The following is a 287354-nucleotide window of genomic DNA, read 5'->3' as shown; positions in this document are numbered from 1 at the left end:
CTTTTTTGCAACCTTAAAACATTTTTTATTTAAACATTCTTGGCTCATCAGCCCTGGGCACAATACTTTGCTAACCTCTTATCTAGGATTTAACATCCTTAGGGAACCTACTGGAGCCCCCTTTCCTCCATAGGAAAAACCCTGAGATGTTTGATAGCCTTTACTCATTTTTTTTCTTTCCCTTCCTCAGTACACAGTGCCCACAGTAGGGGCAACCACAGTAGGCATAGGGGAGACCACCTACAGGCCACTTGCCTCGTGGTGAATCAGTGAAAGAGTTAATAATCCATATTCAACCTCCTGGGAATGTCTGTGTTGTCAGCTCTCATTTTTCTCTACCTGTATCCCGTTAGGAATCACTTCTACCAGTTTGGAGAGATCCGGACCATCACTGTTGTGCAAAGACAGCAGTGTGCTTTCATCCAGTTCGCTACAAGACAGGCTGCAGAAGTGGCTGCCGAGAAGTCTTTTAATAAGTTGATTGTCAATGGCCGCAGGCTCAACGTGAAATGGGGAAGGTGAGCATGAGACTGTATTAAAATAGCATTGGGACTTCCCTGGCCGGCCAGTGGTTAAGACTCTGTGCTTTCACTACAGGTGGTGTGGGTTCAATCCCTGGTCAGGGAACTAAGATCCCATATGCTGCATGCCACACCAAAAAAGAAAAAGCATTATTGAGATTTTCAAGAAACATTTTCATTATCTGGGGGCTAGTAGGCTTTTGGTGAACAGCCTTAAATCAGTAGGACATTTAAAAAGAATTTTTCATTATGTCTGATGCTCGTTCCTGTGGATATCAGGAAGATATTACTTTGGAAATTTATTCAAGGTTTTCATGTAGTAATCTGATGCTTTGAAGGTTCATGTGTTTTGTGACCAGATATTATAGGCCAAGAATAATACTAGGGCATGCGAGTTTACACATGAATTAAATAGACCTGGATTCTGTCCTTAAAGGCCAATTGTTTAATAAAGAAGAACAGCTAATTTAAGCCTGAAAGTGTTTATTGCATAAGAGAGAGACAGGTAAAATGCTCTGAACGTTCAAAAGTGGAACAAGTTTTTGGCTTGGAACCAGGGAGACCTCTCAGAGCAGCAGCAGGCCTCATAGAGTGCTTCCTGAACACTAGGCTCAACAGTGTTGCTGCCTCCTGTGTCCCCTAAAGCTATTCTAGCAAATTTTGAAACCAAGTCTTTCTGTCTTCAAAATCTTTGTTCCTATCCACTGTGCCCTGTGGCATTTATGAGGAAAAAATGAGTGCTAAAGAGGAGGCAGGAATGAAGGAGCTCTGTTGGACCAGGAAAGGTGAGAAACAGAGGTGCGAGAGAAGGTGGAACCAAGTGCTGATAGTGTGGCTGTCTGTGTCTCCCAGGTCCCAGGCGGCCAGAGGGAAAGAAAAGGAGAAGGACGGAACCACAGACTCCGGAATCAAGCTCGAGCCCGTTCCAGGGCTCCCAGGAGGTGAGTGCAGATTCTGCCTACCCAGTAGCTCTCCACCTGCAGATACTCATACTGCCCGGACCGTCCTGGAATGTTGGAGGAGACCAGCCTCTGCTCCCAGCAGCTGTATTCTCCAGCAGGACCCCTCAGGATTTCAGGGGAGTGGAAACACTGCTGCACCGTGGTCTTCTGCTCTAACTAGCTGTCTTCTCTTCTCTAGCTCTTCCTCCTCCTCCTGCCGCAGAAGAAGAAGCCTCCGCCAACTACTTCAACCTGCCCCCGAGTGGTCCTCCGGCCGTGGTGAACATTGCCCTGCCACCCCCACCTGGTATTGCCCCGCCCCCACCCCCAGGTAACTTCTTAGGAAGTAGGGAAATGGGTTAGGCCTAACTCAGGGAACTCCTCCTGAATTCTGTCCAGACCCTGTACCGTCATGTCTAACGTATCTAAGCCTTCGGGTCTGCTCCATAGAAGTCTGCAAGTAAACCTGATTGTTGTCATTCCGAATATTTTCATTTTTTACTGGCTTGCTAAGAAGGAAGTCACCAGTTTTCTAAAGATCTAAGTATATGTATCATCAGAATGGGAGTTATTGTGATTACAACGATCTATTACCAGTTTAAGATTTCCCAGGTAGCACTAGTGGTAAAGAACCCGCCTGCCAGTGCAAGAGACATAAAGAGGATCCCTAGGTCAGGAAAATCCCCTGGAGGAGGAAATGGCAACCCACTCCAGTATTGTTGCCTGGAAAATCCCATGGACAGAAGAGGCTGGCAGGGTACAGTCCATAGCATAACAAAGAGTTGGACAAACTTAAGTTTAAACTTGAACTTAAGTTGTAAAGCAACTTAACATCATCAGTTTGTTCTATATCCTAACTGATGCCCTAGAACATCATTGCTTAAAGGGTAGGCTCTGTGTCATCTGCTTGCAGCAAGATAAGGATTTTGCACCAGAATATAAATTCATTAAGGAAGTCTTTTTTTTTTTTCCTTAATCTTTTTATTTATTTATTTGGCTGCACCAGGTCTTAGTTGCCACATGCAGAATCCTAGGTTTTTGTTGCAGTATGAGGGATCTTTACTTGTGGCTTGCAGGATCTTGAGCTGTGGCATGGAACTCTTAGTTGTGGCATGCGGGATCTAGTTCCCTGACCAAAGATGGAACCTGGGCCCCCTGCATTGGGAGTGTGGTGTGCTTAATTGTGTAATGAAGTTACAGTTTGACTCCAGCTCTTTATCTTGTTCGTGACAAGTAGCAAACAGTTCAGGGATCAGCACTGTGTACAGCACTGTCAGTGCCAGCGTGAACTGTGTAAGTAAATCACAAGTAACTGGTTCGCCTGGGCAGAGTTCCCATACTCGCTGGAGTAAGTCCTGGTTTCTGAACAACCTTCATTCTGGTATAAAGCATTGAGATTAACGATGACAGGGTCTTGCCTGATGTCTCCCTCACCTCCCAAATTCTGATCAAATCCTATCTGGTAGGATTGGCATGTTTGAGAGCTAGCGAAGACTCAGGTGACATACTAGCAATACCTTGAGAACTATGGAGTTGTTTTTAGCCGTCCTGAGGGGAAAGGTTTCTAAAACCAAAGAAGTCATGCAGGTAGACAATTCCTGAGTGAGTCTTGTGAGCCAGCATTTTCTGAAGCACCATGTCAGTTTGATTTATGTGTAGCTGGTTTGGACCTTAGAAAGATTCATAGTTTGAAAGGTTGTCAAGAGAAGAGCATACCTAACAGATTTGTTTTCTCTCATCTGTAGGTTTTGGGCCACACATGTTCCACCCCATGGGACCACCCCCTCCTTTCATGAGGGCTCCAGGACCAATCCACTATCCTTCTCAGGACCCTCAGAGGATGGGAGCACATGCTGGGAAACACAGCAGCCCCTAGCACTCATCACCACTCTGGGGCTCTACAGAAGAGAGGGCGCTTAAAAATCCTAGTAAATGAATCCCAGAATAAATATATTTTTCCTTCCTTTGTAGTTCCCATGGTAGTGGAATGTATTCAGATGTGGGCAGTTGGAGAACAACAGCCATGATCTCCTCTATGTGTTCTCAAAGGATTGGTGGGCCTGAAATAAGCTGCCATTAACACATCTGGTTACAGCTGTAACATTACTAGTAAAACTTAATGCCTCTTCCCCTCATCTGTGTGGGGAACAAGCAACTGGGTGAATTGGAATGTCCAGCGGAGTTGCCATCCCAACCATATGTTCATTTTGTATCTTCTTTTGGCGGGTGGGGGGTGGGAAGTGACCTGCAGTAAGAAAAACAAGCAAACAATTTTTGACCATTTTTATGTCCATTGGATATTTTCCTTTTTATCATCTAAAAAAGATTACTAGTACTAATCATTGTAGTGGCAAGAGTGTGATTTAATGCTTCTAAAGTCACACTCTTGAAAGACAAGTAGAAACAGCACCCAGCACAACCCAGATCTTATCTCTCCTGATTTATTACTAAAGGAATCTGGCTGATAGTTTTATTTCTTCATGCTACCAAAAAGACAAAAATTACTTTTCATTCCTGTCAATCAGATGGAGACACAGATTTCATGGAGCTGTGTATCATTGAAGAAACCTGGTATTTGAGATGAAATTATTTTAAAGAACTTCTGTAAAACACTTCAACAAACTGTGAAAGGAAAAGAATTAAGAGTGTGTTTAAATGGAAGACTTGTGGCCTACGGCTGGAATGTCGATCTTCAGCATTCACCTTTGTGTGACTTCAGCGTCTCATTTTAATTCCCTGCTCTGGGCCAGGGATTCTGTTTGGTCTTAGAATATTTGGAAATAATTGAATTGTAGATGGCAAAAAAAGAAAAATTGATGTTGTGTTGTATTTTTGTTTTAAAAAATTAAAACAGGTCAATTTTCCAAATGTTGTCATAGGTTTATTTCTGTTTTCTTTATCCTTGGTAGCTGAAGTTGAGGTCAGTGGGAGTTAGAAACAAGTTATATATAAAGATATGTTTTTGCTTTAGATATGTTTTTGTTTTGATTCTGATCTTTATCTAGTCTAAAAGACCCAGGCCCTTTTAGTACTTATGTCAAAGATTACTTGTGGGGTTGAAATAAGATAATACACAGAAGGCACTCAACACAGAGCCTGCCATGTGGTTGTGGTTACATGCTAGCTTTAAAATGTCATCTTAGTATTATGTAAGTCGTTTTAAAAGGAATCAGGAAAAATTGATCTACAAGCCCATTTTTCTAGAAGCCAATTCCCATGTCACTTTTATCTCAAAAGTATCTACTTATAGAATGAATATACCTCTTTTTACCCCGTTTTAGCTCAAGAATTTTTGTTGTTTTCCTCTAGAGAACTTTATCTTGCCTTTTTTTTTAAGATTTAAAATTAATCTAGAAGCACTTAGACAATTTAATTCTAGTAGTATCAGATGTGAAGCAATGTAGGGATACTTCCAAATATTCTGACACCCTTCTGGTAGGGTTTTTTGTGATGGTGGAGGGAAGGTTACTGTTGAGCGTGTAAGAGATTTTTAGCCAATCTGGTAATGTGAAGCAGTGTTTTCTATCTCCGAATTCAACTATATCTGTATATGTATATATACATATGTAATCTTGACTATGCAATTGTGTATTCCTGCCTTTTTGAGAACATTCTAAATGTTTGTTTACTAGCTGGCTGTGGATAAGTGTTTTTTAAAAAGTATAAGCAAACAAAGTATAAAGTAAGTACTTGATTAGCCTTAAGTAAATCAGAATTATGAGCAATTATATTTTGGCAAAAACTCAGAGGTGCTTACCAAACTCTGTTTCTTTTTCCTCTAGGGAACGTAGCCAGGGGTTCATTTGGCAAAAAAGTAAACTGCCATTCCTAGACCTTGGCTGTAGAAACGTCTCCCCTACTCAGAGCTATGAACTCTCCCGTTTGCTGGCTGAATGCACAGGAGGAGGATCTCTGGAAGACGGCAGTCACACAATGGGAGGAGGCTGGGTTCCTCTATCACTGCTAAAAGGAGAGCATTGTAAGAGGAATTTTTGTTGCAGTAAGCCATTGAGTCCTGAGGATCTATCTGTAACAGCAGCTAGTGTTCTTCTCATAAAAGATGTCAGATCTGATCACAAAAAAATAAAGAAGGAACTCATTTTTTATTTACAGAGTAATGGAGATTTTTACTTTTTTCAAAATTGAAGCATAGTTGATTTACAGTGTGTTAATTTCTAATGTACAGCAAAGTGACTCAGTTACATGTATACTACTCCACTCCAGTACTCTTGCCTGGAAAATCCCATGGATGGAGGAACCTAGGCTGCAGTCCATGGGGTCGCTAAAGGGTCGGACACGACTGAGCGACTTCACTTTCACTTTTCACTTTCATGCATTGGAGAAGGAAATGGCAACCCACTCCAGTGTTCTTGCCTGGAGAATCCCAGGGACAGGGGAGCCTGGTGGGCTGCCATCTGTGGGGTCGCACAGAGTTGGACACGACTGAAGTGACTTAGCAGCAGCAGCAGCATACATACTTTTTAATATTCTTTTCCATTATGGTTTATCCCAGGATGTTGACTATATTTCCCTGTGCTCTACAGTAGGACCTTGTTATCCAGTCTGTATGTGATAGTTTACGTCTACCAACCCCAGACTCCCAGTCTATCCCTCTCCCTCCATTTGGTAACCACAAGTCTGTTCTTTATGTCTGTGAGTCTGTTTCATAGATAGGTTGATTCATGCCATATTTTAGATTCCACATGTAAGTGATACGTGATATTTGTCTTTCTGACTTACTTCACTTGGTATAATAACTTCTAGTGGCATTCATGTTGCTACAAACGGCATTGTTCATTCTGTCTTGTGGGTGAATAGTAGTCCATTGCATATATGTACCACATCTTATCCATTTATCTGTTGATATCATTTAGGTTGTTTGTATGTCTTGGCTGCTATTAACATTGGGGCACGTGTATTTTTGAATTACAGTTTTGTTCAGATATGTGCGCAGGAGTGGGATTGCTGGATCAAATGGTAATTCTCGTTTTCTGAGGAACCTCCATAACTGTTTCCGATACTGGCTGCACCAACTTACGTGCCCACTGACAGTATGAGAGAGTTCTCTTTTCTCCACACCCTCCCCGGCATTTGTTATTTGCAGACTTTTTAGTGATGGCCGTTGTGCCAGATGTGAGGTGGTACCCCATGGCAGTTTTGATGTGCACTTCTCTAATAATTAGTGATATTGAGCATCTTTTTATGTGCCTATCAGCCATCTGTATGTCCTCTTTGGAGAAAGGTCTATTTAGGTCTTCTACCCATTTTTCAGTTGGATTTGTTTGTTGTCGAGTTGTATGGGCTCAACATTGTTTTGGAAATTGAGCCCTTATCAGCCCCATCATTTGCAAATATTTTCCCCTATTCTGTAGGTTGTCTTTTCATTTTGTTTTTATAGTTTCCTTTGCTATGTGAAAGCTTGTAAGTTATTAAGCCATTTTGAGCTTATTTTTGTGCATTGTGTGAGAAGGTATTCTAACTTCATTGATTTACATTCAACTGTCCAATTTTCCCAGCACCACTTGTTGAAGAGACCTTTTTCCCATTTTATATCTTGCCTCCTTTGTTGAAGGTTAATTGTTCGTAGGTGTATGGGTTTATTTCTGGGTTCTCTATTCTGTCCTGTTGATCTGCGTGTCTGTTTTTGTACCAATACAACAGTTTTGATTACTGTAGCTTTGTAGTATTGTCTGAATTCTGGGAGGGTTATACCTCCTGCTTTGCTCTTTTTCCTCAGGATTGCCTAGACAATTCTGAGTCTTTTATGTTTCCATATAAATTTTAGAATTATTTGTTCTAGTTCTGTGAAAAATGTCATGGGTAAGTTGATACAGATCACATTACTGTAGATCGTTATGGGTAGTATGGCCATTTCAACAATATTCTTCTAATCCAAGACCGTGGGATGTCTTTCCATTTGTTTGAATCTTCTCTAATGTCTTTTATTAACATTTTATTTGTTGTTGTTGCTCAGTCACTAAGTCGTATCCCACTTTTGTGACCCCACAGACTGCAGCAAGCAAGGCTCCCCTGTCCTTCACTATCTCACAGAATTTGCCTAAATTCATGTCCACTGAGTCAGTGATCCTATCTAACCATCTCATCTTCTGCAGCCCCCTTTTCCTTTTGCCTTCAGTCTTTCCCAGCTTCAGGGTCTTTTCCACTGAGTTGGCTCTTTGCATCAGGTGGTCAAAGAATTGGAGCTTTGGCATCAGTCCTTCCAATGAATATTCAGGGTTGATTTCCTTAGGACTGACTGGTTTGATCTCCTTGCAGACCACAGGACTCTCAACAGTCTTCTTCCAATTCAAAAGCAAGTCCTCAGCATATAACTCTTTTGCCTCCTTGGTCAGATTTATTCCTAAGTATTTTATTTGGTGTGATTTTAAAAGGTATTCTTTTTATATTCCCTTTCTGATATTTCATTGTAAGTGTAAAGAAATGCAACTGATTTCTATGTTAATCTTGTATCCTGCCACCTTGCTACAGCCATGTCACCTGAATGCCTCAGATCTCTTATCTTGGAAGCTAAGTAGGGTAAGACCTGGTTAGTACTTGGGTGAGAGTAATGGTGATTTAAACAGATTCTGGAGCTAGATTACCTGAGTTCAAATCCTCACTTCAGCACTCCCAGCTCGCATACTACTTGACCTCTGTCTAGTTGTCATAATGCCTTACCTCCTAACCATTCTCACTGCCTGTAGTATTTTGAGCTCCTCCCCTCTTGGAGAAGGCTCAGAAGGTATAGCCTCATGACAGCTGGACAAAGGCAGTAATGGCCCATGGGGCAAACAGTGAATGTTGGAAAGCCAAATCGAAGGTACGTGGGGACCTGAAGTAAATGGAGGTGAAATCAGAGGAGTCTAGGGTGACCCTTCTTCCCTCACCACTAAACCGTCAAGTGTCTGGTTTAGTAAACTGGGTGGAAAGATGCCTTCTCCCGAATAGAGAATGCAGTGGCAATTTCTCAGTCTTTCCTTGTTTTTCATGATCTTGATAGATTTAAAGAGGACTAATTGGTCAGGTATTTTGTAGAATGTCTCTCAGTTTGCATTTGTTCAGACTGGGCTTATGAATTTGGGGGAAATATCACAAGGTGGGGGTGCCCTTCTCATCCGTTTACATCAGGAAGTTGAATATCACTGATGATGTTAACCTTGATCACTTGGTTAAAGTGGTGTCTTTGTAAAGTTACTATGCCTTTTGGAAGCAAGTCAGTAAGTCTAGTCTGTAATGAGTAGGAGGGGAAATAAGTTCCACCTCCTGGAAGGGGTGGTACCTACATGCATTATTTATATGTATTATTTATAAGTCTTTTGTGGGGAAGGAAGATCTGTCCTTTCCCCTCATGTATTTGTTTATTCAGTCACTTAATTATATCACTGAACTCATGAATATTTACTTTATTCTTTCAGTTATAATCTCCTATGGGTTGTCTTCACTCTCTTAACTGTTTTTTGATGCACAATAGTTTTAATTTTGTGTATTCACTTTTTAAAGTGTTTCATAGGTAGCTGAAAATAATGAGTATTGCCTAATTTGATGAGGCAGAATTCTACACTTTCATTTTATTGTTCAAAATTTTTATATCCATATCCATTATTTGTCTGCTAAGCAGTTAGCAATTGAAAGAAATGTGTTAAACCTTCCACTGTGATTATGGGTTTAGTGTATTATATAAGGGTATTTATCACAATAATCCTTTTTTTTTTTTTTTTTTGCCAGAAGTCTCCTTTGTCTGATGTTAATACGGCTAGAGCACATTTCTTTGGGATAATATTTAACTGGCTTGTCCTTTTCCATTTATTTTATTTTTGTGTCATATTTTCAGCAGTGCTGCTTTGTGAACAGCATAGAGCTAGAATTACTTTTTATCCAATTTGTGAGTTTCTGTCTTTAAACTGGTGAGTCTTATCCGTGTGCATTTATTGTGATAACTGATATATTTAAATGTATTTATACCACTTTATGTGCCTTTGCTCTCTTTTTAACTCTCCCTGCTGAGTCTATTGAATTGATTTCTCTGCTCATCATTGCTCCTTACATTCTATGCTTTCTCTATGGATCTTGCCCCCAAAATGTTCTTTTATAGTTATCTTGGAGATTAATGAATACTCTCTTCCTATTTGTCTGAGAGTTAACTTTTTTTTTTCCGCTGTGGCACACAGCTTGCAGGATCTTAGTTCCCCACCAGGGATCGAACCCTCACCCCCACAGTGGAAGCACAGAGTCCTAACCACTGAACCACCAGGGAAGTCTCAGCTCTCGCTTCTTGAAGGTGTTTTTCCATTATTGCTGTCGGGTGACCTTTTTTGTCTGGAGCCTCCAAAGTATCTTTGTGACTTCGGGGTTCTGTGAGTGTTCACTGCCGTGGTTCCTAAGTGTGGCTTTAGTTTATCCTTCTCATGACAGGGTGAAGATTATGTGAGTTTATGTCTCTGATCAAGTCCAAAGAATCCCAAGTCATTCCAACTCCTTCTGGAACTCTTGTTAGTAATGCTGGACAATCAATCTACCCATTAACTTTTTAATTTATTTTATCATTTATTTTGGCCACACCTCACAGTTGTGGGGTCTTAGTCCCCTAACCAGGGAGGGAACCTGGGCCCTCAGCAGTGACAGCGCTGAGTCCTAACAGTGGACCGTCAGGGAATTCCCGTGTCCACTAACTTTTTTAAAAGGAGGGATCGTTTTGGTAAAATGTAACTCATGTACCAAAAACATGCGTAAACAACAGGTGCACAACTAAATTAAATATTTTAAGTGGATATCTGTATAACAATCATGTATATCTGGAAATAGAAACTGTCCAGCTTTCCCCAGAAGGGGCGTTATGTCCCTTCCCAATCACAAACCTTTCTTTCCTCCAAAGTCCTGATTGCATATTAAACACCTCCTTGCATCAGTAAGCGTGTTTTGTGCGCCTGCCTGCCTTTGCTCACAATTTTGTTCCTAGGACACCTCCGTGTTGTGTGTCACTGTGGTTCATTCGAGGCCACTGCTGCTGTGCACGCTGTCCGCTGTCCCAGCGTTTGGGTTATTCTCAGCCCCTGTCATTTCCATATCACTGTATGATTTCATTCATGTAAAGAACAAAATCAGGCAAAAGTACAAGAATTTATAGGAAGGGCATACTAGGCTCCCAAACTACATGAAAGGTTTATGGCCTGCCTTTTCAGGATCCAAATTGTACTTGTTGAATAAAGAGGCAAAATACAGAACAACAAATACCGTTTGATCCCATTAAAAGAAAGACATGTCTCTGTACTTACGTATCTATATACATGTACATCTTTGTTCAATTAAGTCTAGAATCCTAGGGGGACCAAACAATTAGCAGTGGTTACCTCTGGTGTGGTATGGGAATGGGGCAGAATGCAGGAAGGAGGGAAGGGCTCCGTATGTGTATGGGAGGAGCTCTATGGACCGATACCTTCACATTTTACTACTTCATTTATTTATTTACTTTTACAATAAGCATTCTTTTTTTTTTTTTTTTTAACACCATCAGTAAGAGTCAACTCAGAAAAAAGAAGGAATGGGGATTTACTCTGGGGTGCAGCAAGCTTCTCTCCCATACCTGCTGGCTAACATTACCCGCAGAGCACAGCAGAGCCAACCCAAGACAGTCCATATCCTCTCTTCCTTGTTTCGGACACTTTCACAGTTGGTTTTCAGTTCATAGAAACACAGCTTTAAATGGCAGCCCCCACATTCAAGACAGCACATCAATTGCAAGTAAATCTAAATCAGCTGTTGGGCCCTTAAGGCTGGGTGGGGCACAGCGAAACTCCTCTGGAGCAAAAGGAAGATGCAGCCATTTTCTTTCTATTTCTGGAAATCAGCTAGATTTCCAGCATGCACACCTGGGAATCAGCTAGATTTGTGGCCTTCTCTTCTCCCCAGGAGAGGGAGTCAGGGAGGAGGCAGAAGGAGGCAGTGGGGAAGGAGTAAGTCATGTCCAAAGGGAACGCTATGGTCATCGGAGGCTCTCCTTCAGGTTTCAGCCTAACTGACCCCCAGTGACAATTCCATGAGCCTACTTCTCAGGGTGCATTCACTGCAGGAACATCTTATCCAGCCAAGAGCAGTAGTTGCCTAAAATCTGACTGCTTATTACCTGTGTGTCCGTCACTATGCTCACAAAACCCCATGCAGGGTCTTGAACTCTTGTCCTTATCTCACAAGTGGAGAAACAGAGGCCCATGGTGAGAAATGACTTGCTCGTTCCCACAGCTAGCGGTGGCACTAGAACCCACCCCATCCAGTCTGACCCCCACTGCACTCTTAAGCTCTAAAAGCATGACACCAGGACTAGGTGATTCCAGACTCACTGGGCACTGACTTGGCCTCCCAGTGGAGTGATAAGAAATATTCACTGGAATTGGACAGGTCCCCACTTTGGCTTTGTCCCCAGACGAGTCACTTCCCCTTTTTAGGCCTGGATAGCCACATCTGTAAGGCGGGCCCACACCTTTGTCTCAAGGTTATACTGAAAATCAGAGATGGGTGATGTAGAACACCTGCTACCAGCGCGAGCACCGAGGCACCCAATAAAAAGCAGCCGCCATCAGCAGCACCACCCACACCTGCAGGGAGGCGCTCCCTTCACGTCTTTCCAAGGAGCCTGCGTAGGGGTCGAACTACGCCTGGTGGGCACTAGAACGAGATCTAGCCCGGGGTCTGCTCCAAATGGTGAGTGGAAGAGGGTGGCAGGGAGTCGTCCTTGGAAGCACCCCACTCTGCACCTGCCCTGGAGGGTGCCGAGGGGTGCTCCTTCCTTTGACCCCATGGTTGCCTCCCTAGTCCAGGCCTCATTCCTTGAAGGGTTCCCAGCATCTGGCCTTGCGCCTCTCCAGTCTGTGCCCCACATAGCAACCAGCGAGACCCCTCACTCCCCAGCTTAAGAACTTCCCCATCTCCTTAGTGCAGCCCACCCCACTCTGCCCCACTGAGGACTCACCGCCTTCTCTGACACTGCCATCCCCCTTCTTCACACTTGCACCTGTGACAATTCTGCACCCTTGCACTCACCACCCACTTGCCAGAAATGCCTTCATCTCCACAACCTCCTTGTCACACCCCCTCCCTTCAGTCCTCCAAGGCCCTGCTCAAATTCTCTGGGACACCTCCCAGAGTCCCCACCCCACACCCAGGGTTAGAGACCCCCCTCTGCTTCCCATGGTTCCGCAGTTGTCAGCGTGCTTTAGGGAGCATTAAGGTGATCTCCCGCTTTACAAATCTGTCTTCCGTACTGTCTTTTCCTCCCTCTTTCTAGGCTAGGGCCTGGGCTTATTCCCCACCTTCTCCCTATGGCTGGCACAGCAGCTAACACACAGTTGGTGCTTAGTAAATGTTAGCAGCATGAATAGATAAAGACCATCTGTGTCTCAGTAAAAGGAAAAACTAATTATCAGAGTGCTTCACAGGTAAATAGGCAGCTAGTGGGCTCCCTGTCACCGGGGGAGACAGCTAGAGTACAGGAGCAGAAGTGGAGGCTGGAGGTGAAGTCATTGGAGGCTTGGATTCCTAAAGACACAAACCAGGGCCAAGTTTTCTTAGAATCAGCTCGGAGTACGAGTTACTAATAGAGATCTCTGCTCAGGGGATTCTGATGCTGCAGGTTTGGGCAGGTCAGAAACCTGTAGGAAAATACCCCCAGGTGATTTTGAAGCTTGCCACATTGGGAACTGCTGAACTCTGTGACTTTGAGGCCATTTGCAGTGAGGTTTTGTGTGCAATGGCCCTTTATAAACTGTGAACTGCTGGCCACAAGTCTTGGCTCCAGGTGTTATTCGAACTCTGAGATGAGGGAAGTGAAGGTGCTGGAGCTACAGCTCCTCAGACTCTGGGAGGTTGCGGACCCAGCCCTGGGCCACTCTGTTGAAGCTGGGCCTGAGGCGAAGGAGTTCCAAGCCACTGATGAGCTCCGGAACGAAGGGGGTGCCTGCCCTCGGAAGGGTTTCTCCCACCAGGGTTCCTCCAAAGGGCACCGGGGTCCTGGGGAGAGAAGAGCGGCAGGAGAGGCAGGCTGGGTGGGAGTGGGGTGGCAGAACAGACATGGGGGTCACTGCGTGTGGCCCCCTCCCCACCTCTCTGGGCCTCCGTTTCTCTGTCACTCAGCAAAGATTTTGTACTATCTTTAACAGGTTTCTCCAGCTTTCCTCAGCTTTCCCCAGTCCCAAATCCACCCCTAGTCAGGATGGCTCGTTGTTTGGAAATATTAATAAGAATGATGTTTTCAGAGTGAAAATTGACCTGTCCTGGCAAAACTCTCAGCTCCCCTTAAACAAAGTTCAGAAGGGGGAAGACTTGGAATCTGGTTTTTCCTCCCTCTTGACATCTCCCCTTACAAAAATATATCACAAATTGGAGAGAGAAAGGAGAGTTAGAAAGAACATTCAGAATCAGAGAATACAGATTACAACCAAGACATTTCTCACCCACAATACTGACAAGAATAAATGATTTGGTAATCGGCCAAAGTTAGTGAATGGTGGAAAAATTCTCACTCATATACTGCTGGCTGGAGGGTAAACTGGTGCTGCTACCTTGCAGGGCAATTTGGCAGGGTCCTTTAAACCTGAGAATGTGCAAATTCTGTCAACCAGCAACTCTACCTGTAAGTATATGGCTTAGGAAGTACATGCACATATGCACAAGGAAGCAGGTATGAGCAGTGATTAGTGACCAACCAGAGACAAGCCATATGCCCACTGGCAGAACAATGGATAAGATCAATATATTCATGGCAGAGTACTATATAACAGCTTAAAAGGAATGAACAGAGCTATAGATATTAAGAGATTTCAAAAGCATTATGTTGAGTGAAAAAAGCAAGTTATAGGATGAGATTCAAAATATCAAAAAACACACATACACATGCAAACCAAACGACACTACTTCCCCATAGATATGTAGCTGCTTGTAGAGAACGCTCTGAGAACACACACCAACCCGACAACAGCGTCACTTCTGGGAAGAGACCTGGGATTGGAGGATAGGGAACAAAGGGGCCCTTCTTTCATTTGTAGTTGCCTAGGGTTGTGTGTGAGAAGGCAATGGCACCCCGTTCCAGTACTCTTGCCTGGAAAATCCCACGGACGGAGGAGCCTGGTAGGCTGCAGTCCATGGGGTGGCTAACAGTCAGACACGACTGAGCGACTTCTCTTTCACTTTTCACTTTCATGCATTGGAGAAGGAAATGGCAACCCACTCCAGTGTTCTTGATGGGAGAATCCCAGGGATGGGGGAGCATGGTGGGCTGCCGTCTATGGGGTCGCACAGAGTCGGACACGACTGAAGCGACTTAGCAGCAGCAGCAGCAGCAGCAGCAGCAGCAGCAGGGTTGTGTGTTGTGTGTGTGTTTTTTTTAAGATAATACAAATACATGATTTTCAAACTATTTTTTACTTTTAAGAGAACAAATAGCATTACTCATGTAGTGTTTTCCCTGCAGCTTGGGACCATTCCTGAGCCAGGAGCCAGCGTTTCTGCCTGGACCACCCCAGTGGTGGTGGCAACAGCCGGGCCCCACAGGAGCAGGCCAGGCTGCTTCCAAGTTGTGCAGAGCTCACGGTCAGGCCGTGGATGCTGAGCACAGCTTGACTGCCAACACTGCTGTTCCTTCCCTCTCTACCTCAGTTGCCTCTTCTGTGCCAGGAAGTGTCTGGCCTTGAGGCTACTTAAGAATCCCCCTTCTTTTGGTGGGAACATGCCTCAGCCTGCCATAGCATGAGATCAGTGGGGCCACAGCCTGCCCTGGCCAGCCCGGAAGCTGCCTGCTAGCACTGATGTCTGCTGAGGGTTTTAAATAGCTAGACAGGCAGGGCTGGAGGGCCCCGGGAGAAGAAGCAGCCCAGTCCTTCCTGGCAAGAAACCCCCACTCCTCTGCCAATGGCTTGTGGTTCACACGATGCCTGTTGGACCCTGTTCTTCCCATCATGGTCCTCCCATGCTCTCAGCTATTTGAGGGCAGTCACATCCCTCCAGAGCACTCTCTTCTCAAGGCCCATCACCCCGGCTCCTTCAACCCTTCCTTAGGGGGCCTGGTCTCCAGGCCAAGCCAGGCAGATAGTCTCCACATGTGGTCTGAGCAGGTGCCAGAAGAGCTGGGCTGTGGCCTCCTCTCTGTGGACCCTCCACTTTCTCACTTAATGCAGCCCAAGCCAGCAGAGAATTTCTCATAAATAGCAGCAGACTAAGGAAGCCGATTGCAGTTGAAATGCATCCCCCAGCCCCATGCCTTCCTCCAGTGCTAGGCTCCTGTCCTGCCTTCTGTGATTTGTTTTCGGGCCTCTAGAGTGGAACATTAAATTTATCCCTTTCAAGTTCTCCCCTGAAAATAATAATAACCTGTAAATAGTAATAATAGAGGCTACCATTTTTTGAGAGATTCTCACTTGCCAGAAACTTTGCCTCTGGCCTCTCATGCAATCCTCACAACCATTTTATGAAGTAGGTATTAATAGTATAAGAGTCTCCTTTTACAAGTGGGAATTGGAGACCCAGAGAGGTTAAGCCATTTGCCCAAGGTCACACAGCCAGGGGTAGAGACTGCATTAAGCCCTTGATGAAGCCCACGCTCTAAACACTTATCTGTTGTTCTCACCTCTGGTGTCCAACATTTCACTGCCACTTCCCACAGTGGCACAACCTCAAGGTCACTTTCTAGGCCTCTTCCAGACCACTGATGAAAGGGAAAGGCTGAACTGGCCCAGGACTGGTGAGATCTGGGGCCCCCACCCAGGGAAGGACTCACACTTCCACATCCATCAAGGAGGTGGCACACAGCAGTGATGAAGAACAAGAAACCCATCTGGGTCCGACAAACCCAGATGTGGAGCCCAGCCCTGCCATTGCTTTCTTGCCGTGTGACTTTGGACAGATTGTTGATAATCCTCTTCTCCAGCAGAATGGGAAAAATTGTAGCACCTGCCCCACCCTGTTGTGAAGCAGGATCCAACAAGGTGTGTGCCACACACACCCGTTCATTCCCTGTGCATTTACTGAGCACCTACTATGTGCTAGGGGGCAAGAGTTCTATTGTTTTTTAGCAGGAATTCAATAAATGTATACAAGGCACTGGGGTAGAGCCTGGCACGTAGAAAGTGCTCAGGAAATGCAGCTGCTGCTGTGGTTGTGGCTGGCTCCAGGGCATCCTCCTTCCAGGTCTCTCCCTGAGCAGCCCCGCCTTGTCTTACTTGTTGAAATTTCGATACTCCACCAGGCTGGGGGTGTGACTTCCGCCCTCGCCCAGGTAGTCCCGGTAGCTGATGAACTCCTGCCACGGGCAGCGGTAGCCCTTGGGGATGGCTGTGTGGTTGAACTTCTCGGGTGGGATGCCCTTCAGTGGCTCAGCATAACCTAGGGGTGGAGTATGACACGTGGCAGGCAGGCAAGTGGGCTGCCTGGGTTCCCTTCTCCTTTGGCCCCCACACCCATCCCATGGACACTGTTTGGGGATGGGCAGGAAGGACCTAAGAAAGGGAAGTCGAGGGAGTGGAATGTAATGCCAAAGTCGCTCCAGCAAAGAGCGACTTTGCTTCCTCATCCCTGGAAACAGGGAGGATGGAGCAGGGGAAGTGCAAGTTGGGGCAGAGACTCGAGTCTTGGCTCATCTCTGGCGCGCTCTGTGGCTGACACAGCTGCAGCTCTCTGGGCTTGTGCTGTGTCTGCAGAGAGGGGTGTGCATGTGTAAGGAGATGGACTAGATACTCTCTGGGTGCTCTTCCTGCCCCATCAGGGAACACACCCATGTTCTGGTCCTCCAGCCCTGGCCCTGGGACGTGGGGAGGCCACTTACCTGGTGCCAGGGCGCTGGGGTTGTGGCGCTGTGGCCGGGAGGCCATGGACTCAGCATCCCCAGGGCCCCCGTGCGAGGCGGGATAGATGTGAAGCTCAGAGCGGTAGTTCTGCCCCTCATGGCTGTTGGCAACCTGGGCACAGGAGTGAAAGCTCAGAGAATCTGAGCTGCCTGGCCCCTTCCCCCAGGGTTTCCCTCCTCGTGGGGGGAGAGGTCTCTGTCCACACTCACCGTCCCAGGTTCTGCTGTTCCAGTCACCTTCTCCTTCGCACTTCCTGCCACAACCTGTGGGGTTGGGGGGGGCGGGTGGCAAGTAAACCACAGGTAGGCTCACCAGGGTTCTGCCTCCACTAAAATAGGCAGGGGGTGGGGAGGGGCATAATCCTAGAGCCCTCCTCCCAAGGATGTTGGGGGCATGAGTTCATAATGTAGAGCGCTAGACCCTGGAACAGAGAAGTGCTCTTAATATATGTTAGTGGCTATTGTTGTATTGCCCCTGGACTTTTGTTAACCTCCCTGAGCCTCAGTTTCCTTCTCTGTAAAGTGGACGTGATGATAATACTGTCACTCTCTGATCATTAAATGAGATGACACACGCCAACTGCTTAGCTCACACTGTCATAAACACATAGCAAAGTAGATGTTTTGTCATTTTATTATTCTGCCACATGGTGCCCTCTCGTCATCTCCTGCTTCATCCAGAAATTGAGTGGAGCAGGATGGCAGGCCCCGAGTTCATCGGAAGTACTTGAGATTGCCTGCCGCCTCTCTGAAGTCCACGGGCAGGTCATTCTTGTTTCCTTTCTTTGCTGTTGTTTAGTCACTAGGTTATGTCTTGACTCTCTTGCAAGCCATGGACTGTAGCCCGCCAGGTTCCTCTGTCCATGCAGTTTCCCAGGCAAGAATACTGGAGTGGGATGCCATTTCCCTCTCCAAGGGATCTTCCTGACCCGGAGATTGAACCGTCACCTACGTGGGCAGGCAGGCTCTTTTCCACTGAGCCACCAGGGAAGCCCCATTCTTTAGATGACTTTACCTTCTTCCAGTGGGAAGAAGAGAGAGCTGTTCTGTATTTTCCATCTTAGATCAAGCTCAAGTCTAATCTAAATCCTGCTTGCTGCACATTCAGCCCAGAGCACCTGACTGTCCTTCGGCACTTTCCATAGGAGCCAGGGTCCCTTCACTGCATGGCTCACCCTGTCCAACCCACTTTGTGTTTCGTGTCTGGGGAGAAATGCCTGAAGAGCTCACTCTTTTCTAAGATCGCAGAGCAGGGCAGGCATCAGTCTGATGGCGAAGCCACAGTCATCCCCTCGTTGGACTGAGGGGCCCCTGCAGGGGCCAGACTTTCTCACTTGGCTCATTGTTTGGCTCTAGGCTGATGACTGGGCCTCAGTTTCCCTGTGAGCACAGTGGGAGCTTACTCACAGCACGAGGGCTGGCTGCAAACTCAAAGGTGAATTTCTGCACGCGCCGCTGTCTCTTCTGGAAGAGGAGGGACCCTCTGTTGTTGCGCAGCGATAGCTCCTCCATCATCAAATCCTGGGGCACGCTCAGTTTCTTGCCCAGGTCCAGCAAAGGAACTGCGGGAGAGGACAGAGAGAGCTCTTACTACCAAAACTTCAGGGTACTCCGGCTGCTGACTCAAAGGGGACCTCTTCACAGCACCGTCCGTTATGTACAAGAATGTCAGTTTCTCCCTGTGCTTGCTGACACTGGGTGTCATTCTGTGGATTCTTTGCCCAGCCAGTGGGCTGAGATGACTCCTCTGAGTGTGATTACCTGTGTTTGATGCTGAAATCAAGCATCATTTCAGATACTCTTTGGCCAGGTGTATTTAGTCCCCGAATCTCCTGTGCAGCTCTGTGCCCATAGTGGTGGTGGTGATGAGAAATGATCAGATTCTAGATATCTTCTGAAGGAAGGCCCTTGGGGTGGGATGTGAGAGACAGACAGAGGAATGGAGGTGATGGCAGGGTTTCTGGCCTGAGCCGCTGGGAGTATGCAGCGGCCCGCTCTCTGAGATGGGAAGGCTGGAGGAGGAGGAGGTGTGGGGAAGACCAAGCATTCAGGTCTAGACATGTCTTCTTTTCATTTTAAAATAGCCTTTTATCATCGTGTGCATGCTAAGTTGCTCAGTAGTGTCCAACTCTTTGCGACTGTATGGACTGTAGCCTGCTAGGCTCCTCTGTCCATGGGATTCTCCAGGCAAGGATACTAGAGTGGGTTGCCACGCCCTCCTCCAGGGGATCTTCCCAACCCAGGATCAAATTCCCATTTCTTACGTCTCCTGCACTGGCAGGTGGGTTCTTTACCATTAGCGCCACCAAAACAGCATATGCGTACATTGAAGAGAGTTAGAAAATATAGACATGAGAGAAAAAGGAAAGAAGAACACCGTTTTCTAACATCCAGAGATTACCACTCCTAACCCGTTAGTGTATATGCCTTTACTGTCTTCGTGAAGTAAGGTCACTCAGTCGTGTCCAACTCTGCGACCCCATGGACTATACAGTCCAGAGTATAGTCCTAGCAGGACTGTAGCCTGCTAGGTTCCTCTGTCCATGGGACTCTCCAGGCCAGAATACTGGAGTGGGGAGCCTTTCCCTTCTCCAGGGCATCTTCCCAACCCAGGGATTGAACCCAGGTCTCCCGCATTGCAGGTGGATCTTTACCAACTGAGCCACAAGGGAAGCCCCCCTGTCTTCTTAATTGACCATATAGTCTTGTGACTTTTTAACCAAAATGAAATCATAGCATAGCTTCTTTGTAACTTGCTTTTATTCAAAGCTCTCTTCCTTTCCAAGTGCATGAATTTTTGTTTTATATCAATGCAATGCCTAACCCATATTCAAACTCCCCTAATGGTCTCCAAAACTGAGAATAAGGTTTGAAGAGTCTTGTAGGCATCCCAGTGGAGATGCTGAGGAGGGAGCTGAGGGACATATGAGTCTAATGTTTGTGGGAGAAAACTGACTTGGATGTAAAAACTGGGACATTGGGAGTATACAAATGGTATTTGCTATTGTTGTTTTTTAGTGAAAAGTTTTCTGTTGATTTCTTTCCTCATAGTTAGGACCAGTCATTACAGCCATGTAGAAGGATTTCGGGGCTGATGTCTGTCAGTAGTTTGGGGGCCTATCCATACCCTTTGTGCTTTCCCCACCAGCAAAATGCACATTTCACACTGGCCCAACGAAGGGAGACTTTCGGAAGATAGAAGTGTCAAAGGTGATGAGGACGCTGGCAGGAGAGGGATACGTATGGTCAGCACAGGCAGAGGTATTTGTCATCTCTGAATTCAGATCCAAGTGGATTCATGTTCCAGCTCTCTAAATGACATTCTGAGCCTGGAGGCTGGTTGAGATCACCAAGGTTATAAGGATGCATAAGAGATCTACACACTGAGCCCCGGAGCCTCCAACATTTAGATCAAGGAGATGAAAAACAGCCTGGGCCTGGGGAGAAGCAAGAGGAATCTAAAGACTGTGGTGTCCTGGGACCAAAGGATGAAAGTGTTTCAGGGACAATGAACTGATCAACAGAGTCAAATGTTGCTGACGTGTCGAGTCAGAGGAGGCCTGAAAATTGACCATTATATTTAGTAACACGGGGTTATTATTGGTAATCCCCACAAAAGCAGTCCCTGTGGTGTACTTGGGTGTGAAAGCCTTTTTGGAAAAGGTTCAAGAGAAAAGGGACTGAGGAACAGTTTAACCATACCGCGAGGAAGCAATGAGCCAAATCTATGATGCGGGGCTTGTACAGAGCATCTGGCCCAGTTTCTTCAAAGGAGTGAATGACATGGAAAAAAAAGGAGGGGGTGACGATGATTTAGATTAAAGGAGATTTAAGAGACATAGCTACCAAATAAAAACAAGGGCCCTTGAAGGTGCTGCGCTAAGTGAAATAAGTCAGATAAAGACAAATGCCATATGATTTCACTCACAGGCAGAATATAAAAACAAACAAACAAAAGCCGACATGAATGACCAAACCAAACATCAACAAACATGCAGATACAGAGAACAGAGTAGTGGTTACTAGAAGGGAATGGGGCCAAGAGGGAGGGCAAGATGAATACAGGGGTCAACTGTGGTGAAGGGTAAAAACTATACTTTTGGTGGTGAGCATGCTATAGTGTATGGGCGTCCCTGGTGACTTAGATGGTAAAGAATCTGTCTGCAATATGAGAGACCAGAGTTTGATTCATGGGTTGGGGTGATCCCTTGGAGATGGGAATGGCTAACAACTTCAGTATTCTTGCCTGGAGAATTCTGTGGACAGAGGAGCCTGGTGGGCTATAGCCCACAAGGTCTCAAACAGTTGGACAGGACTAACACTTTCACTTTTCATGCTCTAATGTGTACAGAAGTAGAAATATAATGTTGTATACATGCAACTAGATAATGTTAGAATCCAAAGTGGCTCTTATTTAGATACCCGTGAACAAACTAGAAAATTGGAGAAAGTTGACGACAGGACTGGTTATTAGATAGTATTAAATCAGTATTTCTCATTTTGTTCAGTGTGTTAATACCTTTACCTGTAAGGAAATGTGCTTTTTATTACTTTTGATGCGTTGTGAAGTGTTTGGTGGTGGTGGGGGGGTGTTGCGTGGAATGACATGTTTCTTGGGATTTGTTCTGGACTCCAGGAATAAAAGGGGGACCTTGGGGGTTTGAACTCTCTACTTTGGTGTGTGTAAGTTGGTTAAATAAAATGTTTAAAAAAAGAGAGAGGAGGGAAGTAAAGACAGCAGCTTTGAGGAGCTGTGCTCTGAAGGACCTCGGCTGGAGGCAGCTATGGAAACAAGAGGGATTTGTTTGTTTGCTTGCTTGTTTTTAAAGAGGAGAATTACTGAAGGAATGTCCTAGAGCAGGGGAGAGGGCAGGGAGGGTGTCCGGCGCCCAGCAAGAGCGCTGGCTTCGGACAGGTGCACGGAGAGGTCATCTAGCACGCTAGGAGGGAAAACGGAGAACACGGGGGCAGACAAGCGGACAGATGTGGAGGCGGGAGCCTGCAGAAGTCTCTCTTGGCTCCTTTCCTCAGTGAAATAAGAAGCAAGGTCACTAGCTGAGAATGGAAGTGGGGGAGGAGGTACTTTAGGTTTGAGAAGAACGGTTGCTGAAACTGTCCCAGAGAACAGCAGAGAGAGTGACTGGGGCAGGGAGACGGATGTGGTCGCCAGTCAGCACCGAGGGCCGTGCAAGAGCGGTGCTTCATCCCACTCAGCGGAATCCAAAATGGCCTTTTAAAAAAGGAGGCTGATAGTTTTTTCATTCTTTCAGCAAATGTAGAGAAAGAAACTTCTATATATTAGAATCAGAAAGAAATCCACTATAGATTAAGGGTGGGGGGGGAAGCAAATTTCTGAAGAATTTGTATTCTAAGATCCCACTCATATGTTTAAAAAATAAGTATATGCTTATGCACGTATTGAATCTGCAAGGAGACATGCCAAATATGAGCAGTGACTATTTATGGGATATACAAAGGAGGAGGGCTGGAGATTGTTCGCACTGGTTTTGTTTTTGTTTGTTTCAAATGAGACAATGCATTCTGTCTTAAACAGATGAAAGACCATTTATACCTAAATATGTGATAAAGGTCCCCCAGCATATATTCTCAAGTGCTGTTCAGATGAACTGAGCTCAATATTTAAAGACAAAAAAAAAAAAAGCTATAGATGAAACCTATTTTGACTAAGCAATTCTAATTCTAGGCATTCCTCCTTGGGGAGAAAAGTTGAATAAATACTTCCAAGGATATACGTACGAGGATGTTTGCTGCAGTGAGGTGTCAGATTATGAAAACGGGGAATCAGTCTTATGGGGGATGCTGCCTGGACACCCTTTATCAGTGACTAACAGCTCACAACGGCCACCTCTGCAGAGAACTGCCCCGGTGAGTAGAGGCTGCAACAGCTGCCCTGCTAAAGCTGAGATGATTTCTATAGGGCAATTAATTTATGCTCTGGACCCCACTTCCTTACTTAGCAATTTCCTCTGCCCAGTCCTGTTTTTGTCACTTCCCTTCTCCTAGGAGTGCAATCTCAACAAGTCACTTGTTCAGGAATCCTCAGGCTCTACCCCTAAACTTAGTCAAGCCTTCATGGCCTCCTTGTCGGGGGAGGGTGTATAAATATATATAATATCTTATATGCTGGGGGAGTGAGGGGAGGGGAGGGGGGAGATAAATTATACTAAGACGGGAAGAAGTCTGTGGTATGCTGCTAAGTGAAAAAAATTTAAGATGTGGTATGTAGCTGAGTGAAAAAAATTTAAGATGTGTGCTGCAAAGTGAAAAAAATTTAAGATGATGAACACAGTGTATAGTATGCAGCCCACGTGTATATGGGCTTATATAAATGTTTATATATGAACAGAAGAAGGATTTACACAAATCTGTTAACAATGGTTATCTCCAGATGGTTTCATTATGAGGAACTTTCGCTTTCAAAGTCATTCATGTCTGTTTTGTTTGAATATTTTATAAAATGAATGTTTTATTTATGTAACCATGTGGTAAAGGAGCAGTTTTGGAGACAAAAAGATCTGGGGTCAAATCTGTTCTGCACCTACTGAGGATGTGATTTCCTGGCTTTTCTGAGTCTCTGTTTTCTCATCTAAAAAGTGGGTACAATTGTATCTAATTTACAGAGTTGTTGTGAGGGTTGTATATTTAACAAAACGTTCAAATGCTCTTAGAACTGTATCTGAGACATAGTAAGTGCACAAGAACGGTGTTTTATTATTATTTTACAAACGCTGTCTTTTGGTGATGAGCTCATGCGATTTTTTTACCTTTCTACTTTTCTTTAGTTTCAAAATTGTCCTTAATTAATACTCTAGCAATAATCAACAACAACAACAACAACAAACTTATTTCCAGTCTGGCATAAATGATGAGTGTCAACACTGGGGGGTCTGTAACTAATTAGACAAGAGAAAAGAAAATGCATAGCCTGGTTCTTCTATTTAGAGTGTCAACATCTCACAAAGCTTACATATTTCAGCATGAAAATCATGGAATGAAAAAAAATGAAACCAACAAAAGGAGACAAGAACACACAAAACAGATTAAAAGTATGCCTCACAGATAAAGCTGTCCACATGATGAAACACTTCTTAGAACACCGAAGGGGGCAAAACTGCAGCAAAGTCCTTAGGCAAGGATTTATCAGAGCTTGGTTCACTGCTCTCCTGCATGGGAACCATCCGGGTACTTGTTTAAGTGGCTAATGCTTGGCCTCCGCCCTAGGTCCCCTGGATCAGAACTCCTGGGTAGGGATATTGGGATGAGCCTCCTGACAGCCTTACCCACTGCCATGCCCCTCTGCTTTGCCACCAGGTTTCTCTATAGTCCTTCTTTTAGATAAATAGCCTGCTTCCATCTGTACCTCCCATAACTGGCCCCAGGTCAGTGGGTGCTGAGCTGGGCAACCTGGATTCTGATCGGCCCCCTGACTCCCTCAGTAACTGTGTGCTCCCTCAGTAATCTGTACTTTTAAGCAACAGCGCCATGTCACTATGATTCACAGAAAAGTGTGAGACTTCTGACTTAGCTGAGTTTGTTTTTAAAATACATAAAATGCTCTAAATAGGCCAAATAAAGACTCCAAAATTCTGCCAAGAGTTCTGGAAGAGGTCTTATAAAGTTGATAAATATGTATTTTAGATGATTTATCCATTGGCTGAATCAGCTTTTACGTGAAATGGTTTGACTCAGATTGGGCAGCCTGCTCTTGCCCCGCTGCCCCACTCTCCCCTGACCCCTTGTCTCGTGCTGTGGCTACTCAGTGGGACCCCCAGTTAAAACACAGGCATTATGTGGGAAGCTTGGGCCATTGGTAGGGTTCGATCTGGGACCCTCAGAGCTCAATCTGGGGCTGAGAGAATGGCTCAGGTGGGGCCAGGGCCCAGTCTATGGCACTCAACCTCAGCTCTCGTGTGCCCCGAAATCAGGGCCAGGCCCCTCTCAATGCTTCGGGAAACTTCCCAGCCCAGGCGGCAGATTCCACAGGCTGGCCTGGAACTCACACCTGTTTGCCCAGGCCTGGAGCCAGCAGGCTGAGTGGCTATAGCCTGGGACCAAGAAAGGATGGGATCTGAGGAATGCCCAGGGGCTGGGTCAGCCTTACCTGGTTCAGTGAAGTCCCCCGTGGTAGTCATCACTGGTCCCTTCTGCTCCTTGGGGATCATCCTGTGGAGGAGACACCCCTATAGATGGGTCCAGCTGCCTCCATTCCTCCCAGCCCTTGGTCCCCAGCCTCAGCCCCACATAGCCATAGCTCACCCCAGTCTCGAGCAAGGGCTGTCCAAGTGGGAAAGAGGAGGCTGAGGTCCATGGAGGGCAAGGGAGATGCTCAAGGTCATGCAGGTCTGCTTCCAGTTTGCTAAGGAAGCACAGGCTCATCGAGAGTAGTTTCTGGGACATTAGAAGGGGAGGTGGGGGTGTCTGACTGTTGTTGTCCATTGACTCCAGTGAGCTCTACTCAGAGGCTTAAAGAGGTTGAAGGTTGAAGTCTGGGGGAGAGGAGTATGGCCGGTTAGGCTGGGGCTGCACTGGGGTCTGCAAGGTGTGCCCCTCATGTCCCCAGTATTCAGCTCTGAAGCTTGAGGGCACAGGCTGGTGCAAGGAAGCTGAAAGAGCCATCAGCCCCTTCGTAGCCCGCATCCTTCGGCTCACTTCCATGGTGCTCTGTTTCTCTCCGTCCTCCACCAGTCCCCCATTTGCATCTGTGGTGTGTCCCAGGAATCTTGGAGGTGATTTAAAATAAAATGAGGTCCAAAGCTGCAGAGAAGCCCTGCAGGCCCCAAGTCTAGGGTCCCTATCTTGCCCTCAGGAGAGAAGGCAGAGCCCTTGAGCCTCCTGACAGCCTTACCCACTTCTATGCCCCTCTGCTTTGCTGCCAGGTTTTTCTATATTCCTTCTTTTAGAAAAACAATCTGCCTCCATCCATTATCTCCCCTCCCATACCCATACCTGGCCCCAGGTCACTGGGTGCTGCGCTTGGCAACCTGGATTCTAATTGGTCTCTCTGACCCCCTCGGTAAGTGTGAGCGAGCGGCGCTCCAGCTCTGAGTCTCTCTGTGCCACCTAGAGCTGCATGCAAACAGGAGCACATGTGTGCGCATTGGGGTGAGGCCCATGAGCTTGTGAAGCATGCTCAGCCATGACCACTTAGGATTCCACCGTTCCTAGATCTGTTTCTTGACAAATACTCTCCCTACAGAAATTTACAGACATCGGGAAGGACCCCTCATTTTACAGACAGGGACCCTGTTCCCTCTGTTACTGAAAGATCTTGACGTCTGAGCAGAGTCGTAACCTACCCTCCAGTTGGAATCCTAGCCACCCCTCCCCATTTAACCCAGAGCTTAGGATCTCTCCCTTCCCAATTCAGGATCCAGGCTTCCACAAGGCCCCACACTCCTGGCCCTTCTGCAGGGTCCTTGCTCTGCTGTGGGTGGAAGGGGCTCTGGAATTACTCCTCTCCACCGCCCACTCCCCACAGCCCTCAAGCTCCCCTTGGATCCTGGTACCTGAGAGATGGAAGCACAGTGGGCAGGAGGGGGTGTCAGACCCTCAGATTAACACCTCTGTCGGGAAGCTGAGAGTCGAGTGGTCAGTGTCTGTGCAGGCAGTCGGCGAGCTGGGTGTGCCTTGCAGCCAGCTCCGGCCTCAGCTGACGAGAGTCGCCCCTGCCTTGTGGTGGCTCACAGCCTTATTTCGGGCTGCAATAGGATCCAGGGACAGATGCTAAAAGCACCAGGCCCCAGAGAAGACAGGTGCCCCGGCAGCAAGCCCTCACACACAGAAGGCCTTGCACGCACATGTTCAACACACATACACATGCACACACCAAGTCACCTGGAAATGCTGGGAGTGATCACCGTCTCCTGAGCTTGCTAATGATATCCTCAGTGCCTGGAGTGGGGCCTGCTAGGAACTGGGTGGATATTTGTTGAATGAGCGATGGAATGGGTGGGTAGGTGAATGAATGAATTATCCCCCAATTTCTTTGCTTGACTTGTTCTTTCCTTTCCTTTCCTTCTTTCCTGCCTTCCTTTCTTCCTTCTGCTTCCTTCTTCCCTTCTTCTCTCTCTCCCTCTACCTTCTCACATTCTCTGAGCTTCTCTCTATGGACTGAAAATAAATAAGGCAGGGCTCTGTCCTCAAGGAGCTCAGCCAGGCCCGTGTCAGCCCCGTAAACAGCTTCTGCAGCGCATCATGGGAAATGCTCTAGGAAGGCCCCAGGGGAGGGTGCCACCCGCTCAGCCTGGGGGTGGGGAAGGCCTCCCAGAGGAGGAGACATTTGAGCTGGGCCTCGAGGCATGAGTGGGAGTTCACGGGGCAGAGAGGGGCACGGGTAATTGCAGGCCGAGGCTGCGTCACGTGTAAGGATATTAGGGGCCAGCTAGGACTGGGGGCTGGGGTGGTGCTGAGAGATGAGGCCAGACAGGTGGGCAGGGGCTGGATCACAGCAGGCTTTTCAAAAGCAAAGTTTTGTAAAGGGCTGTTGGAGTTTAAAGCAATGGAATGGAGTAGTCAGATGGCATTTTCCAAAGATATTATCTGGCTGCCCTGTGGAAAGTGGGTTGGCGGGAGCAAGACTGGAGGCAGGAGGATTTCACTGTGGTCAAGCGAGAGCCAGGGGGTGGCCGGACCGGGGCAATGACAAAGGGCATGGAGAAGAGGAGAGGGGCTTGAGGGGTTTGGGGAATTACCAGGTTGTGGTGAGAGACTGACTGCAGGAGATGAGGAAAGAGCCACTCCCATTTCTGGCTTGAGTTGTTCAAGGAAAACAATGGTGGTGGGGGGCAGATACTTTGGCATGAAATTGGTTTGGAATGAAATTGGTCTGAGGTGTCTGGGCACCAGGATCACCAGTAGGCAGGGGGACACTGTGCTCAGGAGAGGCATCTGCTGAAGATAAAGATTGTGTCAGAGGTACATTAACCACTGCCAGGGAAAGGTGGGACGGGCAGGGGTGTGCTGGGTCCAGGGAAGTGATCTCCTGTACCTGTGTGCCAGATAGATTGTCCAAGGGCATCTCTCTTATGAAGCCTGGACTCTGCTGTGGATCACCTGAACTTAGCTTCCTGACCCTCAGAGTCCTTTGCTCTGTCTCTGCTAGAGGAAGGTGAGGGATGTTCTAGGGCAGGCTTGGCCTCACCTGTGAGTAGAGCCATGATCCCCTTCTCTGGGCAAAGGACACCCCCATCAGAAGAGGATCACTGCTAATGGTGTGGGTCCTGAGCTCTCTAGGGTTGCCTGGACTCTGATGTTACCTCTTGTAGGAGCTCCTCCTCCTGCCTGAAGCCCGTCATCAGGAAGCAGCCCTAGAGTGCTGGGCCCTGATGCAGTGACAGTGTCTTGTGGTCAGGGCCCAGGCAATACCACCTTGAGACATCCCCTCACCCCATTCATTCATTATACAGATTGGGATGCTGGGGCCTGGAGAAGGAGTGGGTTTACCCAGGGTCACCCAGCTAGTAGGTGATAAGACCAGAACTTCAACCCAGGGACTTCGCCTGTGGCCCAGAGTGTCATCTATGTTCCCCGTCTCTCCTCAGGGTTGCTACTTTCCAAGCGCCCATCCCTTGGGTATCAAACATTCTCATCCACCCCACAGCCCATGGGCTGTGGTTGGGGAAAGAGAAGAGCTTTAGACATAGCTGAAAATGACACAAGGGACAGAAGAATGCAAGAAGCATTTATTGAGGGCCAGAGCTGAATTCTACAGGAGGTAAAAGGCAGGACCAGGCAATTTCTAGTGGATCAGAGAAGAGGACTAGGGGAGCAGGCGGTGACAGGGAGAGAACAGCCAGACAGAACCGCAGCTTCCCGAGGTTGCCTCCTGCTGACTCTTTGTGGGAAATGCAGGTAGAAGTGGCTTTTTCTGTGTCATTGCATTAACCATAGGTAACCTGATGGTGTCTTTTCTCTGAAAAAGGCCCTTAGCTCCAGCCTCCCATGCTACGAGGGTCCCTGAAGCAGGAGGGGACTTCAGTAATGTGATCACTCATCACTGACAAGCTGGAGCACCCTCTCAACTTCCTACCACCAGAGCCTGTGTTCCCAATCTTTAGGCCTGAGGAATCCTCTGGGATCAGTCCTTTATTCCAAAGCACCTCACCCTGATTCTCTCTCCCATCCTGACCCCAGATTGCCCTAGCCTCACTAAGGGGTTCCAGGTCTAATATCAACCTGAGGGGTGGGGTAAGTCTACCCCTAACCCCCAAAATCACCCTCTGTCCCTCACCTTTAGCAACATCCTGGTATCCTTTCACTTACATACATACTTCTGATCCTCAGCCAGTTCCAACCCCCACCCCCACCCTTAGGATCCTGAAACTGATATTTTAAACCTCTAGAGGGCACCACCAGCCAGCTCTGGAAACTATAGGACTGAGGCACATTCCTCCCTGTGTCCCTTCTGGGCTTCCCAACCAGAGTCACTACAGCTTAAAGGACAGGCTAAGGCCTGCAGCCAGGCTCCCCAGTGTTACTGGGCACCAGACACTGGCTAGCCCAGAGTGTGATAGGAAAGAGATGAGGCAGAACAGTGCCTACTCATCTGGGTACAATACAGATGCTGAGCCTGACACTGAAGAGTGGGGGTAATTCCTAAGGAACCAGAAGCACAGGCAGACTCTGGTCTAACCCCTAAATCACCTACCCAAACTCATCTGCCCAGCCAGTCCTCCAGTACTACTCACTCTCCCTTCCTTCCTAATACTATGGAAAGCATTTCAGGACTGGAAGAGCCCTCAGAGGCCGTCTGGGCCAATTCATTTCCTACTAGAATTTCCTTTATGCATCTTTGCCATGGCTTGCATACTGCCCATAGCAACTCTTTGCCTCCCTCTTTCCAAGTGGGCAACCTCAAACTCAGGGCTATCAAGTAAAGCCAGAGGATAACAGATAGCTCCAGGTCAAACTGTTTTCTCTCTAGCTCAGCTCTGAGCCCAGAGTCTGCCATGAAAGGGTCCAGAAGGGACAGATGAGTTGCAGACACCTATAGCATTCCTGGAGGCCCAAGTCCTGGGCCTGGGGGAAATATTGCCTTACAACTCTCTTCTCTGGCTACAGATGTCCCAGGCAGTCTGAACTGGGATGGAGAAAACATGAGAGGGATCTGAGAGGAGGAATCTTCCTGCTTCTCTCCAGAGAGGCCAGCCGGACACCTTGAGCTGGCCTGGGAGACCCTCTCTAAAGGTCATCATGGTAAAAATAGAGCCTGTCTGGGAAGAGATGGAAAACAGCTGCTCCCTGGGACTTGATGCCAGGGAGGCGGATGGTCAAGCCAGGACTTGGACAGGCAACTCAGGCATAGGATCCTTGGAACACACCCCCTCATTTGCTAGGCTCTAGAGATCAGAGCCAGAAAGATGGGAGCGGAGTATGGAATCCTGCAGTGCAGCAAGTTTAGGGGCCATACATACAATGCCCTGCCTTGTGTGTACTAATAGAAGGGGGAATTTAGAGATTTGAGATTGCCTTGGCCAAAGCTCTGTTAAACAGATGGGAAAGCTGAGGAGCATTGGAAAGGTCTTTCCACAATGACCGAATGACAGAGCAAGGGCTAGAACCCAAACTTGGATCATCACCCCATCCCCAAGCTCAGAGCTCTCGCCCGCTGACCCCTGATCTCTGGGGCTGTCAAAGTAGCCAGACCTCTTGGGGACATGGTGCTGGGATCTCCCAAGCCCGATGACACTTTTGCCCGCTCGGCCCTCCCAGGGCAGGGATGGGGTGCGGGCGGGGAAGGCTTAGGTGGTGCAGGAGGCCTCGGTGGGGAGGCTGCCACGCTTGAGCCTCAGGCTGCCGTTCCACCCGCGGGGACAGATGTTGTAGCCGAGGATGCCGGGTGATTTAGCCCCGGAGTCCTCGGAGTCGAGGGACACATCGGAGTCTGTGGGCGAGCGGCGGTAGGGGAAGGGCCTAGGTGGTGCAGGCAACGGGCTCCGGGGGATGGGAGCGAACGTGGCCCCAGGGGCCGCGGCTGGACCCGCACGGGCAGGCTGCGGCGAGCGCATGCGTGGGGGCGGCGGCGGCGGCGGCGCCCTTGGTGGGGAGAAGGGCCGGAGGCTCTCGGCGCCCGCTGGCCGCGGGGAGGCGCTCTTGCGCCGGGCCGCGTTGATGATGTTTCGAGCCAGAAGCGCTTGCAGCTGGCGGCTGGGGGGCCGCACCTCCGTCTCAGATCGCAGCGGGGATACGGAGCGCTCGCTCCACGAGGGGGACATGGGCGGCGGCGGCGGCAGCGGCGGGGGACTGCTCATGCTGCCCCCACGGCCCGGCTCCCAGGGCCCCGGGCTCACCCAGCCGTCCAGACTGCTGGGGGGCCGGGATGCACCGGGCGTCCAGGGTGGGGAGGTGGGCAGGCTCTCCCGGCGGTCCTGGGGAGAGAGCAGAGAGGTTGGGGGCAGGTGTTAGTGCTGGCCTCCTCTATACCGGGGTTTTGGACTGAAGTTAGTAGTGCCTGCAGTAAAATGCAGGTGCCTCAACTTTCATCTTTCAGATGCTTGACAGAGCCCATGCTGCTTGCCCCTGTGCGTCACAGAGAGCCGGGTGGTTTAAGATCGCTCGCTTTGGAGAGAGACCCCTTTGTTTAATGAATGAACTTCGTCAAATTGCTCCAGCAACAGAAGCAACTGGAAGCCTCTGGACTTCAGTTTCCTCCTCTGTGAAATGGGAGTATAATGTCAGCCTGTACCCTAGAGGGTTGTTGTGAGCAGTAAATGAGATAACTTATGTAAAAGAATATCACAGTATGAGAAGATTTGCTTGAACAGGTTAAGTGTGCAACAGATGTTAGTTACCATAAAGACACACTGAAAGGATATACATGAAACTAACCAGAGTGGGACTCTGTTGGGAAGTAGGGTGAACTGGGCAGGGTACACAGCCACAGGGGTGGGAATAAGACTTTTAATGTATTACTTTTTATATAAGTTTAAGGTTTTGAACCATATGGATATACTATCTATTAAAAAAGTGAAAACCAAAAGTATTGATCATTATTACTAAGACTGGACTTGGGGAAAGGCCTTCTCACTCCCAATCCCCCTGTTGTGTTGGCATGGTCACCTCCTAGTAGCTCCTTGGATCCTTGATCATGTGCGTTCCTGCTGACAAATAAAACATAAAAGGAAGTTGGGTCTTTGCTCCGTTCCCTGGACCTCTTGCCAGCATGGGGTAGGGGAGAGTGGATTTGGTGAGGCCAAGTTGGTGGCCCTCTTTGAAGTTATAACGCGCTGGTCTGCTGTGCACAATCATCCTTGCTTCCTCCCTCCTTAGGGACTTTCCAGTCTACAAAGTTTGTTCTCATCCTTCCTCTCTCATCAGATCCTCACAACAGCCTGGTGAGGTAGCCAGTGTTATCACAAGCCATTTTACAGCGATGAAAATGAAGTTCAGAGGTGTAGATAGCTATCTGGTATGTTCTGCCCCACCAGGAAATGTGTGTGTGACGGACTGCTGCTCAAAGGCTGCAGGCAGGCTTAAGTAGTTTGAACTGGTTTGAGAGTACAGATCTTGGGGACCCATGTCCAGCATGTATCTGCTAAATTAGGGGTCCCTTACCTCCGAGTCATGGACTGGTACTGGTCTGTGGCCTGTTAGGAAGTAGGCCACACAGCAGATGAGTGGCCAGCGAGCCAGCCTCATCTGTATTTACAGTCACCCCCTGCCCCCCACTGCTTGCATTACCCCCTGAGATCTGCCTCCTGTCAGATCAGCAGAAGCATTAGATTCTCATAAGAGCATGAACCCTACTGCCCTTGAATCATCACAAAGCCATATCCCACTCCCACCCCTTCCCAGCTGGTGGAAAAATTGTCAACCATAAAACCAGTCCTTGGTATCAAAAAGGTTGAGGATTACTGTACTAAACCATCCATCTGTTTAGCTAATCAGATTCCAGCAAAAGTCAGTCCAATCAGTCTGCAATCCAATCCAAATTAACCAGCAGTCATCTCTGAGTCCAGAACTAGCTGGTCTGTTCAGTGTCTCCTGCCCAATCAAAATCTAGAACCACTCATAAGCTCCATTCTCTCATCCAATCAGTAAACTTTCACAGCCTAACCAGTCAACCTCTCATCTAGTCAGAATCTCATTTCTCTCAATCAAAAAGAAGTGATAAATTATTTGTCTTCTCCAAACAATGCAGCAGCTACTAGATGGGCCCAGACTCAGAAATGGAGACTTTTAACCTAAAGAGGAATGTATCACAGTCTAAAGAGTTTTCATGGGATTGGTAATGTTAGGGACCTCCTGGGGACATCCAAGGCTCCAATCATCAAGTAGGAAAGTTAAAGCTCAGCATGGGCTCCACCCCTTTTACTCCAGGGTCACAGTTGTGTATATATGAGCCAGAAACGGAGCGAGCTGCTGTCTGTGAGCCATCTCAGGAATCTTTCAATCAGCTGGGCTGTGGGAAGTGGGGCCAAGAGTTCATGATCCAAGCCTATCAACAAGCACTAAGGCAGAGGAACCAGGGCTTTCAGCCAGGAGAAGAGCAGGCTGAGGCAGAAGGAGCTATGATAACTGTCTGACATCTCTAAGGACTGCCTTTGCCTTTGGTGGCTTCAAGGGAAAGGCTAGGGCCAGTAAGTGGAAGGAGTAACAGAACTTAATTCTCAGAATGTGTAGGTTGGAATGTTGGGGGCAGTGGCGAGCAACTTCTCATCTTTTGGCATTGGGCCAAGGCCTGACCTCATCAGAACTGCCCTGTCTGGGTACTGTGTGTGTGTGTGTGTGTGTGTATGTGTGTGTGTGTGTCCCCCATGTGCACCCTGGATGGGGGGAGTACATAATACAAACATGCTGCAGGGAATCAGAATTATTCACTTTCTGAAAAAGATCTCAATTCATCATATACCTCAGAGCTTCCTGGAAATGCACATGGGTGAAAATTCAGAAAGGAGCACCCACTTAACCCAGCACCAGCCCCAAAGCAGGGCATGTGTGTGAAGTGGGCATGAGTGGAGCAAAGAGGACTATCAGAGACCAAAGACAGCCAGCTAGCCCACAGCTTCTGTAATCCTCTCCTTGTGTGGAAGGGGAGCCTGGAGCCTGGGGGTCACACAAGGAGTCAGGTGCAGATCTGAGGCTGGAACCCATTTTTTCTGACTCCCGATGGCAGTTTGTTCGGCTCCATGAGGGGAAGAAACTTACTGTATGCAGTGATGACTGGGAAGCTCCCAGATTTAGATAATGGGAGAGTGGGATGCTGAGGGAAACTAAGGGGGAAAAAAGTGTATATGCTGTTGCTAAAGGCACTTATAAAGAATTCAAATAAATCTGGACCATAAGGGGCGTGGGTTTTTCCCATCTACAGACTTTTTGGCCAAACTCCAAAGGAAGGAGAAAACAGAACGTGTCTTCCAAGGGATTCTGGTTCCCTGAGTGCTGACCCGGGGAAGAGAGAAGGCAGCCCTTACTTCCACGCCAGCACACATCTGTACCCACAGCAGATCCAGACACTCAGCAGACGCAGGCAGCACGCGGACTCTCACCACAGGCTCACACACAGTACCTGGACAGTCCCACCCCACTTCCCGGGCCAGAATCGGGGAGGAGGGTAGGGGCCCAGACACCAGCCAGTGAGCGTGGAAGAAAAGAAGAAGCGAGACAGATTTGAGGCAGAGTGTATTGAGAACAGGAGAGGAAACAAAGTTGAGGGCAGAGCTCAGACAGCCTGGCCGAAGGAACTGCAGGATGGAGGGTGGGCTCTTCCTTTGCTGGCCCTTGGGGGTCGAAGGGAGCAGGGGTCCGGAGCATGGCCTTCACTCTGTCCTGGGAGGGGCTTGGCATGAAGGAGCTGAGCTCACTCCTGACTCCCCCACGCATGCCCCCACGTTCCGGGCAGAATGAACTCACTGGGAAGGCACCCCTGGTTCCCATGGAGACGAGCCGAGAGCTCACGAAAACTGCAGGCTCAGCCCAGCACAGGCACTGCCTCCACCACCCCTTGATCCGCTGGGGAGCCCAGAAATAGGGCTAGGAAAGAGAGGGTGGGTGGTGCTCAGCCCCCGGTCTTGGGAGGCTTCCATCTGAATTCTGCCTCTTGCGTCTATATTCTCTCGCCCCCACAGAATGTGGTTTTGGGGGGCTGCAGCACATCAAAGGTGTCAGAGATGGGAAGGATCTCAGGCTACCTGACTCAAAACCTGCACAGTATGAAGGGGGAAACCGAGACCCAAAGATACACATGGAGGCCATATTTTAGAATCCAGACCTCCTAAGTCCCAGCCTTTTCCTCCAGACTTCAAGGTCTCCTCTGTCCCCTCCCCGGGCTGCCGTGCTCCTGCCCCAGTCCTTGCTGTGCTCCCACGGTCTGTCTCCAGGCAATCCTGAACCTGAGCCTAAACTTCTGATTTCCTGGCCTCTCCAGTCACACCCTTCTCGGACGCCCTTACAGACATCTACTTCCCATCTGTCCTAGGACACCTTTGTGCTAATTTCCTTCCCCTCTCTTCCCAGGGGACTCTCTTGTCACTTACAGGACCTTTCTCCCAAAGTACCAGCCTGTCCTGTCCTCTCATTCCTCACAGACTGTCATCATGTTTATGAGAAAGCTGAGGCCCAGGAAGGGAAAGTGATTTAACCAAAGTCACACAGCAAATGGGGGGCTGAGATGCCTCTCTCCTTGGGGCCCCTTTCTGTGGCAAGTAGATGGTTTCTTTCAGCCATGCAGATCTGGGCTGAGGGTGAAACCAAAACAGCCAATGGATCTATTTCTAGGAACCTGTCTCCCAGCTGCACACCCACCTCTGCAAAGTCTTCTCCTGGGCTCTCTCTCGGGGATCCCCGGGGACCTCCCACACCCCAGAACAGTGAGGGCAAGCCAGGTGGAACCAGGACTGAGGTCTGGGATGAACTGCATAAGCTGTCTAGAAAGCAGAGCCAGATGTTTGAAAAGGGCGTGAAGGCAGCTGAGCAGAGGGGCAGGAAGAAAAGCGTCAGCCAGCAGTGGTGGGCTGAGTCCTCATCCAGCAGAATCTGGGAGAGGAGATAGTGTGGAGGCCGAGGCAGAGGTCTCTGAAGCAGCGGAGAGCAAACAGTGTCCGGAAGGCAGAGGTGGAAGAGACAGACCCGTGTAGGTGAGAATCCAGCAACAGGCAGAAAGAGGCCGGAGCCAGGCCCACGGTGAGGACAGCCCCCTGGGGCGGCAGGCCCTGGGCTGGACAGTCCCACCACAAGGGCAAGCTCTGTGTCCTGCAGAAGCCCCTGTTAGGGCCCCTCTAGGCCTTTCCTCAGCAAGACGCTGGCAGCCCTACAGCTCACAAAGGCCAGGTGAAGAAGCCCTCAGTCTCACTAGGGCCGGCCAAGTGGTCCTCTCTCTGTGACCCTTCTCCCCACTGGTAGCAGACTTCAGATCTCTCAGATGTGGAGTCCAGCCACCTTGTGGGAGGGAAGGGGCAGTGATAGCTCGGAGAGGGGAGGTGACTTGCCCAAACGGCACAAACCTAGCTGGTGGCAGCGTCAGCCCTGAGTCCCCGTACTCCTGACTCAGCCCTGTGCCACTTCCTGCTCTCCGTCCGGTCCCCGGACAGGGGCTCGGACAGGCAGTGGGATCCCTGTGGGGTCCATTACTTGAAGCAGAAGGATGGCTTCCACACCTGAGCCTCGATCCCCACATTCCGGGTGGAGAAGGAGGGCCTGGGGGCTTGCTTGGCTCGGGGAGACCATGCCCTGGAGGGTGACACAGGCGAGATATCACTGCTGTAGGTGGGGCTCACTGTGGTGGGCTGGAGGCCGTCCTGGCCAGTGGTGGTGTAGGAGCGGGAGGGCCGAGGCAGGGCAGGTGACGGTGGGAGAGCCGCCTTGGGCAGGCTGGGCACCAGGTCCAGGGAGCTGGGCTTGGCGGGCGAGGCGGCTCTAGGCGAGGCCTTGGCAGGTTCTTTGATGGGTGAGAGGACGAAAAGGGAGGGCCGCAGTTGGTAGGGCGGCTGCTTGGTGGGCTCTGGACGCAGGACCCCATTCTCAGGCAGGTATCCATGGAAGAGCGAGGCAGGCGGGGTCCGAGCCGGGCTCCGGGAGGCCACTCGGAAGGTGCCGCCAGGCGCATTGGTGGAGTACTTCCAGGAAGAAGGCAGGGACATGGTGGGTGACGGGCAGCGGGCTAGCTCAGTGTGGCCCGAGGACTCGATGACGTACTTCTCCATCCGGGACTGGCGGCGGGCGTAGAGCTCAGCCCCCTTCCCCGAGGCCTCCGAGAGGTTCTGGTTGGGTTTGGGCTTCGGCTTGGCCTGGATGCGCGGTGACTTGAGGCAGGAGGCCCACTCGGGGACGGTCTCCTCAGCGTCGGCGGGGCTGGCCCTGTCCCGGGGTGCGGGCTCCTGCTGGAAGTTGGAGGCCTCGGCCCCAAGGGCGAAGGGCTCCTCCTCCAGGCCCGCCTCCCCCTGGTCCCTCTGCCTGCGTTTCTCATCAGCCGTCTGTACCAGGTCCAGCAGATCTGGATTCGGGGTCACCTTGGGCTTCTCCACGAAGGTGAACATGGATTTGCGGCTGCCCCTGCGGGCCATCGATTCCTCCAAAATGCCCGTCTTGCTGGCAGGGACTGCCTGGCCCTTTAGATGAGAAGGCTTGGGGTCAGAGCTGGGGTACAGGGCAGAATAAGATGGGGGAGACCTAACCCCGGAAGTCAGGGGGGCTGTGGACAAGGTCTCAGCATAGGTCGGTGGTGGGGTGAAGTTTCCCAGGGGTCGTCTCTCCAAGGCGGGGCTTCGCTGTGCCACGGGCCTCCTCTCCAGCATGGGGCTGTGGGACATTACGTGTCTCTGTGGCCGGGGGCTCCTGTCTGCCACACTGGGGGGCTGGGGGACAGGGGCCTTCTCCCCACGATGTCGTCTCTCTACCATGGGGCTTCGCTCCATCTGACTGGTGCTGCCTGGCGCCTGGATCCCAAAGGGCCTGGCCGTCCTATTGACCACGGATGGAGGCTTGGCCAGTGTGAGGTGGACCTCGCTGTACAGTTTGGTGGGCGTGGTGGTGGTTGTCCGCCCGGACATCTCTTGCTCTGTGGACACCACTGGGGCTCCAAGCTGGACATCAATGAGCAGGGAGCTGGACATGAAATCTGGGCCCAGGGGCCTGGAGCTGGAGATGGGAGTAACTTCTCTAGAGAAGGTGCTGGTAGCGGTAGGTGGAGCTGATACCTTATCAATTAGGAGCGTGCTGGATCTCACCTCCATGGCTGGTTCCTGGGGTTGCGCGCCAGCACACGGGGTGCTGGGTTTGAAATCCGGCACCGCATCATTTGGAGGAAGCTGCACCTCGGAAGAATTCTGTTGGACGCTGGAGAGAGGCAGGCTCTGTGGGGTGATGGCTGCCGATAGGTTCTGATTGACATCTGTGGCTGGCAGGTTGTGGTTGCCGTTAGAAGCTGGCGTGACAAGCATGGTGCCGGCTGAGGGAAGGTTTTGGTTGGCATCTGCAGCCGGGCTGTGGACCTCCTCTGGAGGTGGGGTTGGGGGACTCTGCTGGGCTTCTCTGTTCTGGGACAGGTGGAGCCCGTTGGCCGTCAGCAGGGCTGCATTCTCCTTTAGATAAACCACCAGTGGTACCTCCTCCTCCTCGCTGGCCATCTTCTCCAGGTGCCGGAGCAGGCCGGCTTCCTCCGAGCAGCCCTCCATGCTGTGACTGGGGACCCCTGTGTCAGCGCTCTGGCAGGCGGGGTTTCTTGGAGGACCTGGCTCAGGGAGCGAGGTGGGACTCAGGCGGAGCCCCGGGGCATGGCCTGTGGGGCTGGCGGGGGGCACTCTGAGGGGCTCCTGGCTAGACTTCGGCCCCCTCTGGCCGTGGCTCTCCAAGGTGAACTCGTTCACCCTCTGCCGGCGTCTGTTGAAGAGCTGGACTCCGCGGGAGTTGGAGCTGGGAGGGGTGGTCAGCTGGGCTGCGATCTGCTGGCTCCTTGCCTTGGCCTCGTTTAGATCCTTCTCGGTGAGGCTAGTACTCCGGCCCAGCGCTGCGGGAGAGACAGGGGGCCAGTTAGCACATGGGATTGCGGAGCCACAGCGGTACACAGACAGACAGATGGTCACCCGTGCTCCCCAACTACAGGTGACCTTTTCCTCTGGAATTTGATCTTTACTCACCATTTCCTAGAACCTCCTTTCCTCATAAAGATCCCTGACCCAACCACCATGGCCCAACTCAAATGCCACCACCCGCATAAAACCTTCCTGGATTACCCTTTCAGTATTCACCAACCCCTTGCTTGGGTTCCCCCTGAAGGTTGTTGACAAGGCACTTTCCCAGACTCAGCAAGAACGCCTCACCCCAGCAGTCGCGGCCCTACTACATCCTGGACGCATCTTATGCCACCCTTCTCTCTTGCTGGGCTCTGCCCAGGTTGACGTTCTGGTCCTTGAAAATGACAGGTTTGTTCCTGCCCAGGGCCTTTTCACTTGCAGTTCCCTCTACTTGGAATGATCTTTTCCCAGGGGGCATTCCGTGTTCCTTCTTATCACTCAGGACTCACCTCTTGGGGGCGGGGGGAGGCGGAGGTCTTCATCTATAATCAGCCTTACCCTTTCCTAACCCATCTCTTTGTTTTCTTCATAGCAATCAACACAATTCAGTATTATCTTCTTTGTAAGTTTCCTTGTCTATTATCCATCTCCCTGCCTAGAACGTAAGCTCTAAGGGGGAAATGACCTTTCTTGACTTGTTCATCCCTTAACCCTGGCCCCTAGAATAGTGCCTGGCAAAAAGTGAGCACTCAGTAAGCATTACTATCTGCATGAATGAACTGGCAGGACATCTTCTCTGCATCTCTTAGGGCCCTTTATACTTTCAGAGTATAGTCATCTGTTAATACTAATGCTTTCCCTTTATAAATAGGTGATGCATTTACATGGACTAAAAAAACTTAAAAACATTAAAAAGTATATGGTGAGAAAAAATTTCCTCTACCTCCAAGTGCTCCACATCACAAATCAGGTAGCAACCGTTAATGGTTTCTTTTAAGTCCTTGAAAATTTTCTTCCCATTTTCATTTAAACAATCATTTAAAAATTCTCACACTTTAATGTTATAAAAGTAATAAATTGAGCTAATTTCAGCAGTGACTATACTAGAACAGCACATTACCTCATCTTACCCTCACAAGAACCGCAGAAACCGCTGTTTTACAGAAATGGAAAATGAGGTCCAGAGACTTGTAAGTAACTCACCCAAGATCACACAGCAAAGGGTGGCAAGGCTGGAGTCAGAACCAGCTCTATATGGGCCACAGCACATGCTCAAGCTGCCTGCTTGTCCCAGACGCCCCTTTTGGGAATTACAGGGCACAGAGTCGGTGGAAGTCAGGGTTCAGTCTGGGGCCTGAGGTCAGGGATCAGGTGGGGTCAGGCCCTATTAATCTGTAAATTCACCACAGGCCACCATTCCTCTTTCTATCGCCAGTGCCCAGCTGGCACACAGTCAGTGTTCACTCTGTGTTTCTTGAGTACGGAATGAAGAAACGGACACATGAACAAATGGACCTGTGCACAGATGGATGGCACAGGCTGTGGCCAGGGCTAGCAGCTCAGTCGGCGGCTGGGAAAATTGCTCCCTTTGTCACCCCTCCCCACCGAGGAAGCTAATTAGTTCTTGAGGAATCTGACCTTGCCCTCCCTCCTACCTTGCCCTCATTAGCACTGGCCGTGACATGCTGAGTGGGTCTCCCGGGACAGTTTTCCTAGGCATCTTGCCAGCAAGGCTCAGAATTCATGGACTCTCAGAGCTGGAAGGGCTCTTACAAAGGAGCTTTTTCACTATCACCCCCATTTTATAGATGAAGAAATCAAGGTCTGGAGATGACTCAAGGTGGAGCTCACACCAGGGGAGGCCCACACAGAGCACAGTGACTGCCAACAGCCAATTCAAGGGGCCACAGGCTCTCTGGCCCCAACCTTCTCCTTCCCTCCTCCCATCACCACCTGGCTCCCCACCACACACACCTCTGCCCACCTGTGCAGAACAGCTACAACACAGCCTGCCCCATGTGCCCCTGATACCTGTTTTGCTCGTGGTAGGGCTCCTCTCCTGCCTGGATCACCCCATCGATAAAAGGTGACAGCTTTGAAGGTTGAGCCAGGCTGCTTCCCGGCGGGGAAATTAGGTAGGGGCAAGCCAGCCACACAGGAGGAGTTGCTCAGCTCACGCGATGTCCCTCTCCTCTGCTCTGCTTAGAAACCAGACCTCCTGGGCCAAATCCAGGCTCTGCTATTTGCTAGCTGTGTGACCTTAGCAAGTGACTGCTCCTCTCGGAGCCAGTTTCCTTAATTGAGAAGAAGGCAATAAAAGCACTGACATTAGGGTTTGGAGGCTACGATGAGGTCACAGATGCCAGGGGGGTCATTGTCTTTCAGCCCAAGTAGACAGGACAGAGGCCTCATGCTTCCCTGGAATGGAGCTGGCAGTTGGTGACCGCACGTGACTCCCTGGAAGGGGTCAGAGCTGCTTCTAGCAAAGGAGATTCATTCCACAGATCATAGTCCTGAGGGGATATGACTCTCTAGCGGTCACACAGCAGGGGATTCCAGAGAGATCAGCAGGCAGGGATCACTGCCCCAAGTCACAGAACCTCAGAATCTCAGGGATGGCTGTCACCGTGTCCAGTGCCCCACACAATTCCTGCACCCCTGCAACCACGTCCCTGAGTGTCTAAGCCTTACACACTCAACTGACAGGGTGCTCACTACCCTAAGGATGCGCCTTCTACTAATTAACATTCTTCAGCCCCAAAGTCACTCCTTATATTAACTCCCACCTCTTGACATGACTCTACCCCCCCACCACCACACAGATAAAGAGCTTTCTCTTTCCAACTTACAGCCCCGCAGAGACTTCAGCCACAAGTCCCATCCCACAGGGCATGGTAAGGATAAACATCCCTGGGCCCACCAGTGGCTCTTATGACACAGCTACAGCCATCAGAGCGCATACTGATTGGGCTCTTACTGTGTACCCAGACATGGACTTCACACATACTATCCTATTTAATTCCCAAAACGATTCTATGAAGCACAAATTACTATCATTCACTTAAAGAACCAAAACATTTTATTTATTTGCTTTTGGCTGTGCTGGATCTTTGTTGCTGCGTGAGCGTCTCTCTAGCTGTCTAGCGTCTCCTCCCTTCCATGATGACCCTGGATCAATGAGCACCTCTTTTTCTTGCTCTCTCCTCTGTATCTCCATTTCATTAAGCATCCTGATCCTCTTCGGTGTCTACACCCCCTTCCTATAACGGCGAAAGGTACAGACCGCAAAGAGATGCCAGAACAATGCAAGAGAGGAGGGTGGAGACAGATGGAGGCAGCATGAGAAAAGGAACAAATTCATTGATCTTTTATATATCATTCAGTTCTCATCATAGTCTTAGGAAGACTTTTCAATCATTTTCACTTTACAGATGGGCATTTACATCTGGGCACCCAGATGGGGGTGGGGGCTGCTCTCTAGCTGTGGGGAGTGGGGGCTTCTCTCTAGCTGTGGGGAGTGGGGGCTTCTCTCTAGCTGTGGGGATTGGGGGCTGCTCTCTAGCTGTGGGGAGTGGGGGCTTCTCTCTAGCTGTGGGGAGTGGGGGCTGCTCTCTAGCTGTGGCATTTGGGCTCAGCAGCTGTGGCTCCCAGGCTCTAGAGCACAGACTTGGTGGTTGTAGCGTGTGTAACTCCTCAGCATGTGGGATCTTCCCAGATCAGGGATCAAACCTGTGTCTCCTACCCTGGCAGGCGGATTCTTTACCACTGAGCCACCAGGGAAGCCCTGTGATTCACTTTTTAGTGATGAGAAAACCAAGGCTAAGAGATAATGCCCAAGGTCACAGAGCCAGAAAGCAGGGGTGGGGTGGGCTCACCCCTGGCTCTTCAGGACTCCAGGGGGCACCAGTCTTTCCAGCCAGCAGCTTCCACAGTGCCAAGCTCCTAGACAGAGCCTCAGTGTGCGTATAACTCAGATCTTCCAAAGCCTCTGTGCTTCTGTTTTGTTTTTCTCTTCGCTTCTCTGTTTCAGTCCTATCCCAGGGCTGGTTCTCAGGGTCACAAGGCTAGAAAATGTTCCAGTGTCAGAGCATGAAGGGCCCTCAGGGATAAGCTGGCCTGGGAGGCTTTAGAGAGGGAGAGGGTCAAAGAGAAGGCCATGGGCCAGGACCTGGTCTGCTGACCTCCAGCCAGCCTGGGACCCTCCCCCACACTACTGTTCCCAGACCAGAGGAACCCAGCAGAAAAGGCCAGGGGGTGAGACAGCCCTGTCTCCGAGGGAGCTCCCGTACCCCCATCTCAGCCCGCAGTGACTCCATGGAAAAGGAATTTGGCAGGAGGCTTGGACCAGACCCAGCCAGCAATCCAGACGACTTTTGCCACCCTGCACAAACAAAGCTGAGAGAATGGGGGGCTGGGCCAACTATAAGCACCTCAGATCCCCCTAGTGCAGGGCATCAGGGTCAGCAGCTCCACCCCAAATTCCCCAGACTAGGGAACTGCCACCCCTGGTGATGCCCCAGCCAGCTGGGTTCAAGACTGTGGTCCCCAGTGTCAGAGACACAAGAGATGGCTGTGGCCCACAGCGGGCAGCCCCCTTGCTGAGCCCCCAACCTTCTTGCACCTGTAAAAGTCGTAACACCCCCCTCTTCTCCCAGCCTCTTCAGTGGTAGTCCTTGAAAGACCCACCCTGGACATGGATAAGGGGGTTCTGAAGACAGGCCTTTAGGAGATGAAGGGATGAGGGCAGACTCAAGGAAGAGCTGCCCTGGGGTCTGGAGATCTGGGTCCGACAGGGTTGAATCCCTAAGTGGGGAAGGGGAATGAGAAGCCCTGAGTACACCCCTTAGAGTGAAGATCGCAGTGGCTGCTATAATTACTGAGCCCTCAACGGCCCACTATAATGTGCTGCGCCATGCACTTTATACCCATCATCCCATTCGATCCTCCCAACAATCCCGAGGAATAAGTACTAGTATTCTTCCCAGTTTGCAAATGAAACTAGAGCTCAGAGAAACCTGCCCAGGGTCATATGACTTGTACATAGCAGAGCTGGGATTCAAAACTCCCAAGCCTGGTTGCTGAATCTCATTTCTTAACCACCTTGCCTTCCAGACCCTGACTCTGGTGGGAGGAGTATGGATAGAGACTCTAGTGCTCCCGAGTGCTGATCTGCGGGCCCCTCTGTTCCCACAACTGGTAATCGGCACCCACCATGGTGTTCTCTCCTCTGCATATGCAGCTGCCTAGAGCGGCTGATGCTTTCTTCCCCTTCTTCCTCTCAGCAGAAGAGCTGATAAACTCATTGTCACTAAGGGGAAAATGACTGCTAGGACATAAAAACCTAGTGGAGTGGAAAGAGCACTGTGGGGAGTCAGGAGACCTCAACTCGAGTTGTGCCCAGGCGGTGATAAGCCCTTTCTCTCACCCCATCACTTCTGTTGGCAGCTGTCTGTTCTGCTGACCATCAGGCCTCTTGACCGAGGATCCAAAGGAGGGAGGCGGGGCAGGGGAACGGAGGCCAGAGCAGAAGGTCAGGACAGGGAGAGAATTCAAGGAAATGCTTCTTCACACGGCTGCCGTCAATGGGAGTGCCCGGGCCCCGAGCAGGGTGGAGAGGGTCGGGGAGCCAGAGGTAGGAAGAGAGACTGGCTGGAGACAGCCCATTGTGGCTGCCTGGAAGTCTTGGCAATGGGACAGGTAAACAGGCTGGGTAAACTGCCCCCCTGTGGGGTCAGGAAGGAACCAATGGCTGGCCGCTGCACAACTTCGGCCTCAGCTGGGGGCAGGAAGATGAACTGAGACTGAGTAATGGCCTGGCTACCTTGCCAGCCCCTGCCCCACATCCTCCCTACTGAAAGGAGGAAATGACACAGGCTCCTTTCCCTGGGGAGCTCTCCATCCACGCCAAAGTCCTGGTGAGCAGAACCTGACTGCGTCCCGGCAGACTGCCAGGTCTCTTCTCAGAGGCGAATAATTCATGCTAAGGTGAGAAGGACTGCCAGAACGGGAGATGATGGGAGTGAGAGTGGCGAGCCCCAGACCTAGCTCCAGCCTCACCATCAACAGGCTGGCAGACGTCATTGCACGCCTCTCCCTTAATGCCCGGGGGGGACCTGAGACCAGAGAAGGGTGCCCTGTGCCCTGAGTCACACACCCCAAGCCACCGAGGCTCGCTGTACTCACTCTGGCAGGGTCCTCCCTGCTGCCCTGCGCCCCGCTGGATGCCGAGCCGGCCTCGATTCTGAAAGCCTCCTGGAAAGGCAGCCCATCGACTAGCTGACAAAGAGGAAAATCCTACATTGACGGCAACGCAGAGGAGCTGGATGTGACTTCTCTCCTCCACAGATGACTCAGCCTAGCTCTTTATCAGGAAAACCGATTTTGCAACAGCCTTTTAAATGGCCTCTCCGCCTCCAGTCTCTCCCCCGCCAATCTACCCGCCCCGTGCTGCCGGATTCATCTTTCTCCCTCCTGACTCCACTGTGTCGGGCCTCTCTCCTCCTCTCCAGGACATGGGGCATCAAGCACCCAGGCCTCATCCTGGCAGTCAGGGCTTGCCCAAGAGCTTGCTCACTGCTCCCTGCGTCCTCAGCAAGGGTCAGAGGGGATCCAAAGGCATGTGTTTCCCTCACCTGCCCTGTGAGTTCCAGCCTCTGCTATGGGTCTGCACAGACCCCTCCACCCAGAACACTGCTCTGTCTCCTGTCCTTTCTATAGGTTCAGTCCTCGGATCATCCAGGTTTTATCTGCACCACTTAACAACCTCATATTTTGCATATTATTCGTTTGAGTGAGAGTTCTCCTCCAGGGCATGCTCACCACATGCCCCATGCTAGGCCTTTCCTTCATTTACAGTGGCCAGGAAGACAGTGGTCCCCTCAGCTGTGCATTAGAGAAGAAATGGACTCAGGGGTGAAGTGACTTGCTCAAGGTGGCATGGTTAGTCAGAGGAGGCAGAGGTGGGATTTGAACCTAGGGTTGCCCAGCACCCAGCCCAGGACCCATCACATGGGCCATGCTGCCTCTTCCCAGTGTCTTGCTTTGCAGCAGTCAGGGTCTGGGTCTGATTTCCCCCAGAGAGAGCAAGAGCCTAGGGGCAAGGGTCTCAGCTGCTTCTGCCTTGTCCCTCGCACATTTCTCGGGGGCTTGTAGAAATGATGAAGTCGATGAGGATGCCGTGGCCAAGTGAGTTGCTCCAAACGCTGCCAAGCCAAAGGTGTAGCATGTGTGCTCATTGAATCCTCATGGCAACTCATAAAGGAGGCCCCCTTACAGCTGTTTTAGGGATGAGAAAAACAAGACCAGAGAATCGGCAAACTCACCCCAGGTCTCCCATCCAGCCAGGGACAGGCAGAGTGGAGCTGGAGCCGGGAGTCTGACTGATTCCACACCCAGGCCCCTCCTTCTGAAGAGCTCTGCCCACAAAGCACACTCTCCCCACCTACTGTCCCAGGCCCAGCCCAATTGCTGCTTCCTCCAGGAAGTTCCCATCAATCCATCCAGACTCCTAGATCAACGCTCCTGCCCTGCTCCACCTGGCCCAGGGGCCTCCAAGAGAAGGGGGTTTAGAGGAAACAAACAGACTGAGAAAACCAAGGAACCAAGGCCCAAAGAGAAAGAGGCTGGGATTGGTCCAACTCCTGTATCTCCTGCTGGCAGGGGGTTGGGATCAGGCAGCACAGGATGAGTGGGCCAAGTCGAGGGCCCCCAGGTCAGATTGGCATGGGCCTTGGTGAGCAGCTAACCTGGTAGGCCACAGGCGCTGATCACTGCTGGCTGATGCTGTGTGGTCCTCCTCTGCTGAAGGCCAGGAGCCACCACCTTCCTCCACCAACTCTACTAGCTAGTAGAGGTAAGCTCAGCCCCAGATGCACAGCAAACTGGAAAGGGTTGGTTCCCAGGGGGCCAAGCTCAGACCCAGGCTGCCCCTCCCAGTCGAGCCCTGCTGAGCCAGGCCTGCCCCCACCCCCAAACCCTCTCCTTGCAGCAGCCTCCATCTTCCCAGCTCAGGGAGCCTTGAGTGTACCGAAAGGACAACCGCACCCTACCCTTCCAGAGAAAACATTTGATCCAGGAGACAAAAAAGTGGTGAGCGAGGGCAGAGGAGAGAGAACTCCCCCCAACCTGTGCCTCTCCCACGAGTAGAGCGGGGTCTAGTCTATCTCAGGGTCCCCAGCACCCAGCCCCGGTGTACCAAGTTGCTTCAGTGTGTCCAACTCTGTGTGACCCCATGGACTGAAGTCCTCCAGGCTCCTCTGTCCATGGATTCTCCAGGCAAGAATACTGGAGTGGGTTACCATGCCCTCTTTCAAGGGATCTTCCCAACCCAGGGATCGAACCCACATTTCTTGCATCTGCCTGCATTGGCAGGAGGGTTCTTTACCACTTATGCCACCTGGAAAGCCCAGATATAGCCTTTCCTCTTGGTTCTGTGGCAGCCTGTGGCCAGAGCTGTTCCTATCCTCTCCAGACTCAGCAGAGGTCATCACCCAGGAGGGCTCCCACAATCCAAATCCACCTCCCATTTTACTCCACCAGGCATCCCAGGAGATGAATTCTAGATTTGTCTAAGACTCAGATTCCTTGAGATCCTAGATCCCAGATCTAGAGAGCGGTTTCTGGAGGAAGCAGGGAAAGGAAAGAGGGAGGTAGTAACAAGCCTGTGGGTGAAAAGGGAGATGAAACTCAAATGGCAGTATTAGATCCAAGAGGCAAAATATTCCATTGAGTGCCAGGAGAATATAGAGTCTAAAAGACGAATGAGGATGAAGCAATCTGGGAAATCTTCCTGGAGGAGGTGGCATATGCCCTATTTCCGAAAAGATTGAGTTGTGGAAGCATTCCAAGCAATGGGGCAGCCTCGTGGAGGCTGGAAAGCTCAAGACAATCCCCACCTGACTTCCCCTCTACTCATAACCCCAGTCAAGACAGCTGGAGAGGAAAGCACCTCTGACAAGGGGATACACCCAACTCATTAGGCTTGCCCAGAGGCTGATGGTGACTGGGATGGTCCAGGTTGAGTTCCAGGGAGCTATGTACATGAGCAGGCTCATGCTCAGAGCCCAGAAGCACCGTGGTATCTTCCCTGGGCCTCCGGGTGGGTTACATAACCGCCCCACTGCTGGGGCCACAGATTCAGCCGGGACCCTCCTCCGCCTCCACCTCCCCAGCCATCTGTCTGTGCTGCTTCCCTCGCATACAGGAGGCCACCGCACTGCCGAAAGCAAGGCCAGCGCCCTGTGGTAAATTCCCCACATTCCTTCCTCACAGAAAAATAAATAACGAGAAGAAAAACCTCTGGAGGCATGATAATGACGGCCCCAGCACGCAGCAGTCCCAGCTCGCTGCCCTGCCCGCCCTGTAGAGCAGAGCCCATCCTGGGGATGAGGGTGGGCACGCTGCTGCTGCTCCCTAGGAGGCATCCTCACTGCAGGCCCTGGGATAGACAGCTCACCTGCCTGCAGCTCCCCTAGCCCTGTCAACTCACTTTGGTCTCAGATTCACTCATATCTGCTGAGGAAGGTGCTAGGAATCTTAAGTGGTCTACCCTCTCACTGCTGTATCTATCTAGCCTGCCCGCCCTCCCTTAGACAGCCCTCCTTTACCAAATCCAACCAGAGGTGCAGCCTGTTCCCTTCCCATGTCCTGCTCAACAGAGCATCCTGTGAGGGTTGCCTTTAGTACATCACTTCACCTCTGGGTCTCAACTTCCTTATCAGGAAACTAGAGCTGATTATATCTGCTTTGCAGAGTCACTGCTGAGCAATTGAAATGCAGAAATTATTTCTATAACATGAAAACACTGTACATACCTGAGGGAGATTTAAATTCAGCCTTTGCACAAACCTGCTGCTGCTGCTGCTGCTAAGTCGCTTCAGTCGTGTCCGACTTTGTGGACCCCATAGACGGCAGCCCACCAGGCTCCCCCATCTCTGAGGGGGATCTAAATTCAGCCTTTGCACAAACCTACCTCTGTATAACTCTCCCAGGCTAGGCTGCTGTGTCTCCCTCCCCCTTCCAGCTGTCTCTGGGTCTGGTCTCCCTCTTCTGTTCACCATCAGGCACAGTACAACCTTTCCCTCCCCCGGACACCCCTCCCACTCCAGCATCTTCTCAGCAAGGGTGCTCTAGTGTCAACCTCTAGCTAACATGCTGTGGCAGGGGAGAATCAGGTTTGAATCCCAGGTCTGTTTCTTGCTGGATTTGGGTGCCCAGGCCCCCTGGGAGTGGCCTCCCAGACCCAAGATTCCTGGGAGGGAAGGTGTAGCCGAGGCTCCCACCACTCAGTATGTAGTCCTGCAGCCCTGAGTGGGCAGAAGGCCACCAGTACCTCCCATGCCATTTGCCAGTTACTGGGCGTACCCGGCTCCCCTCCAGCCAGAGGAGAGGCTGAACCATCCAGGCCCACCCTCCCCTTGTCCCTCACACTGCAAAAGGAAAGCAGACTGGAGATCAGAAAATTTAGTTCTAGTGTCTGTTCCGTCACAGTATGGACGAGATGCTGGACTAGTTCCTGATCCTCTTTGAGCTTCATTTTATTCATGCATTTCAGAGAAGACATCAGACTTCTCTGATTCCCGGTGAAGTTACCCCCTTCACTGGGAAAGCAGTGATCCCCACAGTGTGGTACCTCCATACCTTGAGTGGGAGCAAAAGAATTTAAGTGGTACCCTGATACTCAACATCTTACTAGTTATGCAAGTTTCACGCGTGTATTGGAAAAGGAGTATAATAAACACATCAAAGGTATATTACTGCTTAGGGGGAGGTAAAAGTGGCTATCTCAGTAACAAAAGTTAGACAACTTAAAGGAAACAAGTAAGTACAGGTGGTGCATGAACTCATTCATTCAACTGATACTTATTGCTCACCAGCTAAGGGTCAGGCACTGTTCATAGTTATGAAGAGAAACAGACAAATCCCTGCTTGCATTCTAGCAGGGGAGCCAAATAATAAACGTATGAGTAACTGTACAACTAAGTCACATGTTCAATTGTATAGAGAAGAATAAAGCAGGGGAGGGAGATACACAGATGGCATGGGGTGGAGAGTGCTGTGCAAAGGTACGTAAGGTAATCGACGTAGACGTCACTGGAAGTCACCTCTGAGCGAAGTAGCGCAGAAGGTGAGGGAACGAGGCTTGTGCGTGTCGGGGGAGAACAGGCAGAGGGAACTGCGGGGCTAAGGTCCAGAGGCGGGCTCACACCTGCAGGTTTGAGGATGGTGCGCGAGATGTGGAGGTGGAACATGAATAAGGAAAACATTTTCTCAAGTGGCCTTTCTACCTCTGCCCTGCAGGGTCTCGGGGACCCCCCTGCATTGCAACTATTTGTGTGCACACACACACCCCGCAACACTCACGCTCTCAGTACCCCCTTAATGCTGGCAAGAGCCTAGCCGGCAACAGCATGTCCTCCTCCACACACACGCATGCACCCACAGAGGTGGCAGAGCCTACACACCAGTATGTGCACACAGAACAACCACACGCATGCACATGGAGACACACAGGCACTCAGGAGACACAGACACAACAGGTACACACCTTGTGGGCAGACACACGTGTCTCCCTCTTGCCAGCCTGCCCTGTCTCCAGGTAACCAAGTCACCAGACCACCCTTGCCTGGAGGGCACATGACCTGATGTGTGGTTTCAAATTCCCTTCTCTGCATCTCTGCACCTCAGTCATGGTTTCCCATTTCCAGGTCAACATTAAAATCGGCCACATGATGCTCAAATGTCCTAAGGGATCGTGTTGCTGTGGAAAATGTCCCCCTTTCTATCCCTTCAGCAATTAAATGGAAAAGCCATGTAAAATGCCTAGCAAAGCACTGTAAACGGTATCAGCAGCTCTGGCATCATTGCTCATCAAAGTCATCTGCATCCCTGGCTTCATCCCTTTAAGGTGCTCAGGGGCAGCTGATGAGTAGGAGGAAAGGGCCAGACCAGGAACTTCAGGCCTCAGTTTTAGTCTCAATCTGGTCTCCAACTCACTGTAAAGCCTCAGGCAAGTCCCTTCACCTCTCTGGCCCAGATCAGAAACCTACATGTGCTGCAGAATTTCTTGGGGTGGGGGGGTGTATGTGTCCAAAATGCTGATTCCTGGGCTGTGCCCCAGAGCCAGGACCACAGACTATTCATGCCAACAGTCTCCCTGAGGGGTTCTGAAGTACTGCCAGGTTGGGGACTCAATGGGCTTTAGAGCTAATGATTTTATCTTATTTTTTAATTAAAGAAACATTTTGGCTGTGGCATGAGGGATCTTAATTCCCCAACCAGGGACTGAACCTGAACCCCCTTCAGTGGAAGTATGAAGTCTTAATTACTGGACCACCAGGGAAGTCCCTAGAGCTCATGATTTTATAAAAATGTTTATAAGTAAATTAACAAATAGGAAAATGCTTGGAACAGAGTCTGGCAAATAGACCCCATGTCAACAGAAAATACATTTAAGAAAATATATTTATATAAATAATTCTATGTAGTAATTATCGTTTAACCTGCACACACTTTTATAGCTTTCCTAGCAGCTTCACATCAGCAGAGAAAGAAGTAGAGCAGAGATTGTGATGCTGTTTTACAGACCAGAAAACTGAGGCAGAGAAAGTTTGGAATCTCACAGAACACAGGTCTTTGGCTCCCAGCCAGGGTCCTTGTCACCTCATCCCATAAGGCGTTGCATTCCAGCCCACAGTGGGCATTGTGTACACAGCAAACACAGTCCTTCCACCCCAGGTGCTCTCCAGGCACTCAGGATTCACTGACAATGGGACAACCTCAGCCAGTTAATCTCCTTCCAGCTGAAACACCCTTCTCACCAGGTAGTGCAGGGGTTTCCCAAAGCCCTAATGCTCCATGCTACCATTTGATCTGGAATGGTGTTTCTGCTCCAGCCAACCTGAGTTCAGATCCCAGCTGAGCAACCACTAGCTGGTATATGCTAAGTCTCAGTTTCCTCCTCGGTGTAGGGGTCTCCTAATTCCCATCCTGCTGGATGATTGGGAGGGTAAGGTCTTCCATGCGAAGTTTGCAGCATCTGGCCTGGCACACAGGCTCTTGCGATGACAAAGCACCATTAACTCGCAGGCTAAGTGTGAGCTCCTGGAAGGCAGGAACCCACGCCTACCACGTGCCGTATGCTCGGTTAATATGCACCGAATGGGTGAGAAATGAGAAGATATCGCGAACTTCTTTCTGATTCCCAGCTCGCCGTTGTCTTTCATGACCCACTGCCCAATGTGGGAGCTGGAGGCATGGAGCAGGGATGGTCAGGGCCAGAGTGGGAGGGGCCCTGGGTCCTGGGAAGGCAGTGATGAAGGCTGCCTGGAGGGCCGTGTTCTGGGAGACCTGAATGCAATCCTGTTGACTCAGAGGCATAAACAATGCACCAGCATGTTCTCTCCTCACCATCCTGTCACGCTAAGAATAGCACCAGCTACCCTTTCAGGGATTTCTCAGGGAACAGAGTAGGACACCAAGATGGGGACAAGCGGAGAAGGCATTGCTAGACTGTGGACTGTCAAGCGTCCTTTCTTCAAGCCCGCTTATCCAAACCAGTAAGTCTGAAGACCCTGGAGGTCGGAGCTGAAAGAGCTCCTAGGGGCACCTGGTCATGAGTGGCCTGGGCAGTCAGGCACCACCCACCCTCTCCCACCAGAATTGCTTCTCTTCCTCCTCCCTTCTGATGCCGTCTTAATAAAGCCCGTGCCCCAGGCCTAGCCCCACACGATCCCCCCCTCATTCATGTGATGAATAAGTACAGAGTGGGTTGTTCCTCTCTTAAGTATTTCATCTATAAGACTTTGGAGAGGGAGGAAGATCCTATAGCTTTTAATTAAAACATTTTTTAAGTTTAAAAATGACTGACTTAGAACAGTGATTCTCATGCTTTAATGTGCATAGTAATTACTCAGGGATGTGGTTAAATTGCAGATTCTAATTCACAAGGTCTGGAGTGCGGCCTCAGAGTCTGCATCTCTAAGAAGCTTCTGGGTGATGCTGATATTGCATCCATGATGGCCACACAATGAGTGCAGGAAAGCTCAAGTATTTCCCTATAAAATATATGGAGAAACCAGCGTCCAGAAATGAATACAGATATGCCCGAAAGCGTACAGCAGAGCTCAGTTCACAATGCAGGCCTCCTAACTCCTCCTAGGGCTGGGGCTTAGTGGGGCTTTGGGGTTGAATGGACGCGCCTGGAGTGGAATGGGGGACAGGCCACAGTTTCAGGCAGTGGGCTTCGGTCCAGGGGCAGGCCTTCATTCAGCCAAAAGCTGAACCTCCTGGTCCACAGGCTCCCACCTGAACAGAGGCATTCAACTAGAAAGACAGTAGCCTCCAGCCCAAGATCTGGCCCTCATCAGCTCGCATTCAAGGCCTCAGGGACTGGAACCCTCCTGGGAGGCAGGATGAAACTGCAGGCTATTAGAATGCAAACAAGATCCAGGCAGAGGAAGGTCAGGTGTGAGCACTCTGCACTGTCATCCTGTGAAGTGGTTGGGGGAGCATGGGGGGCCAGAGTGTGGGGGTGGGGGGTGGGGTGAGGTCTGCTGCGCAGTCAGGATGGGAATGGGAGGGAAAACAGAAAAGAAAGGAGGCAAGACCAGCCTCTAAGACCAGCACTAGGAACAGCTCCTCCCTTCTAGGCTCGGCCTGAAGCCCCTTTGCAGGCTCCAGGCCCCGCAAGACGAGCCTCACTGCCCCTCCAGGCTGCACTGCAGCTCCCCTCATGGTGTCTGCCCTCCCTACACTCCAGCCATGCTGGCCTTCCTTCGAGCACTTTGCACCTCGGGGCCTTCGCACTAGCTGCCACTCCTCCCTAGAACCCTTTCTCCCAATGCCCCTCAGTTGTCCTTTTCTGGTTATACCTCTCCTTGAGGTCTGTTGACAGGTCTCAGGGAGGACGCACCTGCCCTGGGAGGTCACATTCCTCCCACAGCACCTTCTACCTCTCCTCCAAATTCTCATGAGATTTGTAATTCCATCAATATTTGTTTTAATGTCAGTCTGTCCTGCCCCATGGTCAGGAGCCCCTTCAGGGCAGGGGCCTCGACTATCATTTCTCTGCTGTATCCCTGCCCCCATGCCTAGGCCATTTTTTGTTGTTATTTAGTCACTAAGTCATGTTCCACTCTTTGTGACCCCATGGACTGCAGCACGCCAGGCTTCCTTGACCTTCCCTGACCTATCACCCAGAGTTTGCTCAAACTCATGTCCATGGAGTTGGTGATGCCATCCAACCAACTCATCCTCTGTTACCCACTTCTCCTCCTGCCCTCAATCCTTCCCAGCATCAGGGTCTTTTCCAGTGAGTCAGCTCATTGCATCAGGTGGCCAAAGTATTGGAGCTTCAGCATCAGTCCTACAAGTAAATATTCAGGGTTGATTTCCTTTAGGATTAACTGGTTTGATCTCCTTGCTGTCCAAGGGACTCTCAAGAGTCTTCTTCAGCACCACAGTTTGAAAGCATCAGTTCTTCAGTGCTCAGCCTTCTTCATGTACAACTCTCGCATCTGTATGTGACTACTGAAGAAACCATAGCTTTGATTATGCGGACTTTGGTTGGCAAAGTGATGTCTCTGCTTTTATGCTGTCTAGGTTTGTCATAGCTTTTCTTCCAAGGAGCAAATGTCTCTTAATTTCATGGCTGCAAGTCACCGTCTACAGTGATTTTGGAGCCCAAGAAGATAAAATCTGTCACTGTTTCCTCTTTCCCTCCATCTATTTGCCATGCAGTGATGGGACCAGATACCATGATATTAGCTTTTGAATGTTGAGTTTTAAACCAGCTTTTTCACTCTCCTCTTTCACCCTCATGAAGAGTCTCTTTAATTTCTCTTTGCTTTCTGCTATTAGAGTGGTATCATCTGCATATCTGAAGTAATTAATATTTCTTCCAGCAATCTTGATTCCAGCCTGCGCTTCATCCAGTCCAACATTTTGCATGATGTACTCTGCATATAAGTTAAATAAACAGGGTGACAACATACGGTCTTGACGTGCTCCTTTCCCAATTTTAAGCCAGTCCATTGTTCCATGTCTGGTTCTAACTGTTGTTTTTGACCCACACACAGGTTTCTCAGGAGGTAGGTAAGGTGGTCTGGCATTCCCATCTCTTTAAGGATTTTCCACAGTTTGTTGTGATCCACACAGTCAAAGGCTTTAACATAGTCAATGAAGCAGAAGTAGGTATATTTTTTGGAATTACATTGCTTTTTCTATGATCCAGTGGATGCTGGCAATTTGGTCTCTAGTTCTTCTGCCTCTTCTAAATCCAGCTTGTACATCTGGAAGTTCTTGGTTCACGTACTGCTGAAGCCTAGCTTGAGGGATTTTGAGCCTTACCTTGCTCGCATGTGAAATGAGTGCAGTTGTACAGCGGTTTGAATATTCTTTGGCATTGCCTTTTTGAGATTGGAATGAAAATCGACCTTTTCCAGTCTTATGGCCTAGGCCATAGTTGGGCTGAATAAACATTTGCTGACTGAATGAGGGAATAAATGAATAAGAACTGCACTCACAGCTACCTCCGTGGCTGTCAACGCCTTTTCTTACCCTGGAGAAGCTGTAAGGGACTAGGATTGGAAGATGATGTGGTTCTAACCCTCTGCCCTGCTACACTCCAGCTGAGTGGGCTTCACAGGGCACATCACCTCTCTAAACGAGGCGTGCTGGTGGTCAGGCCTAAATGAGCAGGGGAATCTGAGAAAAGGCTCTGGAAGCAGGAAAGAGCTTTAGCTGGTAACACTGCTCCTCTGTGTTTGAGGCCAGAGTGGCAAAGGGCCGCATTCAAGGCCACACAGCCAGTGTGTGGGGATGCCAGACTCCCACCCCCCTACCCCCTGCACAGCTTAAAGCCAACAGGCCCACCCAGGCCCAGTGAGGGCACCATCTACCTGGAGGTGGAGGAGGAAAGGCGAGGTGGCTGGGAGCATCCAGCCTCAGGCCCAGAGCCAGTGCTGGGGTAGGCGGGGCCTCCTGGAGGAGCCCTGAGTGGGGCCTGGCAGCTGGGCGTTGGGAGCCAACTGGCGAGAGCTGGGTGGTGGCAGGCCTGTTCCTCATGCGCGTGACAGTCTATTTTTTAATCAGCACCCTCCCCCTCCCCCAACTTCATGTGCCGTCCTCAGAGGCGCCATGTCAGGCATCACATCCTGGCTGAGAACAGGGGCCACCTTGGCCATCGGTGGGAGTGTCCCCAAGTCCCACATCCTCATGAAGCCCATGAGTCCTGAGCATCCTGGAAAGCATGAGAGGAGACTCGGGCCTGGGGCCTGTCCCTGGACTCTCTGACCTCAGTTTCTGCCATCCATCCAGTGATGGAGTCATGCCAGACTCCGTGGGGGGCGTGTATTACAGCTCCAGCTTTGGGATCCACTCAGGTGTCACGACCGACACTAAGGACGCCCGCTCATCAGGCCCTGGCAGAGCCTCCCGTGTCCACAGCACTCCCAGTGCCCTCGATCCTCCCCAACCTGCTCCCAGAGGAGGGAGAGCGGGGAAGACAAGAGGCTGAGTTGGCTCAAGGGTGCATCTCAGAACCCCAGACTCAGGGAGGCTCCTCCTTCCAGCACCTACGGGGCAGGGATGATGAGGGTCAGAGGGGAATGAGGGATGTTCTCAAGCACGTGGCTTGGCCCCTCTGAGCCTCTGGCACTCCATAAGGCAGGAGAGAGCATGCTGTACAGGAGTTAAACACACAGGCTTTGGGGCCAAAGGCCTGGGTTTGAACGTGGCTGGTCACCAGCTGTGTGACCTTGGGAAGCTCACTTAACCTCTCTGTGCCTCTGTTTCACATCTGTAAACTGTTGATAATAATAGTACTTATAATAGTACTTACTTCATAGAGTTGCTGACATGTAAAGAATTTAAAACACTCTGGCACACAGTAACCCTAAAAGATAACTATTTCCCAAGAACTTTGGCTTTTATCTGTCAAACACTTAGTCTCCAAGAGATTTTATTCCAGAGGATTACATGCAGTCTCACGTAATTCAGTCTCACGTCAGCCCCCTCTCCTATCTCTGGGGCGCATCTAACCTGTCCCCTCCTCCCCTACCCTGGTGGCTGCCCCTCCTGCCAGCCCAGTGGTTTTCGTGTCTGTTGAGCTCTTTCCCACTCACAATCCCCTTCCATCCTTCCTAGTCCATTCCATAGTAGCTCAGAACCGAAGCCTGAGCCCCCGAGGGAGCAAATGATTTGTCCAAGACCACCAGCCTGTTAGCTGAGGCAGGGGGTTCAAGTATCTATTCCTGAAGCTCAATCCAGGCCCTATCCACTATACTGTGCCCATCCTCCCACTATCAAAACCTGTTCCTGGCTAAACGTCAAAAAGTAACGTATACTGAGATACGAGTCTTGAGCGAGTGTCCGTCTTCTCCAGGGCTTGCTATTTTAACAGAGATCAAAACATGGTAATACTATTTAAGAGGTAATAGTTATTTTTATCTTCGCATTAAATTTTTAGAACAACAGTACAGGATAGGGTCTGCTATTGTTTCTGTGGTAATAGACAAGGAAACATAAGCCGAGAGAGGTTATGTAACATGCTCAAGATCTCCCAGAAAGCCAGAGAGAGTCCAGGGGTCCAGCCCCAGGGTCTGTATATCAGGCATGCAGAAAGTGGCTAGCACAGGAGTAGACAGAATTTTGCTTCACCTGCAGCAGCCCTAGAGGGCTGGGTAGGGTAGGGTCGGGTCAACACACCCCTATACTACACTGCCTCACTGAGTGGAAAAGATGAAGCTAGGATGGTGGAATTTCAGGCAGCAGCCAGTTGGTGAAGATTTCATTCCGGAGAGAGGGATTTTGTGCACCTCTGGAGTTACAGGGCTTGGAGGCTGTCCCCATGCTGACTCCTCCTCTGGCCGCACTGGGTAGCAATTGAGCCACAGTGTCCAATGACAGTTCACAAAAGACTCTGAGCTCACACTCACAGGCCTAACTCAGCAGAGCCCAGCCACCCCATGACCCTCACGGGCCTGGGATCCTTTGGGTTCACAGCCCGAAGCACTGAGGGATGAAGGCATTTTCATAACCCACAGCCCATGCCCATCCAACTCTGCACCCCCAGCTCTTAGTTTAGAGTATTTACCATCCTCTGAAACATCTTTCCTCCCAACCAAATTCTTACCATTCTTCTAGACCCAAGTTCTGGACAAGCCAACTCCACAAAGCCTGCCATGACCACACCTTCAAATACCATTCAGGTTTCTGCTCAGGTGTCCCCTCCGGTGAGAGGCCTTCCCTACCCACCAGCACGAAGAAGCCCCTCTAAGTGCTCGCCAAATTTGCAACATGGCTTTTTGTTGTTTTTCCTACAACTTTTATCTATCTAAAACTGTCCTGCCAATTTCTTTGCTTTCCTTTTTCTTCTCTCTCTCTCTCAAAATGCAATTTGAGGGCAGGGACTTGTCTATCATCACTATTGTAACCCCAGTGCCTAAGGACCCTGCACCCCCTAATTAGACAGGGACCCTGAGGTCCATACAGGGATTCACCCAAGGTCATGTGGCAGGCAAGTGGCAGAGGTCAGCCTGGCACCTGCACCTCTGCACTGGGGCCCCCGCAGCACGAAGCCCGCCCCCATGCCCACCCCAGCTAACCCTCTGCTGACCTGTCTTTTCCTTGCCTTCACACTACAGTGGGGCCAGAGCCTGCCAGGCCTGGACCGCTGAGCCTCTCCACTGCCCCAGGGGCCTTCAGTGCCCCAGTCTGGGCAGTGTGGCCTGCTTCCCCCTCAGTCCCTCCCTTCCTGGCACCAGCAGCTCCGATGAGCTCATGTCTGGGAGCCTGGGAGCTGCCCTGAAGGAGAAGGTGCCTCCCAGGCCAGGCCCCTAGGCCGGGAGGTGTGTTCAGCCTGGCCCACGGCTGTCCTGGCAGGTGGAGAAAGTGGGCTGACCCCTGCCCAGCCCAGTGCCCAGGGATGTGGGGTGGGCTCAGGGAAACGAGTGTCACCCAGGGAGATGAGGCATGACTAGGGCTGGAGAGGAGACGTGCAGGGGGCTCTTCTTGCACTCTCCCATCTCTCCAGAGGCTCCTTGGCCACACTGGCCCTCCTGCTTGTCAAGGAGCTGCTCTGTCCCAAGGAAAGGGGGCTCTGCTGCCTTCTCCTCACAGAACCCCTGGAGCCAATCTCTTCCGCTCCCTGGTCTCAGTCTCCCCAGCTCTAAAATGGAGAGATTAGATAAAATGCTGACTGAAGAGGCTAGGGATTAGTTGGGATTAGGCCAGGCTAGAAATGCCACAGGGTTTTTTGTCTTTATTTATTTAGTTTTCTTTTTTTCTCACCTTAGGGGAAAAGTAACAGATAACAAGGGAAGGAAGGAGTTAAAGGTTTTATTTTAACCATGTAAATCCTGATTTCAACCACAGTTTCATTTAGGTACTAGACTGGAGAGAAGGGGGGTGGTCCCAAGGGCCAGCCTGCAAAGTGGCAATTGGGAGCCAAGGTTGGCAGAGCAGCAAACAATTCACTTTGGGGAAGTTCTCTGAATATCTAGGGTGATCTGAGTCCATTGCCCTCATTGTACAGATAAGGAAGAGAGGAGGAACCAGTGCAAGATCCCACTGGGAGACAGAGGCAGGGATTCCCGCCCCATGCAGACACAGTGTTTTCATCTCCCTCAAGGTGCCACCCCACTGTCTGACATAACACAACAGGTCTGGGAGGAGGAAGAGGGCATCAGTCTGTCTGTGGTGCTGTTCCCCAAGACAGGATGGGGCCCAGGCCTGGGGTTGGGGACAGGCAGGCTGGCGCCTGCAAGGCTTCCAATCCCTTACCTAGCCTACCCTAGTCCCTCTGAGCAGCATCCTATCTCATCCTGATCCTTGCACCATGACAAGGGTGGGGTAACCTCTGACTGCCCCTAAAGCCTCTACCAGTGGCTGCTGTCTTCAATGCCGGTAGCCCCTCAGAGGCCACCCGCCCACCCTCTCACTGGAAGTCGGAGAGGGCAGGGTGCTTGCCCCAAGATCAGAGAGCAAAGTGCTGGATTCTTGTGCCACCTGCCACTCGGGTTAGGGTGGGACTGGTTTGCATGATGCTTCCCCACTGGCTCTTGTCCTTTGTGAACAACCCAGACCCACAGAACACAGGAAGTCCTGTCCCCGTCCAGAATTAGCTTATAACCTGGAGTGGAGGTGGGGAGGGAGGGAGACGTTCTCCTCTGAGTTCTCAGAAAGGTCCGGTCAGGGCTCTGGACGGAGCCCGGAGCCCGCTGAGGCGGCGGTGCAGTGGTTAAGTTAGATAGGAGCCCCACCCTTCAGCTGTCCGGCCTCAGCAATCACCTTGGCACACAGGGCGAATTGTGAGAATGTGATGTAGAGCCTGGAGGGCAGCTCCACCTCGCCCCCGTAGGCACTCAGGAGAGGCCTCGATTTCCCCAGGTGGGGCTTGCGCAGGTCCCCCGCCCCTCCGCCCCCCGCGCGGTTTGCGGGGGCCCAGATCCTGCGTGCCTAGCCAGCACAGCGCGGTGGGCGCCCCGCCCGCGGGAAGAGGGGGGGCGCGGGCCCAGCACACGCCGTTCCCTCTGCCCCACAGGCGCCCATGTTGGTCAACCCAGCAAGGAGCCCAACCCAACCCGCGGCTTTCAGCTTTCGCGAGTCCAGCCGTTCCCCCTTCCCCAGAACTGGTGTGGGTGCGCACACCTCCGGCAGTCGCCCACCTGCGAGCCCGGGCTGTCCCAGCCGTGATCTGCTGGCGGATTGGGGCTCAAGGGCTGGATCTCCCACGCAGCCTCGGGGAGTAGGTGCCCGGCGTCGGGGGTGTTCCCCCGCGACCCCCTCCTCCACCGCTGAGCTGCTTCGAGGCTTCGAGATTTCCCCAGCCCCCCTCCTCTGCCGCCCCACTGTACAGGTGGGGAAACTGAGGCCCAGCGTGTAGCAGCCACTTGGCCAAGGTCACCCTGCCTGAGGGGACTGGAGCCTAGATTGCACCTCCACCTGGGCGGCACCCGGACCGACACAGGTGGGAAGGGGAGAGGCTTGCTGGGCGCCGGCACCCCTGCCGGGCCGGCACCCCTCACTCACCTCCAGCCTCGGCGCCTGGTCCCAGATCTCACCAGCGCCGCCACCTCCGCGCACCTGGCCGCGTCCATCAGCGCGCCCCACCCTGAGCGAGACCCCCCGCCGCCGCCCCCACCCCACGCCGGTTGGCCCCTCGGAGCCTCCGCCACGGCCCCCTCCACCACCGCCTAGCGGGCTGCGGGGACCCGGAGCCGGGAGGGCTGGGCGGGCTGACGAGCCGAGCTCCAGCCGCCCGCTCCCCGGGGCCCTAGCGCCGCCCCGCGCGCCCCGCCCAGCCCTCGGAGGTGCGATTCCCTCCCCCTGGGGCTCAGCCTGCAGCTTCCCCGTGGGTCTCCTCCCCTCTTTCCTCTCCCTGGCCTCACTCTCTGCTGCTTGAGTGTCTCTCTGTTTCCCCAATTTCTCTCTCTCTTGGTCGGTCCCTAAATTCTGCCGCTATTTCGCTCAGTTTCTTCTTGTCTCTCGCATCTATTCACCCCACCCACTTTCCTCTGTCCTTCCCATTAACTCCATTTTAAATCTGTCTTTGTGATCCTGTCCCCATAACTGACAGCACCTCCAGTCTCACCAGCCCGTTTCCTTTCAGACTCAGATGCCTACCCTCTCAGGCCCATCCCCTTGCTCCTCAGCAGCAGTAACTAGAATAACCGTTCAGGACTTGGGCAGGCAGGACTGCGCAAGGACTTAGGCAAAGGGGGGTTGAGGAAGACTGTCACCTCCCAGGCTGTCTGGGGCCATCCCCTGACTTAACTGGTGGGCCAGCAACAACAGAGGCAGTGATGCTCAGAGGCCCATGGCAGGGGTCGTTGTGCATCAGAATCAAACAGGGACGCTGTGGAAAGTTGAGATTTCCACCATCAGGTGCCTCCTCCCAGTGGTGGAAGGGCTGGCAGTGGGCTTGGAATAATAAGCACTCTTCATTCCCCCAGCAATTCTGAAACAAAACTGCACTTGGAAAAACGCTGTCCTGGGTTTTCACCAAAGTTTCCCTGGGTTCCAAGTGCCCCACCCCCCTAACCAGGATGATTCCACTTGCATGGTTTTTCTATCAGGGTTCTGTGTTTCGATTTCTGCTAGAGGAAGTTGGAAATGTGCTGACGTAAGCCCACCCACCTGAGGTTCTGTGAAAGGCAGAGCCGCAAGTGGCCTGGTTTGAGATGTCCCCTTTCCTCCGCAGATGGACTTGGAGTGCATGGGGTCAGTTCACAGACAGGACAAGCCCTCCCCATCTTCTCCTGATCCTCTGCTTGGCTTCTTGGTCACAGAGAGTTCCTCTGACCCAGTGGCTGCTCTTGTGCCAGGGCTGCCCCAGTTGGCATGGTGGGGGAGCGGGTCCTGAAGGGGTTGGGGGATTGGCATCAGGCAGCATATTGCCTGCTCTGTGAGTGCATGCGCTATAGCCCAGCCTGTGAGAAAGCAGGAAACAAGCTGTGTGGGAGACAGAGAGAGAGAGGGAGGGAGGCTAGGATTACTGCGTGGGTGGGTATGAAAGTGAAAAAGATGGAGAAAAGGAAGGACAGAAAGCGGTTCGGTCTGTATGTGGGCGTGTGACAGTGGGTGTGCAGAGTGGATATGCCTGCAGAAAAAACGTGTGTGCCTGCAAGAGAGATTGCACAGTGTAGGTGTGTGAGCACAGGAAAATGGAGAGAAGAACATGCTTTTAACCTCTACCTAAGGGAAGGAATGTGTGTGGTTGTATGTTTACTGATGGGACTGCTATGTATACAAATTTGATGGATGTGCCCACATGTGGAAGTTAGACCTGCATGAGTGAGGCAGAGGCCTGTGGGAGGGTATGTGGCCAATGCCTACCCTATGCACGCGTGTGTTGGTGTCTGAGAGCACGTACGTGTATGCACATGTGTGCAGATGTGAATATATACCCATGAGTATTTGCGTAAGAGCATGGTGTGGCTCAGACAATAAAGCGTCTGTCTACAATGTGGGAGACCTGGGTTTGATCCCTGGGTCAGGAAGATCCCCTGGAGAAGGAAATGGCAATCCACTCCAGTACTATTGCCTGGAAAATCCCATGGACAGAGGAGCCTGGTAGGCTACAGTCCATGGGGTCGCAAAGAGTCAGACACAACTGAGCGACTTCACTTTCACTTTCATGGTGTATAGACATCATTTGCTTGTACCTATGCTTGCAGGGGGTGTGAGCGTGTATGTGTGGGTACACGCGTGAAGTATATGTGAACCTGTGAGCCCTGCCTCTATACCATCACCCCCTATTATGGTCACCTTGGTGAAGGGAGGGAAGGGGAGTAGGTGGGACCTTGCCTCTGGCCTCTCTTCCACGGGCCTGAGGAGCAGGGGCCTTGTCCCTGGCCCAGTGACCACTGTCAGCTCTCACCATGGACACTGACTCCTCTACCTCAACGGGATAGATGTGGCCAGGGGCAGGGCTACCCTGACAACCCAGATCCATACCCCCATCTCCACCCCAGAGGGTTGGAGCTGTGTCCAGTAGAGTTAGAAGGGTCTCCAAATCCTCCCGATACCCCAAGCCCCCAAAAACAATGGCCTGGAGAGGAGGGAAGGTGGGTCTCCCAAAGCCCTGGGCAGAGAAGGGGTTGGACTGGCAGTGGATCCCTGGTCTCCCTGGGAGGAGAGGATATGGCTTGGCAGAATCCCCCGCCATCCCTCAGAGCCCAACCTTCCCCAGCCCCGTGGGTGGAAAACACAGCCTGCTGCCTTGTCTCCATGGACACAACGCAGCACAGAGGGTGGTTGAAAGCATGGGCCAGACCTCCCGGGGTTCAAATGTCAGCTCCTCCGCCCACCAGCCTAAGACTTTGACTTGTCACTTAAACTTGATATGCCTTAGTTTCCTCATCTGTGAAACAGTTAAGAAAAGCGTGCACTTCTTAGGGTTGTTTAGAGGATGAGACGAAATAGCCCACACAAAGCATTAAGCCCAGGGCCTGGCAGCTGAACTGGGAGGTAGAAACCCTGGGTTCCAGCTCTGGCTTTGCCACCAGCTTACTGTGTGACCTTGGACAAGCTACTTGCCATCTCTGGACTTTAGAATCTCCACAAGATTAACTATAGGATAATTTCAGTAAGCCCTGCCGGTTATGATCAGCTGAGACTCTGTGGAAAGGACTGCGAGGGCTCTCTGGTGAGCTATAGACTGACTAGCGCTGATGAGGAGCCCTAGGTAACTTTCCTTCCCACGTTTCTTCTCTCAAGTTGGCAGCAGTTGATGGCAAGAAAGTTGAGCTGCAGTCTGCTGCCCACTTCATCTCTTTGCATCCCCTGACTCTCCAGCCTGCTAAGGACCCCATTCGACCCTGCTCAGTTGGTACCCAGGCCTTAGAGAAATGGCACTGGATCCCACCTACCCCAAGTGCTGGATGCCCAATGGCAGAAGATGCCTTGGCCCATGCTTAAAACTTTCAGGGAGCACTCAAGAGAGGCAGGTATAATTGTGGAAGGATGGATGTAATTGTCTGAAGATGCTTATAATCCTTTGGTGGTAATGGGAGGAAGCTTTAAAAGGAAGCCCTAATCCACTAATAACCTGGCAGCTCCACAGGCCTCTTCCCTCTGGATCTCCAGGCAGAGAGAAGGGACTGTGGCCACTCCCTTTCCCAAGGGAGCAGAAAGGCTAGTGTAGGCTCCGACCCAAGACCACCCGGGTTTCTGCTCTCTTGCAAGACCCAGCTTCCTTTCTGCCTCTACTTCTGAGAAGTCTTCCCTGCCCACTCCATCCTCCTGAGGTCACTTCTGCCTCTTCTGTCCTAGGAAATGTTCAGGACAGAACTAGATAACCATCTGGCTAGATGTTAAAGAGAAGAATGAACCAGATTGTGAGCAAGAAGAAAAAGATCATAGTCTCAGCTCCAGTGCTGACTAGGACCTTGGGCTTAAGTCTCTGAGCCTCAATTACCTCACCTGTACAATGGGGATAATAAAACCTACCTTGAAAGGCCAGAGTAAGATCAACAAGAATGAGATACTATGAAATGGACCAGCTCCGTGTGAGAAGCCAACAGAACCCATTAATGGTTGTCTCTGCATACACGGTCTCTTCCCCTCCAAGGTGTCAGCAGACAACTCTCTCCCCAGCACTCTCCCATATAGATCCAGAACACAGTGGTAGCCAAGAGCAAAGCCCACATGCAAACACTGTGACTGAATTATGGCCTTGGAGCTTGCTAGCTGGGAATCTTGGACGAGTTACTTATAGTCTCTGGGCCTCAGTCTTCTCGTCTGTATAATGGAGATGGTAACAGTATGTCCCTTAGGGAATTGTTTTGTGATTAAATGAAATGATATGTGTGAAGCTCTTAGCACAGTGGAATTGGCACATGAGTTCAGTTCAGTTCAGTCACTCAGTCGTGTCCGACTCTTTGCGACCCCATGAATCGCAGCATGCCAGGCCTCTCTGTCCATCACCATCTCCCGGATTTCACTCAGACTCACATCCATCGAGTCCGTGATGCCATCCAGCCATCTCATCTTCTGTCGTCCCCTTCTCCTCCTGCCCCCAATCTCTCCCAGCATCAGAGTCTTTTCCAATGAGTCAACTCTTCGCATGAGGTGGCCAAAGTACTGGAGTTTCAGCTTTAGCACATTCCTTCCAAAGAAATCCCAGGGCTGATCTCCTTCAGAATGGACTGGTTGGATCTCCTTGCAGTCCAAGGGACCCTCAAGAGTCTTCTCCAACACCAGAATTCAAATGCATCGATTCTTCGGCGCTCAGCCTTCTTCACAGTCCAACTCTCACATCCATACATGACCACAGGAAAAACCGTAGCCTTGACTAGACGGACCTTAGTTGGCAAAGTAATGTCTCTGCTTTTGAATATGCTCTCTAGGTTGGTTATAACTCTTCTTCCAAGGAGTAAGCGTCTTTTAATTTCATGGCTGCAGTCACCATCTGCAGTGATTTTGGAGCCCCCCAAAATAAAGTCTGACACTGTTTCTACTGTTTCCCCATGTATTTCCCATGAAGTGATGGGACCGGGTGCCGTGATCTTCGTTTTCTGAATGTTGAGCTTTAAGCCAACTTTTTCACTCTCCTCTTTCACTTTCATCAGGAGGCTTTTTAGTTCCTCTTCACTTTCTGCCATAAGGGTGGTGTCATCTGCATATCTGAGGTTATTGATATTTCTCCTGGCAATCTTGATTCCAGCTTGTGTTTCTTCCAGCCCAGAGTTTCTCATGATGTACTCTGCATATAAGTTAAATAAGCAGGGTGACAATATACAGCCTTGACGTACTCCTTTTCCTATTTGGAACCAGTCTGTTGTTCCATGTCCAGTTCTAACTGTTGCTTCCTGACCTGCATACAGATTTCTCAAGAGGCAGATCAGGTGGTCTGGTATTCCCATCTCTTTCAGAATTTTCCACAGTTTATTGTGATCCACACAGTCAAAGGCTTTGGCATAGTCAACAAAGCAGAAATAGATGTTTTTCTGGAACTCTCTTGCTTTTTCGATGATCCAGCGGATGTTGGCAATTTGATCTCTGGTTCCTCTGCCTTTTCTAAAACCAGCGTGAACATCAGGGAGTTCACGGTTCACGTATTGTTGAAGCCTGGCTTGGAGAATTTTGAGCATTACTTTACTAGCATGTGAGATGAGTGCAATTGTGTGGTAGTTTGAGCATTCTTTGGCATTGCCTTTCTTTGGGATTGGAATGAAAACTGACCTTTTCTAGTCCTGTGGCCACTGCTGAGTTTTCCAAACTTGCTGGCATATTGAGTGCAGCACTTTCACAGCATCATCTTTCAGGATTTGAAACAGCTCCACTGGAATTCCATCACCTCCATTAGCTTTGTTTGTAGTGATGCTTTCTAAGGCCCACTTGACTTCAGTTTCCAAGATGTCTGGCTCTAGATGAGTGATCACATCATCATGATTATCTGGCTCGTGAAGATCTTTTTTGTACAGTTCTTCTGTGTATTCTTTCCACCTCTTCTTAATATCTTCTGCTTCTGTTTGGTCCATACCATTTCTGTCCTTTATCGAGCCCATCTTTGCATGAAATGTTCCTTTGGTATCTCTAGTTTTCTTGAAGAGATCTCTAGTCTTTCCCATTCTGTTGTTTTCCTCTATTTCTTTGCATTGATCGCTGAAGAAGGCTTTCTTATCTCTTCTTGCTATTCTTTGGAACTCTGCGTTCAGAAGCTTATATCTTTCCTTTTCTCGTTTGCTTTTCACCTCTCTTCTTTTCACAGCTATTTGTAAGGCCTCCCCAGACAGCCATTTTGCTTTTTTGCATTTCTTTTCCATGGGGATGGTCTTCATCCCTGTCTCCGGTACAATGTCACGAACCTCAGTCCATAGTTCATCAGGCACTCTATCTATCAGATCTAGGCCCTTAAATCTATTTCTCACTTCCACTGTATAATCATAAGGGATTTGATTTAGGTCATACCTGAATGGTCTAGCGGTTTTCCCTACTTTCTTCAATTTAAGTCTGAATTTGGCAATAAGGAGTTTATGATCTGAGCCACAGTCAGCTCCAGTTGGTCTTGTTTTTGTTGACTGTATAGAGCTTCTCCATCTTTGGCTGCAAAGAATGTAATCAGTCTGATTTCAGTGTTGACCATCTGGTGATGTCCATGTGTAGAGTCTTCTCTTGTGTTGTTGGAAGAGGGTGTTTGCTATGACCAGTGCATTTTCTTGGCAAAACTCTATTAGTCTTTTCCCTGCTTCATTCCACATTCCAAGGCCAAATTTACCTGTTACTCCAGGTGTTTCTTGACTTCCTACTTTTGCATTCCAGTCCCCTATAATGAAAAGGACATCTTTTTTGGGTGTTGGTTCTAAAAGATCTTGTAGGTCTTCATAAAACCGTTCAACTTCAGTTTCTTCAGCGTTACTGGTTGGGGAAGGACTCAACAAATAATAGCTATTGTGTTGTTGAGCTGCTGATGATCATTTTAGTTGCTATCAGCATCCCTTACATGCTTATCTAAATTAGCCTGCAACCTCATGATAGTTCTGTGAGGTAGATAGGGCTCATGTTCTTATTTTCATGGATGAAGAAACTGGGAAAGGATTTGAGGGGATCCAGAACTGCCACCCATGTCTCCTGACCCTAGCCATGGTCTATGAGAGGGGAGGGAGCAGATCCTGGGGCTTCCAGCTCTAGGGGACCTGGAGGTCTGTCTCCAAGTTCAAGGCTGCTGGATCCTCCTGGGACCCTCCGCCCTTCCTGAGCTAGGTGCATCAAAGTCTTCTCCTTGGTTGTACATGCCCTCCTCCCTGCTCCCTGTTGTAAGGGAATAGGAAACTGTGGCCGTGGGGGTTGGTCAGACCCTGGGGAGAATTATTTCAGAAAAGAGAGTGGGCGGGAGGCTGGTGAGATGCTAGGTTGGATGTCAGCAACGCCTGCACAGAAATGAAGTGCTCCTTCAGTTTCCTGATGCACGAGCCCTCCCAGGCCTGGGTCCCCCACATGCCCTGCGCCCCGGGATCTGCTGGCAGCGTCTTGTGCCTGAGTGAGCGTGGTCCGGCTCACATCCTCCCCATCTGGACCCACTTCAGCGTTTCCATGGGCCTGGCAGTGGAGGTGATTCAGTGTGGGTTTCCCTGTCCCGCCCTGCTCAGCTGTCTCCTGCCACCATAGGAAACTGATCACCCTTCCTTCCTTCCCTCATGCCACGTTCACCAAGCTCTCCCCTACACGCTGTCATCGGGCCCTCACTGCAGTTCCGGGGACGTACCTCTGTCACCTCTAACAGATGGAAAACTGAGGCCCGGATGAGGAATATGGGCTCACCTCAGCCACCCACAGGCTGACCAGGAGCTGTCTCTTCCTCACTTTGGGCCTCAGTTTCCCACCTGTAAAATCAGGAGGTCTGTTTAGATCAGAGGCTCAGTCTCTACTTCAAAAGCTCCATGAGGGCAGGGACCACACCTGTGTGGCCCAGTACTGCATCCCCAGCACCTCAACTAGCTGTGCTCAGTGCGTTCAGCGAGGTGGTCCCACCCCATCAGTTGTTCCCACTCCAAGGTCATTTGTTACCAGGAACGATTAACAGGCAGACAAGAGTGAGCGCTGGGCTTTTTTTAACCAAGCATGATAACATGGCTTTCTCTCACTGCCTTCTCACCTGCCATCTTTGGCAGAGCCAAGAGTGCGCTTAGATGTGGTCCAGCTGGAATGACACAGATGGCACAGCCTCCCCTGTGTCTCCACGACTGTTAGTCTGTGCAGGCCCGTGAGACTCAGATGGACTCTTGTGTACCATGGGAAAATATGGCCAGAGGTGTGTGTACATGTTGAGCCCCTGTGGGGTCCTCCATGACTCTGGCAGTTCAGGGGAAAAGGGCCATGAGCTTACCTTGTTTCTGGGCAATCCTGGGCCCCAGGCTGGGGCTAAGGCTGGCTGTCATCACCTGCTGGACCTTCATGGTGTCCCCGGCCTGATTGGCTCTGTTGTCAAGCTGGGAAACCCCTCGTGCCTCCCTGGAGCAACTGGGTGGCCGGGTGCCCAGGGCTCTGGGAAGCTGTGGTGGCCCTTGGGTGGCTCTGCAGGCCTTGTCCCCACTCCTGCTGGCCACTCGGTCTTCCTCCAAGTCTGTGAGCCCTGCCTCTCCCTGCAGGCCCTCCTCACCGCCACTCTCCTCGGCCTCCAAGGCCAGACACCTGTAGCTGCCATCAGGGATCCCAAAGGCGCAGGGTGTAGACCTGCCTTCGCTGGGTGCCGGTGGTAGGGATGGGAGGTGGGGGCCCAGCATGGCTCAGCCTCTCCTCACAGACACAAAGAAGCTGGCGCCTGCACTGGGGCTGGGGCCAGAGACGCTTGGGTGATTGTTGGTCTCTGCTCTTCCTGGGGCCTTCTCTGGCTCCTGGCTGCCCTTCCTTCCTCAGCCAATTCACAGAGCTGGAAGGGGGTCCAACTGCAAGCCTTCCTGGCTGGGGGGGTGGTGGCGGACCCCCCAAGGCTTCCTTCTTAACCTGTCTCTTGTCTATGAGGTCTCCCCTTCAAGACGATCTATCTGCAAAGGGAGAAAAGAAACTGCGTGAGATGGTTCACTGGGTGTTACAGCCAGAATTTCTGAGTCCACTTTAGGGGGACCCTGAGAACTGACTGGGATTTGGGTCTCACGTGTCTGCAGGAAAGTCCCAAGCTTTAGTCATTCGACACCCCCAATTTCTGCTATACCCTTATGCCACCTGACACTTTATTTGCTTTTTATCTTCCCATAAATCAACTTTAAATAACTTCTATTATTTTAGACTTATCTTAAGCAGTAATTGCAGAAAACCACAATTATGTTGTGCTAAGTCATCCCCCCCCCTTAATACGCATTAAATAAATATCTAGTTATTTAAAAATATTTATTTGGGCACCTCCTAGAAAAAATTCTCTCATGTGGCCCAAAGGTACCTGTGCCACAGGAATCACAGGAATCACAGGAATGCTGGTGCAGAGGGTACAAACAAGGGGCACAACCCCCTGAGGAGGCTCTGCACCAAGGATGTGGTGCCCAGGCTTTGAGCTAGAATCCCACCGGTGTGATGGGCAACAAGCCACATGACCTTGTGAGCCTCAGCATCCACATCTGTAAAACAGGAACTGTAATATCTCCATCTCAGTGTTGCAATGAGGATTAAGTGAGGAAATGTGTTGCAGAGGGTTTAAGACTGTTTCAGAGTCATAACTTAATACATATCAACTATTCTTTTTATTCCACACACACAAAAATTTGAGCTCCTATTTACATTTTAGGCACCATAAAAAGTCCTGGCGACCCAATGGGGATAAAGAAGATATGGTACTCTGACTCATGAAGCTGTGGATGGGGGAGCTGTGGATGACAACGGGGCCAATAATAATAACAGTATGATCATTTAGAAATGTTAAAAATGAGAATAATCCAGGAGAGAGGGGATGGAGGCTTCCTATAGGGATGCAAGGAGGAGAGATGGGAGAGAAACTTGGGCGGAAGAATTGGCTGGGCTGGGAGGCAGATGGAGAGTGGGTGTGGAGGAAGAGGGAGGAGGCTAGGATGCAGCCCAGTTCGTCACTCTGGTGACAGCGTGATTTCGTTAATAGAGATCAGGAATAAATGGGAAGGAGCAGGTGTTCAGGGGAGCAGGGAATTCAGTTTGGGATTTCCGGGGGAGATGCACACAGTCAGCTCCACAGAGGCCTGAAGAGCTGGGGATAGTTCCAGTTTGGAGACAAGAATTTGAAAATCACTTGTGAAGGCCCCAGGCAGGGATGGGCCGGATGGCCCAGCACAGGCAGGTAGAGCTTACGACAGGGTCGATGACCAGTTGCATTGGGAGGAAACCTTGAAGTTTACAGATATTGGCTACCAGATCTTGTATTCCACTACTGCTTAGCTGTGTGAACTTGGGAGAACCTGAACTCTCTATAACTCTCTTATCCTACTGCAAAACAGGGAGGAGAGAATCCTTGCAGCCCCATGGATGGTGAGAATCTTGAGAATTGTGAAAGACCGTGGACATTGGCAACCTCAGAGCCTGGGCTGACCTCTGCTGCTGCAGTGCCTGGAGGCCACACCTTTGTCCACAGGCAGGGCCAGGCATCCTCCACCTCAGCAGGCTGGGTCAAGGCCTTGGCTTCTGGCTGGAGCTGTGCTGGCAGAGTGTGGTAGACCAGAGGAAAGATAAGCATGTTCCCAGGTGCCACGGCACATCAGTGCCAACCAGGGGGAGGCCAACAGGCCCCTCTGTCAGAAAGATAAGAGACACCTGTTACAGCAGCCTCAGTGGCAGGGAAATCAGTACAAAGAAGCCAGCCTTCTGCTTGGAGGAGAATGGGCACTCATGATATTAAACACCTATCCTACGCTGGGTTATTCACTTAGGTTGTCAAAAGAGATCCTCAGAGCCACCTGTGAGGGAGGTACTGTTTTTATTATCCCATTTCAGAGGTGAGGAAATTGAGGATCAGAGAGGCCAAGTGACTTCCAGCCTAAGTCACACAGCTAGCAACTAGTAAGGCTCATCTCTGAACCTAGATCTGGCACCTTGACTGTGATGGACCCAGAGAATAGAGGCTCCAGAGTCTCATTCGTCTCCAAATTCCTTCTCACTCACCAGCTGCTGCCAGATTTATGCCACTGCAGTTTCAAAGAATCCAGAATCTCATGCAGGGCCAGGAGAATTCTGAGACCTAACTGGCTGTGTGACCTTGGGCAGGTGCTTTCTGCCCTCTGGAGTCATTTTGCCCAAAGGCACCATGGCAGGCTTAAGCCAGATGATGCTGGAGAGTCCATCCAACCCTGGCATCGTGGGATTCCATGATTCTAAGCCTTTGGCTCTCCCCACCAGCACTGCCACCGCCCCACCAGAGAGAGAGCCAGATGGCAGGAGGTGGGAGTGGGTGTGGGGGGGCAGGGCTCCCTCTGACGCCCCACGGGGCCTCGCCTCACTCTATGCCTGCTTCTGTTTTGCTCTATTTGACGGTGGCCACGGTTTCCAGGAAAGAAAAGAGAGGCGGAAAAGTTAACTTTCCGCCACCCACACAAATATTTTTGGCCGGCGTTGTCTTCACACTGCCAAGCCAGGGGGGAGGAGTTGGCAGGAGCGCTCCAATTCAAGTCTCCCTCCCAAGGAGGGAGGACTCCCAACCCAGCTGGGGGGTCTGGGCAGGCCCTGTGTGGGCCCAAGCCCTGGAACACCCACCCTACTCAGGAGCCTGGGGCCAAGGCAGGGTGTCGGGACCCAGAACAATCATGGCAGCCACCACTTACTGAGCATCTGCTGGTGCTCGGCCAGGGCTTTGACCTGACGCTCCTGTGGGTCAGCCGCGTGAGTGCTGTCTACAGAGGGGGAAACTGAGGCACATAGAGGTACCTTCAGCATCCAGAGTCACAGGGCGGTGAGTGGCAGAGCGGCTGGGCCCCTGTCTTCTTACTCACATATTCCGACTCATTTGCAACACCCCACAGGGCCCCTGAGGCTGCACTCAGGCATAGTACACCGTCAGTATGGGCTCCATCATGGGCAGGAGAGAGCCCGTTCCAGTCTCAGCAGACACAAGAGGAGGCCCTCTAATATCAGCTTCCCTAAAAGCCGCAGCCCTGCTCTGGATGCAGGCTGAGGTTCTAGGCCATCCAGCCTTAGCACGGAGCCGACAGTCCAGCATACCCACAGTGCTTACCTCGGAGAGAGGGGCTCTGAGCCCAGAACAGGGAAGGGATCATCCAGGTCTTAGAGAAAGTTTAGATGCAGGCTTGGTGCTAGAGCCCAAGTGTCAAGTCACCTGCTTTCAGCCCCTCACATAACCCCTGCTGCCTCCTGAATGGTCCCATCCTCCTTCCCCTGACCTCCCATGAGTGCAAGCAGGGCCCCCAGGACTGGAAGCCTAGTTGAGCATCAGATCTTTACAGCCCCTGTCCGAGGCTGTAGAGGGTCTGCTGCTGGGATCTCCCCGGGCTCCTTCTGTGGATGGCTTCTGCCATGAGTGGGCCCAGGGAACATGGCCTTGGAGCCTCTTAGTCCCTTCTGCTGTTCCTTGTGTTGTGGGGGAAGGGCGCTGGCTTTGGAATCAGATCTGGGTTTGAATTCTGTCTCCTCCATTTGTTGGCTGCCCGACTCTTTGTGAGCTTTGGTTTCCCCTTCTGTAAAACAGATTAAAACACAGCCAGCCTCCCAGGGTTGTTGAGGGAAATATAGGCTCCTTCTTCACTCAGCAGTGGATGAGGGACCAGGGCTGTGTGCTGCTCACCTGTGGGGCTCTAGGGATACTTGGCTCACAGGCTGGGTGAATGGAAAGCCCAGTCTGGCCTCCCCTGACTCTCCATCATCTGCAGGGCCCCCAGCCTGCTTTTGCAGCTGCAGAGGAAGTAAACGGAGTGAGGGGATGCAGAGGGTCAGGGCTTAAGTGGATGCATTGCAGGCTCAGGCCTGGGGTTCTACTTTTGGCTTTTCCTCTGACTTACTGAGTCAATGCTGCGGAAATCACAGGATCTGGATTTGTAAGGAAGAGACTAGAGTAGGCAGAAAGGGGAGAAGGAGTCTAGGAAGATTAAACTCTTATTCCTCTGAAAGACCATCCCTAGCCTCCCCATCTGCAAACTCTCCCTGTCTCCATCCATCCTCTGTAGGATCTGGTCCATTCTTGTAAAGTGCATCTCTGAGTGTGCTGCTCACCCGCTCAGGAACCTCCTGTGGCTCCCCATTGATCACGGGATAAAGAAAAGTTGCAAACAAAGGGAAATGCAGATTCAAAGGCGGATCTCGTGATTCTTGGCTGAGGGGAAGGAAGGAGGGCTTCCTGGGGATGAAGGATGATGTTTCAGTTGGATTTGATGGACTGTGGCAGGAAGTGCTTGGCGTTCTGATGAGTGGAGAGTACTCTATCCATCAAGACCCGGTAAAGGCCAGAAAGCAGGACCATTTGAGGATGAACCTGGAGAACTGCAAGGGCCTGGATAGGTACAGGCTAAGCGTGTGTGGCAGGGCCAAGAGAGGTGAGAGGACATGGTCAGACTGTGACAGACTTCAGTTGCCTGGACTCTTTCCTGCTGCTTTGAGAGGTGATGGAGACGGTAGCCCTGTTGGGCTGGGGGAGCCAGTGCAAGGCCCTGTTCTGGGGGTGGAACTGGAGGCAGCAAGGCCAGAGCAGAAGGTGGAGGCTGGAACTAGAGCTGGCGTGCAGGCATCCCTGTGAGAGCAGCATTTTGGAAGAACTTCCTCTGCACCTGGCACAGGGCCAGGCACATAATAACAATGACAAGGATGATAGCTGCAGTTTATGAAGTGTTTACTACGTCAGGTGCTATTCCAGACACTTAGTGTGCGTTAACTCATGTTACCCTCATCACAGCCCTGTGAGGAAGATGCTATTATTATCCCCATTTTTCAGATAAGGAAATTGAACTTACGTGACTGGCCAAGCTCACGCAGCTAGTGAGTGACTGAGTCAGGGGTCATATCCTGATAGTCTAGCTCCAAATATCACTCATATCCATAGAATGTGCTGCTTTAATGGTTAAAGTAATTACTAAACAAATGGATGAATGAGAAGGAAGGATGGGAGGATGGAAGGGGGAGAAGGGAAAGACTATCTCTAATGCCTGGTACATAGCCTGGTACACAGGAATCACTCAATAAATATATATCAAGTATGGTAATGAGTGTGACTGAGGTACTAACTGTACAGCCTAGGGATGAAAATGGAGTCACCCTGGGGAAAGGGTTAATCCAGTACTGATCCAGACGGCTCAGGGTGCACCTACCTGCCCCGCCCATCTGGCAGCACCTCACATTAGGGCTGAGGTGGGGGTTACTGTCTGGACTGTCCAGAGCTGAGTTCTGTCTGCCACTAGGAGGAGAACTGTTGTGGGACGCAGGTGTCTGAGCTGAGAGTATGTTCCTGCCTTAGTGCTTCTCTCTCCAGGAGGGGGTGGGAGCCAAGGTTGGAGTGAGGTCTCTTCCCCACTGACTCCAAAGGGAGAATCTTAAACCCCTCCAACCCCCAGAACTGGTGAGGTTGAGGAAGCCTGCAAATTGAAGTTATCTTGCTCTGTGTTCTGGAAGGGTAACTTCCTTTCAATGAGCCTCAATTTTCCCAACAGAAAAAGGCAGAGTGGTTGGTGGGGATGGTAGTACGCAAGGTTGAAGGCGTCCCCAAATCCTCACTGGGTGTGCCCGCTCCAGGCATCTTCCAATGGGCAGAGTCAGTCCCCAAGAGATGTGCAAATGTGACCCCACATTACTGACCCATCCCTCCAGACCTGTGGGACAGACTGACCATTCACGGCCACCTTTCTTCCTGTCTTGACCTGCAGCCCTCACCACTCTGGCTGCCCAGCCTGCTCTGATTGCTCTTCCTTCCTCCCCATTTCCCTCCTCCTGGGGTTCCCCTCCTACTCCTGGGACACGAGGAACCAGTGTTGGATGAGCATCCCGTGGGAGAGCTCCAGAAGCATCAGGAAACCGTCCCTTAACAAGAGGTGGCTGTGAGGGGCTGGGAAGAACTCCTGAGCCGGATGCACTGGCTGGTTTCAGGAGAGAGGAGTGTCAGGCAGGCCCCAGTGAAGCCTCATGATAGCTGGGTAATTGGGGGCCAGCCACTCTGAACTGGAACTGAATTCCAGTTGCTCTCTTGTAGGATGGAGACGCACACAGTCACTTACTCATTCATTCTTTTGACACATATTTACTGAATGCCTGCTCTGCGCCATCCACTATTTTAAGTCCTGGCAGCACACAGTGAGCGAGAGAGCGAGAGCGAGAGCGAGAGCGAGAGCGAGAGAGAGAGAGAGAAAAGCACCCTGCCCACCCGAAGCTCACATGTTAGTTGGGATTGAAGAAAAATAAATAAATATGTCAGAGGGTGATAAGTGTGATGGAAAAATAATTAAGCAGAAAAGGGAACTGAAGAGTGTGTGTATCATTAGGACAGAAAAACAGTGGCATTAATATGATGCTATCTTGGAACGTCCCTGGAGGCCCAGTGGTCAAGACTCTGTGGTTCCATTGCAGAGTGCATGGCTTCGATCCCTAGTTAGGAAACTAAGATCCCATATACTGTGGCGGTGTGGCAAAAACATATATATGTAGTGCTATCATAATATGTATATACACACACGCAAACACGTGTAGTGCTGTCTTCTGTTTATATGGCATATGTATTTCAAGTTTACTATGTTTTGAACTGGACTGCCAGGGAAGTCCCTCAAGTTCCCTATTGTGTTGAATTCTCACATGCAATTAAAAATATATAAAATCCATATTAGATGGAAAACTCAGGAACACAAATCCTGCAAGCCCCTGAGATATGTCTTACGCTAACATTCTGATTATTCAATCATTCATCACTTTAGAACCTTCATGTCCCGCTAAGAACCTGTTTTACCATTTAGGATTGAGTATTTTTATGGTCCAGTATATAAAAATGCGATTTTCCATGTTAGCTTTATTTCTTTGAGAAAATTCTTTCCCAAGTTCATTAAGTGGATAGAGGGTCTCCTGTATGTTAAACACATGTTATTCCATGATTTTGAGGATAAAAATAAGGATATCTTATGGCTGTGGTGAGGACTGAATAAGGTAACATGAGTAGATGCTTTTGAAGAGGCAGCTGCTGTCATTAAAATTGTTAAGTTTGTTAAGGGGTGACTGAGGATATAATTAGAACAAGGGCCATATTTAACTGAACACTGTGTGCTGGGCACCATCCAGGTATGTGATATCAAGTATGCTCTTGTTTATTTCCCACAACAACTTTATAAAATAGGTACCTACTACTATTCCCATTTAACAGATGGGGGAACAGAGGCTGAGAGAGGATAATCTCTTTCCATGGTCCCAGAGCAGAAAAAAACCAAGCTGGCACCTGAATGTTACCTGGTATGGTCATTGATGGGGGAAGGTCCCCCAGGGTTCAAGGAGAGCCATTTTGCACAAAGCAAAAATCTCTTCATAATGGGCCTGGTTCTGCCATGCCCTCTGTACCCCTGGACACATCCTTCACTCCTGGGTTTCAGTGACTTCCAGCCACACAAACACAGGGCTGGGCATGGCGTCTCCAAGTGCCCTTCCAGCTCTGAATTGCCCATGCGTCCTGGTACCCAGGATAGTGGGGGCTTGAGTCCATTCCATCGGACACACCAAATCCAGCCTGCTCACCAAGTCAGCCAAGTTCTCTGTGCGTCACGTCTATTTCTGCCCTGCTGGGTTTCTAAATATGTGGCCTGGGAACTAGCTTCAGTGGAACTGGAGAGCCTGAAGTCATGGCTATAAATACAGGGCAAGGCTGGCTGGGGTTGGGCAGGGGGTGTGGCAGAGCCGATGCCAGCCTGGAAAGCCACACCCCGGGGGTCCTGTGGGCAGTCCAGACTCCTCCTGGACACACAAGAAGATGGAGGCCCAGAGGGGCAAGGACGTGCCCATGGCCACACGGACAGTGAGGTCAGCAGTGGACCTGGCCCACAAGACTCCTGATTCTGAGAAGAAGCTGCTCTTTACCCCTTCTACTCTGCCCAGGATCACAAGTCCTCACCCTGCCCTGGGGCTCACCTAGTTTAACAAGAGCAAGATATTATCATTTAAGTTCATAAAATGAATCTCTACTTTTGATAAAATATGCTTTTTATGTGTTGGAAATGTTGGGGCTTTCAAATGTTTCATTTGAGGAAGTGTTCCATGACTAAAAATTCAGCACATTACTACCATGTCTGCCTCCCACTCAGCAGGACTCCCGTTTCACCATGCGCCCGGGCCCGGCCGTGTGCTGGAGCCCAGCACTGGCACAAAGGCCAGCTGTGTGAAGCACTTCCCAGCTCTGTGCTCAGCGACATCGCTTCGGTAGCTTGAGGTGAGCTGTGGTGGGAGTCATTACACCATGGATGTAGGCAAATGCTATGAATCAGGGCTTTTCCCTCCCATGGATGTAGGCAAGTGCTATGAATCAGGGCTTTTCCCTCCCATGGATGTAGGCAAATGCTACAAATCAGGGCTTTTCCCTCCAGAGTAGCTGTTGTTCAGTCTCTAAGTTGTGTCCCATGGACTTAGACACCATGGACTGCAGCACGCCCGGCTTCCTTGTCCTTCACTGTCTCCCTGAGTTTAATCAAACTCATGCCCGTTGGGGTGGTGATGCCATCCAACCACCTCATCCTCTGTCGCCCCTTCTCCTGCTGCCCTCCATCTTTCCCAGCATCAGGGTCTTTCCCAGCAAGTTGGCTCTTCACATCAGGTGGCCAAAGTATTGGAGCTTCAGCATCAGTCCTTCCAATGAGTATTCAGGGTTAATTTCCCTTAGGATTGACTGGATTGATCTCCTTGCTGTCCAAGAGACTCTCAAGAGTCTCTTCCAACACCATAGTTCAAAAGCATCAGTTTTTCAGCGCTCAGCCTTCTTTATGGTCCAACTCTCTCATCCATACATGACTACTGGAAAAATCATAGTTTTGACTATACAGACCTTTGTAAGCAAAGTAATGTCTCTGCTTTTTAATACACTGTCTAGGTTTGTCATAACTTTTCTTTCAAGGAGTCAAGCGTCTTTTAGTTTCGTGGCTGCAGTCACTGTCCACATAATTTTGTTAAACTTTTAACTGCACACCACTGGCTAAGACCATTGCTAGTAAACCCCTACTTATGCCTGTTTGCTGGCTGTCTGAACTTGGGCTGGTTATTTTACCTCTGTGAGCCTCTTTCCACCTGTAAAATGGGAACTATAACTACGCCTGCACCCTAGCTACTGCGAGAATTAGATGAGCTTGTGCCCCAAAGGGTTAGCACAGTTTCCAAACTTGTCTGCCTGATAGATCAGGCAGATAGGATCTTTTACACATCCCAGAGCCCTGGCCACACCCTAGGCCAATTTGATGATAACCTTTGAGGCTTGGTAGGTTTTGAAATTTAGGTTTGGGAACCACTCTGCCAGTACTCAGCAACTATCCAGGGACCTCAGAGGAATGGGGACCATGCTGACCCCTTATCCTTGTTCCATTTAACTCATGGGGTCTCATGGAAAAAACACTTTAAAAATGGTGGGGATTTGTTTGTTTGTTCTGTGTAGAGGCCTAGTCTGCCTAAGACACACAGGAGGTGCTGCAGCAGGTGTGGTCCTTCCAAGGACCCCAGAAGGAGGGGCCTTCACACTCTCCCTTCCAGATGTGAGCCTGGCCACCCCACACACCACAGCAGAGGGACCACAGGCTTACAAACCCCAAGGAAGCCTCACTTCATGTGGTTCTCAGCTGGGGAGATGGGAGACCTCAGCCTGGATCTTCCCTCCCATCCTAGAGTGAATGAGGCTGGTTCTTCTCGACCTACAGGCCAAGGGCTCACACAGCTTGGCTTAGCCTGGGAGACATCAAGCTGCTGGCTGGAAGGACTCACGTTAAGAATAGAAACATCAGTGCTTATGCCAAGGGCTTGGGGCCTCACCCCAGCTTCCCCCTGGACCATCACCAACAACAACCAATGATAAAAATAATCATCATAATGCCTGACATTTATTGGCTGCTTCCTGTGCTCTAGGATATAGCACAGCAAGCACCTTGAAAGGCAGTCTAGTATTCGACTGTGAGGTCCAATATGGTGGCCGCTAGCCACAAGGGCAGCTTAGCTTTTGAAATGTGATGAGTTCAAATTAAGCTGTACTCTAGTATTCACCAAATTTGCAAGACTTAGAACCCAAAGAAGAACATAAAGTGTCTCATGGATGACTTTTTTAGATTTATTACATGTTAAAATGATACTATTTTGGATTCAAGTGGGTGTATTATTAAGATAAATTTCTCAGGTTCCTTTTCCCCCACCTGTTTCTTTTTACTTTTTTAGTGTGGCTTTTAGAAAATGTAACGTTACGTATGTGCTTGCATTTATTTCAATGGACAGCACCGGTATCAGGTTGGGAGGGCAGGCTCTCTAGGGCCACACTCCTGGACTTTGAATTATACTCTGTGTTCCACCACTTAACCAACCGTGAGAACTTGGGCAAGTTATACAACTCTCCATGCCTCGGTTTCCTCATCTGTCAAACTAGGATAATAATAGTACCCACCTCTTGTGGATTTAATGTGCCTGGCACAGAGAAAGTACTCAGTAGAAATGAGCTGTCAGAGGACTACCTGACCCTGGGCTAAGTGATACCCTTGGGTCATCTCTTACCTCATAGGTGCTGAGCTCCCTGTCACTGGTGGTAAACAAGCAGAGCCTGGAAACTCCTTGGCAGGCTGCTCTTGAGGGAGTCCCCAAGCTGAATGTGGGTAGGAGAGACACTGGTGGAAAGATCTTTGAAGATGATTCCCAGCATTGACACTGCATTATGCTGCTGTCTGCCCCTTGCTTCCCTGGAGGAGGAAATGGCAACCCACTCCAGTATGCTTGCCTGCGAAATCTCATGGACAGAGGAGCCTGGCAGGCTACAGAGTCACAAAGAGTTGGAGGCGACTGAGCGCACACTCATGCCCCTTGCTTGATGCTCTCTGTTCACCCTCTCTTACTCACTATGTCTTCCTTTCCTTTCACAAATCTTCACTCAACCCAACTGAATGTACTAAATGCTTTTATGTGCCATGAAAAGCCAGCCCTGTGCAGGACACTGGGGATATCAGAGGGAGAGCAAATATGGTTCTTGCCACTCAGGAGTCTAGCGCGGGCAGAAGGGCATGAGATGGGGGCGTAAGCAGCTATAATACAAGGTGGCAGGTGACAAGGGTCATGAGGGCCTCAATCTCTCTGAGCCTCAGTTTCCCCATCTGTAAAATGGGACCAATGATAGCGCGACCTTCTAGGCACTGTTGTAGGGATGAAATGAGATGATGCAGGAGAAGCACTTTACCCTGTGCTTGGCACATGGACAGGCTCGGGAAGTGTTGGTTGTTACTCTGGCTCCACAGGGGCTGGCATCATGTGAGTTTTGCTCCCCATTCATTTATTCAGTAAGCAGGGTTTTTTGTTTTTTAATTGGCTGCTCCACAAGGCATAGGGAATCCTAGTTCCCTGACCAGAGATTGAACTCGCTCCCCCTGAATAGAATTGCAGAGTCCTAAGCACTGGGACTGACAAGGAAGCCCCTGGCAAGCAGTTTTTAAACACACCCTATGAGCCTGGACTGCTGTTAAATCTGGGAGTACAGTGGGGGCTTGGATAGGTTGAGAGCAGGGCAGGGTGGCACAGGAAAGACAGACAGTAAGCCATCAGATGAATAAATAAACCAAGTATTTTAAAAAACGAGAAGTGATCTGTAGATGACAGAGGGAGGAAGTTCACCCCTGCTCTAGCACAGCTGCTATCGCATGCCTAGGTGCCAGTGTAACGCCTGCACCTAGGGGTGCTCAATAAATGCACATTGAGCAGACCTCAAGTGAGAGACACTGTGGAGTGAGGGAAGAGTGGACTGATTCTGCTTGGGAGCCTTCCGGGGGAGAACCAGACTGTCGGTCCACCAGTGACCTCGCAGGCTGGGGAGGCAGCAACCAGGGCTGGAGGTCTGGGTTCAAGCTGGGGCTATGATCTGCTGCCTTGTCCAAGCCACTGACTTTGGGCAATCCCTTTCTCCTCCGTTGCCTCCATTCACCCACCCCTCCTTCAAGGGTGCTGCCCAGGGGTTCCTCTCTCCCTGTGGATCACCCTGTCTGAGACTCTGTCCTCGTCCTGGTGGGCCATGGAGCAGGGGCAGGATTTGAGGCCCTGGAGAGACCAAGGGAGCGGGTGTGCTCAAGACTCCCTGGGGACCCCTTCCCTTCAGCACAACCTACTGAAAGAGCTGGAGTCAGGAGACACTGATCTTGGCCTCTTTCACTCAGACCTCCAACTTTGGCCTGTACATCTTCAGTGTCAGAGGCCTCACTTTCTAGAGGGGCAGCTCATTCATTCCATCTTTAGTGTCCCTTTTCCAGAGAGGTGAAATCTCCCCGCACTCTATCCTACTGAGCTAAACCCCATCCTCTGAGTATTTTCTATTCTCTACCTCAGGCTAAACTTCAGTCCCTTCAACTATTTCATACAGGAAAGAATTTCTCACCCCTTCCATCCTGTTGACCCTCCTGTACTGTCAGCCTATTTGTCAGATTCCCAGAACTAACATGATAAACCAGGAAAATCAAACCAGCACAGATTACGGCAAGACCTTTACCTCCTTCATTCTGGGCATTTTATCTTTATTAATGCCTAACAGGAGAAAGGAGCGGTAGAGAATGAGATGGTTAGAGAGCATCGCTGACTCTATGGACATGAATTTGAGCAGACTCCAAGAGATACTGAAGGACAGAGGAGTCTGGCAGGCTATAGTTCATAGGGTCGCAGAGCCAGACATAACTTGGCAACCGAACAACATCAGATTAACTTCCCCCCTTCAACAGCTATATCTCTGCTGGATTATATTGTCCATACGGTTCACAAAGACATCACTATGCTGCTGCTATTTTTCTGCCACATCTCCCGTACCCTGGACCTGTGCAGTTGGCATTTTGAGCCCAGTGGAGGACTCTGATATATATATATATTTTAGTTTGATTCTCGACTGAAGAATTCTCAGTGAGTGGTGGAGCCAAGGTGAAAGAAAACAATGAGTCCCCCATCACACACACACACACACACACACACACACACACACACACGAAAAATGAAATGAAATAATGGAATGTTTTGTCAACAGGCATCTAGAGCTATCATTAAGAAGCTCAGGACACACTTGTTGAGGCAGTGGCTGGCTGGCTGAACCATGTGAGGGTGAGAGACGTGGGATGGTAAGATCTAGGAGCAGATTGAGTCTCAGGGGTCAGGCAGGTGACTGGATGGAGCTGTGGCAGAGATGCTGGAAGAAGAGGCCTGAGGTCATGGAGCCTGAGTGTAGTGTGAGAGTCTGTGTTGCCACGACTCCCTGCCTCTCCTCTCCGCTAACCCTTGCTCAGCACACACAGACATCCAGCCCCGAGCCTCCACTCTCCTGTGCCCTCTCTTCCTGGGGCCTGAGAAAAGGGCAGCAGCATGTTGCCAGTCACGTGGTGTGGACCGTGGGGGTGAGAGTGCTGGTCTCAGGGCCTGGCGCAAAGCCAGGGCTTTAGTGCCCTCAGAGTCAGTGAGGGGCACCATGTTCCGGGCCCTGCTGCTCCGAGACCACTTTCCCATCTGCACACCAGGGCTAATTACAGTGCCCGCCTTGTGGAGTGGCTGTGAGGCTTAAACAAGTTTATCCAAGTAAGGAGCTTAGAGCTCAGGGTAAGTGCATGGGAGGTGTTACTGTAATTGCAGCGAGGGGCTGAGCTGTGTGTGTTGTGGGGTGAGAGGAGCAAGGTGGTTAAGCTGGAAGATGCTATGGAAACCCTCTGTCCCCAGCACCCACCCTCACCCTCAGACCTTCTGTGCCCTGTATCTGTGCATGGGTCTATGTGCCTTATGTGTGTGTTTGTGAATATGTGTGTGTGACTGTGTCTGTATGTATGCATGTGTGTGTGTGTGTCTGTACACACAAACATGTCTGTGTATGTGTGTGTCTATATGCCTGTATATCTGTATCTGTGTATGTGTGTGTTTGTGCGTGAGTGTGCACACACCCCATGTGGTGGGGGTTGTTGGAGTCTGTCTGCAGAACGGCTGGGAGTGGCCCAGGAGGTGGCTCCGCCAGACCAAACAACCCCAGCGCTCGGAGCTCCAGGCTTTTCTCTGAGTCTGTTTGCTTTCTTTCTCTCCTTTCCGGTTCTCCTTCAACCGGTTCCCGCTTCCAGGGAGCAGAGCTGGAAGGAGGCCCTGGCAGGGTCGGCACGGGGCCTCCCCACCTCCCTCTCCCCGCAGGGTTTCCACCCTCTCGCCTCCACCCCTCCGGTCCCTGCCTTGGCCCCACTTGGACCCCACACAGGCCCCTTTCCCTCTCGAAGCCTCACTTTTCCGTTTCCTCCTTTCTCTCGAGACCCTTCAGGTAGGAAGCCTGCCCCACAGGCCTGCTGGCAGGGACAGGAGCCCTGTTGCTGCCCACCCTCTGCCCGGGGACAGGTCAGAGCTCCAGGAGGCGGTGTGTGTGGCAGGTTCTGAAACCAGTCTAGGGGGATGCCCTCCCCGGGCTGTGGGGCCTCTGTCCGCCTGGTCTTCCTACTCCTGGAGCCTTGGCCCTGACCAGGCATGAGTGGGACAATTTGAAGTGAAGATTTTGAGGGGCCTGGCCCCTGGGGTCAGCCCAGGCAGGCCTCCAGGTGCCTACTCAGCTAGAGCAGTGCTCTCTGGGCACCTGCTACTCACTAGAAGTTCTAGGTTGGCCTGTTTAATCACCACAGCTGTCCCACGAGGTTGGTAGGTGTTATCCCTGGCCCAGTTTTACAGAGAGTGAAGGAAGGTGCTGGAAGGTGCAAAGCCAGGGAGCCAGGCCTGGGGGAGCCCGTGCTCTTATCTCGTCTCACTGCTTGCGCCCCATGTCCCCTGCCCTCCATGAAGTGGCAGTGCTATGCCCTCTCTAGGTCAGACCTGATACCTTGGAGATGCTATTTATTGAGTGCTGGATACAGTGTGTGCCAGGCCTTCTGTGCCATCACCTCCTGACTCTTCGTGACAGCCCATATTACAGATCAGGAAAGTCGAGCTGAGAGAGATGCAGGGACCTGGCAAGGTCCCACTGCTGTGGTAGAAGAAGAGCTCAGGGTCACCTGATCCCTTTTTTTCCTAACCCAAGAACAAACTTCAGCTTTCTTTTGCCTCCTGTCAATATTATCAGTAGATCTGGGTTTGACTGCTTTGTCACTGCTTCATACCCTGTGTGCAGCAAACCCAGGAGAAACAAGATGAAATCTAAGGAAGCAGAGCTCTCGGGCATCCCTATGGGTAGATAAGCACCAACAAGTTTAACTACAATCCTCTCCCTCCATTCGAATCCATGGCTGAGTCCACCATGGGAGTATGTCTAAGCACACAGTGGTCATATGAACAGTTTCATTTTCCAGATGAGAATGTTTCCTTAGGAAGAAGTTGCTCTTTAAGCCCATGTCCTCCCTGCTAATCAGGGCCACCTCCCACTCCCAGGCCGGGCTGATTTCTCTGTAACGATGCCCATAAAACTGTCCAGGTTTCCGTTTGCCCTTGGTCTTGGGGGTAGCTGCTGGTCATTCTCAAGGCCACTGAAAGTCACTTAGAATGTGATAAGGTCTGCAAGCAGGAACTTTGGCCATGACCCCGGCCAGCTGCTTCCCCAGGGCTTGAGATAGCTAGTCCAGCCCCCAAGAGAACCTGGGCCCAAGGAATGTGGATGACTACATGTGGTCCATCCTTGCTCAGGGAGCTCCTCGCCAAACTCACATGGTTTGTCCCCCACCTTCCCTGGGAAAGCACGTTTGTAGAGGAACAAGAGGGCTTCTTCAGTGGCTCAGCAGTAAAGAATCCACCTGCAGTGCAGGAGACACAGGGGATGTGGCTTCAGTCCCTGGGTTGGGAAGATCCCCTGGAAGAGGGCATGGTAACCCACTCCAGTATTCTTGCCTAGAAAAATCCCGTGGACAGAGAAGCCTGGTGGGCTATAGCCCACGGGGTTGCAAAGAGTCAGACGTTGCTGAAGTGCCTGAGCACGCACACACGCAGGCATGCACGCAGAGGAGCAAGAACCCTCTAGAGGTAGATGGGTGTTGGTCCATCCCAGGGCAGAACTAGAAAGTTACTTCAGCCTCTTGAGGTCAGTCGGAACACTAAGGCCCCAGATGGTCAGGGCGCTTGCCCTGGGCTCCTTCCTCCGCACCTGCTGCCTCCCCAAGAAGAGGCCATGCATTCATCCCCACAAGGATGCCATCCACATCCGTGAGCCCTCTGAATGCCCTCCTCCCACTGCAGGATGACACACAACAGGCAGTCTGGGGAGGTGAGCTTCCTGCATCAGGGTGTTGTGTGCTAGCCTAGAGGGCTGTGATGAGACAGATCACCAGCGGAAATCCATGGAAAAGGAGGTATCATCATGAGCAACAATAGCAGCAACAGGGAGCCTTCCGGGGGCTGGGGGTGGAGATGAGGGAGTACATCCTCAGCGATACCAGCTCCAGCCAGCCCAGCCTGGAGAGGTGGCGGTGCCCTGCCACGGAAGGGGCTGCCCACACCCCCACACCCTCCCAGGGTACCTCTCCTGGGCCAGCCCTGGGTGGCCACATAAAATGCAGCCAAATGGCTGGGGAGCTGGGGCTGAATGGCAGGAAAGGCTGAAGCTAGGGTGGCCCCTTGCCTACCCACCCATCCTGATGATTCAATGCAAGGCTGAGGCCAGACAAAGCACTTGAAAATGTCAGTCAGGGAACAATCTCTTTCCCCAACTCCCTGCCTCTGACCTTGGGCACACAGCCTCAACCTCAGATGGACTGATCTTTTCTCCAAATCTTCCAATTCCATTTGCGGTCCCTTTCTACACAAGACAACACAACACACACACAATCTCTCTCCTCCCCACCCTGCCACCCCTTGCAAGGTGACACCTGAGCTTTTTACTCCAATCACAGAATTTCAGGGCTGCTAATTTGTGGAGGCCAAAAAATGATCTACTTGGCAGATCACATTTTAGATCCTGGATAACAAGAACCCACACTCTCGTGAATGTTAAAAATGGTAGAAACATAAAGAGAGCCTGTTGCCAAAATGGACAGGACCCCAGGGATCTCCCAGCAATCCTCAGTCTTCATTCATTTGGGTGGTTTATATTTTTCTTTAAATCCACTCCCTGGTTTGGATTTTATATATTCTCCCCTAATGTCGGGGGGCGGGTATAAATAACACACAACCTTTGTTAAGATGAAAACTGGCAGTCCCCATGGCACCATCTCCAAGTGGCCAGTGCTGTGCACAAAATACTATTTTGGTCTACACTTGCTACTGGGGGGATGGGGCAACTGAAGCCCAGAGTTAGGAGGAAGCCCATGTAACATCCAGAGCAAGGCAGTGGCAGGGTCACCCCCAGAACCCAGAGCCCAGCTCCCACCAAGGCTTGCTGTTTTGGAAGAGAAGATTCAGGTCACAGAGCCCCCGGCAGAGGGTTGCCCCTATTTGCCACAGAATCTGGGTGCAGCTGTTCTCCAAGGAACCCTTGTCCCAGTTATCCCCTGACCCCTGCAGGTTGGGGCAGCCCCATTCTGTCCTCCTGGTGCCATGAGCAAGCTCTCCCTATCTTGGGCTTGGTTTCCTCACTTCCCAGGGCTACAGTGAAGATGACAAGTTCCTGGAGGCAAGCACTCTGAAAAAGATGAAGGTGGACGAGGGAGACAAGACTGTTGTCAGCCCCTTGCTTTATGCCTCAGCCTTTCTCCCTGGGAAATGGGCAGAGATGGTGCAGGTATGAGGGGACTGAGCTGGGCTGGAGGCAAAAGGAAGGAGGATGGTGGCTACAGAGAACAGTGGAGAAGGGCCACCACCAGCTTGGCCAGGGTGTCTCCTCATCCCCTGAGGACCCTCCTGGGGGGCAGCCAGCAGGGTCCCAGGCACTGAGTGTTAGGTAGGAGTCTGCCCAGGACTCAGGCCACAGGAGGCCGCGGGGGAGACTCATTTGGTCCTGCGAGCAGACACCCCACCAACCTGCAGACATGCTTACACATACACACACACACACACACACCCCGCCCACCCACCCATGCAACGTGAACACACACACAACTCATGCATCGCGCACACTCTTGTACACATGCAAATGACCCCAAACCTCCCTACCCCCAGCCATCCCTGGGCACACAGTGGGGGCCAGCCTGCATCTCTCCTCCCCCCGGTCCCCAGCCCTAGGCCTGGCGGCTTCTCTGCCCCGCTGCCTGGGAGACACATGTGGTTTCAGTTAGCAGCAGAGCGGGCATTTCCGTCCCAGACATCAGGGCCCTGCCAGGCCCTGGCCCCAAGGGCGCCCACAAGAGGGGCCACTTTGGCCCCCATCCCTCCACTGGCCATCCCAGCAGCCCCAGAGGCCCCTCTCCCCAGGAAGACCCTGCTCTCGTCCTCCATGGTCTCCACCTCACCTGGAGCCGAATCCGTACCCTCTCTCGTGGGGACCGCTGTGCCCAGGCTCCAGCCACGGCTGCCCGCCTGCCTCCTCACTCCCGCTCTGTCTCTGTCTCGAGCAGGCTGAGCGGGATGGGAGGAGGGCAGGGTGTCAGGGGGGCGGGCGGGAGGGAGGGGAGGGGGCGTGTGGAAATGAAACTTTAATAACAGAGCCCCTTTTGTTTCCGAGCATATGGGATATTTCATACATACTGAAGACATTAGCCGTCTATATTTTTAAGGGCTCGGGCTAAAGGATGAATAAATACAGCCCATATTCTGCTCGGCAAACACGCACAAGAAGAGCGCTGACTTCTGGAGCATTTCAAAACCCAAAGAAAAAACCCCCGGTGACACCAGACACTTAAAAGTAAATATGTTTCCCAAACCCCAGGCTCGCCTTGCCCCCTCTCACAGTCACCTGGGGGCCTCCCACTGCCCTCCTTCCACCGTCCACTCTGCAGCAAGAAGAGCAAGGCCCTGGGGTCCAGCTCCCATCTCAAGTCTCTTTCCCAGCCTGCCCCTCTAGCCCCCAGCAGGATCCCAGGGTGTCAGAGTCCCCACAGAGCTTTGAAATCTTTGCCCTCCTCATGGCCCCCAGAAAAGGGCAGGGACTTGCCTGAGGTCACACAGCAAATCAGGAGCTTGAGCCAAGGGGCAGTGCCTTCTTCTTTCATCAGGAGGGATCCCCCACTTCCCCACGTCGGGCTGGGGGTGGGGAGACCCCAGAGGGAGGGCTGAGGTGTGGGCTGGGAGAATGCCCGCCTGCCTTTTCCACTAGAGAGCTGTTCTGGGCACCCATCCAGGGGAGACGTCAGTTGGGCTGGAAACTGGGCCGGCCCCAGGAAATCCCCTTCAGGCTGGCAGATCCCAACAGGCCTGGAGACCTCAGGTGAGGGAGCCTCCCTCCCTGACAGCTTGGCTCCCAGCTCCCTTGTGCCTTCCATCTGTCCCCTTTGAGAAAAAAAAAAAACAGAGGCCCAGAGAGGGTCAGTCCCTGACCAAGGTCACACAGCAAGATGACGACAGAGTGAGAAATTGTGTCTTCAAACTCTGTCCTCAGCTCCCTCCAGACAGGGCCCCATCCTCCTGGTCTGCACTTTCCCCCACTGATGTGTATTCACCCCCTAGCCCCCACCATTCTTCTCAGAGTCCAATCTCTTCTTACCAGCTATCTAACCATCCATTTAGTTGAGTAATTAATGTAATGCTTGACACAGGAAAAAAATTCCCACGGTAAATGTGAACAATTTATTAGGATGGTATTGACTGCATTTCTACCCTGCCCCAAGCCCCATGCCAGGCACAAGGGACAAGCCCATACCCTCCCAGGGCTCGTGGAAGAGAAAGAGCCTCCTTTACAGACATCTTCTCCCCAGTTGGGAGAAAGTGAGACTCAGTGAGGTTCAGATGCTTCCCCAGGCCACGCTGGTGGTAGGTAATGGGGCTGGGCCTCCAACCAGGATTTCCTGACTCCAGAATCAATGCTTGTTACCCTCTAGGGGCTCACTCATCACTTGCCGTGTCCTGGTCCCAAGACTGTCCAACACTGTGTTATTATTAAATATCTCTATAGGTAATAGGAGCAGGCAGGCAGAGCACCCCCAAAACTTCCATAAAAGAGGAGCATTGATGCCAGAGCTGGAGCACTAGGTTCCTGGCCTTGCCCTGCCGTTAACAGCTGTGTGAGGTCCCATTGCTAAGGACACGGTTTCTCTCCTCTGTAAAGTAGGAGGGAAGATGAATCATGAAAATCATGTGATACAAAGGATGTGAGAGGGGATTTACCATGTACATGGTGATTTCCCTGTCTGGAATTTTACATCATGGATGGATCCTGGCATTCAGTCCTGTCTAGGTTCCAACATGCCCCGACTGGCCTCCTTACCAGTAGGTACCCCTTGCTGGAACCCACATCAGCCCCCAGAATCAGCCTCCTGAAGAAGCCCCTTCATCTTGTCACCCCCACAGTGACCCCACAGCAGTCAGTGAGTTAAAGGGGCACTCATGACCTCTAGGAACCTGGTCCGAATCTGAGCCTCCCTTCTCCTTCCCAACCCAGACACTCTACCCACATCGGCTTGGCATCCTTGGGCCTCCAGAAAGCTTTCCCTTCTCCAAGTGATCAGCACCCCCATCACCTGCTCATCACTTCTGCTTCTATCATCAGTTTACTGATTGAAGGTCCATGAACTTCAGGGTACAAGCTGGCTACTCTTTACTGGTGACAGCTCAGAGGTGTTTTTAGAAGGGGAGCTTCCAACGAGTTCTTGGCTGTGTTCTTCTAGGTAGGAAGGTTTCCAGGCAAATGAGAGGTGGTTGCCTCGATGCTCATTATTTCATAAGATGGACAATAAAACAACTTTTGTATTTCATGGGGAACTTACTCTGTGCCAGGTACTCGCTAGCATTTCAGACGCATTATCTGCTCGCTCCTGACACCCTAACAATGGCAAGAGGAAGGTAGGGAGGCTAACCTGTTGGCCTGAAGCCTTCTGCCTACACGGGGCATAGTCGTACTCATGCAGGGCCTGCTGGCGCCGGCCTGGGCTCCTCACTGCCTTTGGGTCAGTGTTTTCCATCCCATTGATAGTGTGGGCCTCCAGAGGAGTGAGATTTGGCCTCAGCCTCTTCAGCCTCCCCGCATTAGCACTGAGCTCAGCGCTTTGCTCTTAACCAGTGTGAGTCAACTGGCTGGGCTGATGCTGTTGGTTTTCTGATGCAAGGAGGTGGCTTGTCTGTGCACATGTGCCCTGCTTCTCCGGCCTGGCGAGGCCTGCCCAGCCCACACGGAGGGTGGTGGGGCCATGCCACCTGGAAGGCAGTGGGCACTCACATGTGATCCTGGGGCTCCTGAGCATGAGGGTCTTGATCCACTGGACTTTCAACCCAGGCCTGTTCAACCTGGTGCTCCCTGCTCCCGGGAGGTCACTATACAGATGGGCACAGAGCACTAGTGCCTGGAGCACAGGAGGGCTCAGTGACCCTCCTTCATATGTGGATACTGAGGGGCTGGGAGCCCTCATGTCCAGGAAAACATTTCTTGAGCTCAGAATAAGGGGTTTTGAAGGTAGACCTGAAGAAATAGGAAACCTCCAAGTCCACTGCCCCTCATTCACCCATTTAGCAGAAGCCACAGGAAGACAGCAGGGACTGTCTTTTCTGTTTTTTTCTGGTTGCTCAAGCCAAAAGCTTTATTTTTTATTTATTTGGGTTGCGCTGGGTCCTCGTTGCGACAAGGATTCTTCATTATGGTTTGCAGGCTTTCTCCAATTGCAGCACATGGCATGTGGGATCTTAGTTCCCCTACTAGGGAGCGAACTTGCTTCCCTTGCATCAGAAGGTGGATTCTTAACGACTGGATGCTGGACCACCAGGGAAATCCCTGCCTTTTTTGTATTTGAGTATCGTTGCTTTACAATATTGTGTTACTTTCTGTTGCACAGCAAAGTGAATCAGCTATACGTACATACGTATCCCCTCTTTTTTCAGATTTTTTTCCAATTTAGGTTATCACAGAGCATCGAGTCCCCTGTGCTATACAGTGGGCTCTCCCAAACAGGCTATGCCAAGACCCAGGACTGGGTTCCCAGGCCTTGCTGCTGCAGCTCTGCATGTGAGTTGCAGGCATTCTTTACCTTCCAGGGTTCCCTGTTAGGGATCAGAGTGTAAAGAGAAGGCCGGAGGATTGCTACCCTCACAAACACCACTGAGTGGACACTTGGCTGAACCAAAAATGTAAAATTCATACAGCTCCTTCCTTCCCTTTTAAGCTTTTATGCACTGATTTGGTCTTAACTGAATAGGGGGCCTAGGACAGAGAAGGGGGTGGCAGCCCCTTCTGAGTCTCCTGTTCAGCAGAACACTGCCCACCTGGCCCAGTGTCTTCGGCGCCCCAGGAAGGGCCCTTGGGCTGTTTGAGGGGTAGATTACAGGTCTAGGAACCCTCATCTCTGGCAGTGCAGCATTCACCAGGGCCCCCTCTGACACATGATCCGTCCTGATCAGATCACCGGTAATTGGGTTGCTTTGGGGGGTAAATTCCATCCAGATGTGGAGGGCGGGGTGGACTTCCTGAGCAAAGCAGAGGCGGGGTACTGATACACAGGGGCATGCAGCCAACTTGCCAAGCACCCGGGAGGCCTGGGATACAACTCCATCTTCTGAAAAGTTCAGAAGGAGAATTTCAGGGCTAGGGCATCTGAATCCAGCCCCCTGTAGCCGGCAGTTGGGGAAACTGAGGCCTTGAGAGCTTAGAGAACAGAAGGGACTGGTTCAGCCACGACTGGTGGGTCCCAGATCTCCTAAATCTGGGGGGTTTTGCATAGAAGTAGGCAGGGTGGCCCCTTCCCCAGAAATTCCCATCAACCCTTGAGTTAGGAGGTCAGAAGTAGGGGTCAGGAGGTAAAGCATCTGGGGATCACCTCCAGCTAAAACCCCCAAACCAGGGAGAGCTCTGTGTTGCATCTGTGGGGATTAGGGCAGGCAGAGGCTCCAGGGGAAGCCCTCCCGGCACCACCCATCCCTGCACACAGCCGGAGAACCTGTGGTCTGGGCCTCCTCTCCCAGGGGAGACCGCTCCTTGTCTCTCCTTTGACCTCCTTAGGCCACATACCTTCCTGGCTCCTTCGGGCTGACTTACTGGAAGGCAGGAAGAGGCCAGCCAGCCGTGGGGGTGTGGGTGGGGAGTGGGGGGCGGCGGGCACGAGAACTTGGAGAGAATGAGAGGAAATGGGGGGGTATTGGGCTACAGGGGTGGGGGTGGGGTAGATTAAGAAGGGAATTTTTTTCCTCCTGCCTCATGTTTTGGCTGCCTCAGTGTGAACATGTCTGGGCGCCTTATCGCGAAGGCCAGCGTGGTCTGCAAGAAAGAAAATAGTGTCTGCGGCGAGAAAAATTACATCTTGATAAAATATCCCTTTGGAAAGGCATTGTGGGTCTCTTATCAGCAGGCGGCTGGGTCCCACATACCTCTCGTCTGACCGTCCCAGGGCGGCAGCCCCCTCGGCTTCTTCCCCTTCCCCTGCCCCAGAAAGTGGTCTGTGCCGAAAATCTCTGGGCAGTAGGGTACCCACATCCTGTCTCTGTCTCTGATGCTGCGTGACCTGGGCCAAACCCCTTTCCTTCTTTGGGCCTCAGTTTCCCCTCAGTAAAGGGTGGGGAGGGATGCATGAGCCAGATGTGTTCTAAAGATCCTTCCAGCTTTAACACTTTGTGATACTGGCATTTTCATACCGCGGGGTTCTCTACGTTGTGAAAACTTCCAGCTTTCACCCAAACGCCATCACATACTAAAACTGTGCAGATCCCTTTCACTTCCATTAGACACATGGAGCTCTCAGCTAAACCCCAGACGAAGCTACCCAACCCAGAGTCTGTGCAGCTGAGAAGTGGGTCCTTCCCAGCTCCTACCTGAGAAATCCCAGAAGAGCACAAGGCTTTCATTTCTTTTTAGACACAAATATTTGCTCCTCAAAATATTTCCTACATGGAAAACAGACAGGTGAAGCCACCGTGGCTTTTCTGGCCCAGGCCCCATCTGTCCCACTCGGGGAGCCTGCAAACCAGTGTTACAAATGGACCAAGGTCTGGACACGGCCAGGGAAGTCCTGGTTCGGCCACCACATTGTTGTATGAACTTGGAAGGCCCTTAGTTATTTATTTTCTTTATTTATTTGGCTGTGCCCGATCTTTGTTGTGGCATGTGGGATCTAGCTGCCTGACCAGGGATTGACCCCAGGTCCCCTGCATTGGGAGCGTGATGTCTTACCCATTGGACCACCAGAGAAGTCCCTGGAAGACCCTTTTGCCCTCTCTGAGCCTCAGTTTTGTCATCTTAAAAAAGTTAGGGGACTAATACTTACCATGCTCACTGCACTAACCACCTCACTGTTAGGAGGTAAACTAAATGGGAAGGAGGGTGTGCTCTGTAAACCCTAAGAGCTCTTCATCACCATCATCATCATTCCTGAGCAACTGGAGTCTGTAAATATGAGACCTGGCAGGCCTTTTGAAGACCATCCCTCCTTTCTCATACAACTGGGGGAAGCCAGGCCCAGAGAAATGGGAAGGAACTTGACAAAGTTGTCATGAACCAGGGGCAAGGGGAGAGAGACAGGGAGATGGAGGAACCCCCTTCTTCCACCACCTTTGGAGTAAGAGTTGCCGTCTGTCCAGAAAGCCTGTCCATAGACTGGAGTGAGGACTTGTTGATCTGTAGAGATTTTGCCCACCAGACAGTTGCACTCACTGGGCAAACTCCAGGAGACGGTGAGGAACAGGGAAGCCTGGAGTGCTGCAGTCCATAGGGTCATGAAGAGTCGGACCATGACTTGGCAATTGAAGAACAAAAAAGAGATTTTACCCAGCTTGGAAATTCAATTTGAGCCCTCTGAGATACTCAGAGTCTGGGCTTTGCCCTCTCCCAGCCTCCCAGCCCTGCAGGGCAGGGATGGGCAGAAAGCCCCTTTGTGTAGAAACCAAGCCCTAGCTCTGACCCCTGTTTCTGTTCCCTAAAGAGCTGCCCCCGGCAGAGAAGCCTCATCTGCACTCCCCGAGCCCTCCCCTGCCGCCTTCCACACGGCCCTCCAGCCACGAGTCTTGGCCTGCTCACAGGATTCCACAGAGCAACTCTGTCCTCTGATCCTCTGGGTGGCAGGGTGTGGGCCAGCACACGTGTGAGAGTCCACAGTAGGCTGGGCAAAGACAGGGCCAAGGCCACCAAAATTGTGCAGGGTTCCTCCCTGCTCCCCACGGGGTCAGCCCCTGCCCCATACCTGAGTTCACTGAGCACCTCGGCTTGTCCTGCTTTGTCATTTCTGAGTCGTGCCCTGCCAGAGCTGGCAGCCCCCTCAAGGCCGCCACTGGCCATATGCAGCTCCTGGGCCACCATTGCACTGTCTGTGCATGGCTTGATTTCCCTCTGGCCCCAGACACTGCCTCAGAATCCTTCTTATCTCAGAAATCCAAGCCAGCACAGCACCAGTCAATCAGAGCAGACACAGATATTTTCACCTGTAAGAACAGTGCAGTCACAGGGCATGAGGCAGAGATCTAAGGCCCAGAAAGGAGAGGACACTTGCCTGAAGGCACACAGCAAGTCAGGGGCTGAACAGGGCACAAAGCCCAGTGCTCTCGGGCAGCTCCCGAAGGCTGAGAATCTGCAGAAAAGGAACTCCCCTCCGTGTGCTGGTGCATCCTTGCCTCAGTTCCCAACATTGCCCACACACAACCTCTTTACTGCTCCTTGTCCAGGCAGTGTCTCCAGTCCCAGGCCCTAAGCCTGTTTCCCTGCAAATGAGGAAGTCAGAAACTAAGCCGTAAGGGGTGCAGGTCAAAGAAATGGGTCTGTTCAGACTCCAGCGGCTGTCATCATGGATGACAAACCTCTGAAGGACTGTCGCAGGACAGAGGGAGTCTACAGGAAGGCAGATTGCTGTTCGGGCTAAGGAAGAGCTTTCTCGCAGTCAACCCTGCCCAATGATGAGAAATTCCTTACGAGGTAGCGAGCGCCCCATCACTGGAGAAATGCAAGCAAGTTTCAGATTTCCACATAGGGCGGGCGGGGGTTGGGGGTGGTGTGAGGGGAGAGGCCCTCAAAAGCCCTTTTGTGCCCCAAGAGGGTGTGATTTGGGCAAACACACACAGTCACTCATGCTCACAAGCCACAGTCACGCCAACACAAGCCCCTCTGTCCTCTGAGAGCAGAGTCAAAGCTTTATTCCTGAGTGTCCTCTGTCGCTCAAGCCCTGGGCCAGTGTGGGGGGGGGCGGTGCTCAGAACCCCGAGATCGCTGCCATGCCCTCGCTGGCCCCTAGAGTACTGCCCAAATGCCTCCCTCTCCTCTGGGAGCCTTTCAGAATTTCTCCCAGCTGCAACTGTCTTCCCCACCTCCAAGTTCCCACACTAGTATGTTTTGTCACTCCAATTCCACCTTGAATCAGAACAGTTCTTCTCAAGATTATTTTTTGTGGCATAGGGACACCATGTGCAAACATCTAACCTCTCAGCATTGAGAAAGTTATTCTTTTAAAAGAATATCTTACATTCATTGAGGATAGGGTTGCCAGATTTAGCAAATAAAAATACATAATGCCCAGTTGAATGTGAATTGCAGTTAAATGGCAAATAATTTTTTTAGTCTAAGTGTGACCTATAAAATATTTAAGGTATACTAAAAATACTAGTGATTGTCTGAAACTTAAATGGAACTGGGCATCTTGCATTTTATCTGGCAGTGCTAATCTAGGAAAACGTCTTTGTTGGGCGTTAGCCCGTTTTTAACACAGTTCTCATACTGGCTAATCTTCCCTTTTATTTTTTAATCAAAGAAAGAACAAGTCTCAGGCTCTAGCTAGAATTTAACATTGTTTATTGTACTCTATTTATATGGTTATTGTGTATGACAAATGATACAGGTCTTCCACTTATGGTAGCATATATAAAGTTCTTTTTAAAAGGAATATATTCAAGTTTTTTAAAGGTGAGTCAATTTAAAGGAAAAAAGTTGTATAAGTAAAATCGCAGGCTAAACTTAGATATGGCCCATACCAGGAAAGTGGCAGCTCAGGGATAAGTCCTGGGGCCGCCTGAGAAGGGGCTTCCCTCCTCCCCCATCTGCGGGCTCCCGGGGGCAGGGACCCTCCTTTCTGGGCTCAGTCCTCAGTCCCCTGTTGGCACAGGCTTGAGGATGGAATTCTCCCACCCCCAGGCAGGCCCTTGCGAAGTGCAGAGGTTTGGTCTGCCTGTGTCGAAATTCTGGGGTAGAGGTTTCAGCCCATCTTCCATTACTGAGGTCCCCGGAGCCCCTTTATACAAAACAGCCTCCCCAGTCCGGGCTCCACTTCAGAGAGGCTGTTTCTGTGGAGGCAGCCTCCAGGGACTTCTCAATGTGTTTCCAAGTCAAATCCAAACCTTTTCAGCTATGCCAGGAAACTACCCCTCCTTCCCCACTCTGGCTGTCTCTTGGAGTTGGGGCTGGGAGTAGGGGCTGTAAGGCTGTGTCCTCCCACATACCCCTACCCCAGACCTCCCACCCTGGGCCTGGCACCCTGTCCAAATCCATCCTCCACACCCCCAGCTGAGGCTCGGAAGAGAGCCTTGAGTTGGAGCTGGGGAGTTTAATTCCCTGGATGTCACTGATGGCCCCAGCTCTTCCTCAGAGCACGACTGGGCAGGACTGGGGACCTGTATTAGCAAGTCAGCTTCACATTAGCTCCCTCTCCTTAGAAAACCCTTCCCCGATCTTTTTCTCATCAAGTGATAAGAGGTTTTGTGTGTGTGTGTTTTGGAGACTCTGTGTCAGGCATTTGAGCTAAGTACTTTCATAAATCTCATTTCACCCTCACAAGGACCCTCTGAGATAGGAAACGTCTTTATCCCATTCTACAGAAGAGAAAGTTGAGGCTCAGAAGAGTTAAGTAACTTGACCAAGGTGACACAGCAGAAAGGAATGAGCCCAGGATTTGAGCCAAGGCAGGGTGACTATAGACACCTTCACTGAGCTACCTCCCTCAACTGCAGGGTATCAGTACCAGAAAGTGTCTAGGAAGCAAAGTGGGAAACTGAGAGACCAACAACCGAGGGGCCGCCTGGCTCCCCTGATCCAATAGGAATCCCCTCCACCAGCATCTGATCCACCTTCACCAAATGGCTATGTGGCCTGGGGTAGCCCCTTGCTCTCTCTGGGCCTCTGGGTCCCCTCTGGACTCAATGACAGGGGCCTCAGTCAGGCTGTGATGGTCCCTCTACCCTCCTCCAGGAGACTTCGGTCTCAGTGTCCGTGGATCCAGGGGACCACGTTGGCCAGGGAGGGCCGGGGACCATCTCAGCTTGACTCCCCTCTTGATCCTCAGCAGAGATGCTTCTCCCAAAGGCGGAGGCAGGCTGGGCCCAGACATCAAAGGGCCTGCGCTGCTGGCGCTTTGATGCGGAGCCTTGTAAAGTAATAGGAAACATGAGGATGACAGCGTGCCCAGCCCAAAGTGCAGGCTTGGAAAAATGAAAAGAAAAGGCTTTTGGCAGCCCTCTGCTCGGGCTTTGGCTGAACTCGCGCCCCTCACAGCTGCCGGCAGCCTGTCCTCTCCACGCTAGGCTGTTTGCAGCCATCCCACAGGGTCGGGGCGGGGGCGTGGTGTGGATCCAGTGTACGACCTCCGGGCTGGAAGCCTCCCCCCACAGCAAAGGGACATGTCATCAGGGGCCCCTTTCTCTCAGCCTCCAGAAGGCATGGCAGATAGCAGAGAGCTGGGAGCTCACAAGTGGACCCTCATTTGACGATCCTTGAGCCCACCTCAGACCTCGAGATTGTGTGGCTCATAATTCAATACCTTGCATTTTCCATCCCTGTCAAATGTGTCAGGAGCAACTGACCAGACCATGGAGGGCTGTCATCCCTCTGCTTGAGACCTTTCAAGCAGACAGCTTGGGGATGTGTCCTGAGTGTTGAATGCATGTATCCTTTGACCCAGCGGTACCATGGCTAGGAATTCATCCAACATAAACCAGCCCATGTGCTCAAAGGGGGAGGCACAAGGGTATATTCATTGTGGGACTATTCGTGTAAGTGAAAGGTTAGAAAACATGTCACTGTCCATCAGTAGGGACTACCTACCAAAGTACAGAGTGTCCGTGTAGCCAGATGGCACGTGGTGCTCAGATCTGTATTAAGAAATGATGTGTAAAACATACAACCCAGCAGAGTGGGTAGGATAGGTTTCCACTGTGTAAAAAGGAGGGATGGATACATTGGACATATGTCACCTAGAATCTCTCTTCAAGGATATGAAAGACCTGGCAGTAAGGGTGCCTTCTAGGGAGAGAACTGGTGTCAGAGAAGAGAAATTTATTTTTATTTTTTATTTAACATTTAATTGTACTATTTGCCTTTTTTTTTTTACAATGAATGTGCGACTTAAACTTTTTTAGTGTCAAAATAACACATGAAAGCCTTTAAAAAAAATGATTCCTTACTCTAGGGGATAAAGTCCAAAGGCCTCAGCCTGACTTTATGGCCCCGGGAGCCCCTGTGACAGCCGCTCCAGCCCCCTGTTCTCTCCTCAGACCCTTTTGGCTCCGCATCCCACCCCACACCTCTGCCACGAGGTATGTGGCTGTCTCCTCTTTCTTTCTCTCTTACACACACACACACACACACACGCACGCACGCACGCACGCACGCACGCATGCACACACACACACACACACACACGATCCCCTCCTCCCCTTACTCCTAAGTCCTGTGTCTGGGTGCACACGCACACTCCCCTCCTCCTTACTCCTACAGTCCTGTGTCTAGGGACGGACACACATACATGCATGCACACACACACACACTCATGCACGTGTGCACACACACTCCCCTCCTCCTTCCTCCTACAGTCCTGCATCTGGGGCCTCTGAGTCCACAAGGCCCCTTCTTTGCCTTCTAGGGAGGGAACTAGAGGCAGAGAAGGAAAGTTTACTTTTTACTAAACATTTGATTGTACTGTTTCCCAGGGCTGTACCTTGGCCTGCGCCTGGGCCAGGCAGCCCAAGGCTGGCTCTAGGGGTGTTCGCCTCCACAAAACACACTCCCCGCTCCCCAGCTTTAGGGCTGCGAGTGCAGGTGTCCATGAGCATGAAGAAGTTCCAGGCAGGATATGTGGAGCTAGAAACTCATGGCGGGGGCTCCTTCCACAACCTGCAGCCCCCTGGGGGTACACCTGAGTAGAAAATTGTACGCTGAGACACGGCTGATGGCCAGGCCGACTCAAGAGGGAGAGGCTGGCTGGTCCTCCCACCCCAGACCTGGGGCCTCATGCACCATACTCCCAGGGCCTTGGAGTCCACCCTGACAGCCCCACCGGGCTTTGAGGAAGGTGTGGGAGGGCATCTGTACCAGGCCTGACAAAACCCAGTGGTGAAGCTGGCCTTCCCAAGAATGCAAAGGAAACCCTAGATTTTGCAACCTCTTCTTTTAAAGGGAAAAATGGAGGCCCAGTGACTTGCCTTAGATCACACGGAACCCCGAGGAGAGACAGGACTGAAACAAGCGATTTTAACCCCATTTTTGGAGGCTGTTTTTGTATGACAGAAAATGGACTTAGGGTCACCAGATTTGCTGGGTGATCTCAGACAAAACTTCACCTTTCTGAACCTGTCCATCTCTTGTAAGAGGAAATTGAGTTCTGTAATTGCACCTTCTAATTATGATGCTGAGCTATTTTATTCTAATGAAACAATAAATAAAATGCATCTGAGTTTAGCAGTCTAGAGTTTTATAGTTCTACCCAACCATCTCTCTGCTTGTGCTTCTGTCCACCTACCAATTCATCTACCTTCCAATCCAGGACACATTCATCCACCTATCCATCCATCTGTCTACCCATCCATCCATCTATCCCTCCAACCATCCATCCATCCACCCATCTACCCATCCATCCATATAAACATACAGACATTCATCTACCCATCCATCCACCCATTCACTCAACAAATATGGGTTTTTACTATTTTCCAGGGCTGGTGGGTATACCAGTGAACACAACAGACACATCTCCTGCCCTCCCAGAGCTTGCAGCTAGAAGGAATATAATATCAACCAAATAATCCCACAGATGAGAGTTTAATTACCTACCATTCTGGGAGAAGCCCCAGTTCTGTGAATGCTATTCTGAGGGAATTTGGCTGCACTCCAGTGTGTGGTGGGGTTTGGAGGCAGGTATCAGGCAGGCTTCCCCCAGGAGGGGTCGCTTGAGCTGAGGCCTGAAAGAGGAGGAGGTGCTACCTAGGAGACAGGAAGCAGGAGTAGAGTGTGACCCCACAGGCTGTGGTTGAGGGGGCTTCTGCCTGAATCATTCCCTGCTTCTGCAGTGTGATCCACTCTAACCCCTGTGACTTGGGGATCTGGCTGAGCACATCGCAGGGCTGGGCTCAGCTGCCCCGCCCTGGGGGCAGCACCCTGATCTCCTGCAGGGTTCACATGGAAGCAACTGGCGAGGTGCCATTCGCCTTTTCCCTCCTCCATCTCCAGCCTCTGCCTGGCACTCAGTTGTGTTGCCTGAAACACTGGTCTATGCCAGGGGCTTGATGCTGATGTGTCCCAAGGACCTTCAGGACCCGGTCCCTGCGCTGCCTGGTAGCATCCCTCTCTGGGGGTGGCAGAGTCACGAGGCGCCTCCTGGGTCCTCCCTCTGTGAGTCCTGGTTAGTGACACCAGGGACACCTCTGCCCAGCTCAAGGCCAACCCTGGCAGGGTCCCCAAGAGCTCTCCAGATAGGATGCCAGGGCCAGGCTTGCCTGTCACCCCTCTTTCAAGCAAGGGATGACAGAAGTCCGTGTGTATCTCCCTTAGCCATGAGCCCCCCTCGGGCTGATCTGTCCCCTCGTTGGTGTAGGGCTCACGGGGACATTCCATCCCCATGCCTTTGTTCAAGCCACACTCACTTCCTAGAATGCTCCCCTCTCCCCTCCCATCCTTTCCCCTATCCTCTGAAAAGCCGCTCAAATCCCAGCTTCCCAAAGCTTTCACCTGGTTGATGCCCTGGTCTCTTCCTCATTCAAGCCTGTGAGTACAGCCTAGTAAGAACCTGAAGACTGGAGCAACACTGCTAGGTTTGAGTCCTGTCTGGCTGTAAGCCTTGCTTTTCTTATCTGTAAGATGGGGGCGAGATGGTAATGGTAGTTTCCACTGTGGTGGGTTTTTAGGGGAGTAAAGGAGAGAAGGCGTAAAAAGAATGGCTGCCCGGCAGCACCCAACACACTGGAACTACAGTCAGTGTTAGCGCTGCTCTGATCTCCCACAGGGTTCACACACCCTTCAGATCTCCTGGCGGGAGAGGCTGTGTCTCTGCAATAGCCCGAGCCTGACCCCACCGCTGCTCTGCCCCACCGCCTCTCCCTCCTTGTGTGACCCTGAGCAAGCCCATCATCTGGGCCTCATGACTGGAGGAGCTGTCAGTCCCTTGAGGAGGGGAACCTGGGCTCCCCTCCCCACTGCAGCCCAGCCCCACTGCCAGGCACACAGGAAGCAGGTCCCCAAGACTGGCTTGAGAGAGCAGAGGAGGGAAAAAGAGGGGAGAGGAGGGAAGGAGGGAAAAGGAGAAGGGGGGAGGGGGGAGCGGCAAGGTAAAGGGCTCAGGGACCTGTTGGGGCCGGGGGTGGTGCGGCCTCTTTCCAGTTCCGCAGCTCAGGGCTGGGGAAACACAAGATGCCAAGAAGGGGTTTAGAGCCTGGATTTACTGCACCTCCAGCTGCCTGAATCCGAACAAACCGAGTCTGTTCACTGTGTACCAAGCGCTGGGAGAGGCTTTGTGGAAAGGTTTGTGTGGCCAGGACCCAGCCTGGGCAGGAAGACAGCAGGCAGGGAGCAGGAGTGGGCTGGGTGTGTCTAAGCTGGTGGAGAGGGGCCGTGTGTGTGTGTGTGTGCGTGTGTGTGCGCGCGTGTGTACGTGCCAAGGGCAGGGTTCCTCTGCCTACCAGCTCTGTGACCTCAGGCAGGTGAATTCACCTCAGCCATGCAAAGGAACTAGTGATGGTGCCTGCTCTGGGGGTGATCAGACAGTGCCTGGGAAGTGCCTGGCACATAGTCAATGCTCAATCACTGTGTCAGCAAAAATGTTACTGTGTGTTATTATCATTAGTGTATGTCTAAGCCACGAGCAAGAGTGTGGGGAACAATGAAACTGTAGGCTTCGGCGCACATGTGTATGCTCACTCACATGCACACATATGAAGGGAACTTGGAATACTGTCAGAAGTAATTGATGTTGACTGTGCATGGGAATGTCAGACAGGGCACAGGCTCCACGCCGTTGATGGGGTTCTTGGGTTCCAGGACGCTTCGAGAAGTCACCTCCGAGGCAACCCCCACATCTGGTGCTTCTCTGAGAGGTCACGGCTCCTCTGAGTTGGCATATACTCCGCTCCCTGAGGACCCCCGAGAGACAGCGGGGCCTCCTTGGCGGCTTACCTGAGGGCTAGGCTGCTCACCCAGCCTGGTCTTCGTGTCTGTCAGGGGTGAGCAGGCCTGTCACCACACAGGCCCAGGCCTGGGCTGGGTGCTCAGGAGACGATGTCCTGCCCTTGTGGCTGCCACCATCCCCGCCTGAGTCACAGACATCCCTGCCAGCTGGGTAGCATTGCAGTATGTTGTGGGTTCACAGGCCCCGTGAGCTGGAAGAGAACGGCGACACTGGCTCCTCCAGTCTGCAGATGGGCAAAGCGAGGACCAGACAGGACTTATCCAAGGTCCCCTCAGTTCCCAACCCCTGCTGCCTTCCTGAGAACGACAGGGAAGGATGTGTTTCTGGGCCCACAGACAGACCCTGGCTGGCCACTGCGGGCCCTGCCCACCACCTTCCTGCAAAGTGGGGGCCCATGCTCGGTGGACATGGAGAGCAGGTGTGGGGACAAGCAGGTGAGCCAAGTTGGGGGAACCAGGACCTGTGTGTGTGAGTGAGAGTGACTCAGGCTTCAGGAAGTCAGTTTCATCAGGTGTCCCCCAAATCCCATGTATCATGTACTCTTCAACTGACCAATTTTACTTCTTGGAATTTATCCTAAGGAAGTCATCCATGTGTGTACAAAGGTACTGGTACAAAGCGATTCAGGGCTGCATTGTCCAGATTGGGGAGATTTTGGATATCACCCAAAAGCCAAGAACATGGGGTATCTACACAAGGGAAAGGCATCAACAAGGCTGTGGGGATCTCCAATCCTGGAAGAGGGCAGGCGGTCACCACATGCTGCTGGGAAGGAAGGCAGGTTACAAAGTTGAAATATATGATGATCCCACTTTTTGGAAAAATGTGCGTAGTGAAAGGGACAGTCACTCAGTCGTGTCTGACTCTTTGTGACCCCATGGACTGTAGCCCACCAGGCTCCTCTGTCCATGGAATTCTCCAGGCAAGAATACTGGAGTGGGTTGTCATTCCCTGCTCCAGGGGATCTTCCTGACCCAGGGATCGAACCCAGGTCTCCTGCATTGCAGGCAGATTCTTTACAGTCTAAACCACCAGGGAAGCCCCTAAATGTGCATACCTAACTAAATATTTATATCAATAGGTCTAGAATATAAGTAAAAGAAGAATTTATATGAACATGTTAGCAGTTAATTATCCTGCATGGTGAATCTTGGAGTGACGTTCTCTTTTTTGTTGTTGTTCCTTATGTTTTTTCCTGTTCTCCTCTAATTATTATATTTTTAATACTACGAATCATTAGCAGATTGGAAATGATGCTGTGTAAGTCTTAACTACAGTCACAGGGCTTGACAGGAGGAGCACGAGGCAATAAGTCTTGGGTCTTGTCTTAGTGCTGGTGGAACCACCTTTTTGCCCAGAATCTGCCTTGAGACCCATTCACTAAATCACAAATTCAGGGCCCTTACTGGGATCCCCCAACCTCATGGAGGGCTCAGGCCCCAGTCACACCTCTCTCTGTGGCTCTGGGCAGAGTAACACAAAAGCTTTGGGCAGGCTCTTGGGACATTTTCCTCTTCAGAGCTTAAAGCCCTTTCCTAGGTGGTTATGTGCCTCTCCCAGCAGAACAGGGCAGGGGAGGACCACCATCCCCAATTCTGAACAGTCAGGTCCCAAGGAGATGTGGCCATTGGCCAAAGGTCAACAGCAGAGCCAACACCACCTGCGTCCAAGTGCCAAAGAGAAAGAGGCAGAAGCTCGACATCCGGGTGGCTGCCCCCTGGCCGGCCTTCCCTGCCCCCATCCCAGCTCCCCAAAGTCCAGGAACATCTGGCTGCTGGCCTTGCTCCAGGAGGGGTGAGTGGCGGAGGGGCCTCCTTCCGCCAGGCCCCATCGCTGCTGTGATGCAAGGCACATCAATCAAGGCTGCAGGGCTGGCTGATGCTGGGAAGGGAGCCGGCTCCTTCCCCACCCCCACCCCAGACATTCCTGCGTAATGGAATCTCCTTTCCTGTCCATTTATTACCAACCCACAGAGCTCTGCCAAGCACAGTCTGCACATTCAGACCTCAGCAGCCCTGCCTTTTCCTGGGGAAAGAGGTTCCCCAGGGGGGCCTAGGAGAAGTGCCAGACCCTAACCCTCACCAGCGTGTCCCACCCTGGGTCCTCCACCCTGCCCATGGGTTTGCTCAAGGAGCCAGATCTAAGCTACGCACTTCACATAAGGTTATCTCGCATGTCTGTAGCTATGAGAAGGGCACTTTCTCATTATCTTCACGTTAACAGATGAAAAAACTCAGGCTCCGAGAGATTAACTCACTTGCTCAGTCACACAGCAAGACAATGGCGGTGGCTGCCTAATCCCCAAACCAAGCCTTTTCTTTTCTTGTTCTTTCAAGTAGTCTTGAAAACACTACTCTTTCCTCATTGAATGGTCTTGGCACCCCTGTCAAAATTGGTTAAACTTAGACATATGGATTTATCTCTAGAGGAGACTGTGACTTCTATTCCACTGCTCTGAGTGTCTAGCCTTGGGCTGATACCATAACCATCTAGATTATCATTGCTCTGTAGTAAGTTTTGAAATCTGGGAGTGTGAGTCCTCCTGCTTTATTCTTCTTTTTCAGGGTTGTTTTGGTTATTCTGGATCCCTTGAACTTTAGCATCAGCTTATTAATTCATGCAAAGAAGTCAGCTGGGATTCTGATAGGCATTGCATTAAATCTGTAGATGAATTTGAGGAGTATTGCCATCTTCTTAAAAGTATTTTTATTTATATATTTGCCTGAGCTAGGTCTTAGTTGCAGCATGTGGGATCTAGTTACCTGACGAGGGATCAACCCCAAGCCCCCTGTGTTGGGAGCACAGGGTCTTACCCACTGGACCACCAGGGAAGTCCCAGTATTGCCATCTTAATAATGCTAATGGAATCTCCCAACCCATAAATATGTGATGTTTTTCCATTTCTTGAAATCTTGAGTTTATTTTAGCAATGTTTTATTTCAGACATAAATTTTACATTTCTTTTGTTAAATTTATTCATATGTATTTTATTCTTTTAGATGCTATTGTGAATGGAATTGTTTTCTTAATTTCATTTTCAGATGGTTCATTGCAAATGTGTAGAAGTACAGTTGATTTTGGTAGATTGACTTGTGTCCTGCAAACTCGCTGAACTCTTTCATTAGCTGTAATGGTTTTGTAGTAGATTCTTGGGGCTAGTCTAGATACAAGATCGTGTCCTTTGCATGACATGTTTTACATCTTCCTTCCCCATCTGGATGCCTTTTCTTTCTTTTTCTTGTGTGGTTGTCCTGTTAGAACCTCCAGTACAATGCTGAGAGAAGAGGCCAGAGCAGACATCCCGGCCTTGACCCCTCTCTTCTCTGTGTGCCGCATCCCCCCTTCCTTTTCAGGCTGCCTTTCCCTCTGTTCCCCGCCCCCCACCAATCAGCGGTGAGGGTAGGTGTACCAGGAGAGGAGGATGTATGTGTAAGTAGGTGGTTGTTCTTGTTTAGTTGCTCAGTTGCGTCTGACTCTTTGTGACCCCATGGACTGCAGCATGCCAAGCTTCTCCGTCCTTCACTTAAATTCATGTCCTGGAGTTTGCTTACATTCATGTCCGTTGAGTTGGTAATGCTGTCTAACCATCTCATCCTCTGCCACCCCCTTCTTTTGCCTTCAGTCTTTCCCAGCATCAAGGTCTTTCCCAGTGAGTTGGCTTTTCACATCAGGTGGTATAATGTGGTATAAGTAAGTGACAAACATAAAATGAGAAAGAGGGAAATCAGTTGGACAGCTAAAAGCTCAAGGAATATATCAGGAACCTCACTGTATAACTGAGAAAACTGAGGTCCAGAAAAGAAGTAATAATATTTACTGGACACCTGTATATGCATGCTACATTGCTTCAAGTTGTGTCCAACTCTTTGCGACCCCAAGGACTGTAGCCCGCCAGGCTCCTCTGTCCATAAAATTTCCTAGGCAAGAATACTTGAGTGGGTTGCCATTTCCTTGCGTCAAATACTCAGGATCCAAAGATGAATCAGGCATTGAAGGGTCAAAGCTGGGATTCAAACTGAGGTCAAAGTTCAAGCAGACCCATGTTAGCATCTTTAAAGAGGGAAGACAAAAGTAGCCTGACACTGTCACTTCAAAACCTCTTTTAGTTTCTAGAGGTGGCAGGTCCTGCGCTGTCATGAAAGCAGCAGGGGAAGAGTGTGATTTAGGTTGGGCCCCTGATCCTTTACTTCCTGGCTTTGGGATCTTGTGTACACCATGAGCTTCTCTGTGACTTAGTTTTCCCTTCTGTAAAATGGGGAGAATTACAGTGGCTGCTTCACAGGGCTGTTATGAGGATTAAATTAGTTAATAAGTGAAGTGTTTAGTAGAGGTCCTGGTGGAGCTATGTATGTGGCCTTGGCACCCATAGATGCCAGCCCAGTTATGGAATGGGGCTGTGAAGCTGCTCATTGCTGGGGGCTTGGGAAGGGACTTGTCCTTGCTGCTTGGGCTCCTTTCGAGTCATGAAAGAAACTGACATGACTTATGCTTCTTTTAAGACAGGGCTCCATGACATTTGCCAAGAGCCTACACTATGCAGGCCCATGGCTAGGGAATTGTCAAAGATGTTGATGATAATGACTAATATTCTTATTTTAATTTACTATTTGCTAGAGTCAGTGTTCAACCAGAGAAACAGAACCACAGTAGGAGGGACATATTAAGAGATTTACTGCAAGGAACTGGCTTACACAACTGTAGAAGCTGGCTAGGCAAGCATGATATCCGTAGGTGATGGTTAATTTCAGGTCAACTTGATCTGGTGTCTAGATATTTTGCCAAACATTATTCTGAGCATTTCTCTGACGATGATTTTGGATGAAGTTGATATTTTTATCAGTAGACCAAGTAAAGCAGACAGCCCTCCCTAATGTGGGTGGGCTTCATCTAATCAATTGAAAGTCTGAATAAAAAGACTGATGCTCTAGTGAGTAAGGGAGAATTCTTTCTACTTGACAGTCTTTGAACTAAGATGTTAGCTTTTTCCTGCCTTTGGGCTCAAACTGAAACATTGGCTCTCCTGGTCCTCAGGTGTTTAGACTCAAGCTGGAGCTATACCATCACCTCTCCTGAGTGTACCAACACTACTTGTGGGTATCCGTATGTATACATTCTATTGGCTCTGTTTCTCTGGAGTACCCTTTGTAATACAGGTTGTCTGTCAGGAAGGGCAAGCTAGAATTCTCAGGCACAAGTAGAGTATATTCTTCAAGGAAGCCTTAACTCTGCTACTAAGGCTTACCAACTGATCCAGTGAGGACCACCCAGATTATCTAAAATAATCTCCCTTGCCTGCATGCTAAATTGCTTCAGTCCAGCTCTTTGCAACCCTATGGCCTGTAGCCCACCAAGCTCCTCTGTCCATGCATTCTCCAAGCATGAATACTGCCATTCCCTCCTCCAGGAGATCTTTCTGACCCAGGGATCAAACCCACGTCTCTTATGTCTCCTGCATTGCCAGGTGGGTTCTTTACCACTAATGCCACCTGGGAAGCCCCCTGATCTCCCTTACTTAAACTCAACCGATTATGTACTTTAATCACATTTACAAGATACCCTTCCGGAATAACGGGGGGCTGCAGCCAGCCTAGTTGACACATAAAGCTGACCACCAGGGCCAGATGTAATGCCAAGTCCAAGTCAGCTGGTTTGCTTCTCTAACAAAACCATTTGGAAGATTTTTCAAACTCTTTTATTCCAGAAGAAAATGACTTGCCCAAGCTCACACAGCTGAGGAGGAGGAGCTGGGAGCTTGAACCCAGGCTCCCTCCAGCACGTGGTCCCACTACTCGCAGCTTCTGCATCAGAAAAGCACTCATACAACCCTGTGTGGTGCATCCTGTTCTCTGCTATAGAAGCAACTGGAGCTTTAAGGAGGGTATGTGGCTGCGCCAGACTCTTAGCTAGGAAGTGGAGGGATGTTCCATATCAGCTCAGGTCCTCCTCCTCACAATAGCCATCTGCTCACTCCCCCTCACCGCAGCCACCACCCCAAAGGAAAATGCTGGGTGTCCACCCCTGAGAGCCATGTGACACGGGCGCCCCTCGTCCCTGGCCTCAGCATTGTCCTGCGTCGGTGGGGACAGGGCCTTCCAGGTTTGTCCTTGGAGGAGAGGGTGGAGTCTGGGGACCCCTATCTCTGGGTGCTGTATTCCAGGCCAAGTCTAATCCTTGGGGATGTTTCAAGGGTATCCATGAGAGACGCTCAGCCAGGACCAAGTGCTCTCAAAGTGTCTCCCCCCCACCTCAGACAGGGCGAGGCCTGAGGCGCCCCATGGAACGTGCATTCCTTGCGAAACCAGGGTGCCTTCTGGGACACCAAGGCCCTGAAGGGTCCCGGCTCAGCCAAGCCTGCGGTCAGCACTGGCCGTGGCCTGGCCCTCCCACCCCTTCCTGTGGGGGCCTCAGTGCCAAGGAGGAGGCCCTGTGAACAATGCCCAGCTCTGTTCTTGGCCCAGGAGGGGGTGGCTAGTTCAGCCACACTTCACATCAGCTGGCGATCCAATGCTCCCCACTCACCCTCACTATCTGGCACCTTGGGCCTCAGAAGAGACCCAGACACCCACACTTAGCACCCTCCCAGTTCCCAGACAGGTAAGGTCAGGAGTCAGGGCTAAAATGATTTCAGGGGCCCTGGGGCTGGGGGCTTGGGCCCAGAACCAACCCCAACCCCACACCACCCCCACTCAGTGTGTCTTTGCTCCGGCCCTCTGACCAGCCCCCAGGCCTCCTTTGGCAAATGAGGAGGAGAGATCAGAGAGGCTGGGCAGCTTGTCTCCAGTCACACAGCCAGTAAGCAGCAGAGGTGGAATTCAGACCCAGGCCTGTGAGCTTTCAGAGCCCATGGTCTTAACCACTGCACCAATGTGCTTATGGAAAGCCTGATGTGCTCGTGAGCCCGAGGGCTCAGGACACCCTCCTTGGGTGTCAGCATACAGGCAGCCACACACGAGCACACCATCCTCAGTAACAGAACCCTGCCCAGTTAGAAGGGCCCCAAGGTGCTCCCCATCTGTACCTGGAGAGGGCCTCTCTGCCCCCCACATGCCCAGTTGGGATGCAGGAATCAGGACCCCAGCTCAGGGTCCCCTTGGTGTGTGCCTAGGAGGGAGAGGTCAGTCTTGCCCGGAGCTCCTGCATCCCGACAGCCTGTGGGTCAGCTGGACCTCCTCCCCCAACCCTCCCAGGGCCCCCAGGCCCCCGGCCAGGCCCGGCTTCCGGAGCTGCCGCCACCTTGGCCGGCTGCACCACACATGGTTTCCATCAGCAGCCTGCCTGGATGAATGGCGCCTTGTGAGAGCCCGGCAGGGCTCACCTCCGCACAGGCCGAGCCAGGTGGGCAGCCTCGGGGAGGGAGGCGTGTGAGGGGACCTTGGGGCGGGGGTTGGGCTAGGGGGACCGGCTGCACCTCTGTTAAGAGCCAGGGCCTGTGGTCAGACAGAGAAGGGAGGCGTCCTGGCCCTGCCACCCACAGGCTCAGTCTGAGCAATGCACAGAAGCTCTCTGGGCCGGGCGCCACCCTCCGTGTAGAGGGGAGTAACAGAGTCCCTTCCCGGGCCTGCGGGGGTTTCAATGAGATGGAGCTTAGCATGGAGAAAGGGCCTGGAACAGGGTGTGCACTTGGCTCCTAGAGTCCAGCCTGTCAGGGGACCAGGGGGCTCACATACTCAATTTAATGGGGAAGGGAAAGGGCCCCGGCTTGGAGCAAGGGGACTGGTCTCCATCATGACTTTCCTTGTGAACAGGGGAGGGCTACAGCCACCTCTATGGTTCCATCCACTCCCCTCACACTTGCAAAGGCCTCACCAAGCGAGCTAGAGAAGCAGACCTCAGCTTCATGAAGGAGGCAGGCAAGCAGGGGGCGGCCTCCCTCCTCTATGGCACAGGATGGGAATAATGATCGTAGCGCTTCCCAGGTGGCTCAGACGATAGAGAATCTGCCTGCAATGCAGGAGACCTGGGTTCGATCCCTGGGTCGGGAAGATCCCCTGGAGAAGGAAATGGCAACCCATTGCAGTATTCTTGCCTGGAGAATCCCATCGACAGTGGAGCCATGGACAGGGTTGCAAAGAGTTGGACACAAATGAATGACTAACACACATTACGTACTTTCTGGGTGCTGCGCTCTGTGCCTTACATGATTCTCCTCCTCCTCCTATTAATGTTTCCATTTTACACGCAGCAAAACTCATTCAGAAAGGTAAGCAGCCGGGCTGCAGCCATGCCGCTGGGAGAGGCAGAGCTGGGCACGAGGCTCCAGGGACCAGGCTGCTGCTGCCACACCACCTGCCACACCACCTGCCACAGGGCGGCTGGCACAGGGCGACCTGCCATGGGAGCTGAGAGCGCCTTCCCTGAGGGTCTCTGGCCCTGTCTAGAGGCTCCAGGACCCAGGTCCTCCTCCCCACCCCTCTCCCAGCACCTGGCACGGTGGAGCAGCTCCTGGGCATTTGACAACAGAGGGGAGGGGGAAGTATCAGGGGGAGGCACAAACCTTGTGTCTTTCTACCAAACCAGGGTGGCAGTGCTGCCACCGTCGGGATAAAGTGCAAACTCCTTATACCTTGGATGAGGCCCCAAGGACCTACCTGCCAAAAGTCTCCAGCTTCCTCACTCCTCTCCCCTCACCCCCGCCCCCACTCCCACTCTCCAGACTAAGGCCTTCAGCTCCTCGGCAGCCCTTGGCCCTCTGTCCTTCTCCTCCAGTCTTTGTTCCTGTTTTCACCTGCCTGGAACCTCCCCTTTTCCACCTGGGTTGACCAGTCCTTCAAGACTCAGCCAAGCACCCAGGTAGACCAGATGCCCCATCTGCCCCACTGGGCTCTGGGACACACCCTCCTCACTTTCCAGAGGGTTGGGAACAGAGCTCTGGAGCCTTGTGAGCTGTTCTACGGGCTGGGCTCCAAACTCCGAATCAGTCTCCCCAGAGAAACGAGAGCTTCCTTTCCCCTCTGTTGAAGATGCCCACCCCCTCCCCTTAGATCGGTTTTCTCTGTTCCTCTTCTGACTCAACCATCTGGGAAATCAAGGGGGCTGTATTGATGTGGCTACAGGGGAGTCATTTCTAGCTCTTAGCCTTTCAGTGGTTCTCTGAGCTCTGCGGAGAACCCACTTCTGGAGGACAGTTTTAAGACGAGCCGCCCCTTTTGTCTGCTCCGTAGAGTAGGATGTCTCCCTCCAGGTGAGCTGACAGAGCCAACAGCTGGTGCTCACATCTCACTAGTGTCCCCCCTCACCCTCACCCCCATGCCCATTGCTGTGATTGCTCAGCGAGGGCAGTTGGAGAAAACAGCTCTGTGGACATAGCTGCAGATGTGCTCAAGGGTTAAGCTGCAAAAATGTTCAAGTGGCTTTGTTTATGATACTAAAGATTTAACACAGTCAACAATTAAAGAGTGGGACATTCACAAAAAACTGAATTCCAAGAATATTTAAGGATACAGGAGATGGTCAGAAAAATAAAGCAGCAGAAGAAAACCTTCAGGCAGGCACATGGAGGAAGCAGGAGGCATGGCGTGAGAGTGTAGATTCGGAAGCTACAAGGCCTCGCCCAAAGGCAGACACTGCCACCCTGTAGCCAGGAGAAGATGGACAAGGCACCAAACCCCAAAGCCAAGCTGCATGCTCTACAGGATGAATGGCCCCGCCTCTGTGATGTGTGCAGGCCCTTAGCACAGTGTGACCAGCACAGAGCAAGCATCCAGTAAACACTAGCTTTTATGATTACAGACAACAAAGTGCATTATGAGTCATTTCAGTTTTCTTAGGTTTGCGTGCTTGTATTTACATTTTTTTCCCCTGCAATTGAATGTGTATTACTTGCATTAATTTGAAAAATAAAAGCAAACATGAATTCCCAAGGAAACAGAGTAGCGGAACTTGTTTCTGTGGTTCCTGCCAGCATGGTGCGGAGGACATTATTCATTATGATACACTGATGGGATTTTCTGAGAGAAACTCATCTGCTTTTGGCCCTAGGAAGATTCCCTGACCATACTGGCTGCCCATGGGCTTCAAGCCACAGCTGGGTGCCTAACCTCAGTGTTCAACGCAAGGGGATCATTTAAATAAACTATAATACAGCTCTATAATGTGCATAGGAGAGCTTGTGAAGGAAGCCCACCAAAGAGTTAGAAGTGTTAGCCCAGGGACCCGGAAAAGAGAGACTCTCATGCTTTAGATTTTGTGCACTTCACTGATGACTGCTATTCTTTCGCCAACAATCGTGTATCTCGATGAAAATGGAAATAAGACAATTTGATATGTTAATAGTAAGAAAATATTTAATAACATGTAAAGATGTTGATGAGGTTTTCCTGATGGCTCAGTGGTAAAGAATTCACCTGTCAAAGCAGGAGACATGGATTCGATCCCTGAGTCTGGGAAGATCCTCTAAAAAAGAGAATGGCAACCCACTCCAGTATTTTTGCCTGGGAAATCCCATGGACAGTAAAGCCTGGCAGGCTACAGTCCATGGGGTAGCAAAGAGTTGGACACAACTGAGAGACTAACCAACAACAAAAAGATGTTGACAATTTATTATGATTGAAAAGCAAAATAGAACGTTGGTTTATTATTTCTACAAAACGAATTTATACAACAGAAAGGAAAGTCCTAAAATATTAACAGTGATTATTCCAGAGTCATAGGTACGGACAGCTTTGTTTTTTTCTGATTTGTCTATATGTTCTCAATTTTCCAAATGGACATCTATGACTTCTGTGATTAAGGTTTGGCCCAAGGCTTTGCCTGTGCGGAGCGCCGGAGTCACGGCAGCCTGCACCATTAGCCTTTTTCTCGCCTCTCCTTTCTCCTCCTCCTTGTGTGCTTGTTTTCTCATCCACTTTTAATTGGCGTCATCTTGCTGTCCTTCCTGCGTCCTTGAAAGAGGCCCGAAGACCTTATTAAATGGATGCTAGGCGGAAGCCAGGGCGCAGGTCCAGCCCACGGCTCCCCATCCAGTGGTTCCCCCCTCATACCGCCTTCTGGGGTATTGTTCTAATTAGAGTGGGATGCAAAACAGACCCAAAGGCGGAACTATAAACACCAGAGGCAAAGACCCATAAACATCTGGATAACTGACTCCAGCTGTGTAGATGGCCCTGGCCCTCATGTAAAGGCTGGAAGCTGGATGGGGGCTGGGCAGACCGCTGAGGACTGGCCTCCGCCTCCCCTACTTAGGCCACAGGCTGCTATGAGTCAGGCAGAGAACTGGGTGGGTGAGTCCTGGGTGAGCTTACAGCCAAATGAGCAAGGGGTGTGGGGGCCAAGCGTCCTCAAAGTCATTTGAGCCCTATTATCTATGCCCCTTGGCCTCAATTTCCCCTTCTGAAAAATGGAGAAGAGAGGAACTAAGAGACTAGATGGGCCTTCTCAGCTCTACCACATCATGCTTAACTCATATACCTATGCACTGGGACTAAATACCTGCAATTAAAAGTCTGTAATATGATAAAAAAAATATGTATATGCTAATGTAAACATATGCTATAACAATATTACCTCTAATGTAACCCATTCGTTATAAATTATAGTATCATACTCTTTTTTTATAAAAGTGGTTTAAAAAATTTTTTATTTTTATTTTTTTGGCTGCCCTGGGTCTTCGTTGCTATGCACAGTCTTTCTCTGGTTGTGAGCAGTGGTGGCTGCTCACTGAGGGGTGCAGGCTTTTCACTGCAGAGGCTTCTCTTGTTGCAGAGCATAGTCTCTAGGGTTTCAGTAGCTGCAGCACATGGCTCTGGAGTGTGGGCTCAGTAGTTGTGGGGCACGGGCTTGGCTGCTCCGTGGCATGTGGAATCTTCCAGAACCAGGGATGGAACCCTTGTCCCCTGCATTGGCAGACAGATTCTCACCCACCGTACCACCAGGAAGTCCTGTATCATACTCTTTATAATTTATAGAAATTCTCTTTCTATAATTTCAAAATGACTATGAATATCTGTGATCAGAGTATGCAGAGGCTAGCCAGGAAGATTACCTATAAGAAGAGAGATTTAAGGGCTGTAAATATGGCAGGCAGAGGAAAGGAGGGAAGAGATGAAGGAAAGAGACTTGAAAGAGAGGAGATTTTACGGGTCTTTTGGGACGGGTCATCTGGGACAGGGATCCATGTCCGTACACCACCCTAGAAGCACACAGCCTGGTACAGCAGACGGCAGGAAGAAAGCACACTGGGTTACAGGGATCAAGACTTGCCAGCCCCAGCAGCCCCCAGACCTGGATGCACAAAAGACCCCCTGGGGAACCTGGAAAACACAGATTCTTGGGCCCTTCCTAGAGTTCCTGAATCAGGATTTGGGGCGTTTGAATATTTGAATTTTGGAAGTTGCCCAATTGATTCTGAGGCCGTAAGTGTCTGTGACTGGCACAGGTGGGTGTTTGGGAACCGCTGGCCCAGAGTTCTCAGTGTCTGTGGAGAGAACGTGGTGGGGGTGACACTCATGAGTCTTAATCCTCCTCTGTGCCTGGCTAGCCTCATGCAAAGGAATGAAGCTGGACCCCAGCTGCACGCAGTACACAAAGATCAACTCAAAATGGGTCAAAGACTTAAATGACCTATCTGAGAAGGGTCCATTTATCCAGAATTTATCAAGAACTCTTACAACTCAAGAAAAAGAAAAAAAAAAAGACAATTCAAACATGAATAGGACTTCCCTGGTGGTCAAGTGGTTAAAAATCCACCCGCCAATGCAGGAGACATGGGTTCAATGCTTGGTCCAGAAGATTCCACATGCTGTGGAGTGGCTGGGCCTGTGCACCAGTTATTGCGCCTGTGCCCTGGAGCCCAGGAGCTGCAAGTACTGAGCCTTTGTGCTGCAAGTACTGAAGCCGTGTGCCCTCAAGCCAGCGGTCCACAACCAGAGAGGTCACCGCAATGTGAAATCTGAGTGCTGCAACTAGAGGGTGGGCCCTGCTCACCACAACCAGAAAAAGCCCTCAAGCAGCAATGAAGACCCAGCGCAGCCAAGTACCAAGATAAATAATAAATTTTAAAACATTTTTTCAAATGGGCAAAAGGTCTTGAATAGACATTTCCCCAAAGACATGCAAATGGCCAACAAACGCATGAAAAGATGCTCAAGATCATTAATTATCAGAGAAACGCAAATCAAAAACCACTTTGCATCCACTCAGATAGATACAATTTTTAAAAATGGAAAATAATAAGTTTTGGCAAGGATGTGGAAAACCTGGAACCCTTGTACATTGCTGGCAGGAATGCAAACTGGTTTGGTCACTATGGAAAACAGTTTGAAGTACTGATTCATGCTTCAATGTGGATAAACTTTGAAAACATTATGTTTTAGTGAAAGAAACCAGACACAAAAGGCCATATATTGTAGGATTCTGTTTATGTGAAATCTTCAGAATAAGTGACCCAGAGAAACAAAGTAATTGAGTGTGTGCCAGAGACTGGGAAGAAGGAAGAATGAGGAACAGCTGCTAATGGATATAAACCTTTTTATTTTTATTTTTTTTGAGGTGATTAAATGTTCTAGAATTAGAGTGGTGATGACTGAAAATACACCAATTTAGTATATTTTTGCGAATATACTAAAACCCACTGGTTGTATACTTTAAAGCATTATTTTATGGAATGTAAATTTTAATCTCATTTTTTTAGAGTTCCCTTTAATGCCATGTATGTATTTTAATTGTGCTAAATAACATATAGCATAAAATTTGCAATTGTAACCACTTATTTTTTGGCCACGCCACATGGGATTTTAGTTCCCTGACCAGGGATGGAACCCATGCCCCCTGCAGTGGAAGCATGAAGTCCTAACCACTGGACCACCAAGGAAGTCCCCATTCTAACCACTTTCAAGCATTAATTACCTTCCCAGTGTTGTGCAAACATCTCTCTATTTCTAATATTTTCTGTCACCCCAAGCGGGAACCCTGGACCATTAAACTCCCCATTCCCTCTTCTTTCAACCTCTGATAACCTCTAGTTTACTTTACCCATGAATTTTCCCATTCTAGATGTTTGGAGGAACCATACGATGTTTGGCCTTTTGTGTGTCTGCTTGTATGGTCAGGCCACTCAAGCTGGCTGTTCTCCTGTTACTGTATCTGCTGCTCCACCAGCCCTGCATCTCCTAGCCCTACTCACATGAGCCTGCTGTCCCCCTGCCCCAGCTAGTGACTGTTCTAATCCTCAGGCTAGAGTGTCTCCAACTGCTGGGTTATTAAAGGGAAACATCTGCCCTTGTGATGGTCATGAACCTGAGGTGCCCCAGCTCCTGGTTTCCATGGTAACTGAGGAACCAACCTGACGTCAATTCCCCCTGTAAATGGTGGCCTCCATTCCCTCATAGCAGCTCAGGTTACTTGCCGTGTCCTGCCTGCCGGCTGCCACTCACAATGAGGGTGTTGCTCCAGACCCATTTGTTTTGGACGTGTTAAATCCCCGGTCCAATAAACCATTGATGTCTCTGTCACTACTTCCAGAGCCTTTCTTTAGTCTTGAGGCTGGGCAACTACAACACTTGTTGGGGTACAGCCCAACAATTGACAAGCCAGCCCGAGAAACTCCTAGGAGCACTGAGATGTCAGGAAATAAGGCCAGGGAATGGAAAACTGCGGAAGTAAGGGTGACCGCCACTTGAATGGAGCCCTGTGCAGCTGACTACCACAAAAATGTCTTTCTCTTCCGTAAAGCCGATGCTATCCTGTTAACCTCAGAGCCTTTTCAGTTTAAAAGTAGCAGCTCATGGCTCATCTGACTACATGAGGACAGCTAGTGGGTACAGACAAAATGTAAGGACCTGGATTATCTATCAAATACTTGAATGTTAACTGGTCAAAAAGACAAGGAGACCTCTGACACTATTAAACAGTTACAGACATAAGTCTCAGGGATATGAACTCAGGGACAGGATTGTGTATTGGTTGCCTGGAACGATTTGGATGCAGTCAGTGGCAGTGGAAAAATGATATGAGTACTCTTGGTCTTCTGGTCCCAGCAAGAAAAGGGGCAGAGCAATGATACAGTGTGATGAAAGGGTAGCCACATGTGATCAACAATGCTACAAAAGTTGAATAATGGGAAAAGACCGCTATTCAGGGTCTAGAACAGCTGTGCATGACATAAGGCCCTCCATGGAAATCGATAGTAACCAAGGAACACATTTTACCAACCATGAAGTTTAAGAATGGGCTGATACAAACGGCAGTTTCACTACTGCTGGGCTCTGAATGGACTTAAACAACTACAGAGACAGGAAACTGGCTTTCTCAACTCATGGACACATCCCAGTGCTTCTGCCCTGTTACCAAGCAGCAACTAGTCAACACAATCCAAGTTCAACTCTTGACCACCAGAGGACCACTGCCAACTATTCGTCAGGACAATAACTCACTTCCCCAAGGGAACACACTGTAAAATGGCCTTGGAACTTGCAGGTTACTGGTGGTTTGAGTTTGCTACCTCATGGGGAATAGGATTAGAAAGGGACTTACAGATTTCACCTGTCTTCTACCTGGCCCCACCTAAGACTGCTAAAGTAACTAATCTGGGCCCCCCACTGGAGAAAAACATATTATATTTATTATATTATATTCAGTCAGTTCAGTTCAGTCACTCAGTCGTGTTCCACTCTTTGTGACCCCATGGGCTGCAGCACACCAGGCTTCCCTGTCCTTCACCAACTCCCAGAGCTTACTCAAACTTATGTCCATCGAGTCAGCGATGCCATCCAACCATGTCATCCTCTGTTATCCCCTTCTCTTCCTGCCTTCAATCTTTCCCAGCATCAGGGTCTTTTCCAATGAGTCAGTTCCTTATATCAGATGGCCCAAATATTGGATTTTCAGCTTCAGCATCAGTCCTTCCAATGAATATTCAAGATCGATTTCCTTTAGGGTGGGGTAGTTTGATCTCCTCTCAAGAGTCTTCTCCAACACCACAGTTTAAATGCATCAATTCTTCAGCGCTCAGCTTTCTTTATATTATATTAAATTATATTTTAGGCTTTCCTGGTGCCTCAAATGGTAAAGAATCTGCCTGCTATGCAGGAGACCTGGGTTTGATCCCTTGGTCAAGTAGATCCCCTGGAGAAGGGAAGGGCTACTCACTCCAGTCTTCTTGTCTGGAAAATTCTGTATTCAGAGGAGCCTGATGGGCTACAGTCCATGGGGTCCCAAAGAGTCGGATACGACTGAGCGGCTAACACTTTCACATTATATTAACCCATCGTCCGTTATTTTACTGCCTCTCCAGTACTGGGCACTGGCTGTGGGAACACAGTGGACAGAGGGTGTGGTACCGCAGGCCAGGACAAAACCTCAGGCAGGGGTGCTATTATCTCAGAATGCTCTTACTACTTATATTTTGCTTAATGGTCATGACCTTCCCAGTATTGTACCTCTTAAACGTCTTACGTTTCATCCGTTTCAATATCTGCAAACAGCTCAAAGGATTGGGTTCAGAATATTATCTATAACCCTTGAGGATGAGCTAAAGGCCCTTGATTTTGTTTGACGGTTGAATTATTATTTTGTCCTGCTGGACTGTTTCGGTTTCTGCATCTTCTCAGGTTAAATTTATTCTTTGGAACTCAGGAAGGCCTTGGAGGCTCAAGTTTTTCTACAAAGAGATAGGAAGTAGACACGGAGGCATCTCTGTGCCAGGAAGGCCCCATTGGTCCTGCTCAGTTAGTTACAGTCAATAGTCCAATGAGGGGGGAATCTGTTTGGGGCCTGGGGGACAATGGAGGCCTCACTGTGAAATGAGTTTCATTGTTGGGTCTGCACTGAGATGCCATTGTTGTCCTCAAATTCCAAGAAAAACTGACCTGATAAGTGCCTGGCTCCAAAGTTTGCCCACCTCTTGAACTCTAGACACTCTCTGTCTGCAGTTGCCTGTATGACACGTGTGTTGTTTGGCTGCAGTACCCCTCTACACACCTGAGCTCAGGGACAGAGCACAAGAGGGGCAGACTACGATGCTAAAGGTTGTGCGTGGTAAAGAGGGGCGGAGTGTATGGTCAAACACTCAAGATGGCTGTTCTCCTGCTCCTGTGCCCGCCGCCCCCACCCCAGCTAGTGATTCTTCTAATCTTCAGGCCACTGTGGCTCCAACTGCCAGGTTATTTAAGGGAAACATCTGCCCTGGTGATGGTCATGAACCGTTAAACTAGTTATATACATATATGTAACCACTCTGCTTTAGATTCTTTGCACATAGGGGTTAATGCATGATACTTAATAGGGTTGCTTGTGCTATATAGTAGGCCCTTACTAGTTAATCTAGTATATATATAGTACTGTGTGTATGTTGATGCCAGTCTTCTAATTTATCCTTCCCGGCCACCCCTAACTTTACGGTCTGGTAACTATAGGTTTGTTTTCTGTATCTCTGACTGTATTTCAGTTTTGTAAATAAGTTCATTTGTGCCAACTTTTTAGATTTTGCATATAAGCAATATCATAGGATATTTGTCACTTTCTGTCTGACTTATATCACTTGCTATGAGAATCTGTAGGTCCATTCATTTTGCCTCAAATGGCAGTATGTTGTTAATTTTTATGGCTGGAAAACATTCCATTAGTATAGATGTACCACTTCTTCTTTACCCATTTGTCTATCAATAGATTTTGGTGGCTTCTCTGTCTTGCCTATTATAAACAGTGCTGCAGTGAAACCCGGTGTGCATGTATCTTTTGGAATAATGGGTTTTTCCAGATGTATGATTTGGCGTGGGATTGCTAGCTCATATGGTATTTCCATATATAGTTTTTTAAAGACCCTCCATATTTTATCCATCATGCTTGTACCCATCAGGGCTTTGCTGGTGGCTCAGATAGTAAAGACTCTGCCTGTGATGTGGGAGACCTGGGTTTCATCCCTGGATTGGGAAGATCCTCTGGAGAAAGGAATGGCAACCCATTCCAGTATTCTTTCTTGGAGAATTCCATGGGCAGAGGAGCCTGGTGGGCTATAGTCCATGTGGTCGCAAAGAGTTGGACACAACTAAGGGGCTAAGGACTAGAGATCTCTTCAAGAAAATGAGAGATAACAAGGGAACATTTCATGCGAAGATGGGCTCGATAAAGGACAGAAATGGTCTGGACCTAACAGAAGCAGAAGATATTAAGAAGGGGTGGCAAGAATACACAGAAGAACTGTACAAAAAAGAGCTTCACAACCAAGATAATCATGATGGTGTGATCACTCATCTAGAGCCAGACATCCTAGAATGTGAAGTCAAGTGGGCCTTGGAAAGCATCACTACAAACAAAACGAGTGGAGATGATGGAATTCCAGTTGAGCTATTTCAAATCCTAAAAGATGATGCTGTGAAAGTGCTGCACTCAATATGCCAGCACATTTGGAAAACTCAGCAGTGGCCACAGGACTGGAAAAGGTCAGTTTTCATTCCAATCCCAAAGAAAGGCAATGCCAAAGAATGCTCAAACTACCACACAATTGCACTCATCTCACACGCTAGTAAAGTAATGCTCAAAATTCTCCAAGCCAGGCTTCAGTAGTATGTGAACCGTGAACTTCCAGATGTTCACGCTGGTTTTAGAAAAGGCAGAGGAACCAGAGATCAAATTGTCAACATCCTATGGATCATCAAAAAAGCAAGAGAGTTCCAGAAAAACATCTATTTCTGCTTTGTTGACTATGCCAAAGCTTTTAACTGTGTGGATCACAATAAACGGTGGAAAATTCTGAAAGAGATGGGAATACCAGACCACCTGACCTGCCTCTTGAGAAATCTGTATGCAGGTCAGGAAGCAACAGTTAGAACTGGACATGGAACAACAGACTGGTTCCAAATAGGAAAAGGAGTACGTCAAGGCTGTATATTGTCACCCTGCTTATTTAACTTCTATGCAGAGTACATCATGAGAAACGCTGGGCTGGAAGAAGCACAAGCTGGAATCAAGATTGCTGGGAGAAATATCAATAACCTCAGATATGCAGATGACACCACCCTTATGGCAGAAAGTGAAGAAGAACTAAAGAGCCTCTTGATGAAAGTGAAAGAGGAGAGTAAAATAGTTGGCTTAAAGCTCAACATTCAGAAAACGAAGATCATGGTATCTGGTCCCATCACTTCATGGCAAATAGATGGGGAAACAGTGGAAACAGTGTCAGACTTTGTTTTTCTGGGCTCCAAAATCACTGCAGATGGTGAGTGCAGCCATGAAATTAAAAGACGCTTACTCCTTGGAAGGAAAGCTATGACCAACCTAGATAGCATATTGAAAAGCAGAGATTACTTTTCCAACAAAAGTCCATCTAGTCAAGGCTATGGTTTTTCCTGTGGTCATGTATGGATGTGAGAGTTGGACTGTGAAGAAAGGTGAGTGCTGAAGAATTGATGCGTTTGAACTGTGGTGTTGGAGAAGGCTCTTGAGAGTCCGTTGGACTGCAAGGAGATCCAACCAGTCCATCCTAAAGGAGATCAGTCCTGGGTGTTCATTGGAAGGACTAATACTGAAGCTGAAACTCCAATACTTTGGCCACCTCATATGAAGAGTTGACTCATTGGAAAAGACCCTGATGCTGGGAGGGATTTGGGGCAGGAGGAGAAGGGGACGACGGAGGATGAGATGGCTGGATGGCATCACTGACTCGATGGACATGAGTCTGAGTGAACTCCAGGAGTTGGTGTTGGACAGGGAGGCCTGGTGTGCTGCGATTCATGGGGTCGCAAGGAGTCGCACATGACTGAGCGACTGAACTGAAGGGGCTAACATTTCAGTTTTAATAATGAATACTGTTGCGCATGCTGTCATGTGCCATTGGCCATTTGTATGTCTTCTTAGGAGAAATGTCTGTTCAGGTTTTTGGACCACTTTTTAATGGTGTTCTTGGCATCCTTTACATTTTGCTGATCTTAAACCCATGGCAGGCCTGTAGTTTGCAGACACTTTCTGCCATCCTCTAGGTTGTCTTTTCACTCTTCAGAGAATGTCCTGTGACCCATGGAAGTTTTTCATTTTGATGTGGACCAGTGTATCTAAGTTTCATTTTTCTCTATGCCTTTGATGTCATATTTGAGGAATCATAAGCAAAGCCAAGGTCATGGAGATGTGCGTCTGTTTTGGTCTGTAGTTCTTAGCTCGAGCGTTTGTTTCTGGGTTCCAAGTCTGTTCCATGGTCTGTATATCTATGCTAATGCAGTACCACACTTTTGCAAGATTGTCTGTTCAGCATCTCTTGAAGTTTCATATGAATATTAGATTTTTTTTCTCAACTCAAAAAACAACAAAGTAAAACTCTGAATTGAATAGGGATCAAACTGAATCTGTGCGTTGTTCTGGATAGTATTGTTATTTGAACACTGCTAATAGATGGGGAAACAGTGTCAGACTTTATTTTAGGGGGCTACAAACTCACAGAAGATGGTGATTGCAGCCATGAAATTAAAAGATGCTTACTCCTTGGAAGAAAAGTTATGACCAACCTAGACAGCATGTTCAAAAGCAGAGAATTACTTTGCCGACTAAGGTCCATCTAGTCAAGGCTATGGTTTTTCCTGCGGTCATGTATGGATGTGAGAGTTGGACTGTGAAGAAGGCTGAGTGCCAAAGAATGATGCTTTTGGACTGTGGTGTTGGAGAAGACTCTTGAGAGTCCCTTGGACTGCAAAGAGATCCAACCAGTACATCCTAAAGGAGATCAGCCCTGGGATTTCTTTGGAAGGAATGATGCTAAAGCTGAAACTCCAGTACTTTGGCCACCTCATGCGAAGAGTTGACTCATTGGAAAAGACTCTGATGCTGAGAGGGATTGGGGGCAGGAGGAGAAGGGGACTACTGAGGATGAGATGGCTGGATGGCATCACTGACTCGATGGACATGAGTTTGAGTGAACTCTGGGAGTTGGTGATGGACAGGGAGGCCTGGCGTGCTGCAATTCGTGGGGTCGCAGAGTCAGACATGACTGAGTGACTGAACTGAACTGAAGTGTTCTAATCTTTAAACATGGGTTGTTTTTCATTTATTTAGGTCCTCTTTAATTTAGGCAATGTTTTAGAGTTTTCAGGGTAAAAGCCTTTCACTTCTGTGATTGAATTCTGAGATTTTAAAAATTATTTTAAAATTATTATTGGAGTGTAGTTGATTAACAACATTGTATCAGTTTCATGTGTACAGCGCCTGAAGTGAGTGTATAAGGAGTGATAAGTGAATCAGTTATACATACACATTCATCCACTCTGTTTTAGATTCTTTTCCAATATAGGTTAATACCAAATATTGAATAGAGGCCCCTGTGCTGTATAGTAGGTCCTTATTAGCAGCAGCAGTGTATATATGTTGATTTCAATCTCCTAGTTTATTCCTCCCTGCCACTCTCTCAGTTCAGTTCAGTCACTCAGTTGTGTCCAACTCTTTGCAACCCCGTGAACTGCAGCACGCCAGGCCTCCCTGTCCATCACCAACTCCCAGAGTCCACCCAAACTCATGTCCATTGAGTTGGTGATGCCATCCAACCATCTCATCCTCTGTCGTCCCATTCTCCTCCTGCCTTCAATCTTTCCCAGCATCAGGGTCTTTTCCAATGAGTCAGCTCTTTGCATCAGGTGGCCAAAATACTGGAGTTTCAGCTTCAACATCAGTCCTTCCAATGAATACCCAGAACTGATTTCCTTTAGGATGGACTGGTTGGATCTCCTTGCAGTCCAAGGGACTCTCAAGAGTCTTCTCCAACACCACAGTTCAAAAGCATCAATTCGTCGGTGCTCAGCTTTCTTTATAGTCCAACTCTCACATCCATATGTGACTACTGGAAAAACCATAGCCTTGACTAGATAGACCTTTGTTGGCAAAGTAATGTCTCTGCTTTTTAATATGCTATCTAGGTTGGTCATAACTTTACTTCCAAGGAGTAAGCATCTTTTAATTTCATGGCTGTAGTCACCATCTGCAGTGATTTTGGAGCCCCAAAAAATTAAGTCAGCCACTGTTTCCACTGTTTCCCCATCTATATGCCATGAAGTGATGGAACCAGATACCATGATCTTCGTTTTCTGAATGTTGAGCTTTAAGCCAACCTTTTCATTCTCCTCTTTCACTTTCATCAACAAGCTCTTTAGTTCTTCTTCACTTTCTGCCATAAGGGTGGTGTCATCTTTTCCCTTTATTAACCATCGGTTTGTTTTCTATATCTTAGTGTCTGTTTCTTTGGTGAAAAAGTACATTTGTACCATCATTTTAGATTCTGCATATAAGGGATATGAATGATATTTCTCTCTTGTATCTGACTTAATGTTCCTTTGTATGAGAATCTCTCAGTGCATCCATATTGCTGCAAATAGCAGTATTCATTTACTTGTTTTTACTTTTAAACTTTTTATTTTATAGCCAGAGAATCCCATGGACAGAGGAGCCTGGTGGACTACAGTCCACGGGGTCGTAAAGAGTCAGACACGACTGAGCGACTTCACACACAGCCAATTAACAATGTTTTGATGATTTCGGGTGGACAGCAAAGGGACTCAGCCATACATATACATGTATCGATTCTCCCCCTCACCAAATTCCCTCCCATCCAGGCTGTCACACAATATGGAACAGAGTTCCCCATGCTGTATAGTAAGATCTTTTTGGTTATCCATTTTAAATATAGCACTATGTACATGTCCATCCCAACCTCCTTGACAATCTCTTCTTCCCGTCCTTCCCCTCTGGCAACTACAAGTTCTTTCTCTAAGTTTGTAAGCCTGTTTCTGTTTTGTGAATAAATTCATTTGTGTTCTTTCTTTTTAGATTCTGCACACAGGAGATGTCATTCAAGATTTCTCCTTCTGTGTCTGACTTATTGCATTCAGTATAAAAATCTCCAGGTTCATCCATGTTGCTACAAATTGCATTATTTCATTCTATTTGATGGCTAAGTAATAGTCCACTGTGTAGATGTACCGCTTTTTCTTTATCCATTTCTCTGTTGTTGGACATGTAGGTGGCTTCCATTACTTGGCTATTGTAAACAGTGCTAAGATGAACCCTGGGGTGCATATAGTTCCATATATGGTTTTTTAATATTCCTCCATATTCTTCTCCATAATGGCTATGCCCATTTACACTTTCACCAATAGTTCAGGAGGATTCCCTTGTCTCTGCACTGTCTCCAGCACTGACTAGATTTTTTAAATGATGGCCATTCTGACCTGTGTGACGTGATATCTCACTGTAGTTCTAATTTCCATTTCTCTAATAATGAGTGGTGTTGAGCATGTTGTCACGTGCCATTGGACATTTGTATGTTTTCTTGAGAGAAAGGTCTGTTCAGATTTTTGGACCACTTTGAATGGTGGTGTTGGCATCCTTTAGGTATTCCAGATCTTAAACCCATAGCAGGCCTACGGTTTGCAAACATTTTCTGCCATTCTCTAGGTTGTCTCTTCACTCTTGTGAGAATATCCTATGATGCATGGACTTCTTCCATTTTCTTGAGGGCCAGTGTATCTAGTTTTCATTGTTTTCAATGCCTTTGGTGTCATATGTAAGGAATCATTAGCAAAGCCAAGAGCATGGAGCTGTGTGTCTGTGTTTTCGTCTATAGTTCTTAGCTTAGCCTGAGGGTTTTTTTCTGGGTTCCAAGTCTGTTCCATGGTCTATTTGTGTATCTGAATGAAGTAGCACACTTTTGTAAGATTACTTCAGCATCTCTTCGAATTTCATATGAATATTAGATTTTTTCTTCCCAATTCAAAAAAGAACAACAAAGTAGGAAACTCTGGGATTGAACTGAATCTCTGTATTTTTCTTGATACTGTTGTTATTTGAACACTGTTTACTGTTCTAATCTTCAAATATGGACTGTTTTCCATTTATTTAGGTCCTCTTTAAGCAGCGATTTACAGTTTTCAGGGTAGAAGCCTTTCACCTCCTTGACTGAATTCTGAAATGCTGCACATGATGTGTAAGCCATTCATTTATTTATGGTTGCACTAGGTCCCTGCTTCTGGGCAGGCTTCCTCTTGTTGCAGCAAGGGGGGCTACACTTCACTGTGGTGAGCAGGCTTCTCCTTGAGGGGCTGCTCTTGCTGCAGGGCACAGGCTCTAGGCTCACGGGCTCCAGCAGTTGTTGTACATGGGCTCAGGAATTGCGCAGCACAGAATTAATTGCTCCACGGCCTGTGGAGTCTTCCTGGACAAGGGGTCTAACCCATTTCCCCTACACTGGCAGGCAGATTCTTACACACTGCACCACCAGAGAAGTGCTCTTGTATTATTTTTTAATTTTTCTGAAGAATAGTTGATTAACAATGTTATATCAGTTGGTATATAGCACCTGAAGAGAATCAATGAATAAGCCCTGATAAGTGAATCAGTTATGTGTTTAGTCACTTCAGTCATGTCTGACTCTTTGCACCCCTATGGACTATAGCCCCACCAGGCTCCTCTGTCCATGGGATTCTCCAGGCAAGAGTACTGGAGTGGGTTGCCATACCCTTCTCCAGAGGATCTTCCTGATCCAGGGATGGAACCCGTGTCTCTTGTGTCTCCCACACTGCAGGCAGATTCTTCACCCACTGAGCTATACATATACATAGATCTACTCTGTTTTGGATCTTTTCCCATATAGGTTAATACAGAATATTGAGTAGAGTTCTCTGGGCTGCAAGCTAAGTCCTTATTAGTTATCTATTATATGTATAGTAGTATATATATGTTGATCCTAACCTCCTAATTTATTCCTCTCCGCCACCCTCTCACTTTCCCCTTTAGTAACTATACTTTCTCAAGAAGATCATTTGAATCATCTTTTTACATTCTTCACATAAGAGATATCAAATGATCCTCTTTTTATCTGACTTAACATTCCTTTGTATGAGAATCTCTAGTCCACCCATTTACGGCAAATAGCATTTCAGTGATTTATTCATTTGTATTTACTTTACACCTTTTTATTTTATATTGGAGCATAGTTGATTAACAATATTTGTCATAGTTTCAGGTGGACAACAAAGGGACTCATTCATACACGTATCCATCGCTCCCAAACTCCTCTCCCATCCAGGCTCCCACGTAACATTGAGCAGAGTTCCCTATGCTATACAGGAGGACCTTGCTGATTATCCATTTTAAATATAGTAGTGTGTACATGTTGATCCCAACCTCCCTGACTATCTCTTCTCCCTGTCCTTTGCCCCGGCAACCATAAGTTCATTCTCTAAGTCTGTTTTCTGTGTTGTAAATACGTTTACTTGTATCCTTTCTTTTTAGATTGCACATACAGGGGATGTTGTATGAGATTTCCCCTTCTCTGACTTCCTTCACTCAGTATGCAAAACTCTAGGTTCATCCATTTCGCTGCAAATTGCAGTATTTCCTTCTTTTCAATGGCCAAGCAGTATTCAACTGTATAGATATATCAGATTTTCTTTATCCAGTCCTCTGTTGATGGACATTTAGGTGGCTTCCCTGCCTTCAGTTCAGTTCAGTTCAGTTCAGTTGCTCAGTCGTGTCCGACTCTTTGCAACCCCTGCCTTAGCTATTGTAAACTCTTCTCCAGTGAACCCTGGGGTGAATGTATCTTTTTGAATACTGGTTTTTACAGATGTATGCCTTGGAGTGGGTTTGTGGGATCATATGGTAGTTCTGTATACAGGTTTTTTTTTTTTAAGGAATCTCCATATTCATCATGGTTGTGCACATTTATATTCCCACTAATAGTGTAGGAGAGTTCCCTCTTCACACCCTTTCCAGGATTTATATTTTGTAGATTTTTTATGATGGTCATTCTGACCTGTATGATGTGATACCTCATTGTAGTTCTAATTTCCATTTCTCTAATAATGAGTGAAATTGAGCATCTTTTCATGTGCCATTGACCATCTGTTTAGGTTTTTGGTCCATTTTTGAATTCTGTTGTTGATATCTTTTACATCTTCTGCATATTAAACCCACAGCAGGCCTATGGTATGCAAACATTTTCTGTTCTTCTCTAGTTTATTTTTTCACTCTCTTAAGAATGTTCTGTGATGAATGGAAATTTTTCTTTTTTTTTTTTTTTTCTGAAGGCTACTGTATCTATTTTTCATTGTTTTTGTGCTTCTGGTCTCATATTTAAGGAAACAAAACCAAATTCAGGTCATGGAGATGTGCAGCTGTTTTTTCTTCTATAGTTCTACAGCTTAGATCCAAAATTTAGGCCTTGATTCATCTTGCATCTTGATACCTTCTTGCATTACCTTGATGTTGCATTACCATCTTGCATTACAGTCTGTGCCTGGTATGAGGTCAGGTCCACCCTCAAGGCTTTGCACATGAGGTCAGGCTTCTGCAGTGCCATTTGTTGGGTCTGTTCTTGGCCCAGTGACCAGTCTTGGCACTTCTATCAGCAATCAAGTGAAAATAGAAGTGAGGGTTTATTTCTGGGTTCTCAAGTCTATTCCTGTATTTGGTAGTTCTGCATACAGTTTTTTAAGGAACCTCCGTATGCTTCTCCACCGTGGTTGTACCCATTTATATTCCCACCAATAGTATGGGAGAGTTCCCTTTTCTCCACATCCTCTTTGGTGTTGATTCTTTGTAGTGTTTTTTGATGAAGCCCATTCTAACCTATGTGACTTGACATCTCACTGTAGCTCTGATTTCCATTTTCCTGATCATTAGTGATGCTGAACATCTTCTCATGTGCTGTTGGCCATGTGTATGTCTTCTTAGAAATGTCTGCTCAGGTTTGTGTACCACTAAAAAATTATTTTTTAATTAATTTATTTTTTCGCTGTGCTAGGTCTTTGTTGATGCAGTGGGTTTTCTCTTGTGGTGACCATCAGGGGCTGGCTACTCTCTAGTTGTGGCACATGGCCTTCTCACTGCAGTGGCTTCTCTTGTTGCTGAGCGCAGGCTCTAGGGCAAGTGGGCTTCAGCAGTTGTGACATCTGGGTCCAGGTAGTTGCACTTCCCCGACTTGAGAGCACAGGCTCATCAGCTGTGGCCCTCAGGCTTAGTTGACCTGCAGCATGTGGGATCTTCCTAGATCAGGAGTTGAACCTGTGTCTTTTGCACCAACAAGCAGATTCTTTACCACTGGGAAGCCTTGGATCAGCTTTGCATTGGCTAGTGGGTTCTTTACCACTGGTACCACTTGAGAAGCCCCTTGGACCATTTTTAAATTGTTTCATTGGCATCCTTTACATATTCTGGACTTTAAACCCAAAGCAGGCCTATGGTTTGCAAATGTTTTCTGCCATTCTCTAACTTGTCTTTTCACTTCTGTGAGAATATCCTGTGATGCATGAAAGTTTTCCATTTTTTTTGAGGTCCAGTGCCTCTAACTTTCATTGTTTTCTATGCCTTTTGCATCATATTTTAGGAACCCTAACTAAAATCAAGGTCATGGAAATGTGCATCTGTATTTCTGTCTATAATTCTTTGCTTAGCTTGAGGGTTTGTTTCTAGGTTCCAAGTCTGTCCCATGGTCTGTATGTCTATGCTAATGCAGTAATACACTTTCGTAAGATTATTTCCACTATTCAGCATCTCTTGGAAATTCATTTGATTATTAGAACTTTTCCCAATTCAAAAAACATCAAGAAAAAAGGAGACTCTGAGATTGAATAGAGATTGAATTGACTCTGTATATTGTTCTAGATAGTATTGTTATTTGAACAATATTAAGTGTTTTAATCTTTAAACATGGATTGTTTTCCATGTATTTAGGTCCTCTTTAAGCAATTTTTTAGAGTTTTCAGGGTAGAAGTATTTGTTTCACCTGTTTCATTAAATCTGAAATATTTCACATTATTTCCTACTTTTTACTAGAGTATAGCTGGTGTTCAATGTTGTATTACTTTCTGGCATTCATTAAAGTACATCTGTTATACATACACTTATATCCACTCTGTTTAAGATCTTTTTCATATGGGGTTAAAGCAGAATACTGAACAGGAGTTCCCTTGCTGTATAGTAGGGCCTTATTATCTATTATACATTGAGTAGTGTGTGTGTGTTGATTCCAGTCTCCTAATTTATCTCCCCCGGACACCTCTCACTTTCCCCTCTGGTAATTACAGGTTAGTTTTCTGTATCTGTGATTCTGTTTCTTGTTTGTAAATAAGTTCATTGGCACCGATGTTTTGTATTTTGCATACAAGTGATATTTGTCATTTCCTGTCTGACTTATATCACTAGCTATAATCTCTAGGTCCATCCATGTTGTGCAAATGGCAGGATTATGTTCATTCCTGTGGCTGAGTCGTATTCCATTCTTATGTGTACCACTTCTCCAACCATCTGTCTGTAGATACTTAGGTGGCTTCCCTGTCTTGGCTATTGTAAACAGTGCTGCAGTGAACCCTGGAGTGCAAGTATCTTTTCAAATAGTGGTCTTCTCTGAATATATGCTCTGCAATGGGATTGCTGACTCATATGGTAGTTCTGCATATAGCTTGAGGAACCTCCATATCTTCTCCATCGTGGCTGTACCCATTTACATTCCCACCAATAGTATAGGAGAGTTCCCTTTTCTCCACACCCTTTTCAGCATTTGTGGTTTGTATATTTTTTGACAGTGCCCACTCTGAACTGTATGATGTGATATCTCACTGTAGTTCTAATTTCCATTGCTCTAATCATTAGTGATTTTGAGCCTATTTTCATGTAGTGTTGGCCATTTGTATGCCTTCTTAGGAGAAATGTCTGTTCAGATATTTGGACCACTTTTAAATTGTGTTGTTGCCATCCTTTGTGTGTTGATATTGTTTACTCGCTAAGTTGTGTCTGACTCTGTGACCCCCATAGACTGCAGCACACAGGTTTCCTTGTCCTTTATTATCTTCTGGATGGTGACACCAGATAGTGGCACCCAGATTGTAGCACCCTTTACATATTCAGATTATTAAACTTGTAGCCAGACTATGGTCTGCAAACATTTTCTGCTGTTCTCCAGGTTGTCCTTTTACTATCATGAGAATGTCCTGTGATGCATGGAAGTTTCTAATTTCTTTGAGGACCAGTGTATCTAAATTTCATTGTATCTTATGCCTTTAGTGTCATTTTTAGGAACCAAAACCAAGATCATGGAAATGTGTGTCTATGTTTCGTCTGTAGCTCTCAGCTTACCTCGAGGGTTTATTTCTGGGTCCCAGGTCTGTTCCATGGTCTGTGTGTCTATGCTAATACAGTAGCACATTTTTGCAAGATTATTTCAGCCATTCAGTGTCTCTTGGAATTTCATAAAATATTAGAATTTTTTCCCATCTCAAAAAACAACAGAAAAAAAAGAAACCTGAGACTGAATATGGATAGAATTGCACCTGTATATTGTTCTGGAGAGTGTTGCTATTTAGACGACACTGAGTGCTCTCTTTTCCGTACCTGGGTTGCCTTCTGTTTGTTCAGGTCCTCTTTCATTTGAGCAATGTGAGTTTTCAGGGTAGAAGCCTTTTCATATTCTTGATTGAATTCTTAAATATTTTACATTATTTTTTAATTTGTATGAGATTACAGTTGATTAACAGTGTTGTATCAGTTTCAAGTGTACAGCCCCTGAAGTAAATAAGTGAATAAGCACTGATAAGTGAATCAGTCATGCGTATACTTATTTCCACTCTGTTTTAGATTCTTTTCCCGTATAGGTTAATACAGAAAACAGAGTAGATTCCTGTGCTATATGGTAGGTCCTTTTTAGTTATCTATTATGTGTATTAATGTATATATGTTGTCCTGGTCTCCTAGTTTATCCCAACCCTCCACCCTCTCACTCTCCCCTTTAGTAACCATAAGCCTCTAGTTCTCTTTTGTAAATAGGTTAATTCCTATCATCTTTTTAGATTTTGCATATAAGGGCTTCCCTGGTGGCTCAGTGGGTAAAGCGTTTGCCTGCAATGCGGGAGACCTGGGTTCGAACCCTGGGTTAGGAAGATCCCCTGGAGAAGGAAATGGCACCCCACTCCAGTACTCTTGCCTGGAAAATCCCATGGATGGAGAAGCCTGGTAGGCTCCAGTCCAAGGGGCTGCAAAGAGTCAGACATGACTCAGCGACTTCACTTATAAGAGATATCAAATGATATTTCTCTTTTTGAACTTAACGTTCCTTTGTATGAGAATCTCTAGGGCCATCTATGTCAATGCAAATGGCAGTATTTCATTCTTTTTTAATGGCCAAGTAATATTCCATTGTATAGAGGTACCCCATTTTCTTTATCCATTCTTTTGTTGATGGACATTTAGGAGGCTTCTATGTCTGGGCTATTGTAAACAGTGCTGCAACGAACCTGGGAGTGCTTGCATCTTTTTGAATACAGGTTTTCCTTCCAGATGTATAGTTCTATTTATAGATTTTTAAGGACCCTCCATACTGTTCTCCATAAATGGTATGCCCATTTATGCTCCCTCCAACAGTGTATGGGGCTCCCTTTTCTCCACACCCTCTCCAGCATTTATTGTTTGCAGATTTTTTGACGATGGCCATTCTGACCTGTGTGATGAATATCTCATTGTAGTTCTAATTTCCATCTCTCTGATAATTAGTGGTGGTGAGCATCTTTTCATGTGCTGTTGGCCATTTGTATGTCTTAGGAGAAATGTCTGTTCAGATTTTTGGACCACTGTTGAATTGTGTTGTTGGCTTCCTTTATCTATTCTGGATATTAAACCCAAAGCAGGTCTATGGTTTGCAAACATTTTCTGCCATTATCTAGGCTGTCATCTCACTCTCCTGAGAATGTCCTGTGACACAAGAAAGTTTTTAATTTTTTTTGAGGACCAGTGTATCTAATTTTGTCTTCTATGCCTTTGGTGTCATATTTTAGGACCCATGACTGAAGCCAAGGTCATGGAAATCTGTGTCTGTGTTTGTGTGTGTGTCTGTGTGTCTGTGTGTGTGTGTGTGTGTCTGTGTGTGTCTGTGTGTCTGTGTTTTCATCTGTAGTTCTTAGCTTAGCCTGAGGATTTGTTTCTGGTTTCCAAGTCAATTCCATGGTATGTATGCCTATGAGAATGCAGTAACATTTCTGCAAGATTATCTTGGCCATTGAGGATCTGTTGGAATTTCATATTTTCATATGAATAATAGCATTTTTTTCCCAATTCAAAAAACAACAGAAGAAAGCAAACTCTGAGCCTGAATGGGAATTGTGCATATTGTTCTGTATAGTACTGTTATTTGAACAATATTAAGTGTTCTAATCTTCACACTTGGGCTGTATTTCATTTATTTAGGTCTTCTGTCACTTAAGCAATGCTTTAGAGTTTTCAGAGTAGAAGTCTTTCACCTCCTTGTTTGAATTCTGAAATATTTTATATTATTTTTTAATTTTTAATAGCATATAACTGACTAACACTGTTGTAAATTTTAGGTGTACAGCAGCTGAAGTCAATAAGTAAATAAACACCAATAAGTGAATCAGTTATACATATACATATGTATCACTCTGTTTTACATTCTTTTCCTATATAAGTTAATACAGAATATTGAGGTAGAGTTCCCCGTGCTTTACGGTAGGTACTTGTTAGTTATTTATTATATATAATAGTGTATATATGTTGATCCCAATTTCCTAGTTTATTCCTTCTGTCCGTCGCTCCAAATCTTTGTTGTGACGAGACAAAGAACCGAGGAACATACACTCACATGACACTTCTCTCCACACTCTCAATTGTCCCATTAGTAGCCATAGGTATGCTTTCTATATCTGTGCCTCGATTTTTCTTTTGTAAATAAGCTCATATGTGTCATCTTTTTAGATTCTGCATATGACATATCAAATGATACTTCTCTTTTCTATCTAATGTTCCTCTGTATGAGAATCTCTAGGTCTATCCATGTTGCTGCACATGGCTCTATTTCATTTATTTATTTATTTTTACTTTTAACTGCTTATTAGAGTATAGCTAATTAACAATGTTGTGATAGTTTCAAGTGGTCAGCAAAGGGACTCAGCCATATATATACATGTGTCTGTTCTTCCTCAAACTCCCCTTCCATCCAGGCTGCCCCAAAACATTGAGCAGAGTTCCCTATGCTATACCTTGCTGGTTATCCATTTTAAACACAGCAGTATCTACATGTCAATCCTAAACTCCCTAACTATCTGTTCTCCCCATACTTCACCCCTGGCAACCATAAGTTCATTCTCTGCATCTGTGAATGTATTTCTGTTTTGTAAATAAGTTTACTTATATGCCTTCTTTTTTGATTACTCATAGAGGGGAGGTCATTCGATAGGGCTGATGACCCTAATTGCTCCGTACTAAGGGGACAACAGGGCTGATGACCCTAGTTACTCGGAGGGGGCACCACCTGCCGGGGTCCAGCCCCGGTGGATCCAGGGTAATTCGAAGGGGAGACGGAATTGGCGACCTAGGAAAAAACTTATTTAATTACAGATATATAGAGAGATTAGAAATGGATAGTGTAGTAGGAAAATTAGTGGAGAAAAAGAGGCTGAATAACTTGGTTTACGTGGAATACCAATAAAATTCCAAGACAAGGAATTTGCACCATCTACGTTGGGCCACCGGCACCACTTGAATATCGGAAGGTGCCCCTCCTTGGGCTCCTTCTCACGTGGAACTTAAAAGCCGGGGCAGGTAAGTAGACGTGGTGAGTACCCGCGCTCCAGATGGGAATTCAGCCAGAAGGGGAAAGAAAGAACAACATGGGGGAATCAGTCTTTCCAGAAACTGATCTGATTTCTTTATTTTTTATGTTTGCTTATATACCTTTTGTTACACATAGAGACAAATGGAAATTTTAAAGTCATGCGGGGATCAGCAGTCCTGACCTTTATCAAAATCAGGTGCTTCACATAAATGTATTAAAAAAAGGTCTTAGGGGTTTTGCATCATTTTCGGGCCATGAGGCCTGCTGACATTTTATGATCCTTTCTTTCTGATAACCAAAAAACTTATTTTTTCCAAGGGTGTTTTTTCTTAAACCAGGCACCACCCTCTGAAGGTATCAGATAAAGTTGCATTCCTATAGGGTGAGGGTGTAGTGGGTTACAACTAAGAAAGGAATTTATTTAACCTAAGGTTAACATGATTAATCTTAAAGGTTAATACTTATTTCTCCTATATGCTAGTTATATTCATTATAAGGGCAGGGAATATGGAGATTTAGCAGCAAACATCAGCCCAACAAATGAAAACCCTTCACCAATGTTCCCCGTAAGATCTATTTAGTCTTAAATTAGTGATAAAGTTACATTTTTGCATAGCAAGGACACAGTGATTTATAACAAAGTACAGTGATCTATAACAAAAGAGAAAATTCATTAACTCAACAAGTCTAGTATTGCTAACATCAAAAACTACTATATTTTCTTTTCTATATTCCAAATACATCAATATATTCCCAGGTGCCTAAGGATATGGAGGCCTGGCGGCAATCATTGACTCAACAATGAGAAAAGCCCTATGCTAATTAAGATTTTCAAAATACTCCAAACTCTCTGTGCTGTTTATGGTTGAGAGATAGTAAACAATCATGTGTGTAGTGGCAGGAGCATGGATAATCCTGTCACACAAGCTAGTCTGCCAGTAGAGAGGTTTGACCTGAGACACCCTTGTCATGCTGAGGAATTTTTATTGACTGGAGCTGCAAGTTTACTCCTTCTCCGAGAGAACCGGTGGGGAACAGCCCCCCATAAAGTCAGAGGTGTAGGCGAGAGCATGAAACAGTAAAGTAGGTAGACTCTGGTTTTGGGGATAGATGCTTGGGAACAGGGGGTTTCCTGAGGCTCGATCCCGCCCTTGCGTATGCCGAAGCGTCCTTCCTCATGACCTTTGCCATGGGCTGAGTTCCTCACGCTGGCTCCCGGCATTTCTCCTTCTCTATCTGACTTTTTTCACTCAGTATGGAAATCTCTAGGCCCATTAATGTTGCTGCAAATGGCATTATTTCTTTCTTTGTAATGGCTGAGTAATATTCCATTGTGCAGATGTACCACTGTTTCTTTATCCATTCTTCTGTTGATGGACTTTTAGGTAGCTTCCGTATCTCGGCTATTGTAAACTCTTCAGCAGTGAACCTTGGGGTGCATGTATCTTTTTAAATACTAATTTTTATTTCCAGATGTATGCCTTGCTATGAAACTGCTGAATTATATGGCCATCCTATCTATAGTTTTTTTTAAGGAATCTTCATACTGTTCTCAGTATTTGGTATACCCATTTTACATTCCCTCCAGCAGTATAGGAGGGTTGCCTTTTCTCTGCATCCTCTCCAGGAGTTATTGCTTGTAGATTTTTTGATGATGGCCATTCTGACCCATGTGAGGTGGTATATCATTATAGTTTTAATTTCTACTTTTCTAATAATTAGTGATGTTGAACATCTTTTCATGAGCGGCTGGATATTTTTATATGTTTCCTTTAAGAAATGTCTGTTTGGGTTTCTGGTCCATTTTTGAGTTGTGTTGCTGGAGGCCTTTACATATTCTGCATATTAAAACCGTAGCAGGCTAATGTTTGGAAACATCTTCTGCCCTTCGCTAGGCTGTATCTTCAATCCCATGAGAAGATTCAGTGATGCATGGAAATTTTTTCACTATGTTTTTGAAGGCCAATGTCTCTATTTTTCATTATTTTCTGTGCTTCTGGTCTGATACTTAAGGCACCATCATCAAATCTAAGGTCATGAAGATGTGCAGCTGTTTTTCCTTCTACAGTTCGATAGCTTAGCTCCAAAATTTCGGGCTTGATTCACCTAGTGTTAAGTTCCATGCGTGGTATGAAGTTAGGTCCACCCTCAAGGTTTTGCACTTGAGGTCTGGGTTCTGCAGTGCCATTTGTTGGATCTGTTCTTGGCCCAGTGACCAGCCTTAGCGCTTCTATCAGCAATCAAGTGAAAATAGAAGTTAGAATTTATTACTGGGTTCTCAAGTCTATTCCATGGTCTGTATGTCTCTGCTACTACAGGAACACACATTTGCAAGATAATTTTGTCTCTTTAGCATCCCTTGAATTCCATATGAAATAGGACCTTTTTCCTAATTCAGAAAAAAAAAAAGAAATGATGAGATTTAACAAGAATGATGAATCTCTATATTGGTCTGAATATTTTTGTTATTTGAACAATGCTAAACATTCTAATACTTAAACATGGCTTATTTTCCAATTACTTAGGTCTTCTTTAAGCAATGTTTCAGAGTTTTGAGGGTAGAAACCTTTCACCTCCTTGACTGAATTTTGAAATATTTTATATTATTCTTAATTTTTTTGAGTATAGTTGGTGTTCACTGTTGTATCATCTTCAGGCAACAAAGTGAATCAGTTAGACATACACATGCATTTACTCTGTTTTAGATTCTTTTCACATGGGAGTTAATACAGAATACTGAATGGAGTTCCCTATGCTATACAGTAGGTTCTTATTAATTATCTATTATGTAGAGAGTAGTAGGTATATGTTGATTCCTATCTCCTAGTTTATTCCTCCCAGCCTCCCCTCACTTTCTACTCTGGTAACTATAGGTTTGTTTATATATCTATGACTCTAATTCTTTTTTAAATAAGTTTATTTGTACCAAGTTTTTAGATTTTGCCTGTAAACATTATCATATGATATTTGTCATTTTTTTGTCTGACTTACATCACTGGCTATGAGAATCTCTAGGTCCAACCATGTTGTTGCAATGGTAATATTTCTCATTCTTATGGCTGAGTAATACTCCATTGTATGTATTACCACTTTTTCTTCTTTTAAAAATTTTTTTTATTGTTTAAATTATGAAAGTATGATAATACATTCACAAGAGACTTGGAAAATACACTACAAGGTTCTATATAAAGCCACCATATAGTATAGTTTTTTATCTAGACAAATTAAGATTTTTAGTTGGAGTTTCAATATCATACTCTCTATTTTAGATTCTGTATCCAGAGGATGCCATACAGTATTCCTTCCTCTCTGTTTGACTTCCTTCACTCGACATGAAAATCTCTAGGCCCATCTGTGTTGCTGCAAATTGCATTATTTCATTCTTTTTAGTGGCTAACTAAGATTCTGTTGTAGTGATGCATGGAAGGTTTTCTTTTTTTTGAAGGCCAGTGTGTCTATTTTTCATTGTTTTCTGTGCCTCTGGTCTGATATTTAAGGCACCATCTCTGAATCTGATGTGCAGCTGTTTTTTCTTCTGCTGTTCTATAGCTTAGCTCCAAAATTTAGGCCTTGATTGATCCTGCATTACCTTCTGTTTATTGTATGAGGTCAAGTCCACCCTCAAGGTTCAGCACATGCGGTCCAGGTTCTGCAGTGCCATTTGTTGGATCTGTTCTTTGCCCAGTGCCTAGGCTTAGCACTTCTATCAGAAATCAAGTGAAAATAGAAGAGAGGGTTTATTTTTGGGTTCTCATTCCCAGTTCTCATTCCATGGTCTGTACGTCTACACTAATGCAGTAACACACATTTTCCAAGACAGTTTTGGCTATCTGTCATCCCTTGAATTTCCATATGAATATTAGGATGTTTTTCCCAATTCTGAAAAGAAGAAACTCTGAGACCAAATAGGAATGAAATGTAAGCTCCATATTGATCTGAAGAGTATTGTTATTTGAACATTAGTCAGCATTCTAATATTTATACATGAGTTGTTTTCGAATTATTTAGGTCCTCTTTAAGCAATGTTTTAAAGTTTTCAGTGTAGAAGCCTTTCAACTCCTTGATTGAATTCTGAAATAGTTTCTATTATTTTTACCTTCTTATAGGAGTGTAGTTAGTGTCCAATGTTGTATTAGTTTCAGGCATACAGCAAAAGCAATCAGTTGGACATATACTGATATCCACTGTTTTAGACTCTCATCATATAGGGGTTAAGGCAGAGTACCGAATAGAGCTTCCTGTACTATAGAGTAGGTCCTTACCAGTTACTATTATACATAGAGTATTGTTTATATGTTGATCCCCTTCTCCTAAATTATCCCTCCTAGCCACCCCTCACTTTGCACTCTGGCAACTATAGGTTTGTTTTTATATCTATGACTCTAACTCTTTTTGTAAATAAGTTCATTTGTATAAACTTCTTAGATTTTGCCTATAAGCGATATCATATGATATTTGTCATTTTTTGTCTGACTTACACAACTGGCTATGAGAATCTCTCCGTCCAGCCATGTTGCTGCAATGATAGCATTTCACTCATTTTTATGGCTGAGTAATTCATTATTTAAATTATGAAAGTATAACACATTTACAAAACACAGAAAGTTCAGGACAAAGTTATATATCATTTCACTGTATAATTTTTTTTACTTAGATAAATTTTTTAGTTAGAGTTTCAATATCATACTCGCCAAAATTAGTAGAATGTGTATATACAGAGAAGTTGAAAGATATAGTAGACCTGGGAGCAATTATGAACCATTTCAACATAATTAAGATTTATACAATTTTCACACAGCAATAGGAGACAAATTCTATTCAAGTTCCCATCTACTGTAAACTAGGAGACACTGGAACATATCCAGGACATAAAACAAGGTGCAAAGATTGCATGGTCTGAAAGTACTGACATCATACAGAGTCTATTGTCTTATCACTGTAGAATTACATTAGAAATCAGTATCAAAAGATATTTGAAAATAACCCAAACATATTTTCAAGTGCAAAACGTGACATTTACCAAGAAAGGTCTTTGACTTAGCCAATGAAAGCCTCGATAAAGTTAGACTGAAAAATACACAGACGGCAATTGCAGGGAAGAAAGCATTTAAGTGAGAAATTAACAGCAAAATAAGTAAATATTAAGATCCTTTAAACAAAATCCCATGTAGTTAGAAATTAAATGTCCGTTTTTAAGTGATGGGTATATCTAAGAGGCCATAACAAGGAAAATTAGAAAATATTTGTAATAGAGTAAAAATGAAAGATAATTTGTTACAGTCTGTTGCATGCGACTGAAGCTGCTCAGTGCAACTAAATACAATGTGGAGTCTTGAGTGAGGTATGAAAACAAATAATGGACACTGGCATAAAATTTTGTGAAATTTGAACAAAATCGGTACTTTTTAGTTAATAATGCTGTATCACTTGTTAATTTCCTGGTGTGTGTGTGTGTGTGTTTTTTTTTTTACAACATAATATTTCTTTATATTCTCAAATTGGATTAGAAGTTTCAAGCCTCATTCAAATTTACTTTGAGTTTCTAAGATAATAAATTTTCTAGACTTTTAGCAGGAATACTAGATGCCAAAATGCATGGAACTATATCAAAGTTTTGAGTGCATATAAACTAGAAATAAATCTAACATTCTAGTCACAGTACATCAAACAAGTAGAACAAAATGTCACAAATTTTTATAATTAGGCAAAAATTCATAAATTTTATAAATATAAATATACATACTATACATATGTATTCAAATGCTTTTATTACTACATTTAATAAAGGCTCAGGAAAGAACAACAACAACGAAAATAGACAAATTGGAAAACAAACTGAATGAAACAGGAGTCCTGAATATGAAATAGAAGAAGTGAAATGAACTAGTTAAAAGTAAAAGATCATCACATAGTCCAGTTGTTTTTAAACGTGGCTGCTCATTAGAAACACATCTGAAGCTTCGGGAAAAAATAGTATTACCTGGGCATTTGTATTTCCCAAAATATTCCAAGATAATTCTGTAATGCATCTGAATTTTTTAATTTTATTTTTTAATATAGATTTATTTATTTTAATTGGAGGCTAATTACTTTACAATATTGTATTGGTTTTGCCATACATCAACATGAATCCGCCACAAGTGTACACATGTTCCCCATCCCTAACCCCCCTCCCTCCTCCCTCCCCATACCATCCCTCTGAGTCATCCCAGTGCACCAGCCCCAAGCATCCAGTATCATGCATCAAACCTGGACTGGTGATTCATTTCATATATGATATTATACATGTTTCAATGCCATTCTCCCAAATCATCCCACCCTCTCCCTCTCCCACAGAGTCCAAAAGACTGTTCTATACATCTGTGTCTCTTTTGCTGTCTCGCATACAGGGTTATTGTTACCATCTTTCTAAATTCCATATATATGTGTTAGTATACTGTATTGGCGTTTTTCTTTCTGGCTTACTTCACTCTGTATAATAGGCTCCAGTGTCATCCACCTCATTAGAACTGATTCAAATGTATTCTTTTTAATGGCTGAGTAATACTCCATTGTGTCTGTGTACCACAGCTTTCTTATCCATTCGTCTGCTGATGGACATCTAGGTTGTTTCCATGTCCTGGCTATTATAAACAGTGCTGCAATGAAAATTGGGGTACATGTGTCTCTTTCAATTCTGGTTTCCTCAGTATGTATGCCCAGCAGTGGGATTGCTGGGTCATAAGGCAGTTCTATTTGCAGTTTTTTAAGGAATCTCCACACTGTTCTCCATAGTGGCTGTACTAGTTTGCATTCCCACCAACAGTGTAAGAGGGTTCCCTTTTCTCCACACCCTCTCCAGCATTTATTGCTTGTAGACTTTTGGATTGCAGCCATTTTGACTGGCGTGAAATGGTACCTCATTGTGGTTTTGATTTGCATTTCTCTGATAATGAGTGATGTTGAGCATCTTTTCCTGTGTTTGTTAGCCATCTGTATGTCTTCTTTGGAGAAATGTCTATTTAGTTCTTTGGCCCATTTTTTGATTGGGTCGTTTATTTTTCTGGAATTGAGCTGCAGGAGTTGCTTGTATTTTTTTGAGACTAGTTGTTTGTCAGTTGCTTCATTTGCTATTATTTTCTCCCATTCTGAAGGCTGTCTTTTCACCTTGCTTATAGTTTCCTTTGTTGTGCAGAAGCTTTTAAGTTTAATTAGGTCCCATTTGTTTATTTTTGCTTTTATTTCCAATATTCTGGGAGGTGGGTCATAGAGGATCCTGCTGTGATTTACACTGGCGAGTGTTTTGTCTATGTTCTCCTCTAGGAGTTTTATAGTTTCTGGTCTTACGTTTAGATCTTTAATCCATTTTGAGTTTATTTCTGTGTATTGTGTTAGAAAGTGTTCTAGTTTCATTCTTTTACAAGTGGTTGACCAGTTTTCCCAGCACCATTTGTTAAAGAGATTGTCTTTAATCCATTGTATATTCTTGCCTCCTTTGTCAGAGATAAGGTGTCCATAGGTGCATGGATTTAACTCTGGGCTTTCTATTTTGTTCCATTGATCTATATTTCTGTCTTTGTGCCAGTACCATAGTGTCTTGATGATTGTGGGTTTGTAGCAGAGCCTGAAGTCAGGCAGGTTGATTTCTCCAGTTCCATTCTTCTTTCTCAAGATTGCTTTGGCTATTTTAAAAAGTGACTACAAGTTTTTCTATAAGTGAGTACAGCTTCTTCTTTACCCATTTGTCTGTTGAAAGATAATTAGGTTGCTTCAATGTCTTGGCTATTGTAAAGAGTGAAGTAGTGAAACTTGGGATGCATGTGTCTTTTCAAATAATGATTTTCTCTGGATACATGCCCTGGAATGGGATTGCTGTACCATATGGTACTTTTATATATGGTTTTTTTTTTTTTTTGAGGAATCTTCATATTCTTCTCCATCATAGTGGTTATTTACATTCCCACCAATAGTGTAGGAGAGTTCCCTTTTCTCCACACCCTCTCCAGCATTTATTGTCTTGAGATTTTCAGATGATGACCATTCTTAGCTCTGTGACATCGTATCTCATTATTGTTCTAGTTTACATTTCCCTAATAATTAGTGATGCTGAGCATCTCTCACTGTGCCTCTGGCCACTTTTATGTCTTTTTAGGAGAAACGTCTGTTTAGATTTTTGGACCACATGTGAATAGCTTTGTTGGCATCCTTTACACATTCTGGATTTTAAGCCCACAGCAGGCCTAAGGTTCGCAAACAGTTTCTGCCTCTCTCTAGGCTGTCCTTTCACTCTCCTGATAATGTCCTGTGATGCACGGAAGTTTTTCATTCTTTTGAGGACCAGTGTATCTAATTTTCATTGTTTTCTATACCTTTGGAGTCATGTTTTAGGACCCATAACCCAAGCCAATGTCATGGAGATGTGTGTCTATGTTTTCATCTGTGATTTTCAGCTTAATTTTAGGGTTTGTTTCTGGGTTCCAAGTGTATTCCATGGTTTGTATGTCTATGGGAATGCAGTAACATACTTTTGCAAGGTAATTTTGGCTCTTTGGTGTCCCTTGGAATTTCATATGAATATTAGAATTTATTCCCAATTTGAGAAACAACAGGAAAAAAAAAAAAAGAAACTCTGAGCTAAATAGGGATCAAATTAAATCTGTATTTGTTCTGGTGAGTATTGCTATTTTGGTATTAAGTGTTCTAATCTTCAGACATGGACTGTATTCTGTTTATTTCAGTTCAGTTCAGTTGCTCAGTCATGTCCTACTCTTTGTGACCCCATGAATCACAGCACATCAGGCCTCCCTGTCCATTACCATCTTCCAGAGTTCACTCAGACTCACATCCATCGACTCTGTGATGCCATCCAGCCATCTCATCCTCCGTCGTCCCCTTCTCCTCCTGCCCCCAGTCCCTCCCAGCATCAGAGTCTTTTCCAATGAGTCAATTCTTCGCATGAGGTGTCCAAAGTACTGGAGCTTCAGCTTTAGCATCATTCCTTCCAGAGAAATCCAAGGGCTGATCTCCTTCAGAATGGACTGGTTGGATCTCCTTGCAGTCCAAGGGACTCTCAAGAGTCTTCTCCAACACCACAGTTCAAAAGCATCAATTCTTCGGTGCTCAGCCTTCTTCACAGTCCAACTCTCACATCCATACATGACCACTGGAAAAACCATAGCCTTGACTAGATGGACCTTTGTTGGCAAAGTAATGTCTCTGCTTTTGAATATACTATCTAGGTTGGTCATAACTTTTCTTCCAAGGAGTAAGCACCTTTTAATTTCACGGCTGCAATCACCATCTGCAGTGATTTTGGAGCCCAGAAAAACAAAGTCTGACACTTTCTACTGTTTTCCCATCTATTTCCCATGAAGTGATGGGACCAGATGTCATGATCTTTGTTTTCTGAATGTTGAGCTTTAAGCCAACTTTTTCACTCTCCTCTTCCACTTTCATCAAGAGGCTTTTTAGCTCCTCTTCACTTTCTGCCCTAAGGGTGGTGTCATCTGCATATCTGAGGTTATTGATATTTCTCCCGGCATTCTTGATTCCAGCTTGTGTTTCTTTCAGTCCAGCACTTCTCATGATGTACTCTGCATAGAAGTTAAATAAGCAGGGTGACACTATACAGTCTTGACGTACTCCTTTTCCTATATGGAACCAGTCTATTGTTCCATGTCCAGTTCTAACTGTTGCTTCCTGACCTGCATACAGATTCCTCAAGAGGCAGGTTAGGTGGTCTGGTATTTAGGTCCTCTTTAATTTAAGCAGTGTTTTTAAAGTTTTCAGGGTAGAAGTCTTTGCCTCCTTGTTTGGCATCTGAAATACTTTTTATTATTTTTAAACTTCTATTGGAGTATAGTTGATTAACAATGTTGTATCAGTTTCAGGTGCACAGCCCCTGAACTGAAAAAGTGAATAAGCTTTGATAAGTACACCAGTTATACATATATCCACTTTGTTTAAATTCTTTTCTCCTGCAGGTTAGTACAGAAAATTGAGTAGAGTTCCCTGTGCTATATGGTAGGACCTTACTAATACATCTATAGTAGTCCATATATATTGCAGAAGGCAATGGCAACCCACTCCAGTGTTCTTGCCTGGAGATTGCCGGGACGGGGGAGCCTGGTGGGCTGCCATCTATGGGGTCGCACAGAGTTGGACACGACTGAAGCAACTTAGCAGCTTAGCAGCAGTCCATATATGTTGATCCCAGTCTTCTAACTTAGTCTTCCTTGCCACCCTCTCACTTTCCCCTTTATAGCCATAGATTTGTTTTCTATCTAAATGCCTCTCTATCTCTTTTGTAAATAAGTTCATTTGTATCATCTTTTTAGATTCTGCATGTAAGAGATCTCAAATGATATTTCTCTTTTCTGACTTAATGTTCCTTTTATAAGAAGTTCTAGGTCCATCCATGTTGTTCCAAATGGTAGTATCTAATTTATTTATTTATTGTTTTTAGTTTTAAACTTTTTATGTTATACTGAGTATAGCTGATTAACAATGTAGTGATAGTTTCAGGTGGACAGCAAAGGGACTTAGCCATACATAATATACATGTATCCATCCTCTCCCAAACTCCCTTCCTTTCCAGCCTGCCACATAATATTGAGCAGAATTCCCTATACTATACAGTAGGACTTTTGCTGGTTATCCATTTTAAATATAGCAGTGTGTACATGTCGATCCCAAACTCCCTAACTATCCCTTTGCCCTGTCCTTCTCCCCTAAGCAGCCATAGGTTCGTTCCATAAGTCTGTGAGTCTGCTTCTGTGTTGTAAATAAATTCGTTTGTATCCTTTCTTTTTAGATTCTGCATGCCAGGGATGTCATACAATATTTCTCCTTCTCAGTGGGACTTCCGTCACTCAGTATGAAAATCTCCAGGTCCATCCATGTTGCTGCAAATGGCGTTATTACATTCCGTTTAATGGTTTAGAAATATTCCATTGCATAGATGGACCGCTTTCTCTGTATCCATTCCTCTGTCAGTGGACACACAGATGGCTTTCATGTTGGCTGTTGTAAACAATGCTGCAGTGAACACTTCAATGAAAGTATTTTTTTCAAATACTGACTTTCCCCCCAGATGTAGGCCTAGTAGAAGGATTGCTGAATTATACAGTAATTCTACATAGAGGTTCTATATAGGTTCCTTTTTAAGGTTCTCTATATAGTTTCCTTTTTAAGGAACCTCCACACAGTTCTCCATAAATGGCGTACCCATTTACACTCCCTCCAGCAAGGTAGGGGGGCTCCTCTTTCTCTTCATCCTCTCTAGCAGTTATTGTTTGCAGATTTTTTGATGATGGCCATTCTGACCCTTGTGTGGTAGTATCTCACTGTAGTTTTAATTTCCATTTCTCTAATAATTAGTGGTGTTCAGCATTTTTTCATGTTCATTTGACCATTTGTATGTCTCCTTTGAGAAATGTCCTTTTGGGTTTTTGGTCCATTTTCAAATTACATTGTTGTTAGTCTTTTACATATTCTGCAGAGTAAATCCATTCAGGTTTATGGTTTGCAGACATTTTTGGTCCTTCTCTAGGTTGTCTTTTCACCCTCGTGAGAATGTCCTGTGATGCATGGAAAGTTTTCATCTTTTCCTTGAAGGCCACTGTATCTATACTTTGTTGTTGTTGTTGTATGCTGTGCCTCTGGTCTGACATTTAAGGCACCATCACCAAATCCAAGGTCATGGAGATGTGCAGTTGTTTTTTCTTCTACCGTTCTATAGCTTAGCTGCAAATATAAGGTCTTGATTCATCCTGAATTACCTTCTGTGTATGGTATGAGGTCAGGTCTACCCTCAAGATTCTGCATGTGAGGTCAGGGTTCTGCAGTGCCATTTGTTGGATCTGTTCTTTGTCCAGTGACCAGTCTTAGCACTTCTATCAGAAATCAAGTTAAAATAGAAGTGAGGGTTTGTCTCCGGGTTCTCAAGTCTATTCAATGGACTATATACCTATTCTAATGCAGAAACACACATCTGGGATAGTATTCTGAATCTTCAGCATCTCTTGGAATTCCATATGAATATTAACATGTTTTTGTCAATTTGTCAAAAAAAGTAAAGAAACTCTGAGACTGAATATGAATGAAATGAATCTGTATATTGGGCTAACTAGTATTGTTACTTGAACAATACTAAGCATTCTAATACTTAAACATGGATTGTTTTCCAATTACTTAGGTCTTCTGTAAGCAACGTTTTAGAGTTTTCAGGGTAGAAGACGTTCACCTCCTTGATGAACTCTGAAATATTTTATGTTATGTTTAAGTTTTTATTGGAGTATAGCTGTCGTTCAGCGTTGTATCAGCTTCAGACATACAGCTAGGTGAATCAATTAGACGTACATCTCTATCTACTCTGTTTTAGATTCTTTTCACAAAGGGGTCAAAGCAGAATCCTGAAGAGAGTTCCCTGTGCTGTATAATAGGTACTTATTAGTTACCTATTACATACAGAGTAGTGTGTATATATTCCCCCATCTCCTAATTTATCCTTCCAAGTACCACACACTTTCCACTCTGGTAACTATACATTTGTTTTCTATACCTCTGACTCTATTTCTTTTTATTCATTTGTACCAACTTTTTAGATTTTGCATATAAGCAATATCATATGATATCTGTCATTTTTTGTCTGACTTAGATCACTGGCTATGAGAATCTCTAGTGCCATCCATATAGCTGCAAATGGTAGTTTTTCACTCATTTTTCTGGCTGAGTATTACCCCATTGTATGTATGTACCAGTGTTTTCTTTTTTAAAAAAGTTTTTTATTTTTAAATTATGAAAGTATGATAACACATTTATAAAAAACTTGGAAAATGCAGAACAAGTTTATATACAGTTCAACACATTATTACAATTATCTTTTAAGTAAATTAATATTTTTATTTGGAGTCTCAAGTCAGTCTCCCCAAAATTAATACAGTGAATATACAGAGAAGTAGAAGGATAGAGTAGATCTGGGAAATGCTACACACCAATTCAACATAATTAAGGTTTATCCAATTTTCAAACAACAGCATAATAAAAATTCTACTCAAGTTCCCATAGACTGTAAACTACAAGACACTGGATCATATCCAGGGACATAGCACAAGGGGTAAATATTTCATGGTCTGAAAGGTACTGAACTCGTAGAGAGCATGTTCTCTTATCACTGTAGAATTATGCTGGAAATGAATATCAAAAGATATTTGAAAGCAACCCACATATTTTCATATAAAACATGACATTTATCAGAGAGATCTTTGACTTAGCCATCCAAAGCCTCAATAAGGTTAGAGTGAGAAAAACAGAGGGTGATGGCAGAGAAGAAATCATTAAAATGAGAAATCAGTATCAAAATGTGAGTTAATATTAAAGATACTTTTATTAAGGAAACAATTCCATTCACCATTGCAACGAAAAGAATAAAATACTTAGGAATATATCTTCCTAAAGAAACTAAAGACCTATATATGGAAAACTATAAAACACTGATGAAAGAAATCAAAGAGGACACTAATAGATGGAGAAATATACCATGTTCATGGATTGGAAGAATCAATATAGTGAAAATGAGTATACTACCCAAAGCAATTTACAAATTCAATGCAATCCCTATCAAGCTACCAGCCACATTTTTCACAGAACTAGAACAAATAATTTCAAGATTTGTATGGAAATACAAAAAACCTCGAATAGCCAAAGCAATCTTGAGAAAGAAGAATGGAACTGGAGGAATCAACTTGCCTGACTTCAGGCTCTACTACAAAGCCACAGTCATCAAGACAGTATGGTACTGGCACAAAGACAGACATATAGATCAATGGAACAAAATAGAAAGCCCAGAGATAAATCCACACACATATGGACACCTTATCTTTGACAAAGGAGGCAAGAATATACAATGGAGTAAAGACAATCTCTTTAACAAGTGGTGCTGGGAAAACTGGTCAACCACTTGTAAAAGAATGAAACTAGATCACTTTCTAACACCGCACACAAAAATAAACTCAAAATGGATTAAAGATCTAAATGTAAGATCAGAAACTATAAAACTCCTAGAGGAGAACATAGGCAAAACACTCTCAGACATAAATCACAGCAGGATCCTCTATGATCCACCTCCCAGAATTCTGGAAATAAAAGCAAAAATAAACAAATGGGATCTAATTAAAATTAAAAGCTTCTGCACAACAAAGGAAAATATAAGCAAGGTGAAAAGACAGCCTTCTGAATGGGAGAAAATAATAGCAAATGAAGCAACTGACAAACAACTAATCTCAAAAATATACAAGCAACTTATGCAGCTCAACTCCAGAAAAATAAACCACCCAATCAAAAAATGGGCCAAAGAACTAAATAGACATTTCTCCAAAGAAGACATACGGATGGCTAACACACACATGAAAAGATGCTCAACATCACTCATTATTAGAGAAATGCAAATCAAAACCACAATGAGGTACCACTTCACACCAGTCAGAATGGCTGCGATCCAAAAATCTGCAAGCAATAAATGCTGGAGAGGGTGTGGAGAAAAGGGAACCCTCCTACACTGTTGGTGGGAATGCAAACTAGTACAGCCACTATGGAGAACAGTGTGGAGATTCCTTAAAAAATTGCAAATAGAACTACCTTATGACCCAGCAATCCCACTTCTGGGCATACACACTGAGGAAACCAGAACTGAAAGAGACACATGTACCCCAATGTTCATCGCAGCACTGTTTATAATAGCCAGGACATGGAAACAACCTAGATGTCCATCAGCAGATGAATGGATAAGAAAGCTGTGGCACATATACACAATGGAGTATTACTCAGCCGTTAAAAAGAATTCATTTGAATCAGTTCTGTTGAGATGGATGAAACTGGAGCCGATTATACAGAGTGAAGTAAGCCAGAAAGAAAAACACCAATACAGTATACTAACACATATATATGGAATTTAGGAAGATGGCAATGACGACCCTGTATGCAAGACAGGGAAAGAGACACAGATGTGTATAATGGACTTTTGGACTCAGAGGGAGAGGGAGAGGGTGGGATGATTTGGGAGAATGACATTCTAACATGTATACTATCATGTGAATTGAATCGCCAGTCTATGTCTGACGCAGGATGCAGCATTCTTGGGGCTGGTGCATGGGGATGACCCAGAAAGATGTTTTGGGGAGGGAGGTGGGAGGGGGGTTCATGTTTGAGAATGCATGTAAGAATTAAAGATTTTAAAATTTAAAAAAGAAAAAAAAAAGATTAAAAAAAATAAAAAAAATAAAAGCAAAAAAAAAAAATTAAAGATACTTTAAACAAAATCCAATGTATTTAGAAATTAAATGTCCAATCTTGAATAATGGCTGTATCTAAGAAGCCAAAACAAGGAAAATTAGAAAATATTTGTAATAAAATCAAAATGAAAAGAGAATTTATCAGAATTTGTTGCATCCAGCTGAAGGTGCAGCTAAATACAATGTGGAATCTTGATAAGGATTAAAACATATAATGGATACTGGCATAAAACTTTGTAATATTTGAACAAAATCTGTACTTTAGTTAATACTGTATCACTTATTTCCTTTTTTAAAACATCATATATCTTTATATTCTTAGAACTAGATTAGAAATTTCAAGTCTCATTCAAATTTTTTTAAATCACTAAGATAAATTTTTAGCACTAATACTAGATGCCAAAATACATGGAATTATATAAAGGTTCTGAGTTAATATAAATTAAAGTCTAGCATTCTAGCCATGTTGAGTCAAACAAGTATAATCAAAATGTCAAAAAAAAATTTAGCTAGGCAAAAATTCATGAATTTAAATATATATATATCCATTTTATTATACATACTGTATCTGTATTTGTATACAAAAACTTTATTACCACACTTGATAAATGCTTGAGAAAAAGCAACAACACAAAAAGAGACAGAGAAATTGGAAAACATAAAGTAAATGAAATGGGAGCACTGAACATGAAATAGAAAAAGCGAAACAAACTAGACAAAGGTGAATGACCAGCATGCGGTCCAGAAGCCTTTCAACATGGCTGCCATTAGAAACACTGCCTTGGAGGAAAACAGCTTTACCTGAGCATTCGCATTTTTCAAAATATTCCAAGATAATTCTGTTCTGTGTCTTGACTTTAAAAAGCGATCACAAGTTTTCCTGTTGAGTATCGCTTCTTCTTCACTTGTCTGTCGACAGAAACCTAGGTGACCTCCATGTCTTGGCTATTGTGAATAGCATTGCAGTGAGCCGTGGGGTGCATGTATCTTTTCAAATAATGGTTTTCTCTGAATATATGCACGTGAGTGGGATCACTGGCTCATATGGTAGTTCTGTATACAGTTTTTTAAGGAACCTCAATATTCTTCTCTATCATGGTTGGACCCATTTACATTCCCACCAGTAGTGTAGGAGAGTTCCCTTTTCTCTGCACACTAGCCTGCATTTATTGTTTGCAGATTTTTTGATGATGATCATTCTGACTTGTGATGTGATATCTCATTGAGGTTCTAAGTTCTATTTCTCTGATAATGAGTGATGCTGACCATCTTTTCATGCGCTGTTGGCCATTTGTATGTCTTCTTAGGAGAAATGTCTGTTTGGGTTTTTGGACCACCTTTGAATAGCGTTGTTGGTATCCTTTATATATTCTGAATCTTAAACCAATAGCAGGCCTATGGTTTGTAAACATTTCTGCCATTCTCTCAGTTGTCCTCTCACTCTTGTGCGAACATCCTTTCACACATTTTAATTTTTTGAAGAGCAATGTATCTAATTTTCGTTGTTATCTATGCCTTTGGTCATACTTTTGGACCCACAACCCAAGCAAAAGTTAAGAGAATTCAGCACCACCAAACCAGTTCAATTTAGTTCAGTCCTTCAGTCGTGTCTGACTCTTTACAACTCCACGGACTGCAGCATGCCAGGCCTCCCTGTCCATCACCAACTCCCTGAGCTTACTCAAACTCATGTCCATCGAGTTGGTGACGTCATCCAACCATCTCATCCTCTGTCATTCCCTTTTCCTCCCACCTTCAATCTTCCACAGCATCAGCGTCTTTTCCAATGAGTCAGTTCTTTGCATCAGGTGGCCACAGTACTGGAGTTTCAGCTTCAACATCAGTCCTTCCAATGTATATTCAGGACTGATTTCCTTTAGAATTGACTGGTTTTATCTCCTTGCAGTCCAAGGGACTCTCAATAGTCTTCTCCAACACCACAGTTCAAAAGCATCAATTCTTCAGTGCTCAGCTTTCTTTATGGTCTAACTCTCACATCCATACATGACTACTGGAAAAACTGTAGCTTTGACTAAATGGACCTTTGTGGGCAAAGTAATGTCTCTTTTTTAACATGCTGTCTATGTTGGTCATAGCTTTTCTTCAAGGAGCAAGTGTCTTTTAACTTCATGGCTGCAGTCACCATCTGCAGTGATTTTGGAGTCCAAGGAAAAAAAGCCTGTCACTGTTTCCATTGTTTTCCCATTTCCCATGAAGTGATGGGACCAGATGTCATGACCTTAGTTTTTTGAATGTTGAGTTTTAAGCCAACTTTTTCACTCTCCTCTTTTACTTTCATCAAGAGGCTCTTTAGTTCCTCTTTGCTTTCTGCCAAAAGGGTGGTGTCATCTACATATCTGAGTTTATTGATACTTTTCCCTGCAATCTTGATTCCAGCATGTGCTTCACACAGTCCAGCATTTTGCATGATGTACTCTGCATTTCTTTTCTTTCTTTTTTCTTTTTTTTTTGCATTTCTTTTTCTTGGGGATGGTCTTGATTCCTGTCTCCTGTACAGTGTCACGAACTTCCATCCATGGTTCATCAGGCACTCTGTCTATCAGATCTAGTCCCTTAAATCTATTTCTCACTTTCATTCCAATCCCAAAGAAAGGCAATGCCAAAGAATGCTCAAACTACCACACAATTGCACTCATCTCACACGCTAATAAAGTAATGCTTAAAATTCTTCAAGCCAGGCTTCAGCAATACGTGAACCGTGAACTTCCAGATATTCAAGCTGGTTTTAGAAAAGGCAGAGGAACCAGAGATCAAATTGCCAACATCCTATGGATCGTGGAAAAAGCAAAAGAGTTCCAGAAAAACATCTATTTCTGCTTTATTGACTATGCCAAAGCCTTTGACTGTGTGGATCACAATAAACTGTGGAAAATTCTGAAAGAGATGGGAATACCAGACCACCTGATCTGCCTCTTGAGAAATCTGTATGCAGGTCAGGAAGCAACAGTTAAAACTGGACATGGAACAACGGACTGGTTCCAAATAGGAAAAGGAGTATGTCAAGGCTGTATATTGTCACCCTGCTTATTTAACTTATATGCAGAGTACATCATGAGAAATGCTGGGCTAGAAGAAGCAAAAGCTGGAATCAAGATTGCCAGGAGAAATATCAATAACCTCAGATATGCAGATGACACCACCCTTATGGCAGAAAGTGAAGAGGAGCTAAAGAGCCTCTTGATGAAAGTGAAAAAGAAGAGTGAAAAAGTTGGCTTAAAGCTCAACATTCAGAAAATGAACATCATGGCATCTGGTCCCATCACTTCATGGGAAATAGATGGGGAAACAGTGGAAACAGTGTCAGACTTTATTTTTGGGGGCTCCAAAATCACTGCAGATGGTGACTGCAGCCATGAAATTAAAAGACGCTTACTCCTCAGAAGGAAAGTTATGACCAACCTAGACAGCATATTAAAAAGCAGAGACATTACTTTGCCAACAAAGGTCCATCTAGTCAAGGCTATGGTTTTTCCAGTAGTTACGCATGGATGTGAGAGCTGGACTATAAAGAAAGCTGAGCAGCGAAGAATTGATGCTTTTGAACTGTGGTGTTGGAGAAGACTCTTGAGAGTCCCTTAGGCTGCAAGAAGATCCAACCAGTCCATCCTAAAGGAGGTCAGTCCTGGGTGTTCATTGGAAGGACTGATGTTGAAGCTGAAGCTCCAATAGTTTAGCGACCTGAGCTGACTCATTGGAAAAGACCCTGATGTTGGGAAAGATTGAGGGCAGGAGGAAAAGGGGACGACAGAGGACGAGATGGTTGGATGGCACATGAGTTTGGGTGGACTCTGGGAGTTGGTGATGGACAGGGAGGCCTGGCGTGCTGCGGTTCATGGCGTCGCAAAGAGTTGGACATGACTGAGCAACTGAACTGAACTCTGCATATAAGTTAAATAAGTAAGGTGACAATATACAGCCTTGACATACTCCCTTCCCAATTTGGAATGAGTCTGTTCCAGCAACAGTTCTAACTGTTCCTTCTTGACTTGCATACAGATTTCTCAGGAGGCAGGTAAGGTAGTCTGGTTTTCCCATCTCATTAAGAATTTTCCACAGCTTGTTGCTCTTTAAGCACTCTATCAGATCTAATCCCTTGAATCTATTTGTCAGTTCTACTGGATAATCGTAAGGGATTTGATTTAGGTCATACCTGAATGGGCTAGTGGTTTTCCCTAGTTTTTTTAAGTCTGAATTTTGCAATAAGGAGTTCATGATCTGAGTCACAGTCAGCTTCCAGTCTTGTTTTTGCTGATTGTATAGAACTTCTCCATCTTAGGCTGCAGAGAATAAAATCAACCTGATTTTGGTATTGACCATCTGGTGATATCCATGTGTAGAGTCATCTGTTGTGTTGTTGGAAGGTGGTATTTGCTATGACCAGTGCATTCTCTTGGCAAAACTCTATTAGCCTTTGCCTGCTCCTTTGCCCTGCCCTGTTCTATAGCTTAGCTCCAAAATTTAGCCCTTGATTCATCTTGCATTACCTTCTGTGTATGGTGTGAGGTCAGGTCCACCCTCAAGATTCTGCACGTGAGGTCAGGGTTTTGCAGTGCCGTTTTTGGATCTGTTCTTTGCCTAGTGACCAGTCTTAGCACTTCTATCAGAAATCAAGTAAAAATTGAAGAGAGGGTTTGTTTCTTGGTTCTCAAGTCTATTACATGGTCTGTATGTCTCTCCCAATGCAGTCACACACATCTGGAAGACTATTTTGGCTCTTTGGCCTCCTTGAAATTCCATATGAATATTAGAGTATTTTTCCCCATTCAGAAAAAGATAAACTCTGAGATTTAATAGGAATGAAATGAATATCTATTTTTACTGAATAGTATTGTTATTTGAACATTACTAAGCATTCTAATATTTAAACATGAGTTGTTTTCCAGTTATTTAAGTTTTCTTTGCAGTGTTTTAGAGTTTTCAGGGTAGAACCATTTCACCTCTTGGATTGAATTCTGAAATATTTTATATTATGTTTAAATTTTTATTGGAGTATCGTTGGTGTTCAGTGTTATATCAGCTTTAGGCATACAGCAAAGTAAGTCAGTTAAATATATTCGTATATCCACTGTCTTTTAGATTCTTTTCACACAGGGGTTAGTGCAGAATACTGAATAGAGTTCTCTGTGCTGTAGAGTAGGTTGTTATTAGTTATCTTCTTTATATAGAATAATACGTGTATGTTGATCTCAGTCTCCTAATTTATCCCTTCCGGCCACCCCTCACTTTCCCCTCTGGTAACCATAGGTGTGTTTTCTATATCTGTGTTTCTATTTCTGTTTTATTGATAACTGCACTTATTCAGATTTTGCATATAAGTGATATCATATGATATTTGTCATTTTCTGTCTGACTTACATCATTGGCTGTGAGAATCTCTACGTCCACCCATGCTTCTGCAAATAACAGTATTTTGTTCATTTTTGTGGCTGAGTAATACTCCATCGTCTTTATGTACCACTCATTCTGCACTCGTTTGTCTGCTGAGGGACAGTTAGAGCGGTTCCATGTCTTGGCTATTGTAAACAGTGCTGCAGTGAACCCTGGGGTGCATCTATCTTTTTGAATAACCATTTTCTCTGGATATATTCCCTGATGTGGGATTGAGGTATCTTATGTATTAATAGTTCTGTATATTGTTTTTTTAAGGAAACTGTATATTTTTCTCCATCATGGTTGTGCCTACCTACATGCCCAGCATTAGTGTAGGAGAGTTCCCTTTCCTCATTAGCCTCTCCAACATTTATTCATAGATTCTTTTTACTTTTAAATGCATTTATTTTTTGCGGTGTTTATTCCTGGGCCATCAGTTTTTATTTCTTCAGTTCCTTCTGGGGTATCTTTTTCTTCTGCACAACCTCCTCTTCTGGTTTAGGAACAGTGTTCTTCTCCAGCTGGCATCATCTCAGTGCGGCAGGGCGGGTGGATCTGGCCATGAGTCTCTAAGTCCTGTGCTGCCTCCTGGGGCCTTTGTTCACCTGAATGTGCTCAATGACCAGAGACCCTACATCTAAGCCCTGAAGTTCAGCACTCTGCATTTCTGAGCATGTGCAGTAAAATTCAGCATTTTTTTCAGGCCACTGACCCTGCGTGCAGCCCCACTGTTTGGCCTGTGCACATCTACCAACTCCACGCTGGAATGATGGAATGGCGCACATTGCTTCTTTACAGTGACATACTTCAGACACTTGGTGGCTTTTCAGATATGCATACGCTTAATGGTCTGGGCGGTTTCTCAAGTGTTCTTAAAGTGAACACGGAAATTTGAACCTCTTGATCTGCATTTGTGGGGCTTTCTGGGTCAAGTGTATTGTGCTCCGTTTTTAGAGGTCACTTCAGACCCTGTAAATTTTATGATGATGGCCATTCTGACCTACGTGATATCTCACTGTAGTTCTAATTTTCACTTCTCTAATCATTGGTGGTGTTGAGCATCTTTTCATGTGCTGTTGGCCATTCGTATGTCTTGTTAGGAGCAAGGGCTGTTCAGGTTTTTGGATCACTCTTGATTGTGTTGTTGGTATCCTCTATGTATTCTGGATCTTAAACCCATAACAGGCCTATGGTTTGCAAACATTTTCTACCATTTTCTAGTTGTCCTTTCACTCTCATGATAATGCCCCATGACTAATAGAAGTTTTTCATTTTTCTGAGGACCAGTGAACCTAACTTTCATTGTTTTCTGTGCCTTTGGTGTCATATTTTAGGACCCAAAACCCAAGCCAAGATCATGAAGCCGTGTGTCAGTGTTTCGCCAGTGTTTCGTCAGTGCTCTTAGCTTAGGCTGAGGGTTTGTTTCTGTGTTCCAAGTCTATTCCATGATCTGTATGTCTATTCGAATGCAGTAACACACTTTTGCAAGATAAATTTGGCTCTTCAGTGTCCTTTGGAATTCCATATGAATATTAGGATTTTTCCCCCCAATTTGGGGGAGGAGGGAGAGCTCTCAGATTGAATAGGAGTGAAATGAATCTGTATATTGGGCTGACAAGTATTATTTGAAGCGTTCTAATATTTAAACATGGACTGTATTCCAATTATTTAGGTCCTCCTTAAGCAGTGTTTTAGAGTTTTCAGGGTAGAAGCCTTTCACTTCCTTGATTGAATTCTGAAATGTTATGTTATTTATAAATTTTTATTGGAGTATAGTTGGTGTACAATGTTTATTGGTTTCAGGCATACAGAAAAGTGAATCAGTTCAACATACACATATAGCCACTCTGTTTTAAATTCTTTTCACATAGGGATTAATGCAGAATACTGAATAGAGTTCCCTGTGCTACAGTAGGTCTCATTGGTTATCTATTACACATAGAGTAGTGTGTATATGTTGATCCCAGGCTCCTAATTTATCCTTCCTGGTCACCCCTCCCTTTCCCCTCTGGTAACTGTAGGTTTATTTTCCATATCTGTAACTCTATTTCTATTTTATAACTAAGTTCATTTATATCAACTTTGTAGCTTTTGCATATGAGTGATATCATATGGTATTTATCATTTTTGTCTATCAGTGACTATGAGAATCTCCTGGTCCATCCTTGTTGCTGCAAATGGTAGCATTTCGCTCATTTTCATGGCTGAGCAGCACTCCATTGTATATATGTACCCCTTCGTCTCTACCCATTTGTCTGTCTATAGATACTTAGGTTGCTTCCATGTCTTGGCTATTGTAAACAGTGCTGCAGTGAACCCTGGGGTGCACGTATATTTTCAAATAATGGTTTTCTCTGCATATATGCCCGGGAGTGGGACTGTTGGCTCATATGGTATTTCTATATATGGTTTTTAAAGAAATCTGTATATTCTTCTTCATCACGCTTGTACCCATTCTACATTCCCACCAATAGTGTAGGAGAGTTCTCTTTTCTCCACATCCTCTCCAGCACTTACTGTTTGTAGATTTTTTGAGGATGGCCATTCTGATCTGTGTGAGGTTGTATCTCATAGTTTTGATTTCCATTTCTTTAATAATCAGTTATATCCTGCATCTTTTATGTGCTCTTGGCCATTTGTACATTTTTTTTTTTTTTGAGAAATGTTTAGGTTTGGGCTCATTTTTTAAATGTTCTTTTTTATAAAATTTTATTTATTTTAATTGGAGGCTAATTACTTTACAATATTGTAGTGGCTTTCACCACACATCAACACGAATCAGCCACGGTGTACACGTGTCCCCCATCCTGAACCCCCCTCCCACCTCCCCCCCATGCCATCCCTCAGGGTTGTCCCAGCGCACCAGCCTTGAGTGCCCTATCTCATGCACTGAACCTGGACTGGCAATCTAGTTCACGTATGGTAATATACATGTTTCAATGCTATTCTCTCAAATCATCCCACCCTCACCTTCTCCCACAGAGTCCAAAAGTCTGTTCTTTATCTCTGTGTCTCTTGCTGTCTCGCATTTTGAAATTGTGGTGTCAACATCTGTTATATATCCTGGATATTAATCCCATAGGCAGCCTGTGGGTTACAAACATTTTCTGCCATTCTCTTGGTTGCCTTTTCACTCTCTTGAGAATGTCCTATGACACATGGAAGTTTTGCCTTTTTTTTTTTTTGAAAGCAAGTGTATCTATTTTTCATTGTTTCCTGTGCCTTTGGTATCATTTTTAATGAACTATGAACAAGCCCAGGTCATGAAGATGTTCACGGATGTTTTTCTACATATCTATAGGTTAGCTCCAAAATTTAGGCTGTGACTCATCCTGTATTAACTTCTCTGGATGGTATGAGGTTAGGTCCACCCTCAAGATTTTGCCCATGAGGTCCAGGTTTTGCAATGTCATTTGTTGGAAATGTTCTTAGCCCAGGGACCAGTCTTAGCATTTCTATCAGAAATCAAGTGAAAATAGAAGTGAGGTTTTGTTTGTGGATTCTCATATCTGTCCCATGGTCTGTAAGTCTATTCTAATAACACATTACCACTGTTTTGCAAGATTTTTGGCTCTTTGGTGTCCTTTGGAATTCCAAAGAATATTAGGATTTTCCCCCATTTTTAAGATAAAAAAGTAACTCTGAACTATGGAGAACAGTATGGAGGTTCTTTGAAAAACTAAAAATAGAGCTGTCATATGATCCAGCAGTCTCATTCCTATGCATATATCCAGAGAAAAACATGATCCAAAAGGATCCATTCACCCCAATATTCACTGCAGCACTGTTTCCAATAGCTAAGGCATGGAGTTCACCTAAATGTCCGTCGGCAGTGGAATGGATAGAGAGGGTGTGGTGTATTATATAATGGAGTACTACTCAAAGTCTTTTTTAAAAAATGGAATAATGCCATTTGCAGCAACATGGATGAACCTAGAGATAGTCATACCGAGTGGAGTAAGGCAGAGAAGGGGAAATGTGGTATGACACACCATATATGTGGAATCTAAAAGGAAATGATACAAATGAGCTTACAAAACAGAAACAGACTCAGACTTAGTGAAGGTAATTTTGCCAGGAGGAGGGTAAGGATGGGGGGAAGGGATAGTTATGGCGTTTGGGATGTACATGTACACACTGCTACAATTAGAATCAGATAACCAATAAAAACCTACAATATAGCACATGGAACTCTGCTCAATATTATGTGGCGGCCTGGATGGGAGGGGAGTTTGGGGGAGACTGGATACATGGATATGTATGGCGGAGCCCCTTTGCTATCTACCTAAATCTATGGGAGGGGAGTTTGGGGGAGACTGGATACATGGATATGTATGGCGGAGCCCCTTTGCTATCTACCTAAATCTATTGCAACATTGTTAATAAAGTATACTCCAACACAAAATGTTTTTAAAAATTAAATACAAACTGGAAAATAGAGACACTCTTAGATTTAACAGGGATTGGATTTAATCTATATGTTATTCTGGGAAATATTAAGCGTGAGTGAACAATATTTGAACAATATTAAGCATGAGTGAGTGTGTGAAAGTCGCTCAGTTGTGTCCGACTCTTTGTGACCCCATGGGCTATACAGTCCATGGAATTCTCCAGGCCAGAATACTGGAGTGGGTAGTCTTTCCCTTCTCCAGGAGTTCTTCCCAATGCAGGGATCGAACCCAGGTCTCCCGCATTGCAGACGGATTCTTTACCAGCTGAGCCACAGGGAAGCCCAAGAATACTGGAGTGGGTACCCTATCCCTTCTCCAGTGGATCTCCCAACCCAGGAATTGAACTGGGGTCTCCTGCATTGCAGGCAGATTCTTTACCAACTGAACTGCTGCTGCTGCTGCTGCTGCTGCTGCTGCTGCTGCTAAGTCACTTCCGTCGTGTCTGTGTGACCCCCAAGACGGCAGCCCACCAGGCTCCCCCGTCCCTGGGATACTCCAGGCAAGAACACCGGAGCAGGTCGCCATTTCCTTCTCCAGTGCATGAAAGTGAAAAGTGAAACTGAAGTCGCTCAGTCATGTCCGACTCTTCACAACCCCATGGACTGCAGCCTACCAGGCTCCTCCATCCATGGGATTTTCCAGGCAAGAGTACTGGAGTGGGGTGCCATTGCCTTCTCTAACTGAGCTACTAGGGAAGCCCAATATTAAGCATACTAATCTTTAAACATGTGTTGTTTTCTATTTATTTAGGTCCTTTTAATTTAAGCAATGTTTTTAGAGGCTTCAGGGTACAGTCCTTTCACTTTATGAATTCTGAAATATTTTATGTTTTTAATTTTTATTGAAGTTAGTTGATAAACAATATCTTGTTAAGTTCTGGCGTACAGCAAAGTGAATTATTCATATGCATATGTATACCCACTCTTAGATTCTTTTCTTATACAGGTTAAGACAGAATACTGAGTCGAGTTCCCTGTGCTCTATAGCAGGCCCCTATTAGTCATGTTTTACGTATGTTGTATTGCGTATTTGTTGATCCCCCTACACGTCTCCTAATTTATCACTCTCTGCCAACCTCCTCCTTCCTTTGGTAACCATAGGTTCATTCTCTGCATCTGTGACTATTTTTGTTTTGTAAATAAGTTCATTTGTACCATCTTTTTAGATTCCGCATATGAGTGATACCATATCATATTTGTCTTCCTTTGACTTGCATCACTTAGTATGAGAATCTCTCAGTCCTTTTATGTTCCTGCAAATGGCATTATTTTATTCTTTTTGATGTGATGGTTAACAAAATTGTTTCCTTAATGTCTCCCTCCCTCTGTTCTTTCATCATTAGTGTATAGGAATGTAAGAGATTTCTGTATTAATTTTGTATCCTGCAACTTTACTGACTTTACTGATACTCTAACAGTTTCCTGGTACTATCTTTACGATTTTCTACATATAATATCCTGTCATCTGCAAACAGGGACAGTTTTTTTACAGTTTGAATTCCTTTTTTCTTCTCTGACTGCTGTGGTGAGGACTTCCAAAACTATGTTGTATGAGTGGCAAGACATCCTTGTCTTGTTCCTGGTCTCAGAGGAAATGCTCAGCTTTTCACCACTGAGAATGCCGTTAGCTGTGCATTTTTGGTAATGTCCTTTATCGTGTTTAGGTAGGTTCCCTAACGCCCGCTTTCTGGAGAGTTTTTATTGGGAGTGGATGTTGCAGTTTTCCAGAAGCTCGCTGCGGGCTTCTCGCTGCGGGGGCTCCTCTGGTTGCAGAGCGTGGGCTCCGGGGCCATGGGCTTATTAGTCGTGGTACGTGAGCTTAGTTGTCCTGCAGCATGTGGAATCTTCCTGGACCAGGGACTGAACCCGTGTCCCCTGCATTGCCAGGCGGATTCTTAGCCACTGGACCGCCAGGGAAGTCCAGTCTCTAGACCTGCAGTTCTATCCGGATTTTCTCTTTCTTCTTGAGTCAGTTTTGGTAGCTTGGGTATTCCTAGGAATTTGCTCATTTCATCTATTTGTTGACATGCAGTTCATAGTATTCTTTTATGATCCTTTGCATTTCTGGGAAGTTGGTACTTGAGGGGATGTATATTTTGAGGGGTCATTCTCAGTGTCCTAGATCACCTAACCGATTTGATTTCAGGGGTCCCAGAGAGAACAATCACACGTGATGAGTTTTCCCGTTGGGCGTTCCTCTTGGCTCTTCAGCCCCATCCTTCTCAGCCTCAGGACAAAGGTGGCAGTGCCAGACCCAGGCCAAGGCATAGGAGCCGCCAAAGTCGGGTGCCTAGAACTGGATCAGTCTTTACCGAGTGCTCAGTGTGGAGCAGGCCTTACTCCTCACAGCAGCCCTGGCACCTGCCACCCATCACTGTTCCCATTTTACCAATAAGACAGCCTCGGGGACATAAGGTACTTGCCCAAGGTCACAAAACCAGTGTGGACCTATTTGAAATCAGGTCTGCTATCTGTGCATATCTCAGCAACTATGCTACACAGCCTCTTCCCTTCCCAAGGGACAGCTCCCTAGAACGGGGAACAGCTCCTAGAGACTTAAGCTCCAGCTTATCCCTCCCTCCCTCCTCCTCCAAACGTTTGATAGAGTGGAGCCCCCTCAGTGCCTATACCAGAGTCTCCATCCACTGCTGAGAAAGCAGCAAAACCTGCCACACAGTGCCCAGTACCAGGGAAGAAGCACCGTGCAGAGCGTGCATGAGCAGGGCAAGCCAGCAGAGGATGTGCGTGTACTGAGCTGTCACATTTGAAAAATAATTTCCGGAAAGATCCAGAGACACTGGTGGTAGTCGTTCCCTTGGAGAGGTGCGGGTTGGGGTGGGTTAGAGGTCAGGGGGGTGGGGCTGCTGTTTAGAGCTGGACTTAGGTCTCACTGTAGGCGGTGTTGTGCTTGCTTTATACTCATGGGTGGAACACACACACACTTTTAAGTGCTCAGCCTATAGACGGGCAGGGGCAGGCTCAGTGCGTTCTCCCCAGTCTGACTCATGACAGGAGGCAGGACCACCCGGGGGGCTCAAGGCAGTGGAATCTCACAGACCAAGGACTCCCAGCTCTGTGATCCTGGCAGAATGATTCAACCCCTCCGAATCTCAGACTCCTCATTTACATAGTGGGAGTAAGGATAATACCTACCTCAGAGGGTTGTGGCAAGGATTAGAGAGAGCGCACTTGACGAGCAGAAGGCCTCCCTGACAGACTGAGAAAGTTTTTAATTAATCCTGTCATTGAATTATTTATAGTCTCATTACCTCACCACCATTGATCACCAGCCCAGTCTTCCCAGAGGAGGTTCAAACCAACTCTAGTTTGTCAGAGGGTGGGGCGACAGTGTCCCCTGGTGGACATGGTCTGAACTGTGCCAGATAAATTTGACCCATTAGAGAAAACGCAGGGGTCAAAATTCAGCTTTATTTCTTCCCTTTTACCCATCAATATTTCAGCATGTACTACTTAAAAACAAAGATATACTCTTACATAACAGTATAATAAATAGTATTATCCAGTCCACACAAAAAATATTCACATTTTGCCAACTGTTAGTATGGTGTTCTTTACAAGTAACTCTTTTCCTAGTCTAGGAACTCTCCTGGATTATAAATGATGGTTGATTTGCCAAGGCTCTTTAGTATCTTTAGCATCCTTTAATCTCCTTGAACCATTTCTTAGCCTTTCTTGACCTTCCATGACCTCAACCATTTTGAGAGTTCAGGCCAGTTATTTTGCAAAAATGTCCCTCAATACGGATGTGCAGCTGCTGCTTCTTGGGTAGATTCACGTTATGAATTTCACAGGTGCTAGGCTGGGTTTGTCCCAACACTGATGTTCACTCCAACTCCCTCGTGTGAGCATGTGGAGCCGAGTCACCCACAGTCACACAGCGAGTCAGGATCCCCAGGTCAGGAGCCTGACAGGTGCTCAGGATTCCTGCAGCAAGGCAAGAATTCCCCCCACAGCCAGGGCCGCCTCTGGCCCTGCATGTTGGGTGCCTGTGGGCTGGGAGAGCAGCAGGGCTGTTTTTACGGTGAGCATCCCACAACAGTCCTGCTCTCTGGACTTCATTTTCTGCTTTGCCCATTTCTGTTTCTTAAAGTCCCCTTTATGACATTTTCATTCCACAAATGATACATACATCTCTCTTGTTTTTAGTAGAATACTTGGGACAAAGCTGAAGCCCCCTTTGAAAGCTTCCCCCTCCCCATTTCCTTCTCCCTCAGAAGTAGCCAGTTATCAGCTCAGTGTGAGAGCGAGCTAGCTACATTGCCAGGAAAAACAGTGCAGAATGGCCTAAGTAGTCGGAGCCAGCAGAGCATGTACGTGTACTTAGCTGTATGGCAACCTCTTTCCACAGATGGTCACATTCTTCAAATTTCCCTGGATGGGGACCTGGGGCCTGAGCTATTCATTCTCTCCTCCATCACCATGTTCCAGCATGTGGCCATAGCAGTGGCTATTTAGCCAATGCTCTGGATGGACATCGAAGCTGTTTCCAGGGCTTCTCTGAGGGAGTACCCATTTCCAGGATCTGACACTGCCCCTTGGGCATGATGCTCCCTGAGTAAGGACTCCTCACGTGGGAGATGAGGAGGTTTCGATGTGTTTGTTCAGACTGTTGGAATTGCAGGACTCTTGGGACCTCTGAGAATACTTGGGCTGGGCTTCCCTGGGGTGTTTCAAGGATTCTTCGGGTTCCAAAACAGTGCAGGGACACGGAGATGCGCTGGTGAGTCCTGATACTCACCCCAAATCCAGTGAGAAGTCTCTGCCTCTACCTGGGTTTCAATTACGTTTCTTTAAAAAAAAGAATTCTTACTTCAAAACTCTCTGTTACAGCTTGACTGATTACCTGGCCCAGGAATCCCATCTGGACCGTGCATCCTCACTGCTCCTGTTAATGCCACACCCATGCTCTTTATATATAGAATTTGTTAGCTGCACCAGGTCTTAGCTGGGGCTCACAAGATCTTTGATCTTTACTGCAGCATGTGGGATCGAATTCCCTGACCAGTGATTGAACCCCGGCCCCCTGCATTGGGAGTGCGGCATCCTAGCTCCTGGACCACCAGGGAACCTCCCACCCGTGTTCTTATCGTTGCGCCATGACTTTTACCAAGCTCCCAGCCGACAAACCCCAAGAAGTGTCTGAAAGAGCCACCCTTGTGCCATCGAGGTTGTTTTTGCTGTCCTTTGGGGGGATTTTTGGCCACATCATGCAGCTTGTGGGATCTTAGTTCCCCAACCAGGAATCAAACCCAGGCCTTCAGCATTGACACATGGAGTCCTAAGCACACTGCACCACCAGGGAATTCTCATGGAGGCGGTGTTTCTTATTTTTAGTTTTTCTAGGAGTATGGTTGATTTACAATGTTTTATTTCAGGTGTGCAGCAAAGGGATTCAGTTAAACATCTATACATGGCCAATTTTTTTCAGCCTCTGTTCCCATACAAGTTATTAAAGCATGCTGAATAGAATTTTCTGTGATATAGAGTAGGTCTTTGTTGATGATCTATCATAATTATTATAATATATATTAGTGTGTATAGGTTTCTTTCACCTAATTTATCTTTTCCTCTCACCTTTCCCCTTTGGTAAGCAAGTTTCTTGTCCAAGTCTCTCTTTTTTTTTTTTTTTTTGCAAATTAGTTCATCTGGAATGAGTTTTTGATTCCACCTTTAAGTGATATCACATGACGGTTAGCTTTATTTAGTATGATCATCTCTGGGTCCATCCATGTTGCTGAGAAGGGTCTTATCATCTTCTTCTTTATGGCTAAGATTCCATTGTCTCTCTATTCTTCCTTATCCATTCATTGGTCCGTGGACATTCTGGCCACTCTGGTGTCTTGGTTATTGTAAATAGTGCTGTGGTGAACGCTGGGGTGCCTGTGTCTTTTCTCCAGATAGATCCCCAGGTGTGGGAATATCTGATCAACTGGCAGCTCTATTTTCAGTTTCTTGAGAAGTTGTGGTGCTGTTCTCCAGGGGACTCTTTACACTTCACATTCAAGGACACTGTTCAGTTCAGTTTAGTCGCTCAGTCGTGTCCGACTCTTTGTGACCCCATGAACTGCAGCACACTAGGCCTCCCTGCCCATCACCAACTCCCAGAGTTCACTCAGATTCATGTTCATCAAGTCAGTGATGCCATCCAGCCATCTCATCCTCTGCCGTCCCATTCTCCTCCTGCCCGCAATCCCTCCCAGCATCAGAGTCTTTTCCAATGAGTCAACTCTTTGCATGAGGTGGCCAAAGTACTGGAGTTTCAGCTTTAGCATCATTCCTTCCAAAGAAATCTCAGGGCTGATCTCCTTCAGAATGGACTGGTTGGATCTCCTTGCAGTCCAAGAGACTCTCAAGAGTCCTCTCCAACACCACAGTTTAAAAGCATCAATTCTTCAGCGCTCAGCCTTCTTCACAGTCCAACTCTCACATCCATACATGACAACTGGAAAAACCATAGCCTTGACTAGACGGACCTTAGTCGGCAAAGTAATGTCTCTGCTTTTGAATATGCTACCTAGGTTGGTCATAACTTTCCTTCTGAGGAGTAAGCGTCTTTTAATTTCATGGCTGCAGTCACCATCTGCAGTGATTTTGGAGCCCCCCAAAATAAAGTCTGACACTGTTTCCACTGTTTCCCCATCTATTTCCCATGAAGTGATGGGACCGGATGCCATGATCTTCGTTTTTGGAATGTTAAGCTTTAAGCCAACTTTTTCACCCTCCTCTTTCACTTTCATCAAGAGGCTTTTTAGCTCCTCTTCACTTTCTGCCATAAGGGTGGTGTCATCTGCATATCTGAGGTTATTGATATTTCTCCCAGCAATCTTGATTCCAGCTTGTGTTTCTTCCAGTCCAGCGTTTCTCATGATGTACTCTGCATAGAAGTTAAATAAGCAGGGTGACACTATACAGCCTTGACGTACTCCTTTTCCTATTTGGAACCAGTGTGTTGTTCCATGTCCAGTTTTAACTGTTGCTTCCTGACCTGCATACAGATTTCTCAAGAGGCAGATCAGATGGTCTGGTATTCCCATCTCTCTCAGAATTTTCCAGTTTATTGTGATCCACACAGTCAAAGGCTTTGGCATAGTCAATAAAACAGAAATAGATGTTTTTTTGGAATTCTCTTGCTTTTTCGATGATCCAGCGGATGTTGGCAATTTGATCTCTGGTTCCTCTGCCTTTTCTAAAACCAGTGTGAACATCTGGAAGTTCACAGTTCACGTATTGCTGAAGCCTGGCTTGGAGAATTTTGAGCATTACTTTACTAGCATGTGAGATGAGTGCAATTGTGCAGTAGTTTGAGCATTCTTTGGCATTGCCTTTCTTTGGAATTGGAATGAAAACTGACGTTTTCTAGTCCTGTGGCCACTGCCGAGTTTTCCAAATGTGCTGGCATATTGAGTGCAGCACTTTCACAGCATCATCTTTCAGGATTTGAAACAGCTCAACTGGAATTCCATCACCTCCACTAACTTTGTTCATAGTGATGCTTTCCAAGGCCCACTTGACTTCACATTCCAGGATGTCTGGCTCTAGATGAGTGATCACACCATCATGATTATCCGGGTCATGAAGATCTTTTTTGTACAGTTCTTCTGTGTATTCTTGCCACCTCTTCTTAATATCTTCTTCTTCTGTTCGGTCCATACCATTTCTGTCCTTTATCGAGCCCATCTTTGCATGAAATTTTCCCTTGGTATCTCTAATGTAGGTGTCCCTTTCCCCCACATCCTGTTCAGCCTGTATCCTTAGTAGATGTTTTAAAGATAATCACTCTGTCTGGTGGGAGGTGATACCTTGTTGCAATTTTGAGTCCCCTGTCTCTAATCATTAGCCATGTTAACCATCTTTTCCTGTGCTTTTTCTTTTTTAAATAATAGTGAAACTAATATTTACCTCTTGAAATTGGCCTCCAGAGAGTCGTCCTGATTTGAATTCTTTTTTGATTACCTCTCCCAGGATATTTCTTGAGAGCTGGGGCGGCAGGCTTTGTGAATATTCAGTGCCGAGTTGCTGTTACAGGCAGTGTCCACACCGAGGCAGCACTTATGTTCCCAGCTGTGTCCCAGCAGACCCCAAGGCAGCCGTCCCCAATTCTGGGGAGCTTCTCAGGATGACCCTTGGTGGCTTGACTCAAGTGTCCCCATACCTTCCTGTGAGGCAGGGACTGTTTAAAAGCCACATTTCTGGATCTCTCTCCCAGAGGTTCTGAGTGGACAGGACTGGGGGAGGCTGGGAATGTGCATTTTGTAAAGTTCCCCAGCGGCCTCTGAGGGAGCGGCTTCTGCCTCTCTGCTCCCCACCTCTGCCCCGCCCCGGCAAACTTGACCTCAACCAAGCAGGGAGAACTAGGAAATCATTCATTTCATCCAAAGTTTTCACTTTTTGGGCAGTAGGAGGAATTAATTGGAATTCATGAATTAGAACCTGCAGGAGCCACCTATCTGAACCAGGGTTTCCTGAGTGGGGCGCCTCAGTCTGCTGGAGAGGCTGTTAAAATGCAGGTGCTCGGGTCACACATGCATCTGCCACGGAGGAACCCTTGGGGGCACAGACAGGGAATCTGCATTTGAATCAAGCTCTCCAGAGTGGCCACTGAGCCCAACACCTTCCACGCCCCTAAGAGGTGAGAGAAACTGAAGATCCAAGCGTAAGGGTGACTTGTCTTCAATCACATCACACGCTGAGGGCAGAACTCTCTCTAGACAGAGGCTCCTCGCAGCACAGAACTCCAGCACTTATTGTCCAGCGTGCCTGAGAGCTCTCTGGCACCTGAGAGACCCCATCTGGCTGTCCTGGGACAGGCCCCTACTGGCTGCGGCTTATCCTCTGTGGGATTGGTCTTCGATCTGATAAAGTCACTGTGATTACAGGGGTGGCCACGGCAGCCACCGTGCGAATACCCTTCTCTCTCCCACTCCTGTGGGCCTTGAAAAAAGATCAGACAGACAGATGTGACCAAGGTGTACAAACAGAACCCCACTTTATTAGCAGTTAGTTCAAGATTGTACATTAATGGAGGAAGGTTCCCACGTTCAACACAACCCAAAACGGCTGGTTTGAGAGCCCTGATCAGCTGAGTGGGGAAGCACCCTCCTCTCTCCTCCCCACCCACAAAGGAAGGAAACCTCTGCCTGTTCCCCTAACCTGCCCCCCACCCTCTCAGTCAGCACTCTCCTCTCTCCCCAGGAAATGACATGAATTTCATGCACAAATTACAAAAGGAGCCCTCTTGCTGATAATAAAAGCTAGCACAGTCATAGAAAACCCTCACCGCCCTCATTCTCCTCAAGGGCCACAGAGAGGAGGGAGGGAGGGATGAACTTATTAGGACGAAACACAGCCAGAGTCTTCCCTGCACCCTCGACACTGACTGCACATGAGGCCCATGGCTCTCCCTGGTGGGAGCTGGCGAAGGGAAGCCATGGGGACAGGCAGCCCCAGCCAGGCAAGCAAGCCAGAAGCCCAGCACTGCCTCAAGAGCAGGGGGCCTCCATCCGCACCTCAACGAGAGCAGACCCCTTCCTTCTTCGATGTCTGAAAAGCCCATGCTGCAGCCCCATCTGCTTGTTCTAGATGGGGAAATTAAGCCCCTGGGAGGAAAACTGTCACTGAGCTACTCGGTGCACACGACTTGGACAAAACTTCACATCTCCTGCCTCAGCCCAGCGCTCTTTCTCCCTAACCGCGGCCTGCGCAATGCGCCCTCCCCTTTCTTTGGTGCATCCTTGCGGCTCTGCCCTCATGCACACAGACCATGGGCCTCCAGGAAGCGAAAACCCAGAGATGCAAAACAGAGAGAAAGAGATACTATTTGGTGCCCTGTTTCCAGTTCCAGGATCAGAAGGAAAACACAGGACCTTATGAGTCCAAGATGCCTCATTTCCAGCAGGCCCAGCCTCCACGCGTGCGGCCTCTTCCTTCTAGACTCTCCCAGCCCAGTCGTGAAGCTGCCTCCCCCGGCCTCTCCAGGAGCTCTGGCCAGCCCCTCTGTTGATTTGGCACTTGGTACAGGTGACAGCAAAGGGACTGAAGTTTTTAAGTCAGCAACAAAAGGTAACACTCCCCATAGCCTAAATCACCCTTGCCAGTACAAGGGTTAGAGGAACTAGACCCCTTGAAAAACAGATCAGCTTGCGGGACGTCGAGCCTCAGAAATAACGTCATTTAAAAACCAAAGTGGGCAGAATGGAAACTTCACTGGCTTGAAAGAGATTTTAGAAAACACACTTCCAAGATGCAACTTGTGTACCTTAACTAGGTCCTAATTCTAAAACCAGGCATAAGTTATTTGGGGGAACTTTAAATAGGGACTGATGTTGCTGGGAAATGACTGTTGTCCTGGGTGTGATGGAGGGCCAACTGAAGGAAAATGACCTATCTCTTAGGAGATGCAGGCTGAAGTATTTGGGGTGGAGTCTTAATGATAACTGCAACTTTTAAACTAGTTCAGAAAAAGTGTACAGACAAAAAGATACAAAAATGTGGCAAAATGTTCACTGTGAGTCTAAACCGTGGGTAGTGGGAGTTAGTTATAGAATACTGGGTACAACATTTACTTGCTCTTTCTAACATACCTGTGGGGACAGCTCCATGTTGGGACCAACTGGTCTCTGCAGGTCAGCCCAGCAGTTTCCTCCTGCTGGGAACAGACCACTGCTCCCTCGCTGGGCCCCAGAGGCACTGGCTGCTCCTATTGAGAGGTGCAGAAGAGACCCATCCTTACACCTCAGACTCTTTCTCCAAGTGCAAGGCGCCTGCCGTGGGCAGCTCTAGAACCCCGGTGACACAGCACACCTGCTCCCAGCCTGGGGCACAGGCGTGTGGAGGAGACGGCAGAAGGGGGGCAGAGTTTCTGCTCTTGTTTTCAGGCCAGACAGTGACTTAGTGACATGGAGGATGCAGAGGACATTGCACCACTGACCTCTGGTTTTCTTCCCCTCTCAGGGGGATCTGTGTACTCAGTAGCCAAAGAGCCCCTAGGGCTCTCTCCCCTCCCCAGTACCTCCAAGTCCTGGCAGGGGGGTCCTTGAGACAAATTCCTTTAGTGGGAAGGGAAAAAGTAGCAGTGACCAGACAAACTTACAACACGTGACAGGTCAAGTCCCTAGGATTTCCTCTGCTCCCTCAGGGTCTCAAACCTGCCTGTTTCTTCCTCAGGCCGGAGGAGAAGGGGACCGGACCCACCCGCCCCTCAAGGACAGACCTCAGACGGTGGGAGCTGTGAGGTCCTCATCACAGAACACAAGCCTTGCACTGAAGGCTGGGCTCTGCACTGCGGAAGCCACTGCCAGCTCTGGGAGTCTGGTTCCTGGTGCAAGTAAGTCCTCACAAGCATGCACGCAGGCATGCCACCCAGTCCTCAGACACTCTGCTCCTCAGCCCCCGCCGGGCGGGCAGCGCCAGGTTCTAAGGCCCCGTGAAAAGCATAATGGGAACACTTCCCTCGGGGGACGGGAGAACCACATGCGGCCGGCTCGGCAGAACACTCCACTTCTCCATTCCACGGAGACCCCAGGAACCAAGATCCAGGTTTCCCGGCTGGGGAAGGGCCTTCTGAGGTGGGGCGAGCACGACAGGAATGCAGATCTGGGACTGAGAAGGCACCGGGCTGGGAAGGAGTGGTTTGTCCCCATATCCTGGAATGACCAAAGGCGTGACCGCTGGAGGGACAGCAACCTGGCAGGGCAGGGTCCCAAGGACAGGCTCAGAGGCAGTGTGGCATTGGAAGAGGAGCTCTGGGCATGGAAGCGGGAGCCTCAAGTTCGCTTCTTGGCCCTGCTCCCAGTCAATTCTGTGACGTCAGCCCAGGAGGCCCCCTCCCCTTTCTGGAGCTGTGTCCACACCCGTTGAGGGACTCCTCAGCCCCAACATCCTATGAACAAAGACCAGGCTCTCTAGAAAGGATTTCCGAAGTGTCAGTTCAAAGCTGAACTGGCAGTGGGAGGGACTGGGGAAAAGGCACCCCAGCCTTAGTCACTTCACATTGTTAAGAGGGGGTTAGGAGCAGGCCCCCACCAGAAACTAGCCCAGAGATCCACTTGTCTGCAGAGGGGCTGGAGACAGCTCTGGGGGGTCCTGGGGGGCCCCAAGCTCCCAGGGCAGCTCCCCACCTAGCACCATGTGAGGGGAAGGGGGACAGGCCAGCATTCAGCCCCGGGGTCTCCTACCTCAGCCTGGCTGTTTCCTTTGATCAGAAGTCCCTGGGATCACTGCACTTCATGAAGGCAGACTTCCTGGAGACAACAGGTCTTCCCTCTGCATCTTACAACCCCTGTTCCCCTGGAGTAGCTGCCGGGCAGCCATGACACTTGACCTTTCCAAGGGCACATCCATTCTGTGTCCTTGAGGCCCCCACACGTGAAGATACATACCGCCCCCCGCCCCGATCCCGTGCTCTAGCACTGAGATAGGACACCCTTTGGGACTGGGGCTTGCCACCATTCTATATGACTGAATTAAAAACAAACCCAACCAAAAAAATATAATATATATATATATATATATATATACACAGTTATATATATATATGTAACACAGTGCAACCCCAGCACCCAGGGTATAAACTCTGGCACCAAGAAAAAAAAAAAATTAAAATACTTTAGCTTTTTAGTACTTGGGAGATTAAGGGGAGCTCTAGGTACCCTCGGCCCCAGGGAGCTGGCGTCAGGAAGAGGTGGTGGTCTCACCAACTCTGTCCAGCATCTGCCTGGGGTCAAGACAGGGGCCTGGGGGCAACAAATGTACACTGGAGCATGTATACAGCCGGCCCCACGACCGCCTCAGTCTCTTACCACAGGAAACACCACGCATGTCATATCCCAGGGGGAGAGAGGGGGCAGGGTTGAGGACTGGGTCTCTGGGTCCAAATGGCATGGCAGTGCCCGTGGGGCCCTGAAGGTGGCCTTGAGAACCGGGTGGGTACTGTATGAACCAGCGGCTCTATCCCCAAAGAGGGAAGATGAGATGCAAAGGTATGGGCCGCAATGGGTGTGGAGGTCCAGCATTCTTTCAAGGCGGCCACCCTCACACCCCGCCTGTGGCTGCCTCTGGGTTTCCAGCTGACCCCTCTGAAGAGCCTGGCTTGAAACGTCAGTGACAGGTCCAATTTCTCTCCCTGGTTTGCCAGAGGCCCCAGCTGGACCCTTGTCCTTGTTGTCAGGAGGACAGAGACGACGTGGCAGCTAATACTGAGTGGACGCCCTACAGGGGCAGGGAGCAATGGATGGGGAGAGCGCGGTGGGTAGGACACAGTGAGGGCCAGAGAACAGAGTCCTGTGCCTCCTTCCTACCAGCCTGTGGCCTTCCACCAACAGGAAGCGGCCTCCCCATGAAAGACTGTGAGCGGAACGGACCGCAGGTGGCAAGGGAGGTCCGAGAGGCCACCGACGGCGTGCTGGATGCTCTGAGGCACGTGGGCACCTGCCTGGGCTCTCCTCCTGGCTGGCCCGGGCTGTGGCGGAGTATTGCTGTGAGTGCTTGGCCAGCCGGGTCCCACTCCCCGCTCTGCAGGTCAGCCTGGCTCAGCGTGTGGCGGGCCATCCCTGCCGTCACATTCAGCCCGGTGGGGGCCGCGGCTACCTGGTGTTCTGCAGCTCCTCCCGGAGCCAGGTTGGCAGTGTCTGGCCCATCTTGTACAGCAGCTTGGAGAGCTCGACGTTGTGGTCCCGGTAATAGTCCTTCAGGAAGGCACGGGACTGCAACAGGAAGGGACGCTCAGACGCTGGTCATGTGCTGGCTGGAGTGACCCCCGCCCCTGCCTCTGGAAAACCAGCACCCCGCTGCCATCATCGCCCACTCCCACTAGTTATTCACAACCTTCTTCAAAATGGTAACCTTCAAAAGAAAACATATAGTAAAGCACCAAACTAGTGCACAAGGTCAAAACTCGTGTTTGGGAGAAAAGAGAATTAATCAAGAGTACTTTGTTGAGGATTTTTGCATCCATGTTCATCAGTGATATTCGCTGATAATTTTCTTTTTTCTGTGGTAGTATCCTCATCTGGTTTTGGTATCAGGGTGGGTGATGCTGGCCTCACAGAATGAGTTTGGGAGTATTCCTTCCTCTGCAATTTTTTGGAAGAGTTTCAGAAGGTTAACTGTTAACTCTTCTCTAAATGTTTGATAGAATTTATCTGTAAAGCCCTCTGGCCCTGGACTTTGGTTTGTTGGGAGTTTTTAAAACACAATTTCAATTTCCACTTAAGTACTTGTGATTGGTGTGTTCCTATTTTCTATTTCTTCCTTGTTCCGTCTTGGCAGGTTGTACCTTGCTAAGAATTTGTCCCTTTCATCTAGGGTGTCTATTTTGCTGGTGTACAGGTAAGTGCTGAGAGTAGTTTCCAACGGTCCTTTGAATTTCTGTGGTGTCGGTTGCAGCTTTTCCTTTTTCCTTTCTAATTTTATTGATTTACACCCTTTCCCCCTTTTATCTTGATGAGTCTGGCTAATGGTTTATCAACTTTGTTTATCTTTGCAAAGACCTAGCTTTTAGTTTCATTGATCTTTTCTACTGTTTCCTTCATCACTGTTACATTTATTCCTGCTCTGATCTTTATCCTCAACAAAATACTAGCAATTCTAATCCAACAATATAGTAAAAGGATCATACACCATGATTAAGTGGGATTTATTTCAGGGATACAAGGAGTTTTCAGTATCTTCAAGTCAATTAGTGTGATACACCCCATCAACAAACTGAAGAATAAAAACCATATGATCATCTCAATTGATGCAGAAAAAGCTTTTGACAAAACTCAACACCAATGTATGATTAAAAACTGTCCAGAAAGTGGGCATAGAGAAAACCTACCTCAACATAACAAAGGCCATATATGACAAACCTACAGCTAACATCATTCTCAATGGTGAAAAGGTGAAAGCATTTCCTCTAAAATCAGGAACAAAACAAGGATGTCCACTCTCGCCACTTTTATTCAACATAGCTTTGGGAGTCTAGCCACGGCAATCAGAGGGGAAAAAAAAGAAAGAAAAGGAATCCAAATTGGAAAAGAAGTAAAACCATCACTGTTTGCAAATGACACACTATACAACGAAAATCCTAAAGATGTTATCAGAAAACTACCAGAGCTCATCAATGAATCTGGTAAAGTTGCAGGATACAAAATTAATACACAGAAATCTACTGCATTTCTATACACTAACAACAAAATCTCAGAAATAAAGAAACAATCCTATTTACCAATGCATTGAAAAGAAAATATCTAGATGTAAGGCCAGATACTATAAAACTCTTTAGAAGAAAACATGGGCAGAGCATTCTTTGACATAAATCACCGCAAGATCTTATTTGATCTACCTCCTAGAGTAAGGAAAATAAAAACAAAAATAAACAAACAGGACCATAAACAAAAAGAACCCTCAGAACGGGAGAAAATCTTTGCAAATGAAGCAACAAGGGATTAATCTCCAAAATATACAGACAGCGCATGTAGCTCAATATCAAAAAGCCAACAATCCAATCAAAGCATGGGTGGAAGACATAAGCAAAGATGGTTTAAAGAGCACATGAAAAGATACTCCATATCACTAATTACTAGAGAAAAGCAAATCAAAACTACAGTGGGGTATCACCTCATGCCAGTCAGAATGGCCATCATCAAAAAATCTACAATTAATACTGGAGCAGATGTGGAGAAAAGGAAACCCTCCTACACTGTAGATGGGAGGGTAAATTGGTGCTACCACTGTGGAAAACAGTATGGAAGTGCCTTAGAAAACTAAAAATAGACCTACCATGTGATCCAGGAATCCCAGTCCTAGGCATATACTGAAGGAAACAGTAGTGAGAAGAAAAAAAGTGCACCCCAGGGGTCATTGCAGCATTTATGAACTTATTTACAAAATAGAAACAGACTCAGAGATTTTGCAAACAAGCTTATGGTTACTAAAGGGGGAGGAGAATAAACTGGGAGTTTGGGATTGATATATATACACTGCTATATTTAAAACAGATAACCAAGAAGACTTACTGTATAGCACAGGGAACTATGCTTAATATTTTGTAATAACCTAAACGGGAAAAGCATTTGAGAAAGAATAGGTATGTGCATATGTACAAATGAGTCACTTTACACCTAAAACTAACACATTGTTTATCAACTATACTCCGATATGAAATAAAAATTTAGAAAAAAAAACAACACTCCCTAACACCATATATGAAAATAAACTCAAAATGATATAAAGACCTAAACGTAAGGCATGATACCACAAGACTCCCAGAAGAGTAACACAGGCAAAACATTCTGGCATAAATCATAGCAATGTTTTCTTAGGTCAGTCTCCCAAGACAAAAGAAATAAAAGCAAAAATAAAGAAATGGAACCAAACTAAACTTAAAAAGCTTCTGCAAAGAAAACACTGACAAAATGAGGAGAGAAAATATGTGCAAACAATGCAGCCAAGGAGTTAATTTCCAAAACATACAAACAGTTCACGTGACTCAGTATCAAAAAAGCAACTCGGTTGAAAGAGCAGACCTGAGCCGACACTTCTCTGAAGGGAACATACAGATGATTGACAGGCACGTGAAGGGACAGTCAGCATGGCTAAGTGCTGGAGAAACGGAAATCAAAACCACAATGAGAGCGCTCCACAAAGATGAGAACGGACAACATCAAAGACCTACAGAAGATAAATGCCGGAGAGAATGTGGAGAAAAGGGATCCCTCCTATACTGTTGGTGGGGATGCACAAATTGGAGAACTATGGCGAACAATAGGTTCCTTTTTGAAAACTAGTCATTGCAGCATTAGTTATAATAGCGAGGATATGGAAGCAACCTAGATGTCCATTGACAGCTGAATGGATAAAGAAGTTGCGGTCCTTATATATAATGGGATATTAGCCATAGAAAGGCATGCATCTGAGTCAGTTCTAGTGAGGTGGATGAACCTAGAGCGTGTTATACAGAGTGAAGTCAGAGAAAAACAAATATCGTATGTTAACACATATATATGGAACCCAGAAGGATGGTACTGATGAACCCATTTGCAGGGCAGGAACAGAGGCACAGTCACAGAGGTCAGACTTGTGGTTACAGTGGGGGAAGAAGAGGGTGAGACAAATACAGAGTAACATTAAAACACAAATATTACCATATGCTATAATACCATATTACCATAATATCCTACAGGATATTATCACACTAAGTGAAGTCAGACAGAAACAGACAAACACTGTATGATATCGCTTAATATGTGGTATCTAAAAAGCAAATCTATTTATAAAACAGAGACAGACTCAAAAGACAAACTTATTTGTTACCAAAGGGAAAGGGAGCGGGGTGGGGCAAATTGGGAGTATGGGATTAACAGATACACAATGCTATATATAAAATAAATAACTAACCAGGATTTACTGCAAAACATAGGGAACAATATTCAATATCTTGTAATAACCTATAAGGGAAAATAATCTGAAAAATTTATATATATATATATATATATGTATATATATAAACACTGAATCACTTTGCTGCATACCTGAAACATATAATATTGTAAATCAACTATACTTGGATTTTTAAAAAATGAGCAAGGGGTAATGAAAAAACTGGGAAACATAACCACAGTCACAGTTACGTACGTTTTACCATACATTTATACTATAAAGGATGTCCTCTCCTACAAGAATGCCTCATCCTTCCATGCCATAGGTCCAAATGCTCCCCCATCCTTCCAGGCCCAGCTCCAGAGTCAGCCCCCACCCCATCTGAGAAGCCTTTGCCCATCCAGCTTCACAGGGTGCGTCCTTGTTCTGAAGTCCCATCGCACATGTGCACACATAACTACACAAAGCGCTTCTTGCCTTGCATTCTACTTACTGGCAGGTGTGACTCATTTTCCTCCTAGACTAGGAACTCCCTGAAGGCAAAGAACATGTCTGATTCATTCTCAAAGCCCCATAGCATTCAGCCCTTGCGAAAGGAAATACTGTTTAACTAGATCAACTGAGTTGTTAAATCCTAGCCCACATTTCCTCCTAAGAAAGCTATCCAAGAAGTGTCAAGGCAATGCACTGAGCACTGGGTGTCAGGTAAAGAGAAGCTTGTCTCCAGTATGGGGCCCCATCATTTATTCCCCTGCCACAGGCGGCATGTCTGCTACTTACATCCAAGTCCATCTCCGGGTACTTCCGGCCCTTGCTTTTGCCTAGACACTTGGTTTTTCCTCCTTCGAGCAGCTGGCACCAGAATCCTTTCTTTGGATCAAACCTGTGGAGGTGGGGAAAGCCTTCATCATTCCTCAGCCTGGAAGCCCTCCTGGCACTCTCCAACTCAGGGGCCAGACCCAGTAGAAGAACGTTTAGTGGGGGTTCTTTTGCTTTTTAATAAATTCAATCTTTATCAAGAAATGCTCTATCTACAATTGTGTTTAAGCCATGTGTATATCTGGAAAGTTGCTGTTGTTTAGTAAACTCCAGAACTGACAAAGCAAGACTGCCTTCAGAATCTGAAGTCATGCGGGCCTTCCAGGGTATTTTGGGGAGAGCAGGTGCTGTTATTGGGAGGGGAGGTATAGTGATGTCAGAATTCAGTCCCAGATCAGCAACTATCTGGAGATTCTCGGGCATTAGGACAGCAGGAGAACATTTTCCTTCTGGCAGGAGAGCGAGATGGGGGTTTCTGAACAGGTCACAGGGCAGGCATGGTGATGCTGAGGGCAGCTGTCATTTACTGAGATTAGTACATTCTGGGCACTAAGCCAAGAGCTCCACAAGATAGTGGCCCTCGGGAGATAGGAATTATTATCTGTACCCCCAACCTACAGAGGAGGAAAGTGAGGCTTGACGGAACTAAGACACAAGTTCAAAGTCCCACAGTTAAAGTAGTAATGGGTCTGGAATCCTCACCCAGGCATCTCTGCTCCCACAGCTATGCCCTTAGCTGCTGCTCCTCTCTACCCTCAGAGCAAAGGACTGACTTTCTTTCTCTACCTTCATCCTCCAAAGTAGGGAGATGGCGATATTCTTGCTGCAGGGCTTTCCAGAGAAGGTAGCTGGGGAAGGAGACTTTATTTCTCCTCCTGAGACCCCCTCATCCAGCTGTGTGTCACGGGTCTGAGATTCACCCTCGAAGATAGCCCCTCCTCAGCCCTGAGTCCCTCAACAAAGGCTGGCACTTATTCACCTTGGGAGGGCATTCTCAGTGTCCTTGCACTGGGTTTTACGTGATGAAAATTATTAACTGTTGACAATATTTATAGTATCTTTTTCCTTAAATTATATTTAAGTCATAAACTAATGCTGAGAAACCCTTAAGGGTATTAGAGCTGCTCATTGCTGGTCTAACTTAAACATTCTGAAAATGTTCAGTCCAGATCGAAAAGAACACCCTACGGGAAGAACTACCAGAAGAGAACAGAGTCATCACCTCCCTTTTTCTTGAGTCAATACCTTTGTTTATATGACTCAAGTCATATAAACTTTTCTGCTAAACTGCCATCAGGGCCACGCATACTTCCTCATACTTGCTGACTTTAATCTGTGTCTCTCTCCTAATCATTCCAGCCTCCGGCTCTTGGGCCCATGTGCCTGTTTAGAACATCCCCCTGCTGAAAGGCCAAGATAACACTCACGCCAGCGTTTTGTGGTAGTCAATGGTGTTTGTCACCCCAAGGAACTTTTGCACTGTGTCCATCACTTTGGCAGGTTCTGTTCGCAGCAATTTGCCATCCAAGACCAGAATCTGGAAAAAAAAAAAGAGTGTGATCTGAACCTGTTTTCACTCCGGTGGCCAACAGGCCCCTAGTCTTCTGGGTCAGCAGCCACAGTTATGGGTTGGGGACCCTACGCTCTGTAGAGTGCCTCCTCCTCCTCCTCAGACAGGAGGCGTCCTTGTGCCTCAGTCCTGGGCAGTCTTGCTCCCTGCCTTCTTCTGACTGACACCGTCCTCTCCCAGCATTTAATCCATCACCAAGACCCTGTCTTTCCCTCCTGCCCCTACGACACCACCCTCTCTGCCTCTCTCCAAGTTTCTGGACTACATGTCACTCTCCTGCCTAAACCTTCCAAGGGTTTCCTTAAAATGCCTTAGCAACCTGGCTCTTTACCTCTCCAACTGGGCTCTCCTCCCCTCCCTCCCAGGGCCTATTCCAGGGCTTTCTGGGTCCCCTTAGGGTTACAGAGCCTGCTGTGATGGGACAAGGGCTTGGGATAAACAAGACTGAAACCTTTGACGATCCCAAAGACCTAAGTGTCCAACGACTGCATTTCTGGCCCTGTCACTGGTAAAAGGGATCTTGAGGCCCTCAGCTAACTGCCCCAAGTCAGTGCTATAGCTGCCCTCCCGAGTCAGGGATAGGCCTACCTGGTTGGCGTGAAAGGCGCTGAGCCAGCGCTCGATGTGGGTGGCGTACCAGCCAGGGACCAGGCAGCGGTTCTGGAGGGTGCGCAGTTTCAAGGATGCGTCGGGCCCAGCAGTGATCACCTCATGGAAAGTGTACTTCAGGGCTACCGGGTCATCGTGGGCTCGCTGGTGCTGCAGACAAGCAGGGAGAGAGGGTCAGTGTGTCACATGGAGGCACCAAAGGGAGAGGCTTTTGTGGGGCAGTGACTAGGAGGTGGCCAGGACACCGAGCTGGAACCAGGAGCCCTGGCCTCAAGATCTGGCTCTACCTGTCATTACCCTTTGACCTCAGGGAAGTCACAGCCCCCTGGAGCCCTAGTTTCCCCATCTTTGCAAGATGGGGGTCAGCCTAGGTCAGAATTTCCGAATGCTGCTCCCTTTACACCGTCTCTGTGGTCTCTGCCATGCCCACCTGTGCAAGCCAAATCAACAGGATTGTCTTTATGTGGACACATCTTATTCACATAAATGCATTTCAAAATAAAACTCAATACTGCCTTCACAGACAGAAAACTAGAACCAGCTGTCGTATATAAAGATAATAAAGGTAATCATTCATAAATACAATAAAAATAAAGCTATGTGCTCACACACCAGGCAGATACAAATGTCTGCTCCAAGCCTTGATGCAGTCAGGCAGGCAGAGCCCGTGATAGGATTGGTGCCCTGGTACAAAGAGACACTACAGAGGTGGTTTGCCATGACACAGTGACATGGTGGCTGTCTAAAAGCCAGGAAGGGAGCTCTCACCAGGAGCCAGACCGACTGGTACCTCAGTCTTGGACTTGAGATTTCTAGGCTCCAGGACTGCGAGAAAAAAGTGCTGCTGTTTAAGCCACCCAGTCTATAATATTTGCTGTGGCAGCCCAAGCAGACTAAAACAGAAGGACTGGGGAAGAACTGGAAAGGGGAAAACACCAGGTTTGAAGCCCCTGAAATAATGCCCCAGGCAGTCGGCATCTGCAGAGTGCCAAAGTCCAGAGATCACGAGCCTGTTCACCAGGGGTGACCCTCAGGAGCCCCCACACCCTCACTGAGCATCACACACAGCCTGGGCCAGGGATTGGGGGACAGCCCCCTTCCTCCTGATCTCCCCTCTGAGGCAGGCCATCATCCTTCCCTTCCCTTCCTTGGACCTCCCTGGACCGTCCTGGGAGGAATCAGCCCCCCTTCTCCTTATCCCGCCTCAGCCACAGACAGAAGAAAGAACAGGGGCTTAGACCTGGAGGAGCTGGGTTCAAAACGCCAGCACATGAACTTGAGCTAGTCACCGGCTTGATGAACCTGTCTGTGAGAGGAGACACAAAGCTCTCCGCCCTCTAGAGGAGGAGGTGCATTAGGATAGAACCCGGATGCCTCCACCCAGGGCTGCTTTCCCTCTGCCTCCCTCTCATTCCTCTTTCCTCCCCTCATAAATACAGATGGTCAGTCTCTGCTCACTGCCGGGGCACAGGGTAGGGGGCAGCAGGGCACGCAAGGGAAATGGCTTCTGTTCCCCCGGGATCAAAGCCCAGAGGAAAGAATACTGGGGTATAGACAGAAAGTCCTAGATAAGTGAGAGGAAGAGTGGGGTTGTACACCAGAAAAGGAGGGTAACCAGGCTTGGGAGGGAGAGGAGGGGAGAGGTCTGTTGGGGGATCTGCACCCAGACTCCTACCAGCCTGTGGTCACAATGAAGCCCCAGAGAGGAAGCTCAGAGAGTGGCCAGGCCTACAGTAGGACCAGCTCTAGAGCAGGAAGCCCCCCACTCTGGCATAAGCATAATTCCAGCAAGACTGGCAGGTAGGGGAGGAAACCCCCCAAAAGACCCGAGGTTAAGCTTTCCTATAAGCCCAGTGGAAAGGGGCTCAGAAAAAATTCAGTCAGGTCATTGATATTACAGGAAATTCTAGTTCTTACACAATCAAGTAGAAACTAGAAGCTGCATTCCCTCACACAAACCACAGTCCAGGTAACTTCCTTCCCTGATCAGGCATTTGCATCCTCCACTAGGAATGGCAGGTCCTGTGTTCTGTCCCTCTCTGAATTCCCAGCCCCACCCAGAGCCCAGTGAGGCGGCCACAGATAGCATGAAGCCTGGATCACTATTCGCCAAATCCTGGCTTCAGCAAGACAAAACCAGCCTCCACCTCTACTTGGAGAATCAGAGTCAGAGCAGGTCCCCAGATGAAGCTGGGAGGGGGAGCAGGTAACCTGGCTGGGACTCAGCATGGATTTCTGCCCGGCTCCTCCTCTGGGCTGGGAGCACAGTAGAGGGGACCCTGTTCTTACCCACCAGTGCACTGCAGGAGCCAGCTGAGGGTGAGCACAAAGACGACGCAGGAAAAGTGTTCGCTGATATTTATTAGTGGCTGAGTGGAGGACACAGCCCGTGCCACTACCCAGGGCCCCTCCCCAGCTCACCTGGTACCAGGAGTAGGCTCGGTCCGCTGGGTTGATGAGGATGGTCAGGACCTTGGCCTTGGGTAACAGGGCAGCTGCCCGCCGGGGAGCCACTTCCGAATCAAAGTAGTTGGCGCTTTTCTCAAAGTAGAAGTCGGAGGTGGTGTTGGAGGGGATAGGGAAGAATTCCATGTACCTGCAGGAAGCCCACAGAAGAGGGCTCACAGGCAAGATTCAGGAGGAGGGGCCTGGGGAATGCAGCCAGGAGGGCCAGGCTCACTGAGGGGTGGAACGTGAGAATGCAAGCAGGCACGCTGCTCTGGGTCTAACGAGGACTTACTTGCCAGGATCCCTTACTTGCCAGGATCCGAGGCAGAGTGGCCACTGGCAGACTCCTTATGAATCAGCTGCTTTTTCGGGGAGACCTCAGGATCAAGAGGATCTGAAGACTTGTGGGTGTGATGTGTGTGGCGGTGCTGGGGGCAGGGGGAGGTGTGTACGCATGGGAAGGGGTTGTGTCTTTTCTTCTTAAACGGGATGCTCCCAGGGTGAAACTAACAAAGCCCTAACCCCTACTGCCACTAGGGGGCGAGCGGGGACGCTTCTGACCCGGGAACCCCAGCACTGAGGGGAAGGACGCCCTCTGCTGCCTCCAGGCTGCAGGGTTTCCTTCCTGACCTGATGGTACTTTCTAAGCTGTTACTGTAGACCAGCAGACAAGGAGGGGAGGCGACTGACTGCCTACCATCTGTCCCCCCACACTCCGCCTGCCTCATATGGGTGAACCTCACAGTTTCCCAGATGAACCTCCCACATCCCGCCCAGAGTGACTGTCCACACCAGTCCTGAGATCACCTCTAGGTTGAGGGCCCCTCAGAAAAGAAAATAAACACTCCAGACCCTCCCAGGGGCACCTACTCACGCAAGACGGAGCTACAGCTTCGGAAGTTTCTGGGAACCAAAGCCCACAGAGCCCGTCTTAGTTGAGGGCATAGGATCCCTACTCTATCCTGTGAGGCGAGGTTTCTCCTGGGTGGTCCCAGGGACCCATTTATCAGATTTCAGAGTTACCCGGGGGCCTGGGGGATTTCTGTACCCCTACAAACAAAATATTTGGAGTGGAGCTGAGAAATTGCTAGTTCTCTCACATTTCCAAAATTTCTTTACAAAATAGCACCTTTATGTTCACAGTTCATTGTTGGTTATACCTGAAGGGAGAAAGCTCTGAGAAAGCAGCTTTTTTGCTAAGTCTGTAGCAAAGCCATCCAGCAGCAAACCCTGACTTCAGAATCTTACCTGGCATAAATGTTCACATACTTTGCTACAGATATATTAATAAACTTGCTAATGGGTGCTGCCGCAGACCTTGGTGAAGGTGCTGTTAAATATGCTATGTCCCTCTAAATCCAGAAAGAGGTGACTTCCAATCATGCATCTGGTTACAATGGATTTTAGATAAGAGATTGTGGCAGTATCAGAGAGAGAAAAAGACAGCTAGATTGCCTGACAGATGATTGGAAGGAAGAAACAGAAAGAGGCTGCTGGTAATACACAGAGAAATACCAGAAAACAGAATAATGCTCATGAGGCCTCTACTCAGGTAAACCACAGACATAAAAACAATGATAAACAATACACGTATAAGGTTAGAAAAGACAAATAAGAAAGAGGCAAACATAAGAAACACGGTGTGGAAGCATCCCCCCAGCACCCACACCCTGGGGTAGCCTCTTGGCGACAGCTTCTGGTAGGAATCTACAACTCCAGCCACGCTCCCAGGAGACTCCCTGAAGACCTAACAAGCCACCTCTGAAGGGCTCACAAGAACGCCTCCTGCTACACGGTCAGTCACACGCAGTGGAAAGGGCCAGCTTTCCGGTCAGAACCCCTGGATTTTTAACCCCTGCTCTGTCCTCAGCTCTCAGGGCCTCAGGCGTGTCCCTCTTCTCTTCTTGGACTCGTGAAGGCAAGGAAGGGGAGGGACTCTAACGTCTAGTATTCTGAGTCCAGGCAATAATACAAAGGGGCAAAGGGCTTCCTCATCAAGTGTCCCATCTGTGTGCAGGCTCCAACATCATGACTCAAGGGTCACCGCACTCTGTCCCTGTTTACAGGAACTGGCTGCGTGTGAGCAAGCACCAGCTGCTTCCTGCTGTGGCCTCAGCAGACCTCCTCCTTGGCAGCCTCCATGGCAGCCGTCCTGTCCCACTGCTGACAGAAAGACCCACTCACCAGTCGATGCCTTTGTGATAGTTGTGGCCGTTAAAAAACTGGATCTCCTCAAAGGTCTCGGAGCTGGGGTAGTTGCTGCTGAGGTCAGGGTGCATGCCCAGGAACAGATAGAGGGCCGTGGTGCCTGCAGGGAAGGAAGGCGGGTGAGACCTGGGCCCAGGCCCCCAGTGAAAAGACAGTCTGAAATCCTGAGTTCTGGTCCTGGCTCTCCATTACTTGCTGGGAGACACTGGAAAAGTCCCTTCTCTTCTCTGGGTTTAGTTTCTTCGTCTCTACCATGAGGGAAACACACTAAACTCAGGACAGGCAAATACAGAGCTTATAGGTGGGCGCCCCAACTCTTGAATCCACTGCAGACATCACTAGCCCATCACAGCACTCTTCATCACAAAGACTTGGCCTCAGAATCCTTCTCAGCACTGTACTCCGGCATTCACATTCACTTGATTACTGTCCCCTCAAAACCCCAGAAGAAGATGGTTTCTGCTGGCCCCTTCAAGCCCTGGGCTTTGGTCCTCTCTAGCACTTGGGAGGAACTCAAGGACAAGGGAGTTCCAGACTCGCCAGCCTGCTGGGAAATTCCTGAAGGGCTAAGAAATCTGGCCCAGATGCCTCCTCTTTGAGTGCCCTTCCTTCACTCACACTCCCTCCCCATTCAACAGTACAGGGCTGACCCTCTCCATTTAGAGGGTCCATTCCTTTCCTACATGGATCTACAGTTAATATGCTTTAATGAGAGGTTTCAGAAGAGAAGAGACCTCAGAGTTCGGTAGTTCAGAGTATATATTTTGGGGGCACAGAGACCAGAGTTCCAGACCTGGATATGCCATCTTCTAACTAAATGTGTTAGAGAAAGTGACAAGTTCTGTGAGCCAGGAGTGTTTGTCTGTAACATGGGAACAGCCATCCATACCATGTAGTGTGCATGTCACCACTGCAAACAGTCCTAACTTGTCACGGTCTCTTTGCCCTGACCCAGTTTTGCCAAGCACTGCTTAGTCTTGCAAAGCATCTGATCTGGGCTTCTCTGCTTGGACCCAAACTCCCAAGAGGACACCAAGAGAGCTCCCTGAGGCTGTGGTTCACAACAGGAGAATTCAATGCCCAACCTCTACCCTTCCCACCTCCACACCGATGGGCAACTCATGGTCACCCCAGCTTTGGTCCCACTTCCTGGGAAAGAGCGTGTAGATTACTGGAGAGTGGGACCAGGGCACGACGGTCTCCAGAATTGTGTGGCTGGGACAGCAGGGGAAGCTGTCAAGACAGTAAGGGAAGCTGGTCAAGAGTGGAGAGACCTGCCTGTTTTCTGGGGGCCAATGATGAGGAGCTTTGGGAAGCGGTCACACGTCTTCTCCTTGGACCAGATGTCCTTATGGCGCTTGTCTTCGCAGGGATCCTGAAATGACAGTGGAAGAGATGTCAGGGCGGGGTGGGAGAATGGACTCCGTGAGTGGATTCCAGACTCCCACTGCACGTGGACGTGTGGCTCTTACAGCCCTGAGTGACAAGTGTAACTACACGTGTCCTTGTCACACCCCACCTCAGGACACTGAGCTACTGGTAGGCAGCAATGATTTCTGGTCAGTCTCCCACTCCCAGACAAAGCCTTAGAAAATGCTCACCCCAGCACTTGGCGCATAACAGGAGCTCACAGGCTCCTACTGTTGAATTTAAAAGCTCAGCAAGAGGTCAGAAAAACTTTATGAAGTATAGTAAATCTTTTGAAATGTTTATTAAATATTTTAGGCTTGGGTACTATCCGGTCTCTGCTATTGGAGCTTGAAAGTAGTCACAGACAGTATGTATAAGAATGAGCATGGCCATGTTCCAATAAAACTTTATTTACAAAAATAGACCACAGGCCAGGCCATACCGACTTAAAAGCTAGGTTGTGGACACCTGGTCTGAACTGTGAGACCATCAATTCAAGCTTCTGCTCCTAGTTTTTGACAGTCCCCACTGGGGCAGACAGCCAAAGTGGAAATGGTGCTCAGCTGCAGAAGTGTCTGGTGGTAAAATTAAAGTCTGATGCAGTAAAGAACAATATTGCACAGGAACCTGGAACATTAGGTCCATGAATCAAGGTAAACTGCACATGGTCAAGCAGGAGATGGCAAGAGTGAACATCGACATCTTAGTGAACTAAAGTGATGGGAATGGGCGAATTTAATTCAGATGACTATTATATCTACTACTGTGGGCAAGAATCCCTTAGAAGAAATGAAGTAGCCCTCATAGTCAAAGAAAGAGTCTAAAATGCAGTACTTAGGTGCAGTCTCAAAAACAACAGAAAGGTCTCGGTTCATTTCCAAGGCAAACCACTCAGTATCACAGTAATCCAAGCCTATGCCCCAACCACTAATGTTGAAGAAGATGAACTTGAACAGTTCTATGGAGACCTACAAGATTTTATAGAACTAACACCAAAAAAAGATGTCCTTTTCATCACTGGGAAGTGTAATGCAAAAGTAGGAAGTCAAGAGACACCTTAAGTAACAGGCAAGTTTAGCCTTGGAGTACAAAATGAAGCAGGGCAAAGGCTAACAGAGTTTTGCCAAGACAACACACTGGTCATAGCCAACAACCCCTGCCAACGACACAAGAGACAACTCTACACATGGACATCACCAGAAAGTCAATATCAAAATCAGATTGATTATATTCTTTGCAGCCAAAGATGGAGACGCTCTATACAGGCAGCAAAAACAAGACCAGGAGCTGACTGTGGCTCAGATCATGAACTCCTTATTGACAAATTCAGATATAAGTTGAAGAAGTACGGAAAACCACTAGGCCATTCAGATATAACCTAAATCAAATCCCTTATGATTATACAGTGGAAGGGACAAATAGATTTAAGGGATTAGATTTGACAGAGTGCCTGAAGAATGATGGATAGAGGTTTGTAGCACTGTATAGGAGAGAGTGATCAAAACCACCCCAAGAAAAAGAAATGCAAAAAGGCAAAATGGTTGTCTGAGGATGCCTTATAAATAGCTGAGAAAAGAAGAGAAGGGAAAGGCGAAGGAGAAAAGGAAAGATATACCTACCTGAATGCAGAGTTTCAAAGAATAGCAAGGAGAGACAACAAAGCCTTAAGTGAACAATGCAAAGAAATAGAGGAAAGCAATAGAATGGGAAAGACTAGAGGTCTCTTCAAGAAAATTAGAGATATCAAGGGAACATTTCATGCAAAGATGGACACAATAAAGGACAGAAATGGTATGGACCTAATAGAAGCAACAGATATTAAGAAGAGGTGGCAAGAATACGCAGAACTGTACAAATAAGATCTTAATGACCCAATAACCACTATGGTGTGATCACCCATGTAGAGCCAGACATCCTGGAATATGAAGTCAAGTGGGCCTCAGGAAGCATTACTATAAACAAAGCTAGTGGAGGTCTTGGAATTCCAGCTGAGCTATTTTAAATCCTAAAAGATGATGCTGTTAAAATCCTGCACTCAAAATGCCAGCAAATTTGGAAAACTCGGCAGGGGCCACACGACTGGAAAAAGTTGGTTTCCATTCCAATCTCAAAGAAGCACAATGCCAAACAATGTTCAAACTCCCACACAATTGCATTCATTTCACATGCTAGCAATGCAATGCTCAAACTCCCTCAAGCTAGGCTTCAACAGTACATGAATCAAGAACTTCCAGATGTACAAGCTGGATTTAGAAAAGGAGAGGAACCAGAGATCATATTACCAACATTTGTTGATCATAGAAAAAGAAAAGGAAAAACCAGAAAAACATCTACTTCTGCTTTATTGACTACACTAAGCCTTTGACTACGTGGAACACAACAAACTGTGGAAAATTCTGAAAGAGATGGGAATACCAGACCACCTAACCTGCCTCCTGAGAAACCTATACGCAGGTCAAGAAGCAACAGTTAGAACTGGACATGAAACAATGGACTGGTTCAAAACTGGGAAAGGAGTCCGTCAAGGCTGTATATTGTCACCCTGCTTATTTAACTTACATGTAGGGTATGTCACGCAAAATGCCGGGCTAGATGAACCATAAGCTGGAATCAAGATTGCTGGGATATGCAGATGACACCACCCTAATAGCAGAAAGGAAAGAGGCACTAAAAAGCCTCTTGATGAAGGTAAAAGAGGAGAGTGAAAAAGCTGACTTAAAACTCAACATTCAATAAATTATGATCAAGGCATCCAGTCCCATCGGTTCAGTTCAGTTCAGTCGCGTCTGACTCTTTGCGACCCCATGAATCGCAGCACGCCAGGCCTCCCTGTCCATCACCAACTCCCGGAGTGCACTCAGATTCACGTCCATCGAGTCAGTGATGCCATCCAGCCATCTCATCCTCTGTCGTCCCCTTCTCCTCCAGCCCCCAATCCCTCCCAGCATCAGAGTCTTTTCCAATGAGTCAACTCTTCACATGAGGTGGCCAAAGTACTGGAGTTCTAGCTTTAGCATCATTCCTTCCAAAGAAATCCCAGGGCTGATCTCCTTGCAGTCCAAGGGACTCTCAAGAGTCTTCTCCAACACCACAGTTCAAAAGCATCAATTTTTCGGCACTCAGCCTTCTTCACAGTCCAACTCTCACATCCATACATGACCACAGGAAAAACCATAGCCTTGACTAGACGGACCTTAGTCAGCAAAGTAATGTCTCTGCTTTTGAATATGCTATCTAGGTTGGTTATAACTTTTCTTCCAAGGAGTAAGCGTCTTTTAATTTCATGGCCAGTCCCATCACTTCATGGCAAATAGATAGGGGAAAAAATGGAAACAGAAACAGACTTTATTTTCTTGGGGTCTAAAATCACTGTGGATGGTGACTGCAGCCATGAAATTAAGATACTTGCTCCTTGGGAGAAAATCATGACAAACCTAACAGTGTGTTAAAAGACAGAGACATCACTTTGCCAACAAAAGTCCATACAGTCAAAGCTATGGTTTTTCCAGTACTCATGAACGAATGTGACAGCTGGATCATAAAGAAGGCTGAGAGCCAAAGAATTGATGCTTTCGAACTGTGGTGCTGGAAAAGACTCTTGAGAGTCCCTTGGACTGCAAGGAGATCAACCAGTCAATCCTAAAGGAAATCAGTCCTGAATACTCATTGGAATGACTGATGCTGAAGTTCAAATACTTTGGCCATGTGATGCGAAGAGCAGATTCATCAGAAAAGACCCTGATGCTGGGAAAGATTGAGGGCAGGAGGAGAAGGGGGCGACAGAGGATGAGATGGTTGGAAGGCATCATCCACTGACTCAATGGACGTGAGTTTGAGCAAACTCCAGGAGACAGCGAAGGACAGGGAAGCTTGGCATGCCACAGTCCATGGGGTTGCAAAGAGTTGGACACGAATGAGCAACTGAACAACTGGGGTGGACTTCCCGAAGGACTGTCCCTTAAGCTCTCTGACTGGCCCCCTTTCCCGGGCTCAGAGCCTACTGGAGTGAGAAGGGACGTAACAGACTGAATCCAGGCAGGCCAGCAGCTGCTTCCCACACTCATTTATACCATGTCCACCCGCAGTTCTATGATGCTGTTTTTCACAGGCTGTGTGTGAGTGTGCATTCACATAGGTTCTGCATGGGAGGTCTCATGTGCACAAGAACAAGTGACAGTGCCCGCACTGGTGAGCAAGTGTACAGCTGAGTTTACACTCGAGAGAGCATGCGGGCCTGAGGACCGAGTCCCTGAGCCTGTGCCTGGAGCGCAGGCCTGTGGGTGCTGGGCCTTCCCTCCCTGCAGCGAGGTATCCAGGCCACCCACCCCACTCACCTGCCAGAGCGGGTCCTTCTCCTCGGAGAAGATCTGGAAGTACTTCTGGGCCAGCTGCACCGGGGGCAGCGTCTGCAGCCGGAGGTTGGTCCAGGAGTGCAGGAAGCGCACCAGGTGCTTGAAGGTGTACAGGCCCAGGCGGTCATTCCCGTAGTTGGACAGGTGTGTCATGAAGATGCTGATCTGCTCCAGGGAGGAAGATGGGAGGCAGGGGTTGTTAGCCTCTGAGCCCCCTTCCCTACCTTCACCCCGACTTCTGACCCGCTGGCCTTGCTTAAGCTTATGGTGCCACTCGATGACCAGTCCACAGTTCACCGGGGCCATCAGTCAACTTGCCACGTGACCTTGGACTAGGTGCACCAGGTGAATCCAGTCTGACACCAAGCACAGCAGCCCCGTAAGGGAAGCTGACCTCCTGTGCAGACACGTGGGTGCTCTTTTGTACTTTTTTGGCAGGAAGGTGAGGGAGTACATGAACCATAGGAATACACGGTTATCCCACAAAGCTGATACCACCACCACTTGATATCTATCTAACATTATCAAAGCATGGATGATTATTTCCATTTTACAGATAAGGAAAGAGAGGCCCAGGAAAAGAGGTGAAAAGTTTAAAATGCACTCTACATCTATAGCGAGTGCCTTTTAAACTTTATCTATCAGTACATATATATAAATGTATACAGATAGTGATATATAGTTTAACATATTCAGTTTATTATATATGTTAACATGCAATATTTATATATTTAAACACACACAAGGATTGGAAAAAGAACATGGAGAAAAAAGACAACACTATTGTACAGAAGTGTAAGATGATAAAAGGAAACAAAGGCTGCTCAGATTCTCTGCCAAGGTCACACAGCAGGTGGGGACAGGGTCAGGGCTGGAATGCGGGTTTTCTAACTCCCAGCTGCACACCTGCTCCCACCCTCCCCCAGGGATGGCGGTCCAGCTGCCCCTCCTCACCCCAGCCAAGGGCTGGGGAGCACTCACAGGGTTCAGGAGCACGGTCAGGAAGAGCTCGCCCCCATTGATGATCTTGTCCAGCTCACTGGAGCCCCCTGGGTACTCATTGTAGAAGATGGTGTGTGTGAAGAGGCCGCAGGTCTGCCGCGGGAGGACCTGGGGATGGGGCGGGAGAGGAGCTATGGCTTCTCCAGGTCCAGATGGTGGCAGGCAGAGTCCTGCCAGAGAGGCAGCCTCCTATGTGACCACACAGCCCCCACCCTTGGGGGTCTTCCCCACCAAAGAATGTCTGCAGCCTGTGACAGTCCCCCAAGTGAGCCCACCCGGCCTTGCCAGTTTACACACGTAAATACTTTCCACATTTCTCTGTACAAAGTGAGCAGACTCCAAGGTAATAGGGACTGGCAAGGGAGAATCTTTCTGGCAACCTGGCCTGTGTGCCCAGAAAGGGCCCCTTCCCTCTCTAGAGCAGCACCCCCAGGCACGCTCTGTGACTCCTCTCCTGGCTTTAGCACTTGCCTCGTGGCACTCTCGGTTGTGCACTGATTTAGCTGTTTCTTATGTGATCCACCCTCTCCGTCACCACCTTCATCCCCAGGGTCAGTAGGAATGCCTGAAAGGAGGAGGTCAGTGGCCAGATGGATGGAGGTGTGACTCTGGCCTTTCCATAGCTGCCCATCTGGACTGATGAGAACTATCTAGCCACTCCAGTGGCTGAGGTCAAAAACTGGGAGTAATCTTTCTCTCTCTTATATGCTATGTCCAACTCATCAGCAGTTCATGTATGCTCTAACTACTAACTAAGTCCAGAATCTGAACACATTCCAGCACTGCACCCTGGGCCAAGCCACTGCACCTCAACCAGAAGACTGCAGCAGCCTCCACCTGCTCCCCACTTTACCCCCTAGCAGCCAGAATGATGGAAATCCTTTTAATTTATGAGTCAGGTCATCAGAGCACTCCACTCAAACCCCCCACACACACACACAGACTAAAGCTCAAGCCCATCCAGGGGTGTTAGTTGCCCTACATGACCCGGTCCACCAATCGCCCTTCTGACCTCATCACCTGCCACCTCCCAACTTGTCTTCCAGCCACAGTTGCCTGTTAGTTGGTCCTCAAAACCACCTGCACAAGCCTGCCTCGCGGCCTTTGTGCTTGTTTTCTCTGCCATGCATGCTCTTCCTCATGTAGCAGCATGGTTCCATCCCCAAAAGGCTCTCCCTAACCATCTTGTTTAAGTTTCTTCTTTTCCCGCATGCATGCTACGTCATTTCAGTCATGACCGACTCTGCAATTCCTATGGACCATAGCCCTCCAGGCTCCTCTGTCCATGGGATTACCCAGACAAGAATACAGGACTAGCTTGCCAGGCCCTCCTCCAGGGATCTTCCCGACCCAGGGATCAAAGCCTCTTACGTCTCCCTGCACTGGCAGGTAGGTTAGCACCACCTGGGAAGCCCTCTCCTCTTCTGAGCCCACCCTTTCTCCATCCCCCTGCTTGACTCTTCTTCACAGCACTTATACCATCTGACCATTATATACTTTACACAGTCATGAATGCACTGTCTCCTGTCACTAGAATGTCAGGTCTACAAAGGTGGGGACTTCTGTTGACTTTGTGGATTTCAGTATTCCCAGTGTGTAAAAAAGGGACAGACACATTTCACGTAAGCCAACAAATGGATGAGACAGAGGCCTGTCCCAGGGCCTCATCAGAGGCCTCTTAAAAAATGTTCAGCCACCTGATCCTGTCACAAAAGCATGAGAGTCACTCACTAAAGAGGCAGACTGGCCTCCTCCCTCCCTGGGATAGAGAGCCTCAGGTGACAGAGGGGACAGCAGAAACCCCTAACCAGGTCCCCCGAATCCTGCCTCTCAGGCTCCGGGCCGCACTCACCATGATGCCGTTGTGGATGAAACCACGACGGTAGCGGGCTGGCTTCAGGTGGGGGTACTCCTCCGTGCTGGTCACGCGGATGTTCCACACCTGCTTCCAAGCCTCGTAGAGCTGCACATGCACAGGGTACACGCCCGAGTGGTGGGGTGCCACCGCGTACCCCATGTCTGTGGGAATGCCATGCTCCTGGGGAGAGGAGGGCCAGGGCAGGGTGAGCACAGGGTTCCTGCTCCTCTGGGCCTTACTTCCCCTTTGTAGGGCAGGGGAGAGAAGTCAGAGACTAGGACGGCAGGACGGCAGGTCCGAGACCTCGAGGTGCACATGGGGAAGCTGAGGCTCGGGGCCCTGAGTCTTGGAGGAAAGCACTGGCCGAGCCGGGACTTCAGCTCTCAGCCTAGTGTTCACTTCCTCCTGCTCCAGGAGTGAGAAGCAAGGATGGGCACCCTTCTGCCTTCGTGGTCTCTATGACTGGCTGGTAGCTCAGGGGGCACTAGCACCAGGCCTTATTCTCTCCTTGCTGGGCACCTCCTCCAGCTGTCCAGGGCTCCTAGTCTAGCCTCAAGACAAGGGCTTGGCTCCGGAAGCCAACAGTCCTGCGTTTAAGTTCTGGTTAGACCTCTTATAAGCTGGGGTGGCCTCCCCAAGCTTCCGTTTCTTATCTAAAATGATGCTATCAAGACACCGGGCTCTTGGGTATCAATGAGTTTTCAATGAGACAGTGGCTATAAAGATGTTAATAAAAAGCTGTCACATGGAACTGCAAAAGCAGCGGGAGGCCAGCAGTTCTGACCCCCAGTCCAGCCCCAAGCCCACCCAGCTCTGCCCTGTAGGGAATCTTACTCACGACAGCGAACTTCTTGTTCAGGGCCATCTGCTCAGCCAGCACAGACTGGTTGTGGAAAAGGTGGGGCTGCATGTGGCTCCACATGTGGGGGAACCACCAGAACTCCTTCACGTATGACAGTAGCAGGTCATCCCCCGCATCCTCAGCATCAGTACCTATAGCCCAAGCACAGGCAGCTCAGCCCAGCCCACCTGCCTCAAGGCCCAGGGATGGGCGTGGAAGGCCACTGCCCACCCAAAAGTTGCTCAGAGAGTTCTATGAGCTATAGGGCAGCACAGAGAGAGCCCCAGTCCAGGTCCTGGAACCATGTGGCCTTGAGTCAGTGGATGACTTTGGCCAAGTTCTCCCATATTTGGGCCCTCGAGGTCTGTCTGTTCAATATGCAGTTCAGATACAATGATCCCAATGGTTTCCTCTAGCTCTGACTTCCTTGCTGTGATTTTATTCCTATTTTTCTGTGTTGTCTTTTACTTATTAACTTATAGATGTTTCTTGTATATATACAGGATGTTTAAGCTGTCTTGTGTATATCACCCCAACTACCTCTGATATGCTAAGGGTTGTGCGTGTGTGTGGCTCAGCCATCTCTGACTGTTTGCAACCCAATGGACTGCAGCCTGCCAGGCTCCTTTCTCCATGGAATTTTCCAGTCAAGAATACTAGAGAGGGTTGCCATTTCCTACTCCAAGGGGTGGAACCTGCCTCTCTTGTGTCTCCTGCACTGGCAGGCAGATTCTATACCACTAGTGCCAGCTGGGAAGCCCCGTTAAGGGTTAAGAACATAAAAATACTGACAAACAACCCAATGTTGCTCTTATTTGGCTTTGGCGCTAAGCTGCAGACTTTCCTCCCAGAGCTGCAGACCAGGAGAGTCTGCCTAGAATTTAAGAGAGGCTGCCCTCACTATGGCCCAAGCAGGTGGCAGCTCAAGTGAATACTCACTACAGATGACCACTCATGGGCTCTTCCCTCCTGCCCAGTCCTGCAGGGTAGCATGTGAGGAACGAGGGAAAGTCACCAAGAGGAGGGCAAGTATGAACCAGAGAGCCCTCAGCCTTCAACCTCAACCCTTAAGACATGAAAATAAACTCATTCCAGGCAAAGAACAGGATAAAACCCCACAAGAACAACTAAATGAAGTGGAGATAGGCAACCAACCTGAAGAAGAATTTAAAGATGCTAAAGCGTGAGCCGCTCAACCTTGTCTGACTCTTTGCGACCCCATGGACTGTATGTAGCCTGTCAGGCTCCTCTGTCCATGGAATTCTTCAGGCAAGAATTCTGAAGTGGGTTTTCATTTCCTTCTCCAGAGGATCTTCCCAACCCTGGGATTAAACCCAAGTCTCCCCCATTGTAGGCAGATACTTTACTCTGAGCCACCAGGGCATAAGAATTTAGAGTAACGATAGTAAGCATGATTCAAAATCTCGGAAAAAGAATGGAGGCATAGATCATTAAAATACAAAAGATGTTTAACAAAGAGCTAGAAGATTTAAAGAACAAACAGAGATGAAAACAATAACTGGAATGAAAAATACACTGTAAGAAATTAATAGCAGAATAACTGAGTCAGAAGAAGTGAGAGGAAAGACAGAATGATAGAAATCACAGCCATAGAACAGAAAAAGAAAAAAAATAAAGAAATGAAGACAGTTTCAGAAATCTCTGGGATAATATTAAATATACCAACATTCGCTTTATAGGGTCCCGAAGGAGGAGAGAGAGAAAGGGACTGAGAATATATGAAGAGATTATAGCTGAGAAGTCTCCTAACATGAGAAAATAATCACCCAAGTCCAGAAAGAATCCCATACAACATAAACCCAAGGAGGACCATAAACACCCCAATACATGTTAATAAAACAGACAAAAGTTAAAGACAAAAAAATATTAAAAACAAAAGGCAACAAATAACATACAAGGGAACTCCCCCAGAGTTATCAGCTGACTTTTCAGCAGAAATTCTGGAGGCCAGAAGGGATGGCACAATATATTTAGTGATAAAAGGGAGACATCTAGAGCCAAGAATACTCTATCCAGCAAAGCTTTCGTTCAAATTCAATGGAGAAATCAAAAGCTCTACAGACAAGCATAAGCTAAGAGAATTCAATACCACCAAACCAGCCTTACAACAAATCTTAAAGGAACGTCTTTAGGCAGAAAATAAAGGGAGGACAACGAGAATCAGGAAAATCACAAAATGGGAAAGCTCACTGTAAAGGCAAACAAAGTAAAGGTAGGAAATCATTCCTTACAAAGCTGATATCAAACTATAAACCTAGAAGAGAGGAGAGTGCAAATGAGGGATATTGGAAATTAAGAGACCGGCAACTTAAGACAATCTTGTGCATATGTAGACTGCTATATCAAAACCTCGGGGAAATCACACACACACACAAAATCTACAAAAGATACAGACTCAAAAAAGGAAAAGCAATCCAAATACAACAGTAAAGATGGACATTAAAGCACAAGAGAAAAGAACAAAAGAAGAAAGGAAGAAAAAAAATCTTTAGAAATAAGTCTAACAACAAAATGGCACTAAAGGCATACATATTGATAATTACCTTAAATGTAAAAGGATTAAATGCTCAAACCAAAAGACATAAATTGGCTGAATGGATACAAAAATAAGACCCATATACACATATGCTATTTACAACAGACTCTTTTAGGAAGGGTCTTAGGAAGCACTACTACAGACAAAGCTAGTGAAGGTGATGGAATTCCAGGCAAACTATTTAAAATCCTAAAATATGATGCTGTTAAAGTGTTGCACTCAATATGCCAACAAATTTGGGAAATTCAGCAGAGCTCACAAGACTGGAAAAGGTCAGTTTTCATTCCAATCTCAAAGAAGGGCAACGCCAAAGTATGTTCAAACTACCACACAATTATACTCATTTCACATGCTAAAAGGTAATGCTCAAAATCCTTCAAACTAGGCTTCAACAGTATGTGAACCAAGAAATTCCAGATGTACAAGCTGGATTTAGAAAAGGCAGAGAAACCAGAGATCAAATTTCCAATATCCATTATAGAAAAAGAGAATTCCAGAAAAACATCTACTTCTGCTTCACTGACTACAGTAAACCCTCTGACTGTGTGGGTCACAACAAATTGTGGAAAATTCTAAAAGAGACAGAAATGCCAGACCACCTTACCTGCCTCCTGAGAAACCTGTATGCAGGTCACGAATCAACAGTGAGAACTGGACATAGAACAACAGACTAGTTCAAAACTGAGAAAGGAGTACGTCAAGGCTGTATATTGTCACCCTGTTTATTTAACTTATATGCAGAGTGCATCATGTGAAATGCCGGGCTGGATAAAGCACAAGTTGGAATCAACATTGCCGGGAGAAATATCAATAACCTCAGATATGCAGATGACACCACCCTAACGGCAGAAAGCAAGGAGGAACTAAATAAAGAGCCTCTTGATGAAGGTGAAAGAGGAGTGTGAAAAACTGGTTTAAAACTCCAGACCAAAACAAACAAAGAACATGGCACCCAGTCCCATCACTTTGTGGCAAATAGATGGGGGGAAAATGGAAATAATGACAGATTTTATTTTTGTGGGCTCCAAAATCACTGTGGATGCTGACTGCAGCCATGAATTAAAAGATGCCTGCTCCTTGGAAGAAAAGCTATGATACCTAGACACTGTATTAAAAAGCACAGACGTCACTTTACCAACAAAGGTACATCTGGTGAAATCTATGGTTTTTCCAGTAGTCATGTACAGATATGAGATTTAGACCATAAAGAAAGCTGAGGGCCAAAGAACTGATGCATTCGAACTACGGTGCTGGAGAAGACTCTTGAAAGTCCCTTGGACAGCAAGGAGATCAAATGAGTCAACCCTAAAGGAAATCAACCTTCATTATTTCCTGGAAGGACTGATGCTGAAGCTCGAGTACTTTGGCCACCTGATGTGAACAGCTGACTCACTGGAAAAGACCCTGATGCTGGGAAAGACTGAGGGCAGGAAGAGAAGGGGGCAACAGAAGATGAGATGGTTGGATGGCATCATTGACTCAATGGACATGAGTTTGAGCAAACTCCAGCAGACAGTGAAGTACAGGGAAACTTGGTATGCTGCAGTCCAATGGGTCGCAAAGGGTTGGACACAACTGAGCAACTGAACAACAAGGTCAGAATGGCCATCATCAAAACATCTACAAAAAATAAAGGCTAGAAAGGGTGCAGAGAAAAGAGAATGTTCCTACACTATTGGCAGGAATATAAATGAGTACGACCATGATGAAGAAGAATACAGAGGTTTCTTAAAAAACTATATACAGAATTATTAATACCACATGATCCCGCAATAACACTCCAGGGCATATTCCAGAGAAAACCATTATTCAAAAGATACATGCATCCCAGGGTTCACTGCAGGTTTACAATAGCCAAGACGTGGAAGCAACTTATCTATCAACAGACCAATGGGTAAAGAAGGAGTGGTACATATATACAATGGAGTATTACCCAGCAGTAAAAATGAGCAAAATAATATCATTTGCAGCAACATAAATAAACCAAGAGATTCTTATAGTCAGTGATTAAGTCAAACAGAAATGACAAGTACCATATGATATCACTTTATAGGCAAAATCTAAGGAGTTGGTACAAATGAACTTATTTACAAACAGAATTAGGGTCACAGATATAGAAAACAAACCTATCATGGAAAACACTTAGAGAGATGGGAATAGCAGACCAACTTACCTGCCTCCTGAGAAGCCTGTGTGCAGGTGAAGAGGCAACAGTTAGAACCAAACATGGAACAACAGACTGGTTCAAATTGGCAGGGGAGTAAAACAAGGCTGAACATCATCACTCTGTTATTTAACTTATATGCAGAGTACATCATGTGAAATACCAGGCTGGATGAAGCACAAGCTGGAATCAAGATTGCCAGGAGCTATACCAATAACCTCAGATATACAGATGACATGACCCTAATGGCAGAAAGCAAAGAGGAACTAAAGAGCCTCTTGATGAAAGTGGAAGAGGAGAGCGAAAAAGTTGGCTAAAAGCTCAACATTCAGAAAACAAAGATCATGGCATCTGGTCCCATCACTTCATGAGAAATAGATGGGGAAGCAGTGGAAACAGTAGCTAATTTTATTTTTTGGGCTCCAAAATCACTGCAGAGGGTGACTGGAGCCATGAAATTAAAAGACGCTTACTCCTTGGAGGGAAAGTTATGACCAACCTAGAGAGCATATTAGAAAGCAGAGACATTACTTTGTCAATAAAGGTCCATCTAGTCAAGGCTATGGTTTTTCCAGTGATCATGTATGGATGTGAGAGTTGGACTATAAAGAAAGCTGAGTGCCAAAGAATTGATGCTTTTGAACTGTGGTGTTGTAAAGACTCTTGAGAGTCCCTTGGACTGCAAGGAGATGCAACCAGTCCATCCTAAAGGGGATCAGTCCTGGGTGTTCATTGGAAGGACTGATGTTGAAGCTGAAACTCCAGTACTTTGGCCACCACATGCGAAGAGCTGACTCATTTGAAAAGACCCTGATGCTGGGAAAGATTGAGGGCAGGAGGAGAAGGGGACAGCAGAGGATGAGATGGGTGGATGGCATCACCAACTCAATGAACATGGGTTTGGGTAAACTCCGGGAGTTGGTGATAGACAGGGAGGCCTGGCATGCTGCGATTCATGGAGTTGCAAAGAGTCGAACACAACTGAGCAACAGAACTGAACTGAACCTACAGTTATGTAGAAAAAACATATGTGAACATCTCCATGACCTTGGCTTTGTTCAGAGTTCACTAAATATGATACCAAAAGCATAGAAAACAATGAAAAATAGATACACTGGCTTTCAAAAAAATAAATCTTCATGCATCACAGGACATTCTCAAAAGAGTGAAAAGACAAGCAAGAGAATGGCAAAAAATGTTTGTAAACCCACAGACTGATTATGGGATTAATATCCAGAATAGGTAAAAGATGTCGACAACACAATTTAAAAACTAGCAAAAAACTAAAAAAACGTTTCTCTAGAAAAGAAATACAAGTGGCCCAGAGCACATAAAAGATGCAGAATATAACTGACTGATGGAAATCAAAACTATAATGAGATACAACCTCACACAGGTCAGAATGGCCATCATCAAAAAATCTACAAACAATAGATGCTGGAGAGGATGCGGAGAAAAGAGACCTTTCCTACACTACAGGTGGGAATGTAAATGGGTACAACCATGATGAAGAAGAATATAGAGGTTCCTTAAAAACTATGTATAGAACTATGTACGATACAATCCAGCAGTCCCACTCCAGGGCATTTATCGGGAAAAATCAGTATCTAAAAGACAGATGCACCGCAGTGTTCACGGTAGCACTGTTTACAACAGCCCAAACATGGAAGCCACCTAAATGATCACTCACAGAGGAAAGGATAAAGAAGATGCGGTACGTGTACAATTAGACACTACTCAGCCATTAAAAAGAATGAAACAATGCCATCTGCAGCAACATGCATGGAACTAGAGGCTGTCATACAGTAAGTAACACACAGGAGAAATATCACATAACATCTGTTGTATGTGGAATGTAGAAAGAAATGATACAAATGAATTCATTTACAAAACAGAAACAGAATCACAGACTTAAGAGAATGAACCTGTAACTCCCAGGTGGGAAGGATAGAGGGTATAATTAGTTGGGGATAGACAAGTACACACTGCTATAGTTTAAATGGATAACCAACAAGGACCTATAATGTAGCACATGGAACTCTGCTCAGTGTTACATGGCAGCCTGGATGGGAGGGGAGTTTGGGGAGAATGCATACATTTATATGTATGGCTGAGTCCCTCTGCTAGCCACCTGAAACTATCACATTGGTATTCAGCTACACTCCAATACAAAATTAAAAGGTAAAAGAAAAAAGAACAACCATCATCAAAAAATCTACAAACAATAAATGCTGGAGAGGGTGAGGAGTAAAGGGAACTCTCCTACACTACTGGTGGGAATGTAAATGGATACAACCATGATGGAGAAGGATATTCAGGTTCCTTAAAAATCTGTATACAGAACTACCATATGAGCCAGCAATCCCACTCGAAGACATATATCCAGAGAAAACCATTATTCAAAAAGATACATGGATGCCAAGGTTCACTGCAACACTGTTTACAATAGCCAAGATATGGAAGTAACTTAAGTATCCAGTGACAGACAAATGGGTAAAGCAGAAGCGGTACACATGTACAATGGAGTATGGAGTTCATAAAAATGAACGAAATACCACCATTTACAGCAACATGGATGGACCAGGAGATTCTCAGAGTCAGTGATATGTCAGACAAAAAATGATAAATATCATGTGATATCATTCATATGCAAAATCTAAAAAGTTGGTATAAATGAACTTATTTACAAAATAGATATAGAAAATAAACCTATAGTTACCAGAGGGGAAAGTGAGGGGTGGCTGAGAGGCATAAATTAGGAGACTGGGATCAACATATACACACTACTATATCTATACAACAAATAACCAATAAGGCCCTACTATATAGCACAGGGAACTCTATTATTCAGTATTCTGCATTAATTCCTATGTGAAAAGAGTCTATAACTGAGTGCATACAGGTATAGATCTAACTAATTCACTTTGCTGAATGCCAGAAACTGATACAACACTGTATACCAACTAAACTCTAATAAAAATTTAAACATAATATAACATATTTCAGAATTCAATCAAGGAAATGAAAAGCTTCTACCTTGAAAACTCGAAAACATTGCTTAAGGAGGACCTAAATAATTGGAAAGCAACCCATGTTTAAATATTAGAATGCTTACTTTTGCTCAAATAACAATATTAGTCAGCCCAATATACAGATTCATTTCATTCCTGTTCAGAAATTTTTTTTCCCCCTGAAGTGGGAGAAAAATTCCTAATATTTATTTGGAATTCCAAGGGATGCTCAAGAGCCAAATTTACCTTGCAAAAGTGTGTTACTGCATTCAAATAGACATACAAACCATCGAGTCTACTTGGAACACAGAAAGAAACCCTCAGCGTAAACTAAGAACTACAGATGAAAACAGACACATCTCCATGACAATGGCCTGGGTTATGGGTCCTAAAATGTGAATCCAAAGGCATAGAAAACAATGAAAATTAGATATACTGGTCATCAAAAAAGTTAAGAACTTCCATGTGTCACAGGACATTCTCATGAGAGTGAAAGGACAACTAGAGGTTGGCAGAAATATTTACAAACCGGAGGCCTGCTACGGGTTTAAGATGCCAACAACACAATTTAAAAGTGATCCGAAAATCTGAACAGATATTTCTCTTAAGATGACATACAAATGGCCCACAGCAAACGAAAAGATGCTCAATACCACCAATTACTAGAGAAACGGAAATCAGAACTACAATGAGATGTCTTGTCATACAGGTCACAATGGCCATCATCATAAAACCAACAGGGTCTGACGTTATCTCTAAAAATGGAGCACAACACACTTGACTCAGAAAACCCCACAAATCACACAGATCAAGAGGTTCAAATCTTCGTGTTCACTTTAAGAACACTCGAGAAACCACCCAGGCCATTAAGTGTATGCATATCTGAAAAGCCACCAATATCTGAAGGATGTCACCATAAAGAGGCAATGCATGCCATTCCATCATTCCAGCGTGGAGTTGGTAGGTGTGCACAGGCCAAAGAGCGGTCCGAAAAGACTGCTGAATTTTTACTGCACATGCTCAGAAATGCAGAGAGTGCTGAACTTAAGGGCAAAGATATAGATTCTGTGGTCATTGAGCACATTCAGGTGAACAAAGACCCCAGGAGGCAGCACAGGACTTAGAGACTCATGGTCAGATCAACCCACAAGTGAGCCCTCCCTGCCACACTGAGATGATGCTAACTGGAAGAAAACATTGTTCCTAAACCAGAAGAGGAGGTTGTGCAGAAGAAAAAGATATGCCAGAAGAAAGTAAATAAATAAAAATTGATAGTCCAGGAGTAAACACAGCAAAAAATAAATGCATATGAAAGTTTTTTTAAAAAATCTATAAATAAATGTTGGAGAGGGTAATGAGAAAAGGGAACTCTCCTACACAAATGGTGAGAATGTACACGGGTATAACCATGATGAAGAAGAAAATACAAGTTCCTTAAAAAACAATAAACAGAACTATTAATACCATAATATCCAGCAATCCCATTCCAGGGCATATATCCAGAGAAAACTATTATTCAAAAAGACACATGCACCCCAGGGTTCATGGCAGCACTGTTTACAATAGCAAAGACATGGAGGCCACACAGGTACCTACTGGCAGACAATGGGTAAAGAAGTGGTACATATATACAATGGAGTATTACTAGCCATAAAAATGAACAAAATAATGTTCTTTGCAGAAACATGGATGGACATAGAGATTCTCACAGCCAGTGATGTAAGTCAGACAGAAAAGGACAAATATCACATGATACCACTTATATCCAAAATCTGAAATGTTGCCATAAATGCAATTATTGATAACACAGATACAGAAAACAAACCTATGGTTACCAGTAGGGAAAGTGAGGGGTGGCTGGAAGGGATAAATTAGAAGACTGGGATCAACATAAACACATTACTCTATATAAAATAGATAACTAGTAACAACCTACCGTGCAGCACAGGGAACTCTATTTAGTACCCTGCATTAAACCCTATGTGAAAAGAATCTAAAAGACAGTGGATATACAAATAATTTAACTGATTCAATTTGCTGTATGCCTGAAGCTAACACAACACTGAATAACAACTATACTTCAAAAAAAATTAAACATAATATAAAATATTTTAGAATTCAGTCAAGGATGTGAAACACTTGGAAAACATGTTTAAATATATTAGAATGCCTAGTAATGTTCAAATAATAATACTATTCAGTAAAAATAGAGATTCATTTCATTCCTATTCAATCTGATTTTTTTTTCTGAATTGGTAAAAACATCATAATATTCTCATGGAATTCCAAGGGACACTGAAAAGCCAAATAGTATTCCAGATGTGTATTACTGCAGTAGCATAGACATACAGACCATGGAATAGACTTGAGAACCAAGAAACAAACCTTCACTTCTAATTTCACTTGATTTCTGATAGAAGTGCTAAGACTGGTCGCTGGGCCAAGAACAGATCCAACAAATGGCACTGCACAACTCAGACCTCACGTGCAAAACCTTTACAGTGGACCTTCCCTCATACCATACACAAAATTTAATGCACAATGCCTCAAGGCCTAAAATGCTGGAACTAAGCTATAGAACTGTAGAAGAAAAAAAGACTGAATATCTCCCTGACCTTCAATTTGGTGTTGGAACCTTCAATTTGATACCTAAGGCACAGAAAACAATGAAAATCAGACATTGGCCTTAAAAAAAAATAAATAAATAAGAAACTTCCACGCATCATAGGACATTCTCACACGAGTGAAAAGACAACCTAGAGGAGGGCAAAAATGCTGGAACACTGTAGGCCTCCTATGGGTTTAATGTTCAGAATATATAAAAGATGCCAACAACAGAATGCAAAATTGGACCCAAAACCTAAACAGACACGTCTCAAAGCAGACATACAAATGGCTAACAGAACATGAAAAGATGTTCAACATCACTAATTATCAAACAAATGGAAATTAAAACTACAATGAGATACCACTGCACATAGGTAAGAATGGCCATTATAAAAAAAAGTCTAAATACAATAAATGCTGGAGAGAATGTGGAGAAAATGGAGCCCCCTACACTGCTGGAGGGAGTGTAAATGGGTACACGCATTACAGAGAACACTACCGAGGTTCCTTATAAAACTATATACAGAACTACCCCACGATCCAGCAATCCTACTCCAAGGCATACATCTAGAAGAAATTAGCATTCCAAAGGATACCCGCACCTCAGGGTCCACTGCACCACTGTTTACAATACCCAAGACTTGGAAGCCACCTAGATGTCCATCGACAGAGGAATGGAGAAAGAAAAAGTGCAACACCTATTCAGGAGATATTACTTAGCCACTAAAAAGAATGAAATAATGCAATTTGCAGCCTCATGGACAGACAGAGAGATTTTCATATTGAGTAAAGAAGATCAGACAGAGATGGAAGAAATACCACAAAATATTCCCTGTATGGGGAATTTAAAAAGAAAGGATACAAGCTAACTTATTTAGAAAACAAAATAGACTCACAGACTTAAGAATGACTTATGGTTGCCAGGGGTGAAGGGCAGGGAGAAGGGGTTGTAGGGAGTCTGGGATATATGTGAACACACCTGCTGTATTTAAAATGGATAAGCATCAAATCCTACTGTATGGCATATGGAACTGTGCTCAATGCTATATGGCAGCCTGGATGGGAAAGAGTTTAGAGGATAATGGGTATGTGTATATAACAATCGTCATATATTGTTTTTGGATTAATCCCTTGATCATTACATTGTGCCCTTCCTTGTTTCATTTTTTTTAAGTTGTAAATATATAAGCACTCAAAATAGGAGCTCCTTAATATATAAAGTAAATGCTAATGGTCATAAAAGCAGAAACAGTGACACACAATAGTGGGGGATTTTTCAGCCAGACGAAAAAAATAAACAAGGAAACATGGGCCCTAAAAGAAACATTAGACCAAATAGACTTAGTTGATATTTATAGAAAACAGGAAACACCTTCTATGGTACACATGGAATATTCCCCAGGACAGATCACATCATAGGCCAAAATCAAGCTTTGGTAAATTTAAGAAAACTGAAATCACATCAAGCATCTTTTCTGACCACAAAACTATGAGATTAGAAATCAATTACTGGGGAAAAAATGTAAAATACATAAATATGTGGAGACTGTACAATATGTTACTAAATGACCAACGGATCAATGAAAGAATCAAAGAGGTAATAAAAAAATAACTAGAGACAAGTGACAAATAAAAAAATAGCAAACCTATGGGACTCAGCAAATACAATCTTACCTCACAATAAAAATCTCAAATAAACAACCTAACTTTACATTTAAAGCAACTAGTGAAACAAGAAGTAACAAAACCCAAAGTTGGTAAAAGAGAAGAAATCATAAAGATCACAGCAAAAAATCAGTGAAATAGAGACAAAGAAAACAATGGAAAAGATCAATGAACCTAAAACCTAGTTCTCTGAAAAGATAAAACTGGTAAACCTTTAGCCAAACTTCCCAGAAAGAAGTGGCAAAGGGTGCAAATCAATAAAATTAGAAATGAAGAAGTTATACAATGAACACCACAGAAACACAAAGGGTCATAAGATGACCACACACACATACGCACAAAAACTATATGCAAAAAAAAAAACGGACAACTTAGAAGAAATGGACAAATTCTGAGAAAGACACAACCTTCCAAGACTGAACCAGGAGGAACAGAAAATATGAACAGACCAGTCACAAGTGCTGAAACTGAAACAGTGATTTTAAACTCCCAAAACAAAAGTCCATAACCAGGGGGCTACACAGGCAAATTCTATCAAACATTTAGAGGAGAGTTAATGCCTATCCTATCCTTCTGAAACTCTTCCCAAAAACTGCAGAGAAGAAATATTCCCAAGCTCATTCTATGAGGCCACCATCACCCTGACACCAACCAAAGACACAACACACACAAAAGAAACTACTGAACAGAGACACAAAACACTCAACAAAATAGCAGCAAACTGAATCCAACGATACACTGAAAGGATCACACACCACCATCAAGTGGGATTTATCTCAAGGATGAGAGAATTCTTCGATATCCACAAATCAGTGTGACATACCACATTAACAAACTGAAGAACAAAAACCATATGATCATCTCAATAGATGCAGAGAAAGCTTTTGACAAAATGCAACACCCATTTATGATTTTAAAAAAAAAACACACTGCAGAAAGTGGGCATAAAGGGAACTTACCTCAACATACTAAAGGCCATATATGACAAACTCACAGCTAATACCATTCTCAATAGTGAAAAGCTGAAACCATTCCCTACAAATCAGGAACAAGGCAAGGATGTCCTCTGCCACCACTTTTATTCAACATAGTTTTAGAAGTCCTAGCCATGGCAATCAAAGAAGAAAAAGAAATGAAAGGAATCTAAACTGGAAAAGAAGTAAAATTGCCACTGTTTGCAGATGACATGATACTATACACAGAAAATCCTAAGGATGGTACTAGTAAACTACTACAGCTCATTGATCAATTTGGTAAAGTTGCAGGGTACAAAATTAATACAAAGAAATCACTTGCTTTCCTACACACGAACAATAAAGGTCAGAAACAGAAATTAGGAAAACAATCCCATTTATCATCACATCAAAAAGAATAAAATACCTAGGAATAAACCCATGTAAGACAAAAGATCTGTACTATGAAAACTATAAGATACTGATGAAAAGAAACAGAAGATGACACAAATGGAGGGAAACACCATGCTTTTGGATTGGAAGCATCAATACTGTCAAAAATGAGTATACTGCCCAAGACAATCTACAGATTCAATGCAATCCCTATCGAATTACCAATAGCATTTCTCACTGAATCAAAAATTTTAAGTCTGTACAGAGTCACGAAAGACTGAATAGCCAAAGCAATGCTGAGAAAGGAAAATGCAGGCGGAGGGATCAGGCTCCCTGACTTCAGACTACACTACAAAGCCCAGTCACCGAGAGGCATGCTACTGGTACGAAAGCAGAAATACAGGTCAACAGAACAGGACTGCAAGCCCAGAAACATAACCCCGCACTCAGGTGCAATTAACTTATGACAAAGGAGGCAAGACTACACACTGGAGAAAAGACAGTCTTCTTCAATAAATGGTGCCAGGAAAACTGGACAGCTACATGCAAAAGAATGAAATTATTCTCTAATACCAGACACAAAAATAAACTAAAAATGGATCAAAAACTAAATATAAGGCTGGACATTATAAAACTCTTGGAGGAAAACATAGGCAGAACACTCTGACATATCGCAGCAAGATCTTTTTGAACTAACCTTCCAGAGTAATGAAAATAAAAACAAAAATAAACAAATGGGACTCAAATTCAAAAGTTTCCGCACAGCAAAGGAAACCATAAACAGAAAGACAATCCACAAAATAGGAGAAAATATTTGCAAACAAAGTGACTGACAAGGGATTAATCTCCAAAATAGACACAAAACTGTTCATGAAGCTCTAGGTCGAAAAAACAACGCAATCAAAAAATAGACAGAAGATCAGACGTTTCTGCAAAGAAGACATACAGACGGCCAAAAAGCACATGAAAAGATACTCAACATCACTAAATATCAGAGAAAAGGAAAGCAAAATACAGTGACCTATCACTTCACACCAGTCAGAATGGCCGTCATCAAAAACTATGCAAACAATAGACAGGGAGCTCTGCACGGTGCTCTGTGATGACGCAGAGGAGTGGAGCAGGCCAGGGGGCTGGGGAGGCTTAGAGGGAGGGGATATATACACATATATGATCATGACCGATTTGCACTGATGTAAGGCAGAGATCCCCCCAACACTGTAAAACAATTCTCCAATTAAAAAAATCAAAAAAATATGCAAACAGTAAATGCTGAAGAGGGTGTGGAGAAAAGGGAATCCTCCTACACTGTTGGCAGGAATGTAAACTGGTATAGCCACTAGGGAGAATGTTATGGAGGTTTCCTAAAAAACTAAAATAGAGCTACCATATGATCCAGCAATCCCAGTTCTGGGCACATATTCAGAGAAAACCATAATTTGACAAGATACATGCACCATAATGTTCGCTGCAGCATTATTTACAACAGCCAAGACAAGGAAACCACCTAAATGTCCACCCACAGGGGAATGGATAAAGAGGAGGCACATATAGTAGCTCAAACGGTAAAGAATCTGCCTGCAACGCAGGAAACCCAAGTTCAATTCCTGGGTCAGGAAGATCCTCTGGAGAAGGGAATGGCAATCCATTCCAGTATTCTTACCTGGAGAATCCCACAGACAGAGGAGCCTGGCGGGCACAGTCCATGGGATCGCAAAGAGTCGGATACGACTGAGCAACTGACAGTACCTACTACTCACCCATTAAAAAGAATGAAATAATGCCATTTGCAGCTACATGGATACTACAGATTATCATACTGAATAAGCCAAAGTAAATATCATATCTCATAAGTGGAATCTGACTTCTAAAAAATGATACAAATGAACTTAGTCACAAAACAGAAACAGTTACAGATATGGAAAACAAACTTATGGTTACCAAAGAAGGGGGAGGGATAATCAGCAGTATGGGATTAACATGTACACACGACCATAAATGAGAGAGAGAGCCAACGAGGACCCGCCGTACAGCACAGGGAACTCTCCTCGATATTCTGGGATAACCTATATGAGGAAAGAATCTAAAAATGAATGGATATGTATATATGTATAACTGAATCACTTTTCTGTACACCTGAAACTAATACAACATTGTAAATCAACTATACATCAATAAAATTTTAAAAAGAAAGAAAGAAAATAAACTCATGACAGTGCTCGTCTCTGGGGTGGGTACAATTATAGTGCCTTTTCACTTTCTCTGCTATGTATTTCTGTAATGTTCTTAAAATTCAACCAATTCCTTTGTAAGGCAGAAGTAGTACAAAGAATATTAAAGGTGGGGGTGAGACAGACAAGAGGGAGAAGATGCCCACTCCCAGGACAGCAGAGCCTGAGGGCCGGGGATGAACTGGGGGCTGTCGTCACATCACTGCTACCCCCAAATGCCCTCTACCTGGGGCTGTGACTGCTCTGTGGGCTGTGTGGTTCTGGGAGAGGCCACAGGGGTCAGGTCAAATGTGACCCTAAGTGGGTCCATGCACTCTCCTGTTGTCCCCACGGCACTGCACTCCGAGGGTCTGGATGCTGAGGGCCCGTGGAAGTTGTGAGTAGGGGCAGAGCCAGGCCCACTTACCTGTGTGGAAGAATTTCCCTGAGTAGCCCAGGTTGAAAGTGAAGTTTGGGATGTGTGTCCGTAGTTCGTTCTGTGTATCAAACAGGGCCTAGGATAGGCAGAGTGGGGACAGTGGGGTGAGAGGAAGCCAGGAGCTCCTGCTCCTCCCATGAGGGCCCACATCAAGGGTCTGGCTCCAACAGGACCAGCTACAAAGGCTGCAAGGCCCAGGGAAAAATAAGAATAGGGATGTTTGCACAAAAATTGTTAAAAATGTCAGGAAGGCAACAGCAGAGGATCACCTTGTGTGGGCGTCTTCAAAGCATGGGGCCCTATGTGACTGTGCAGGCCCCATTCCCACGAAGCCGGCCTGTGCCGCCACCTCCACCACGCCTCCAGCCAGACAAGGCCTAGACCCTAAGCCTGGTACTGCTGTGTCCTTGAGAAAGTTTAGCAACTTCTCCAGGCCTCAGTTTCCCTAGGTGTGAAATGGGGATAACAACAGCTCTCTCATGGGACTCTAAATGAGATACTACATGTAAAACAGCCTGGCGTTTTGGCAAATGATGAAAAATGGTGGCATCGCCACGCCTGCAGTCACTGCCACTGTGAGCCTCACATCTCCATCTGCCAAATGAGGGGGATTTCACCTCACTGGTGACTAAAAGGCTGATATCAAAGGACCACAACTTTTCCAAAGATGTACTGTGTGTCCAGCAATGCAGCGTTTCCATGCATGGCACACCCAGTGCTTTGCATGTCAGTGAAGGGATGCTGACCCTTGTCAAACAAACAGTTGCCCTCTGGAGTAGGGACTCAAAAAATCCCTACCAGGCATGATGTGCAAGGCTGCTGGGAAACCTGCAAGAGCCTGCTATCAGAACACTTTGGAAACAGAAAGTCCTGGCTCTCCTGGGGCCATGCACTACCTCATGGATAGCCATGCCCTAGCTGTGTTGCCTTGGGCCAGTCACTTCACCTTTCTGAATCTTAGTGTCTGCCTCTGTAAAACGGGATTTAAAACAATACCCATCTCACAAAGCTGCTGTGAGGATCAGATGAGGCAACACACAGAAAGGGCTGAACACAGAGCCTGGCGCTTGCCAAGCCTTGAATAAAAGCTGCTGTTGGTATTACTTAAGTTGTACTGGACAGCCCGTACTGTACAAGTTAATGAGGCAACATTCATGTTTCTGGAAGAAAAGCTCAGTTGTCGCCAGTGCTTGGGACTGAAGAAAAAAAATTTTTTAAGCTGTCCATTCTGACTCAAAAAAGGATGCTTAAGGCAAATGGGACCCGGCTGCTGGAGGGCTCGGCAGTCTCCACTGAGCTGTGTGCGTGGAAGAAGGCATCTCTGTTGGTACTCTTCTACAGAAACAGCTCAAAACTGCTAGCACTCTTCTCACTCTAAAAATGGGGAAAATAAGAACCAAGAGACCAAGTCTGGGGTTCATGGGAGACACAGTGAGTCTGGCAGCCTGATTTCCTTCTGGGGCCAACCCTGGACTTCTCAAGGACTCATCCTGGACAGGGAGCAAAGACCCAAGTTACAGAGGAGAGAGCAAGGCTGGGCCACTGGAAGAATGACCTAGGCAGAAAACAGAGTAATCTACTTTGCCGGAGGTGGGTTGTGGCATTGTATGAAGCCTCAGCTGGAAGGGTCACGAGGAGTTGTCACAAAACTTTCTTCCAACAGAGGAGCCCTTGAGGAGGTGAAATCTCAGAAGCAAACATGTAAAAAAGCAATACTGCCCTGTCCTAAAAGTGAGGCAGAGAGCTCAGAGCCTGGTACCTGCACACACACCCCACCCCCACCCCAGCCATCCAGGGCCCTCCCACCCACGCCATCTTGTCATTTCACTGCTGAGGCTCAGACAAATGAAGGGGTGTACTCAGGTTACCCACTTAGGGGCAGACTGGGACTTGAACCCAGGTCTTGACTCCCCAGACACTGCCTGCTCCCCAACAGCCCCTGCTCTGCTCTTCTCCTCTGGAGGTGTAAGGAGGAGCACAGAGTTCACTCTGGACCAAGGAAGAGTCAACACATCCCCCTGCCCCTCACCCCAGGGGCCCTACCCACTATGGCCCTTTCAGGACCTACAGAGAATCCCAACACAATACCCATGGGAGGAAAGCATTCCTGCAAAGTCTCTTTCACTCCTCCTAACATCAAAAAAAAAAAGTCTTGGTTTGGTGCTAATACACTTCTAACTCTCACTAATCTCACATAAGAGAGGACAGGCGGTCAGTAGGCAGCAGGACTTCGCTAGAATTTAATCCCCTGTTTTGTTTTCACTGGATATATTGTTATGGCTGCCCTCTATTTATGGCATGTGATACTTATTTCCCCATTTACACAAGTGATGTTGTTCCCTTTGCATATAACCCTGAGTAAAATAGTGAGTAGATGGAAGCTGTCTTTTAGAGAATGCTTAATGGTCTTAATTTGTAGGTGTCTCTTTTACAGTGAAACGTGTAAAATTTCATGGCTTGCAAAATGCTTCTACATATAGTTAGTTAAGTTAGGTAAACATTTTTTGAATTAAATACATGCCTTCCACCATCCATACAGAGCTCAGTTAAAGCATGCCTTGTGTATAATTTAAGCTCTAATTCTTGTTTTATGAGTTTTGGAGGAGCTTTGATACTGACATACACATTTTTGAGAGCTAAAAATCATGTCTGGATTAAGAGGTAGGTAAACAACTCTGCACAGCGCCCATCTCTCAGTAGTTACGTTCCTGAGCCCCACATATCCAGAAGCAAAATTCCTCTATATTCAGTACTTCAAATAATTTTAAATGGCAACCTGCTGCGAAGACGACAATAGAACCAAACGGCCAAGGGAGGGGGACGGACAGCATAAAGGAGGTACAGAGAGCAAAGTCACAGTGGGGACAGCAGATGCTGATGGTGCTGAGGCATCCCATGCCCCCGCTGGCACCCCCAGCCATACCTTCACGTCCTCCACCTTCATGCGTGTGCCCTCCTTGCCCACGAAGATGTCATCGATGTCCACCAGGATGTAGCGGTCCAAAGGCAGCGAGAGGCGCTTGCCCGTGAGGAAGGCCACGGCGTCAACGAAGACGAGTTTGTGCAGCCAGAAGTTGAGGTTGTTCCCAAAAAGGACACGCTGGATGCCGTCGTGCAGGCCCAGGTCCTGGACCACTGTGGCGTGCAGCGCGGCATGCAGCCCGGCGTCCGCGCCCAGGTGCGGGATGGACTCAGACGAGCGCGTCTTGGCCAGCAGCACCGGCTCGTAAGTGGAGTGGTTCGACTGGAACACAGTCCAGTCCTCGCCGGGTAGCACGCCCTTCTCCACCTCACTGGGCCGGGTCACGTAGAGCAGCGGGGACTTGGGGTTGATGCTGCAGTCCTTCAGGCCCAGGTTCGAGTGCAGGAACAGGGGGAAACCTTTGAGCTGCGCGCTCAGCAGGCTGTTCTCATTGGCCTGCAGCAGGGAGGGGAGGAGAGGGGAGGAGAGGGGAGGGGGAAGACAGCCATCAGATCCACAGCCTCCTGGGACCATGGAATCTCAGGTGTAATACTGAGATGGGCAGAGAACAGTAATGTCAGCAGTACCCGCTCTCATTCCCGGAGGCCTCATCACACTCCTGAGCCTGTGTGAATGTAGCATGCTCCACTCCGCCCATCTCAGTACTACACCAGCTAACACACAGGACGCCTTCCCAAAGCCAGGAGCCAGGCTCGCGTACTTCACATGAAGGGGCCCTGTAATCCTCCCAGCAGCCCCACGATGGAGGCATCTCCGTTATGCAGACAAGGAGACCAGGTCCGGAAAGGCTAGGTAACCTGTCCAAAATCACACATGGGAAAGCTAGCAGTGGAGCGCATGGATTCCGCCACCAGTCTGCCTGACCTTGAGCAAGTTATGTAACCTCCTCACGCCTCAGTTTCCTCTGCTATAAAACATGGCCAAGAATGGCAGCAAGTCCCTCAGGGCTGGTGGAGGAGGGTGAGCATTAAGCCTGGCAAAGTGAGCAGAACAGGGCTGGCGGCGCCACCATCTCTCCTTCAGTCCTCACATCAGCCTCTGTCGCCCCGCTTCATAGGCAAGGACACCGAGGCCCTGAGCGCAGTGCCGTCCTGGGTCACACAGTGGTCAGGATGAGCCACACCGCACAGCCAGATGGCTGACCCCAGAGCCCGCCCGCCTGACCACCAGGTTCCCTGCCTGGGCTTTCCAAGCTGGCTTCTGCTACACCATCTTTCCTTCAGGAGAAAGCCTTGGCGAATGCCCATGGAGAAGAGATCAGAGCGCAGGAGACTGCTGGGGTACAGGAGTAGATACTCCGCCGCAAAATGCTCCCAACCCCTAGACGCCCCAGCACTCCCGAGGCCACGGCCCGCAGGAGTCCAGCTCCCTGTGCCTCTGTCTCCTCCCAGGATCCACCGCTGCCAGCTCTCTGGGGACCTTCAGACAGTACCCACAGCACCCTCTCCTTCCTCTTCCCTAGACCCACAGCCCCTGCCTCTTGTCCTTCACCCTCCCAGTCACCTTCCTCTGATTGTAGTACAATCTGTCTTTGTCCCTGTGCCAGCTCCTTTGCGTCTTCTTGGCCTGACAAACTCCTGCTCATCCTTCAAAACCCAATGCATCTGCCCTCTTCTCATCCCTGGGACCATATTAAAGCCTCAACTGCAGCACCTCTCACCTCGGCTGCGGCACTATCTGTTCAGAGTCTCTCTGCCAGTCTGCGCCCTCTCAAGGGCAGGGATGATGTCATTTCCACCTTGGATCCCTGGTGCCAGCACAGGCTTGACACCCAGTGGGAGAAAAGGCATATTTGATGAGCAACTGAATTTTTAAAAAGAACAGACAGATCCCGAATACCTGGCACATGCCAGCTGTTCATTACACATTTCATTTGTTTAACCCACAATTATTCACTATTCCAGGCACTGTGTTAAGTAACAGGCACATGGCGAGAAAACAGACACTGCTCCTGCCCTTATGAACTATAAAGGCAAGCAGAGAAGAGAGAAATCAAAATAGCAGAAATGCACATAAAACGTCAATGTGGCACAACTATACAGAAGAGGTTCAGAGCTCTAGAAGAGTAGGTAACTGAGCACAGTAAGCTAGCTCAAGAGAGGCTTCGCTAGGAAACGGACTCCTGAACTAAGATTTAAAGAATGAGTAAGTGTCAACTAGGGCAGAGGTGGGAGCCAAGTTCAAAGAACAGCAAGTGCAAAGGTCCTGAGATTGGAGAGAGTGCGGCACAGTCAAGGAACATGGAAAGGCCAGCAGAGTGATCAACAGGGAGATGAGGCAGAAAGGTCAGCTGGGGCCAGCCCTGCAGGACCCTGGAGGCTGGAAGTGGCACTGGGAAGCCAACAGACTCCATCAACGGGATTTGAACAGAGGGATGACAGGTTCCTATTTGCATTTTAAAGGTCCACCTGACCACTGTGTCAGGAATGAGTGTGGTGGGACAAAGCAAGAGTGGACAAAGGGTGCCAAATGGTTGGAGAGGGAGGCAGGGTGGTGCGCTGGGCCATGCTGGAGAGCTGGCCTGTGAGCGCCATGCAAGGACACTTGAGAGGGCCGAGCCTTGTGCCAGGGCACCTTTCAGTAATAACCTCCATGCACAAGTGCTTTTCTGTAAGGCTCTGGAGGGCCCTGGCCTCACAAGCTGAGGTAAGGGGCCTGTGTTACACTCTCCACACACCAGGAACACGTGCCAACTCCCCACCCTTGTGCTGAGAGTCCCAAACTGAGAGGCCCCTCCCCCAGCCCCAGAGTCCCCAAGACTACTAAGCTAGCACCGGGGACAAAGGCAGTGGGGGCCAGCGACATCTCAGACCCTGTCCATCACCTGCTGTGGCCGGGGAGGCCACAGTGGACCACAGGCACTGGGGGATCCCATTTCAAAGCCCCGATCCTGAACTGACTGCCAGGCGCTGGCAGCTCAGGCAGCTGGCCTGCTGGGACGTGGAGAGGAAGGGAGAAAGCCAAGTCACTGACTGTCCACCCCAACCTGCAGTGAAAGCAAATGTCTGAGAAGGGAAGGGAAAGTAACCATAAGCACGGCAGAGACTGAATCCCCACTGTGGGCCTCGCCCCAAGGGAGAGGAATCCCTCCTGTCCTTCAGCACTGGGGACCCACACAGGAGACACCAAGTCTTCCAGTGGGGTCATCAGGCAGAGGAAGGAAAAGCCCTGGCCGGGAATGGGGAGGCCTAGTACATGGCACCCCACTCCAGTACTCTTGCCTGGAAAATACCATGGACGGAGGAGCCTGGTGGGCTGCAGTCCATGGGGTTGCTGAGAGTTGCTTTTCTCTTTCACGCATTGGAGAAGGACATGGCAATACTCCAGTATTCTTGTCTGGAGAATCCCAGGGACAGGGGAGCCTGGTGGGCTGCCATCTATGGGGTCGCACAGAGTCCGACACAACTGAAGCAACTTAGCAGCAGCAGTACAGACTGAGAGTAACTGATTGCATGACCTTGGAAACCTCAGGGTGCTACTTCCCAAGGCACTACTTCTTAGGGCCTCAGGTCTTACAGCCATTGGTCAGTTTGCTCCTGCAAGTGGGCTAAAAGAGCTGAGCGTGGTGGCTGAATCTTGGCTCAGACTTACGAGCTGTGTCAGTCTAGACAGCCATGTTACTTTTGGAGCCTCAATTCCTCACCTGAAAACAAAGTACTCACTTCACCAGGACCTATGAGAATTATATATGATAAAGCACTAGAGCATTTAGGTCTGACCTAAATCAAAGCCCTTCCGATTATTCAGTGGAGTTGATGAATAGATTCAAGGGATTAGATCTGGTAGACAGAATGCCTGAAGAACTGTGGACAGAGGTTTGTAACATTGTACAGGAGGTACTGACCAAAACCATACCTAAGAAAAAGAAATGCAAGAAGGCAAAGTGGTTGTCTGAGGAGGCCTTACAAATAGCTGAGAAAAGAAGAGAAGAGAAAGGCAAAGGAGAAAGGACAAGATATACTCAACTGAATGCAAAGTTCCAGAGAACAGCAAGGAGAGATAAGAAAGCCTTCATAAGTGAACAATGCAAAGAAATAGAGGAAAACAACAAAAAGACTAGAGATCTCAAGAAAATTGGAGATACCAAGGGAACATTTCATGGAAAGATGGGCACAATAAAGGACAAAAACAGCAAGGACCTAACAGAAGCAGAAGAAATGAAGAGGTGGCAAGAAGACACAGAGAAACTGTACAAAAAAGGTCTTAATGACCCAAATAACCATGATGGTGTGATCACTTACCTAGAGCCAGATATCCTGGAATGTGAAGTCAGCTGGGTCTTATGAAACTCACTATGAACAAAGCTAGTGGAGGTGATGGAATTCCAGCTGAGCTATTTCAAATCCTAAAAGATGATACTGTTAAAGTGCTGCACTCAATATGTCAGCAAATCTGGAAGACTCATTAGTGGCCACAGGACTGGAAAAGGTCAGTTTTCATTCCAATCCCAAAGAAGGGCAATGCCAAAGAATGTTCAAATTACCACACAATTGCACATTTCACATGCTAGCAAGATTATGCCCAAAATTCTTCAACCTAGACTTCAGCAGTATGTGAACCAAGAATTTTCAGGTGCTCAAGCTGGATCCAAAAAAGACAGAGGAACCAGAGGTCAAATTGCCAACATCCGTTGGATCTTAGAAAAAGCAAGGAAATTAAAAAAAAAAAATCTACTTCTGCTTTATTGACTATGCTAAAGCCTTTGACTGTGTGGATCACAACAAACTGTGGAAAATTCTTAAAATGATGGGAATACCAGACCACCTTTCCTGCCTCCTGAGAAACCTATAGGCAGGACAAGAATCAACAGAACCGAACATGGAACAATGGACTGGCTCAAAACTGGGAAAGGAGTACGTCAAGGTTGTATACTGCCACTCTGCTTATTTCACTTGTATGCAGAGTAGTACATCCTGTGAAAAGCCAGCCTAGATGACTCACAAGCTGGAACCAAGACTGCCGGGAGAAACATCAACAACCTCAGATACGCAGATGATACCAGTTTAATGGCAGAAAGCGAAGAGGAAGTCAAGAGCCTCTTGATGAAAGTAAAAGAGAAGAGTGAAAAAGCTGGCTTAAAACTCAACATTCGAAAAACTAAGATCATGGCATCCATCCCATCACTTCATGGGAAATAGATAGGGAAAAAGTAGAAACAGTGACAGACTTTATTTTCTTGGGCTCCCAAATCACTGGGGATGGGGACAGCAGCCATGAGATTAAAAGACGCTTGCTCCGTGGAAATAAGGCTATGATAAACCTAGACATTGTATTCAAAAGCACAGACATTACTTAGCCAACAAAGGTCCCTCTAGTCAACGCTATGGTTTTTCCAGTAGTCATGTATGGATGTGAGTGTTGGATCATAAAGAGAGTTGAACGCTGAAGAATTCATGGTTTTGAATTGTGGTGCTGGGGAAGACTCTTGAGAGTCCCTTGGACTGCAAGAAGGTAATCAACCCTGATTATCCACTGGAAGGACTGACGCTTAGGTTGAAGCTCCAACACTTTGGCCACCTGATGGGAAGAGCTGACTCTTTGGAAAAGACCCTGATGCTGGGAAAGATTGAGGGCAGGAGGAGAAGCGGGTGACAGAGGATGAGATGATTGAATGGCGTCACCGATTCAACGGACATGATTTTGAGCAATCTCTGGCAGATGATGAATGACAGGGAAGCCTGGCATGCTAAGTGCTGCCGTCCATAGGGTCACAAAGAGTTGGACATGACTGAGCAACTGAACAACAAGGCCTGCAGGGCAATGAGCTGAGGGTGTGGCACAGACTAAGTGTATAAACAGGGCTTCCCAGGTGGCACTAGTGGCAAAGACTCCAGTTGCCAATGTAGGGGTTTGATCCCTGGGTCTGGAAGGTCCCCTGGAGGAGTACGTGGCAACCCACTATAGTCTTCTTACCTGGAGAATCCCCATGGACAGAGGAGCCTGGCAGGCTACAGTCCATGGGGTCGCAAAGAGTCAGACACGACTGAGGTAACACACACACACACACACACACACACACAAGTGTGCACAGAAAGCATTAGTGGCCCTTGTCAGGCCTCTGTCAGGGTGTGCTCAACCCGGGGGAACCTGGAGCTGCCAGGCTCAGCCAGGAAACAGGGCTACTGATGAAGACCGACTCTGCCCTCAGGGACTTCAGGGGCACATGTTGGCTGAGCCACAAGACAGAGAGCCACCCCCAGTTGCGTGTGCTGAGTAAGATGGCAAGGCAAGCCAGCTGCCATCTCCTGGGTGGCTCTGGGTACCAAGCACTGTGCTAGTGCTTTCTGTCCACTGTCCTGTCTTCAATGTGGCACAACAAAGGCGGGTGCTGTGACTGGCTCCATTTCATAGACCAGCTGAATATCCTGCCCAAGGTCACTCTGTCTATAACTGACAGAAAGAGCTGACCCACAGTCTGGACTCTCCAGCCCCTGCTCTCCCACTGACCAGGGAGTCCAGTGCTGTGGGCATTGGAAAGTGAGCGCTTCCAGACTCCTGGAGTTCCAACCCCCGACCTGCAGCACATGTTTCTTACAGAAGAGCAGAAACATGCAGCTTGACCACCAGATGGCTCCAGTCAGAATGGAAAGTCACCGGCCCCTGATGAAAACCACGGAGGGGGTCTTGTCTTACAAAGAAGGGTGGAAAGAGCATGGAAAACTGGAATGACCACAGGCCCCACAGGAGACTCAGCATACCCCTGCCCCTCCCTGGGCCAAATGTTCACCTTCTGTATAGCAAGGGACCAGGGCCTGAGAGGATCCCAGCTCTGTTGTACCCACTGCACCCAATGACCAGAGTCCACTGACTGGTCCCCAGAAACCAGGGGAGCTCTGGGCACTGGGCGTGGCCTCTGGTGCAAATGCTACTAAATACGTGGTTTTCAGTGCTCCTGGACCCATCCCAGTGTTGGGAATTAAGTCTGTGGAACCAGATCACCTAGGTTCAAATCCTACGCCTATGCTCATTAGAGGTGTTGAGTGTGGGGACACTGCTTTGCCCCTCCGTGCCTCAGTTTCCTTCTCTCTCAAATCAAGATGACTTCCACCTGGTTTGGAGGATGGTCTATGAGTGGCAAATGTGTTAGTTCACATAAACTGCATAGGATGTGTGTGGCTGTGCTTGAGCACTCCGTAGCTGTCAGCCACGCCGACGTTTCTCAGGCCTGGGGCTCTGCATCGAGCATAATGAAGCTCATGGCAGGAAAGGGAACAGAGTCCAGGAGCAAAGGGAAAGCAGACAATGCAGCCGTCTGACGCTACGCCACTGCCCAGCCATAAACCAGGCCAGCATTCCCCAGATGCTGAGACATGAAATAAAGGGTTTTGTCATCAAGCCAGCTGGGGAACAAAGCTCACCAGGTTGGTCCACTGCAGGACTTCTAAGGGCCTTCAATTTCTTGGCCCACAAAACCTTTTCTAGTGGCAGAGCATCCTACTCCATTAGTGTGTGAAAGAATACACCGTGAGACACCCTCATCTAGACCACAGTCCTCCCAGCACAGCGCGGCTGTGCCACCAACGCCTGGGCACGAACAAGCAGCCACCGGTGCACATGGGCTACTTTTGACCCATCTCCTGCTCCTCTCTCCACTCACGCCACACAAGGGCCGACCTTGGGACTTGTGTGTTTACTGTCTCCTCTGCCTGGAAGGCCCTTTGCACAGAGTCATGGGCTCCTCTCATGCCCTTCCAGTCACTTAATCAAAGAAAACGTCTCTGGCCAGTCTATCAAAACCAGCATCACTGCCCATACCCATCATCCACGTGCCCTTTCCTGCTTATTTTTTTTTTGTACTTATCACCACCTGCCACATGGTATGTTTATTTGCCCACTGTCTAGTCACCCACCCCACCCATTGCACAGAAATGTCAACAGCACGACCGCAGGGACTTTGCACACTTCGATCACCACTGCGTCCCCAGTGCCCACCGAAGAACTTAAACATGGTAGGCACTCCGTAAATAATTGCTGAATGGAGGAACAAACACCCCCAAGCACCCAGCTAGTCCCAGTCACCCACCTTGCAGTTCAGGGTTCTCTGGCCAGAGCCTCTGGGTCTCCTATCCTGTTGTCCCCAACCTCCTCCCCAAGGACAGCTTCTCCATGACAATTTCAGAAAGGACCGTGGTCCCAGCAGTTGCTCCGGGTACCCCAACAAGCCCAGAGCAGCTCACCTGTCCTCTGGGATTTCTTTCCCTTCCTTCCTCCAATGCAAAATGGCTCTGGTTCAAGGGGTGCATGAACTCCATATACCCCTCCACAGCCAAGAGGAAAGGGTATAGGACCCAGAGTCCCAACCATCTGAGTCTGGGCTCAGAGGCTGACTCTCTCACTTACAGGCAGCACAGCCTCCTGTAACCTAACTTCACCCTCCTGAGCTTTGGTTTGCCCATCTGCAAAACAGGGACATAGCCCCGCCCTTGGGAGAACTGCCGTGACAGGTTTTGAATGACCCAGTAGAGCACATGCTCTTCTCCTTTGCACCTATCCCTAGAGCCACTCTTAAGAATGGGCCAGCAGCATGCAAGGCCTGTGTAAGGCAGGCAAGGCTCCTAATAAAGCTAATACTTAAAAGGCCCTTTCAGACACGAGGCACCATGTACCCCAAGCACCTTACCAACACTCACCCGCTCACCCTTCACGACCAATAAGCTGGGAGGAGGTGCTGTTATTACACCCACTGTACAGGTGGGAAAGTCAGGAACTCAGCCAGCGAGGGTGGGATGAGAATCGAGCTCGGCTGGAGCCCCTCACTGCTCGGACCTGCTCCCTGCGTACCTTGAAGAAGCCAATGATGCCCACGCCGTAGGCCACGCAGTACTTGTCCAGCAGCTCCCGGTTCCAGGCATCCAGGTTGACATACTTAAGGATGTTCTCATAGATGATGAGGGCGAAGCGGCCGCGGCCCTTGTCGGTGAGTGTGGGCATGTCGCCCTTGCCTGGTGCAATCTCCGTGCGGTACTTGAAGCGGCTGGACTCCAGGATAGCCACCACCTCCTGGCCCAGCTGCGAGTAGAGGCTCTCCACGAACACCAGCACCAACGGGTCCGTGCGGGAAGGGGTGGCTGCCTGGATGGGCTTGAGCGGCAGCAGGCGGCTGGGGGCCACGGGAGGAGGGTCCCCACAGTCAGGCTCGGGGGCATCCGCGGAGGGCTCCAGGCCCCGCTTCCAGCCATAAAGGTAGTAGGCCGAGACAAAAACGCTGAACAGGCAGAAGGCGAACAGCAGGAAAAGGACGGCCTGCGGGGACACGTGCCGACACAGCCTGCGGAGGCGCGCCAGGGCGGGCATCCTGGCCCCCGAGACCGTGGCCACCAGGGCCCCGGCCTGCCCCAAGGCCCCACGCAGGAGGAGACGCCCGAGTTGTCCACCGGCCAAGAGATTCACAGAGACTCAGTGAGTGAGGCCCGCAGTGGGCAGGGGAGAGGAGGATCCGGGCCCTGGCCCTTCCTCCCAGCCAGGTTGCGCTCCTTCCTTCCTCCGCACCCCTTTATGTCACCATGGCAAACCCCCACGTGGTCCTTTGCACAGCAGAAGTGCCCCAGGGCGTCAGGGCCTCCTGGGGGTGCTGGGCAGCGGGCAGAAGGATGCTGGGCAGGCCTGGGGGCGCCGCATGCCACTCACTCAGTGGGGCCCCTGGGGCCAAGGCTGTGGAGAGAGAAGGAGAATCAGAAGGTGGAAAGCCAGAGTGTGGGCCCTGGGGGGCTCCACCGACTGTGGACCCACAGGACCTGATCTAGGCTGGCCCGAGTTCAACTACTGCTGCTCGACCTGGGTGCATGCTTTGGGGCAAGCTTCTTCATCTCTCTGAGCCTCAGTCTCTCCATGTGTTAACCACAGTACCTGCCTCACCAGAGGCTGGGAGGTTTCGTCCCATGATACATACATCACGCTGAGCAGTTACCTGCATATGGTGTCTACAGTGATAGATGCGGTTTATCATGATTACCAGAGTCCAAGACTGCACCAAGAAGACTCCAGAAGCAGGAAGAATGAAGTGGGACGATAAGCGTTCACAAGGCCTGGCAGCTAGAGGTGGAATTCTAAATCACGACCCAACGCCGCGTTCCCCCACTCCCTTACCCGCGTGCTTCCCACCCATTTCTCTCTCGGAGTGTGCCCAGCAGTGCCATCTGACAGATTAAAGCCTAAGGCTCAGACTAGGATTCAGACTTAGGCTGTGAGGCATCAGCGGCTTGGCTGTGCTAGAAGGCCCTCTCAAGCATCAGCGATCTCACGTGTGAAATCACCAGGCCTGCTGCACCGGGCTGGGGCCGAGGGTGACTGAGGATACCTATGGGAGGAGGACGGCGTAAGCCACACATAAGAAACGGCAGCTGTCGCTATCTGCCCCAAATACAACAGGCATCTCTCATCCTCAGGGCACAAGCCCACAGTGGCATACACCAGCCCAGCACAGCAGGCGACCAAACCCCCTGCCTTGAGGATCCCAAGCTCGCCCAACATCCTCACCCAAACAGCACCCCGACCACGGCCCTCTAGTCTCCCTTAAACCTGAGTGGAGGCAGCTGCTGAAAGCTGGCAGGAGAGCTCCCCTGCAGGATGGGAGGGCAGGAGGTGTGAGGGACTGGGCTGGCGCAGCCAGGAGGAGAATGTGAGTCTCAGACCCAGAGGCAGGGATGAAGATCCTCAAACCCGCTCCCAGCCCCCAGACTACATGGTCTGCTCAGCGTGGGCACAGTCTACCAGAGACCCTACAGCTGTACTTCTAGGAACTCATCCTAGAGGTAGTAATTGCAGAAGTGTGCAAAGATTTCCCCACAAGAAAACCAATCCCTGTTCTGTATAATAGCATAGAGTGTTGTTTATAATAGCAAATGCCCAACAATAGGGGGCTGTCTTTAGCAATTATAATGCAAGCATGTGATGGAATCCCAGGCAGCCATTTACAGTATGCTGAAGGAGGACATTTACTGACACAGAAATATAATTACCATATATATTGTTAAAGTAGAAAACATCTTTATAAGACCATACTGTCTTTTGTGAAAAATTTTACGCGTAAGCCAGAAACTGGTACTAAATCCAAAAATCAAAACAAAAAACAGTAACAATTATCTCTGACTTTTCTTTTCCTTTGTTTCCTAGATTTTGTATAATAATCATTTGTTATCTCATGAATAGGTGAAAACAAATATTTTTAAAAGATGTGCTCAGCAAAGAGGCAGGGGTATGAAATGAGGATGTGTCTTAGCCGCTGGGTCTGCTCCCAGTTCTGCCATAACGTGCTGTGTGGCCTCAGGCACACTCTGCCCCTTTCTGGGCTTCTCGTCAGTCAGCGAGGGGCCTGGGCCAGATGATGTCTGGGGACTCTTCCACCTCTGATATTCTACAGTTCAGTCTCTTACGATGTACCAGCATCACAGGGAACCCAACGCAGCCAAGAAAACAGGCACCCACGATGCAGGGAGTGCGACAGTGGGAGGAGGGAGGGTATCTGAGAGAACTGAGGGGCACTTAATCCCCCTGGGGAGGATCAAGGAAGGCTCCTTGAAGGAAGTGGTACCTGAACTGGCCAGAAAGCCAAGCAAGGGTTGGCCCAGGGTAGGGAGAGGGAGGGATGCATAGCACAGCGTAGGCGTAAGGGAACAGGCAGAGCTTTCCAGGGAGTCCCTGCAGTTCCATCTGAGGGCAGGGCAAGGCGGGACAGGCTTCCCGGGTGCAGCCGAGAGAGCTGGGGCGACTGGCCCAGCTTATTCCCAGGGTGTACCCAAGTCCCATTCCCCTTTGATAAGGGCAGCCCTCTGCCCTGCGGCCACAGTGAGCCCCACCCCTTGGCCCAGGGCCAGGACAGGAGCACAGTGGGTGGGGAGGCACCTGCCTACTCAGGCCATCTAACCCCACTGCCCCTGCTGGCCTGGGTGCTCTGGTCACCGGCCTTCAGCCTGTTGCATTAACAGCCTTTCAACATGTGTGCTAATGACACAACCAGCAGTCTCAGGCGTCTTGGGGTCACCGACCCCTGTGGGAATCAGACATTTCCCTATTTTTAAAAAAATGCACGTACACTGGGAAATGTAACAATTTCATAGTCCAAACCCAGTGCCTCCAACTCCCTAAAGCCCTAGGTCAATAGAGCCTAAAGGTTACACGGGCAGACTAGAGATAGGCAGCTTCGTTCAAACCCAAGCCCTACCACCTAGTAAATGTGTAATCTTGGGCAAATTCTTTAAGTGCCCCCAGTTTCCTAATCTGTAAAACTGGAAAACTTGACATACTTTCCAAGGTTGTGAAAATTAAATGAGTGGATACATAGGAAGTGTCATGCCTGGCACACAACCCTGAGGAAAGCCCAGCTGCTGTTTTCATCTATTCCTATTTAGCGTACTCATAATGTGGGTAACACCTGAGCCCACAAAGCACCGTCAAGCTCTGGGCACTCTCTAAGTCTCTAACAGCCCTTGGAATCCCAAATCCCTACTTTCGGGAGCCATGCCTTGCTGGGGAACTGGATGGATGAGCAGAGGCCATATAGAAGCCAGAAGGCTAGAGAGAAGGCCATGCAAAGCTCAAGCCCACGAGAGGGTAAAGAGGGAAAGAGAGGGACCAACTAGCCCCTGGCCCCAGAGAAGGCCGGGTAGCTGGCAAATCGCGGACCACCATCGAGCTGGCCACGGGGGCCTCCAGTGCGGCCCCTACTGCAACCCTTCAAGGGCCTAGCACCAGCCATTCAAGGCCCTCCATACCTGCCTGAATTCCTGCACCCCTGTGGCTCAAGGGATGCCAAACAAAGGTTTCAAACTTCCGTGGAGCCACGCAGGCCTCAAGGACATCTACGGGCTGAGGCCTCAACACTTCCCTCCCGCCCTGGGCCTGCCTGGGCCTTGCCGACATCACCAGCCATCTTCCTAAACTCCAGCCTCGCCCAACCAGTCACCAGTCTTGGTCATGCATCTAAGCCTTCGTTAATGAAGTTCCCATTGCTTGGAATGTCTTCCCCTACCCCTTGGGACACTTACTCATCCTTCAAGACCCCAGTTCCAATATCATCATGTCTCTGAAGTCATCTCCACCCACCAACCCCTTTCCTGTCCCCACATCCCATTCCTCGGGCTCCCGCCCCATCCTACTCTATAGCATAGAAGCTGAGAACCAGGACCCTCCAGCCAAAACAGGATGCAAAATTCTTTTGACAGCATTTTTCTTTGAGACTAGCTATCAGCATCTTAAAATCAGGAGATTTCATATAAAAGTCAGAACTCACAACTTCTTGGAGAAGGAAATGGCAACCCACTCCACTACTCATGCCTGGAGATCCCTTGGACAGAGGAGCCTGATGGGCTACCGTCCATGGGGTGGCAGAGTCAGACACGACTGAGCTACTGACACACACACAAAATTGAGGAGATACTTGATGGCAAAAGGGTACACTTCATCTACTCTCCCATCTCCTGCAGGAATAGGATGGGGCAGGCAGCAGCTGGGAGGCAGGATGGCTCGCCACCCCCTCTCATCCCTTCTGGAAGTCTTGGGGCCTCAGTGCCTGCAACAGCTGGCCTTAGGCAAATAGAAGACTAAGTTGTTTACTGACAAAAAAAAAAAAAAAAAGAACTTCCAACTTCTTGAAAAAGAGCACATTTGAGGGACTTCCCTGGCGGTTCAGTGATTAAGACTCTGCACAGTTTCAATCCCTGGTTGATGAGCTAAGATCCCACATGCTGCGTGGTGCGCCAAAATAAAAAACAAAAAGTCCATTTAAAAAACACACACACACATTTTAGTGACACTAGGCCTGTGGAAATGGCAACCCACTCCAGTACTCTTGCCTGGGAAATCCCATGGACAGAGGAGCCTGAAGGACTACAGTCCATGGAGTCACAAAGAGTTGGACATGACTGAATGGCTGAACTCAGCACGGGGCATGCACACCCACTGGCTACCTTTGTAGCTTATACTTCAAGCTCCAGCCTCAGGTGGGTAAACACAGTCCCATAGCTGACCTCCCTCCCTCATTTAGCTCCCTGATGGCTCAACAGGTAAAGAATCTACCTACAATGCAGGAGTCACAGGAAATGCAAGCTCAATCCCTGGGTCAGGAAGATCCCCAGAGAAGCAAATAGTAATCTACTCAGTATTCTTGCCTGAAAATTCCATGGACGGAGAAGCCTGGTGGGTTACAGTCCATTGGGTCACAAAGAGAGCGTCTCTGGTGGCTCAGTGGTAAAGAATCCATCTGCCAATGGAGGAGACACAGGTTCGATCCCTGATATGGGAATATCCCACAGTCAGGGCAACTAAGCCCGTGTGCCACAACTATTGAGCCTGTGCTCTAGAGCCAGGGAGCCGCAACAATTGAGCCGACATGCCTCAGCTACTGAAGCCTGCAAGCCCTAAAGCCCATGCTCCACAGCAAGATAAGTCACTACAATGAGAAGCCCTCATACCACAACCAGAGAAAGACACACACAGCAACAAAGATCCGGCACAGCCAAAAATAAAATAATAAATAAAAGTAAAAAGCAACAAAGGGTTGCAAAGAGTGGAACACAACTGAGCAATTAAGCACTTAAGTGCACACACACACACCCCAACCCCTGAGCACACCCGCGCGTGCAGTCCAGGCAGAGCAGACTTGGAGTGTTTCTACACACGGCTCTGTACCCTGGAGCCTGCAGATGGGGGCAGGACTGGAACTTATTACCTGTGCCTGGCACTGTGCTAAGCACTTTTACATACTTTATCTCAATTAATCCTTACAACTAATACTGTCATTCACCTTTACAGTTGCAGAAAATAAGGCTCAGCGATGTTAAGCCACTTAAACCACACAGCTAGTCAGTGGCAGAAATGAAATCTGAACCTAAACCCCCTGAAATGGTGATGGCTCCAGAGCCTACAGGGGAATCTTGGCAGGGATAGGGGAGAGCATGAGGGGGCCTCAGCTACCAAGCCCTCAACCAAGCCTCCACTGTGCTCTTTCAGCCCTAGGCCCAGCTTTCCCTGCCAAGGTGCTGGGGATAATGAATGAGATGCTCTGGTTGTCATGGAGATGCCATGGCAACACTGCACTTTCGGGAAATACCACGGTAACTGTGGCCACTGCTCTGTTGAAAGTCACTCATGACCCCACCCCCCATTCCAAAACACTCAGGTGCCCCCAGAATCCTCTCTAGGACCCAAAGAGAAAAGAGGCAGAGGCTACAAGGAACCTCTCAGAAACCAAGCTGTCTAGAGAGGAGGACTGGGGAGGAGGTCGAGCTCTGCCCTGGATGGACAGGTGGGCTCTGAAGTGAGACCAAGAGCTCCCTGAGCCTTTCATGGTGAAGTGCACCTAACAACCCAGGTCCCCCGCACTCACTGCCTCCACGTGCAGCAGGCCTCCCGTGAAGAGCGCTATGCGTCATGCTGTGTCATCCCAAACATCTGAGGGGCAGTGATGAGGTAGCTGCTAGCATCCTTGTTAAAGGTCTCTGTGCAAATCTCTCCACCTCTCCGAGTCTCAGTTTCCCCAGCGTAAAATGGGGTTTATACTACTTATTTATCTTGCAGGGCTATTGCCAAGACTGAGAGAGATGATCTGTGTAAAACTGCTCAGTGCCTGGCACATGGTGATTACAGGCTAACAAGATGATTATTCACTTAATGGATTTGGAAACTGAGACTCAAGAAGGAACTGGCCAAAGACCACACATCAAATTGATAGTGGATCCAGAAACAGGAAGAGAGGTCAGGTTTGGGCGCACACTGGAAGTTGGGAACAAGCAGATGACCCATTCCCTGTTTCCTCATTCTGTTCCTACTGAGCCCCGCCAGGTACCAAGCAGGGCACTGGGCACTGAAGGTGCAGACTTTGGGGCTCCAAGGTTCTAGGTCTCTGGCATGCTGCTGCTGTGGGCTGAATGGAGGCCAGTACCCAGAGCCCCACATGCTCACCCAGCCCAGATTTTATTTCCTGCCTGGGTCACTCCTGACCATGCCCCCTACTTCCTCCACACTCACAGGCACATGTATGGACAAGCAAACTTACATGGTGCTGAGATGTTCAAATGGATCAACACAGGCCTCCAGGCCACAGGCACAAGGATGGAGTGGGGAGTTGAGAAGAAGTGTGGGGAGAGCCCTGCAAACAGGCTTAAAAGTGTGTGAATGCGCATTCAGCCTCAGGGAGGAGGAGCGGCTGCCGGCTGGGCACTGGGAGCCCCACTTGCAATCCCAGGGCCGTTCCCCACAGCTGACTTGGCCCCTGCCAGCCTGTCACACCCTCAGCACAGTCACACCACCGCCCATTACCCAGCCGCACCCCACAGTCACCCTGCTCCACCAGCTACCCAGCCCCAGCCTGCCCCACCCACCACATGTATAGCAAAGAAAATCCTTCACATTTGCTTCCCAGCTGTGCAGGAGTTTCTCTGGCGCAATCACACCCTTGGGAGGCTGAGACCAGAAGCAAATCCCTTCCTCTGTTGGAATCTGCGGCCCGCCCCATCCCCCACAGCCCCACAGCACCGCCTGGCTGAGGGCCAAAGGGCTGCCTATCCGTCACCCTGGAGTCCACAGCTGCCACCAAGGGACGGTCGGCAGTCTGGCTGAAGGGTCTCAGGACTGCAGAGTATATGGCCCACCCTGCGGTGAGCACACCGGGACAAGGAGGCCCAAAGAGATGAAAGGACCACCTTGGGTTGCACTACCAGGCCTACCCCACCCCCACCTGCCTTGGCCCATTTTCTTATCCACAAAAAAAGCCTACACATCCTCCTCCAAGGCCAGCCTCAGCTGAGAGTTGATTCCTCCAGCTCTGAATTTCAGAAGTCCTGGATGAGCTCTCCTGCCCTGTACCCCACCACACAGGGCCAGACTGATGTGCCAGAGATGTCAGCTGCAATCAAGACTAGCACACCGGGCCCCAACTTCACCAAAAGCTTTCCAAGGTGAAGTGATCACCCACCCACGGTAGGTATGTAAGAGTGAAGTGCCCCTGCCAATGACCTTTCCCTTTTTCAATCTGCTACAAGGAACTGCCAAGCTAAACGTATTAAAGCATGAACTCCCATGTATTAGACATGATATGCCTGTACTACATGCTATTATTTACCCCACACCACACCACTATGAACAACATTCCCTTCATTTGACAGATGAGGAAACCGAGGCCCAGAGCAGTCTGGGGCTTGCTAACAAGTGGTAACTGGGAATCTCCCCAGCCCATCCATCCTTCAGCAGCATGCGCCCTCCAAGTCCACAGAGGACAGCTGACACAGGCCAGCGCCTGCACACCCCGTCCTCTGTTCCCTTCAAATGCTGCGCTTTCTGTTTTTGTTTTCAAGCATCTTATGCGTGTTTTAACATCAAAAGCAGCCTCTCATGATCCTGCCTGCAAGCAGACCCACAAATCAATCATCAATCAACAAGCAAACAGACCATAAAGCACTGGTTCACTCCCCGGTTCCCAACCTGGGGTCTGTGCTGGGTTCCTGGGAGGGGAATGCCCAACAAAACTCTCAAGAACCAACACCTCCCTACTTGTTGAGAATTTGTCTTTCTTCCAGCAAGGCGTGAGTTGAGAGTGTACCTTTGCACCAGCTCTGAAAATGGGGTTTACTGAGCAAACAAACAAGACGGCAGGGCGGCAAAGTGGGGAGTGAGAGGGCACAGGACCTCTGCCCTTTGGCCCCACTGGAGCTCTCAGGCAAACAAACCAAGGCCCCTCACAGAGCAAGCTCTTCATTAGCCCCCAGAACTCCTCAAAATAGGGCTCTCTCCACCCAACGCCCAAATCCATCTATGCAGTCAAATTCATTCCCAGTTATTTCTCTCAGGCTTGGATCACTGGCACTTGTGGGGGGCGGGGGGGGCCAAACAGTTAAGATATTTCTTTGCAAATATCCTAACCTCCCTCGCTGATGGCAGCCGGCACTGACTGAACTCCTGGTACCTTGCCAGCCAGACGCTGGCTTCCCTTGATTCATCACACCCAATCCTCACACCCTGAGAGGTGGTGTCACTGATACGTGCACTTCACAGAAGGGAAATCTATGCTCAGAGAGGGGATGAAGCAACTGACTCAAGGTCACACAGCTGGGCAAGGACAGAGCTAGGACTACCCCAAGCCGGCCCACTTGGAGCCCCAGCCTCTGTGCAGCTGCCCAGCACTCCACACCATTCCTAAACTAGGTCTGCAGCCCAGAACCTACCCAGGGACGGGTAGGTTCCTGCTCCCTGCAGGTGACTGGCCCCAGTTGCCTCAATGCAGGCTGATCGGCATCCCTAGAAACAGGAAAGCATTCCTTCATGGACAGATGAGGCACCACAGGTCCCCAGAGAGGCAGGACCTCAGCCTGAGGGTCCTGACCATCCCCTGCCCCATCCCAGACAGGCAGAGACCCCACAACACGAGACAGGGAGGCTGCCTCCATGCCCCAAGCAGAGGCCTCATGTTGAGGAAGGGGAGAGCTGGATGGTGAGGGTCAGAAGCAGGAGATCCGAGTTAACAAGGCCAACTTGAAGGATATCGGGGACCAGCATGCCTCACAGGTCTGCTACACACCAGCTACTACGGCAAGCAGTGCCCAACCGTGATCTCAGTTATTCGTCGTTTTACCGTTATTCATTCCTCCCCGTCTGCCAGCCCTGCAGGGGAGCTGGGAAACACTGGCCAACTCCAGCCCCTGCCCTCCACATCTTGTCCAGGTTGCCATATGACCCCTGGACAGATCCTGAGAAACATGTGTACTCGGGATGGGGTGGGGGCCTCCAACTCTTGGAGGTGGAAGCAAACTCCACATGGGCCTGGAGTCCCATCAGCATCCCAGTGTGTCCACCAGCTCCCTCCAGGCAATACCTTCCCTTCTCTGAGCCTGTTCCTCAACTGGACAACAAGGGGGTACAGATTAGATCAAAAGTTTGTGACGTCTAGGGGTTACGGCACCCTTTGAGAATCTCGTGAAGGCTGTCAGCAGACTCTTCGCAGACAGATGCCACATTCCATACAAACTCACAGACTGTGAACAACTCCCTCCCCAAAAGTCAAGTTAAGATCATAGAGGGACTTCCCTAGTGGTCCAGAGGCTACGACTCCGTACTCCCAATGCAGGGGGCCCAGGTTCGATCCCTGGTCACGGAACTAGATCCCACATGCCCCAATGAAGACCCGGCACAGTGAAAACAAAGAACAAACACAGAAAGTCTGCAGCAGCCTTTTGACTTTGACAAGCCATATCCTCACCATCTAGACAGGACTGAAGCCACGAAGGTAACGTCGGAGCACCCTGGGACCTCACCACGCCAGCTCCCCCAGGGCCTGTGGTAAATCTTTAACTCCCAGACCTGCTGGCCTCAGGTGGATTTGTGGACTTGCTGAGCTGTCAGGAGAAGCTCAGAGAGAAGCTGAGCCCGTCCTTTCCACCCCTCAGCCACAGTCTCCTTCTCCTCAGTAAGGAGTCTGCCAGGTCGGCCCTAGGCTGTCTCCCTGGGGCGGTCCTGGTGGTGGAGATCCTTGAGGCACCCGCTTCTGGTCCTGTATGCAGACAGGACCTCCAGGGCCAGGCTTGGGGGCCACTCCTGCACCCCAGGCCCCGTCCTGCATGGGTATGAACATGAACACACTGTGGGCACACACACATCAGACAGGCCTGGGAGGACTGCACAGGAGGGAAGGAACACGAGGCTGTGGTCAGACGGGGCAGGGAGGCCAGGGAGAAAAATGACAGGACCCACCAGAGCTCCAGGCAGCAGCCGCTCAGCTCTGCTCCGCTTTAGGTCGCCGCGTCCTCGTAATGGCTCCCCGCTCCTCACTTAACACAGCCGCGCCTAATCCTAGAGCCAGGACAAATGGCATTACTGTCAGCCCAGTCCCCTCCCTGGAAGGGAGGGAGGGGGTGGCCCGGGGGCACCCCACGCCACCAACCACGTTCGGGGAATCCTCCAGGCCTCCCCCATACTGCGTCCCTTGCCAGAGGCCACCAATTCCTACCCTCCTAAACCTCAGGAAGAGGATGTCTCGTCCGACTCCGTCCCACGCCTGGGGACCCTACAGCAGGCAGGGACCCTGCGCCCTCACCCATACCCTGACAGAGGCAGCTTCCACGGAAGAGGAGAAAGTATGTCCCTGACCCTATGCCGATGGCCCTCGCGTTCCTCTCAAGGGTGGCAGCCTGGAGCGGATGAGCCCTTGCCATCAGCAAGGGTAACTGAGCTCTGACTGCAGCTCTGCCTGACTTCCTATGTGACCAAAGCAGGGCCCGTCCCCCAATCCAGATCTCAGTTTCCCCGCCTGTCCTGAGACGAAGAGGAAGCAGGGCTGATAGCCCCTACAGGGCCAGCAGGTGGTCAAAGCACCTCGTTTTGGTCCCCACCCCAGCTGCCAGGCCCTTGTCACTGCCCCCACCAACCTCAATAGAGGAGAAAGAAGGGTAACTGCCAGAGCGCGGAGGTTCCAGAGCGGAAAAGGGCCTTAACAAAGCCCAGAGAGGAGGGGCAACTGGGCCGTGGTCACATAGGCAGCTGGATTAAGGCCAGCCTGGGTTTGCTCTTCAGCAGTAAACATGTAAGAACGTCCACCTGCGAACGTATCTGCCTTTTTAGAGGATGCCAAGGAGAACACAAGACAACCTGCTCAGTGGCAGAGTTTCAGGCCCCAAGAGTAGCAGCTGGGCAGGGGAGTGTTAATGGCATGTTTGAAAGTGTAGGGGCTGGGGATGGACACTGCTGACTGTCCAAGGCTACTCACATCACACCACGAGGGTGGCCTAGGCTCCTGCCAGCCCGCAGTGATCCCAGGAACTCCTACAGGGATTAACAGCCTTGGCCACCTCCTAACAAGTCACCTGTGGCCCAGCAGTAGTGATCGGGAGCCTGGCCTAGAAGCACGAAAGCCTGGGGGATGCTGAGAAGCCTCCAGGCCCCATGGCCAGAGTGGAGGGAAGCCAGGAGCTCTGGGGTCAACACGGAGGAAAGGAAAGCCTGAGGCACTTGGAGCCCCAGAAGCCCCCTAATCTCCCAGAGGCCTGGTGGGTACCAGCCAGGCCTGCTGATACCAAGGAGGCTTCATCAGGGCCTGCATGAAAGCGCCCTCGTCTCTCCACGCTCACTGGGGCTTGTCACCACGACAGGAGCCTGCTGCCAACATGCCTCCCCGCCAGGGTGAGGGCTCGAATGCTCACACGGAGGCGCAGCTGGCAGGGGAAGGGGCAGCAGGCAGGGGGAGGGGGAGGGCCTTGCTCTCTCTAGATCACAGACAGCTCGAGAGCAGAGACAGAGTAAACAGCACCAGGCCGGTGACTACTTATCCAAGGCCCCTTTTAAAGAGGCCAAGGGGCCTGGATGAGGCTCTACAAGGCACCCTGCAGGTGTCCGCACACCCCCAAGGCTCAGGGGCTGATTTCTGGAGTCGGGAGACTGGTGTTCTAGTCCTCCACTGAGCCAGGATGAGGCATCCAGGCAGCAGGCGCCCACTCTCAGGTGCTGGCGGGCACCTGCCCGGCACCAGGAGTCTCACTGAGGCACCTGAGTGCTCCTCTCAGTCTGCCTCTAAGTGCCTTCCTCGCCTCACCCTAGGCCCAGCCTCCCACTAACCTGCCAGTGAGCCCAGCCAAGCACTCCCTCCTTGCTGTGTTCACCAGTAAAATGGAATGGTGCCAGATGACTCCAAGGGCCAACCTAACTCCAAGCTGGGTGATTCTGCAGGGAGCATAACCAACCTCCACACTCAGCCCCAGGAACGGGCACAATGGCCCCCACTCCCGCCATCCAGAAGCCCATCAGGCACCACGCTCCAGGCAGAAAACATGGTATAACACCTCTGTGTAACCATGTGCTCTGCCCTTTCCTAAATGCTTGGCCTCTGCTTCATCAAGCCCTCATTTCACAAATGTGGAAAATGAGGCTCACGGGAGTGAAGCAACTGGCTCAAGCTTAGTCGGGAAGTGCTAAGCTGAGATTCGAACCAGGGCCTGGCTGTAATCCTACATTCCACGGGATCTGCCAGATAACCCAGAACTCACTACAGCTCAGAAGATGCTACTGGGTCTTTGCACCTCCCACGTCTTTGAGGGTGCAATGCTGAGGCTAATGCAAAAGGCGGGCTGCCGGAGGTGGCGGGAGCAGAGGCAAGCATGGGAAGCCTGTGTGGGTGCTCAGCATCTGCAGACTGACCAGCCTCCGGCCCGGCCAGCTGTCCACTACTGTGGCCACAAAGTCCTCGTCACCACAAGCATACCACCGCCACCACTGTGCCATATTTAAACCATCACACAGATGCAAAGCTTTTTCACAGATGCTGCTCTGGCATCACATGACAAGCTTCTAAGATCATGGCAGGGATTTCTTCCCTCTTTCTGCTATGAGGAAAGTGGGGTTCCTGGAGGAAGAGTGACTTCCCAAGAACACAGTGAGGCAACGTTTGGCAGTGAACTTGGAGCCCACACCCTCTGCCTTAGGTCTGGAGCTGTCTACTGCTCCATGCCCTTGACTTTTCAGGTCAACCAGCACTGATGGACCTATATAACAAACACTTTTTTTTTTTTTTTGGACCATGCTGCATGGCTTGTGAGATCTTAGTTTCCTGATGAGGGATTGAACTTGGGCCACGGCAGTGAAAGCACTAACTCCTAACCACTAGACCACCAAGGAGCTCCCACTAACAAATGTTTCTGAGAGCTCATTCTGTGCAGGTATTCAGTTCAGTCACTCAGTCGTGTCTGACTCTTTGCGACCCCATGGACTACAGTACGCCAGGCCTCCCTGTCCATCACCAATTCCCGGAGTTTACTCAAACTCGTGTCCATTGAGTTGGTGTTACACCCACATTTCATGTTGTTATCTCATTTAACCATCAAGACAGCTTCACAAACTACTGCCACTGTTCTCATTTCACGACACTGCAGTTCAGAAACATGGCATATCTTCCCCGGGTCACCATTTTAGAAAGGGGCAGAGCGGAGATTCAACCGGAGGTCAGTCTGGCTCTGAGGCCTACACTTGGAATCTCTGTGCTCACTCTGGGACCAGAGGGGAAAGGACAGCAGACACACTCAAACAGCATGCGTGCCTGCAGGTTATGGCGAGATTAGGATAACAGGGAGACAAACAAAGCTCTCGGAGAGCCCAGAAGATGCAGGCTGTTACAAACGTCCAGGCAGGAGGCCAGGAGTCTGAGCAAGGGACATGGGAACAGAGGGAGGTGACAGATGGGAGGGAGGCGGCCTTGTGAGACCTTGGTCAAGTGCCTTGCTTTCTCTGGATCTCAATTTACCCAGCTGTTAAGAAAAGTCCCTGGAATATCTCCAGAGCCCTCTCCACCTCGAAAAACTCTTGGACCCTGGGAAAACAAGCAATGCCTGGTGACAGCCTGGCTGCCAGCCACAGGGGAATCTGAAATGTCCTTGGCTGTCCTGGCACGATTCAACTGCTGGGTAACAGGCTTGCAAAAGCACAGGCTCGGTCAGCATGCCTGGGCACCACTGAAGTGTGGGTCCTAAGGGGGCCACATTCCACCCATTGTCAACCCCTCCATGGCTCCAGTGGAGAAAGCACCCAGGCTGGACCCAGACCAGGAATCGAGGTCACATCCAAGTGCCCAGTGGAATGTCACTCCAGGCCTGCCCTGATCCTGTTCAGACAGCCCGAGGACACTCAACATCACCCACCCCTCAAAGCCCCACACTCACATTCCCTAAGGTCAGCCACTGGGATGTAGAGACAAAGGGTTCTGTAGGAGCTCTGAGGGAAAATGACAACCTCCATCCCCACAGGACCTGTGCAAGGCAGAAGCTGCCCACGCCAAGTCAGTGAAGACCACCAGTTAAAGGAAGGGCGGAGAGTCCATCGGGGTGGCCCTCAGTTGTCACTCCTGCAGGTGGACGGGGCTCAGGCAAACTCACAGCTGCCTCCTCAGAGCATGTGTGGACCAGTCTCCTATTCTACAGCCTGCCGTGGCTCCCACCGCCCACGGGGCAGAGCCCCTCCACCTGGCCCACTGCACAGCCACTGCCACTAACCGCCTCTACCCACCGCACGTGGTGTGCGCCGAGGCCGTGGCAATGTGCATTTTCTCACTTACCCCTCACAGGGACTCTCTGATGCAGGATGCAAGTACTACGGTTGGCCTGTTTTCACAGATGAGAAAGCTGAGGCGCAGAGAGGTTATGCCAGTGGCCCAGAGTCTCACAGCCAGGTGGCAGAACAAGGACTCACATCCACACTGGACTTTAAGCCAGGTTCTTAACCTGCGCTTTTGGCCTCTTCAAGTGCTCCCTGCCACCCTCAGAACCTTGGGGCCAGCTTAACAATTCCATATGCCGGAGGGGAAACCAAGGCACAGAGAAAAACCTCTCTCTCTGTTGGTAACCAAGCCAGGGAAAGGCCTGGGGCCTCTGGCTTCCTCTTCGAGGACTCCCCCCACGCCACCCATCCCAGGGGGAGCCCTCACCCAAGGAAGCACAACAGGCAGAAAGGCCAGGACCACTGCCAAGACAATGAGTCTTCAGAATCTGCCTTCTTCCTCTGTCCAGAACGAAGGGGGAAAAAGGAGCAGGTTTACAAAGAAAAAGCACATGAAAGGCCCAGGAAATGCTGCTCTTACAGACAGGTTCTCAAGAGTCTGGAAGGTCCTCACGGGCACTCCCACACCCCTCCAACAACAGGACGCCCAGGACCAGCCTCTACTCGCGCATCTCCCCTCCCCCAGGCATGCCCCTAACTAGCGCATCTGATCTGAAATCTCCACTTCTCTCCCTAAACCTGCCATCCTGCAGCCTTCCCTGTCTCCATAAACGTCCTTCCAGTCCCTCAGACCAGAAACCTTGCCGCTGACACTTTTTTCCTCCCACGCCGCCCATCTGACCCATCAGCACAGCATCCTGAGAAACCCATCCGGAGCCCGACCCCTTGCCACGCTGAGCTGTACTGCCACCTGTGTGACCGCCACACCTCCCTCCCTCCCTCCCGGCCTGGCCATGTTCTGCTTCCACCCTCCTGACTTCTCCCTGCCCGCAAACGTGAGTCAGCCCTCGGCCCCAGCCCCTCGGCAGCTTCCCCTCAACTCAGACTCAATAGCAAAGACCTCTAGAAGGCCCGAGAGGCCCTAGGCGGTCCTCCCCGGCCTGGCTGGCCACCTCTCTTCCTAGGGCCGCTCTCACTCTGCCCCTGCCCACGCCAGTCTTCTGCTCCTGGAGCACATCCCAAACCCTCTTGCTGCGAAGCCTTGTGCTGCTGCACCCTCTGCCTGGAATGCTCTTCCCCACACACCCTGTGGCTCCCTAGCTCCCTCCTGGAGTCTCCCGTCCCCTCACCAGAGATTTTCCATGACCCCCACCCCTAACACAGCAGAGCCACCACTCAACACAGCTTTATTTTTGTGGCAGGCACTCTGGCCACCTGACAAATAGCCACTATTCATCAGTTTGTTGACTCTCTCTCACCACTAGAATGTCACCCCCAAGTCCAAAGTAGGGACCTGGGCTGTTTTGTTCACTGCTGTTTCCCAGTGCCCGGAACAAAATAGATGCTCAATAAAAATGTGCTGGCAGAAGGACTATGGCTGCCCTCATCCGAGCATCTGTTGGTTTCTTCAGCCCCGAGGAGACCAGGAGAGCCTGGAGGTGAAGTGAGACTCTGCCTGTATCAGCCGGAATCTTGACAGTTGTCACGTGAACAGTCCTGGAACAAGTAACTGCTTGGACCTGACCAGGACCTACACTGGTCCCTATCTGATGCCTGTGCCCACTCTCCTGGCTACTTCTGGGTCTGACGGCTGGGCCCATGGGGCAGCTCCCATCCCCGCGGGAACACGGACTGGGCTGCAGCTGGGCTCCCCCCGCCAGTCCGCCAGTGCTGCTGGGGTCCGGCATCTGACAAAGGCTGCCCCACGCCCCCAGCCAGGGGAAGCGGAGGAGGGAGGCCCAGTGCCACGCCTGCCCTTTTCCTGTTGTCAGCAGGAGGGCCATCAGAAGGAAGCTTTGTTCTCAGAATAAAGAGCAAGAAGCCCAGTGCCAGGGGGAAACGGGCACAGAGGCAGCTGGCCCACTGGAGGCAGTTTAAGGAAAAATGAAAAAAAAATGGGATGGAGGATGTTTGAGGGGTAATTTGCACAACCAACCAGTTTCATGCCTCCAGGGTGGCTATGACGATGGTGGCTTCGCTTTTCCAGGCCAAGCCTCGAGGTTGTCACAGACAACCAGACGATTGTCCCAGCTCGGGGGGCCTGGCACTGACCCTGAGGAGGGAGGTGAGGACAGAGGAGTGGATCCTTGCCTGGGAGTCAGAAGACCTGGGTCCAAGCCTGGCTTTCACGTGAGACACGGGGGATGTCCCTCCCTCCACGTACCTCGACGTATCCATCTGTAAATGACTTGTGCCGGCCTGTGCTTGAAGCCTCAACCTGTCTGCCACCAGACCACCCAGCGAGATGCCTCTGAGCCTGTGGCCAGGTCACTGGCAGCCCAGGATAGTCCTCCAACCTTCTTGGGCACAGGCCCTGCCCACTGGGACCCGGGCTTCCAGCCTGCCTCCTCCCCTGCCATCAGGGCCCTCCTCTCCTGAGCTGTCTGTCACCTGAGCAGTGTTAAATCCCTCTGGGCTTGGCCTAGACTCTGACACCTGCCCAGATGCCCCTGTCAGCCTCTCCCAGGATGGTGCTCCAGACACTTTCAGTCACAACCACCAGAGGAACCCAGCATGTTAGTGCACAGAAGGTGAAAAAGCAGCTCAGAGAGGGAAAGGGACACGAGATGTCACATGGCTCAAACGTACCCAGAGGTCCACCGTTCCAGCCCTGGGCTCCCTGAGCCAAGATAGGGTCTTCAAGGCATGTCTATAGACCCTCGCGTCTAAATCCTCTAGGAGGGGGACACTATACTCTGGACTGAAGGAATCAAAGATGAGGGCCAGAAACCTGCATGCTTTTTTTTCTTTAAAAAAAAAAAAAAAAGCTTCCCAGATTTTTCTTGTACCCAGAACAATTGTGACCTCTCAGCTAAGACCTCTTCCAAGAGGGGACATCTTAGCTGGTCTCCAGGGAAGGTTAGGATTTCCATTAAAAGAGTAAAATAAGCCTTGCATAGATAGATAGCTGAACAAAGAAGCTGGGGGTTAAAGCACATTCTCTAGAAGAATAAAGCAGAAAAAGGCCTGAAGGAGGGGAAACCCAGTCCAGTAAACACTTGAACTGACTCTCCCCCACCATCTCCCATCTCCCCAGGATTCAGAGGTTTGCATTTGATGCCATCCAAAGGCTGCTGATCCCAGCCTCTCTCTGCCCTGAAGCTCCTCTAAGCCCCAGGGGAGAGTGGAAGGTGGAGACAGCTGCAGGGGAAATGTCCCTCTCCTTGCTTATACTGCAGCATGGGGATGACTCTCTGAGTGACTGTTTATCCCCAGCTTAAGAAGCTGCCAGGGTCAGTGGCTAAGCAGTCACAGCTTATCTGGGAGGAGGATTCTCAGGCCACGGGGCAGGCTGATCCAGAGGCTTCCATTAAATGGAATCTTCACAGCTGGTGAGGTTCAGCAATGCCCCGCCTTCGTTCATAAAGGAAACACTTATTATGCTCCTGCTGTGTATGCAGTCCTGAGCTTGAGCACAGTGCTTCGAGGGACAGAGAGAGGAGTCAGCTACCCCCAACCACCCTCAAAGAGCCCACAAAGCTGACAGACAGGGCACCATAACACAGCACAGGCGAGAGAACCAGCCGTGCCTACAGGACAGGGTCGAAAACTCAGATGCCTAGGAGGCTAGAGAGACTGTGTAAGTGTGCCAAGTGGCTCGGGAGGGATGGGGCAAAGTGGAGCTTACGTGCTTCATCTCCAGTAGCGGCCACTGGGGAACTAGGCTCAAACTTTTACAATCTTCTCATTTTTGAAGTAAAGCCAGAAGTTGAGATCTTACGTAAAATCTCCTGTTGGCAACTAGCTCAATATTTGGTGTGGGCCAAGTAAAATCTGCCCCTGGGGTGGATGTGTCCTGCCAGTCTGCGGCCTCTGTTATCTTAAAGAGAACAGAATGCAAAGCTCAGAAGAGAAGAGATAGATCTCTGTAGCCGAGCTACCAAGAAAGGCTTCCTGGGAGAGGAGGTCTGGCGCTGGGCTGCAGGGATGGGTAGGTCACTCCTGGGAAGCGAGTCATGGCGGGGTGGGGGGGAGGTGGCGTACCAATTCAAGCCATGGGTCAAGGGCACCACCCCACAGCCTATAGCCTGCCCATCCCCCTAAAAAGGAATCCTGGTCTCCATCCCCAAAGCAAGTACAGAGGTGTCATCTCTGTCTGTCCCCAGGTGGCCGGGGAAGGGGCCACTTGCCCAGCAACCTCCTAACTAAACCAGTCGGTGGCAGAATAGCACGGGTTTGATTTCATCCCTGCAGCCTGAGGAACAGGTCAGCTAATGTAACAGCCCCACGGGGGAAGGGAGAGGAAGAGACAATGGAGGACAAAATGAGGTTGAGAATCCAGTCCTGCCTGGCCAGGCCCCACTGGTTACATAATCCTGCCTCAAGGCACCAGTGAGGGCCTGAGCTGGGGAGACCCAGGATGCAGAAGGTCCCCCCCCCCCGCCCCCGCCTGCCCACTGCTGCTTTTCAACCCTGCCATGCAGCTCCTGAAAAGCCCAGCAGAGCTGTGGGTGGAGACTAAGACCCCAAGATAAGGCACTTAACAGGATCACACAGCAAATTAGCAACAAAGCTGAAACTGATAATAACAGCAAACTTTAACCAAGTGGTTACTTTGTGCCAGGCAGAGCGCAAATCCTTTACACATATTATCTTTATCTTATTTAAAAAGTCTACAACACCTGTAGATAACTACTCTCATTTTTCCCACTTTACAGATGGGGGAATTGAAGCACAGACATACTAACTTACCCAAGGTAATGCCGGAGCTGGCTCAGAGGAGCCAGTTTTCAGAACACAACAGTGGCCTCCAAGACCACACAACGAACCTCGAAACTACACTGCCATCAGGCTACTTTCTGCTAGAACCACACTGCCTTTCAGCTTCCTTCTCTCAAGCCCATAGGGCATGCATGCAGCCCCCTGTCCTCCTGTCAGCACTTTGGGGACCACTGAGTCCTCTTGACAACCTGATGAAACCTACAGATTCTCTCTGCAGAAAAATAATCCACAGAAATGCCTACAAAACATTGCAGGAGATCTGAGGGGCTCACACAGCCCTGTGCTGGGGACCAAAGCAGATCCAAAGCATGGAATACTCCAAAGTTGGAGGGAGATGGAGGAAGAGGACTCCCCGAGGCTCTCTGGCCCCCTCATCTCTGAACTTGAGCCCAAATGGACAGCCACGTTAGTCCACAGGCGTGGGCACACATCAGGGCCCAGGGCCTAGTCATCCCTTCAGGGCTGGGAGAACAGAATGAATCACGATATACAATAGCCCCCGCCTCTGCACCCACTGGGAGTGACTCACAGCTCCCAGCTGCTAGGCAGATGGTGCACAGCTGGGCCCCAGCATCTGGACGGGGGTGGCATCGCCAAGCTTACCACCATGCTTCCCCACCCTGCAAGTCACCATTCAATGGGTCACCTGTCTACAGGTTAGACCTGGCCTTATCCAGACTATAGTAGCTCTGTTTCCAAGAGGGGACCCTCCACAGTCTCCACTGGGCTCCAGGCCAGCTGGCGCCATGGGAGCAAGAGGTGACGACAACTGCCCCTTACAAGGCACCGCAAGACCCAGGCTCCCATCCCAAGCCTCCTGCTGCCTCACTGTGCAACCACAAGCAGCACCCCCACCTGTCAGAGCCTCAGTTTCGCCAACTATAAATTGGGAAGACAACGCATCAAGTCCCACCCAGCGCCACAGCCCCAAGTCTATAAACAGTAGCACCGACACTTGACAAAGCCTTGGGATCCTGCTTTCAGGAAGTTACATAAACATCCTTCGGAGAAACAAAAGTCAAACCTAAGGACTTTTTTTTTTTCCTGTAAGGATATCAAGAAGCCCTTTTTATAGTCTGACTTCCCCCATTCTACTTCCATTGTTTCAAATATCCTCTCAGGACCTAGAAAATACATTTGGTTTCCGTCTGGGGTCTGGGCTTCTTGGTGTTCTTCCCCTTGGATGCCGCCCCACCCTCCTTGGCAGCTTTCTCCTCCGGACACACCCTTCTCTACCCCCAGCACTGGTCTGGGCCACCCTGAGGGCTATGGCTACCCAGCCTGCCAAAGGAGGGGCAGGGGGCAGAGACAGTTTTCAGGAAACAAAGCCTCCCCTGGACAGAACAGAGCGCGCTGCAGGTCTGGTCCCAATCGTGACATGGTGGGTGGCCCTGTGTGGGTCCCTGCTCCCCACGGAGAGAAGAAGGGCTTCTTATACTGCGTCAGGGATGCTCCTGCACTGCACCCAAAGACACGGAGGCAGATGAGAACAGCAGGGTGCACACTGGGCTCTCTGATCACGACTCCCCAAACCCTCCTGCTAAAACGGGAGGAGACCCGGGTTTTTTCTGACTTTATTTCTTGCTCTAGCTGTGGGGCCTGGAACTCAGCTCAGCGCCTCTCTGAGCCTCAAATGGCCCATCCATGAGAAAGGGAAAGTGACAGTGTCTGTAGTGGAGGCCATGATTTGGACGCTTGAGCCCTAACCACCCCCACACAATCCCATCACCCCTCCTCAGTAAAGCCCGACTTACTCCTTTGATAGAATGCAGCTCTATAAAGCCTGCTACACAAACACACCAAAACAATCCTCCACAGCCTCTCTTCCAAGGAGATCATGCTTCTAAGGCCCCCACAATAAAATTCCTAGATTTCTACCACCTATGGCTGTGTGCCTTCAGTATTGTCATCTGTAAAATGGGGCCAATAATGATGCCAACCTTACAAGATTACTCTGGGGATTACTCCAGAGAAGATTACATGGATGTGCCTAGCAAGCATTGACAAGCTCTCCACAAATGTGAGTGGCAATTACACAATCACCATCATTAAAATGACTGAGACGCTTTAAAACCATTGGTGGTAACAGCTACGGCCCCGTGGCCCTCCTGGACCACATCTGGTCACTGTGACCACACAGGCATGCATGTGCCCCCGACCCCAGCACACACCCTTCCCTGCAGCAGGAACCACTCTCTGCCCTCAGTGCTAGAATACAGCCAGCCTATTCCTGGCACCCATCCTTGCCACCCACAGAGTCTGCCACCTGCAAGTTCCCCAACCTCCCAAGTGGCCCTGGCACTGTCTCCTGTAAGCACGTTGGGGTTCTCTTGAACCCCATCACTGTGGCACAAGACTGTTTCCCAGGCAGAGGAAGCTGTTACAAGATGGAGACTCTCTGAAGTCAGGCTAGAGAGAAACCGGCTTTCCTCTGGGTCCCCTGCATTTGCTGGTATCTGAATATGTTCAGAGTCCAGAGAAGCATCAATTTTTTTTAAATTACCCAACCAAGTACTTTTGGAAGTTGAGCATGCATCGGAATCACCTGAGAAACTTACATTATTGGATTCCCCTCCCTAACTCATCAGTTTAAGATTCAGTAAGTCTGGGGTGGGGCTGGATAATCTGCATTTCTAATAAGTTCCCAGGTAATGCTGATGCCAATGGTCCAGAAACCAACTTTGAGAACCACTGACTTAACATGCAGGTGAGTAAGGGGGAGCGTCTGTGAACAGGTGATGCTAACAGTCCTGTAAACACACACACAGGAGCTGCCCGGTGTAAGGGCAGGAGGAAGGGGACCTGGGCAGACGGTGCAGCCAGAGAGAAGGCCCTGCGAAGACGACCTTCATTTCTCCTCACCTGGCCTCTGCCTGGGCAGGCAGCATAAACCAGAGGTGTCTGCGCAATAACCACAGCAAACCTCCACCGACTGCCACCCCAGACCTGCCCTGACAGGCCCATCCTTGGCCGGCCTGCAGGTGAGGAGAATCCATGCTATGCCTCGCGGAGCCAGAACTCTCAGGTCTCCACCACTTCCCAGCGAGGAACAGCAGGATTCTGCTCCATACCTCCAGACACCCATCCAGACACATCCCCTTCCATCTCGGCCAGCTCAGACTGCTTCCTCGTTTCCAGCGCCTCATGCAAGTCAGCTTCGTCTGACCGGAGCAGTTCCCTCAGAAACCACCAGACACCAAGGACGGACCTGCCAAGTCTGAACCTCTCCAGGCCAAGTCATCCACCTCGCTGGGCCTCAGTCGCCACATCTGCTAAAGGGGGGTGATAACAGTGCCCATCTCCTTCTGTTGTTGGGAGAATGAAAATGGGGTCCTTGGTCATTAACTACATCATCAGCTACAACAATAACCATATCTATTCTGGCCTGGGCTTGCAGTTAAGCATCTTCCTTATGTTTTCTTTCTAAATGCCGTGAGATGAGGACAGTTATCCCCTTTGTACAGATAAGAACCTACAACTGCTCGCCCAGGGTCCCACCAAGTAGGAAGTGGCCCTGCAGAGATGCGAACCCAGCTTATCCTGCTCCAGAGCCTGGTTCCTAGCCTCTTCTCAATGCGTGTCCCCATCAGCCCACCCTGAGACCCAGCCCAGGTCACCTCTCCCTGCCACCATCCTCTCCCCCTTCCTGGGGCACAGGGAGGCTAGGCAGGAGGCCCATAGAGGCTGCAACCTCCACAGCTGCCCACAGTCTAGAGTATGGGCCCCTGGTCTTGAGGGCAGTCATGAGGCCTGCCAGCTGGGCCAATCTATCTGGCACAAGTTCTAGATACCACTCAACAGGGCCACCAAGGAGGAGGCTGGGACTATAGAACTTGAGCATCTTAACCAGGAAAGAAGAGAAGAACGGGTTTCCCTGGTGGCTCAGTGATAAAGAATCCCCCGCCAATGCAGGAGACACAGGGTCAATCCTCTGAGAAGATCCCATATGTCACAGAACAACTAAAGCCCATGCACCACAACGACTGAGCCTGTGTCCCAGAGCCCGGGAACTGCAGTTACTGAGTCCCCTGGATGCAGCCACTGAGGCCCTCGTGCCTGGGCTTCATAGCAAGAGAAGCCAGCACAATGAGAAGCCAACACACCACACCCAGAGAGCAGCCCCTCTCTCCATAACTAGAGAAAAGCCTGTGTAGCAATGAAGACCCAGGACAGTAAAAATAAATACAATTAGTTTAAAAAAAGGAAAACCAGATGTAACCAAGAGAGATCCTGCCAGGCTTCCAGGATGAGACGGGCAGCTGCCATGCCCCATGCACATTGCCCTCTCTCCAGTCTCAGTTTCCTCACCCATACAAGCCTCAAGTAACTTAGACAGAAAGCTTAGAAATCCCAGAGATTCCTCCCTTCATCTCTAGAAAGAGAGATCACCTCCTAGGCACAAACAATAATTATGATAACCATTGTTATCTCTGAACAGCTCCCACTTACTGGGCTCTGACACTGGGTCAGGCAGAGATCTACTCCATCTCCCTGCAAAACAGGACTATTACTATCCTCATTCTGCAGTTGAGGAAAACCATACCGAGAGATTTAGGTAGTGTGATCTAGATCCCACAGCTAACGATGACAGAGTTGGGACGTGAACCTGGGACTTCTGACTCCACTGTGCAAAGCTGCCCAAATCCAGTGGGACAGAAACGGGCTGCCTGCAGCCACTGCCTCCAGAGCATGGAGCCTGGAGGAGATGAGACATGTTCTTAAGGAGCCAGAATTCAAAACCAGGTGTATGAAGGTCCCTGTAGAGGCCCAGATAACAGACTGTGCATGGAAAGCAGGGAGCAGGTAGTGCCAGCTTGGTGGATTTAGAAAAAGGTCCTGCTGGAGCTGGGTACTGGCTGGGGAGGGACTCTGGGGTGGGTGAGTGGAAGTGACTATGGTGCAGCATCCTCTCTGTGAGCAGAGATGTGGAGACAGGAAGGGACTAGGCACACAGGGAGGGAAAGGGGACAGTTTCTTCGTGAGGGCCAAGGGGGACTGGGAGATAGAGCACTGTAGTCACATAGCAAGCCACCCACCTCCCACGCCTGGCCCTCAAATAAGTGTTCATTTGCAGTGCACATTTAAAATTAGACTAATCCAATCTGTATCAACAAATAAAACAAGCAGGAATAAAAAGGTCCAGGAGGCAACTGGACACAAACTTTTCTTCATCGAGATAAGAGCGTTAGGCTGTGTGTGTGTGTATACTCAGTCATGTCTGACTCTTTTGTGACCCCATGGACTGTAGCCTGCCAGGCTCCTCTGTCCATGGGATTTTCCAGGCAAGAATACTGGAGTGAGTTACCACGCCCTCCTCCAGGGGATCTTCCCGACCCAGGGACCGAACCCAAATCTCTGCATCTCCTGCATTGCAAGCAGATTCTTTACCGCTCGCTGAGCCATTGGGGACCTCTGTAATCCCTTTGGTGACAGACTGGCTTTAGCCCCAACACCACACAGTCCAAGACACCCCCCTCCACCCCTTCTTCCAAGCTCCCAACCTCCAAGCTCAAGCTGAGAGAGCTTTGTGACAGGCCCACAGGCAGAAGAAAGTACCTTGGCTGGTGAGCCCTGAGACTGGGAGACTCTACTTTAACCTCTAATGAGGGGACAGAGGCAGATACCCCCCCGCAACACACATCCCACCCCATCCATTCCTCACTTTCAAACCAACCCCTAACTGAGTCACAGCCTGATTCATGATTTAGCCTTATTTCCTCATATTTGAGGAAAGACAGACTGAACCCATTTCACAGACTGAGAAAGGAAGGCAGCAAGTTTCAAGCCTATGTGAAACCACAGGCCCTGGCAATTCAGGCTTTGGTGGCTGATCTAGAAATCCTGAGGGGCCTCTGAAAGGGCAGCTGGGCTGAGGGTTTCCATGGGGCAAGGGCTCTCCCAGGGAGAGCACCGCAGAGGAACTTCTAGAAACGCACAGAAGGGGCAGTTCTGAAAAGCTATGAGAAAAATGAAGTGGAAGTGGGTCAAGCACACCCTAAATGCCGAGATTCTCGGGTGAAAAGGGAACTGAGAGAAGTCACCCAGGCCTGACCGTCCTGGCACATGCTTTCTGCACCCTCTCCAGAGTCTCTGTGTGCTGTCAGCAACGGGACTTTGCTGTTTTCCCAGGCAGTTTACGCCCGTTAGTGTCACTGTTAGCCCTGTAGGGAACTGAAAACAGTGACACGGCCACTTATGGGTCCTTCCCCAAACCTTAGGCCACCTGTGATGACGCCATCCCCAAGGCACCTATGAAGTCCTGTAGCCTCCCCCTCCTTCCCTCTCAGTCCATCTTGTGGCCTGAGTCAGATGCCAGTCAACTTTTTCCTGGACCACAATTAGCATCATCTCTGAGCTGGTCTCAACCCTGCCAGTCTTGCTACCATCTCCTGCCAAATGACCCCCAAGAGAAGCAGCACAAGAGGGCAGAAACAGTTCAAGCCTGGGCTCAAACACAGGTCTGCAAGTGACTCAACCCCTCTGAGCCTCCATTTCCTCATCTGAAAATGGGGTGGGGTTGGGGGTGAGCAGCAAAAAGCTACTTTGCAGGGCTACTGTGAGATTTCAATGAAGCATCTGTAAGGAGCCTGGCACAAGACACAGTAACAGGCACCAACTCAATGAGCTGCTTACAACCCTCTGTCCTCTCCACCAGCCACAGAATAAAATCCAAACTCCTGAGCAGGATACTGCAAGCTCCCCATGACCTGATCTTGCCTCCCACTGCCCCCCTTCCCACTGCCTGCACCCTCACAAGCACTTCCTCCCCCAGGAAGCCCTGTCGACATTAATAACCAGAAGAGCTTTTCCCCTCCACTGACCTTCCAAAGCCCATCTATCACTGATCACATCCTGCCTCTTCGCCATCACTTGATCCTTGCCTTCCCTCCTCCATCAGATTAGCAGACTCTCCAGTCAGAAAGCAGCAGCACCTCACCACATTTCATTTCCCAGTCACCCCCGTCCACAGGCATTTTCCATACATATTTAACAAATTACCCGAACGTTCCATTTCAAGTAAAGAATGTCCAAGTTCTCCAAACAGTCCAGATATTTCAAGCCATATCCTAAACCAAATCCCAAGCCAGCAGAAGTCTGCCCAATCTCCAGGGACTTACAGGCCTGTTTTTGACCTCAAAGTTTGGAAGACGGGTCACGCAGGTCCAGAGCCCAGGGCAGAGAAAGCTCTAAGCTGCGAAAACCAGAGTCAGTTCCGAGTGTCTCACATGCAGGGTTTCTCAGTTGGCCCCTAGGTCAACCCCCAGCCTATGATTTCATACCTTTAACCACATCCTCGATTTGTGATTGTAAAACTGTCTTTGCATACTCCTGTGGCCGGAGATTCACCATCCATCTTTTCATTCTTGCTGGCTTCTCCTCCCTTCACCTGTTGATTCTCTTGCTCTGATCATGACAAAGAGAGTCTGACCACACGCCAAGGGTCATTCCCATCCCTCACGACTCTTCAATCCCCCACATTTCTGAGTGCCCTTAAAGTCTAGCTAAGTAGTCGAATTTCCCCTCTTGTTCCTACAAACTGGTAATGAACTGTCAGTCCAAGAGAACTCCCTACTCTCAGGGTCCAGGAAAAGCCTATGGACACTGCAAATCCCAGACTCGGTGCTGGAACAGCCCCCTTGGAGCAGTTAGAACAGTAATGCACAAACTTTCCTCTCCCCAAAACTTTATTCATTGTCTACTCCCACTCTATTGTTTTAATATGTCATTTACTAACCTGCAATTTGTTTTCTATTTTTAAATAAATTTCTCAAGGCCCCTACTCAGAGCCTGATACACAGTCATGGAATGGTACCGCCACCAGAAGACTGGGCTAGCACAGAGCACTTATGCAAGTGAAAGTCTAGGCCACCCCACATTCATTCCTGGGCTATTTACTGAGGGCCTACAGTGTCCTCTGGACTCAGAAACCCATGCATTTTCCATGAGGATTCTGCAATCGAGACATGGGCTCAAAATCCACCCTTCCTGACTATCCTCAAGGACGCTTGGGGTTGGGGCACCAAAGCAGCCCACTACTTTTGCAGTGAGGACCCTGCTAATGAGTCACACCAGAGGACACCTGGAATGTAAGTCCCTTGGCCATAGGTCTCTCATCACCCCAAGGGCTCCGCTCCTGGCCCTACCTCTGCCCCTTGCTGATCTGAAAGTGACCTGGTCCGAATGGAGCTGGAAAGCTCTTCGGTTCCCTGGGTACTGGGAAGAGACAGCCACCAGCTGTCCCTGGGCAGAGCACCACCCGCACGACAAGCTAGTTGCTGCCATGGACCCAGCCAGCAACAGAACTTGGACCATTATCCAGCGCCAGGCCCAGGCTCCAGCCTCCCACAATAATAAGAACCAAAGCACAAGACGTCAGCCCTTACGAGACTGAACAGAAGGAGCAACACCTGGGGGTAAGGGAAAGGCCAAGGGTGTCCTGATAATTTCAGAGGAAAATAAGATCAGTCACAGCAGGACTTTATAGAGCCCTGTGAGACTCAGGCTGGGGGAGGGGAGTCAAATCCAAGCTCCACCGCTTCTCACCTGTGTAACCTTCCGGATTTCTGTGCCTCAGTTTGCCCCTCTGTAAAATCTTGCTGATAGTCACATGGTAGAATTAAACAAGATAAAGTATATAAGGCAATTAGCCCAGGGCCTGGCGTGTAATACACACAGGACAAATACTTGTTGAATATAAGCATTCTCCTGTTTACTAAGGTACCCCAGGTTCTCATTTCATTCTTATCCTGGCCCATTCTTACACTTTGCCCATTTTACAGGTGAGAAAATTGAGGCTAAGGGAAGGTAAGAAATCAGCCCAAGCTTACAGAGCTGGGAAGTGACAGGCACCCAGGTCAATCTGAACCTCAAACCAGGGAAAATAATGCCCAGGCCATTCCAAATGCTCTGGGCGGGTGGGTACAGCAGCTGGGTGTGATGGTGGGGCTCTGTATCCCCTGGGCTTGGCATGGCTCCTCGCTGACCCACCGGGGCCTGAGTCTGGGAAAGAGCCAGGAGGCCAGTGCCCAGTTTCCCAGTTTGTCCCAGAGCCCTCGCGTCCACATACGCCCCCTTCTTACCTCGTCCCAGGTTGTTAAAGGGCAGCGTTCAAAGCGGGGGTGTCCTTGCTCCCGAGAACCTGAGGGAGGAGAGGAGTTAAGAGACCAGACGGATCACTACCCAGGGAAAACCGGTCCGGCTGCCTTACCCTTCCCGAAGCGGGGACCCGGCCTCTAACCCCCTCCCTCGCTAGACAAAAGTTTCCCCTGTTCGGGAGTGGGGAGGGGGAGGGGGCATTCCTCGTGAGTGACATTATCCGTGACCTACAGCTGCAGCGCTGCCCTCGCCCGCACCCCGGCCTGCCCCTGGCCCCCGCGCGGTCCCCCACCCCTTTGTCCTCCCACCCCCGTGCGCGGGGCCCCGCGGACGCTGCAAGCCCGGCCGGCGCCCGCCCGCACCAAACTTGAGCCGGCAGCCACTCGGGCCCCGCGCGGCCTGCACGCCCGGCTCGACTCGGGCCCCGCCGGCTCGGCGACAGGGGACTGGCCGGCCCCGGCCCTCCCAGCCTCTTACCTGCCTCGGCTAGGGCGCCACCCGGGGGACGGGGCGCTCCCGGCGAGCCGCCGGACGCCTGGGTCCCCCGGGCCGAGCGCGCGCCGTGGGGCACTGGCCCGGGCCGGGGTTAACCCCTTCGCGGCCGCCTCCCGCCGTTCCCACCCCCGCTCCACGCCGCCGCCGCCCCGCCTTCCGCAGGCTCTCCACCCCTAGGCCCTCCCTCCCGGTGCCCAGCCCCCAGTCCCGGCCCCCGGCACTGCGCTGGGGCACCGCTCAGCCTTCCCCCTCGTCCCGCGGTGGGAGGTGGGGGGGTCTCCCAGGAGGCTGGAAGTTGGGGCGCGCCACCTCGCCCCCGCGCGGGCCCGCGGAGCACAGAGGGGTGAACCCGCGCGCCAAGGGACCCCCCCACCTGCCTCCCCTAACACCCTCCGGCCCGGCGCCTACCTCCCCGAATCTCGGCCGTGGAGGCGGGTTTCGATCCCGCGATGGAGCGTGGGTGCCGGCCGGAGATCAGCGCCGGAGGCCCGAGCGGCCGGCGGGCGTGCGGCGAGCACCCCGGGGCGGGGGCCGGGGCGGGACTGGGCGCTGCTATCGGGGCTGGATTTCTCGGCTTCCACCCGGATTCTCCCTCGGCTCTCCCGGCCGATTCGGTGCTGCTCGGCGACCACGTGACGCGGGCTGCCTTTGACCCCAGTCTCGGAGCGGGTAGGGGGCGGGGGCGGGAGGGGTGTCAGATGCTGGACCCACGAGGGCCCGAGGCGGCTGCCGGGAGTCCCGGAGGCGGTGACCTCGAGGAAACAAAGCCCGAGTGAAGCCAACAAGTTATTCGGGGTCAAGGAGGGAACAGTACTGGGGGGTCGGAGACGCTGCAGAGTGACCGAGGGAGACAAAGACCCGCGCCCGCCGTGCTTCCAAGGGCCCTGGGAGCGGCCCGCCGGGCCCGAAGGGGCCTCGTGGCTCTGCCGCCACTAGGCTTGTGACAGCCCTCCAGGGCCTCCTCTGACGGCTCCCAAACAACTAGGTCTCTGCTGGAGTGACCCCTCCTGCGTGCGCAGTTCTTCCCTGCACCCCTACCCCTTTGCCCTTACCCTCAAAAACCCCTTTATTCCCTTTATCGTGATTATCTTGTTCATTTATTGGTTTCATTGTTTACTAGAATCATCTTCCCCAACAAGTTGTTCCCAGCTGAATTCCCAGCGCCTGGCACGTAACAGGCAGATGAAGAGATGGATGACATTGTGCAAATCTCTTCTCCCACTGAGCCTCAGTTTCCTACCTCCAGTGTTATTTCAAGGATCTCAAGGACCCTGCAAATTAGGCAGGATTACAGTGGTCATCCTCATTAAACAGATGAGAACCTTGAGGCCCAGAAAGACAAAATGATTTCTGGGAGTTTCTTAAGTGGCTGAGAGCAGGAGCCTGCACACAGATGTATTTGTTCCAGGTGGGGCTTTTTGCCATTCATGAGCCTGTCTGTAAAATGAGGGGCTGGGTCATTAGTTGATTGGTTGATTAGGAGCCATAAGGAGTTTGTTTAATGATGTAGATCACCAGGCCCCTACCCTACCCTACAGGTCTGACTCATAGGCCTGGAGTGAGACTAGAGCAAATTTGGAAAGCAATAGATTGGTGGTTTCCTAAGGGCCTTCAGAGGCTCAAGATTACCTCACTGTAGGAGCAAAGCTTAATATATATATATATATATATATGTATATGAAACTATCATATGACCCAGCAATCCCACTACTGGGCATATACCCTGAGAAAACCATACCTGGAAAAGACACATGCACCCCATTATTCGTTGCAACACTTCTTACGGTAGCTAGGACATAGAAGCAGCCTAGATGTCCACTGACAGATGAATGGATACAGAAGCTGTGGTACATACATACAATGGAATGTTACTCAGCTTTAAAAAAAGAATGCATTTGAGTCAGTACTAATGAGGTAGATGAACCTAGAGTCTATTTTACAGAGTGAAGTAAGTCAAAGAAGAGAAAGACAAATATTGTATATTAACACACATGTATGGAGTCTAGAAAGACGGTACTGATGAACCTGTCTGCAGGGCGGCAGTGGAGAGACAAACAGCAGACTTGTGGACATGGTGTGGGAGGGGCAGGGTGGCAAGGATCCAGAGAGAAGCATGGAAGCATATCCATTACCATACGTGAAACAGACAGCCAGTGAGAATTTGCTTTGTGACACAAGGAGCTCAACCCAGCGCTCTGTGACAACCTAGAGAGGTGGGATGGGGTGGAAGATGGGAAGGAGGTTCAGGAGGGAGGGGGCAAATATATACCTGTGGCTGATTCATGTTGATGTGTGGCAGAAACCAGCACAATACTGTAAAGTGAATATCTTGCAATAAAACAAAAAATATAAGTGAAAAAAAAAAATAGCAAAGCCAGGAAAGGTAAAAACGTTAAGCCGGTCACTTAAAGAGTAAGACAGACTCACCCCAACTTCCCTAAAGAGTAACCTCCCTGCGGTTGCGGTGGGGAGGGGGGAGGGGTTGAGAGGGAGAAGGGATTTCAGCCAGCCCACTCATGTCTCAGAGAGGGAAAGACTCAAAGGCCTGAGCAAGGTATGCGGCTGAGGGGTGGGACCAGGCTCAAGACCAGTCATGTCCATGTGACAGCTTTAGATGGAGCACAGTCTGTTGGACTTAGCCTAGGGTTGGTGACCACAGGCCCAAACTGCAGGCCTTGTTCAAAGATAGGCTTGTGACTTCCTAGGGCATACTCCAGCCATGCCATCAGTTTAGCCAGGGAAATCAGCATCCACCAGCAAATTCTCTTTCATGACCCATGTTCCTGCAGTCAACGATCTAAAAACCCTGAATACAGTCTGGGTCTTGGGCAGGTTAAACAAGCCCCAAAATCTTACGCTCAAATCTGCTTTAGAAAACCGTTTTCATCCACATGAGGTCCTGCAGGCGTCTTCCCTGTGTCAGGGCCTGTGTTCTTGGTAACAGGTGCAGGGTTGAAAGAACACAGATCTGCACTCTTAAGAAGTGTCCCGGTGTGTTTGGAAATGATCTGCATGACCCTCTCTGTGTCCAGAGGCTTCCTGAGCTGAGGGCCCAAGGCCCTCCAGCTCACTGTCACCCAGAAAGCCTGCAAAAAGGCCCCACCCAGGAAATCGGCCTCCCTGGGTCTGGGTGGAACTGAGAACTCGCATTTCTAATCCATACCCTGGGAGGTTCTGCGGGACACTGTCAAGATGCCCTGCTCCTCCATCACCTCAGACCTAGGGCAAGTGCTGTGGCCCACAGTAAGAGGGGAGCAGCCTCTGAGCAGGATCTAGAGAAACCGGAAGGGATCGGGGTGAGGAGATGACATTCCCGGTATAAGGAACAACCTGTTACAGGCCACATGGAAAGCATTCAGGAAAAGCTGAGTGTTGCATGGACAGGGGTAGGGGGAAAAGGGAAGAAACAGGAAGGAAGGAATGAGCAAGAAAGCTGGAGAGGTAGATTGGGAGCGGCTTATGGGTGACCTGCTATTAGGAGTCCAATGGAAGGGATGTTATCCTGAGGGCCAGCTGGAGTGAGCAGGCTGTACGCAGGTGAAGGAGGTGATAGGAGACAGGCTACACGAGGCCGGTCAGGCCACCAGCTATCCTCCTGCCCAAGCTGGGCAAGGCCAGCATCTCATCAATGGAGCTGAGGGGTTGGGGGGAGGGAGGCTGTGAGCCAGGGTAACTCCCCATCCCTGATAGTTCTTCTGGCTCTTCTCAAGTCCTCAGAGTTACTGTTCACCAAGCTGGGCCCAAGGCCCTCCTGCTTAGTGTCACCTGGAAAGCCTGCAAAAAGGCCACGCCCAGGCCCCACCTAGGGAACTGGCCTCCCTGGGCCTAGGGTCAAGGTGGAGCTGAGGACTCCCATTTCTGACCATACCCTGGGGGGTTCTGAGGAGGACTGTTGAGATGCCCTGCTCCTCCATCCCCTCAGGACCCACCCACATCTCCCGGAGCTTTGGGGACCTTCTTTGTTCTGATAACCCCCACTGCCCACACCCTCTCCTCAGTCCAACTGTTCCCCTCACTGACCACTCGCCATGCTCCTTGGTTGTCCCAAGGTCCCCTTTATCCAACGCCATAAATCAAGGCTGAACTTCCAAACCTGCATCTGCTCAAACCTGCTTCTCCCCCTCCTCCATGGACATGTCCAGTTCACATGTCCAGCCCAGAAATCTGACACAAGCCTCTTCTCCCCGCATCCCATCCATGAGCCAGTTCCATTGGTTCTGCCTCCCGTTGTTTCTCTAACCCAATCCGATCCTGTTCTCTTTATCACTACCACTCTAGTCCAAGTCACCGTCTTGTCTGCCTTGGCCCATGTTAACAGCTCCCTTCCCCCCACTTTGCCTCCTCTAAGGTAACCTCACCATGCTCATTTCTTACTTAAAGCCATCAATGGCTTCCCATTGCTCTCATGATAAATTCCCCAACTTGTTGTCCAGCCTTATCTCTTGTCCTACATGATATGCCTGGCCTTCCCCTTTACCTAATTCCTTGTTAAGTGTGTGGACTAACTGGGTTTGAATTCTGGCTCTACAAGCTGTGTGCCCATGGGCCAGTTTTTCAAACTTTCTGTGTTCATCTCTAAAAGGCGATAATGGTAGTCTGCACTTCATAGGGCCATTGTGAGAATTAAATGAGTTAAACATGTAAAGAAGCTCTCAGAATGGTGCCTGTCACATGAAGTTGTTGCTTAGCTCCTAAGTCGTGTCTGACATCTTTTGCAACCCCATGGATTGTAACCCACCAGGATGCTCTGTCCGGGGGATTTCTCAGGCAAGAAGAGTACTGGAGTGGGTTGCCATTCCTTTCTCCAGGGGGTCTTCCTGACCCAGGGATCAAACCTATGTCTCCTACATTGGCAGGTGGATTCTTTATTACTGAACCACCAGGGAAGCCCCTGTCACATAATAAGCTCTATTAAACCAGTCCATCCTAAAGGAAATCAGTCCTGGGGGTTCACTGGAAGGACTGATGTTGAAGCTGAAACTCCAATATTTTGGCCACCTGATGTGAAGAGCTGATTCATTTGAAAAGGTCCTGATGTTGGGAAAGATTGAAGGCAGAAGAAGGGGACGACAGAGGATGAGATGGTTAGATGGCATCACCAACTCAATGGACTTGAGTTTGGGTGGACTCCGGGGGCTGGTGATGGACAGGGAGGCCTGGAGTGCTGTGGTTCATGGGGTCGCAAAGAGTCGGACATGACTGAGCGACTGAACTGAACTGAACTGAAAATGTTAGCTAAATGGTTAATTTTTATTTGGGGGACATCAGGTTAAATCTCACTTCCTCCTGAGGCTTTCCCTGTGCCCCTTACTAAGACCACTTCCAGGTCTGCCTGTCATAGTCCCTCTTCATCACCCTTGCAGTTACTTGCAGGCTGCCTCTCTCTAGAGTGCAAGCTGTGCGGGGGCAGGACCACATTTGTCTCAGACCCAGCTGAGCTCTGAACCCCCACACACAGTGCTAGGCACAGGGCAGGCCGGCAACCGTCACATATTTGCTAACTAAACAAAATAAAAGTCAACAGATTCATCACAAAACAAAGAACAATATCTGCCTACAAAATGCCCATTTATAGCATTTTGTACATTTTTTTTTCATTTGACATTGATTAGTACCTCTCCTCGGAGAAGGCAATGGCACCCCACTCCAGTACTCTTGCCTAGAAAATCCCATGGACGGGGGAGCCTGGTGGGCTGCCGTCTATGGGGTCGCACAGAGTCGACTTAGCAGCAGCAGCAGCACCTCTCCTAGAGTTTTCCTCACACCATCCTGTGGGGAAGAGGAAGTAGAGGGACACAGAGATGAACATGACAGATGTGGCCCGTGTCCTCAAGGAATGTACAGTCCACTGCAGAGACAAGCATGTAAATGAGTCACAAGCTATGCGCGCTCTAACTGTGCTGTGCTGGCCTGTAACAACTCTATTTCCCAGGAGATCTTTGGAACATGAAAGTGAAAAGTAACTAAAAACAGACACTGTTGCCTACTTACCTCCACCCCCAGTTTCTAACAAGGTTTTCTGTAGAACAGAAAGGGTAGGTCCTGTCCCAAGGGCACTAAGGTCACCCCATCTTTCTCTGCCTGGAGACCTCCTATTCAAACATCAAGACCCCACTTACGCAGCACCTCCTACAAGAAGTCTTCCTGCTCCTGCCAGGGCTCTCTGTATGGGACTTAGTCACAGCTCTAGTGATTTTCTGGGACAATGATGGGATTTGTCACAGAGAATCCAAATTTCATGTCATTTGCTTCTCTAAAAGAGTAAAAGGTAATTCAATGAATGTGGAACTACGTGTGATTTCATGTTTGGACTTCAGTGGAGGCAGAAAATAGCCTCTGTCTGACCATGTGACCTGATTTGTGGTTTGGAGAACATGGTCACCGTAATTACAGCATTGACCACATGCTGTAAGAGTTTCCTGTCTCTCTCTCTCTCTCTCCTACACACAGTCACACACTTCTTCAAATACGGGGACCATTTGCTTTCTGTTAAACAAATGAAGGAAAAAAATCTGTGAAATGGGCGGGTTATCAGATGGAAAATGGATATAAACTGTCCTGGAATGCAACAAAAGATGGTCAGAGGTGGGAGACGGGAGCAATTAACAGCACTTAATCATTTACTCTGCTGCATGCTACCTGCTTTCCATTTGTTATTGAGCACCCAGAGAGCTGTAGCTCAAAGAGGTAAAAAAACTGCCCCATGGTCTCCCGGACAGGAGTGGCAGAGGAGTTTTCAAATCCAGGTCCACCCAACTCAAAGGCTACATTCTTACCATTTACCCCACCCCTCAGTGCCCAGGGACAATGAGTCCCCAAACTGTGCAGGACCACCTGGATTCCGTGCCCTACTTCCTCACTTCCATAGGGTTTTCCCAACCCTTCCCTGTTGCACCTCCACTTTCATCTACGCTGCTGCTGCTGAAGAGCATCTGTAGCTGGTTTCCAAAGCAGTCCTGACCCTGGGGCCAGGCTTCCTGTTTCAGGCACAGCCCACCCACGGATGTGTGTCCCGCTTTCCTCAGCGCATCCTTCACTCCCAGGAGCAGCCTGGGCCGAGGACTCGGCAGCACAATCCTCTGCAGGTGCAGCACTTTCCCCGTGTTTTCTAAAGCATTTTCCCACTCTGTAAAGCAGTTTCTGGTGACCCCACAGTAGTCCTGAGAGTTTTTCACAGTGGAGGATTTTTCACCCTATTTTAAAGAGGAGAAAACGGAGGTTTGGCCAACCTGTGGGAGATCCCCTCGGCTGTTCAAAGAGCTGAGCTGCAGCTGAACGGGATTTCGGGCCACTGGACCGCAGTCTTCCAAATCCTTACAGGGTTCAACTTGACCAAGAGAACAGGGATGGAGGGTGAAAGATCTTCAGAATCTTCACACAGAGAAGATAATGGCTTCTGCAAACAAATGTCAATCGGTTAATTTCCCTTTTTTACTGTGTTCATTGTGATGCACCAATTACAACCTGGCAAAAGAAAAACATTCACAAGCACTTGTGGTCTCTAAACTGCAATAAATTGGTAAATAAATTGGTAACTGCAATAGGCTCAAAGTCCTCTGAGGGTGAGGCAGGGCCCAGTTACAGCCTGCCAATCTGGGGGCAAGCAATCTGTTCTTTGGCCAACCTCTCCAGAGGGGCTCTGCACTGGTCTTGCCTTCAACCCCAGGCCATTTCTCATCCATTCCTCCTCTATCTGGCTTCCACATTCTTCAGTTCTCTTCATTTGATCCCCAGGTGCTAAATACATTTTTTTTAATTGAAGTAAAGTTGATTTACAATATTGTGTTAGTTTCAGATGTATAGAAAGTGACTGTTATATGTATTTCCTCAGATTATATTCCATTGTAGGTTATTGTAAGATATTGAATACGATTCCCTGAGCTGTAAACTGTTATTGCTACATATATTTCTCAAATTTTTTCAAAATTCTCCAAGCCAGACTTCAACAATATGTGAACTGAGAACTTCCAGATGTTCAAACTGGATTTAGAAAAGGTAGAGGAACCAGAGATCAAATTGTCAACATCTGTTGGATCATAGAAAAAGCAAGAGAATTCCAGGAAAACTTCTACTTCTGCTTCATTGACTATGCTAAAGCCTTTGACTGTGTGGATCACAACAAACTGTGGAAAACTCTTTAAGAGATGGGAATACCAGACCACCTTACCTGCCTCCTAAGAAACCTGTATACAGGTCAAGAAGCAACAGTTAGAACCGGACATGGAACAACAGACTGGTTCCAAAGTGGGAAAGGAGTACGTCAAGGCTGTATATTGTCACCCTGCTTATTTAACTTATATTCAAAGTACATCATGCGAAACGCCGAGCTGGATGAAGCACAGCTGGAATCAAGACTGTCAGGAGAAATATCAATAACCTCAGATATGTAGATGACACCACCCTTATGGCAGAAAGCGAAGAACTAAAGAGTCTCTTGATGAAAGTAAAAGAGGAGAGTGAAAAAGCTGGCTGAAAACTCAACATTCAAAAAACAAAGATTATGGCATCTGGTCCCATCACTTCATGGCAAATAGATGGGTAAAGAATGGAAACGGTGACAGATTTTATTTTGGGGGGCTCTAAAATCACTGCAGATGGTGACTGCAGCCACGAAATTAAAAGATATTTGCTCCTTAGAAGAAAAGTTAGGCCAAACCTAGACAGCATATTAAAAAGCAGAGACATTACTTTGCCGACAAAGGTCTGTCTAGTCAAAGTTATGGTTTTTCCACTAGTCATGTATGGATGTGAGAGCTGGATCATAAAGAAGGCTGAGCACCAAAGAATTGATGCTTTTGAACTGTCGTGTTGGAGAAGACTCTGGAGAGCCCCTTGGACTGCAAGATCAAACCAGTCAACCCTAAAGGAAGTCAGGCCTGAATATCCACTGAAGGACAGATGCTGAAGCTGAAGCTTAAATACTTTGGCCACCTATGAGAAGAGCTGACTCCTTAAAAAAGACCAGGATGCTGGGAAAGACTGAAGGCCAGAGGAGAAGGGGATGACAGAGGATGAGATAATTGGATGGCATCACTGACTCAATGGACATGAGTTTGAGCAAGCTCCAGGAGATGGTGAAGGACAGGGAAGCCTGGCGTGCTGCAGTTCATGGGGTCACAGAGTCAGACACGACTGAGTAACTGAACAACAACATATATTTTTATGTATAGTAGCGAATATCTGTTAATCCCATACTCCTAATTTATTCCTCCCCCACCTTACTCTTTGGTAACCATAAATTTGTTTTCTATATCTGTGAGTCTATTTCTGTTTTCTTATTTAGATTTGTATTTTTTTTTAGATTTCCAATATAAATGATAACATGGCATTTGTCTTTCTCTTTCTGACACTCTCTAGGTCCATCCATGTTGCTGCAAATAGCATTATTTCATTCTTTTTTTATGGCTGAGTAATATTCAACAGTTCATATATACCACATTTTCTTTATCCAGGCATCTGTTGATGGACACATGCTGCTTCCATGTCTTAGCTATTGTAAATAGTGCTGCTATGAACATTGGTGTGCATGTCCTTTTTCAGTTTAGTTTTCATTTTTTTCCAGATGTACACCTAGGAGTGAGATCACTGGATCATATGGAAACTTTATTTTTAGTTTTTTAAGGAACATCTATACTGTTTTCCATGTTGTGTGTGTATTAGCTGCTCTGTCGTATCTGATTCTTTTTGACCCTATGGACTGTAGTCCACCAGGCTCCTCTGTCCACGCAAAAATACTGGAGTGGGTAGCCATTTCCTTCTCCAGGAGATCTTCCTGACCCAGGGATCGAACCTGGATCTGCCGCACTGAGAAAAGATTCTTTACCATCTTAGCCCCCTGAGAAGTTTTCCATAGTGGTTTCACCAATTTACATTCCCAACAAGAGTGTAGGAAGGTTCCCTTTTCTCCACACCCTCTCCAGAATTTATTACTTATAGACTTTTTGATGATGGCCATTCTGACCATTGTTAGCTGATACCTCATTGTGGTTTTGATTTCCATTTCTCTAAAAATTAGTGACACTGAGCATCTTTTCATGTGCCTATCAGTCATGTGTATATCATCTTTGGAGAAAGAAATGTCTATTTAGGTCTTTTGCCCATCTTTTAGTCGGATTGTTTTTTGATATTGAGCTATATGAACTTAGACATAAATACTTTTAATATGATTCAAATAAAAAGATTATATTCATCAAAGGCTGGGGGGCATTTCTCCTCAAGATTCCTATCAATTATTCTCATCAGTTCATTCTCACCACTCCCATGGGGTAGGCACCACAACTCCCAGTTAAAGAAACTGTGTCTCAGGGTCCCGGGGGCTCCACCAAATGAAGCAGGGAAGACAGGCCGAGTCACCTGGTCAGGAGGTTGCCTCCAGTCCTCCTGGCCCCTCAACCCCTACCACACACATACACACCCCTACCCACCTCACCTCATTCGTTTGCATTCTCCTCCTTATCACCTTATCACCTTAGTTTATGATTCCTGAACTAATTCACTCTGCTTGCTTACAGAAACAAAGAAACTGAGGCCCAGAGAGGAACAGGGGCCTGCCTCCATCACCGGCGATGCAGCCAAGCCAGGACACCCGGAGGAGGCGCCTGCCTGCAACTCTCCCACTTGCCCAGCTGTGTGTGCATCAGGAGCTGAGAAGGAGGTGGCACCCAGGGTCAAGTCTAGACACCATTCCTGGGTCCCGGACTTGTGCCAGCATATAAGGAAGGGAGGGAAGGGCAGTGTTGACCCCAGTGAGAAATTGGCTCTAAAACTGCCATGGTGACCAGACTCTTGTCTGGGGCTATCTGTTCCAACAGGCATGGAAATTCTTATCATTCCAAGGCCCCATCTTCACACAGACCTGTCTGGGCTGAGTCTATCCTGAGACAGAGCTGCGGTTGGGTGAGGGAAGCAGGAGGGAAGCAGTGGGGATCACCCCTCCTTATTTACTTAAAACAGGGTCACACCCATTCACTTACCCGCTGCACACACCACTCACCCCACCAATCTCCATTCCCTACAACCTCCCTTCATCCAATGCTTAAGAGCTTTGAAGCCAGACTATCCTGTGTGGAAATCCAAGGTCAGTCAACACTTACTGTCACTTACCATGGCTTCAATTGTTTATTTGTAGAATGGGAATAACAGTACTTACATCATAGGGTTATTGATAAGAATAAATGAAATATTAGGAAACCACTTAGCACCGTGCCTGGCATAGCTGCTATAGTTCTTACTGTTATTTTACCCAACATACTCCTACAGCTAACTGGGATTCCCCCTTTCTCTATTGTACACACACACCACTCCAGAGGCCCTCAGCCAGCTGACTCATCCTCACAGCCCTACTGCCCTCTGACCCTTCTACTCCAGGCAACCTGGGACCCTCAAGGCCTGGGTCCCGGCCACGTGTGCCCAGCATTCTTCCTGCCAAGGAGAATGCCCTCACCTCCACCTCTTCGCAACTCTAACACCCCCTCCTTTCCTTCAAGTCCTAGCTCCAATCCCACTTCTTCCAGGACGCCTTCCCTGACTGACTTCCGATCTTCCTTCTCAGAACTGCTCAGGTGCTGAGTGAGTCACCTATTAGTACTGGATTGGAATTCCTGAGTCTGTCAGTAAGAAAACCTCTTCCTTCTTCCTCCCCACCATCTCTTAAAATCGGAAAAAGCATTTTCCAGGCGGATCTGAGGCACCCTGAATCCATTCCCCGATTCCTGTGTCACCCCCACATCCCAGCACCGGCAGTCACCGTCATACATCCTCTGGAGCTGGGAACAGGGCAGGGCCTGGAGACTGCACAGGGCAGGCAGTTCCCCAGACAGACAGACAGGATAGTCTATAGACTGGGAGAGGCTGGAAGACCCTCACCTGATCACTGGGGTCCCAGGTTCTGCTAAGACACAGAGGCATCAGGAGCTGAGACTCCCTGAAGCTCACCTGTAGGGGAACAGGGGTCGAGGTAGACCCTGCAGCCTGCAGGACAGCGGCCTGGGGCGGGGGCGGGGGCGGGGGCGGGGGTGGGGGGTCAGAACTCAAATTCCACACCTTTCACGGAGAAGAAGGATGCATGCAGGCCTGTCCTGGAAGACCCTGGAAGAGGCTCTGGAAGCCAACCACGAGGGTGGAAAAAGCTGTGGGGAGTAGATGCGAGCCGACACCCGGAAACTCTAGCCATTCTAAAAGCCCAGCAGCCATGGTGGCAGTTGAGTTCTCCACTGGAGGAGGGAATGGGTAGGCAAAGGCTGGTCAGTGTTGGTCAGGGTGGGCTAGAGGATCCCTGCGCTGGGAGAGGACCAGGATTCTTCTCAGATTCTCCCAGGCTCTGGGAGTTAATATCTAAGGCTCAAAGTCAGCTAGTGATATAAAAATCTGGAAACCTGCTTCTGAAATTCCATCTCTTTAAAATTCTGAAATGAAACACATGAAATTTAAAATGTTCTAGCAGTCATGTTTTAAAAGCAAAAAAGAAAAAAAAGTGAGATTCATTTTAGAAATACATTGTATTTTACCCACTATATCCAAAATATTATCATTTTGACATGTAATTAATATGTTATTAATGAGATGTTTGAAAGTCTTTCTTTTGTACCAAATCTTCAAAATCTGCTATGTATTTTAAATGTACAGCTCATCTCAATTCAGACTAGTTACATTTCAAGGACTCAATAACCACACGTGGCCAGTGGCTACAGTGTTGACACAGCACAGTTTAGAAACCTACAATCTATGACTCACTTTGCTAAAATTCTGAGATGCTGTGCCTCTGAGATTCTAGAATTCTCCAGCATTCTCAGGTTCTGTAACGCTTCAAATGTGATTCCACCGGATTAACGTATTGCCCCCAAATCTGCGTGTGGGTAAGGCTCCTCCCCACGTCTTTCGTGTGGAAAGAAATCCAGGCCCCTGCAGAGCCCCTGGGTGGGGGAAGAGAGGAGCGAGGATCCCTCTCCTCGCCGCCCCTACCATCTGGCCCAGCTGGAGGAAACGGGGGTGGGTGGGCCTGTGTGCCCAGGGCACTGGCCTCTCCACATGGCGCTGCCTCTCCCACCATCCCTCCGGCTCGTCACCTCTCCATCCGTGCGCACAAGCCTGGCAGTGAGACTCCTGCCTCTGAGTCCTCCTGGGGAGGGGGCGTGCCCCTACCTCCTCACCCTTGGTTTCTGGCCATTCTGGAGAGCATTTGGGAGGCTGCTGCAAGCAGATGGGGCTGGGGATTGTGGTTCAGATCCCAGATGGAAGGCCGAGGGTGGAATTGGTCTCCATCTGTTCGAGGCTAGGGCCTGGAGGTCTGAGGATGGCAGAAGTTGGAGACCCACCCACTGTACCTCAGAAGGCTCTGTGAGGTCCTGTGATATATGTTTGAACAATGCAGATGGGGAAACTGTGGCCCACCCAGGCATATAAGGTGAGTGTGGTGATCTGCCAGAAGGTGGCCTCCTGCTTAGCCACAGGCCTCCTCTTCCTGCTCTCCCTGCCCCACCTCTACTTGCGGGAAAGTCAAGGTGCAAAGTTGGCATGGCAGGGTGTCAGTGAGGCTGCTGGAAGGTCCACCGGGGGGATGCAGCCAAATGAGTGATCCCGTAGCTTGGGGATGCTGTGCCAGGTCCAGGATTTCCTGGTTCCAACCAGGCTCTTCCCAGGCTCCTCCTGCCCCAGATTCTACAGGGGATCTGGGGAATGGGAGCTTGGGCATAGACAGAGTCTGGGTGAGGCAGAAGCTGGACCTGGTGGGGAGGGTCTCCATCAACAGCCATCAACTTCTGCATCAGCTGGTATCCAGTTCTGGCCTCTGTCTCAAAGTCCTTTTGTAGCCACAGTCTCCTTTATCCTCACAAAAGCCCAAGAGGAAAGATGGGCGGGAGAACTTGCCATCAGCCTGTCAACTCCCAGCACAAAGGCCATGCAGATGGCCTGGTGCTGTAGCTTTGTTACTGTTCCACTTTTCACAGGTGGGGAAACTGAGGCCCAGAGAGGGGCTGTGACCTATCTCAGGCTACAGAGCCAGAGGGGAATCACTGGCTCAGCACCCATTCAGGGAGCACCCCCCCCCCCCCACCGCGACCCCACTCCTGGTCCTGCTCCACTCCCGGGCACTCAGATGCTCTGCAACTAAGGAGATCAGGAGTTACCCACAGCCACATTTTCCAGGCTGGGCTGCTTCCAGGCTGGGTTTCCCCTCTGGGGAAAGCCCCAAGGTTGTTCTGCATGGTCAGGAGAACCAGGGAGGAAATGACAAAAATCCTGCTGGAGAGGGCTGCAGAAAACAGCCCAACCTTTGGCCTCCAGGGAGTCAGGGTCGCCTCTGGCTTTGCCAAAGTGGGGGTGCAGATGCGGCGGTCAAAGGGTGCCGCAGGGAGGCAGCCCTGGAACCTTGATTTGGAAAGGCGTTGGCTTTGGACTGATGTGGGCCAGGGTTCGGTTCCACTACTGCTAGTCAGTAGCTGTGTGATCATGTGTCCGTGACTTCCCCTGGGCTCCCTGCTCTGTGAACTGGCTGACACACAGCTCCAGGGCAGTGGGTATCTGAGTATACAGAAACTAAGCCCACAGTTCGTTCTAGCCCAAATGCCCCGTCCAAGAACCGATCCATTTTGGGATCCCCCACCACTTTGCTGCCACAAAAATGCTCCATAAATACTTCTTGAATAAACGAATGAATGACTGTTGCCAGCCAAGCATAGAGCAAAATATAGGGGAAGGCTGGACTTCCCGCTTGGTTCAGTGGTTAAGAATCCACCTGCCAATGCAGGGGACATGGGTTTGATCCCTGGTCGGGGGAGATTCCACATGCCTCGAGGAAACTAAGTCCACGCGCCACAACTCTAGTGGCCGTGAAGACCACGCGCTCTGGAGTCTGGGCACCTACAGCCTGTGCTCCAAGAGAAGCCACTGCGACAAGGAGCCTGCCCACCTACAGAACAAAGAGTAGCCCCACTCACAGCTAGAGAACTAGAGAAAGCCGTGCACAACAAGGAAGACCTCGCACATCCAAAAAATAAACATCAAAATGGGGAGGGCGCCAAACTCGTCCATCCAGAGAACAAAATGGGGAGGGCGCCAAACTCGTCCATCCAGAGATCTGACAGATTCTGCTGTGGCTCACGGCATGGCCTCATTTTTTTAAAGCCCATAATAATAACTAGCCTCTCCAAAGCACTCACTATGTGTCAGGCTTTGTTAAGAACCTTAGGGCACTTGGTTCTCCCAGTAACACTCTGAGAAGGCGTGACTATTACCCCCTCGTTCCCAACGAGGGGCCTGAGGCACAGAGAGGCTCAGTGACCCGGTGGTCACACTGCTGGCTCACCGCAGCCTCTGGACACGGACCCAGCCTCCCCGCCCACCAGGTCTCCACTCGCAGGTGGCTGAGGACCCTGTAGCTCTCCCTTCCTGTCTCCTCTGGCCAGGGCACCTATCAGGAAGGGCTCCCCTTCCCAGGCTGGTGTTGGGTGCTGCTCAGGGCTTCCCATGGGTTCTGGAGGCTCCCAAAATCAGCTTTTGGTGGTGAACGTGGGAGATGAAGTCGGGGCTCTACCCACTCCAAGACTGTCGCCTGGGCCCTTAGTCAGAGACTGATTCTCACAGCTTTCCGGCTGCTTCCTGCCCAGAGGGAGGCAGGAAGCCAGACCGCCGGGACTGGGGCTCCAGCTCCTTTGTTTGCCTTTAGTTCACCCCCCGCCCCCCTCCCCCACGCCAACGCTGCCCCAGCTGTGGACCTTCCTCTTCCTTGCCCAACTTCAGACCCTGACCTTAAGGGTCACTCCCGGGCAGACTTTCTAGCTTGAGGACAACCACCCTCGGGGCTGGGAATCCAGGGACTGGGTTCCATGCACTGCCAAGAACTGGGTGAGGTGTGGGGAGGGGGGGGGCACTTTTCTCTCCGAGGAAGGGGCATATTTGCAGAAAACCTGCCCCGAGATGGGGGAGGTGGGGGTCAGGAACATGCCAACAAGTCATATGGGCACATCAGTTCTCAAACAAGCTCCACAGTGAATGTGTGGGATTGTCCTGATCACCCTGCTTAGAGACGAGTTAGCTTGTTATCACCCCAATTTTAACACAAGAGGAAGCTGAGGACCAGGAGGATTCAGAGACTTGTTCATGATTATGCAGACATTTGGGGGCAGAAGCAAATCTTTACCCAAGTCTCCAGAGACTGTATGGGTATAAAAACTATTATTATTATTATTACAAATATTTACCAAGCTCTGACTCTGCCAAAATCTTCCCTTTCATTCCCACATTGAATCATCTCAGAAATTCTAAGTAGTGATCCCCATTTTACAGATGAGGAAACTGAGGACTGAAGAAGCAAATCACCTGCCCAAAGTCCAGTTATCTGTATCCACATATCCACTTGTGAGGATGTGAAGGCAGTTTGAACTCAAATATTTCTGGCTCCAAAGTCTCGGGTCTCACAGGGAAGACAGGGCTGCCTCCAGCTGGGGTAGAGGAGTCACCTTATTTCCCCAAACGGGGCCTGAAAGAAGCCTGGCCACACCACCCGTTTACGGTGCTGCTTTGGGCTTGGCGCACATATCCCCTGGAGCCTCTCTGGCGATGGCCCTGAGAAATGTAGCAGGCGCTGCAGGACTCAGGAGCACGTCAGGGCCACGTCTGTGTGTGAGTAGCATTCCTGGCCAGGCCTACGTGGCCCAGTGACAGCCTCATAGGTGAGCTCACACATGTGTGCACCCAAATTCCTCCATTCCTTCATTCATTCACCAAACACCAACCCACCAGCCTTCATATTTCTATATATATTTACTTTCTTTTTAAAGTCACTTCTTTTGCTGACCTCCCCAAGCAGCTGCTGCTGCTGCTGCTAAGTCACTTCAGTCATATCCGACTCTGTGCAACCCCATGGACGGCAGCCCACCAGGCTCCCCCGTCCCTGGGATTCTCCAGGCAAGAACACTGGAGTGGGTTGCCATTTCCTTCTCCAATGCATGAAAGTGAAAAGTGAAAGTGAAGTTGCTCAGTCATGTCCGACTCTTCGCGACCCCATGGACTGCAGCCTACCAGGCTCCTCCATCCATGGGATTTTCCCAGCAAGAGTACTGGAGTGGGGTGCCATCACCTTCTCCATCCCCAAGCAGGGAACAGCTACATAACTGATGAGACCCAGTACAAAATGCAAACGCAGAAGAACCCCTTGCTTAAAAATGAAGAACTCCAATGGGACTTCCCTGGTGGTCCAGTGGTTAAGAATCTGCTTTCCAATGCAAGGGACACAGGTTCGATCCCTTGTCGGGGGCCTAAGGTCCCACACGCTGCAGGGCAACTAGGTCCCTGTGCCACAACTACTGAGCCTCTGAGCACTCTGGAGCCCGTGAGCCAGCATGAAAGATTCCACATGCTACAGTTAAGACCTGATGAAGCCAAATAAATAAATAAGAATTCCAACACAGGGGCAGCAGGACATTCAGTGAGGTACAGGGCCCCGGTGAGTGCACCGGGGCCCGGCTGTGGGCCCACCGGCCCCAGTGCACCTCGGCCTCGCTCTCTGGACCCCACCTCTCGCCACCTCATCCTCCTTTCACATTCTCACAAGGTCCACAGTCCTGACCTCAGGCTTTTGCAAAGGCTGTTCTCCCTGCTCTGAACACTTCTCAACAATTCTCTCCTGAGGTCCTTCTCATTGTTCAGCTCTCAGCTGGAACGCCATCTCCTCTGGGGGATGCCTCCCTCATCCCCAAGCCTCACGGGGGCCCCACCCTTAGCTCTGCATCACAGCTGCTGTTTACTCCTTGGGAGAAAAGTTATGATCAACCTAGATAGTATATTCAAAAGCAGAGATATTACTTTGCCAACAAAGGTCCGTCTAGTCAAGGCTATGGTTTTTCCAGTAGTCAAGTATGGATGTGAGAGTTGGACTGTGAAGAAGGCTGAGTGCCGAAGAATTGATGCTTTTGAATTGCGGTGTTGGAGAAGACTCTTGAGAGTCCCTTGGACTGCAAGGAGATCCAACCAGTCCATTCTGAAGGAGATCAGCCCTGAGATTTCTTTGGAAGGAATGATGCTAAAGCTGAAACTCCAGTATTTTGGCCACCTCATGTGAAGAATTGACTCATTGGAAAAGACTCTGATGCTGGGAGGGATTGGGGGCAGGAGGAGAAGGGGACGACTGAGGATGAGATGGCTGGATGGCATCACTGACTCGATGGACGTGAATCTGAGTGAACTCCGGGAGTTGGCGATGGACAGGGAGGCCTGGCGTGCTGCGATTCATGGGGTCGCAAAGAGTTGGACACAACTGAGCGACTGAACTGAACTGAACTGAGCAGACATCTATCTGTGCCCTCAAGTGTAACCTGTCAGCTTACTGTTTACTACCTAGCCTCCCCGGGAGATCCCCACGGCAGGGCCGTGTCTGTCCTGTCCAACACTGAGTCCTAAGGGCCCAGTCCAGTGCTTGGGCCATGGCAGATGTTCAATAGCTGTTTGGAAAACAGTGAGTGAGTAAATGAATGGACACGGACACCCTTCCACCCCCTCTGCCTGCTCACTCTGCCTCTGCGCCCCAGAGAAGCACAGGGGTGCTCCCTGAATGTCCTGGTGCTCCGGATATCCCAACACAGAGAGCTGAGAGGCCGAGGGGTGGCAGGCGGATCCTGAGGCCTTGAGATGGGGACAGACAGAAGAGGCAAGCCCCGGAGGCAGGGCGGAGAGGGGAAGAGGAGGAAAAGTGGAAAGAGAAAGGAAATGGAGCCAGAGGAAGGAGAGAGGAGGCACACAAAGAGGGGCGAAGGAGTTGGTTGGGCTTGGGGATAATCCCGTTTCTCCTCTTTATTTGAGAAACTAATAATTACTATTAATACCTGGCCCCTCCCTGGCCCTTTCATCCAGGCTGGTGGGGAAATTTCAGAGATGAAAGTCCGGGGAGAGGGGGGTGGTGCTCTCAGAGGCAGGTCCCAGGGCTTCACAAGCACTAATTAAACTTGGCAGCCCCTTCCAGGTGGGAGCACTCCCTGGGCCTGGCCCGCCTCCCCTCCTTTGCGGGAGGCTCACTAACTGCAGCAGGGGGCTGGGGCGGTCAGCAGAGACAGCCGTGGGGGAGGTGCCAGAAAGAGGAACCTCACACCAGGTGGCACCGAAACCCAGAAGCCCGGCCCCCAACTGAAATTACAGCCCCATGCCAGAGGCCGCCCTCCCCCCCAGCTCCGGACCAGGGTCTGTGTCCCTGGGGCCATCTGCCAGATGGTGGTGGGGGAAGCACTCCTGCGAAGGAAGGTCTCAGCAGACAAAGAGGCAGAGTCAGCAAGTCCGGCTCCTCCACGCGACCCCAGGGCCACCTGAGTCCTGGTCTTTCACATCCTCAGGGGCCGTTTCCTTGCACCGCCCTCACAGAGGCCGCCCCTCTCCACCAGTCATCGACACCTCCAGCAGGCTCCCCGTCACACCTGCAGCCATGGGGCCCTCCTCACAGTCTCCCATCATTGAGCTGCCTGGCATTTGGGCTGAATGAGCGCATCCAGGCCCTTGACATTAAGTTCAACCTAGGGACTTCCCTGGTGCCCCAGTGTGTAAGACTCCATGCTCCCAAAGCAGGGGATCCAGGGTCAGCTCCTGGTCAGTGAGCTAGATCCCACATGCTGCAACTAAGAGTGTGCGTGCTACAACAAAGAGAGAAGGTCCCAGGCGCTGCAACTAAGTCTTGGTGCAGCCAAATAAATACTAAATATTTAAAGACTAATAAGTACAATCTACAGACTCCTGACTGATTCACTGGAAAAGACCCTGATGCCGGGGAAGATTGAATGCAGGAGGAGGAGAAGGGGGTGACAGGATGAGATGGTTGAATGGCATCACTAATTCAAGGAACATGGCTTTGAGCAAACTCCTGGAGATACTGAAGGATGGGGAAGCCTGGTGTGCTGCAGTCCATGCGATCACAAAGAGCTGGACGCTGTTTAGCGACTGAACAATGAACAACAGAGGCTCTGGAGATTATTTCAGCAGTCTCTACCTTTCCAAGGAGCCCCAACTCCTGCCCCATCTTTCTACTAGGATTTCACAGGGGTGGCTTCAAAATAACAGAGCCTGACCTTGTTTCCCGTCTTCCACCCAGCTCACACCCTCCCCAGGCTCTCCCACCTTGGGAAATGGCCCCACTGTCCACCTGTTGCTCATGCTTGGAACCTGGAATCATCCTCACCCCTATATGCAATCCATCTGAAAATCCTGCTGATTCTACTTCCAAAGTACCTCTCAAACCTAGACACTGTCCTCCACCTTCGCAGCTGCCAGCATGCTGTGAGCCACCATCGTCTCTCACCTGTGTGGTCATCTTCACAAAGCCAGAGTGGACTTTGAAATGCAAATCACACTGTGCGAGCCCTGCCTAAAGCTCCTCCCCCTTCTTACGGTTTGTAGATGGTAATACACACCTCTCACCAGGGTCCGTCAGACACCCTCTCCCCCCCAACTCCGCCCCAGGGATGGCCTCCCCTCCCTCCCCTCTCCCCCCAGCCCCCCATCCCTATGCAGCCCCTCAACACTTTCCCGCCTTGGCAGTTTTTGTTTCTCCTGCCTGCCTCACGGTTGCACATTCTCACGGAGTCCTGTCACTGCCATTCTAAGACTGAGGCTCCCTCACCAACCCCCTAACCTTCTTGGGTCTGCTTGTCAGCTGGCTAACTCTGGCTGTCTCCCTGACAGCCTTCAGGGACTTCCTTGGTGGCTCAGACGGTAAAATGTCTGCCTACAATGAGGAAGACCAGGGTTCAATCCCTGGTTTGGGAAGATCCCCTGGAGGAGGAAATGGCAATCCATTCCAGTACTATTGCCTGGAAAATCCCATGGACAGAGGAGCCTGGTAGGGTACAGTCCATAGGCATGTCTGTTACCAGTTGCTTTATCGTTCACCAATGCCTAGCACGGTGCCTGGCACATAGTAGTAGGTGCTCAACAAACATGCTAAATGGATAAATGCCCAGGATTCATATCCCAGTACCGCCAACCCACTGGGCTCTGTTCTTCCATTCAGAGGACTTCAGCAAGTCCTTCACGAGTGGGTCCTGCCCCGTGGCTGGGATCTGTCCTAAGACGCCTGGTGGTGATCACTATTTACTTCACTTTGAACCAGCCAAGTGACCTTGGGCACGGCACCAACCTTCTCCTGTCTCAGCGTTCCACTTTGGAAAACTAATAGTCTGAGCTCCTGGGGTGTGACGACGCCCTAAGGGAGAATGTACACCAAAGCCAAATCACAGCCATGTCCCAAGTAGACGTCCTGACAAAAGTGAAGATTTACACACACGCTGACTTACGTTTACACTCCCCAAGCAACCTCGGGGCTCGGAAATTACAAAGCTTATCGCTGCCCCCATCCTCACACCAGTGTACCAGCCCCAGCCAAAGCCTGTCTGTCCCCCCAGAGGCCTGGTGAGCGGGCGCCATCTAGTGGACAACTAGGAGAAAGACAGCATTCCAGCCTTCTGCAGTCCGCGGGGTGGGCGGGGCAGCTCCCTGGGACCCCACCCTGACAATCCTCAGTTCAGCTCAGTTCAGTTGCTCAGTCGTGTCCAACTCTGTGTGACCCCATGAATCACAGCACGCCAGGCCTCCCTGTCCATCACCAACTCCCGGAGTTCACTCAAACTCATGTCCATCGAGTCGGTGATGCCATCCAGCCATCTCATCCTCTGTCGTCCCCTTCTCCTCCTGCCCCCAATCCCTCCCACTATCAGAGTCTTTTCCAGTGACTCAACTCTTCGCATGAGGTGGCCAAAGTACTGGAGTTTCAGCTTTAGCATCATTCCTTCCAAAGAACACCCAGGACTGATCTCCTTTAGAATCGACTGATTGGATCTCCTTGCAGTCCAAGAGACTCTCAAGAGTCTTCTCCAACACCACAATTCAAAAGCATCAATTATTTGGCACTCAGCCTTCTTCACAGTCCAACCCTCACATCCATACATGACTACTGGAAAAACCATAGCCTTGACTAGACGGACCTTTGTTGGCAGAGTAATGTCTCTGCTTTCGAATATGCTATCTAGGTTGGTCATAACTTTCCTTCCACGGAATAAGCGTCTTTTAATTTCATGGCTGCAATCACCATCTGCAGTGATTTTAGAGCCCCCCAAAATAAAGTCTGACACTGTTTCCACTGTTTCCCTATCTATTTCCCATGAAGTGGTGGGACCAGATGCCATGATCTTTGTTTTCTGAATGTTGAGCTTTAAGCCAACTTTTTCACTCTCCTCTTTCACTTTCATCAAGAGGCTTTTTAGCTCCTCTTCACTCTCTGCCATAAGGGTGGTGTCATCTGCATATCTGAGATAATTGATATTTCTCCTGGCAATCTTGATTCCAGCTAGTGCTTCTTCCAGCCCAACGTTTCTCATAATGTACTCTGCATATAAGTTAAATAAGCAGGGTGACAATACACAGCCTTGACGTACTCCTTTTCCTATTTGGAACCAGTGTGTTGTTCCATGTCCACTTCTAACTGTTGCTTCCTGACCTGCATACAGATTTCTCAAGAGGCAGATCAGGTGGTCTGGTATTCCCATCTCTCTCAGAATTTTCCACAGTTTATTGTGATCCACACAGTCAAAGGCTTTGGCATAGTCAATAAAGCAGAAATAGATGTTTTTTTGGAGCTCTTGCTTTTTCGATGATCCAGCGGATGTTGGCAATTTGATCTCTGGTTCCTCTGCCTTTTCTAAAACCAGCTTGAACATCTGGAATTTCATAGTTCACGTATTGCTGAAGCCTGGCTTGGAGAATTTTGCATTACTTTACTAGCGTGTGAGATGAGTACAATTGTGCGGTAGTCTGAGCATTCTTTGGCATTGCCTTTCTTTGGGACCATCCTCACCCAGAAGAAATGGCTAGGCCTAGGAGTGGAGGATCTGCTCATTGCCCATCAAGGCCCTTAGCCTCTCCCCAGCAGCACAGAGGCCTAACCCTGAAACCCTGAGGGCCCGCCTCTCCACACTTCAAGCTTCCCACAGGCTGTTACCTCAGCCTGGGAGCTCTCCCCACCCTCTTCTCTCTGTCTTGGCTGACCCTTGCTCCTACTCTGCACCCCTACTCTAGGCACCTGCCTGGAGGCCCGTGACCAAGCCGGAGCTGCCCCCAGGGACCCCACAGGCCCCCTCACCGCCTGTTGCTAAGCCTGACCCACACACCGTTGTTTCTTGCCCGTATTCACCCTTTGTTATTACTGTTCAGTTGCTCAGTCGTGTCCGACCCTTTGACCCCATGGACTGCAGCACGCCAGGCCCCCCTGTCCATCACCAACTCCCGGAGCTCAGTCAAACTCATGTCCATCGAGTCAGTGATGCCATCCAGCCATCTCATCCTCTGCTGCCCACTTCTCCTCCAGCCCTCAATTTTTCCCAGCATCATGGTCTTTTCAAGTGAGTTAGTTCTTCGTATGAGGTGGCCACAGTATTGGAGTTTCAGCTTCAGCATCAGTCCTGCCAATGAATATTCAGGATTCATTTTCTTTAGGATGAACTGGTTTGATCTCCTTGCTGTCTAAAGGACTCTCAAGAGTCTTCTCCAACACCACAGTTCAAAAGCATCAGTTCTTCGGAGCTCAGCCTTCTTTATGGTCCAGCTCTCACATCCATATTCCTCCTTAGACAGACCTTTTTTTTTTTTTTTTTAGCATTTTGTTTTGTACAATTTCCTTTCTGTGCTGCGGGAATCTTAATTCTCTGACTAGGGATCGAACCCGTGCCCCCTGCAGTGGAATCACAGAGTCGTAACCAATGAACCACCTGGGAAGTCCTAGACAAAAGACAATGATAGCAGACCCTGTAACTTCCCCCCTGTATGCTAAGTACTGAGAGAGTTCAGGCCCATAAGCTCAGCCTGTGGGTGAGTTCTGCAAAAATCCAAAGCAGGTGGGTCACAACCGATAGAAGATGGAAACCGAGGGTTTCCAGGAAGGATTCAGGGTGCTGCTTCCGGCTGGGCCCCATCTTGGAGCCCCAGCTCCCACTGAGCTGCAGTTCCTCTCTGACGTCTGGCAGCGTTTCTCTGGTGAGCCAACGCTCCCTCTCTGGGCCACAGCTTCCTCTCTCCACTATCGCCCTTGCTCCCTCCAGCAGAACTTCCCTGCAGAGAATGAAGCCCATGGGCAAATTAAAATATGCTCTGTTGCTAAGGAAGGGAAGCATGGGGGCCTTCCAGGTTGTGCTTCAGGGTGCAGGAATGGGTTTGGATTTCTCAAGGTTAATTCTCAGTTCCTCTTTCATCCACTCAACAAATACGTTAAAAAAAAAAAAAAAAAAGCCTGGATCTGAGATTAAAAGTATTGGGGCTCTGGAGTCAGACTGTCTGGGCTCCAGTCCCTGCACCACTGTTGATGGCTGTTGGCTGCTAACTCATTTCCTTAGCTGTAAAATGAGGGAATAAACATTGCTGCTTCGCAGAGCTATTGAGGGGATTCAATGAGAATATACATGCAAGTCACCGGGGTCTGACTGTCGTGCGTTTTTGATGGAAGGGCTTGGTGGCACCGTTATTCATGGAACAACTGCAGTGCTGGGTCGCTGATCTCACACTGCCTCTCTCCTCCACCTGGCACCCAGGGCCTCCCTTGGCCCAGCACTCTAGTCCCTATGGGCCCTAGGCAGCCCCTCAGCGGCACCCCCCCCCCCCCCCGCCCGCCTCCAGTCAACAGAACTGCAGCAGAACCTGCTCTCCTCTGAGGACGCTGTGTTCCCCTGCAGGCCTCCCAGAGGCCTTTTCTTCCACAGCCCGGGGACAGGAGAAAAAAGGGAAGAGGGGAGGGAGAAACCACAGGCTGTTCTCCCTGCTCTTCATTGTCCTTTTCAAGCGTTCTCTGTCCCTCCTCCCTCAAGGACGCCCGTTTTGAATCCTGTCTCCACACTGCAGCACCCAGGCCTCCACTTTGGCGCAGACGTCTTCCACCCTCTGGGCCACAGCCTCCCATCTCTGAGGGCTTGCCCCTGGCCGCGGTATCACTCTCAACTGGTCTGTTCCTGTTGCAGTTCCTGGTTATTCCGATATTCACAGGGATACTGCTCCCATCACCCCGGCCTCCAGTCCCTCGACCTGTCCCTGAGGATCTTGTCCCCTCCACCCCAATGTCAACCACTCACTACCAAGGTCTGAAACTCCGCCCCAAGCCGTTATCTCAATCTCATGCCCCCCGCACCCCCATCCTTGACCTTCATCGCAAAGTACCAGCTGGTGCCTGGCCTGCAGCCCTCCCTCGCCCCGGTGGGCCCTCAGACCTATCATCCCCACCATCGTTCTGCTGTCCCTCACCCCAATGCGCTCTCTACTCCAGTCACCCCAGTTTTAGCACCTGCTCAGTGGCAATCACGTTCTGATACATTCACCTTCCAATCCCCCGTTCTTCTCTCAAATTGTCTTCTCTTGGCAAAACTGCAACCCCAGTGAAATCCAACACTCTGCTGACCCTATGCCTACATCCATGCAGCTGAACATGGCTGAGAAAACGTTGAGTGGACCCTTAGCACAGCCCGGAATCACCCTCTCTTCCCTCTAGCTCTTGGTGAAGTTTCAAACCTTCTCTCACCTCCAAACTTCAATATTCGCCCACCCCCAGCCTCACAGCTGTTCTCACCCCACTTCCCTGACTAGAACGTTCTCAAGCTCCACTCCCACGCGCTCACCCTCCAGCCCCGCCCTTCTCCCCATTTGCACAGATCGGCTATCCACACTCCTCTCTAAAGCTGCTACCTCCATCTGTGCACTAGAGTCGGTCACCTCTTCCTACTCAGGGACACAGCTCCATCAGCTTTTTCCACTTTCTACTAGACCATTCCCACTGGCATCCAAATATCTGTTACTGATATTTTCCTGTTTTATTAAAGTAGGAAAAAGAAAAAGAACCTCTTGATCCTGCTTGTTCATCCTGCCCTTCAGCACACCTTCGCAGTAAAGCTTAAGCACCGTCTGTACCTCCGTCTTTCTTTCTTCAGTCGACTCCATTCAAGCTTTTGCACTCCCCTCCCGTGCCCCTGCCACACACACCCTGACCTCTCGCCAAGGTCCCCAGTGGCCTCCGAGCTGCTACACCAGTGGTCACTCTCGGTCCACGTCTCCCTCAACCTCTCTTCACGTGGACACAGCCCCCGCTCCCTCCTCCTGGCCTCCCTTCCTGCTCCCAGCTTCCTGGGCATCCCCTGGCTGGGTTTTCCTCCTATCTCACTGCTCCCTGCTGCTTCTTCCTTGGCTGTCTCTTTCCCTCATCCCCACGCTTTGAAGCTCAGTTCCTGGATCTCTTCTCTATCTACACTCAGCTCCTGAGTGGTCATAAGCAGTCTCAAAATTTCAAATTTCATCAGGATACAGGAGACTCCCAAATGTACACCTCCAGCTGAAAGCTTTGCCTCAATTCCAGACTCATCTACCCCCAAAACTTTCTTGACATCTCCACTTAAGATATGTAACAAACATCTCAAACTCAGGCCTAAGACTGAACACCTAATCTTCCTCCCAGAATTTACTCCCCTCTCAGTCTCCCCGGGACTTCCCAGGTGGCGCAGTGGTAAAGAATCCACCTGCCAACGCAGGAGATGCAAGAGGTGTGGATTTCATCCCTGGGTCAGGAAGATCCGCTGGAGAAGGATCCAGTGTTCTTGCCTGGAAAATCCCATGGACGGAGGAGTCTGGCGGGCTACACTCTACGGGGTCACAGAGAGTCGGACACAACTGAGCCACGGAGCTTGTGTGCATGCAGCCTCTCTATCCCAGCCGATGGCGACTGTCCTTCCAGTTCCTCCAGCCTTAAATGCTGGAGTTTCCAGTTCCTCCAGCCTTAAATGCTGGTAGATGCGGGTTTCATCTACCAGGGAATCCTGTTGGATTTCCTTTCAAAATATAACCAAATTTTGAGTACTTCCTTCTATCTCAACTAATGCCACCTTGGTCCCACTGACCAATCATCTTTCATCTCTTCACCGCGACCCCTGCTCCCACTGTAGTCCCTCACACCACCCCCACTGGGAGACTAGCCTCCACAGAGCATCCGTGCTGATCCTATTAAACCTGAGTCACACTCCGTCACTTCTCTGCCCAAAACCCTCCAATGCTTTTACTCAGAGCAAAAGCCAAAATCCTTACAATGACCTAAAGGCCTATACAATCTGCCCTTGGCACACATTCTCTTTTCTTTTTCTAAATTTTTTTTTTTTTTTGGCTGTGCTGGGTTTTCGTAGCTGTGCAAGGGCTTTCTCTAGTTGTGGTGAGTGAGGGGTTACTCTTCGTTGAGGTGTGGGGGCTGCTCACTGAGTGACTTCTCTTGTTGCAAGAGCATGGGTTCCAGGCGCGAGGGCTTCCGTAGTTGCGGCGTGCGGACTTACTAGTTGTGGCTCGTGGGTTTTGTCACCCCATGGCATGTGAAATCTTCCCGGACCAGGGGACCAATGTCCCCTGCATCGGCAGGCGGATTCTTACCTACTGGACCACCTGGAATGTCCCTCCACCATTTTTTTTTCTCATCATTACATTGTTACATCTCCACATCCCCTCACTCACTCCCTCCAAATCCAGCCACGCTGGCCTTGCTCGTCCTTCAATATGTCACTGAGGCTTCTACCTCTGGGCCTTTGTACACACTCTTCCCTCTGCCAGTAATGGTCTTCCCTTAGTTCACTGACGATAAAGGGAAGGCTTGCCCCCTGTCCTCCTTCATGCCTCTGCTCAAATCTCTCGAGGCTACTCTGCTCTCTCATTTTTAAAAAAATATTTTAAAAATTAATTTACTTATTCAGCTGTGCCAGGTCTTAGTCACAGCATGTGGGATCTAGTTCCCTGACCAGGGATTGAACCCAGGGCCACTGCGTTGGGAGCCTGGAGTATTTAGCCACTGGACCACCTGGGAAGTCAGTGCCTCTCTATTTAATTCTGCAAATGCCCCATCCCCTTTCCTACCTGTCCCCGCCCCCTTTTCTCAGACACCTCGCCACACTTTCCCTTGCTGGACTTCTTTTTTCATAGTGCCGGTTAGCTTCTAACACAACAGAAAATTACCTTAAATAGTGTGTAAATTCTGCCTTTCCTGCCAGAAGGTGAACTCCAAGATGGAATGGATCATTATCTAGAGCAGGACCAGACACATACTAGGTGATCAATAAGCATTCATCGAAGGCATGAATCATCAAGGGAGGTGCTGGCAGACATAGCCCCTGTGCTCACAGTATTGATGGCACGTGGGGTGGGCTGGGATGGGGAAAACAGACACAGCAGAAGGGAGGTGAGAGCCCGCAGACGGTGGCTCCGGCCATTCCTCCAGCCTGACCTCCCGTCCCTCCGCCCTCACACACAACAGCCCAGCTGGTTTTAATTCCTTCAACCCTCCAAACGCCTTCCCGGCCCGGGACCTTTTCATACACTGGGGCCCATGCTCAGGCCATTCTTCCTGCCTTCGCTTAGGGAATTCCTGCACTGCCCTCAAGTCTTACCCTGGAGCCACTGTTGCTTTGTCTTAGAGCCTGGCACTAAGCCCCCTGTAAAAATATAACTCTCAGTATACATTTCTTTAAAATTATCCCACTCCACAGATGACAAAGCTGAAGCCCAGAGAGGTTCCAGTTTTTGCCCAAGGACCCACAACCAATAACTCTCTGTTGAAATAATAAACATGTTGATTAGACAATGACAGTGGAGGGCTTCCCTCGTGGCTCAGAGGTTAAAGCGTCTGACTGCAATGCAGGAGACCTGGGTTCGATCCCTGGGTCGGGAAGATCCCCTGGAGAAGGAAATGGCAACCCACTCCAGTATTCTTTCCTGGAGAATCCCATGGACTGAGGAGCTTTGTGGGCTATACAGTCCACAGGGTTGCAAAGAGTTGGACACGACTGAGCGACTTCAAAAAAAAAAAAAGAAAGAAAAAATGACAGTGGAATCTGAAAACAGTGACTTTGAAGACTTCTGGCACTTTCCTATGGAAAGATTTGTCCCGAGGTGACTGTGGGCTGCCTCCAGCCACAAGATGAAGCTGTGCTCCCTCCATCAAGCCTTCCCTCACTGAGGTTTAGAGATCTGTGTGTTCAGTACAACTCTTTTATTTGTCTATTTGGCTGCATCGTGTCTTAGTTGCAGCGTGCAGGATATTGCATCGCAGGGCACAAGCTTTCTAGTTGTGGCACAAAAGCTCAGTAGCTGTGCTGCACAGGTTTAGTTGATCCCCGGCGTATGGGATCTTAGTTGCCTGACCAGTGATCGAACCCATGTCCCCTGCATTGTAAGGCAAATTCTTAGCCACTGGACCACCAGGGACATCCTTAAGACAACTCTATCCAAAGCAGAAACTTACTCCATAATGCTCCAGTCTCTGCTAACATACCTTCTCCACTGGGGAACTCAATACCACAGAACAAAATGGTTCTTTCTTTCCAAGAATATAAACAGACAAATCACAAAAAAGATGCAAATGTGCAAAACAATCCATAAAGACGTGTCTGACTTTATTAATTACAGAAGAAACACAATACAGTAAGGAGGTAGATTTAGAGTCTCAGTTTAACAGAAGTGAAAATTGATAACAACTTTCTGGAGGGCAGTTTAGCTACAAATATCAAAACTTAAAGTACATATTGCCTTTGACTGCTGGCAATTTACCCCAACGAAAGAATATCACAACTGTGTTTGTGACACTTCTGTTTATATTTCAAAATTCTGGAAATAAATGTCCTACAATACAGAACTAGTTAGATAAACAGTGAGACAGCTATAGAGAGGAATACCATATAGTAGTAAAAAAAAAAATAATGCGATACAGGGATTCCTGAAAGTGAAAGTCGCTCAGTCGTATCTGACTCTTTGAGACCTCATTAACTATACAGTCCATGGAATTCTCCAGGCCAGAATACTGGAGTGGATAGCCTTTCCCTTCTCCAGGAGATCTTCCTAAGGTGTCCCTCATTGCAGGTGGATTCTTTACCAGCTGAGCCACGAGGGAAGCCCAAGAATACTGGAGTGGGAAACCTATCCCTTCTCCAGGGGATCTTCCTGACCCAGGAATCAAACCAGGGTCTCCTGCATTGCAGGCCGGTTCTTTACCAACTGAGCTACAGAGAAGACCTACAGCGATTCCTGGTTGCTTGCAAAGAAGAGAACTGGGTTTCTGAGGACAGGAGAGGAGTAGGGTTTTTTTTTTAAGCAAAGGGAGAAGAGTTTAATACTCAAATTAGGTATAAAGTTGTAGCAGCGTGAATGCAGGGAAACCACAGGCCCCTGGGACGTTAACAGCAGATAATGTCACCTCCCGAGAATGGAGAGAGTATTTCTAGACCTGAAAACAGAGAAGGGGCATCCCACAGAAGCCCAAGTCACGGGACCCAGACAGCTTGCTGACAGAGACCAGGGACATAAGTCTGCCCTCTGCATCTCCTTTCCAGTCTCTTCTGAGTTCTAACCAGAACCAGAGGGCAGGGACATAGTCTGAGGTTTTCAGGACAACTTAGCACCCCAGGCCCTAGGACAGAGTGGAGAGGGCAATGCCAGAGGAAGAGCTCTGGTATGTTTAATTTTTAAATTTGTGTGAATGCACTTAATATTCAAAATAATAAATGAAATATTAAATACCTGTGAAAAAATGTTGTAGATCTATTAGTTGTTTTGGGAGGATGTCCACAATGTTGAGTGAGAAAAAAAAGTCACCACGTGGCATACAGAACACAATTTCATTTACATAAGACTGAATATTATAGGTATAGATACAAGTAAACAAAATTATTTCTGGAATGATGCTCCAATCTGATAATAGTGGTATCTCGAGAAGAAAGAATTTAGAGATGATTTTTACTTTTTGCTATTTATTTTCTGTAGTGTGAGGATTGTTTATAATGAGCATGCTTTTTTAATACCATCGGGGGAAAATGTTGTAAAGTTATTTTCTTTTAAAAAAGAAGTGCCTCCATACACACTACTATATATAAAATAGATAACTAATAAGGACCTACTGTCTGGCACAGTGGAGTCTACTCAATACTCTGCAACGGGCTATATGGGAAAAGAATCTAAAAAAGAGTGGATATCTGTATCTGTATAACAGATTCAGTCTGCTGCACACCTGAAGCTAACACAACATTGTGTTAGTCAATCATACCCCAATTAAAAATAAAAAAATGTGCCTCTTCTGTATGCTTTGGATTGGCCAAAGCATTTGTTCAGGTTTTTCCACATCTTACGGAAAAACCTGAACTAATGTTTTGGCCAACCTGTGTGCAGAGATGGTGTTTGGAAAGAACACACACCAAGGTATTAATAGTGGTGGGCAAGACTCGTTTCCTTTTTCTTCTTGTTCTCCACTCTGAATATTTCTATTCTATGGGTTTTCTTTAATTAATTACTTTTCATAAAGGGGAAAGAGGGCATTACATTTTTAAAAAGACGTTCTTCCCTGGGTTTTCCTCCAGTGGCTGAGAGTACAACTGCCAATACGGGGGATACGGGTTTGATCCCTGGTGCAGGAAGACCCCACATGCAGCGGAGCAACTCACCCGGTATACCGCCACTCCTGAAGGCCGAGCACCCTAGGGCCTGCGCTCCTCAGGAAGAGAAGCCACCGCAATGAGAAGCCCGCACACCAAAACTACAGAGCAGCCCCCGCTCACTGCAACTAGAGAAAGCCCACGTGCAGCGACGGAAACCTAGTGCAGCCAAAAACAAACAGATGAATTTTAAAAAAGCTCTTCCTGAAATCAAGCCCAAGTTGTTCAATGGCATCAATTACAGTACACAAAGAGCTACATGCTATGTTACATACTTGCTCATTCTGTTAAAAAATTATATATATATATTTCACTATGTAGGCTTTATATGTACATGTATGTATTGATATATTAATATACACACACCTCTGCATACACACACACACACATACACACACACAGAGCACAACACATGACCTACTTTTTGTCCCTTCTTCATGTCTATACATTCCAATCCTTCAAGGTCCTTCAAGCCTGTTATTAGAGGGATATATGGAAGTAGTTATTAAACACAGACTTTGAAGTCAGAATTCCAAATTGCCCACAACTGTGTAATTTCAGTTAAAATTGCTTTCTTTAAATGTAAGGCTGGACACTATAAGCTCTTAGAGGAAAACACCGGCAGAACACTGACATAAATCACAGCAATACTTTTTGGATCTGTCTCCTAGAATAATGAAAATTAAAACAAAAATTAAAAAATGGCAACTCCTTAAATTCAGTCTTCTGCATAGCAAAAGAAACCATTCACAAAATGAAAAGTCAGCTGACACAATGGGAGAAAACATTGGCAAATGAAGTAACCAACAAGGAATTGTGTCAAAAAACACACAACCCAATCGAAAAATGGGCAGAAGATCTAACTAGACATTTCCCCAAAGAAGCCATATAGAAGGCCAAAAAGCACATAAAAAGATGCTCAACATCACTAATTATCAGAGAAATGCAAATCAATTATCAGAGAAATGCAAATCAGTGATAATGACGTATCACTTCACACTGGTCAGAATGGCCATCATCAAAAAGTCTGCAAACAATAAATGCTGGAGAGGGTGTGGAGAAAAGGGAACCATCCTACACTGTTGGTGGTAATGTAAATTGGTATAGCCACTATGGAGAACAGTATGGAGGTTCATGAAAAAACTAAAACCAGAGCTATCATATGACCCAGCAGTTCCACTCCTATGCATGTATCTGGAGAAAGCTAGAATTCAAAAGGATGCATGCAGCTCAATGTTCACTGCAGCACTGTTTACAACAGCCAAGATGCGGAAGCCTCTTAAACATCCATTGACAGGGGAATGAATAAAGAAGTGGTAGGGCTTCCCTGGAGGCTCAGCGGTAAAGAATCCGCCTGCCAATGCAGAAGACACTGATAGGATCCCTGATTCGGGAAGAGCCCATGTGCCGTGAAGCAACTAAGCCCATGTGCCACAACTATTTCGCCTGTGCTCCAGAGCCCAGGAGCTGCGTCTACTGAGGCTCATGCGCCCTAGAGCCTGCGCGCCACAGCAAGAGAAGCCACCACAGTGAGAAACCCGAGCACCGAAGCTAGAGAGTAGCCCCCGCTCAACACAACTAGAGAAAAGCCTGCACCGCCACAAAGACCCAGCACAGTCACAAATACATACGTAAAAATTATTTTAAAATGATAATCTTAAGAAAAAGTGGTAAATACATACAATGGAGTATTACCCAACCATGAAAAAGAATGAAATAATGCCATCTGCATGGATTGCGTGGATGACCTGAAAATCATCATACTAAGTGAACCGTGAACTTCCAGACGTTCAAGCTGGTTTTAGAAAAGGCAGAGGAACCAGAGATCAAATTGCCAACATCCACTGGATCATGGAAAAAGCAAGAGAGTTCCAGAAAAACATCTATTTCTGCTTTATTGACTATGTCAAAGCCTCTGACTGTGTGGATCACAATAAACTGTGGAAAATTCTGAAAGAGATGGGAATACCAGACCACCTCATCTGTCTCTTGAGAAACCTGTATGCAGGTCAGGAGGCAACAGTTAGAACTGGACATGGAACAACAGACTGGTTCCAAATAGGAAAAGGAGTACGTCAAGGCTGTATATTGTCACCCTGCTTATTTAACTTATATGCAAAGTATATCATGAGAATAGCTGGGCTGGAGGAAGCACAAGCTGGAACCAAGATTTCTGGGAGAAATATCAATAATTTCAGATATGCAGATGACACCACCCTTATGGCAGAAAGTGAAGAAGAACTAAAGGGCCTCTTGATGAAAGTGAAAGAGGAGAGTGAAAAAGTTGGCTTAAAGCTCAACATTCAGAAAACTAAGATCATGGCATCTGGTCCCATCACTTCATGGGAAATAGATGGGGAAACAGTGGAAACAGTAGCTGACTTTAATTTTCTGGGTTCCAAAATCACTGCAGATGGTGACTACAGCCATGAAATTAAAAGACGCTTACTCCTTGGAAGGAAAGTTATGACCAACTTAGACAGCATATTCAAAGGCAGAGACATTACTTTGCCAACAAAGGTCCATTTAGTCAAGGCTATGGTTTTTCCAGTGGTCATGTATGGATATGAGAGTTGGATCATAAAGAAGGCTGAGCACCAAAGAATTGATGCTTTTGAACTGTGGTGTTGGAGAAGACTCTTGAGAGTCCCTTGGACTGCAAGGAGATCCAACCAGTCCATCCTAAAGGAGATCAGTCCTGGGTGTTCATTGGAAGGACTGATGCTGAAGCTGAA

At 48.4% G+C, this 287354-nt stretch overlaps 4 protein-coding genes and 1 long non-coding RNA gene across 18 annotated transcripts in view; 1 reads left to right on the top strand and 4 right to left on the bottom strand.

The window, feature by feature from the left end:
- RBM22 (RNA binding motif protein 22) overlaps positions 1-5572 on the top strand; it is an 11875-nt gene extending 6303 nt beyond the window's left edge. Inside the window, exons 8-11 of one of the 2 annotated variants that reach the window (XM_069592456.1) lie at positions 354-518; positions 1374-1462; positions 1662-1769; positions 3208-5572. In XM_069592456.1, coding sequence (XP_069448557.1) covers positions 354-518; positions 1374-1462; positions 1662-1769; positions 3208-3338 — 493 coding nt within the window. In that variant the 3' untranslated portion in view covers positions 3339-5572. Of the gene's footprint in view, positions 1-353; positions 519-1373; positions 1463-1661; positions 1794-3207 lie in introns of both variants that reach the window. The other variant, XM_069592455.1, reaches the window with a different exon arrangement.
- A 5330-nt stretch (positions 5573-10902) lies between these two features.
- Positions 10903-27560, bottom strand: MYOZ3 (myozenin 3). Of its 5 annotated transcripts, none has more exons than XM_069592459.1 (7): positions 27144-27560; positions 25411-25472; positions 18696-18850; positions 17499-17552; positions 17268-17400; positions 16666-16828; positions 10903-13462 (listed from the first exon to the last, which is right to left on the bottom strand). In XM_069592459.1, exons 2-7 carry the CDS (start codon positions 25469-25471, stop codon positions 13294-13296), a joined length of 735 nt encoding a protein of 244 aa, XP_069448560.1. In that variant the 5' UTR covers position 25472; positions 27144-27560; the 3' UTR covers positions 10903-13293. The 5 variants fall into 5 exon arrangements, with proteins under 5 accessions (XP_069448560.1, XP_069448561.1, XP_069448563.1 ...); XM_069592460.1 differs by having other exon boundaries at positions 26816-27495; XM_069592462.1 differs by lacking the exon at positions 27144-27560 and adding an exon at positions 26816-26974 and having other exon boundaries at positions 25411-25489.
- Positions 27561-28972: 1412 nt separating this feature from the next.
- Positions 28973-88727, bottom strand: SYNPO (synaptopodin). 5 transcript variants are annotated; one of them, XM_069592444.1, is made up of 4 exons: positions 88639-88727; positions 69585-70242; positions 36902-39249; positions 28973-31675 (listed from the first exon to the last, which is right to left on the bottom strand). In XM_069592444.1, exons 2-4 carry the CDS (start codon positions 69979-69981, stop codon positions 31049-31051), a joined length of 3372 nt encoding a protein of 1123 aa, XP_069448545.1. In that variant the 5' UTR covers positions 69982-70242; positions 88639-88727; the 3' UTR covers positions 28973-31048. The 5 variants fall into 5 exon arrangements, with proteins under 5 accessions (XP_069448545.1, XP_069448547.1, XP_069448548.1 ...); XM_069592445.1 differs by lacking the exon at positions 28973-31675 and adding an exon at positions 32194-32404; XM_069592446.1 differs by lacking the exons at positions 69585-70242; positions 88639-88727 and adding an exon at positions 61286-61531.
- Positions 88728-136217: 47490 nt separating this feature from the next.
- LOC138441439 (uncharacterized) lies at positions 136218-139850 on the bottom strand. The gene is made up of 2 exons (XR_011257347.1): positions 139737-139850; positions 136218-138536 (listed from the first exon to the last, which is right to left on the bottom strand). It is a non-coding gene; the product is annotated as an uncharacterized lncRNA (long non-coding RNA).
- A 33909-nt stretch (positions 139851-173759) lies between these two features.
- Positions 173760-273486, bottom strand: NDST1 (N-deacetylase and N-sulfotransferase 1). 5 transcript variants are annotated; one of them, XM_069592436.1, is made up of 19 exons: positions 273374-273486; positions 260398-260564; positions 258784-258937; positions 253577-253920; positions 252658-252716; positions 223517-224386; positions 214676-215170; positions 211741-211828; positions 195751-195905; positions 194907-195092; positions 193034-193162; positions 192035-192217; positions 187569-187665; positions 186267-186390; positions 184056-184230; positions 181614-181784; positions 180883-180992; positions 179417-179519; positions 173760-174978 (listed from the first exon to the last, which is right to left on the bottom strand). In XM_069592436.1, exons 6-19 carry the CDS (start codon positions 224027-224029, stop codon positions 174859-174861), a joined length of 2649 nt encoding a protein of 882 aa, XP_069448537.1. In that variant the 5' UTR covers positions 224030-224386; positions 252658-252716; positions 253577-253920; positions 258784-258937; positions 260398-260564; positions 273374-273486; the 3' UTR covers positions 173760-174858. The 5 variants fall into 5 exon arrangements, with proteins under 5 accessions (XP_069448537.1, XP_069448538.1, XP_069448540.1 ...); XM_069592437.1 differs by lacking the exons at positions 258784-258937; positions 260398-260564; positions 273374-273486 and adding an exon at positions 234413-234511 and having other exon boundaries at positions 253577-253772; XM_069592439.1 differs by lacking the exons at positions 253577-253920; positions 258784-258937; positions 260398-260564; positions 273374-273486 and adding exons at positions 234413-234511; positions 253151-253305.
- Positions 273487-287354: the final 13868 nt, after the last annotated feature.

The sequence above is a fragment of the Ovis canadensis genome, chromosome 5, assembly GCF_042477335.2.
Source record: "Ovis canadensis isolate MfBH-ARS-UI-01 breed Bighorn chromosome 5, ARS-UI_OviCan_v2, whole genome shotgun sequence".
Lineage (NCBI taxonomy): Eukaryota > Metazoa > Chordata > Mammalia > Artiodactyla > Bovidae > Ovis > Ovis canadensis.
Note: the sequence above shows the minus strand (reverse complement) of the source record. Positions and strands in the feature narration are given on the sequence as shown.

Coding starts and splice junctions, on each gene's coding strand:
- NDST1 (XM_069592436.1), bottom strand. CDS start 224,029: ATGCCCGCCCTGGCGCGCCTCCGCAGGCTGTGTCGGCACGTGTCCCCG. Junction 187,666..192,034: donor AGAAGGACCCGCTCTGGCAG/GTGAGTGGGGTG, acceptor CTGTCATTTCAG/GATCCCTGCGAAGACAAGCG. Junction 174,979..179,416: donor ACCCGGAGATGGACTTGGAT/GTAAGTAGCAGA, acceptor TTCCTGTTGCAG/TCCCGTGCCTTCCTGAAGGA.
- MYOZ3 (XM_069592457.1), bottom strand. CDS start 25,745: ATGGACAACAACAGTCAGACACCCCCACCTCCCCTTCTAATGTCCCAG. Junction 17,401..17,498: donor GAACAGCAGAACCTGGGACG/GTGAGTGTGGAC, acceptor TCCTGTGCCCAG/GTTGCCAACAGCCATGAGGG. Junction 13,463..16,665: donor GAGTATCGAAATTTCAACAA/GTAAGACAAGGC, acceptor TTCTCTCCCCAG/GACCCCGGTGCCCTTTGGAG.
- SYNPO (XM_069592444.1), bottom strand. CDS start 69,981: ATGCTGGGCCCCCACCTCCCATCCCTACCACCGGCACCCAGCGAAGGC. Junction 39,250..69,584: donor CAGGATTGCCCAGAAACAAG/GTAAGCTCATGG, acceptor TCTCTCCCGCAG/CGCTGGGCCGGAGTACTAGC. Junction 31,676..36,901: donor ATGTGGGGATCGAGGCTCAG/GTGTGGAAGCCA, acceptor CTCTCTCCCCAG/GACCGCCGGGAGAGCCTGCC.